This window comes from Crinia signifera, chromosome 12, assembly GCF_055691185.1.
Source record: "Crinia signifera chromosome 12, ASM5569118v1, whole genome shotgun sequence".
Lineage (NCBI taxonomy): Eukaryota > Metazoa > Chordata > Amphibia > Anura > Myobatrachidae > Crinia > Crinia signifera.
Genome location: NC_139228.1, coordinates 65,778,337 through 66,066,694, shown reverse-complemented (window position 1 = coordinate 66,066,694; position 288,358 = coordinate 65,778,337). Strand labels below are relative to the sequence as shown.

At 45.5% G+C, this 288,358-nt stretch overlaps 3 long non-coding RNA genes across 13 annotated transcripts; 1 reads left to right on the top strand and 2 right to left on the bottom strand.

Annotated features, from left to right (window-relative positions):
* Positions 1-35,059: 35,059 nt before the first annotated feature.
* Positions 35,060-50,024, bottom strand: LOC146049933 (uncharacterized). The gene is made up of 5 exons (XR_014466239.1): positions 49,949-50,024; positions 47,585-47,729; positions 44,704-44,747; positions 40,691-40,754; positions 35,060-35,649 (listed from the first exon to the last, which is right to left on the bottom strand). It is a non-coding gene; the product is annotated as an uncharacterized LOC146049933 (long non-coding RNA).
* A 36,199-nt stretch (positions 50,025-86,223) lies between these two features.
* Positions 86,224-233,017, top strand: LOC146049418 (uncharacterized). Of its 11 annotated transcripts, XR_014466124.1 has the most exons (7): positions 86,315-86,589; positions 90,278-90,455; positions 94,858-94,926; positions 103,390-103,491; positions 109,291-109,374; positions 112,189-112,274; positions 132,193-132,377. It is a non-coding gene; the product is annotated as an uncharacterized LOC146049418 (long non-coding RNA). The 11 variants fall into 11 exon arrangements; XR_014466119.1 differs by lacking the exons at positions 90,278-90,455; positions 94,858-94,926; positions 109,291-109,374; positions 112,189-112,274; positions 132,193-132,377 and adding exons at positions 156,711-156,755; positions 223,177-223,286; positions 227,728-227,839; positions 231,206-233,017; XR_014466118.1 differs by lacking the exon at positions 94,858-94,926.
* LOC146049420 (uncharacterized) lies at positions 227,264-253,821 on the bottom strand. Its single transcript, XR_014466128.1, has 4 exons — positions 253,702-253,821; positions 234,361-234,488; positions 229,358-229,418; positions 227,264-227,738 (listed from the first exon to the last, which is right to left on the bottom strand). It is a non-coding gene; the product is annotated as an uncharacterized LOC146049420 (long non-coding RNA).
* Between the last annotated feature and the right edge of the window lie 34,537 nt (positions 253,822-288,358).

The window sequence follows — 288,358 nt, the reverse complement described above, 5'->3', positions numbered from 1 at the left end:
TTCAACTGTCAGAAGACCTTCAATGGGCGATAAGTCCGCTGTGGGTGAGGTGTGCCGCACTAAAGTGCCAATACGTGCAAGGGGTATGTTGAATTTATACGGCTCACTAGGGGGTAAATTTCCGGTACTTGTTTCCTAGCACGGCCACAATCGCGGCCATCGGGGGTAATTTTTAGTGGCCTGCGACGCGACCGACGCGATGCCCCCGATTTTTCCATTAAAATGCATTGAAAACAGTGAAAATCGCGTCGGTCGGGTCGTATGCGGACAAAAATGCTTAAATGGTCCACCTGCGATGGCCGCGATTTCCCCATAGGGAACAATGTTAAATGCCTCAATTTACCCGCGATGACCGCGATTTCCCATAGGAAACAATGTTAAATGGGTCAATTTACCCAAATCATCATAGGGAAGAATGGTAAATGGGCCAGAAACCCCAAAAAACCCCCCTGAACATTGACATGTCCCCCCAAAAGTAGTTCACGCCACCCCGCGATCAACGTGAACCCGAAGTGTGGCGAGCGCAGCGAGCCCGCGAGGGGCGGCGGTACGCGTCCTCCGACCTTTTCATACCCCCACTATCCACGTCGGCGTGGAGTTGAGAATAGAATAGTGTGGCGAGCGCAGCGAGCCACCGAGCCCGAAGCGTGGCGAGCGCAGCGAGTCCCGCGAGGGGACGCGGATACCTTCACAGGTAAACCCGTCCCTTCGCGGGCTTCACAGGTGTCCGCGTCGCCATGGACACCTGGGAAGCCCGCGAGGGGACGCGTATAACTGTGAAGGTATCCGCGTCCGCTCGCCACGCATCGGGCTCGGTGGCTCGCTGCGCTCGCCACACTATTCTATTCTCAACTCCACGCCGACGTGGATAGTGGGGGTATGAAAAGGTCGGAGGACGCGTACCGCTGCGCTCGCCACGCTTCGGGTTCACGTTGATCGCGGGGTGGCGTATAGTACTTTTGGGGGGACATTTTAATGTTCAGGGGTGTTTTTGGGCCATTTACCATTGTTCCCTATGATAATTTGGGTAAATTGATCCATTTCACATTGTTTCCTATGGGAAATCGGGGTCATCGCGGGTAAATTGAGGCATTTAACATTGTTCTCTATGGGGAAATCGCGGGCATCGCGTCTGGCCCATCGCACCCGATTTTTTAGTGCATGCGATGCCCGCGATGGCCCCGATTTTACCCCCAATGACCGCGATCATGATCGTTGTGGCCGTGCTAGGAAACAAGTACCAAATCTCCTAATCTATTGACGATGGGATTTGGCTCATAGCAACCAATCAGATGACATTATCTTCTAGAAGGTTTTAAAAAAAGAAGTATTTATAAGTTATTTCTATAGCACACATATACCGCATAGCTTTACAGAGAATATTTGAACATTCTCATCAGTCCCTGCCCCAGTGGCGCTTACAATCTATATTCCCTACCACATGTACACGCACACACAGACATTTTAGGGTTAATTTTGTTGGGAGCCAATTAGCCTACCGGTATATTTTTGGATTGTGGGAGGAAACTGGAGTACCCGGAGGAAACCCACGCAAACACAAGGAGAACATACAAACTCTGCACAGTTAGGGCCATGGTGGGAATAGAACCCATGACCTCAGCGCTGTGATGGAGTAATGCTAACCATTACATCGTCCGCGCTGCCAATGTAGAATATGATTGGTTGCTAAAGGCGAAACCCCATCTCCATAGAACACCCATCTTTGTAAATTAAATGTGTGCCGAGCCCTGTGTTTTGGTTTTGTATCTGCTTTAGCTTTGTGTTTTGGTTTTGGATTTGGTTTCGCTAAATCCACCCTCACTTGTTTTTGTTTCAGGTCTGGAGTTTTTTTTTTAAGTGATAAAAACGGCTAAAATCAAATATTGTGGACTTTTTTTTTTTTGCACCTACAGCTTTATTAACTTCAGTAACAATTATTTCCAGTAATTTCCACACAATTTCCATCACCTCACAAGACCAGTTCAGGCCAAAAAGTTATTTAGAGCCTGCTGGCTGAGTAAGTGAAGTGAACATGGGGTGAGGCCTAGCGGCAAAATACAGCAACATTTTTTTCTATCATTGATTGATTAAACTTTATTAGAGGTGTTTTTTTGGTACTTGTGAGTTATCCGGGCGTCCGATTTTTTGATTGTATGCCTTAAGTTAAGGCATACAATCAGATGCGATGCGATGCGATATCGCATCGCATGCGACCATCGGATGCGATGACCCGATTTTTCCATAGGAATCAATGTTAAAATGATTCCTATGGAAAAAGGGGTCCTTTTCATACCCCTACTATCCAAGTGGGCATGGAGTTGGATATAAACCTGTGGCGAGCGTAGCGAGCCACCGAGCCCGAAGTGTGGCGAGCGTAGCGAGCCCCGCGAGGGGACGGTATTCTGTGTCCCCTCGCGGGGCTCGCTACGCTCGCCACGCTTCGGGCTCGGTGGCTCGCTACGCTCGCCACAGGTTTATATCCAACTCCATGCCCACTTGGATAGTAGGGGTATGAAAAGAACCCCTTTTTCCCATTGAATTCCATGTTAAAATAGACTCAGTCCATTTTAACATTGATTCCTATGGAAAAATCGGGTCATCGCATCGCATCGCATCGCATCCGATGGTCGCATGCGATGCGATGCGATGTGCCCGATCCGACCCGATTTACAAATCGGACGCCCGGATAACTCACAAGTACCGTTTTTTTTCTTTACCACTGTAAAATATATATATATATATTTTTTCAGATGTCCTGACTTAAACACTGTATGCCCTTGGGCATCGGCTTTAGTAGATGATGTGCAAGGACTAAGGGGGTCATTCATAACTGATCGCAAACCACATTATTTAGAAAATGGACAAAACCACGCTGCACTGCAGGTGGGGCAGATGTAACATGTGCATAGAGACTTGGATTTGGGTGAGTTATTTTGTTAAGGGTAAATACTGGGGATACGGTCACTGGGTTAAGCATTAGGTCTACAAGCATTAAGGTCGGCACCACTAGGTCGACATGCATTAAGGTCGACATGACTGAAGGTCAACATGCAGGAAGGTCAATGTGACTGAAGGTTGACAGGGTCATAAGGTCTACATGGAGTTTTTCACTGTTTTCTGAGCCAACATGTGCCGACAGGCAGTATTTCATGCCCTGCCATCCGGCAGGGCGTGGTGGGAGAATAAAACCATGCCCGAAGCCGTGAGTCATGCCAGGCGATGCGGTACTATGTTTCAGTGTCCATGATGACTGTGTTGACACTCGGGTCAAAAAAGAGTGAAAAATCCCATGTCGACCGTATGACCCTGTCGACCTAACCTATGCCGACCTTCATTCCTGTCAACATTCCAGCATGTCGACCTTCAGTATTGTCAACCTAGTGGTGTTGACCTAATGCTTGTAGACCTAACGCTGGTCTACCCAATGATCTCATTCCAAATGCTGGCTGTTTTAATCTTACAATGCAATTTAGATTTAATTTTGAACACACCCCACCCAAATCTAACTTGTGGTACACCTGCACCTATGGGAGCATTCCCCTTGTATAGAACACATGTAAAGGTGCCCACACACGCACCGATCCTGGCGGTGCGATGCTGTACGATGGGGTGCGCGCTCCCGCGGCACCTCATCGTACAGTACAAAAAGTATGTGCTGCACATACTTTTTGTACTAGCTTTTTCTAGCATCGCATCGCATGCACATCGTGGCACAAGGCATACGATGCGATGCTGTGTGTGCTAGTTAAGCCCACAACACACGCCGGGATCGGTGCGTGTGTGGGCACCTTAACTGTGATAGGGATATTACAGAGGGGCTGATTGTTTCTATGGCGCCTTGCGTTGCTGTTTAGCGCCTGAACTTTTTGATGGCTTTGGAGACCTTTGTTTTTATCGGCGTCTTGGTTGCTGCTTTTCTTACTTTTTGCTACTGGATGGGCTTCTTTGTCATCTGACGTATCACGGGACTTTTTGCTATTTTTCGAAGACTTTGCATCTTTCTTGCCCCGCATTCGCAGTCCTGCATTCAGGTCTGAATCGGACCAACTGTAAAGACACATATCTGAAATTTAAAACACCAAAATCTTATCTGTGAAAGCTGCTGCCCCCCCCCAATGACTCCTTGAGTGAATGGATTAGATCAGTTGGATTTATTTCTGTCCATAGTGGGCTGCAAAGAAGAGTTATAGTTCAAATAAAACAGTAAAATAAAGAGGGTACAGCGTGGTCTCGAGTAGAGTCTCTCGTCTTTGTGATGCCGTTTTGTTATGTGAATGCCGCACGAATTAAACTCTGATCTTTTTAAAATGCATGCAAATTCTTGCAGAATATATATGAAAAAGTCAGCGGCGTAGAAGGTGCTTTCAGTCTCTTGATAAATGGGACTCCAGCAGCACTTTATTGAGTCTCTGATTTTTAATAATCTGAATCCTGCAAGATTTAATTCTGCATAATTCTGGCTGAAATCAGTTTCTGATTGAGTTGTAATGGCGGCGTTATTGTAAATACCCCTGCATACTAATGTCGCGCTGGAACTCAATAATATTTAGATGAAATTCTTGGCCTCCAGCAAAATGAAACTTAGGTTTCCGAAAAGTCGGAAAGTTCCGTGGCAAAGATATATTAATTTTCTTTTTGTTCTTTTTAGCATAACAGATAATAAAACCCGTTTGGACGTATGGAGAAGAGAGGCTCGTATATATAGCAGGGCCTTCCCTTTTTACCATAATTGGATATTCATAGCTCTCCCGGTGAAATCATGTATAAACATATTGATAAACATATATGAAGTAGGCATACATCAAAAATTTGCAATATTCCGTTGAGTGAGGAATGGTTGCGGATGTGACAGCTGTGATGGCGTTTATTACGGATGTGTTCGGAGAAATTGCCGGCGTTATGCAAAATAATTGCTCGCTGCTTATTGCTCCTCTGTCACTGCAACAAGGAGAATCACTCACTAGGCAACCTGGATGAACTTTCTGAGAGAACCAGAGACAGGTTACAGGATTAATACTGACTGCGTGTGATGTGCCTGTACCCGCTGTTCCCATTACAGCACAATATTCTATGCTGGGACTTATCAACGTGCAATTTGACTGTAACCAGGTAAATAAATATGAGAACAGTACTAATAATCTACTCATTGGCGCAAGTTCCTCCTAGTTGCCCGGAGGCAAGATAAAAATTGATGCCGCCGCCCCATTCTATATAAAAATAAGGATGCATGTGAATGTATTTGTGTATGCATGTATATATAAGAACACATATATATTTCAGAACACAGACTATATATATATATATATATTCATTTAATTAACTACTTTAAACTCACAGGGTAGGAGAGGTGCCCCTTGGGAGCAGGAGCCCGGCGGCAGATAACTCCATTGGCTGTTAAATGAAGGGAGGGGCATGTGAACGTAGCCAACCGCCCTCTTTACTTCCGCTATGAAGCCGTATCTGTTGCTTAGTACCAACTGCTCCACAATGCCTGAAATGTATAAGAAACGAGGTGAGCCTCCCTTACTACTGTCGCTATGGGTGTAGCTTTGTGGCATGTATATGTATAACCTCATTGTGGTTACAGGTCTGTAAAGGATAAAAAAATTAACAGACACCATAGCCAATGCATTTCCTATAGCCTATACAGAGGAATAACGTAAATAATCATATTTATAGAGTAAGACAAGTGGTGGAACTTGTGGGTTGTGGGACCAGTGCAAAAATATAATTTGGACCACCCCCGCCTCCACCCCAAACCAAGTTTACAATATGCAACAAAGCAGTGAGTGACAGGGAGAGGCAGGGGGAGGCAGAGGGTGAGAGGGGGAGGCAGGGGGAGGCAGAGGTTGAGAGGGAGAGCCAGGGGGAGGCAGAAGGTGACAGAGATAAACATTGGGTGACAGGAAGAGGCTGACAGTGGCAGCAGTGGGCCTCTTAGTCCTCAGCGGTCCCAGTGCACTGCACCTGCTGCACCAATGGTATAGACTACAGTATATATTCACCTGTGTTGGTCACAGCAGAGCAATACTTGAGGTCCCAGAGCCTTATTAATTTTCTTGTAAGCTTAAAAATAGCAGCCTGACATGTGAAAGCTCCTTGCACCCTACAGTGATAGAGAAATTGTCTTTGCATTTTGGATTTATGCCACGGAAGTGTTAACTACGGGTTAACCCTTGTTGCACTGATGCGGTGCTAGCTGTGGAGCCAGATTGCCTCGCGTCGCCTTTTCCTACACACTGTGGATTTTGGCAGCCGGCAAGCTGATTACCTAAAAAAGAATGTCTACAAAAACACATCTACAGAGCTGACAAGTCTAAGTACATAAGACAAGCAATAAAGAATACCGGTGTAATCTTCAGCCAAAAAAACGCTGCTTCACAATAGGAACATTTCACTACGCATCTAAATGTAGGGATCGAAGTGTCTAAACCGCCATCTGCTGCTACATCAGATTTTAATGTCACAAGAAAGGCTGTCCTTGGATACATTATGCAACGTGCCCGGGAACATTCCACCCGAATGTCTGCAGAAGAAGCTGGTTTATTGATTGTTTCTTCCCTGGTGTAACGTTTTTACGGTATGTTCGGAATGTGGTTCTTCTGTCCTGCAGGAGCACCAAACAGGCCCCAAACACTGCATTGGTGTGCGATAAAATACCTACCGTATGGGAAAGACAGCCCTAATCTAGTCACCGACAATGCAAAATAATTGCTAAATCAAGACGCATAGCACTCATTTCAATTGTCAATTTATTTCCATTGGTCAATGAGCCAATGATCCTCAGTGTTGAAAACACATAGTAAGTAAATCTTAACTCAAGAACCCCAAAAAGGTTTACAGTATAGGAAATGCAAAGAGCAAAGACATAAATGCCCCCAAATAATCCATGTGCTCAATTATAGCCCATCAGATCTCTTAACATGCCATTAGACCTCTTAACATGCCATCAGACCTCTTAATATGCCATCAGACCTCTTTCATGTCACTCACATACCGATCACACATATCAGACCTCCCCTCATGCTATATATATATATATATATATATATATATATATATATATATATATATATATGTACTGTATAACCCCCTAGAATTCCAAACATTCTACTTGTATATGCATCAGAACTCCCAAAATTATACTAACAAGCCAATACTGTAAGTCTGTTTCACACAGGACTCATCCACAGCCAGGTCCATAAGCCCCTGAGGATGGGTGTCGCATCTACATGAGGCTTCGCAGCCACTGGTTAGCCAGCGCTGCACTAGACCGATAAGTAGATATACAGATGTAGCCCCTGCCATCCATGGCCGGGGCTTGCCAGAGCCTCCCCTCTGGTGAGCGCCGGCAGACAGGGGCTACACTGAACTGGGACGCGCATTGCTAAAAGCACTATTGGGGACATCTGTAACTGATACTACTGGGGACATGATATGTAACTGGCACTACTGGGGACATGATATGTAACTGGCACTCCCGGGGACATGATATGTAACTGGTACTACTGAGGACATGATATGTAACTGGCCACTACTGGGGACATAATATGTAACTGGCACTCCCGGGGACATGATATGTATCTGGCCACTACTGGGGACATGATATGTATCTGGCCACTACCGGGGACATGATATGTAACTGGCACTCCCGGGGACATGATATGTAACTGGTACTACTGAGGACATGATATGTAACTGGCCACTACTGGGGACATAATATGTAACTGGCACTACTGGGGACATAATATGTAACTGGCACTACTGGGGACATCTGTAACTGAAAGTACTGAGGACATGATATGTAACTGGCACTACTGGGGACATGATATGTAACTGACACTACTGGGGACATCTGTAACAGCCAGTACTGAGGACATGATATGTAACTGGCACGACTGGGTCATGATATGTAACTGACACTACTGGGGACATGATATGTAACTGGCACTATTGGGACATAATATATAACTGGCACCACTGGGAACATAAAATGTAACAGCACTACTGGGGACATGATATATAACTGGCACTACTGGGACATCTATAACTGGCAGTGCTGGGGACATGATATGTAACTGGCACTACTGGGGACATGATATGTAACTGGCAGTACTGGGGACATGATATGTATCTGGCCACTACTGGGGACATGATATGTAACTGGTACTACTGGGGACATGATATGTAACTAGCACTACCGGGGACATGATATGTAACTGGCACTCCCAGGGACATGATATGTAACTGGTACTACTGAGGACATGATATGTAACTGGCCACTACTGTGGACATGATATGTAACTGGCACTACTGGCGACATAATATGTAACTGGCACTACTGGGGACAGCTGTAACTGTCAGTACTGAGGACAAGATATGTTACTGGCACTACTGGGGACATGATATGTAACTGAGACTACTGGGGACATGATATGTAACTGGCACTACTGGGGAGATCTGTAACTGCCAGTACTGAGGACATAATATGTAACTGGCACTACTGGGGACATGATATGTAACAGAACTACTGGGGACATGATATGTAACTGACACTACTGGGGACATGATATGTAACTGGCACTACTGGGACATGATATGTAACTGGCACTACTGGGGACATGATATGTAACTGGCACTACTGGGGACATAATATGTAACTGGCACTGCTGGGGACATAATATGTAACTGGCACTACTGGGGACATGATATGTAACTGACACTACTGGGGACATGATATGTAACTGGCACTACTGGGGACATCTGTAACTGCCAGTACTGAGGACATGATATGTAACTGGCACTACTGGGGACATGATATGTAACTGACCCTACTGGGGACATGATATGTAACTGGCACTATTGGGACATGATATATAACTGTCACTACTGGGAACATAAAATGTAACAGCACTACTGGGGACATGATATATAACTGACACTACTGGGGACATGATATGTAACTGGCAGCACTGGGGACATAATATGTAACTGGCACTATTGGGGACATAATATGTAACTGGACACTACTGGGGACGTAATATGTAACTGGCACTACTGGGACATGATATGTAACTGGCACTACTGGGGACATAATATGTAACTGGCAATAATGGGGGCATGATATGTAACTTGCACTACTGAGGACATGATATGTAACTGGCACTACTGGGGACATGATATGTAACTTGCACTACTGGGGACATGATATGTAACTGCCACTACTGGGGACATGATATGTAACTGGCACTACTGGAGACATGATATGTAACTGGCACTACTGGGGACAGCTGTAACTGCCAGTACTGAGGACATGACATGTAACTGGCACTACTGGGGACATGATATGTAACTGGCACTACTGGGGACATGATATGTAACTGGCACTACTGGGAAAATAATATGTCACAGCACTACTGGGGACATGATATGTAACTGGCACTACTGGGGATATGATATGTAACTGCCACTATTGGGACATGATATATAACTGGCACTACTGGGGACATAAAATGTAACAGCACTACTGGGGACAAGATATATTACTGGCACTACTCGGGACATGATATGTAACTGGCAGCACTGGGGACATAATATGTAACTGGCACTATTGGGGACATAATATGTAACTGGCCACTACTGGGGACGTAATATGAAACAGCACTACTGGACACATGATATGTAACTGGCACTACTGGGGACATGATATGTAACTGGCACTGCTGGGAACATCTGTAACTGACACTACTGGGGACATGATATGTAACTGGCACTACTGGGACATGAAATGTAACTGGCACTACTGGGGATATAATATGTAACTGGCACTGCTGGGGACATCTCCTATATATTTGGCTACATCTGTCACTCAAAGTGGGTGTCTGTGTCTATAACGCTCTGTTCCTGGACTTTCCTCTTAATGTGTGATTGCCTTCATCTGTGCTGAACACCTTTCTGAGAAATTAACCTGTTTAAAACAGGTGATGGCAATCATACATTAAGGAAAAGTCTAGAAACAGAGCATTGTGTCCCTCCTGGAGAGGGTCATGTTGGGAGGTATGTGACAGAGAAACAGCCCAGTGAGCCCACAGACAGTGCCAGACACCCACTGCATTCCCATGTTGCCCAGCACTGCTACTCCACAGCCACCAGGTGAGCGCCCCCCTCCCGCGATTTGCGGCAAAACCTCCCCCCCCCCGCGCGCCCCCCTCCCGCGATTCGTGGCAAAAACACCCGCTCCCCCGCGACCCCCCCTACCGCGATTCGCAGCAAAAACACCCCCGCGACCCCCCCTCCCGCGATTCGCTGCAAAAAGAACCCCCCCACGACCCCTCCCGCAATTCGCGGCATAACCACCACCCGCGACCCCCCCCTCCCGCGAATCGCGGCAAACCCTCCCCCGTGACCCCCCCCCCCGATTCGCGGAAAAAACAACCCCCCTCGTGACCTCCCTCCCGCGATTTGCGGCAAAAAGAACCCCCCCGCGACCCCCCCTTGCACGATTGGCGGCACCCCCCCTGCGACCCCCCTCCCGCGATTCGCGGCCCCCCCCGCAATTCGCAGCAGCCCCAGGATTAAATGGCACATGCAAAACACTGACATGGCTATGGTCGACAATGAAAAAGGTTGACATGAGTTTTTGAAGATTTATTTTTAATTTTTTTAATTTTTTCATATTCATTGTCATGTGTCGACATGGACACCAATGAAGTGGCACACTTATGTCAACATATACATGTGTTGACCTTTCTGTGTTGATTTTTTTCTTGTGGCAATTCGCGTCACACCCCCCGCAACCCCCCCTCCGGCGATTCGCGGCACCCCGGCACCCCCCGCGACCCCCCCCTCCCGCAATTCGCGGCAACCCCCCACCGGAACCCCCATGAACCCCGCTCTCCCGCGATTCGCGGCACCCACCCCCCACAACCCCCCCTCCCGCAAATCGCGGCACCCCCCGCGATTTACGGCAGCCCCAGGATTAAATGGCACATGCAAAACACTGGCACGGCTATGGTCGACAATGAAAAAGGTTGACATGAGTTTTTGAAGATTTATTTCATTTTTTGAATGTTTTCATATTCATTGTCATTTGTCAACATGGACACCAATGAAGTGGCACACTTATGTCAACATTTACATGTGTTGACCTTTCTGTGTTGATTTTTTCTTGTGGCGATTCGCGTCACACCCCCCCGCAACCCCCCCTCCCGCGATTCGCGGCACCCCCCGTGACCCCCCACCTCCCGCAATTCGCGGCAACCCCCCACCGGAACCCCTGTGAACCCCGCCCTCCCGCGATTCGCGGCAGCCAACCCCGCGACCCCCCCCTTCCGCAATTCGCGGCACCCCCCGTGATTCGCGGCAGCTCCAGAATTAAATTGCACATGGAAAACACTGACATGGCTATGGTCGACAATGAAAAAGGTTGACATGAGTTTTTGAAGTTTTTTTTTTCATTTTTTGAATGTTTTCATATTCATTCTCATGTGTCGACATGGACACCAATGAAGTGCCACACTTATGTCAACATTTACATGTGTTGACCTTTCTGTGTTGATTTTTTCTTGTGGCGATTTGCGTCACACCCCCCCCACCCCCCCCCCACAACCCCCACTCCCGCGATTCACGGCACACACACACCTCCCCCGCGATTCTCGGCACCCCACCCCGTGACCCCCCCTCCCGTGATTCACGGCACACCCCCCGCGACCCCCCCTACCATGATTCGCCGCAACCCCCGCCCCCGTAACCCCCCTCCCGCGATTTGCGGCAACCCACCCCGCGACCCCCCTCCCGCGATTCTCTGCAATCCCTCCCCTCCCGCGATTCGCAGCATCCACCCCCCCACAACCCCCCCTCCTGCAATTCGCGGAACCCCCCGCGACCCCCCCTCCTGCAATTCGGGGCACCCTCCGCGTCCCCCCCTCCCGCGATTCGCGGACACCTAAGTTGCAATACAGGGCATCTTTCATACAATTCTAACCATATTTCTCATATACAAACGTTCACAAATTAAGGGGGCGCAGCCCCTTACGACGGTGTGAAGAGCGCCCGTAGGGCGCGATGAATCACCTAGTAATATGTAACTGGCACTCTTGGGGACATGATATGTAACTTGCACTACTGGGGACATGATATGTAACTGGCACTACTGGGGACATGATATGTAACTGGCACTACTGGAGACATGATATGTAACTGGCACTACTGGGGACATGATATGTAACTGGCACTACTGGGGACATGATATGTAACTGGCACTACTGGAGACATGATATGTAACTGGCACTACTGGGGACATGATATGTAACTGGTAGTGATGGGAACATGATATGTAACTGGCACTACTGGGGACATGATATGTAACTGGCAGCACTGGGGACATAATATGTAACTGGCACTACTGGGGACATGATATGTAACTGACACTACTGGGGACATGATATGTAACTGCCACTATTGGGACATGATATATAAATGGCATTACTGGGAACATAAAATGTAACAGCACTACTGGGGACATGATATATAACTGGCACTACTGGGGACATGATATGTAACTTGCAGCACTGGGGACATAATATGTAACTGGCACTATTGGGGACATAATATGTAACTGGCCACTACTGGGGACGTAATATGTAACAGCACTACTGGGGACATGATATGTAACTGACACTACTGGGGATATGATATGTAACTGGCATTACTGGGGACATGATATATAACTGACACTACTGGGGACATGATATGTAACTGGCAGCACTGGGGACATAATATGTAACTGGCACTATTGGGGACATAATATATAACTGGCACTACTGGGACATTATATGTAACTGGCACTACTGGGGACATAATATGTAACTGGCACTACTGGGGGCATGATATGTAACTTGCACTACTGAGGACATGATATGTAACTGGCACTACTGGGGACATGATATGTAACTTGCACTACTGGGGACATGATATGTAACTGCCACTACTGGGGACATGATATGTAACTGGCACTACTGGAGACATGATATGTAACTGGCACTACTGGGGACAGCTGTAACTGCCAGTACTGAGGACATGACATGTAACTGGCACTACTGGGGACATGATATGTAACTGGCACTACTGGGGACATGATATGTAACTGGCACTACTGGAAAAATAATATGTCACAGCACTACTGGGGACATGATATGTAACTGGCACTACTGGAGACATGATATGTAACGGGCACTACTGGGGACATGATATGTAACTGGCACTACTGGGGACATGATATGTAACTGGCACTACTGGAGACATGATATGTAACTGGCACTACTGGGGACATGATATGTAACTGGTAGTGATGGGAACATGATATGTAACTGGCACTACTGGGGACATGATATGTAACTGGCAGCACTGGGGACATAATATGTAACTGGCACTACTGGGGACATGATATGTAACTGACACTACTGGGGACATGATATGTAACTGCCACTATTGGGACATGATATATAAATGGCATTACTGGGAACATAAAATGTAACAGCACTACTGGGGACATGATATATAACTGGCACTACTGGGGACATGATATGTAACTTGCAGCACTGGGGACATAATATGTAATTGGCACTATTGGGGACATAATATGTAACTGGCCACTACTGGGGACGTAATATGTAACAGCACTACTGGGGACATGATATGTAACTGACACTACTGGGGATATGATATGTAACTGGCATTACTGGGGACATGATATATAACTGACACTACTGGGGACATGATATGTAACTGGCAGCACTGGGGACATAATATGTAACTGGCACTATTGGGGACATAATATGTAACTGGCACTACTGGGACATTATATGTAACTGGCACTACTGGGGACATAATATGTAACTGGCACTACTGGGGGCATGATATGTAACTTGCACTACTGAGGACATGATATGTAACTGGCACTACTGGGGACATGATATGTAACTTGCACTACTGGGGACATGATATGTAACTGCCACTACTGGGGACATGATATGTAACTGGCACTACTGGAGACATGATATGTAACTGGCACTACTGGGGACATGATATGTAACTGGCACTACTGGGGACATGATATGTAACTGGCACTACTGGAGACATGATATGTAACTGGCACTACTGGGGACATGATATGTAACTGGTAGTGATGGGAACATGATATGTAACTGGCACTACTGGGGACATGATATGTAACTGGCAGCACTGGGGACATAATATGTAACTGGCACTACTGGGGACATGATATGTAACTGACACTACTGGGGACATGATATGTAACTGCCACTATTGGGACATGATATATAAATGGCATTACTGGGAACATAAAATGTAACAGCACTACTGGGGACATGATATATAACTGGCACTACTGGGGACATGATATGTAACTTGCAGCACTGGGGACATAATATGTAACTGGCACTATTGGGGACATAATATGTAACTGGCCACTACTGGGGACGTAATATGTAACAGCACTACTGGGGACATGATATGTAACTGACACTACTGGGGATATGATATGTAACTGGCATTACTGGGGACATGATATATAACTGACACTACTGGGGACATGATATGTAACTGGCAGCACTGGGGACATAATATGTAACTGGCACTATTGGGGACATAATATATAACTGGCACTACTGGGACATTATATGTAACTGGCACTACTGGGGACATAATATGTAACTGGCACTACTGGGGGCATGATATGTAACTTGCACTACTGAGGACATGATATGTAACTGGCACTACTGGGGACATGATATGTAACTTGCACGACTGGGGACATGATATGTAACTGCCACTACTGGGGACATGATATGTAACTGGCACTACTGGAGACATGATATGTAACTGGCACTACTGGGGACAGCTGTAACTGCCAGTACTGAGGACATGACATGTAACTGGCACTACTGGGGACATGATATGTAACTGGCACTACTGGGGACATGATATGTAACTGGCACTACTGGAAAAATAATATGTCACAGCACTACTGGGGACATGATATGTAACTGGCACTACTGGAGACATGATATGTAACGGGCACTACTGGGGACATGATATGTAACTGGCACTACTGGGGACATGATATGTAACTGGCACTACTGGAGACATGATATGTAACTGGCACTACTGGGGACATGATATGTAACTGGTAGTGATGGGAACATGATATGTAACTGGCACTACTGGGGACATGATATGTAACTGGCAGCACTGGGGACATAATATGTAACTGGCACTACTGGGGACATGATATGTAACTGACACTACTGGGGACATGATATGTAACTGCCACTATTGGGACATGATATATAAATGGCATTACTGGGAACATAAAATGTAACAGCACTACTGGGGACATGATATATAACTGGCACTACTGGGGACATGATATGTAACTTGCAGCACTGGGGACATAATATGTAATTGGCACTATTGGGGACATAATATGTAACTGGCCACTACTGGGGACGTAATATGTAACAGCACTACTGGGGACATGATATGTAACTGACACTACTGGGGATATGATATGTAACTGGCATTACTGGGGACATGATATATAACTGACACTACTGGGGACATGATATGTAACTGGCAGCACTGGGGACATAATATGTAACTGGCACTATTGGGGACATAATATGTAACTGGCACTACTGGGACATTATATGTAACTGGCACTACTGGGGACATAATATGTAACTGGCACTACTGGGGGCATGATATGTAACTTGCACTACTGAGGACATGATATGTAACTGGCACTACTGGGGACATGATATGTAACTTGCACTACTGGGGACATGATATGTAACTGCCACTACTGGGGACATGATATGTAACTGGCACTACTGGAGACATGATATGTAACTGGCACTACTGGGGACAGCTGTAACTGCCAGTACTGAGGACATGACATGTAACTGGCACTACTGGGGACATGATATGTAACTGGCACTACTGGGGACATGATATGTAACTGGCACTACTGGAAAAATAATATGTCACAGCACTACTGGGGACATGATATGTAACTGGCACTACTGGGGATATGATATGTAACTGCCACTATTGGGACATGATATATAACTGGCACTACTGGGGACATAAAATGTAACAGCACAACTGGGGACAAGATATATTACTGGCACTACTCGGGACATGATATGTAACTGGCAGCACTGGGGACATAATATGTAACTGGCACTATTGGGGACATAATATGTAACTGGCCACTACTGGGGACGTAATATGAAACAGCACTACTGGGGACATGATATGTAACTGGCACTACTGGGGACATGATATGTAACTGGCACTGCTGGGAACATCTGTAACTGACACTACTGGGGACATTATATGTAACTGGCACTACTGGGACATGAAATGTAACTGGCAGCACTGGGGACATAATATGTAACTGGCACTATTGGGGACATAATATGTAACTGGCCACTACTGGGGACGTAATATGAAACAGCACTACTGGGGACATGATATGTAACTGGCACTACTGGGGACATGATATGTAACTGGCACTGCTGGGAACATCTGTAACTGACACTACTGGGGACATGATATGTAACTGGCACTACTGGGACATGAAATGTAACTGGCACTACTGGGGATATAATATGTAACTGGCACTGCTGGGGACATAATATGTAACTGGCACTCTTGGGGACATGATATGTAACTTGCACTACTGGGGACATGATATGTAACTGGCACTACTGGGGACATGATATGTAACTGGCACTACTGGAGACATGATATGTAACTGGCACTACTGGGGACATGATATGTAACTGGTAGTGATGGGAACATGATATGTAACTGGCACTACTGGGGACATGATATGTAACTGGCAGCACTGGGGATATGATATGCAACTGGCACTACTGGGAACATAATATGTAACAGCACTACTGGCGACATGATATGTAACTGCCACTACTGGGGACATGATATGTAACTGGCAGCACTGGGGACATAATATGAAACTGGCCACTACTGGGGACATGATGTGTAACTGGCACTACTGGGGACATGATATGTAACTGGCACTACTGGGAACATAATATATAACAGCACTACTGGGGACATGACATGTAACTGGCACTACTGGGAACATGATATGTAACTGGCACTACTGGGAACATAATATGTAACAGCACTACTGGGGACATGACATGTAACTGGCACTACTGGGGACATGATATGTAACTGGCAGCACTGGGGACATAATACATAACTGGCACTACTGGGAACAAAATATGTAACAGCACTACTGGGGACATGATATGTAACTGGCACTACTGGAGACATGATATGTAACTGGCACTACTGGTGACATCTGTAACTGGTAGTAATGGGAACATGATATGTAACTGGCACTTCTGTGGACATAATATGTAACAGCACTACTTGGGGCATGATATGTAACTGGCACTACTGGAGATATGATATGTAACTGGCACTATTGGGACATGATATATAACTGGCACTACTGGGGACATAAAATGTAACAGCACTACTGGGGACAAGATATATAACTGGCACTACTCGGGACATGATATGTAACTGGCAGCACTGGGGACATAATATGTAACTGGCACTATTGGGGACATACTATGTAACTGGCCACTACTGGGGACGTAATATGTAACAGCACTACTGGGGACATGATATGTAACTGGCACTACTGGGGACATGATATGTAATTGCCACTGCTGGGAACATCTGTAACTGACACTACTGGGGACATGACATGTAACTGACACTACTGGAGACATGATATGTAACTGCCACTACTGGGGACATAATATGTAACTGGCACTGCTGGGGACATAATATGTAACTGGCACTACTGGGGACATGATATGTAACTTGCACTACTGGGGACATGATATGTCACTGGCACTACTGGGGACATGATATGTAACGGGCACTACTGGAGACATGATATGTAACTGGCACTACTGGTGACATTTGTAACTGGTACTGATGGGAACATGATATGTAACTGGCAGTACTGGGGACATGATATGTAACTGGCAGCACTGGGGATATGATATGTAACTGGCACTACTGGGAACATAATATGTAACAGCACTACCTGGGACATGATATGTAACTGGCGCTACTGGGCACATGATATGTAACTGGCAGCACTGGGGACATAATATGTAACTGGCCACTACTGGGTACATGATATGTAACTGGCACTACTGGGGACATGATATGTAACTGGCACTACTGGGAACATAATATGTAACAGCACTACTGGGGACATGATATATAACTGGCACTACTGGGGACATGATATGTAACTGGCAGCACTGGGGACATAATACATAACTGGCACTACTGGGAACATAATATGTAACAGCACTACTGGGGACATGATATGTAACTGGCACTACTGGGGACATGATATGTAACTGGCACTACTGGGGACATGATATGTAACTGGCACTACTGAGGACATGATATGTAACTGGCCGCTACTGGGGACATGATATGTAACTGGCACTAAATATGTGCAAGAAAATTGTTGCTTGGCATTTAAATTCAGTATCTGAGATAGTACACAAACTTTGTTTCATGTTTAGAAACCTTGTTTTTCGCACAAATAAAATATAATTGTGTGTATTTTATATGTTTGTATTTGATATGTTTGTACAACATAAGTGCAAGATACCTCAAGAAACCACATTCAAATATAAAAATATTCTGAAATACAGAATAATCCATTATCCAAAATTGTTCTGGTCCCGAGCATTTTCGATAAGGTATACTCAACCTGTATAAATAGGTAAATAAATAGGTATGTGATAGAGATAGATATGAGGTAAAATATAGATATAATATGATGTATAGACAGAAAGAAAGGCAGACTGACATACCGATAGAAAGATAGCTAGATCCTACTCCACCCCAACTCTCCTCTGCCACCCACTTACAGAGCACAAATTGGCGGACCAAGGGCGATTGTCACCGAACTGCATCATCGTAACTGCGCCCCTGCGTCTGTTTTACACAAAAATGCACATTCCAAATGGCCACGCCCCCCTATACAGACCACGCCGCCCGCAGGGCAGTCGAGAGGGGGGGGGGGGGAGTGGGTACTAATTCCCTGGGCCCAGGCTTGCTGGAGGGGCCCCGAAGGGCCCCTCCAGTGGTCCGACCCCTCCCTTCCCCCTCCGTCACTTCCAGGTAACAACAGCAGCGCACACTTCTACAGCATGTGCTGTGCTGACAGCAGCCTCAGCAAGAGTGTCTCACTGACAGCGTGAGAGGTCATGCTGAGCCTGCTGTCAGCACAACACATGCTGTAGGTGTGTGCTGCTGCTGAGATTACAGTTTTCTTTCACCCTTCTCTAAACATTTTGAGGGCGTGGCCTACGTGTGGGAGGTGCCCACACACCCACACTTAGGCCACGCCCCCAGAATTTCACCGGGGCCCGGCATTCCTCTCGGCTGCCCTGACCGCCCCTCACCGGAGGAGAGAGTGTATAGGTGGGTAAGTTTGAAACATATAGATAGAATTGTACTTATAACAGCTGCTATGAAAAGATTGGAATCTCACATTAGACATGGGGACCGGACCCTCAGCAACCAACCTTTTATACCATAGCTCTGGAGGGTTTTTGCTGAGATGAGTTCTGCCAGGACACTGTGACTGCCAGCCTCAGGCAAGCCTTCCCGAGAGGTACAGTAACACTCATTGTGATATAAAAAACAACAATGATAATTTTTACATTCCCTCTTACAACACACAACCACCACTTTCTTATACCGTACATCTGATTTTACAACAGGGAAATGTTAACAACGTTCTAATCTTCAATGACCTATCTGTGATATTTTGGAGCTTATTCAGCTGTGCCTTGTGTAGGCTTCTCTAGGACAATAACTGCACATAGTGAACGTGATGCAGAACAGCTGTCAATATAGAAATTCAGATAACTTAACAATAGCGGAGATCTCAGCGTGCATAAAAACAAATGACCTATCTGGGGTTTAGGATACAAAATCTTGTTCAAATTCATTGATGGATGTTCATACAGGATTTCCCTGAGTAGGTGCAGCTAGAATGAGCTCCATAACAGGTGACATGAATGAGTTTGTTTTCTACCTGTTTTATGGACTCAGTCCTGACCTTGGTGGTCTGGTGGCTGGTGCAAACTGCCACAGCCAGCGATGTTTGAGGATCAGTCTCAGGGTGCAGTCTCGGTATGGATGCACTGAGGGTGCTTGAAGCTTGCCAGGTAGAATGTAGGACCTATGCATTTATCTCAGACTGTGAGTTTTGACGGAACTCCATGGTGAGGGCGTGGAGTCTAACTGCCCGGCTGTCTTCGCCAGGGACCCCCGCAATGGAGTTTGGACTTCGATGCGTCCGGACAGCAGGTCGTGGCCACTCATCAGAAGCACTCACTAATGGCCTGAGACTGACTGTGATTGGAGGTAGGTCGAGACACAGGAACTGGAGGTAGTGTAACGGAGAACTGAAATAGCTGACTTGGCGAATAACTTTGGAATTAGAAACAGGAACACAAAGGGCCGACTTGATGTAGACACAGGAACAGGTGACAGGGTAACAGAACTGAAATGGCCGACTTGGCGTTGACACAGGAATGGGTGACAGAGATAACAGAACTGAAGTGGCCAACTTGGCTTATAACAGATAACTGAAGAAAACAGCAACTCAGGATGGTCCACTTGGCATATAACGGACAACTGAAGAAAACTGAGGATAAACACAGGAACTAGAGGAACAGGAACCGGATCAGGAATAGGACTGTTTGTGGACCGGACCGGGAACGCTGGACCAGACAGACAAGCAGAGCCTCTGGGAGCTGAATTCTGAAGACGCACACGGGTACTCCAGGAAGCAAGCTTGAACAGTGAAGATCATCTGGAACATGCAGCAGGAATACAAGTTGCTGAAGGCAGCTTCTGGGTCTGTGAGCAGGATATTTAACTCCCCCCGCCTTGCATTGATTGGAGGAAAGGACAGAGGGCAATCTGCAAACTGAGGCATGAATCCAGGAAACTTCAGTCTTAATTTCACAGGTGAGCAACAGGGAACAGGACAGCAAAGGGTTACAGATGATTTCAGCTTCAGACTGGTTTCCACTCAGGTGCACAATCAAGGAGCCAGCAATGCATAGACTGACTGGCAGCATGAATGCAGACAGAACTGATTCAGACTGAGACTGAGAAACAGCAGAATCACAAGTCATGTAAGCTTGAATAAGCAGATCCGTGACAATACAGTATGTTGGCTTTTATGCTTTTGCATCCTTCTGATACTTTCGACCAAGCGTATAAAGGCAACTGAATAAAGTCAGGGTTATAAGTTGGTCATTTTTGTTTGGGTGTATGCAGGGGCGTAACTAGATATTCATAGGCTCCATAGCAAAAGTTTGTAAGGGCCCCCTATTTAGCGACTGATGGTGATAAAACCATGTAAAACATATTACTTAGACCGTAAAGATGCCCCCCTTCAGCTCTGGGACCCATAGCAGCTGCAACCATTGCACCTATGGTAGTTAGGGTGTATGTGGTTGTGGTGGCAGAAACGGTATCTGGATGATTGGTCAACAGTCATTAGTTCGACACTCAATAGACATACCCTCCAACTGTACCGATTTAGCTGGTACAGTACTGGTTTTAATGGTCTGTACTGGCTAAATACCCCAGTACCGGTTGTATCGGTTTTTAGCTGTGTTCCGGAAGTCATCACAGGTCAAAGGACAATTGCAGCCAATCACCAGTAAGATGTGTCCCAATGCAATGAGGAACCCATAGCGAGGCTTGGAACTCTTCAGCTGTGTTTCCGGTTAGGGATCTTGGTCTTGGGACTTACAATAGCCGCATCTGACTGCCGCTCCGCTGCCCCGCTGGTGTATTACACATGCACGGCCGTCCCCGGTACATCTAGATGTCTGGCACCCAGCGCCACATTACCTGCATGGAGAGGTAGGGAAAAAAATGCCCAGTACACATTCGGAAAGGGAACATGGTCACGCCCATTTACCTGTGGCCACACACCCTTTACCCATGGCTATGCCTACTTTCATTATGTGTACCGGTTTCTGCCCTTCAGATGTTGGAGGGTATGAATAGGTCGACCATTATTGGTCCACATGCAATATGTCAACACATGAAATAGGTCGACAGGCTTTAGATCGACATTAACAAAAGGTCAATACAAGCAAAATGTCGACATAAAAATGATCAACACAGGAAAAGGTCAACATGAGTTTTTCATGATTTCATTTAAATATTTTTTTACTTCACAATCAAAGTGGGCTTAGAGTTAGATTCGGTACTTGTGTATTTTGGCGGCGCCCATCGCATCGCATACCATAAGGCATACAATGGTATGCGATGCGACGCGATATCGCGCGATATTGTACAATGCCATACAATTTTTAAATTGTATGACATTGTGTATGGCATACAATGCCATACAATGCGATGCGATTAAACATTGTATAAGCACCCTAATGGGTGCTTACAATGTTAAATGCACCCCCCCGCCACCCCCCCACTATAAACGTGAACCCGAAGCGTGGCGAGCGCAGCGGTACGCGTCCTCCGACCTTTTCATACCCCCACTATCCACGTCGGCATGGAGTGAGAATAGAAAGTGTGGCGAGCGCAGCGAGTCACCGAGCCCGAAGAGCGCAGCCAGCCCCGCGAGGGGACGCGGATACCTGTAAAGGCCGTGAGGGGACTCCGATACCTGTGAAGGCTCGCTGCGCTCGCCACACTTTCTATTCTCAACTCCACACCGACGTGGATAGTGGGGGTATGAAATGGTCGGACTACGCGTACCGCCGCCCCTCGCGGGCTCGCTGCTCTCGCCACGCTTCGGGTTCACGTTTATAGTGGGGGGGTGGCGTGGGGGTGCATTTAACATTGTAAGCACCCATTACGGTGCTTAAAAGCACCCTTTAGGGTGCTTATACAATCTTTCATTGTATAGGGGGCAAAAATCGCGTCGCATGGCATGCGATGCGATACCATTAAATATTGCGCAATGGAAATCGGGGGCGCCGCTATAATACACAATTCGATTTTAATAGTGTCGGAGCTCAGCGAGTCATGTGAGGGGACGCGGTACACTTACACATAGTGGTGGAACATGTGACTGGTTGGCCCAGGTGCAAAAATATAATTTGGTTCCCTACTCTACTCCAACCCAAGAAGCCGTTGCTGGTCTAGAAAACGTGAACTGTGTGGGGTCCTGAGGACAGAGTTTGAGAACCCCTGCTATAAGGCACACAATCCCTCCAGGCATATGCCATAGCTGTCCAATTATAAGTCCTGGCCCACTTTTAACGCTCAAGGGACATTTAAAATAGGCAAGGCTGATGCGTAGTCATACGTGTACAAATGTAAACTGCATTGCTTGTCCCTATTTTTCTGGTTTTCCTGTATTTTTTCATCAGTCTCAGCATTAGGCTGACGCGTTTCGCTCTCCGTTGAGTAGATTAAGTCTCTGCCGCAATAACAGCTACAGACTACAGCTGGCATTGCACCGGATGATGCATCATCTTCTATGACGCGTACTTCACACTAAGGGGTACATTTACTGAGACGGGAGTTCTATTGAAGATGGGATGTTGCCCATAGCAACCAATCAGTTTCTACTTCTTAATTATTTAGCACCTTCTAGAAAATAATAGACGGAAGGGAGGTGACAGCAAGTGGCGGATAAAACGCCACTTGCCGTAACCCCATTTGCATCCATCTCTGAATCAGGCCTATTGTCTCATTGGGTTTGAGTCATTGGGTCGACCCCAACAAAAGCATTAGGTGGACAATGGGAAGGTTGACAGTCAAAAGGTCGACATGAGTTTTCACGTTTTTTGTCCCGAATGTTGACACAGATGATGTGGACACTGTCTAAGTTTACCTTATCCCCTCGCATGGCACTCGGGACACTATTTTATTCTCCCACCACACCGTAGTGTATGGTAGCCCATGATATACCGCCTGTCGGCACACGTCGGCTCAAAAACTCAAGTCGACTTTTTGACTGCCGACCTTCCCATTGCTGTCCTAATGCTTGTGTTGAACTTCCGACCCTGTCGACCTTACCCATGTCAACCTATTTCAGGTGTCGACCTAAGACCTGACCCAATGCATGACGAACTTAATAGGCTTGATCTAATGACCAGATCCTGTCTCATGCCAAGAAAGCAGAATGAATCTCTCTATATGTCCCATCATGCCTTGCGACAGTTTTGTTATTAGGGTATGCTAAAACTATGGCAAGGCATGCTGGGATGTGTAGTTTCACAACAGCTGGAGGGCCATATTTTGACGATTCACTATGGGGGAGATGTATCAAGCTTTGTATACAGTGGATACGTTTCCATTCAGCATTTGTCATTTATCTATTAGAATCTTGGAAATTAAGTTTCTGATTGGTGGCTTTGGGCCACTAGTCCACTTTATCTCTCTCCAAGACTTGATACATCTCCCCATATACACGTATCCTTCTTTTCTCTGTACACCTGCTCTAAAAAAGATCCTCTTTTCCGTTGCCTCCCCGAAGTAATGCCCCTATAAATAGCATTTTAATGATAGAGCACCCCCTCCCCAATCAGGAGGAAAATATAATTTTAGATTTTACCATCACATTTTGTCAGAAATTGCTGTAATGTTTGCAAATCATACTTCAGGAAACAATAGTCCACCTGTCTTACTTTGCAGAATGCCTACTGTTTTCTTATATGTCTCCTACCTGATAGCTAAACTAATAGGACTCCCTGTTGTGCTGGAAGCAGGTTATAATATAAATATAGATAAGCTGTTGTTTTTGCAAAGTCTTTCCATAAAAATAACAAGTAGAAACAGCTTTGCTTCTAGACTTCCTTAATAACTGCAAACCCATAGTGCAGATGCTGTTGATAACTTCTTAAGGAGTGTCTAACATGGTTTTTATTTGTCGGACATGCCAAAGCGGCTAGAGTGTATCCCAGTATGGGCCCCTGGATAAAGCCAGCGGGTTGCTTTCTATCCACCCATGATCCGGCCTGCTAAGGGGAACGTAGCCTTTGCCACTGATGCACCACAGGTCATGGCCCTCAAGCTAAAACTGAGCATGATCAGTGAGAACAGGGCAGATCACCAGGATAGAACAAGGCAACTCAAGTTCAGTCACTGAGGCAGAATCTAGAGACAGGCAGGTAGTCAGGTCACCGTCTTGAGTCAGTGCAGGTGACAATCAGAAATGCCAGATCAATGTCTGAGGTAAGGGCAGGTAGGAAGCAGAATTGTCAGGTCGCAATCTAAGGTTATGGCTGGCAACAGATAATATTGTCAATTCACAGTCTGGGATAAGGGTCGGAGGCAATCCCGATTGACAAGATACAGTTTGGAGTCAGGGCAGGCCGCAATCAGAATTGTCAGGTTACAGTCTGGGGTCAGGACAGGCCACAATCAGAATGATCAGGTCGCAGTCTGGGGTCAGGGCAGGCTGCAATCAGAATTCTCAGGTCACAGTGTGGGTTCAGGGCAGGTGGTAATCAGTATTTTCAGGACACAGTCTAGAGTCAGGGCAGACAGCAATCAGAATTCTCAGGTCACAGTCTGGAGTCAGGGCAGGTGGTAATCAATATTGTCAGTTCACAGTATGGGGTCAGGGTAGGGGACAATCAGAATTATAAGGACACAGTATAGGGTCAGGGCAGACGGCAATCATAATTATCAGGTCACAGTTTGGAGTCAGTGCAGGTGGCAATCAGAAATGCCAGATCAATGAGGTAAGGGCAGATAGGAAGCAGAACTGTCAGACACAGTCTAAGGTTAGGGCTGGCAACAATTAATATTGTCAGTTCACAGTCTGAGGTAAGGGCAATTGACAAGATGCAGTCTGGAATCAGGGCAGAATTGTGAGGTCACAGTCTGTTCTTGGGGCAGGCCGCAATCACAATTGTCAGGTCACAGTCTGGGGTCAGGACAGGCTGCAATCAGAATTATCAGGTCACAGTCTGGAGTCAGGACAGGTGGCAATCCCTATTGTCAGGTCACAGTGTGGGGTCAGGGCAGGTGGCATTCAAAATCATAAGGACACAATCTGGAGCCGAGGCAGACGGTTATCATAATTATTAGGTCACAGTCTGGGGTCAGGGCAGGCTGCAACCAGAATTGTTAGGTCACAGTATGAATTATTAGGTCACAATGGAATTATCAGGTCACTGTATGGGGTCAGGGCAGGGGGCAATCGGTATTGCCAGGACACAGTCTGGGATCAGGGCAGGCTGCAATCAGTATTCAGAAGTCATCTTACATTCTGGGTTATCAGGTCATAATTAGAATAAGGTCAGGCATCAGATCAACAGTGCATGGGCCAAGTTCAGGGTAGGCAACAGACAATAGAATATCTGGCAAACAAGCTGAGGTCAGGAATGCAAAAGGCAACACTACAGTATATAGGACAAAACCAGGTCCACAACAATAATTTGGACACAGCAGCAATAGGTTCAGCACCATGCAGACAGACAGGCAATATAACCAGCACTGAGCATAGTGGCTTCCTGCCTTAAATACCCCCAGACTGTAAGGGATTGACTGTAGCCAAGAAGTGGGCGGACAGCAGGCACATTTATGATGGTCAAGTAATAGCATACAGAGCAAGACTCAAATTAAGCAAGAACTATAGGAAATCAGTTATTTTGAAATGTTGATCCGGAGTCCTAGTAAAAGATCCACCCTCGTGCATCAACCAATCTCCAAGATGGTCAGGATGTACCTGCAAAAAGGCTCTCGCCAGTTCTACAGGGCATACCCCTTCCACCGAGCATGGGAGCAAAGACAGCCACCACCCTCTACCAGCCTGGTCCTTTTTGGATCGCTGCAGATCGTGGCTCGTGACACAATACTGAGTCAGATTGTATCACCACATTTTTCACAGTCAGAAGTGAAGGCAACTGCTTTGAATGGGACACCAGCACACTGATTCTGAAGGCCCCATGGAATGCCATGGCATATGCCAACCAGACCAACAGAACCTCGTGAGGGGAATGGCAGACATCCCTAAGTGATCCCAACAGTGGGGGCCATAATGGCATATCAATGGGGTGCCTGCAATTAGCAACCACAGGACAAGAATGGTGCCAACCCTGCAAGGCCCTTGACACTAGAAAGGACTGAGAGGGATCAGTCCATCCATATAGGGAGGAGAAAAACAATATGCCCTTTAGAATGTGCCATACAGCCACTGCAGAATGACCCTGGAAACATAAACTACACACAAAGGCCGATATGGCCCCACCAGGGCTCCTACCTGCTTGGGTTTGCGGACAAGTGAAACTGCTCCCACTCAGTCCATCCCACCTGATAACCAAATGATCGGGGCGGGTAATCCCTGACATGGAGCCCTCGAGTGACCTGCAGAAAACCCAAACCATGGGCACCACCCGGCAAGCAAATGCAAGAGCCCCAGAAGGGACTGCAACTGATGCCATATGAACCTACCAGCAGCCAACGCAAGCACGATAGCCACCCACAACCTGACCAGTATTTTGTGAGGCAAGTGACAGCAACCAGCTATGGTATCTATTTCAATGCCCAAGAAGGCCCATGATGGGGACCACAAAGAACATGAACAAAGCCTACATGGAAAACGTAGATGTCCACACAAAGGGGAGTCAGCTGGTTCAATACACAGGAAATCATCGAGGTAATGAGCCACTCCGCTCTCTCCTGTCCTGGCCACCGCACACCAGTATAAAAACTGCTGGGTGTCCACATAAAATAGATGGGTGTTCCCCTGTAGAAGCAGACTTGGTGATGCCTGCTTGGGGCGGGCAGCTGACGTCACATCTTCAGGTGATGGAAATCAAAGTCAGTATAGACTTTTTAACTGAACGGGAGAGAAGAGAAATAATTTGATGGTCAGTGACCATCAAATGATTTCTCTCATCTTTGGCCGCAACCCCTTGCATTGAACAGAGGGTATTCCACTTCCTTTTTGGGATCGTTGGTGAACCAACCTGAATCAGGCCCTAAGTGTCCACACCAAACCCAACGGCCTGTACAAACTTGCACAAAATCAATTGGGCACAGTATCTCGGGCGTTTAGTGCTTCGTAATAACTGTTTATGTGTCCTTCCTTAAGGTCAACCTAGAAGGAGCACCGACATAGATCCCAGCGGTATCAGACCGGTCTTATACGCTTATTTCACGTAGAAAATTAAATTGCACTTGATTTCATCCCTTTCTATGATATTTTACTTGTTTATTGAGTTATTTTATGATAGCAACAAAACTGGGTAAGTGGAAAGAGGAATGCATCTTCTACAGGCGGCACACACAATCATCTTTTGGCTTACATTAGTCTTCATTTGTGCCTGCTAAACATAAATCATTTTAATATTAAAAATGTGCGCAGTTCCCTCCGTTTCCACCACTGCAGGGATATTTTACTGAGATAAAAGTCATAAAATAATATTCGGTATTGTGACTGTGTTTAAAGAGTACAACTAAGATTGGATACACTGCCGCATGTTTAGGCAAGGCCGGTTTAAGGCCTTTCAGAACCCTAAGCAAAACTTCAGTCTACCATGGTGGCTCCTTACCTGGCTGGTTGAGGAGTATCTCTGCGGTGACTCTTTTCCCAGGCTCTCTGAGATTGATATATCAAAGAAGCTGGGCTTAAGTCCACCGAAAGCATAGGTGCCGATTCTGTGGGTGCTCAAGGGCTTGAGCACTCACGGAAATTCATGAGCACCCACTGGTGGCCGCCCCCCGAGTCCCGCTCACCGCTGCAGCACTGCTGAATCTTTAGTTGTTAAAAAAAAATCATACCTGCCCCGGCCGCCCTACTATAGGACACTTCCGCCCTGTGCAGTCCACGCCCCGCGCACTCTTACGCGTCCTACGTGATGCTGATGCTGGCCTGCCTGTCGCCTTTGCCGACACCAACCTCCTCCCCCTTCCTGCTCCCTCCCATCCGCATGCCTCAGTCACACAGCGTGTCTGGCCTGCCACCTGCTGCAGCCTGCGAGGAGGTCAGTCTGAAGGCGGCAGCTTACCCAGTCCGACTCCCGACCCCATCCTGGTCCCAGACCCAGTCCACAACACTGTGACACAGACAAGTAGCCTGGCAGCTGGCTGTCAGGAGCGGGACCGCCCAGGACCGGCAGCATCAGATCTAGTGAGTGACTGTCAGGCACTAAATATCTTTTCACTGTGCAGGCTCATACCTCATATTCATATCTTTATCAACAGTTATCACACGCCATGTGCCACATGCCACATATTTTATTACAAATATTACTGTTGATAAAGTCTTTATCCTTTGTAATAAAATATGTGGAATGTGGTGTGTGGTCCATTTACTCTTTACTAGCCTTTGATTTCACCATATGTTTGTCTATAGGCCCGATGTAGCATATACTGTTTATTTAAATATTGGAGACAACTGTGCTCTGTAATATAAATTGATATTATTTTGTGGCCATGCCCCTTCCCCATGAAGCCACTCCCCTATAGTTTTGGCTTGAGCACCCACTAGCAAAAACATAAATCAGCACCTATGACCGGCAGTGGGGCAGGGCTTTAATCTGGGGTTGTAGCTAATTCTGGCATGGGTAGGAAACAGCCTGGGTTCTAAGGACTGCAGCCGGTAGAAGCCAGAGAGGGCTGCAGTGTTAGCAGTGTAGGGTAGCAGGTAGACTGGATTCCCATGGGAAGTGCTCTTCTTTTGCAGTCTAGAATCCTGTTGGGAATGGTTGTGATTAGATCCAGCAGACATGGATATGCTTATTTCCAGATTTAGGTTTTGCAGCGGAATAGGGAGGAGTTTATGAAGGGGAGGAGCTTTTGATGATTATTCGTTATAGTGTATTCCCTGCTGTCAGGAAAAATCCCCCTAACCTTCTTTATAAGTCTTCTCTCCAGAAGCCCTGAGAGGAGACACTGCAGGGCACTTCAGGGGGTGGAGACACTGCGGGGCACTTCAAGGGCAAGGAGACCAGGCAGGGCTCTTCAGGGGTGGAGACACTCCATTGCTTTCCAGGGGTTCTGAGACCCTGCAGGGCTCTTCAGGGATGGAGACAGTGCATTGCACTTCAGGGAGTGGAGACTCTGCAGGGCACTTCAGTGGGTGGGCCAGAATGCTCTTGTCACTAGGTAAACATAGGGCAACACCTGCAATTCGCAGGTCCGCAGTTAGGGGGCAGAGCTACATTATGTTATTTGTTTATTTAGCCCTACCCCTTCCCATGGCTAAAGCGATTACCAGTTGTTAACATACAATCCTGTCCTGAGCCACCCACTCTTTTTGAGCTGTGAAGGACTACCCCAAAAATTGGTAGCGTCCCGCAGCTTCCTCCTGGAGGTTAGGCAAGTTTGTCTTAAAGTTAATACAAATTTAAAGGAAATAATATAAATATATAACATATATAACATGAGTTAATTATGGGTACTTGTTTCCTAGCACGGCGCCCCTTCGGGTCCCATCGCATACCATAACTTAAGGTATGCGATGGGACCCGACAGACCCGATTTTCGGGTTTTAAAGACCTTCCCATACAATTTAAAAATCGGTGGCATCGCATGCCATTACAATGGCATGCGATGCGACGAGACTGACCTGATTTTACTATGTACCCAATGTTAAATGCCCCCCCATACCCGATTTTTAATTGTATACCCACATGATGGTTAATTATTATGTGAAATGCCTCCCCTTTGTTAACGCAACGCCATGATAAACGTCAACCCGAAGCATGGCGAGCGCAGCGAGACCACGAGGGACGGCGGCATACCCCCACTATCCACGTCGGTGTGGAGTTGATATTATATAGTGTGGCGAGTACAGCGAGCCACCGAGCCCGAAGCGCGGCGAGCGCAGCAAACCCCGCGAGGGGACGCGGAATACTTTGCCACGCTTCGGGTTGGCGTTGATCGTGGCGTGGCTTAACAATGGGGAGGCATTTGACATAGTAATTACCCATCAGGGTGGGTGGGGGGGGGGCATTTAACATTGTAATCAGCCATCAGGGTGGCTGTACAATAAAAAATCGGGTCAATTTGGTCGCATTCAACCTGATTTTTCCGACCCGATTACATATAATAGAAATCGGTGGCGCCGTGCTAGGAAACAAGTACCCAATTATGTTAATTAGATAGATAGATACTGTAGATAGATAGACAGACAGAAAGATAGATAGATAGATAGATAGATAGATAGATAGATAGATAGATAGATAGATACTACAGACAGACAGACAGGCAGACAGGCAGGCGGACGGACGGACTGACAGAACCTCTACATTTTATGTTATATAGTTACCATATAGCGTTAACAATTACAGAGCTTTAAACGAAAATTGAGAATAAAATTACAAGGTATAGAGAATAGTAACAACCATTAATATTAAATCTAGAGAACCCTTCCATTTGGGTGATAATAGAAGTAACCCCCTAGAAAGGGTTTCCTGTAATGACAAATTGCCGTGAAATATGGAAAAGGAATAAAAAAAAAAAAAAGAAAACAAGATTTTAAAACTTGCAATCTAAATTTAATTTGTAGCGGTTTGTTAAAGAAATGTTGTACATTAACCCAGTAGTTTTATATCCATTAAATCAAATAGCTTTTAAAGTAGATTCCACCACATTTGGAGATCGAAATCTGTTCTAATAATAGGAATTATTTAAATGGAACGAATGCATTTGGACATTAGTAAAAAAAAAAAAAAAATGCTATTAGTAAAATAAGCTATTTAAAAGCGGATTCACAATGTGTCTCACACCGTGAAATCGCTCTAGACACCTACTGTCTTTTACTATACATTCAAGGAGTCAAAGTGTGAATTACGGTTCGGTACTTTCGTTTAAACAAAAAAAATTAAAATAAAATTTTAGGGTTTAAATTTTTTTTTTTTTTATAAAATTAACATTTGTTTTAGTTGAATGAAATCTTTCCCCCAGCTGCTTAGAATTCCAACATGAGTGACACATTCGTTCCAATTTGTGCGTGAGAGTGCGGCTAATCTACATTAACACAAGTGTTCCGGGAGCACTGCGCAGCGTATCTGGTGAAAGTAATAAGTTAATCGCCTGAAATATTTCAATTACAAGGTCAGATATCAGGTTACATAAAGGATAATATTTGGGTGACAACTTACAGAGAGGGATGGTTTAAGCCAGATGCATTCTCAAAAGAGATATTTGATAGAGTGGTAATAATTTTAAATGTCTGTTTTCAGTTGGATGTACACTTTAACATTATTCCGGGTTTAAAATAAATGACGGCTCCGCCTCAGTAACGGGAGTCGACTGCTGCAGTGTGACATCATGGGCCAGGAAGAAACCCACGCAGGCACAGGGAGACTTTACAAACTCCACACCGGGTCATTTTGGAAACCAAACCCATGATTTCAGTCCTGTGAGAAAGTTAAGGTAAAGGTGGCCATACATCAGAAAGACCGGTCTTACAATCAAGATTGTGGCAAATTTCCCTGCAAATCCCCGGCAGTCCTTGGTGGTTTTTGGACACACAATGTACTCACAATCTGTCATCAGGGGCGGATCCAGGATAAAATGACAGGGGGGGCACCATGATAAAAGAGGGTTTAGGTGGGAGAGGCAGAGCCGAATTTCCCATTAGGCATGTGCCTCGGGTGGCACATGTTTGGGAGCGGCACTCAAAAGCTTGTGATAGTACGGTCAGCCTGAAATTTAGCAGTAACTGCAGATTATCCACTGTACTGTACCATATTCCATCTTAAATAGAGTGTAAATACTGCAGATACTGTCCCTGTATTCTGTCCTACTTAGTAAATATGCATACAGAATAACAAATAAAAAATGTCCCAGTAATACAATTAGGCGGCTGTGGGGCGCATTATTGTTGTGCCCTGGGGGGAGGGGTGGTATTATTGGTGCCAGTGTACATGCTAAGAGAGTGGCAGAGAGAGGCTGGGAATGGGATTAAAAATAGGCCCTGGCATTTAAAGTACGCCGGCCCACCATGGCGACAAAAGTGAAGGATGTAGTTGTGCGCGCTCCGGAAAAGGGTGTGTGGCCACTCAACAGGGAGCATGTCCTTGAGTGTAGTGTACAACACCATATACAACTTCTACACATTATGCAACAAAATACTAGACCCCATTATACTTCCCTCTTACACATGATGCCAAATGGAATGAGCCAAAATTCACATAATGCCACATGGATTGAGCCAAAATTCACATAATGCCACATGGATTGAGCCAAAATTCACATAATGCCACATGGATTGAGCCAGAATTCACATAATGCCACACAGATTAAGCCAAAAATCACAATACGCTTCATAAGCAGGGACATTGTCCACCAAAGGCGTGCATTAAACATTTACACCATAATGTCCATTACACGTTAAGTTACACTATAATGCCTATTAAAAATTATGCTACATAAGTGCTGCTTATCTACATGCTCATTGCCAAGGGTTCCATGCTCATTGCCAGAGGTTCCATGCTCGTTGCCATGTGGGATTACATGCTCATTGCCAAGGGGGAATACATGCTCGCGGTAAATGGGGGACAGCCGCCGCCAGGCAGAAGTGATAGCCACTGACAGTGGCAGAGCCTGGCTGTATTCAGAGCACTGCAGGTCCCGGCTATTTGATATAATACCCCTTTCACACCAGAAAATGCATTACCAAGTTGGCCCCTTTTACACCAGCCTAGTCCCTGCATTTTCTGGTGTGAGGGGGAGAGAAAACCACCCCTCCCCCCCTTTAACCAGTTATCTTATTTAACCGGCTATATCTTCCGAACCAACCAACCCATTTACATGAGACAAGTATCATATTGAAGAACTTTTGAGTGGGCTTTGAATGATTTTGGTCCAGTGAAACTGGAACATTTGGTTCCAGAGTAATCTGCCCTCAAAGAACATGAACAGCCATTAAATTACATTTCAAAAATAAAAAAATCGGTTTACACACAATATCTCTGGAACCAATTGACCAATATGGAGCATCCTGGAATTGAATTTGGAATTGAATGAATCAACCACAAGCTTCTGTGATGCCAGGGGGGGAAACTGGTAGCCGTTGGAACCGGGTGGGGGTCGGAATTGACGGGTCCCATATTATCCTATGGGGAAAAAACGTTACAGCTTTGTCAGGCGATATCTCCAGTCTCCGGGGGGCTAGAGACACAGGGCTGGGCTCATTGGAAAGCCCTGTTCCTCAGCTACAATGACAGGGGAGGGCATGTGCCCCCCCCGAATCTGCCACTGTCTGTCATACAATCCATCATACATTCCATCTGCAGCATGACTGTACGATTGAAGCTTCATTTAAATAGGGGGCTGGCCCCAGTGTGATAGGTCATGGGTTCTAATCCTGGCTGTGACTGCTAAGAAATGTGCGTTCTAAAATATCTTGCCTCCATGCAACTAGGATAAACTTATGCCACTGCATTACACTGTCCATTCTGCCCTAGGTTAGGCACTAGGGCGAGGTTAGGAATAGCGTACATGTGAGTTAGGCACTGGAGGGAGAGTAAAGGTTAAGGGAACTGATTTGGGTTAGGTATAGGGTAACTGTATGTACAGTGGCGTAGCTAGACATTTTTCTCCCCCTTGCCAATAAAATATCAGGAAGGGGCGATGCTATGGACTACGGGCACCGCTGGCTGAGCTGACAGGCGACCCAGGCAGCAGTGAGTGGGTTCTGCTCATTAAATATGCACTGCGCTGGGTCCCTTCTCATTAGATATGTACTGGGCGGGACCAGCTCAGCGCTCACTGCTGCCTGGGTCGCCTGTCAGTTCAGCCAGCAGCACAGACCCCGCTGGCACAGCTCCCCCAAGCCGCCGCGGGGTCTGCCACATATGTAGCTATGCCACTGTGTATGTACTGTACCTGATCTGATGATCACATGATTGCTGTGACTTGGAGGAGGGACAATGATCAATTTTGTCATTATAGAAATGTCCACACTCTTATGTCGAAGTATCACACCTCATCCAAACAATAGACGTGAAAGATAGAATAGAGCTAATTATTAATGCTCCATCCAGATAACTGTGTTGATTTCTCCCTCTCTATTTGACCACATGGTTAGTCACGTGTCTTATCTGAGACTTTAGTTCAGTAATCCTAGAGATCCAAAGCATGTCAATTTTTAGCGCACACCTTCATTGTCCTGCTCGCAGCACATTTCCAGACCAGAAAGGGTGAAACTCTCAACATAATGAAAAATTTTGCAAGCAAAACTTGTAGTATTGTTTAATTAAACATTTGCGATATGTTTATACTATACTTAAGCTATTCTTATAAATTATCTCCTGCAGAGTCCTAGCACGGATAATATTTAGAAGAATTAACAGTTTACATCTGGGAGTTCCCATTCGTCTTAGCTTAAAATGTTTAATTAAGCAGGTTCAAATTTAAAGAGACTTGGGGCAGAACTCATCAGATTTCTTCCACAGTTTAACAGGCGGGATAATGAATTAGTACCGATCCAAAGTTGGGTAAGGTTTACAGCAGTGATGTACGTCTTTCCTATCATTAGATCTCCACACTAAAACAGCCGTTTGTGTTAACGCTGTACATGCGCTAGGGAGAAATAAAAATAAAGAATCGGTTAAATAGGTAAGGGCTATATTTACTAAGCGGCGGCTTTAAAAAGTTTCAAACGGTAATAATGCTCGCCTTAAATGAGGGCAGTGGGTTTGGGGAGGGGTGGGTCTCACCCATGGGAATGCCCAGCATTTCATGGGCATTCCCATGAAAACTCTGGGTGTTCCCATGGAAATCGCTTGGTGACTTGGACACCGGGGGTGGGTAGCTGACAGCACCGGGCGCCAGCTGCCCCGCCCATGTCCTCCCAAATTTGCACGCATATCTGAGTGACCTGCGAGTCGCATTTGATATGCGTGCATGCACCACATCTTTTGATGGTCGGCAACATTTCTGCGCATGTGCACACACCCAACATTGCAGGCGATAGGTGTGTGTGGGGGAGCGTGGGATGGTGGGCAGGGGGACTCGCTTATGGGAAATCGCCCAGTGATGTGGGTGCCAGTATGTCAGCTGCCTGCCCATTTTTTCCCGAATGGTTGGCGACCATCGAAAAATTTGAGAGTTTCCCCCTGGCCTGCAAATGGATGTTTATGTAAAAGATCCATTCGCATGCTGGGCGAACGAGTATGGCGTGCGAACAGGGGGACAGCCGCCCTGGCATTCGCAGGACGGCATCTGGTGGACGTGCAAGGCTGCGTATACGCATAATTGTGAGTCAACTAAATTAAGATCCTGGATCAGAAACACCAGAGAGCAGCTGGCAGCAGGAAGAGACAGGTATCTTACCATGAAGTGGGTTGAATGTGTGCTTAAAAAGTTATATACTATTTAAGCAGGGGCGTAACTAGGACTTGGTGGGCCCCATAGCAAAATTTTGAAGGGGCCCCCCTTCTACAGGGAGCGGAGGTACACAGGTATAGTGCGGGTATAGGGTGACACATGCACAGGTTGATTGGGGGTACAAGGCATCACAAAACATAGGGATAGGAGGGTACATGGTGTCACACACACACGGGTAGGGGGTGTACAGTGTCACATACAGTGAGGAGGGGGTTATAGGGTGTCACACACACGGGGAAGGGGGTGTACAGTGTCACATATAGTGAGGAGGAGGTTATAGGGTGTAACACACACATGGATAGGGGGTGTACAGTGTCACACAAGGAGGGGACAGCGGGGAAGCACAGGGTGTCACACAAAAGGGAAGGGGTTACACAGCTGGGAGGTGGTTTCTGGGTGTCTCTCACACACACAAATGAGGTCGCAGTTGTACACCTTTAGTCATTTGGCAGACCACCAGCACGCTTACAGTAGTAGGGGCAGTCAGCTATTACTTGTGGGGAAAGTACACACACAGGAAGCCCCTCTATCCTAACTCAGATAAAATCAAGGTGCTAAAGTATGTCCAGATTATAAACATTTAAAAATCCTATTAGTGTCAGTGACATGAACACACTGCTTGCTTCACTTGGATTGAGAGAGATTAATTGAGTGAACTTGAAGGTGTAGAGAGAAGGAAGAACTAAGAAGGGAGTTGAGAGAAAGTTACCTTATAACAGCAGCCCTGAGCAAGTCGGCCAGAGAGGTCTCTGATGGGGGCGGGGCCTTCCCGGCATTAAGCCCCGCCCCCTAAATGTCCGCGAATTGCGTCTCGGACAGAAGCCCGAAGCGAGGCCTGCCTGCTGCCACCTGACAGTGACAGGCTAGTGAAAATTTTGTGGGGGTCGGGGTAGGGCACCGCTGCTACATCCTCCGCGGCTGCTGCTGCTTACAGTAGCCGGGAGGTGGTGGCTCTGCTCCGGCAGGGAGGACCAAGTGTTAAGCTTTGAGGGCAGACTACAGTGTGTGCAGGGGGAGCTGCAGGCCCTGGAAACAGCTCGGGCCCCATAGCAGCTGCACCCCCTGCACCCACGGTAGTTACGCCACTGTATTTAAGCATGTTCTATGTGGAATACAGCATGTAACCTTTGCCACTCATGTTATATATATATGAGATAAATGTGTTTGATTCTGAAACGTAATTTCTTTATGCTCTTTCTCCTATAGTCTATACTATAGAATATTTTATAAGGCTACCATTAAATAGTACTAAGATCATGTATACATTGCTTTTTCTGCATGTATTACTTGATAAATGTGCCTCTCAGGGTGGCCTTTTTCCACTGTCGACTTTTGTTAATGTTGACCTATCGACTGCCGAACTTTGGTCAATGTCGATCTATTGGCCCTTAGTCAAATCTGATCGCAGTACAAATTTGTCAAAATAGGCAAAACCATGTGCACTGCAGGTGGGGCAGATGTAACATGTGCAGAGAGCGTTACATTTTGGTGGGGTGTGTTGAAACTGAAATCTAAATTGCAGTGTAAACATAATGCAGTCAGTATATACTCTGCACAGAAACAAAATAACTCACCCAAATCTAGCTCTCTCTACACATGTTACATCTGCCCCACCTGCAGTGCACATGGTTTTGCCCATTTTGAGAACAAATTGAATAAGGGCCATTATCTGTGAGCTATACCACCACACTCCAATGGATAAAGCTGGGAGGAGAGGAGGGCCAATGGATAATGCTGGGTAGAGAGGATGGCTGATGGATAAAGCGGAAAGAAGAGGAGGGCAAATGGATAAAGCTGGGAGGAGAGGAAATACATGGATAAAGCTGGTTGGAGTGGAAAGACAATGGATAAAGTTGGTTGGAGAGGGGGGGGGCAATGGATAAAGCTGGGAGGAGAGAGCGATCAATGGATAAAGCTGGGAGGAGAAGAGGGCCAATGGATATAGCTGTAAAGAGAGGGGGGGTCAATGAATAAAGCTGGGAGGAGAGAAGGGCCAGTGGATACAGCTGGGAGAAGAGAGGGGCCAATGGATACTGTTGGCACTAGAGGAGGGACAATGCATAAAGCTGGGAGGGGGCAATGGATAATGCTGGGAGGAGAAGAGAGCCAATGGATAAAGCTGGGATGAAAAAGGGGCCAATGGATAAAGCTGGGAGGAAGGGGGCAATGCATAATGAATGCTGGGAGGAGAGGGGGGCCTTTTATAAAGCTGGGATTAGAGAGGGCAATCGATAATGCTGGGAGGAGAGGGGGCAATGGATAAAGCTGTGAGGAGAGGGGAACCATTGATAAAGCTGGGAGGAGGGAGAGCCAATACATAAACCTGGAGGAGATGGGGGCCAATAAATAAAGCTGGGAGGAGAGGAGGGCCAATGGATAAAGCTGGGATGAGTGAGGGGTCAATGGATAAAGCTAGGAGGAGAAGGGGGCCAATGGATAAAGCTGGGAGGAGAGGGGGTAATGATTAAAGTGTGGAGATGTAGCAATGAATAAAGCTGGGAGGAGAGGGGGGCAATTGATAAAGCTGGGAGGAGAGGGGGCAATGATTAAAGTGTGGAGGAGATGTACCAATGAATAAAGCTGGGAGGAGAGGGGGCAATGGATAAAGCTGGGAGAAGAGTGGGCAATGTATAAAACTGGGAGGAGAGGGTGGTAATGGATAAAGCTAGGAGGTGAGTGGGGGCAATAGATTAAACTGGGAGGATGGGGGGGATTGATAAAGCTGGGAGGAGAGGAGGACCAATGGATAAAGCTGGGAGAAGAGTGGGCAATGTATAAAACTGGGAGGAGAGGGTGGTAATGGATAAAGCTAGGAGGTTAGTGGGGGCAATAGATTAAACTGGGAGGATGGGGGGGATTGATAAAGCTGGGAGGAGAGGAGGACCAATGGATAAAGCTGGGAGGAGAGGGGGCAATGGATAAAGCTGGGAGGAGAGGGGGACCATTGATAAAGCTGGGAGGAGAGGTGGGCAATCGATAAAGCTGGGAGGAGAGGGTGACAATGGATATAGTTGGGAGGAGAGGGGGCAATTGGATAAAGCTGGGAGGAGAGGGGGCAATGGATAAAGCTGGGAGTAGAGGGGCCAATGGATAAAGCTGAGAGGAGATTGGGTCCAATAGATAAATATGGGAGGAGGGAGAGACAACACATAAAGCTGAGAGGAGATGGGTGTCCAATAAATAAAGCTGGGAGGAGAGGAGTGCCAATGGATAAAGCTGGGAGGAGAGAGGGGGGGGGGTGAATAAATCTGCAAGGAGAGGAGGACAATGGATAAAGCTGGGAGGAAAGGAATGCCAATGGATAATGCTGGGAATATAGGGGGGGGGGGGGGGTGGCAATGGATAAAGCTGGGAGGAGAGGATAGCCAATTGATAAAGATGGGTGGAGAGGAGGGAAAATGGAGATATCTGGGATTAGAGGACGGTCAATAGATAAAGCTGGAAGGAAATTATGGAAGTGGTACGTTGAGAAGTGCAAATAAAGGAAGTCAGGATGAAAGTAAGGCCAAAGGAGGAACCCAGGAGGAGAGGAGGGCCAATGGAAAAAGCAGAAAGAGAGTGTGGCTAAAAGAGGAAACCGTGAAGAAAGGAAGGCCAAAGAAGCAAGTGTGTAGGCAAGTATATCCAATGGAGAAATGCAGGAGGAGAGGAGAGGCCAAAAGAGGAAGCTGGGAGGAGAGGAGGACATTATGGAGGAGTGACGATTGGCTATAATACCACAGCCATGCCCTTTTCTTAAAGAATAAGCCAAGAAGAAGTGCACTAGGCAAGAAGCGGGTAAGGGGAGGAAGGGGTTGTGGTTAGCTGGTGGCAGGGGTGGATTGGGACAGATAAACAGCCAGGGCAAATTTCTGAAAGCTGCCCATATAAAGACAAGGTCTGTTAAAGTGTCACGATTCCTCCTCATAGTGCAGATATTGTGTGTATTAGCTTACATTTAGGGATTTAACGGCCATGTGGGAGACCTCCATACCATGTTTCTGAGACCAAAAATACCTATTTTTTAATTTCTAGCAAGAAACCGGCTTTTGCAGCAGAAGAGTCTCTCTGCAAAGTTCTCCGACGGCTTTAAACACAAAGTTCATGCAGACTAAATATATCGGCTACCCAGCCACGTGACTGCGGTGTAAGGATCAATTAGGCTTTGAGATTTTAAAGTAGACAGGTAACAGGCAGGATGAGTGGACAGGAAATAACATGTTTCTGTGGTGACTGAATCCCAGTAATTTCTTACCATCTTGCTTGGCTCGTTATAGCGACTTCCATGCATTACCCTCTCATGCTGACTTGGAGCACCACTAGAAAAAAAATCGAAATTATCCACCTGAAAGCTTCAACCTTTAACAGACGCACGCAACGTTCTAGCTTCGATACTTTAATGTACAGAAATCTCATAATATTATAGACACTGAGCAGTCGCCCATGAAGTTGCTTACTATTAAAATGTAATATAATGTTCATCTAGTGCGATTATTTTAATTCAGAGCTTGTTTGACATATAACGCCGAACGCACTCCATCAATGCCCTCCTCTCGCGCACTCTCCTCTACAACACAATTATTTATATCGGGATGATAAAAATTTGATTTATTTTACAACAGATCAGTAATTGTGCTCTACAAATAAGTCCGTAATGATAATCAACAGCATTTTCAACATAATTTAATTTGTCTTTTCCCAGGAGGTAGCTAAATGCAGCCATGACAATACAACCGCTGTGGACTTAGCCGCAGTTAATCACGAGCTGCGTATGTAGACAGCCCCAATATTGTATTGACAGAAATTAAATTAACCATCAGCTCGGGCAATCAGTGGCTGTACAGCTATTAAAGCAATAAAAACAAGGATCTCAGACCGTAGCCAATTATATTTTGACATGCAAATGAAAATGGACAAATGCTTTATATTCAATTTTTTTTTTTTTATTCATCCAGTTACAACATGAAAGATACATTATTTAAGATGTTTTACTCCCCGGCCTTTAATTAACCAATAAGCATGTCAGTGTGTATTTAATGCAGCAATAAAATACGCCTTAGGTATTAGCTAACTGACCACGTGTGTGACAGATTCTCCCACAGATTAACTTACTGACACATTTTAAATAGCGCGTAGATGAATTCTATATGATTAAAGCAATTTGTTACTATGTTCTGTGATGCCGAACTGTGTTTTAACAATGGTAACGAGTGTAGATGCTAATTAAGTGTTTACTCTGCCTTCCTCTATTACTGCTGACATTTTGAACTTCTCCAGTTTTTGCTGTCTCTAGTTTCTTTCTTTCGGTTTTTTTTTAACGACTTAAAGGGCAATTAATATTTAGCAGTGCGGTTAAAAAAACAAATCATAATCCCAACAATAAGCTGCGAGTGGTCATTTTAACTAAAAAAATAATACTCCGCAATCTGAAATGTGGAAAAATGCTCTTCAATTCAAATTCATCATTGCGTTTTGGTTTTGGCAAAATCAACCTCAAGTGCTTCGGTTCGGATTTGGATTTCGGTTTGGTTTACAATCGTTTAATAAAATCAACGATCATTGATAAAGTTAGATAAAAACTGTTAAAATCATGTAGTTTTTGCCATTACCGGAATTCTGAAATTCATAACCATAGGAAGGTTTGGACGGGGTTTACCCAACATTCACCCAACACTGGTGTTAAGAAATGGTCTGCCCAACTCTTATGTGCACTTATTTATATATTTATTTACAGTTTCTTATATACAGTAGCGCAGCATATTCTGTTGCGCTTTACAAATGGAAACAACTGTGATTAAACAAACTGGGTAGATACAAACCAGCATGGAGGTAGGAGGGCCCTGCTCGCAAGCTTACAATCTATAGGAACTTAGCCAAGGGCATAACTACCATAGGTGCAGAGGGTGCAGCTGCTATGGGGCCAGAGCTGAGAGGGGCCACCTTCCCGGTTACACTTACATGTGTTATGTACAAGAATGTAGCTACCATAGGTGCAGGGAATGCAGCTGCTATGGGGCCCAGAGCTGAGAGGGGCCCCTTCCCTGTCACAGTTACATGTGTTATATACAGGAGTGTAGCTACCACAGCTACAGCTGCTATGGGGCCCAGAGCTGAGAGGGGATACCTTCCCTGTCATGGTTACATGTGTTATATACAGAGGTGTAGCTACCATAGGGGCAGGGAGTGCAGCTGCTATGGGGCCCAGAGCTGAGAGGGGCCACCTTCCCTGTCAAAGTACATGTGTTATATACAGGAGTGTAGCTACCACAGCTACAGCTGCTATGGGGCCCAGAGCTGAGAGGGGCCACCTTCCCTGTCACAGTTACAGTACATGTGTTATATGCAAGGGTGTACCTACCACAGATACAGCTGTTGTGGGGCCCAGAGCTGAGAGCGGCCACCTTCCCTGTTGCAGTAAAATGTGCTCAATACATTTTCCACCATGAAGTGGTAAATAGGGATTCTTACAATCTTTTGAAATGGGACTTACAAATATCTAGTTACACCACTGCTCTTAGCCATATATTACAATATCATCTATTTCATAGAATGTTTTTGGGTGTCCTATGTAAACAATGGTTTTAAAATTAAAATTAATTCTTAGGATCTTTTATGAAATAAGATCTTGTGTAAAATGTACGGTTTAGTTATCAGGAGATGAAATCAATTGAATTGATCAATTTCCTATTTTGTACAATTCCCCCATGTAAAGTATTGCATATGAAATGGAAAGATATTTGTTCCAATTTGCTACCAATTAAAACCCAAAGTTTAAAAGCCAGAGAGAAATGTGGAAATTCTTCTGTAATAGTGATAAGTGAAACTACTTCATGACAAATAATATATTAATTTACGAAATGCACCAGGGTATTAACTCCGAATTAAATTGAAGATGATTTTCAAATGAAAAGACCTGTATACGAACGGAACTGATATTTGATCCAATTTGCTGCCAAATGAATTTTTTGTTCTTGCCATTAAACATTGAAAACCCTTAGAGAAAAAAAAGTTGACAACAGTCTAAAAGTGTATTGGTTTTTTGATGCGTTTCGTGAATAGTTCCACTTCCTCAGGGAGTCATCATATAGAATAGCTAGCTACTGGTTGTTTTATGCATATGGGTAGCCCCTATCAGTTGTCTCTCTTTTTTAAAGGTACTTAATGGAGTTTTTACGTACAGCATCTATTAGTGCAGGGAGGGCGGGGCAGGGGCTGCCCAGCTGCTCAGGGAGTGCTGGAGAAGCCTTTAAAATGGCAAACATGGTTGCGTATGGCGTTAAGCGCTGCTCACACCTCCTAAATTCCCACCCCCTTTTCAAAATCGGCCATGCCTCTGCTGGAACAGCAAGTATGTATATAGATGGAGCGCCTCTCATTAGTGTGGGTCCTGGCGATTCTATCACCAATCGCCAGGACCCATCATCAGAGTGAAGTCCAACACCACCTCCTCTCACTTCACCGCGGCTCCCCCGTGCCTCCCCGCACCCCCCCTAACCCTGCCCGTCTCCCTGAAGTGGAGATGGTCAGGGATTCTACTCCCCCCTGCCGAGTGACAGGGACTCACGTGCGTGTGCGACACTCACGCGTCCCCGTCAAATGGAGCGCCTCTCTGCCAGCTCTTGCCAGTGGAGGGGATCTGGCGAGAACTAGCGCTAAACGAGATGTGCTCCATCTGTATATTCCAATCATGATGCATAAACAGGTGAAACTGCGGTAAAAACACAAGAAAAAATAAAAATATTATAAAGATAAATAATTAATTAAAAGTTTTACGATTCCAGAAAAAAATTCTGAAAATGGTTTTATTAAAAATTCATGCATAAAATTCAACAGCTTCAAATGTTGACCATTTAATCGTTTTTTGTTTTGTTTGATTCATTTAGATTCATTGGGTAGTTTGGTAATTCTTGACAAACTGCAGCACATCCCGGTAGATCAGAATTTGCGATACCAGGTGGGCTTCAGCCGGAATACCTCATCTGTGCTATAGGCAGTCAGCTTTAGCCACTGAAGAGCTTACGATTTTCCAATTTTCATCACTGAATACTCACTGTAGTTAACACAGGTAAACACATTGCACAACAAAATAACTTCCTTTGAAGCACAAATTATTTCCAGTCATTTCAATTACCATCATCCGTAGAATTGTATCTTTTTACGCAAGACAAATTTCTTATCGTTAAGCACAATACACCCTCTTTTAATCTATCCTTCCTAATCTGTCAAAAAATGTGCCTATACTTACTGGTTTTCACCAAATTTATTTACCTTTCTCTTTTCATTTTTTGCCAACTTACAAACTTTGTTCTTCACTGTAAAAAAAAAAAAAAAAGGAAAAGAAAAGAAAAAAAATTAAAATAATAATGATTGCATTTATTCTTAGCATGCATAAAATTCCCATGCGATGGTTTCACTTACATGGACATCCAGCACTGTCACACCGCATTAGCGGCTCTGAGCAAAGCTGTCAGTAAGATATAAAAATATACCATCTCCAACAATCCTGCAAATTCCTGCAAACATCCTGAAATCTATTCTAACATTTTGCCTTTTTTTTTTAAATAATTTCTCTTAAAAATGTCGACAATATGGTTGAGATTAAAAAAATCAAATAAAACCTGAAGTCATTAACTAATTTTTTGGCATTTTTGATTGAATTAAATATCCATTATTAGTAAGCCAAATGCTTCGAAAGCTAATAGCTGTAGGTTCACTTGCTGCCAACAGATGGCAGTGTAAGCCTGCTCGAAGCAAATTCTTCCAAAGATAGTAGATGTAGTTTCACTTGCTGCCAACAGATGCCAGTGTTTCTGAGCCACATGGGCACTAGACATATATATTTATATAACATATGCAAATTGATCTATTTAATATATTTTAGCATAGTGTTGCAACTTAGATAAATTCATATGAAATATATTTATCATTTATTGTCAGGACCTAAGTATTAGTATATCCGATCTGTTCTCATTAGGTCAAAACTTGGCCGGAATTGTCTTCCTGCGTCAATAAATCTGGCTTCTGCAAGTCATACTAGCCTACTGTCTCAGAATGGTCAGCCGCTACCCGCCACTTAACCCAGCAATGATGCATTTAATGTTGTATCGTTCATCGTATCAATGCCCCCCGCTGTACGGAGGGAGTGGTCATGATGATGTTGGAAACCGCGCTACCCCATATTCTTTGACCCACCTTCACTCTGCCCCTATGATGCATCACCACTGTTGTGCCAACTGGGCTGCCCATTACCTGCGATCAATATAACGAGCCAGGATTGTACTAAGGGCCTGATTCGGACTTGATTGCTGCTGTGAAAATTTGAAGAGGTCTGCGTTCAGATAGCCACCACCCAGAGAGAGTGAAATCCCGGGCCCCTGCAAGTCTGCAAATCACTTGTGAATAGTTTACTGTTCTGCAAATCAATCTGCAACTCACTCACCATTGAATGATTTGTCTGGTCTGTGCAAATGTACGTAACTCTGACTCTTCCACGTCTACGACAGAGACAGGCTGATCAAGGCGGCGTTGACAACACACAACATCCAAGAAACCGCCTGCTTTTTTCATGACACTCTCAGTAAAAGGCCAGTAGCCACCCACAATCGCCACAATCGCTGACCATCTAATGATGTGGAATGTGCATGCATATCTGAATGACTCTCAGGGCACTTAGATTTGCATACACCCTCGGGAGGAAGTGATTGGCAGCTGACATGAACCGACACCAACATCACGGCCCGATTACCATGGAAACGCCCAATGTTTACATGAGAACGCCCATGAAACGCTGGGCATGACTATCTGCCAGTGCCCCCCCCCCCCCCCCCCCCCAGCCGCAGCCTTGGGTGCATGCGCCCAGCGAACAATCTGTTCACCGTGGCCGCATGCACCCGGCGTATGCACATGCACAGAAATGCGACTGCACATGCGCATACGCCAAACATCTGTCCCTGTGCGAATGAACGCTGGCTGCAAACAGATCAGAATAAGGTCCACAGTATATGCCTGGCTTAAAGTAAGAAATGTCCAAAATCCCATAGTAAAATCTAATTTAACTATATAATAATTTGGTAACTGGTGTCAAGAGTATCCGTAGCAATAAATGTCTCACTTTATTGTGGCTGTCATAGTATAAATATATAAATATACTGTATACTGGTAGGCTAATTGGCACTCAACAAAATTAACCCTAGAATGTCTGTGTGTACGTGTACATGTGATAGGGAACAGATTGTAAACTCCAGGTTTGGATTTCACCCAGTGCACATCACGTTGCTAAGGATTAAGTCCGATTGCTGGCTAAGATTAACTCTTAGTACATTTGAACGTATCCAGCCCTTATAAAGTGGACCCTATATTAGTGATCCTTTTTTAGGTGTACAACAGTTCTTTCTCTGAAAATTCCCAGTTTAGGAATATCTGTGCCCTTATAAAGTGGACCCTATATTAGTGGTGTACAACAGTTGTTTCAATAAACCCCAGTTCGGGAACATTTGTGAATAAGCAGCATTTCCCACTAAGAAGGTGTTTATATTGCCCCTGATGAAGTCACGAATGTGATGAAACGCGTTGGGCTGCATGCATCATATGTTGATCTTGACATCCTATTCATGTGAACGATTGAATTGCATCGTACTATTGAACTTTTATCATTTGATCAATATTTTATTAAATTATATATTTTTAAGTAAACTGTTGATTTATTTAGAGCGCCCTCTGAACCTTTTTCTGCATTTCTAAACCATTGGTCCTATCTAACAGGGGACCCTACAGAGGTGCTGCTCTATTTCTAGTAGTGTGAGCAGATAGGGGTACCCTTTTCTATCTATCTATCTATCTATCTATCTATCTATCTATCTATCTATCTATCTATCTATCTATATCTCTCTCTCTCTATATATATAGAGAGAGATATATATAGATATATATAGCAAGGGGGAAAACTGGCACTCCTGGAAATAGACAGCTCTTGCAACTACCGGGGTGCTGTGCAGGAAACAATGTGTAGACTGGGGTGAAGCACTGCACTCACGCAGATTCACTCAAATAAAGACGCCACACAGAACGGCGTCAAGTCTTTTTTTGACGTTTCAGATGTAACTCCTTTATCTAGACTAATATCCAACAGTAAATGTAAAACAAAACATACCTTTATACCGGCAGTAGGCTCCCGCTGTGCCCCATGCAGCTTCCGGGTTTCACCTGACCTCTCACCCAACCAGTGTCAGTGTCTCCCCGGAGCTTGCCTGTGTTGCCTAGCAACCGAAGCGCTGAGTAGCCGATCAGTGGGAGATCTGCAGAAAAACAAAACAACAATAATAGATAAATAGACAAAACACAAGCATATGTAAAATGACCACTGTAGAACATATTTCGCTGTAGTAATTACAAAAAGATGTTAAAGGACAACTGTTGTTCATTTAGACCTTTCGATCACATAGTGTCCAGTTTGAAGATCCAGTATGTCTCCAATTGGAGGAGGTTTTTAGCCCTATCACCACCCCTGATGTCAAAGGGTACGTGGTTAATTATAGTATATTTCAGGCTAGCCAAGGAGTGTTTAGCACTGGCAAAATGCCTCGCTACCGGCTGATCATTTTCCTTATTATTAAAGCATCCTTAATTGCAGAGCGGTGAATGGCAATTCCCTCTCGAAACGTCCTAATGGTTTTACCCACGTAGTACATGCCACAGGGGCAGTTAATTAAATATACTATGTGGGTAGATGTGCAGGTGACAGGGTGCCTGATGGGTATCGTGTACCCTGATTGTGGGTGGCAAAAAACATTTGTGCTGGTCATACCACTACAGTCACGAGGTTTCAGCCACCAGGTTTCTTTTGTGTGTTGGAACTATGCCTCTTGGACACTTCCGTGTTGACCACCCAGTCACGGAGGTTGCGACCCCGTTTGTAACATGACATCAATGATGCATTCTTTAACTTTGTAAGATCTTTGTCATTCTGGATGACAGGCCATAGTTGTTTCGAGTACCTGGCAATGGTGGTGTCTGCATGATTAAAATCGCGCATCCAACCGATACGATCTGACAAATTATTGTGCTTAACAGATTTTTTAAGACGATCACCCCAGGGGATCGCATAAACCTTGGCCCTGGCTGCTGATAGGGCTGTAGTGGAATAACCTCTATCAACGAATTTCTTTGTCATGGCTTCCAAATCACAATCTAGTTGTCGCTGGTCATTAGTGATTCTTTTCACTCTCAAAAGTTGTGAAAAAGGCAATCCCCTCTTGAGTGCCACAGGATGATGACTTTGGGCACTCAAGAGGGTATTGCGATCGGTGAGTTTGGAATACACGGACGTTTGAGACAGCCATCAGATATGGCAATATTGACATCCAGGTACTGTACCATGGTTTGGCTGAGGTTAAATGGAAATTTAATGGGGCAGTCAGGGGAATTGATGTCCAACAGCATTTCTTCAAAGTAACTCTTGGACCCTGTCCAAAACAGGAGTACATCATCGATATATCGGACGTAGAATTTGATGAAGGTAGCATATGTAGATTTAAAGTAAAACTCCTCTTCAACAGCGTGCATAAATATATTTGCGAACGAGGGTACGACAGGCGACCCAATCGCACACCCCGTTCGCTGCTGGAAGAACTCCCCGTTGACCTGATGCCGTTCTGTGTGGCATCTTTATTTGAGTGAAAGAAATTATGGAAAATAAAAATTTGGTATTAAAGCAAGCGGATAAGGGGGGTGGTCTGGTTCTTATGAAGAGGGAAAATTATATAAAGGAAATGTTAAGATTACTAGAGGACCCGGTGTCTTATAAGATCTTGCCCAGTGATCTAAGCCGCAAGTCTTGGTAACGTCATTTTATTTCTTATGTTGGAGATCTTGTGAATAAATTAGATTTTTAAAGTTTAATCTGCACTATGACGGGCCCGTTCTCTTTGTTTGTTTTTATATATATATATATATATATATATATATATATATATATATATATATATGCAAACTCCGAATTCTGCGCAAAGTCACATGCAAATAAATAGCTGGACGTCCATGCATTCTAATATGGTGCAGCTCACTTCAAATGTCAAGCCTCAAATGGGTAGGATGTGGAAATAAATAGAGGAGCTTTTACCTATATGCTTTCAGTAAAATTTGATAATTTTGATCACTTTGTGCGCTCCTTCTTATCCTCATATATATATATATATATATATATATATATATATATATATATATATACAGGGGTATAGAACCGGCACTCTTCACTCCATATAATGTGCCCTGGGTGCCTTCAATAAAGATAAGGATAGATGGGTATAGAAACCGCGTCACTCCAAGGGGCTTTTCATGCAAACTTTAATGAGGAAGTTAAAACGGTACCATGTCGTCTAGGTCGACGTTTCAATACACAATGGTATTTTCCTCAAGACCAAACATGGCAAAGACAATGATGCTCGCACGGCGGCGAGACAACAGTAATATAAGTGCGCACGGCGGCGCCAACACACATATAAATATACAAACTTACCAGCTCCTAATCAGAGCCGACGGCCGGGTATGGCATGTGCGCTCTCCCAGCCGGGAGGCGCATACCACTGACGTGCATGCTGACTAAGTTGCTAGGCAACAGTACAGGACGCCGTCCCCGGCCGCCGCTCCAATAATGCGAGCCTGACAGCGGGGGCAGAAAAGAACAGATTATGCTAGCGGTGAATGTGACAATATACAGGTATAATGAGCCCCGAGCCGGGACACAGCAGCATTAAAGGAAAGTCTGCCAGCTGAATCTTTCATTAAGACCTCCGGGTCTCAGGGTTTGTAGCTTGAAGATCCATTTAGACTCATTGATCTGGACCAAGCATTATTCATAATATTACTCACACTCACCCTGGAGAGAAATGACTTCCTCCATGATGGCAAGTTCTTTCAACAACAGAGCGGGTGTGCCATGGGCAGCCCAGTAGCGCCCAGCTTTGCCAACGTTTTTATGTTCAAAGAAGAGGAAGACAAATTCCTCAAGGTCCAGGCCCTAAACCAACACATCCTACTGTATGCCCGCTTTATTAATGACTTGTTTCTTTTATGGACCGGACCCACTACCCAGCTGGAACAACAAGTAGCCATGATCAACGCCAGCGATTGTCCAATTAAATACACCATGAATATTCAGCAGCGGTGTATCAATTTTTTGGATGTATTGGTCAGTATAGATAACTGTAAGATTGCCACCAGTGTCTATGTGAAACCCACTGACCGTAACACCCTTTTATTGGCCTCTAGCCATCACCCTAAACCCCTCAAGAAGGGTCTCCCTAAGTCACAACTAATGAGGGTGGCTAGAATTTCCAGCACTAAAGAATCAGCTATTATCAGCACCAACAGTGTGGTAGAAAGGTTCCACCAGAGGGGATACAATCTTCAACATTCAAAACAAATCCAACAGGAAGTATTAAGCATGCCCAGAGAACAGCTCCTGACCAGCACCCCCAAAAAATGTGACAAAGTTATGCCCTGGATACAACAATTCAACACCTCCAGCCCGGTGGTCCAGAGAGCAACTAAGGCACTTTGGCCCATTGTACAAACGGATCCGGCGCTCCCTGGCCTTCAATCCATCCGTCCGTTGTCATGTTATTCCCGGGGACGTAACATCAAGGACCTGGTCATGCACACTGATATTACTGGCTTTGAGTCTACCAGCTCCACAGCCAATTTCCTACAGAGAAAACCGGGCTGTTATAAGTGCTTAAAATGCACCACATGTAAGAATCTAATAGTGTGTCAATCCTTCAAGCATCCACACTGCAACACTATGTTTCCAATTAAACATATACTCACATGCCTCACTACGCATGTAGTGTACTTGTTATTTTGTCCCTGCCACCTTTACTATGTGGGTAAAATGGTGCGCAATATCCGGGAACGCATGGCCATACATAGATCGGCCATCAATCTCGCAATTCAATCCGGGCGATCTGATCAACCTGTAGCCCGTCATTGGCTTGAAAAGAAACACATCATTACAGATCTCAGATTTATCATCATAGATCATGTCCCCAAGACTTTACGTGGAGGGGATAGGGATGGCCGTTTACTTAAAATTGAGTCTAAATGGATCTTCAAGCTACAAACCCTGAGACCCGGAGGTCTTAATGAAAGATTCAGCAGGCAGACTTTCCTTTAATGCTGCTGTGTCCCGGCTCGGGGCTCATTATACCTGTATATTGTCACATTCACCGCTAGCATAATCTGTTCTTTTCTGCCCCCGCTGTCAGGCTCGCATTATTGGAGCGGCGGCCGGGGACGGCGTCCTGTACTGTTGCCTAGCAACTTAGTCAGCACGCACGTCAGTGGTATGCGCCTCCCGGCTGGGAGAGCGCACATGCCACACCCGGCCGTCGGCTCTGATTAGGAGCTGGTAAGTTTGTATATTTATATGTGTGTTGGCGCCGCCGTGCGCACTTATATTACTGTTGTCTCGCCGCCGTGCGAGCATCATTGTCTTTGCCATGTTTGGTCTTGAGGAAAATACCATTGTGTGTTGAAACGTCGACCTAGACGACATGGTACCGTTTTAACTTCCTCATTAAAGTTTGCATGAAAAGCCCCTTGGAGTGACGCGGTTTCTAAACCCATCTATATATATATATAAACATTGATCAATTCATAAACTAAAACCCCATTATTTATTTAATTGATTATTTGAATGTTAAGGTGAGTAAGTTTGTTGTATTGAGTGCTGGGCCCCCTGTGTTTGTATATATATAAAAAAAATACCAGCACTGAAGACAAAAAGTTACCATGGGTGAATAAGTATTCTATGTCCAGTGACCAAATGACAAAACGTGTTAAGCATTTTTGGCCAGTGATCACTGTTGACAGGGATCTCAAAGCTCTACAGAATACTAGAATTATGCCGGCATATTCTCGAGATAAAAATCTGAGGGATATGCTGGTTAAATTAGACGTAACAGAGATGACTAAGCCACCTACCCCTGTGCATTTTTTGACACGCCCGAACGGCTGCTATAAATGCATAGGGTGTACTACCTGTAGTGCCATGTTAACTGGCAACCATATCTGTCACCCATATACAGGTAAAAAATTGGCCATTAAATTCCCCGTCACATGTACTTCCATGTTCGTTGTATATGTCCTGTCTTGTCCATGTGGATTAATCTACGTGGGCAAGACAGAGACCCAGTTCAAAGAGAGGATGGCAAACCATCGTACAGCCATCAGAGCCGCTATTCGACAAGGTACCAGTGACCAACCTGTGGCAAGGCACTGTGCCCAAATGGGACATAGTGTCGCAAGCATACGATCAAAAATTGTTGATCATATACCAGTGTCGATTAGAGGTGGTAATAGGGGGAAACGTCTGCTACAAGCAGAATGCAGATGGATCTATAAACTTGATGCACTTGCTCCCAAAGGGTTAAATGAGCATACAGGGTTGAGTTGTTTTTTATAAATATGAGATGAATTCATCATAATAAATAATAGAACGTGAACTTGCTATAGAATTATCCAATTATCGATAGCACTTTTTTGATATGTCTCAGTTGAAATTTTCAGTAAAGGGTATTAAGAGACGGCATACAATAGGGAAATAGGTATGCTGTTTATTATGAATGTTGATTAATTGTGTTTGATTAAATCTGTGTATGATATGTTCGTCAGTATGTCCTTTTTAATCATATTGTAGATGTGTTTCACAATGCACTTTATTATGCACTTGCACTTTATTTAGATTTTATGTACCAGTCTGTCCTCTCCATTAAGGTGACAGTGATGCGTGGCGGCGTCTTGTGAGTCGCCTAGCAACCCCTTTTTCACGAAGGTGGTGGGCGGGTGACGGCGTACGCTGTGACGCGCACTGAACCCTACGCTGGCATGATGTGTGGAGCCGCGGCGTGAGAGACGTTGCCTAGCAGCGCCCCTAACAAGGGCGGAGGCTGATGACGTCACACGCCGCGACATGCACGCGTTGCTGACGGAGAGAGCGGACGAACTGGCGCATCTTCATGCACAGGTGAGATTGTTTTAAATTTGTTTTGTATGATTAATGGTGGAGGAGGAGCCACTATAGGTATATATACCCTTCATTGTACACTTGTGTGCTATCCCTGAGGACGAGCTTGTAGGCTCGAAACAATTGTTGGATTCATGCTTTGCTGAATAAAGAAATCACTGTTTGAAGTCTCCGAGTGACGCCCCTGCTTGTTGGTGAGCTGCTGCATTGTGTATATATATAGATATATATATATCTATATATATAGATATACATATACAATAGTGAACTATTCGCGCATTGAGTCTTCATTTAACCCCTAGAGTGCCGCACCGCTGCTTTATATATATATATATATATATATATATATATATAGTACTTTTTTGTAAAGAGCACTCACCAGTCTTCAGAATTAAGCCAATCAGTGTAAATTTTTTAATAATACATCACCAAGTCAACTGTATCGCATGTCGACGTTTCGGGCTGATGTCAGCCCTTTGTCAAGACCACACACAGTGAAGGAAACACCACCGTAGCAGGCATATCTCAGTTCTAAGGAGGGGTAGTTTCCTTGAATATACACAATACAAGAAGCCTACAGATAGGAATACCCTCCTTTTGGCATCAAGTCATCATCCAGACTCTCTCAAGTCGAATCTCCCGATTTCCCAGTTTTTACGCGTGATGAGAAACAACTCCGACCTTGATACCATGGAGATACAAATCTCAGAGTGTTTCCAACGTTTCCAGGAAAGGGGGTATAGTCCAACAATCATACAGAGAAGCCTCACCAAGGCCAGAAAGAAATTCGCATGTCAAACCGCCAAACCAACTGACCCTGTGGAAATAAATCAGTTAATTGTAAACATTCACTGTGACACTAACGTGAAAAATACACAGAGAGTCATCAAAGAACATTGGCCGTTACTTACGACAGACCCTGCCTTTAAGAAAATTGGTGAAGCACCACCACTATTAAGTATTTCCAGGGTTCGGAATTTACAAGACTACTTACTGCGACCTAATATGAAGCCGAAGAAAGTAGATGGCGAAAGGTGGCTAGCAAAGAAAAACGGTTGCTACAAGTGCCTAGGGTGCGCAACCTGCCGCGCACTCATTACGGGACCCTATTTCTGCCACCCACATAGTGGTACGAAAATCTATCTAAAGCACCGTTTGTACTGCCAACTGGACCACGTAATATATTACTGCCCATGCGGGCTCATGTACGTGGGAAAAATGATAAGAACCCTAAGAGAGAGGATCAACCAGCACTGTTCATCAATTAGATTGGCGTACTCGACTGGTCTTACGGACAAACCAGTGGCAGCACACTTTTTAAAGGAAAAGCACCAGCTGGCCACATTGAGGTATATAGCAATTGATTGGGTACCTCCACCTCCTCGAGGAGGTGATCAGGGTTCAATGCTACTAAAAAAAGAAGCTAGGTGGATACACCCCCTGAATACCGTCTTTCCAAGGGGACTTAATGAAAAGACACATCTGAATATTTTTCTCTAGCTCCTTAAAATGCTCTGGAATTGTGTAGATTAGATGTATTAGGTGGGCGTAACCTTAGGCTCTAGACAACCCTCAACTTGCCGGGTGTCCTGCGGGTGGACTCTTACCAGCGGTCCCGCTGGGGAGTGCGCCCGCATAACTACTTGGCAGTTGTTTTAAATGTGTGATATTTGTTGTCTGTCTATTCTTCATATATAATGTTTTTGAGTGTGTTTTTTCTGACCCTTGGTGCCCTGGAGTCTCCCGAATCACCCATGCAGACTGAAGTTGATATCCCCATCAGCCATCATAGATTTTATAATATAGCCCTAATTGTGTAAGTTGTCGGCGTTTATAATATATGCATATTATTGCACTGTGGGATATAGATACGGGTGATAGCCCGTGCCCACAGCATCTTGAGTAATTTTTAACATTTTCCGACTACACAGCGGTGTACAGCTTATACCGCTGACAGCTGCTGCTCTGTGGAGCGCTGTGCGTTCCAGCAGAGGTCTGTGGAACGCATGACGCTGACTGGAAGGTCTGCTGACTTCCTGTTTCCGGCTGTGCGCTCCAGCACTGTGGAATGCACGCCGGACAATCTACTGTGTTTTACTGATGACGGGGCCACTAACTTACTTGTAAGGTAACTACTACAGTTGACATATGCGTTATATACACAGTTACTTTCTTTGTAGCTGTGATTAGACAGTTTAATAAGACTGTGCACAATTTATGTCTGCTTTGGGCTACTTCTGGTGTTCAGGTTACTTAAGGTGCTCAGTGTGTGAATGAGATATGCCTGCTACGGGGGTGTTTCCTTCACTGTGTGTGGTCTTGACAAAGGGCTGACATCAGCCCGAAATGTCGACATGCGATACAGTTGACTTGGTGATGTATTATTAAAAAATTTACACTGATTGGCTTAATTCTGAAGACTGGTGAGTGCTCTTTACAAAAAAGTACTGTATATTGGCTATACCCCTGGGACTCTTTAGCCTAAAGATCTGCACCCCCGCTGATGTAAATGGAGGATTGCGAGTGCTGGCATCCTAAACAACATTTATATATATATATATATATATATATATATATATATATATATATATATATATATATATATATATATATATATATATATATATATATATATATATATATATATAGGATAGTGAAGAAACAACAGCGGCACTCTGGGGATTTTTAGAAAAAATATATTTTCAGCAAAAAAAGCTTCCAACGTTTCGGGGTATGTGACACCCCTTTGTCAAGGTTATACGTGCAATATATATATACACGCACACACACACATTTATATATATTTTTCCCAGGTTTGCTTACATCAGCTTATTAATAATAAATCTAATTTGCAAAGCTTAATTAAATGAAATAACTCTTTTATATTGTCTCCGCGCTTCTCATTCTGTCAGAGAGATGAGAGGAAAAACATATATATTTAAAAAAGAAATGGAAGCGCAAGAACAATGAGTCCAGCTGGCTTCAAGTGCCACAAAAAAGTTTTTGCTGTTTGGTGTTTTTAGTGCCCTTATGGAAATCGCTGCTTCAATTCTCACTATTGTTTCTGATGCCTGAATCACAAAGACTAAACATTTACATGAGGGGTGAAAGCCATGAATAACCCATTTATTTCACAAACACAAACGTTTGCCTTGTCCTTGACTAAACATGAACCTTTTACCTATGTGCCTGCATTTAGGGAACTATAGAGTGTTTTGTGCATATTAATTCATATTGACTGAGACAGAATGGCAGAATTGTATAGCAGTGAAAGAAAGACTGGCACACACCATGTGCCCTTTAAACGCTTGTTTCAAGGTTAATTTAGATTCTTCGTTTGTTCCCAGCAAACACTTTTTGCCCTCTTCATTTTTAGCTTTATGCTTTGATCCAAACCCAACGGGAGTATATTGGAGGACCTAGGACCATTTTGGATCAGCGATGATTTCCAACATTATTTCAGCTTTTTTAATTGCAGATTTTTTTATTTTATTTTTTACATATTGATGTTACCTTGTTTATGCTTGTATTGGAACCCTTGTTTCTTTAAGTGGTTGGGGTCCCTGATTAAGTGGTTGGGGTCCCTGATAAAATGAGGTATCTGCAAAGGAAATCTAATCTCCAAGTCGGAGGCAGAGGAAATTCAGTGTAATCTGACCTTTGTGGTACCATGATCATACTAGAGTCCTGGTCAGTGGCGGATTTTCTACTAGGCAAATAAGACCCCAATGGGTCCATGGGGCCCACCCAGGCCCTTATTGTCTAGCAGTAAATCATACTTTCTAAATCTCCCAGAATCCCCCACTGCCACGTCTCACATCATGCTGCTGCCATCCCTTATGCACCACTGTCACAGAAATGAAAGGGGCCGGCCACCGAGGAGTTATGGGCAGCAATTGCCGTGCCTGGCAGCCACGAATCCTGGCTCCTGTCTGTGCTTGCAGCAGCTCCTCCTTGTCCTCCTACTCACACCTGTCACACAGCAACTGCAACACCAGGGCAGATCAGCAGCTGCTGGGGAACAGGAGACCAGTGTCGGGCAACTGGGTAGCAGTAAAAGCCGGGAGGCTGGTACCGGTAAACGGGAGACCTGCAGGTGATGGTGAGAATGAATGTCTCCTCTCCCCACCTTCTCCCCTTTCCCTGCTGTCGCCTCACCCCCTCTCACCCTGTCACCTCACCCCATTTTACCTCATCACCTGACCCCCTCTCATATCGTCACATCACCCTGTCTCACTCCTCGTCGCCTCATCCCGTCACCTTGTCATCTCACCCTATCAAGCTTCATCCAGTCATCTCACCCCCTCAAGCCTCACCCCCCTAAACCTCACCCTGTCTACTTACCCGATTCCGCCTCCTTTTACCTCATAGCTTCACACCTCGCCATGTCATCTCATCACCTATTACCTAACCCCCTGTTAGCTCACCCCTGGTCACCTCACCCCCTCTCACTCCCCATCTTCTCACCCCCTGTTGCCTCCCCCTCTCTCTCCTCTCCCCCTTTCAGCTAGGCCACCATCACCTAAACCCCGGTCACCATGCCGCTTCTTTCTACCCAGTCACCTGATACCGGTCACCACACCACAGCACATCACCTCCTCTCGCTGTCACCTCACCCCCACTTGCCTCATGTCATAACCTCACCCCCTCTCGCCTGCAAAAGATGTAGACTGAATTGCATGCAGGAGGGGGTTCCAAAACTGATATCTTTCCCGTTAAGGTCTAAATCCACCTCTGGTCCTGGTGCCATTGGTTCTTGTGCTGGTACTTGTTCTGGTTAGCTGGGTGACAAGTGTTAGTGTTCTAAACTGAGATTGGTTACACCTTATTTGGATCATGTGGGATCATGTGTTACCCACAGTAGGTAAATCTACTAAAGTGTGAGTTTTTAGAAGAGAGAGATGTTGCCCATAACAACCAATCAGATTGTAGCTATTAACCACTTGAATGTGCTAGAGAAATAAGTAGAATCTGATTGTTTACTAAAAACTCTCACTGTATGGCAGGTATCATTGTCTAGTACAGGCGTGTGGCCCTCCAGCTGTTATGAAACTACACATCCTAGCATGCCTTGCCATAATTTTAGCATTCTATAATAGCAAAACTAGGGCAAAGCATAATGGGATGTGTAGTTTCACAACAGCTGGATGGCCGCAGTTTGGACATGCCTGGTCTAGTACATTCTATTCTATAAAATGATAGAGACTCTGAACAACGCTTCCCCTCATTTCTGTATTATCACCATCCTCAAATCTGTTTTCTGTCTCTATGGTGTCCAGTTGAACAGTTGAATACCCCATAGAACATAGCAACTTAGAATATGTCAGCAGATAAGAACCACTTGGCCCATCTAGTCTGAACCTTTTTTAAACATGTTACCTCAAACCATATTTGATCCTTATTTCTTTGTAAAGATATCAATATGCCTATCCCAAGCATGTTTAAATTGCTCTACTGTATTTGCCTCTACCACCTCTGATGGGAGGCTATTCCACTTATCCACTACCCTTTCTGTGAAGTAATTTTTTTCTCAGATTTCCCCTGAATCTTCCTCCCTTTAGTTCAGTTCATATCCTCGTGTTCTATTGCTCCTCTTCCTGTGAAGATTGTCTCCCACCTGAACATTGTTATAACCCTTGATATATTTGAAAGTTTCTATCATGTCCCCCCTTTCCCTTCTCTGCTCGAAACTATACATATTAGGATCTTTTAGTCATTTTCTGGTAAGTTTTGTGATGTAGGCCATGCACCATTTAGTTGCCCTTCTTTGTACAGTCTCTAATGTATTTATAGCCTTCTGGCCTCCAGAACTGAACACAATACTCTAGATGAGGTCGTACCAATGACCTATACAGTGGCATGATTACTTCTTTCTTTCTACTGCTGCTTCCTCTCCCTATACAACCAAGCATCTGACTTGCCTTCATCATTGCTTTGTTACATTGCCTATCTGCCAAGTGCATTTTTTGGCATTAAACTGTAGTTGCCATGCTCTTGACTATTCCTCTAAGAAACCTAGATCATCAATCATTTGTTTTACCCCTCCTGTTGTGTCCACCCTGTTGCATACCTTTGTGTCATCTGCAAAAATGCATATTTTACCCTCAATTCCATTTGCCATGTCACCAATAGAGATATTAAAAAGCACTGGTACAAGTACAGATCCCTGGGGTACTCCACTGGTAACCTTTCCCTCCTGTGACTGTACTCCATTTACTACAACTCTCTGTTTTCTGTCCTGCGGCCAAGATCTTATCCATTCAACCATCTTAGAATCCGATCCCAAGTTTTCAATTTGATTTAACAGTCTGTGATGTGGGACAGTGTCAAAAGCCTTACTAAAGTCTTGATAATCTACATCTACAGCCCCCCTTGATCTATTACTTTAGTCACCCAGTCAAAAAAGTAAATAAGATTTGTTTGACATGATCTCCCCTCAGTAAATCCCTGCTGTTTATGATCCTGGAAGTTGCTTGTTTTGAGATATTCTACAACTATTTGTTTTAAAAGTGTTTCCATTCATTTCCATGCTACTGATGTAAGGCTCACTGGTCGGTAGTTGCTTTCCTCTTTCTTGCTTTCACTTTTGTGCAGTGGAACTACATCCTCTATTTTCCAATCCTCTGGGATTATTGCAGTAGCTAGTGACTGGTTGAATACTTCTGTTAATTGTTTTACCAGCTCTACTGTAAGCTCTTTTAGTATCCTTGGATGTATTCCATCTGGCCCCATTGATTTATCCACTTTCAGTTTTGAGAGTTCTGTGAGGACTTTCTCCTCTGTAAATGTTCTTGTTTCTCCCTCAGTTTTCTGAATATACTTGCTACCTAACTGTGACCCCTTCCCCTCTCTTTCAGCAGTGAATACAGAGCAGAAATAATTATTAATATGATCTGCTATTACATTGTCTCCCTCAAGAAGATTTCCACTCTCTGTCTTTAGTGTTATTACTCCACTTTTTATATACCTAAAAAAAAGTTTCCCCCCTTTACCCAATGACTGGGCCATTTTCTCCTCAGCCTGTGCTGTTGCATATCTGATTACCTTTTACACCTCTTTGTCCTCATTATTCTGCATCTGCTTACTTTTCCTAAAAGCCAACTTTTTTGCTTTCACAAAACTTACTACTTCTTTCGCAAACCACATTGACTGCCTTTTCCTTTTCCTTTCCTCTTGTGACACAAAGTTCTGCTGCTTTTAGTATTGCACTTTTTTATTTTTCCCACTTCTCCTGCACTCCTTCCAAGTTCCTCCAATCTGCCAAAGAATCGCTTACAGAGGTTCCCATCTTTACAAAATCAGCCTTACTAAAGTCTAACACCTTTGTTGTTTGTCCCCTTATATGTTTGCAGGTTGTTCTGTCAATTGTAAGAAGGCAATTCAATTGAGAGCAGGGATTTAAATATGGGGAATAGCTCTTTTCCCCACATGGTAAACCAGAGTTTAGTGCGTTCTAAGTTACCCACTGATCCCATAAATTTTTTTTTAAATTAATGGTTTCCCCATTCATTATAACCACATTAAGGTATCTTATTCGTGGACTCAAAGCATGGGTATTCCCCACTTATTGAATCATGGGTAATCATGGGTCTTAACCAATTTTATAAAATCAGCAAATTCCCCCAAATAAAAAAGAATACGAAAATGTATTCAATTGATCTGATGTTTTTGTCAGATTTTGACCTTTGTGGCAGTGGGACTGGTTTTGCAAACGTTGCTGTAAGTAATTTTTGAGGAATTGGATTCCAACTGAATTGTCAATTAGAAGATTATCTTACCTATAAAAACTTTCAATTTGCAAATTGTATAATGAATGTGAAAAACAACTGAATCAACTTTTTGTTTTTATTTAAATTTTTTATTTTTGGAACCAATAACCAAAGAATGACGAACCACATCGTCATCTGTCTTTAAAACATCTTTCCCTTGCTGCTTATTTACCCCCTCGCCCGATACGTCTAAAAAATTCCGCTTCTTGCAATAGTTAAGCGTCAAGAGAATTTAATTCATTTTTTTTCCAAAGGATCTTGCGTAAGAAACTTCATACTGTACAGAAGAATTCATGCTCCTTTTTTTTTTTTTTTTTAAATGTCCGTGACCTAATCTGCATTCTTTCTCAAAGAACTATGGGAAGGCGACCCGTAACGATAACACCTTTTAGTGCAACATAATTGCTATCTCTTTGCCACCTCTTTATCCTGCTGGGCCTATTCTCTAAGACCCACACATACGCTTACATCTTCCGCTGCTTCTTATATGCAGATGGGAGGCATTTGATTAAAATTACAGTGCTTTAGGTTCAACTTCACCTATTAAAGAAAAAAAAAAAGCTTTGGTGCCGGACTTTTTTTTATTCTTTAGAAATAACTAGGCCACGGTAATTACATACAAGGCCCGCTGTGCTTCGTGAATGGTTTCCCTGGGGTGGTATTTTCTTGTTACCTATCTCTGTTCGGCTGTTGACATCAACATGAATGATAACTATGCAGTTTTTATTTTTTTTTGTATATGTATCTGTTTGTTATTTTTTTTATCATTTTTTTTCAGTCTTTGGAAAGTAGGAGGAGAAAGAATGGAAAACACATTAGTTGTAAGTGTTGTCGTTTACATCTGATGTGTCAAGGATCCCTTTGTGTTACAGCAGTTAAGGTTTCCTGTATATCTTTGTGATTGCTCCGTTCTTTATGTTCAGCTAAAAAAGAACCGGCTATTGATAGATTTGGACGGAAAAGGAAAAATGCTTTTAACTGTAAATGAAACATGATTTTTTTCCATTTTTTTTGTAAGTTTCACTTCTTTTGTGTTTGCTGCAAAATATGCACTAATGTTATTGCAACATAGATATTGACATTGACCCCCTGCGCGGGGTTGGACATCATCCTATGGAAAAGAGCCACATTGTTTTATGTTGCCTTAATTGGGTGCATTGCAATGTTGATTGGAGACGTTGACTTTTTTTATTTATTTTTGTATTTAGAATGTTATGTGAATTGAAATCATCTTTTAGCATGGATGTGTTTTTGCAAAAGGCTATGTTAACAATTTCTGTTAGAATATGACAGGGGAAAAGGGATATCGGAAAGTACCTGAGCACAAATTTCACACTGTATCAGCAAGTTGTTTTGAAAATATCAACGAGATAATGGTGATCCACAATAATTACATACCGTGGTATTGATAATTCTAGTGGAGGTGCTCCCCTGATCTCCCAGATCTGTGGAAATGTATTCGAGCAGGCCCCACTGTCATATGTGCAAGCCACTCACTTCTAGATATAATATTGACTGTAAATAAATATATAGCCAAAAGACTAATTCACTACAGTATATAGAAGATTTTATTTTCAATGCACAGGTGGAGAAAACCCCTTCAGTAACCACACTACAGCACCATTCAAGGTCTACCCCACAGCACCTTTCCACCACTCAAGATCCACCTTGGAGCACCACTCCACCATTCACGGTCTACATTACAGCACCTCTCCACCATTCAATCTCGACCTCAAAGCACATCTCCTCCATTCAAGGTCCACCTCACAACACCTCTCCACCATTCAACATCTGCCTCACAGCACCTCTCCACCATACAATGTAAACCTTACAGCACATCTCTACCATTCAATGTCCACCTCACAGCACCTCTCTCCAATCCATCTCACAGTACCTCTCGCCCATTTGGTGTTCGCTTCACAGCACCTCTTCCCCATTCAAGGTCCACCTTGGAGCTCCACTTTACCTTGCAAAGTCTACCTTATAGCACCTCTCCACCATTCAATGTCCACCTCACAGCACATCTCCTCCATTCAAGGTTCACCTCACAGCACATCTCCCCATTCAGTGTCCATCTCACAGCAACTCTTCACCATTCAATATCTGCCTCACAGCACCTCTTCACCATACAAGGTACACCCCACAGCACGTCTTCATCATTCAATGTCCACATCACAGCATCTCTCTCTAATTCGGTGTTGTTCTCACAGTACCTCTCCCCCATTCAGTGTTCACTTCACAGCACCTCTTCCCCATTCAAGGTCCACCTCACATCACCTCTCCACTATTCAAGGTCCACCTCACAGCAACTGTCCACCATGCAATGTCCACCTCACAGCACCTCTCCCTCATTCCACACCTTTTTCCATTAAATGTCCATCTGATCACACCTCTCCTCCATTCAGTGCCCACCTCACAGCATATTTCCACAATTCAACGTCCACCTCATAGAACCTCTTCTGCATTCAGTATCCACATCACCATCCTTTTGGTCGACACCACAGCACCTCTCCCAAAGCCCCTTAAATAATTACCTGACAGCAGTATCCCCTCAGCAGCACAATTGCACTTACAAAATGTGATTTCATTCTGAAAGCTCCAACGACCCATGCATTGCTGCACATGCACGCTGAGTAACGCACATTGCAGGATTGTCCTGCTGTTAGTGCCACAGAGGGTTTAAGTGCCCACTGGCTCTATCAAATCTATCAGAGACAGTGCAGCTCTGCTCCTGTCTTCATTGAAAGAGAGCGGGTCATAGAAAGGCCATATCCACATATGCAGACTCACATCACAATAAATGGCACCAATGTTCCTTCTGATCCTGGCTTGCTGGCAGCAACAGCATTTGTGACTATGTCTCTTGTTGGTCACACATTTACGACATTATTCAAATGTCTCCACAATCCCTGTGATGTACAGCCATGTGCCTGCACGTGCACGGGCAGAGATGCTCACTGTCAGCATCTCCAGATGCTCAAATACCACTTGGTGCATCAGTGGTGGCTCTAGCGGTGGGGCTGAAGCACAGTCCAAGATTCAAATAGGGGAGATACACCCACTGTAGTTGCAAAAGTCAGCCCCCCACCCGCCAGAATCTCGCAACCGCCACCCATCCCCCGTAATAAATATCTCCGCCGCCTACCTGGAATTTAGGCCCCCCCCAGTCCTGCCTTACCCCTTCACTTGCTACCACCGGTTCTGCAGCCAAAACCCACAGATCTACTTGTCTGTGGTCCCGGCACTCCTCTGAACTGGCTCCTAATGAAAAATGACCTTCACAAAATGGCTGCCCCTAACAGACAAATATTAAGGAGTCTGTTGCAAGGGGGCAGACATTTTGTGGAGGTAATTTTTCATTAAGAGGCAGATCAGAAGCCACTAGGAGTGCCGGGGACCGGTGCAGACAAGTAGATCTGTGGGTCCTGGCAACGACGGCGGCAGGCGGGGGGGTAAGACAGGTCCCGGCCCCAGCACAGCGATAGCCCTACAAACCCCCGGCACCCTCACTTACTCAGCGCCTCCCCTCCACCGTGGGGTCTAAGGGGCTATTGTTATGCCACTGACCCACCTCCACCAACTGCCATTCCAAACTGACTCAATGGCAGTGGGTGTGGCTCTCCTATATGAATTATGGAGTGTGGTGTAGCCCCTCCTCTGGAGCCTCCCCTGGATGCATCGGTCATACCAAGTACATCAGCCCAATGCTGTTTCTCGGTCCATACTCTCCATGTGTCTGTTAGCCTAGTTCCAGTCACCACCCAGGAGACTGTTCATCTAAATCGCTTCTCCAACTCCGTACGCATGCGCAAAAAACTTAGAAGCATGCTCAGAAGAATATATTCACTTACCTGCAACACTGGCAGTGCGTCCAACTCACACTAACACACATACTCGCAAGTACTGTGACTGCAATACACACCATGACGCAACAGACTCACAATAATAGTGAGTGACACTGACTCATAGCAATCTACAGACTCACATGGACACATATACTCACAATGACTGTAGCACAGACTGTGTAACCCAGACTCATAACAACAATGACTAAAACACAAAGCGCGATACACACTAGACATTATCGTTTATGAATGATATCATCAACGATTTCCCTATGAACTCCCGGCATACACACTGAACGTCATCGGTCACCTAATGAACATGGATCTGCATGTATAGACGATGGGGAGGGGGAAGGGGGTTCATTAACGACCCATGGGAGCATGTACACACTAGACCATATGTTCTCAAATTCGGTCCTCCACCCAGTGCCTGTTTTGCAGGTTCAAAAGTGAAATAATTAGCTCCACCTGTGGATCTTTTCAAATATGTCAGTGAGTAACGAATGCACCAGTGCACCTGCCGGGTGAACTTGAAAACGTGAACTGTGTGGGGTCCTGAGGACCAAGTTTGGAAACCCCTGCACTAGACAATATAAAAGATATATTATTAAGGATAGCATTATCACTCATATCCAGGAGTTAAAGTGAGGGGGAACGGGGTAGAACTGAGTTCCACCACCTCTAATGGTGGAACATTTTAACCTCTACTTTGGCCCTGCACAGTAATTCTCACAGAAAAGCATTCTAGTTTGTAGGGGGTGCCAAAAACCCTATCATTTGCCCTTTCTCTGCCTAATGGGGGGAGGGAAGGGGTGTAGTTAGGTAGCATAGAGAAATGAGTTCCCCCACCTCTGCATGACCACGTTATGCCCTCCTCATATCATTACTGATGTATCGCCAAGTGTGTATGGGGCTTTTAGACTAAACCCCCAATTAAAAAAAAAACAGTATGCCGTCCCTCTACAAAATTCTTTGGTCAAGTTTTGAGTTTCACACTTCCTGCGAGAAATGTAAAAATACTCAAGTTTTCTTGCAGAACAAAACTTTGAGATCTCGCTAAAGTAATCAATGTGTCAGATAAACCAGACAGATTCATTAATTCTAACCCAGATTTCACAACTTCCAGAAAACATCAGTAGTCAATTAAAGGAGAGTTTTGACATATTTTACATTTAGGCATGGATAGTGTTTATGTACAGTAAGTGCTCAAAACAAACTGGATTTCTCTAGGGTTATTTGAGACATGGTGTGAAGTAGTCTCGAAATCTCCAGAAGGGGAACATTCACAGAACATCCTTAAGTGAATCTTTTCATTTTGATAATTTGGGAGGAATCTGCCTAGCTGTGAATGAGGGAATCTGCGTGGGCGCCAGTCGTTCAGACGCACAGTTGATGTTATTTTTTGCATGTATCCTGTTGATTGATTCGTACATGTAGACAATATATACTGTGTAAGAGAGGTTTCTAGGATGACAATGGAAAAGACAACACACACACACACACACCTACATGATCAATGCGTTTTATCATGCTCACAGCCAATTGGACAGGACCATTCTCGTTTTCTATTTGTCAGATTTTTAAATGACGTAGCAAATTCCTACTCAAAGTTCTGGAAATATTCTGAACAGACCACACCCCTGATGACATCATACCAGTCTGCAATGATGTCATATGGACCTCGTACACCTTAGGACAGGACCCCGATTCTTGTATTGTCAATGTTTATTTGTGCCTCATTTGATGACTTAGCAATGGGGGATTGGGGGGACGGGGGATTTAGCAAATTAATTAACCAATACCGTTTGTAGAAATCTCTTTGACTAAGTAGTCTATGGGACTAACTCAGACCTGATCGCTGCTAGCGAATCGCAAAGCAGCCGATTATCGATGACCTGCGCATGCGTACGGGTCGCAGTACACATGTGCGGAGCCTACTAGTGAAGGAATCCTGCCATTTTTTTCCTTTGCTAGCTGTTCGCCAGGTGATTGACAGGAAAAACGCATGGTGTGCCAGAAAAAAATAGTAGGTGTCGCTAGGAAACCGCAGGTGTGTGACATCAGCTCCATGCCTCAATACCCCTTTATTAATCACAGGCACTGAGTAAGTCTACAGCTACTCTGCGCTTACAAAGAGTGGTGACTGGTCAGCGGCGTAATAAGAATAGTGTTGGGCATTTTTACTTGTACACATCTTTTCACACAGCGTGCTTATGAATCTGCAAGGTGGGATTTCACTATAGCGGCGCACTGTCCGGATGGGCGGCGTTAAACCACTTGCAATGCAGCGAATGGCAATAAAACCACGGCTCCTAAAGCCACTTTTTTTTTTTGCAAAAAAAAAAAAAAAAGCCAATGCATTAACCCTTTCTGTTTCTTGCTACATTGTTTTTAAAATATAAAATTATTTTTGGAACTGAGCGAAACCCTGATCATTACTATTCTGCAGCTCCTCATTGGTCACAAGGGGAAAATGTTTGTGGTATTCTTGATACAAATCATAAAAAAAAATCTCTCCATACGCTGATCCGCCATCTGCGTCTCTGCACATTATACACCCAAGCTGTCAGTTTTTCCCACTTTCACTCTGAAATGCTACAGCAAAATACAGAGTGGTCTGCATTGTGGGGATGAGTACAGTGCATTGTGGGGATGGGTACAGTGCATTGTGGGGATGGGTACAGTGCATTGTGGGGATGGGTACAGTGCATTGTGGGGATGGGTACAGTGCATTGTGGGGATGAGTACAGTGCATTGTGGGGATGGGTACAGTGCATTGTGGGGATGGTACAGTGCATTGTGGGGATGGGTACAGTGCTTTGTTGGGATGGTACATTGCATTGTGGGGATGGGTACAGTGTATTGTGGGGATGGGTACAGTGCATTGTGGGTATGGTACATTGCATTGTGGGGATGGGTACAGTGCATTGTGGGGATGGGTACAGTGCATTGTGGGGATAGGTACAGTGCATTGTGGGGATGGGTACAGTGCATTGTGGGAGTGGCTACAGTGCATTGTGGGGATGGGTACAGTGCATTGTGGGAGTGGCTACAGTGCATTGTGGGGATGGGTACAGTGCATTGTGGGGATGGGTACAGTGCATTGTGGGGATGGGTGCAGTGCATTGTGGGGATGGGTACAGTGCATTGTGGGGATGAGTACAGTGCATTGTGAGGATGGGTACAGTGCATTGTGGGGATGTGTACAGTGCATTGTGGGGATGGGTACAGTGCATTGTGGGGATGGGTACAGTGCATTTTGGGGATGGTACAGTGCATTGTGGGGATGTGTACAGTGCATTGTGGGGATGGGTACAGTGCATTGTGGGGATGGGTACAGTGTATTGTGGGGATGGGTACAGTGCATTGTGGGGATGGTACAGTGCAGTGGCGTAACTAGCTTTTGGGTGCCCCCCCGCCGTTAAAGGGAGGGCGCCCACCCACGCACCCCACCGCACCACACACCCACGCACCCGGCCGCACCAACCCCCGCCCGCCCCGCCGCACCAACCCTCGCCCGCCCCGCCGCACCAAGCCTCGCCCACCCCGCCGCCCATGCAATCCCCCCCAGTCTTACCTGGCTATGCTCAGTACGCGCTGGTCCCGGCTCCCTTCTTCTGCTATGAGGACCACCACAAAATGTCTGCCCCCATGCAGCAGACAGTTTCAGAGAACTATCTGCTACAGTGGCTCTGCCACTGTCAGTGGCTATCACTTCTGCCTGGCAGCGGCTGTCCCCATTTACCGCGAGCATGTATTCCCCCTTGGCAATGAGCATGTAATCCCACATGGCAACGAGCATGGAGCCTCTGGCAATGAGCATGGAACCCTTAGCAATGAGCATGTATATAAGCAGCACTTATGTAGCATAATTTTTCAATAGGCATTATGGTGTTTGGCATAATACATAATGGACATAATGGCGTGTAACTTAATGTGTAATGGACATTATGGTGTAAATGTATAATGCGCACCTATGGTGGACAATATCCCTGTTTATGAAGCGTATTGTGAATTTTGGCTCAATCCATGTGGCATTATGTGAATTTTGGCTCAATCCGTGTGGCATTATGTGAATTTTGGCTCAATCCGTGTGCCATTATGTAAATTTTGGCTCAATCCATGCGGCATTATGTGAAATTTGGCTCAATCCATATGGCATTATGTGAATTTTGGCTCAATCCGTATGACATTTTATGAATTTGGCTCAATCCGTGTGGCATTATGTGAATTTTGACACAATCCATGTGGCATTATGTGAATTTTGGCTCAATCCATTTGGCATTATGTGAATTTTGGCTCAATCCATTTGGCATTATGTGAATTTTGGCTCAATCCGTGTGTTGTTATGTAAATTTTGGCTCAATCCATGTGGCATTATTTGAATTTTTGCTCAATCCATGTGGCCTTATGTGAATTTTGGCTCATTCCATTTGGCATCACGTGTAAGGGGCAAGTATAATGGGGTCTAGTATTTTGTTTCATAATGTGTAGAAGTAGTATATGGTGTTGTACACCCCTTTTGAGTGGCCACACCCCCTTTTCCGGAGCGTGCCTTCGGCGCGCACACAACTACATCCTTCACTTTTGTCGCCATGGTGGGCCTGCTTTCTTTAAATGCCAGGGCCTATTTTTAATCCCATTCCCACCCTCTCTCTTAGTATGTACACTGGCACCACTAACACCGCCCCTCCCCCCACCTAAACCATCTTTTATCATGGTGCCCCCCCTGTCATTTTATCCTGGATCCGCCCCTGCACTGTGGGGATGGTACAGTGCATTGTGGGGATGGGTACAGTGCATTGTGGGGATGGGTACAGTGCATTGTGGGGATGGTACAGTGCATTGTGGGGATGGGTACAGTGCATTGTGGGGATGGGTACAGTGCATTGTGGGGATGGGCACAGGGCATTGTGGGGGTGGCTACAGTGCATTGTGGGGATGGGTACAGTGCATTGTGGGGATGGGTACAGTGCAGTGTGGAGATGGGTACAGTGCATTGTGGGGAAGGGTACAGTGCATTGTGGGGATGGGTACAGTGCATTGTGGGGATGGGTACAGTGCATTGTGGGGATGGGTACAGTGCATTCTGGGGATGGGTACAGTGCATTGTGGAGATGGGTATAGTGCATTGTGTGGATGGGTACAGTGCATTGTGGGGATGGGTACAGTGCATTGTGGGGATAAGTACAGTGCATTGTGGGGATGGTACAGTGCATTGTGGGGATGGGTACAGTTCATTGTGGAGATGGGTACAGTGCATTGTGGGGATGGTACAGTGCATTGTGGAGATGGGTACAGTGCATTGTGGGGATGGGTATAGTGAATTGTGGGGATGGGTACAATACATTGTGGGGATGGGTACATTGCATTATGGGCAGTGCTGGATTAAGCCTTCGGGGGGCCCGTGGCACTTTAGACAGGGGGGCCCCCTCCCACTTGTCATTACTGGCCACAAACTGCACAGGAGAATATTACACTGTCAAAACACAGAGTAAAGGCAGTATAAACTTGGTCAATGGATAACTACAGAGAGGGGGGATATTTATATATTTATATATATATATATATATATATGGGGAACAGACTCTCGTTTCGCGCCACTAAATTGTGATAACTGTGTAGGGGCTGCCGAACTCACAGGAACCCCTGTTGGATGGGGACAAGAGGAATGTGGATAGCAGTTGTGGGTTGGCGCCCCTTAGTGAGACCTTCGTTAATTAGGTCTGTGTAGCCTTAAGTTGGAATTCCATACAAATGAAAGTAAAGTCCAAAATTCATATAAATTTATTAAAACGTCTCTGGTTCCACACTACAATGGTGGTTAGATCAGATCATAAAAAGTTCAGTGGTACAGTTCATAACAGCACTATAGACGATATCAACGCGTTTCGTCCCCACATGGGACTTCATCAGGGGTTCGCAAAAAGCATAGGGACAATTTCCACAGTTTTTCTTGGTACGGGTGTCTTCGACTGGGTGTTTGTACAATGGGACCTTAAGAATTCAAAGGTACGTGTTGTCAAATTCCTTGGGGGATTAATACCATAATTAATCGATCAATCCAAATGTGTACTCTCTTTCTTACTCATGGGCTTGATTTCCCGATATTAGACTCGGCACAATCAGATTAATCAGGTCATATATGTGCGAATGATTGTATAGCTTGGGGTTTCTGGGTACTAGGGTATTCACCCCGCTAATCCGTCTAAAACTCTGTTCACCTTTTTGGAGATGGTTAAGTATGGGATCCTTTTAGGTACCCACTCGATAGATGGATTAGAGCTGCGCCAATTAACCTTATTGGGTAGACACTCTTATTCGGGGACCGTCTTAGATCAAGATACACTTGAAAATAGGGTGCAGCCAGTACACAGTCATAAACTGATCGGAAAGAGTTATCACTGTCCTTTAGGAGATGTGTGTCAGTGTAAAGGTTCTCACTGAACCTTTACACTGACACACATCTCCTAAAGGACAGTGATAACTCTTTCCGATCAGTTTATGACTGTGTACTGGCTGCACCCTATTTTCAAGTGTATCTTGATCTAAGACGGTCCCCGAATAAGAGTGTCTACCCAATAAGGTTAATTGGCGCAGCTTTAATCCATCTATCGAGTGGGTACCTAAAAGGATCCCATACTTAACCATCTCCAAAAAGGTGAACAGAGTTTTAGACGGATTAGCGGGGTGAATACCCTAGTACCCAGAAACCCAAAGCTATACAATCATTCGCACATATATGACCTGATTAATCTGATTGTGCCGAGTCTAATATCGGGAAATCAAGCCCATGAGTAAGAAAGAGAGTACACATTTGGATTGATCGATTAATTATGGTATTAATCCCCCAAGGAATTTGACAACACGTACCTTTGAATTCTTAAGGTCCCATTGTACAAACACCCAGTCGAAGACACCCGTACCAAGAAAAACTGTGGAAATTGTCCCTATGCTTTTTGCGAACCCCTGATGAAGTCCCATGTGGGGACGAAATGCGTTGGGATCGTCTATAGTGCTGTTATGAACTGTACCACTGAACTTTTTATGATCTGATCTAACCACCATTGTAGTGTGGAACCAGAGACATTTTAATAAATTTATATGAATTTTGGACTTTACTTTCATTTGTATGGAATTCCAACTTAAGGCTACACAGACCTAATTAACGAAGGTCTCACTAAGGGGCGCCAACCCACAACTGCTATCCATATATATATACTGTATATACATACACACAGACATGTACACCACATGAAAAGCCTGATTGTACCTCTGTACCTTACTCAGTAGGAGACCTCACAGGCTCAGCGCTACCTCTGATTTAAAAACCCTCCCATGACGAGGCCACTGCTGCTGCTGTCCTCCATGGGCCTGAGAAGCATGTGATGAGCTCCACCAATCAGAGCTCAGCACAAGTCTCTCAGTCTCTGACCTCCTAGTCTCATGGGACTTAGTCAACTCCCAGTAATGCACTGCACACTTGTGCAGTCATTGGAAGAAAGGTGAAGCTGCAGCACTATCCCACTCTCATGCACAAAACTTTTAGGTAAAATAATAATAATAATATATATAGATTTTAAAAAATACATGCCGACCCCTAGATAGAGGGGTCCCAGGGGCACTGCCCCCCTGTGCCCCCCCTTAATCCAGCCCTGATTGTGTGGATGGGTACAGTGCATTGTGGGGATGGGTACAATGTATTGACAGTCATAATGCCAACATTCAACATGTAGATAAAAATTAAATTTGGAATGTCAGCCTATAGTCCTGAAATACCTTTCACACATAGCCTTTGAACCTGGGATTTGTCATTGAAGGTTACCATTGATAGCGATATGGTAAGTGACCATAGATGGTCCCGACTATGCAGTGGATAAGCATCGATAGTTTCACCATCCAATGCTCATCCCTGTTCTTTGACTGGCAGGCCTGTGGGCCACTGAGAACCTGGGGGTGGGGTATCATGGGTGTTGGGGTGGAGCTATGCTCTCACTGTGCTTGGCACTCTATTATAATCTAACTTTATGCCCACTTGGATCATGAAGTAAGAGCAAGTCGGTTTCAAAGAAAAAAATGATGAAGAACTCATGTAAACCTTTTGACATGTCGCATTTGGACCATGTGGGTATAATGCACGATTGTATGTCAGAATTTTGAACTTATCAGTATTTTGAATGTTGGCCAATGGTGGTCGGTATTTTGATTGTTACTTTTTGACTATTGGTAATATGACTGCATGGCCCCTCCCCCCTAATGACTAAGGGGTCTACTGCTGCTGAGTGTTCCCATGGCCTGCAGCCTGACCATGTTGTGCAAGAGCACAGCATTTATTCACTGCAGAGAAGATGAGTGACAGAGGGTCTCCCAACTGCCACCCCCATGGGGTATTGTTGCCCATGGGTGTTATAGGGTAACAGTCCCACAAAAACAGAACAGTTCGGAGGTAAGACTTTCCATTACACCCACTGCATCAGCGGTAGCATACCTCCCAACATTGTGGAGCATTAATCCGGGACTCCAGGGTGGCCCTGCCATGCTTGTTCCCAAAAGGGGGTGTGGCCTTTGAAAAGGGGGCGTGGAATGTCATCAATCACAAGGCCACGACCCCCTATTTGATGACGCTGTGGGGTTACGGCCAGCCCTCTGTCTGCTGAATAGCAGTGGTGCGCATGCGTGCATAGTTTACTCCCCACTGCTCCATTCACCAGAGCACCATGTCATAGAGGGGACTCCCAACTGCACCCCCATCGCATGACACTGCCGGCGGCAGGTGGGACACTGGACAGCCACAAGAAATCGTGACTGTCCCGTGAAATTTGGGACAGTTGTGAGCTACAGTATGTGCTTTACTTGTCTACTGCAGGGTTGCTGACCCTCCCGGAATTACCAGGAGTCTCCCGAAAATCGGGTTCCCCTCCCGGCCCCCCGGAAGGGTGGGCAACCCTCCTGGAATCAGGGGGACCCCCACTGAGCCCCCCGATCGCGGCATTTAAATGCCGCAATCCGTGGGTCTCAGAGGAGGTGGGCGGAGCTAAAACGACACACTCGTGTCATTTTAGCCCTGCCCCCTCCATGGAGATCAGTGAGTTCGGCTACTTCCGTAATGGGGCTTAATGACGTCACAGTCAAGCCCCGCCCCCGAACGGGTAATGAAAGTCTCCTCTTCTTCTTCTCCCGGAGAGGAGCATTTCAAAGTCGCCAACCCTGGTCTACTGTATTGTACTTGTAAACACCTGAAGAGGGGTTACCTTATGGATGCGGTGGGGGTCATGCTTCCCTCCGAGCTCACGGATCTCAGTCTGGAGTCTTCTCTTGATGCAGGAATGGACACAGAACACTTGGCAACAGGAATGGTTTGACCTTTTATTCTAAAACGGTCAGTTAAGCATCAACCTCTTTTACGGAATAAGATAACAGTAATTTCACGGTATAACATACAATAAATGCAATATAAATTATACAGGGCAGAAACAGCAGTATCGCATTGGATACCATACAAGGCCTATGGAGCTACCGGTAACTCTATGTCACTCCATACCCAGCCTGTCACTGCGATTTGAGGAACCAATACTAATCTCCACTGGACCGGCGTACGGGCCCACGGGTTACAGCAGCATACAGTGACAGGGCGAAAACGAGTGAATCTTACCACAAACTATTGTACCAATAAATCATATTAACAAATTACCATCGGATCAGTGCACTACCTGCTCTGGGTACCCGGGTACTCTTCCTATACTTAAGACCGGTCAGTCCCGAGGAATGGCCTATGCATAGGACTTCACGTAATTGGTTGCAGTTCCAGTGTATTCTATTGGAGGTTACAGTTTCCTTCTTGACCCACTGATAGGGAGGATTAGCAATATGGCAAGGAGGCCCAAAAGCCCTTATAGTAACTTATTTTTCCTTGCCCAGGCGAACGTAATAAGTGGTGCTGCAGTAATGTTACTCTCCTAACATTAGTGTGCAGGCTAGGCTCGTGGAGCTGCACTACAGCTTGCTGGCAAGTGAGATAAAATGGCTGAAAAGCCAAACAGGTTCCATAGTTAGTACTGCAGGGGGACAGGTCTCCCTGCATGTGTTCCTCTCCTCTATGTATGGGGATGGCAGTATGACTTGCCCCAGGGGCAGACTTACGTTTAGGCAGGCACTGTCTGCGGCTGGCTCAGTTGATTCAGGGCAGCTGGCCCTCTCTCTCTCTCTGTTGGTGGGTAGGGGACTCAATAGGGGTCACTCATCCTGTGACACCCTGGATGCGGCTGGTGGACCCTGCGGCAGTCGGGGCCACAACCCTCCAGACGGCCTCTCTGCTGCCCAGCTTGTCATTGGGGTCGGCGGGGGTCACGCGCTCCTGTGCGCCGTTTCTCTCTCCCCGCAGTTGGCTGGGGTCAGCGGGGGTCATGCGCTTCTCTGCGCCGCGTTCCAGCTGCTGCGGCTGTGAGCTGACGCGCTCCCTCTTCCCCTCGCTTGCACAGGTCGGCGGGGGTCATCTGCTGACGCCGCCCGCTTCACTCGTGCCACTCCGCCACACGCTGCTCCCCGCTCTCGCTGCTTCCTCCTGGGATCGCACCATGTGAGTCCTCTCCCCTTCCTGGTCCGCCGCTATTCACTCTCCCTCTCCAATCGGGACCCTTCTGGTCCTGTCAGTCAGGCTAACGTAACAGGGCAGGTTAACCCCCCTCGCCCTGGAGCGCGCCTGTTAGGGCTGCGATAACCCTTTCTCCGCTCTCGAAGACATAAGTCCGAACCGTTCAAAGTTCTGCATCAGTAAAGTCTCTTTCACAGTCCAAATACTTTCAGTAAGAAGAGCAACCTACCGACAGTTATAACAGTGTCATCGTAAATGAACAATCTACATATATACATAAATATATAACATCAGAACAGCATGAGATTATTACAGCTGGAGCTTATTCTCGGTACCGGGCTGGCAGCGTACCCTTAGTACTTCGGGAGGACCGGCTCACCGGTAACGCTGGCGCTTCTTCTTGCGCCGGGGTCACGTACTCCTCTACAGGTTCTGTGGTCAGTACAGCCGGGATGGACGGTATGCTCCACCCTACGTTCAACAACAGTTCCTGCGGGCCCCTGGGCATGCTCCCGGGGGCTTCGGTAGGGGCCTCCGTCTGTTGAAAGTATGACTTAGGCTGGTTGCGATGTACCCAGTGCAGTTGAGTCCCGTCCGGTTCTCCGCTTTGGTGGGCTTCGATTGCTGCCGTCGGGCTCTTGGTGACCATGTAGGGCTCGGCCTCCCATTTATGGTGAAATCTACGCCGTGGACGACTGTTAACGATCGGGGCGAGGTGATTCCACTCCTCTTCAGCGACCGGCTTCTCTCCTCTATTGGCGGGGACAAGGTTCACCCCTGTGAGTAGATGCCGTGAGACTGGGCTGAGGGAAATCGGTGCCCCCATCTGTCCACTTTGGCACCAATGGGCACGCCTGCGGAAAGGACGTCTGTCGGGGCCCGGACGGTTCCTTCTCGCTGGCACCCCACTTGGACCAGTCACGTTCACCGCTTTGGCACCCTTTTCCTCCTCCACCACCTCGAACTCCACCGTCTCGCCTTCTCTGAGACTGCACAGAAGTCTCCGCGAGTGGCTCTTCCTTAGGGCTGTCCGATGGACAAAAACGTTGTCCCTTGTGTCGTTTCGGTTGATGAAGCCATATCCCCTTCGGATGTTAAACCACTTGACCGTCCCTTGGGTACGCGGGGCCAGCACTCTCTTCTCCACTTGGCTCCCCTGGACGCAGATTATGTGCTGTTGGGTGATCTCCCCAGCCTGGTCTTGGTTAACTGGTTCCTGTTTTAACGCTGCAATCAGCTCTTCAGGGCAATTCCTTAGTATGTTCATGCCCAGGATGATGGGGGCAACTCTCCCTTCTCCACATGTGATCACTAAATACCCCTGCCTGGGTAAACATGTTCGTCCAATCTGCAAATCTGCTTCCCAGTACCCGTTGCAGACGACCTCTCGGCCATTGGCAGCGACCACCTTCACTTGCGTGGGGGGCTGTCTAAACGGTACGTTTCCCCAATACTTTTGGAGAGTGGGTAACTGTATCATGGATACCTGTGACCTGGTGTCGATCATGGCTACTGTATCTACCCCGCTGATCACTACTGGGATCCTCGGGCATTGTCCTACATATTGGGCCCACCATTCCTCTGGGTCTGAGTCTACATCCGGTGTTCTCCCCGAGGTTTGCCTCCCATATTCTCGAGGTGGGTCCCATCGATTCCGGTTCGACTGCTGTCCTTCCGTCTTCAATCTGGCCTCCCCGCGGTTTGACGTGGTTTGCTGTGTCAGCTGGCGCATTTCTCGCTGCATTGCAGCCATCCCGAGGGCCAGGTCTTCCACCTGGCGCTGGAGGGATTGGTCTGGATGTCCCGCTGGCTGTTGGCCACTCTGGATGGTCCGGTCTTTCAGCCGGCCGACTTGTTCAGAGCTCGTGGCCACGGGTCCTCGAGCCCCCGCCATCTCCGGATATTCTATCTCGGGGTCGGCGTGATTTCCGATGGTAAGGATGGCGGTGTGTTTAAAGTCATCAAAAGACTTCCCCAGCATCTGCATCTTCAGGATTCGCAACTGGGTCTTGATGGTGGGGTTTGACGCTCACTCCACGAACTGGAGGGTGAGCGCCTCGTTGCTGTTACGAACCTAATCTGGGTCAACCGCTTGGATGAGCTTCAGGGCCTTCTGTAAACTTAGGGCGAAGTCCCGGAGGGTTTCGCCCGGTCGTTGTTTTTGACCGTAGAGTTGCATCTTCAACTCCGGGAGGGTGGCGGTCTCGAAGATCGTGGCCAGCCGATTCAAGATCTGGTCGGTGCCCTTCTTTTGGTTGTCATCCCACGATTCGACCTCACTGAGGGCGGAGCCCGTGAGTTGGTCGATTAGGATCTGTACCCTCTGTTCTTCGCTCGGGGTGTATAGCTCGGCCATAGACTTCATCTGGTTTTTGAATGCCGTGAACGTGGCGCCCTTGTTGGGGTCCCCACTGTAGGTCAGCATCCATGGGGCCCCGAAGTAGTAGGGTAGTGTAATGGGAGCATGAGGCGTCGTTGCTGGTGCAGGTATGACCACTGGGGCGGCAACCTGCTGTTCGACGTTGGGGGGCACAACGGGCGCCTGCCCACCCCCGGCCTGTGGTGCGTCCATCCTGGGATCGGATTATACTCCGCGTCGACTATATCCTGTTCGTGACGTCAGAAAACTGTAAACACCCGAAGAGGGGTTACCTTATGGATGCGGTGGGGGTCATGCTTCTCCCCTGAGCTCACAGATCTCAGTCTGTAGTCTTCTCTTGATGCAGGAATGGACACAGAACACTTGGCAACAGGAATGGTTTGACCTTTTATTCTAAAATGGTCAGTTAAGCATCAACCTCTTTTACGGAATAAGATAACAGTATTTCACGGTATAACCATACAATAAATGCAATATAAATTATACAGGGCAGAAACAGCAGTATCACATTGGATACCATACAAGGCCTATGGAGCTACCGGTAACTCTAAGTCACTCCGTACCCAGCCTGTCACTGCGATTTGAGGAACCAATACTAATCTCCAATGGACCGTCCTACGGGCCCACGGGTTACAGCAGCATACAGTGACAGGGCGAAAACGAGTGAATCTTACCACAAACTATTGTACCAATAAATCATATTAACAAATTACCATTGGATCAGTGCACTACCTGCTCTGGGTACCCGGGTACTCTTCCTATACTTAAGACCGGTCAGTCCCGAGGAATGGCCTATGCATAGGACTTCACGTAATTGGTTGCAGTTCTAGTGTATTCTATTGGAGGTTACAGTTTCCTTCTTGACCCACTGATAGGGAGGATAAGCAATATGGCAAGGAGGCCCAAAAGCCCTTATAGTAACTTATGTTTCCTTGCCCAGGCGAACGTAATAAGTGGTGCTGCAGTAATGTTACTCTCCTAACATTAGTGTGCAGGCTAGGCTCGTGGAGCTGCACTACAGCTTGCTGGCAAGTGAGATGAAATGGCTGAAAAGCCTAACAGGTTCTATAGTTAGTACTGCAGGGGGACAGGTCTCCCTGCATGTGTACCTCTCCTCTATGTATGGGGATGGCAGTATGACTTGCCCCAGGGGCAGACTTACGTTTAGGCAGGCACTGTCTGCGGCTGGCTCAGTTGATTCAGGGCAGCTGGCCCTCTCTCTCTCCCTGTTGGTGGGTAGGGGACTCAATAGGGGTCACTCATCCTGTGACACCCTGGATGCGGCTGGTGGACCCTGCGGCAGTCGGGGCCACAACCCTCCAGGCGGCCTCTCTGCTGCCCAGCTTGTCATTGGGGTCGGCGGGGGTCACGCGCTCCTGTGCGCCGTTTCTCTCTCCCCGCAGTTGGCTGGGGTCAGCGGGGGTCATGCGCTTCTCTGCGCCGCGTCCCGGCTGCTGCGGCTGTGAGCTGACGCGCTCCCTCTTCCCCTCGCTTGCACAGGTCGGCGGGGGTCATCTGCTGACGCCGCCCACTTCACTCGGTGCCACTCCGCCACACGCTGCTCCCCGCTCTCGCTGCTTCCTCCTGGTATCACACCACGTGAGTCCTCTCCCCTTCCTGGTCCGCCGCTTTTCACTCTCCCCCTCCAATCGGGACCCTTCTGGTCCTGTCAGTCAGGCTAACGTAACAGGGCAGGTTAACCCCCCTCGCCCTGGAGCGCGCCTGTTAGGGCTGCGATAACCCCTTCTCTGCTGGGGTTTACATCCTGTTCTCTGTACTTACTGTTCTATCTTACTGTATGACCTCTTTACGGCGCTGCAGATCTTTTATGGTGGCCTGTAATTATTATTAATAATAATAATAATAATAATAAGCATGTGCTACATTATTTTCTACAATTAATTCTTTGGATCAAAAGTCTCCTATGAGAATAACTGTCTTCCAGCCAAGTCCTGCGCAGTGATCCCAGCAATGCATTATGGTCCGAATACCCTCTCCGCACCCATAATGGTTCTGTTTGTGAAATAATTGCTGTTCTACTCAATCTTACATTTAACCTCAGCTGTCTGCGGCACATTCCAGTGTTTCACTGATTATTATTTCCGCTCATGGGTGATGGAGAAAGCAAATAATACCTTTTTATAAGATGGCAATGGCTCATTTGATAATAGGTTTGTGTGTACTAGACACTCTGGCTGTACTGATCCAGAGCTCTTCACTTCATATTAATCACACCCGTTTACTCAAAACAGCACAAGTCTCATCTAATTCTAAACCAATTAAGCTTGCGCTATTTAGACAAAGAGATTAATACAGCTCAGACAGGTATGACCTTTGCCCGGCTACATGACTTCAGATAATGAGTTTGATTAAGTAGTTTGGCTTTTGTCTGAAGGTAGATATTCAAAATAGACGTCTATTTACCGATACTAAGTCAACCAGTAAGCGCAGTTCCGACCAGGACACAGTCGGCTATATCGTCCTGCCACACATACACTGAAACTCCAGCTCCCACCTAACATGTGTTTGAAAAATTACAGTTAGGAGATGATTTGCTGGAACAACATTTATTCTATGCAATGAGTTAACTCGCGGACGGACTCTGACACATGGACAGACTGACACACTGAGAGACAGACATGCGGACACATGAACAGACTCTGACCCACAGATACTGACGGGTGGATGTTGACAGACGCTGACACAGACACACAGACGCCCACAGACTCTGACCCACAGATGCTGACATACTGACAGATGGACACTGACACACGTGTGCACAGATGATGACACACGGACAGAATCTGACTCACGGATGCTGACACAATTACAGCCTGTCCCTGCCCCTGTGTACAGCTGAGAATGCATTTGCAGCCACAGGGAGAAATCCATTTGGAAATATTTGCCATCGAATGGTTCCCCCCTGCTTGCAGCCACTGAGTCAGTTTACACTAACCCAGTGGCTGCGAAGGCCATGGGGAAAAGGAGTCAGCTGCTGACATCAGCCCTCCCTCCCAATGACCGGGCAACCTAAGTTTTCCTGGGCTCCCCCCCCAAACGCCCCTTGCCTATCGGCCAACCTTGCGTATGGCCAACCAAAGCTAGCTTTCGCACAGTCTGTTCATAAAACGTACCGCGCGCATGACCAGTTGTCCGGTAATCGGAAGGGCTGCAAATTTGCACCCCTCCGAACGTGGCTGAATCAGACCCATTGCCCTTTAAAATATCAGGCATGAACACGGTCAGAAATACTGGCTTTTACAACCTGGCGCATCATAAATGAACCCCTTGGTTGTTTTACCTGTCACTAGAAAAGAAGAATAACTGACATCAGCACTTACTGAGTATAGAAATAAGTAAATTGGACTTGACACAACCGATTTCCCGTCTTAATTAGGAAGTAACACCTGTATGTATTGATTAAGATGTCTTGACCTGTGGTGATGCAATAGATAGTTGTCTTGATACCATTAAAAAAAAGTGTTAATTGGCAGGTCATCTGCCTACAGTATAAAGCCAGATATAATGAATGATCTATGATAAGTCATTAGCATGTTATTACCTGGAATCACCCACGGCAACAGAAACGCCTCCATGCTGAGCACTTATATTAAGTCCAAGAATAACAACCCACAAGTAAATTCCAACCATGTGCCCGTTTCAGACCTGTTCGTACAAGGCCGTATTTGGCTGGCGTGCTAACAGGTCTGTATCCGCACCCTGCCCTGGGAAAACCGGCATTGCGAATAGGTTTATAGGGGCTGCGAAGGACGTGTACGGCTACACATCCATTCGCATCCGGCCGCCTATTCGATTTTAACTCAGCATCGAATTACTTTTCTCTGGTCTTTGCTGTCCAAGCCCAGAACTTATTCCGCTTCTGTCTGACCGCTGGCATCATCCGCCCTCCCCCAGCAGGCTTAGAACACTTGCATTTTCACAGACACTCCCAGCTTTTCATTGGGCGTCCACCGTTTTTGCGGGCACGCCCATTAAACAGTTGCTATCCACACCCACACGCCTACCCCCTGTCACTCACCCTGTTATCGGCTTGCAAATAGAAATATTTGCCACAGCTTTGCACAGTAGCCCAAACATCAACAACTAAATCGGGCCCCATGTTGGTGAATGACACTGTATTGTCCTGCAGTGGTCACATCCATAGCCCTTATTGTTTAAAAAAAAAATATTGGCAAGGAATGCAAAGGCACAAAAATACGCCCCCCCCCCCCCCCCCTCATTTGATGATAGCCAATTTAATAGAATATAAAAATAACTACTATAATTGACCTTATTTTACATTTTTTTATTGTGTATACATTATTATATTATTATTATTATTATTATTATTATTATTATTATTAAAAGTAGGACAGCTACCAGGGGCAGTATGTGCATGTCCTACACCAGCGTTTTTCAGCCACGGTTCTCAAGTGTGCCGCCGGTGCCAGAGATGCATTTCTAACTCCCTGGGGCACTCTAAATAGAAAACAGTTGGCATTGGCATAAGGTCTCTCCTGTGTTCTAAAAGCAGATAAGCCTGACACACAGAGCCGGCCTTAGGCATAGGCAAACTAGGCAACTGCCTAGGGCATTTGGAATGCCTAGGGGCATCAGCATCTTCTGCTGATTAAAATGATATGCAGCATGCCTATATTCTGTGTGTGAGTGAGGCTGTATCTGCATATGAAATAGTGTATTCATGGAAATCAATGTAACATAGTATTCCGTATGCAGGTACAGCCACAGTTGCACACAGAATATAGGCATGCCACATATCATTTTAGTCATCGGAAGCTCCTTGTGTGTCCTGGTCATAACAATGCAAATAAGACAAATTTTCAGCAAAAAAGCCACCCGACGTTAGCCGAACTGGCCAGGAGCTGCATGGCCTATTGAGGCAAGATGTATGAGGAAACATCTGTATCCAAGCAGAGGCAGAGGTCACAGTGTTAGCGGCTGTGCGAGTGCTGTCTGCAGGTGGGTTGGTTGTGCAATAGTGTTCGGCATACTGTATGTGTAAGGGGCATTATGTGTGTCATGTGTATAAGGGCATTAATAATGTGCAACATATGTGTAACAGGCATTATGTGTGTCATCTGTATAAGGGCATTAATAATGTGCAACATATGTGTAATGGGCATTATAGGTGTCATGTGTATAAGGGCATTAATAATGTGCAACATATGTGTAAGGGGCATTATGTGTATGAAGGGCATTAATAAAGGTTGGCATAATGTGTAAGGGGCATTATGGTTATAAGTACATTAATAATGTGTGTTATGTGTAAGGGGTATTACTGTGTGGTATTATCAGGGGTGCCGAGAGAAAGGGGTAGGGGTACAAATTACCCAGGCCAAAGTCTGATGGAAGGGCCAAGTTGGGGCCCCGGGCCCCCTCCCCTTAAGTGACAGCAGCAGCTCTTCTCCTCTGCCCAGCACACACTGCTTTGTGCTGGGTTGCAGTGTGGCCATGGAGGTGCTTAAAATACAATATATTCTCAGGATTTTTTTCTAAGGATATAATGTGAATAATGTGAGGAGTAATGTATATAAGGTAAAGTGGTACTGTGTGATGTAACGTGAATAAGGGACACCATCACATGATATAATGTGAATAATGTGAGGAGTAATGTATATAAGGTAAAGTGGTACTGTGTGATGTAACGTGAATAAGGGACACCATCGCATGATATAATGTGGCACTACTGTGTGGCATAATTTGAATTGGGGGTACTATTGGTTGGCCATGCCCCTTCCCAGCAAGAACACACCCCTGTTTGGGCTGCGCACTGAATGTGTGCACTGTTTCTATTTAAAATATTGTGGGTAGGAGAACTAAAATGATGACTGCTATGATGAGGGTTGATGGGGCTGGGAAAGGGAAACTAGTGGCGGTGCTAGGGGGCACCAGCCAAAATCTTGCCTAGGGTGTCATTTAGGCTAGGGCCGGCTCTGCTGACACATACTCTGTACTGTACTTTATTGTGTTCATCGGATGAACAATGTGTTTATTTTGTATTCTATGGGGGACAGTGTGAATGATTTGTGTTTTAAGTAGAGGTTAATGTGATTTTTTTGTTCATGTGGGAGCCAATGCGTATGTTTTTTTTTTTCCTGTGGGGGCAACTGTGTGTGTTTTTACCATGGGGGAACTGATGGTGTGCCTTGGCAAATTTAAAATCTTGTTCACTGTGCCACGAGTTGAAAAAGGTTGAAAATCGCTGTCCTCAACATTTACTCCAATCAAGGTGGCATATGATGCAGTACAGCGGACATATATTGTAGTTACTGGGCCATTTGAATTGACAGTACTAACACAAGCATCCGAGTGCTGCCCTCAACAAGTACAACCCCCAGGCATGTGCCTGACATGCCTAAAGAGAACCTCACCATTGTCATCTACCATTTACAGTAGCATCTAAAGCCCATGTAGATCCCATACAACCTCTAGCTATATATGGGGAAAATAGAAATGCAGTTTAATACTTGTGATTTTGGGCCAACCGTGTGGCCAGGAGGTGGCTGGTCCTCATAATGCTGTCATGATGGTGGGCCTATTTCTATGTGGAGGCCTGCAGCTGGAGCTCCATCCAACATGCACAGGTTTACCAAATAACTTTCAGGTTGGCCTAAAAGGTCAACATGCACATGGTCAACAAAGGAAAAAGGAAAGGGTCGACACATTAAAAGGTTGACAGGTATTTCTCATTTTTTTATACGTCAAAGTAGACAACTGAGCACATGGATCCCAATTAGTGCACCATTTCTTCTACTTTGCACCAAGTTTTCCCAATCATAGCCCACATAGGTAGTAAAGTACAAAAAGAAATGAAGAAAGAGGTGAGAAATGAAATGTGTCAATCTTTAGACCAGTTCCACCATAAGTAGGTTGACCATATGTTGTCCTATTGACTGTTGACTTACCTGGGATAGCAAGTTGCCTCTTAAAACTGATACATGTTCCCGTTCCCAACAATGGAAAGCAAACAGTGCACACTCTATGGCTTTAGTCCAATGACATCCCAGGCTGATCTTTCGTGTAGGAGCTCCGCTTGGCTGACAAACACCTCTGGATCTCCGCCTAGTCAGTGGTTTTTCCACCATGGATAGCGCATTAGGCCAAGGATTAATCAGGGACCAGTAAGTGGCTCTCCTACCAGTAAGTTCCTCTCACTCAGGGGGTTATTGTAGTTCATTCTTTCTGACAAAATCCTTCTTACATGGACAAAACCATGTGCACTGCGGGTGGGGCAGATGTAACTTGTGCAGAGAGAATTAGATTTGGGTGGGGTTTTTCTTCAAACTGAGATCTATATTGCAGTGTAAAATAAAGCAGTCAGTATTTTCCCTGCACAGAAACAAAATAACTCACCCAAATCTAATTCTATCTGCACATGTTACATCTGCCCCCCTGCAGTGCACATGGTTTTGTCCATCTAAGAAAGATTTTGTCAGAAAGAATGAACTAGAATAAACCCCTCAAGGAGGAAGCAAGCTGTTTTGATTTACTAAATTTTTTGGTCACTTGATGCTGATTCAAATTGGATTTGGTAAATTTTTGAAAAACAGATGACGTTCCGAATTGGATAATGCATCCCCCCTATCCCTAATATATCTATCACAAAGTAGGAGAATTAAACATTTCTCTGTGCAGGATAAACACTGGCTGATTTTGCATGTAGCCCACAGATGTTAGACAGCTTTATTTTTACACTGCAATTTAGATTTCAGTTTGAACACCCCTCACCCAAATCTAGAGGCCCATATATCTACAGGCTGAAAACCCCCATCCCATGACCCACCAATACACCAATAGACCTGATCCCACAACCCTATCCCATGACCTGTCTGATGCGCCAATGATACGGGCAGCAATGATCGGTAATCTGTATGGGGATCGGGAGATATTTTGCATGTTAAAAAGTTCAGATTCCGGTATCCCCGCTGAGAACAGGTAATTGGGATTTTTATGCACATTTAATATCCCCAAACTCTCAACACAACGGTCAGGGGATTGACAAAATACATTGCAGGTGTATGGGCTCCTTTACAGTGGCGTAACTCCCGGAGGCAATGGAGACATTGGCCGCCGGGCGTTAGCCACTAGGGGGGGCACTGAGGACTCAGGAGCCGGCACCAGGAGCCTGTGACTTCTGCAGTAAGAGGTAACGCACCTGCTGCTGCAGTTGTCACAGGAAAGAAGGAGCCAGCACCACAGCTATGGGGGCATGATCCGACGCAGGAGTCAGATCAAAGTGAGTGCCGACATAACTGCTGCAGCAGCCGGGTCATGTGTGCAGGGTAGGGATGAAACTGAAAGTAACTACAGTTCCTAGCAGCCCTTGCTGCAGGAAGCTCAGGGCTGCTGGGAGCTTTAATTTACTTTAGTTTCACTTCAGTTCTCCAGCAGCCAGACGAATAGGGGGCTAATAATGTCAACTGCTCACCCTTCCCAGACTCCCAAAAGTTTTTATGAATCACCCTGCAGGCTTTGAGGAGCAGTCCGAAAAGGGGGCGGGGCTAAACGGCAGGCCCTCCAGCATCATGGTGAGTGTGAAAGGAATGTGCTCTGTATATATTTATCTTTGTACATTACTATTATACTGTATGTGTGCATGGGTGTGACTGTATATGTATGTATATAGGTGTTTGACTATGTATATTTGTGAGTGAACATGTGCATAGGTGTATGTGTGACTGTGTATGTATGTATGTATGTGTATATATATATATATATATATATATTATATATATGTGTGTGTGTTTGTGTGTGATGTTATGTGTGTATATTGTACACACAACGTTGCAGACAGGCTGACGTGGACTGGGCGACAGTAATTGGTGATGGGGGGGGGACAGAAATCGTAGTTTCAGCTACTACATTCTGGGTTGGAGGTGCTGTCTGTAGATTTGGGGGTCACTTATGCTATGTAAGTGTAGTTGGGGGGCACTACCATCTTTGCCGCCTCCGGGCACCTGATATGAACTTACGCCACTGCTCCTTTACGCTCGGCACGTTACATCTGCCCCACCTGCGGTGCAGCATTGTTCTACCAAGTTCCATAAGCACCAAGCCAGCACATGCAGAATGAAAAGTAATTTATTTAATCACGAAAATAAACAGTTTGGTCAGTTCCGAAAGAACTTAATAACAACAAAACCGTTCCCCAGTTGCGCTATGGCTTTCTAACACACGTTTCATAACATTTAATTCTGTAACCCTATAACTTTGCTAAATTGTTAAACTTGTTTCCCAACAATTTTTTTAACTTAAAGTGCCCTTGTTAAATTTGTACGTTGACACATTTGTATTATGTTTCTGTTCTTCTGAGTATTCCATTGTGTGTCTGATTGATTTTTACTACTGATATTTTAAGTGAATCACCCCAAAAAAAAAAAAAACACAACGACACACCAGAATATTATTTTCATGGCTGATTAATTTCCAAATGAATGTTTCTGTGTTTGTTGTTCACATTATGTAGAGATTTTAAAATGAGTATCATTTAACGAAAAGGGCAAAACTTTAGCGCCCTCGGATACAAAGGTAGATTAACAATGTAACTGTCAACAAAGTGGCAAGATCAGTCTTAAGGAAGACTTGAAACCGCTAAGTGGAATTTGCATAAAATACTGTAGTCGCTGTGTTATTATTCGCTATTCTTCCAGTGACAGACGTGTCAAGGTCTCAAAGCCGTACAGAACAATTATGCTATTGTATCCCTCCTTGCATTTAAGGGGTGTGTCTACGGTGAAAAAGTGCTATTAAAGCAATGAACACTCTTTACACGCAATGCAAGGGGGCTCTTTACCTCGTCATTTTACAAAGAATGCCTGGGCTTTGAGTGTCTTAAAGTACATTAATTCAGCTCTTAGTTTGCGCTTTAGGAAACAACTGCTAATAATTAATAGCTGTAACAATTTTTACATTTGCATCGCTTATAAATGTAATTTTTTGGGTAAATCTACTATAGTCCAATGCAGTTGGCCATATGCATATATATATATATATATATATATATATATATATATATATATATATATATATATATATGTGTGTGTGTGTGTGTGTGTGTGTGTGTGTGTGTGTGTGTGTGTGTGATGTGCTTGTGTTTTAAACCCATTAGAAACAGCTGGAACAAAAAATGTTGTTTTTGTTAAGCTGCAGAAATCATTGAACAATTATAGACCAAAACGGGAACTAATCAGTGAATCCATTACTTGAGCGACCCAGCTTAAGTTAACATGGCTGCACATTAAAACAATGAATTGATGGGTAATGTATCATTACAGCTGGATGTTCTCAGAAGCTGCTGATCCAGAGGTAATTTTTTATTACACCTGCTGGTTTTTCAAACGTTTGATTTGATGAGGCGTTAATGTTTTGACTTTTCATAGTAAAAAATCTAACTGGAAGACATGAAATGAAAGAAATGTGCATTGGATGAAGGGGAGAGAGACCAATAAAGGACACAAGGTGGTAGAAGAATTGGATAACGTGAGAGTGGGCGAAATTGTAGAGCATATGGGATGGGAAAGATAAAATGGGCAGATTTTTTTTTTTCTAAATACAAACTAAAAATTTGTATTTATTTTTTTTACTTTTAAAGGAGTAGAAAAAAATATACATTGAATGCCACTTATTATTATTAATATTTTTTATTAATATTATTATTATTAAATTGTATTTATTATTATTACTGTTATTATTAATAATAAGTGTTATTTCATTTTTATCATTATTATTATTCATATTAGTATTATTATTAATAATGAAAATATTCAGTTTTATCAATATCAAGTCCACATTATTTGGAATATAAAGTGTATTTTTAGTATTTTTTTACTTTTACATCTAGTTTTACATCAATTTTTTTTTAAATGAGCCATTCAGACCCATAAACAGCTACGAAGGGCAATCTTAAAAAAAAAAAAAATCAGTTGAAAACAATGAATTTAAACTGCAAAAGCTACATCAGACCAAACAAATAGCAACACATAAAAAAAACAGTATTATGAAAATTTTAAATAAACAATACTCAAGATACATTTAAATCCCCAATACCCACTAGGTGATATATTGGTTTCTGAGCGATATTGTTCACAATATCCTGTAGTGTGGACACTCAATATCATTAACAATGCGTGTCTCCAAGTGTCGCTATCAATGAGTTATATCTACTGAACATGCAGGTCAATTTTACACTATAGCCAAATGACTCACATGCTAAGCAGGTCCCGGTGACGTCACCGCACTATGGTTAACCGCATCGGCCACAGACGCATTGTGTATTGTGTTATGGGGCTTTATTGTTATAAAAATTACAGATAATATTTAGAATTACATAGAATATTTAAATTAAAAATTGGTCCCGCTCAGCTATATTGCTACATTTACTGGTGTAATGTGACATTTAAAAAAAAAAATTATAGTTGACAGTGAGGTCGTATGAATGCATCCTTTTGAGAATACATTAATCATACATCAATCTTTAGATTGTAAGCTCTCACGAGCAGGGCCCTCTCTCCTCGTGTGCTTTTCTAAGAATACGGTATATCTCTGCCACTGATAAAATAGCGTAAATGTCCACTACTGCAACTGTCTTTTATTTACCACTATTTTCTTGTTTTCTTTGCTCATCTATGTATTGTCAGGCGCTGCGGAACCCTTGTGGCGCCATATAAATAAATGATAATAATAATAATAATAATAATAATAATAATAATAATAATAAAAAAATGCGCCAGGAAACAATATGCAGGTTCCCTTCTTATGAACGGGTCCATTTGCAGTAATATACTCTAGCAAGTTGGAGTCTTCCATAAGTCTGTCTAATAAATTTCTTTACTACATTGTTTTTTTAAGACATTTTAGGTCATAAACATAACGAAGACAAACTCATGAGAACTAGTTTTACAATTTTCAATTTTGAAAATCACTTGGGTCAATGACATTAGATGCCCTGTGATCTTTGAAATCAAAGCTGTATTCACAGCAGTAAAGTGAATTTCAAAGACTCTGCGATGCATTATGCGTATATTATGTGTGAGATTGCATGCTATATTCTGCCTGTGAGCAGGCATCCCTGTACTTATACATATCTAGCGTACACTAATCTGATCTCACTGCTATCTCAGTGAATGCCTTTGTTGTACAGTTGCATGCTGGAGTGTTCAACTTCATTGTAGGCGGATATGAGAATTTATTTTTATATACTTTTTCTGTTTTATCTAGGTTTGAAGACCTGGTCCCCTGGCCTTCTTGGCCCCTAGCCATCATTGGTGTAATGTCCACTTGGCTGACTCTTTCATAGGACTTACTATCTTATTACATATAACAGCAATTTCATAAGACATCGTTTTACCAGAACAGTGAGCATTATTGCAATTATAAGAAACATTAAGGTTAAAAGGTAATTATGACATTAGATTTTAGGAAAGACATCAATGTTCTCCTGATATTTCTGATATTCACATCATGTCACTGCCCCTGTCACATGCAGCCCTGTACTCGCTGACACATCACTCATCTCCCGATATACTCTGTGCTGCGGAGGACCCTGCTCCTCCCACTATATAAATCTCAGTCTGTGGCTTCCTGCTACCTCCATTCCCCACCTCACATCATGTCACTGAACCCTGTCACATACAGGCCTGTCCTCACTGACACATTACTCATCTCCTGATATACTCTGTGATGTGGAGGACCCTGTTCCCCCCACTATATAACAAACAGTTTGTGGATTCCAATTGCCTCCATTCCCCACCTCACATTATGTCACTGCCCCTGTCACATGCAGTCCTGTCCTCACTGATACATCCCTCATCTCCTGATATACTCTGTGCTGCTGGGGATCCTGAACCTCCCACTATACCTCCCACTCATCACTCATCTGTGCTGCTGGGGGCACCTGCTCCTCCCACTATATAACTCTCAGTCTGTGGCTTCCTGCTGCCTCCATTCCCCAACTCACATCATGTCACTGCCCCTATCACATGCAGCCCTGTCCTCACTGACACATCATTCATCTCCTGATATACTCTGTGCTGCTGGAGACTCTGCTCCTATCACTATATAACTCTCAGCCTGTGGCTTCCGGCTGCCTCCATTCCCCTCCTCGCAGTATGGCCCTGCACCCTGTCACACGTAGTCCTGTACTCACTGAGTAGGTCACTCACTCATCATCACCTCATCAGCCTCGTCTAAAGTTAATAGAATCCGAAGATTGCTCTAAGAAATGGGATAGTTTAACTTTAAACCTTTTAGGATGGGGGACTGGTTTGATGTCTGATCACGTGACTCAGCCTGCCTATGGTGTAGCAGAGGGTGTGTCTGTGTTGGACTTTTTCTAAAGGGTTAAGCTGTGGGATAAGCCTCTTTGTTCCAGTCTTACCCACCTTCTGTCCCTTGTAGTTTTCCTGGTTTGGTGTTTGATCTTTGGCTGTACCACCCAAACGGACGGCAGCGACATCACCCAAACGGGTGTGTGTAGTAGTCAAGATGGATGGCGCGTGGATAACCTTTGCAGAGTTATAGTTGAGTTGTGCAGTTGTAAATATGTCTCTATTATAATTACTATTATTCTGTTGTTAAGTGATTTGCATACATGACACACCTAATATTATAGAAGATATATCTACTTACTTTACAACCTGGGGTATATGGGCCAGGTCAAAATGTCCAAGGCTCCAAGTTTGAGGGGGCACCAACCCGGTCCTCTGACGTTGAGTATGTGCATGTAAAACAAGTTGCTTAAACTGTAAAGGGGTATCGTATTAGCCCAGATCTTCCCCAAAAAACTTTCTGATGTTCATTACTTGGCCATCCAATTACTGACCCTTTCTTTCGGGCGAAAAGAGTCCCATTTTTGAGTGTAATTGCAGATCCTCAGGCTGCTTATTGCCCGAGGCACTCTAAGCATAATTTCCAATAAGTGCCGGCATCGGGGGTTCTGGAAGCCAACATTGGGGCTAATAGGATAGCCCTGACGAACCTATTAACTGCAGCAAATTACCGCTGCAAATATAAGAAAAATCTATATCCACAATGAGTGTAGAAGACATGATCCCTTCCTGCTTGACTAAAAATAGGCAAAAGGATCGAAAAAAATAGGGAATAAAAATAATAAGAAAATGATTTTCCTGCAATATTCTCTGATAATTGAAACCGAAAATCTCTCTATACCCAACACTCCTGCATTCAACTTTTTTCTATATAATCATTCTACAGTGTGAGACGCTTTAAAGGTATACCGCCGATGTAATTATACCAGCCTTCATACAGAAATTAATCAACCAAATAACTGGTTAATGTAATGTTTACTGACTTAATCAGAAAATGAGACTTAATTATACATGCATATATCTAATGTGGGCATTAATTATACATGTGCCCTGTATATATTTATGTAATTTAGAACACAGCTGTCTACAAACTTGATTTTAATCTAATACCTTATAGTTTGGTTGTTAACACATAATACATTTCACGGTGCCATGCTGCCTAGCGCAGTACAACCTGGGGTGTTTAAACTTTTAAGGCATCACCACAAGTTTTATATTTTAACAATCATAATTAATTTGCATGTTATTCGATTTGATATTTATATAATTAACTAGTTAAAAGACCATCAAAATTATGGCTTCTGCCATGTACTTCCACTTTTGAGCTGTGACAGTTTTACTTTCACTTTGAGCTGTGACAGTTTTTAGCCCACCAACGCTCCACCCCAGTCCCTATCTGTTCCTACCTCCAGTCTCTGTCTTCACAGCTCCCTTTCTCCAATAAATAGGTCCACAATCAATAGCTCAACCACTATTGGTTGACAGGCTTTTGCTCAACAAATGAAAAAGGTCAACATACCTAAGGTCAACAAGGTCACATACAATAGGTTGACATGGGAAAGTTGGACTAGAAAAGGTCGACATGAGGTTTATAAAATAAAATCCAAAACAGGTGTTTTTTCATTCTTTAAGATCCAAATGGGATAGCAAGAGAACAGACTAGAGGGAGAATATAATAGTGTGCCAAGGGTAACGAGGCTCTGTGCCCGAAAGCATGGCGGCAACTCGATGCATGTGAGGGGGCGCGGTACACATATATGTGTCCATGTCTAAGTATGTTGACATAGACACCAATAAAACCTTGGAAAAACTCTTGTCGACTTTTCCCATGCCAACCTTTTCAATTTGTTGACCTATGGCCTGTTGACCAATAATGGTTGACCTAACGACTGTCGAGCTACAGTATTTATAGTTGACTCTTTGACCCATACCAATCTCTCCATATCCAGCAAGCTTGAAACAGATCAGTGTCCCTGCTAAAATTTCAGTTATGACATCTTTTATCACACAAAGGAGTAATTTGGTCCATTGAGTGGCATCTAGTGGTCACTGGTGGTACTTCCCCCCATTGAGGTAAGGAGAAGTTAGCCTTTTATATATATATATATATATATATATATATATATATATATATATATATATATATATATATATATATATATATATATATAGATGTATGAGCAGGCTCTTACAGGGAATATAACAACATTGCACATAACAATACAGTATATTTCTCACCTATATTGTGGCTATGCTCTATGTTGGTGCACCTAACTAGAGTTGGACGTGGTGTCATGTCTGGGCATAACATTGGAGTGGTCTCAGTGTACACAAAGTAGTGGATATTTGATTCTAATTATTGGTCTTGGCACCTCATATACAGTAAATCTGCATTTGAGAAATGCAGATTACTCGAATTCTGCTGAATTTTAAGATTTTGCAAAGGAAAATGAGCATCAAGATTTTCCACCTGGAGATAAGCCTAATCTATCACAAGTAAAAATGGGCATAAAACGGACAAATGAGCTCAGATAATCTTACATTGCAGAGAAGCAATGCTAGTGCAAGTGTTACTAAAGTAAAGTAATAGGGATGGTATTGGTACAATAACCCTGCAGTCACCATCCCAACAGTATCAATTCCAATATCTGCATCACGACGTTCAAAATGATGAAAGATCCCGGTGAGTCTTTTATCCCCTACCATAATCCTATCCCACAACTCTAGTGGTCCAAATCTAACCCTCCCACCCTGCATTCTAAACCTAACCATCCCCTCCAGAAGCCTTAGCCTCAGGGCCAGAAACAGAAATCTTGGGGCCCTGTACACTGCGGTGTACCCGATGGTTACCCAGTGGTGGTTACATCCGTGCACCTGCACGCTTTACAGACTTTAAGCGCAGGGCGGCCGCAGGCGGCGTGGCACACACACAGTAGATGGCTGGGCTGTGGGGGTCACTGACAGGCAAGCTAGTACAGGTGGCGGCCGGGCTGGGCACAGAAGCTCTTGGGCCCTTTAGATTGCCGGAGCCCATCACACTTGTCCCCTTGACCCCCCCCCCCTGTTGCCTCCCCCTATCACTGCAGTCTAACCCTAACCTCCCCCACAACTTAACTATTCCCCTAGTGTCTATCACTAACCACCCTAACCACACAGCCTAACCTAAACCTCTCTCTGCAGACTATCCCTCCCCACAGCCTAACCCTAAACCTTCTCCACAGCCTAACCCTAACCTTCCGCCACATCCATACCCTAATCCTCCCCCTAGGGTCTTACCCTAAGTGCCCAATCTCACAGCCTTGCCCTAACAGTGTTTGTGTTTACATTATTTTCAGTGGTGTTGGTGGCTTTTCTGCACCATGCACTTTTTTAGTCATTGACCCCACTCTGTGACATTACGTGGTCTTCCGCTTCATGGCTGAGTTGCTGTTGTTTCTTAATGCTTCCACTTTCCAATAATATTTCTTACAGTTGACTGTGGAATAACCAGCAGGGATGAAATTCATCAAAGATGGCATTCTGTCACAGAACCACGCAAAGGTGACCTCCTATTATAGTACCATGCAAGGGTGGCATCATATCACAGTACCAAACTTGAAGTCACATGTTTCAAAATGGAGACAGCCTGGCTAGGTGCTTGTTTTTATACAACTATGGCAATGGGTCTGGTGGAAACACCTGAATTCAATAATTAACAGGTCGGGCCGAATACTTTTGTACATATAATTGTACATATACAGATGTGTCCACATACAAAAGGTCAACATGGGGTTTTTCACAATTTTTTTTGAGCCGACATGTGCCGACAGACGGTGTTTCATACCCTACCATCCACTAGGGCATGGTGGGAGAATAAAATATTATGCCGAGCTGTGCTCGCCATGTGCGGGGACGCAGTGACACGTTTGAGTGTCCATGTCGAATGTGTACCTTTTGACTTCCGACCTAACCCATGCAGACCTACAGTCATGTTGACCTTCCTGCATGTAGACCTTAATGCATGTCGACCTAAATGCATGTCGACCTAAATGCTGTCTACCCAGTGATACATACCCGTTGTAACAAATTGAGAAAAAAGCCAAGATGTATGTGGACCAGTGTTTATAGCGCACAATAAAAAGATATTATAACAAATAGGGCCCGCTAAGGTGTTTGCTTTCATCTTATACACTGTACTGTAGAATAATTATTAGTTGCTATGAATTACCATTTCATCTGCAGCGTTTCGTTCTCTCACCTCGATTTCATATTAAGTCATAGTACATAGCAACTGTGTATTATGCATGAGTTCTCAGGATCCAATGGAATTATAATAAAAACAACAATTTGTATTGTATTCATCGAACCTGCATTAATTATGGGCATGCTTGACAAACAGCACAATGCCGGGTTCAAAAGTAATGTATGACTAAAATATATTATAAAAAAACCAACTTGGTAATCCTTTAATAATAGACGTAATAGCAGACGCTTGTGTATAAAGTGATGTTGTCACTTTGTCCTTGGTTGTACACCACATTCGTCCTTAATTGTAACCTAAGAACCAACACGCCGGTTGCGCTCAAGGTCAGAAAAGTCGCCTGTACACGGAGCGTTCTATTCAGTTTACTGCTACTTAAACAAACTAACAAACAAGGCCAAAAGAAAGAGGCATTGACAGAAAGAATATGGGTTCTTGTCCGTGTCCTCTGATTAAAACGCTGCAAACCGACATTTGTCCTTGTCTGGGACTCCTATTGTTGAAAAGAAACATTTTTACCTATTTAAATATAATATTTTATTTTTTTTCTCTTATTGTTCTTTAAATGTTAAGCAAAATATAGGAGTTATTCAGCCAGAGGAAAAAATAAATCCTGAATATTTCCAATGGAAATTTTAGCTGTTGGAACTCATTTCTTTTGATTGCGCCTGGTGGTGGGAGAGGTAAAGTTTGGGGCATTTCTGGGGGGGGGGGGGGGGGGGGATGTAGGCTGTTGCAGAATTGATTCTCATAAAGTACATGTCTCGCTGATATATTATATGTATATTTTTTATGATAACATACTGTGTTTGATATTTTATATGTTTTGTTTAATGATTAAATACTATATATGAAAAATATATTCCCCCAAACTAATAGTAAGAGGTTATACTAACTATCGTTGTAAAAGGTCTGAGTTTATAATCTGACTTAAGAACGCTGCCAAGTTCCAACAATAACAAGCTAAATATATTGAACGCATAATGCGGATGTGAACTGCCGATATGGAACGCATTATGGTTACTGAAATGACCTACTATAAAGTCCATACATACGCTGCTAAGCTGCAGTAAATACCAAGCCAGCTATATGGAACGCAAAATGCGGATACGAATGACATGTGTGGAACGCATAGAGGGACAAGGTAACAACCCAGCGTGATGTCAGTTCCGGCCATATGAAAGCGCGGAAATGCGCAATGATAACGAGGCTTGGATACAATGACACGGCGCATGCGCAGCCGGAAGCGGGCGCTATAAAACTCAGCAAAGACACTGAGAATCTTACACACCTCCTGAGGAAGCCGCTGAGATTCGTTTAGGCGGAGAAACGCGTAGAGGAGAGCGGGGACTTTGTTTGGCAGCCAGTATACAGATCCGGTGGAAAAACCTTTGATATGACCAAATCATCTGGAAAAGTACCAATGGTCGGAGTGTGACACCGAGGTCTAGGAGCCACTTGCCCTATCCAACAGCTGCAAAACTATAAGTATGCTTACGAACCCCATAAAATACCTTGTGCACATAGGTAGGACTGGACTGAGCTATAATTAATATACTAACCTGCATACAGTGATCACAGAAGTAATTAACCTCTTACTCCAATCCGTGCATGCATGCAATTAACCATTTGCCTACTAAAATCATTAATATGGGGATGTTCTTGTATATTTTGCTGTAGGAATTATTTTGCTGCTAAAATTGTTTATATATGGTATTCAACCATTATAAAGTGTTAGTATTTATAAATTCTTTTAAATAAATAAGTGTATTTTGATTGTGCACAGCGCTGCCTCCATTGTTTCTTTTTTCTTGTCTGTCCATACGTAAGGGGTTTGGTATTCCCCTTAATTGAGACAGCTGCAGTGCATAATCTCACAATCTGCGCTCAGAAACCCTTCTGTTTTTTCTATTAAATCTCACCCCATATGTCTGACTAACCAGGCTTTAAGGTCAGGATGATTAATCTGCAGGTATATGTTTATTTTGCTCTATAGAAAAGGGTATGCTTATGACCAAGCCTGTCACTGTGTTATTGGAGTGTCACAGTGCTGCACAGTACTTAGCCCAAGAGAGATTGATACATTATCATAGTGATTGTTGTTTTTAGTATCTCACTTTCATTCTGTTATCTTTAATAAAACCTACACTGGTTTGGAATCAACATGTGGACTAACCTCCTTACTTACATCCGCTATGCAACTAACAACTTGAACACACCTATGGCAGTTGGTATGGCTCCCTTTTTTGAATAGGGGACTGTGATCCACCTCTTGAGCCACCACTGATCCCCTCTATGCAATTAAAAAATGTATGCCATTCTGCTAGTGTGACAGCACTTTATCTTACAAGGACCACACATCCCATCAGCTATTGTAAGGTAGTAGGTAATGCCATCTTAGTAATCATAGCCATAAAAGTAGGATTTAAAGGTCCTCCAAACCATTAACCTTCATCATCGAATTACATATGTTATACAGTATGTTTGACTGAATGTGAAAAGACACATTTTCACACTGGATCATCATGTGTATTAATTGTAGAGGATGTTTGAATTCTTTGAGTCATAATATAGTTTAGAAGCCGCAGTATGCTTAAGAAACAAAAATTAGACTTAAAGGATGACTAACGATTTCTCAGGAATAGAACAAATATAATTATTGTATTGTTATACTGAGCTGCTTTTCATGTACTGTAGGTAAATACAGTGTACAGTACAGACTTATAGTGTGTATAGGCAGTTAGATTTGGCTTCCGATGTTCCCGATATAGTGAACATCGGAAGCCATATCGCATGCAAGTCGCATGCTTTTTTTGGGCTTGCAAGCCCAATGCACTGCCGATGCACGCTCCCGTGTGAGCGCAAATCGGCAGCCAGATAGAGAGGGCAGGCAAGACAATATAGTGCAGATCTGCACTATATAGTGTAAATTGTGCCGATGCGATCTGTTCCCAACATTTAAAAAAAAAAAAAAAAAAAAGAACTCTACAGACTTTGTGGTCTATTCAATTAGAGTCGAGTCTATTCAATTAGACTCTGATCCATTCCGACATGCATTTGTCGGAATGAATCCGACAAGCCCTATTCAATCAGAGGCCAAATGACTGTCGAATTTGGTTGTTCCTGGTGTCCCGTCCTGCTGCTGCTGTCAGCAGCTTCCCGTGTTTGAAATCACAAGGAGCTGCTAGAGGGAGCTATCACCTGCCGGTCGGGGAGCGCTGCTGGAAGAGAGGAGCCTGGCTGTGAAGCCGCCCATCTGAGGGGAAAGTGCCAGGACCGGGTGAGCAGCAGCAGTGGGAGAATGGTGCCGAGTGAGCAGCAGCAGCAGCAGTAACATGGCCGCTGCTGCTGCTCACTCGGCCCTATTCTCCCCACCTCATCTCCGCAAAGTCGGAATCAGATTGTTGGAAACGGGCCAAAACCTGTCAAATTTATATATAGATCCATGACTCAACCGATTCACTTTTTAAAAGTGAATAGTACAGTAGCTTGAATCATGGATCCAACTATAAACTTTGTAAACTGCCGTTTTCCGACAAATGGCAGTTTCCGACTCTAATTGAATAGACCCCTTTGTTTGTACCCAAAATACTGTAAAGAACATTAATTTGCTGAGAACACTGTGAAAGTACAAAAAGTAACCATTTGAAACCTTTTATAAACCTTCAGTACATTCTTTATGGTCTTGATCTCCCTTTCCCCACTTTTTCATGCACAGGTTGTGGGTCCTTCAAATCGTTATTTCTATTGACATTTTTACATTTATTGGGCGTTCATGAAACCACAATGTACTGTATGCTATTTTGTGTTATGCAGGTTTACTTTTGCAAACTCACATCTAATTGAATTGACCACCTTATGTCTTGAACAGAAACAGGAGCAGGGTGCAATGGTTCTTTATACCGAGAAATTAGCTGCCAAAACCAACATTCATTAGATGAATAACCCTCAACTATGATTTTCTAATTACAGAAAAATATAACGATATGCATGAAAAAACATAAATCAACGCGCTTACCGAATATCATTGACATTCATTTAAAAATTGTATTATTGAAAACCACAGGGTGTCCACATAAACTATATTACTTCAAATTAATTGAAAGAGAGGCTACACTGCATTCAATTATATATATATATATATATATATATATATATATATATATATATATATATATATATATATAGTAGACCTTGAGGACAGCACTCCGTTAGGTGCAATAAGAGGGTGCCTTCCGACCTAGAGATCCCTTGAGGACATCCAGCATACAAATGTTCCACCGGCGGCACTCCCAAATAATGGACACACGATCAAAAAGCTTAGCTTTGCAACGTTTCGATGTCTCTTTATTCACATCGTCATCAGGCAGATACGTATCTGCCTGATGACGATGTGAATAAAGAGACATCGAAACGTTGCAAAGCTAAGCTTTTTGATCGTGTGTCCATTATTTGGGAGTGCCGCCGGTGGAACATTTATATATATATATATATATATATATCTGTTACAAAACCCCTATAATGGTTGTAAAGGATTTAATACATAGGGGACTCTTACTCCCCTTTAAGAATAAACATTTATATCTATATCTTCCCTCTTCCCCCTCAGTTTATACAGTATGGTCATTAGGGTAACAACAAATTGCATGGGGCGCTCAAATTTTACACTAGATCAAAAATGTATTAAGTACACAAATATTAAAGTGCGTGAGTACACAATAAAATACACAACATAAATATGAAAAAAAAAAAAAAATAATAAATAAAATAATAAAGAATTATTGGTCATATGGATGCCGGGCGGGGTCCCGACAGTCGGGATCCCAACAGACATTCACCCGACGTCGGGATCCCGAGTGTCAAAACACCGACAGCCGGGTTCCCGATGGCCGTTGACTATTTTCCCTCGTTGGGGTCCACGACCCCCATAGAGGGAAAATAGAATAGGTGGCTCACGTAGCGAGCCACCATTCCCACAGCGTGGCGAGCACAGTGAGCCTGCAAGGGGCTTAGTTGCGCTCACTTCGCTGTCTGGGTCCAGCCAGTCGGGATAATGACTGTCGGGATCCCGACTGTCGGACCCCTATACCACACCCGGTTATTAGGGGCCAGATGCACCAAGCTTCAAAAGTGATAAAATGGAGAGTGATAAACAGCCAGCCAATCAGTTCCTACCTGCCATATTACAGACTGTGTTTGAAAAATGTCAGGGAGGAAGGGGAACAACGTTCCCCTTCTTACTACCAGGAGAGCACAGGAACTCTGTACCTTCCAAATGATGGGAATTCTGTCCCTTTTATAGATTATGTTCCCATGCACCCTTTTTCCATTGATCAAGTCCCTTTTTTGGATCTCATAACTTGTCCAATCCTCTATTCCATGTACAACCCCACTGGTGTCTCTGACATGCCGCATCTGCAGTGTGCAGTAATATTTAACACACTGCACCCTACAGAAAGTACATTTTCTTTTGTCAGTAAGCATACCTCCCAACAAGACCCTCTCCAGGAGAGACACAATGCTCTGTTCCTGTGCTTCACTTTTAATTTAGGATTATCATCACCTGTGTGGGACCGGTTAATTGGAAAGAAAGATGTTTTACCACAGGTGATGGTAATCATACATTATGAGGGAAGTCCAGGAACAGAGCATTGTGTCCCTCCTGGAGAGGGTCCTGTTGGGAGGTATGAGTAAGGCATGACAAGAAGGCACTGGCCATTCACATTAGTTCTGACCTACAGTTGTTCGAAACAAAGCAATTTTTTTTAGCACTTCATTTTATTATATTTTATTATGACAATTATACTTAGCATTACCTTCTTTTCTCTTCAAATTTACTTCTTTGCTTTTTACTAATGTACTGTTCAAGAGGAGAAATACATAGGGTTAAATGCTAATGTTGGCCATGTTGGCCTTTTGGAAGCTTCACTGCTGGTGTTACTTCATTTATTTTTCCAAGCCCCACTGGCCGGTTGTTTTGTCTTTTGCCTCAGGTCAGTGTATGACACAACCCTTTCCCGTTCCCCCCACATGATTGGTCAGATTCTCTAGAAATGCAGTTTAATACCAGTAATTTTGGGCCAACCGTGTGGCCAGCGGTTGGTTGGTCGTCATTCTGTCATGATGATGAACCTATTTTTAGGTAGAGGCCTGGAGCTGGAGGTCCATCTGCCCCATTGTTAATCTGACCTCACATATGTACCAGTAGCACTGGACACACCGGGGTGAATTTATTAAGATGGGGGTAAATTTATTAAGATGGTGGGATGTTGCCCATAGCAACCAATTAGATTCTACTTATTTATTTAGCACCTTCTAGAAGATAATAGATGGAATCCAACTGGTTGCTATGGCAACATCCCATCTTCAATAAAACTCCCATCTTAGTAAACTTACCCTCTAGTGTGTCTTGAGGACCGAGGTTGGGAATGCCTGAAATAAAGCAATGTTTGAATGCAGCAGGAAATCCGAAGATTTCACATTCCTCTATTAACATGTTCCCTAAGTCTTTCATTTAATTTAGTTGTGGATATTGTCCCCTGTCTGATGAGTATGGGCTTACATCCGCCTCTATGGAGCTTAATGAGTTGGTTTTCATCTTGGGGTGGTTTGTAATATGTTTTGCATGTATGTGAGGTGAGTATGTTTTGGCTTTAGCTCAGAAGCATGGGTCTGGCAAAACCACACTCAAATGTTTTGATCTTGATTCTGTATTTCTTTAAAATTGATTTTTTTTTGTTTTAAATAGCCTAAATCATGTAATTTGGTTCAACTTAAAATCTCAAAGCTTATCTCTATATGTAAGTATGGGAAACAGAAGTGCATGGAGACTGTAAACGTATGTTATGCTGGTACTCTCTGGAAGTGACATCATTCACACAGGTGGGAGGGGTCAGATTTCAGTCCAACTTTCATTAAATCTCAACATATTGAAATCATTTTTTATCAGCAATTGATTTTATTATATACAGATGGAGCCGGCGTCAGCTTTGCAAGGGCTGGCAATAGAATTGGCAGCCCTCGCCAGCCGCCAGGCCCTGCCACCCGTTGGAAGGGAGCTCAAATGCCCCATTTCAATGGATCTCCCCGTTGCCATCTGCCGCCTCCCTGTCACCATTCGCCGGTCCCCACCACCTCCCCGCACCCCCCCTAACTCTGCCCATCTCCCTGAAGCAGAAATGGCCAGGGTTTCCACCGACCAGCCACCGAGTGACTGGGAGGTGCGTGATTATGAGACGCTCGTGCGCCCCAGTCTAATAGAGTCCCTCTCAGCCAGCACTCACCAGCGGGGACATTCCGGTGGGCGCTGGGAATGAATGAGAGGGGCTCCATCTGTAGTTATACAGATAAATACATTTATATATACACATAGTTCAGCAACACATTTCTTTCTGCGGAGTCTGGAGAGAAAAAAACCTGGAGAAATTAGCAGCCACATGGACGCAGGGGTGCGAAATACCAACACATCAAAAAAGAAAAGCTATTTAAAAAAAAAGTTTTTCTACTCCTGGGAATTTACTTTTGCATTTGTACCAGATAATTAGTAAACTAACTCTTAATACTGTTGTTATGAAGTAATTCTTTTCACACCTTCCCTGACTTTGACACTTCTGAATGTAAAACTTTAGTTTGCTCTTTGTTCCATTGTTCTTTAATCTTATGCACTTTGCATTTAGTATCACTGAAATTTCGCACTTACTATGTCAATAACATCTGGCAAAATTGCCACCTATTAAGAATAAGTGTTCTTTTTTCTTCTCCAGTAAGAAATGATGGCGTATTACATTGGTTTCCCTCGAGAGGCTAAAGAGACAATTTTACAGCTGATAAATGCATTGCAGAAACTACCAAAAGCACAGGAGAAGGTTAGCAGAATCGGGAAACTTTTCCACTCTGGTATTTTTTGCTTTTTTCGTGTTTTGATTTTTTAAATATTTTTTTTATATTCTTTAAGATAAGTTGACAGTTAAGAGCATGAACTGTAAGAGTGCCGTTTTCTCACCCGCCGCCTTCAAAACATTATGTTAGGAAGTAAAACATGCCAAATCATATTGCCGAACCTTTTTGTGAAACTTTTATTCTTCCAAATTCAAGTGGAAAGGGTTGAACATCTGACATTTAAGCAGCAGAGTTGTTTAACGCACGGAATATACATTAGCCGATGTCTGCTCATCACTGACGCTCCCATAGCCAGCTGGTATCGGGATGGCTGATAGACAATGGGGAGTATTGAATGTGTGGCAAAAATTTTGACAGGCAGAATTATATCGTCAAATACGCATGCAAATTTTACATTTTATGATCCGTTTTCACCAGTGCAGATTGGACTGTTTTTTAAACCGAATCTGCGTTGGTGAAAACAGCCACTAAATTGTTGAATGTGCGGCTGTTTTTGCAGATACGCCACCATTTTTGCCAACAGATTGAATAGGTTGAATGTAAATTCGACTTATAATCAGGAAAAATCATTGTCAGGGCACTGACTAAATACCCCCCAATGTCTAGGTCAACACCAATAGGTCAACATGCACAAAGTAAATATTGCCAAAACACTGATGCAAGCAATAGGTCAAGCAAGAACATGCAAAGGTAGAAGTGAGTTTTTCGGTATTTTTAATTTTTTTTAATACTTTTCCATACTTTACCATCCACGCGGATTATAGGAAACAATAGTGTTCCGAGCGGCAGCGGAGTAAGGCACCTGGCCTGAAACAGGGTGTGCGAAATGAGCCATCCAGGGGGGTACGGTACACTAACTGTGGGTCCACTTGCTCAGGTGTCGACATTGTCATAAAAAATTATGAAAAAATAATGTCGAAGTTTTCATGTGTTGAGCTTTTCTATGGCGACCTTTTGCTTGTGTTTGACCTTTGGTCAATATCGACCTTGAGTATGTCTACCATTGCTGTGTACCCCGATATTTTCTGTGAGCTACACCACAACCTAGTCAGCAATGGAATGGTCATCTTAAATTTAATGATCCCTACAGGTGGCTTTGGCCGTTCTCACCTATTAAGAGAGATATCAGTGCTCAAGAACAGATATCTTCGGTGCGCGATCTAAGGTTTTATATGAGCAGAATGAAGGCTGACACGCAGCAGTGCCATATTTGAACAGAATCTGGGTGAAGTACCCCAATTGATCACTAGAGGCCACTCAACGGACCAAATTAATCCTTGGTGTGCTAAAAAGATGGCATAACAGAAAGTGAAAGCAATTTTTGTAGGGACACCAATCTGTTTCAAACTTGCTGGATATGGAGAGATGGAGCTCTGAAGACAGAGATTAGAGATAGGAGCAGATAGGGACTGTGGGCTAAAACTGTCACAGCTCAAAGTGAAAGTAAAACAATTCACAGCTCAAAGTGAATGTACATTGCAGAAGCTGTTATTATGATGGGCTTTTAACTAGCATTTTAACCCTTTGAGTACAAAATATCTACAAAATTTGCCAGCATCGCTCACATTTGTTATATAAATTCAAATAAAATGTTGTGTAATAAAGGATTATATTTCCTTTAAACACTGTATCTACACAAGCAAATCAGATAGGAATATCGTAAAAGGTTGTGCATATTCCTGCATTATATCATACCGGAACACATCTGCACAGGTGTTCTCCACATCAACCACACCCACTGCACCTGGATGCGCCTAGTGATTTGACCAGGTGGAGCTACTGCAAAGCCACCCTGGATAGTAGACCCTAATTTATTGAGAATTAAAATCATGCAACATCCATCTTTTCAGATGAAAGCCTCCAGCAAGTTTGTCTCGTTCCCAGAATTGAGCAGATCTCTGATTCAGCAGCCAAATGTTATAAGTGCATACCAGCCAAACAAATCACCACCGTTTTGCATAGGTTGAATCTGAGGGTGAAATTGCGCTTGTTTAAATGACTGGTCTGTACAGCGAGCCACTAAAATAAATCACCTAATAAAATATTCTAAAAACAACATGACTCTGACATTAGTAAACCGCAAGGGAGAGAATAATAGATTAAAATTAATAATGCATTAAATGCAAGCAAGACTGGCAAGAGGAAAGGTAAATTTTAACATGGAAAAAAAAAATAGTCACTTAGGTGTGTTCTAGATTTTGATATAACGGGAAAGCGTCTAAATTTGTCCAGCATCTAAAAGCATTCTCACCTCCTGATTTGCATGCGGCAACACAAATGGCACTTTTCAATACTTCAAGATTATTTAGCTGTGCATTAAGTTTTGCAAAAAAAAAAAAAAAAGAGAGAGAAAGAAGACGTTTGATTTAAAGGTAAAAGAGGTTACTTGAAAGCTATCTGCAGTCATTTTGGATAATACCGGTGTTGTTTAAATATTTGGTGGAGGAATTCTTGTTAAGAAGGCGACAGAAGCGCTGTCTGTCCTTCCAGTGAGAAACTGCCCCCCCCCCCCCCAAAATTTGATGGATTTACGCCCATACATTAGACAACGCAACTAATGATGTGAGAGGCTAATTTACATAGGTTTTCAAATTGTAGATGACTTAAATGTATCCATATGGAAGCAATAAATCAGTCAACCTCGGAGCAGGAACATATGACGACTTCAATTCTGACAGTTTATTGACATTTACTTAATGGCCGTCTTCAACGTAGATGGAGTCAGGAGGTTAATGCTACGGAATTTATATTCAGAATTGTCAAAGTTTCAGATTTTTTTTTTTAACAATAAATAAATAATATATGTATAATAAATACTTTCCTTATTTATATTATTTATAATCAAGTATAAGAAAATGCTAATAAATAAAAATAATAACAATTTTATTTCTCCAATAGGACTCAAGGGGCTTAACAGATAGAATGAATGTAATACAGTACAGAAATAGAAAAGCTTTTCAGAAACAATACTTAAGGCAATGAAGGAAATGCTTGAGTAAACAGGAAAGTCTTGAGTCTGTTTTTGAAGGATTCTGGAGTGGGGGCCTCTGGAACTGTGCGGGGAAGTGAGTTCCATAGAGTCAGAGCCGCATGGCTAAAAACTCGACCCCCAGATGAATTACGGGAGATCCTAGGTACTGCTAAAAGTCCTTCATCTACAGACCGCAGTAATCGGGTGGGACAGTATGGAATCAGGTGCTGCTTCAGGTGCCTTGGGCCTTGGTCATGTAGGGCTTAAGTTCATCTTAAATGCTTAATAGTTTTGAAATAACATTATTTAGAAGAAATTTAAATTACTACTACTACTATTATTATTATTATTATTATTATTACTATTATTAGTAGTAGTATTAATATAATTATTATATTATTAATATCAAAATTATTATTATCATCATCATCATCATCATCAGGTGGCCAAATAGTGTAAATTAATATTTGATAGGTAGAATTCAATTGTAATTAACATACCTAGGACTAATAATAATAATATTGATGGTGATGATGATGATTATTATTGTTATTATTATTACTACTTGTAGGCATGTTATTGACAAGTGTATTCTACCTATTCAATAAAAAGTTACACTATTTTCACACCTGATAGATAATAATAATAATAGAAATGTATTATAATTGTAATGCATTTATTGGAGTTGGCGAAATAAATGATTTGCTATAGTATATACATCATATCAAATAAATTCATAAATCACAATAAAATCAATCTATAAATTGCAGGGTGAATCAGGGGGGTGTGGCCGTGGACATATTTGGTGTCATAAGGGTCTGTTGCAAAATGCTGCGAGTGGCTACATCATTCAGAATACGGTGGACGATGATGATGCAATCCAGCCCAAATCCTGTTATTAGTTTCTCATACAGTACATCTTCACTAAGGATATAGGGGAAATATAGGAGGGTGGTCAACTTGAACCTTGTTTCAGGGGAAGTTCAGGAAAATCCAGGAGGCTCCCAGATATTCCTGTATGTATGTGGGCATTAGAGTCCATAGCCGCATTGCCAGACCATTACCTACTATGGAGACGCAACAATCGGCAGCTTGGCAGGTAAAAATCCACCACCTGCTGCTGTTCTGTGACAGCAACCACCTAGAGTCTGATAAAGATCACATGGGTACTATGGCAAGATGCCGATTTGTCCCTTATACGCATATTTAGTTAAAGAAAGAAAAAAATCTTATACTATAAAGCGGTGGTGGGCAAACTAGGGCCCGCGACCCGATCGGTGCTGCTGCGGACATGTTTTGCACACCACATGGGGGCAGCCAGCCAGGATTTCCTCAGTGCCACCACATAACTCGTCTCCTCACTGCCCTGACTCAATGACAGCAGTGCCGTTGGTGCCACACAGCGAGCGAGGGCTCAGCTGTCTCGGAGCGTGCTATGTAGATGCCGGAGACTCAGTGATTGGATGAAATACAGGCTGTGCAGGACTGCAGGAGGCAGGATCCCGGGCAACGTGCAGGAGGCGGGATCCGGGGCAGAATGTACAGTGTGGATGGAGGCTGCTTAGAGGAGAGACAGAGAGAGTCTCTGCTCTCCTCTTGTCTCTGTGCTATGGGCTGGCTGCTCCCTACAAAACAAGTAAGACAGCCTGTTTTTCTATAAATAGAATTTAAGCTCATACAGTGTGGCGTAATATGAATTTTGTGTGTGGCCCGCGAATATTTACTGGAATTGTTAAGTGGCCCCCCGGGCCAAAATAATTGTCCACCCCTGATATAAAGACATTAATATCATGTCTATTGTTCATTGTATTAAATACTCCCTTAACTCTAGAACCCTTGGCTACCTTCTAGTGGTAGCGCTACACTGTCCAATGGGCTGGATGATATTAATTTGGCTATGTATCAAAATTCATCGGCTGAAAAATCAAAAGCTGAAGATGTCCAGTTAGGGTTTTGATTCATCGAGCAGTTCAAAAGTGAAGTAGACAAGTGCAGAAGCTGCACAACCAATCATTTTTGACATAGCATTTATGAAAATTAGCCTATGAAATGATAGACTATGATTGGTTTCTAAGGGAAAAATTGCCTCTTTTCATTTTCAGAAGCTTTAGTAAATTCACGCCTAAGTTCCTATGTTTCTGTAACCCATTGAAGTCAATCAGCAAAAAGCTCTGATTGGTCAAGTTGACTAATGAAAGGAGGCACCTCATTGGCTGCTACAGACCACATGACATATGAGACTTTTTGGGCTAAATAGCTAACATGTTTATTGTAAAACAAACTTTGCCTGACCTCTTTATACCATTGCACGTGATATCCGAATGTCAATGCTGATCTTTTAAATGCAACAATAGGAGGAGTGAAAAACCTGCACAGCACTTATTGAGCAAAGCGGAGTCCTAGTTCTTATAAACTCATCTGATCACAAGCAGAGGGAATAAACTGAATTTGGATTGGTCTAAAAATCCCAATCTCTTCCTATCCCTCTATTCACATCTGTACTGTATATAACAGCACGGAACAGTTAAATCTTTTTCCAATTTTTCATGCACCTCTGCGGCAATGTATCTGTGTGATCTGCAGTATCTGAAATTTAGAAATTGCATTTTAATGTTGCCAAAATGAATGTTGAGTCTAGTGTTTTGCAAACAACATAACATTATGCGCAGTATCTTTCTGACTCTTTTCCTGTGATTAAAATTCCTGCCAGTTTGTGATGAATATAGAGTAGGTAAACCTAGTTTGATATTGTCTTGTAGAAATGCATGGCTTATCAGATCTGTTTTGTCACCAGTCTTATGAGCACAGCCGAACAATATACAAGATACACTCTTTTTTCCAATGGAATTGCTGTTGTGTCACCATCTGTCTATTCAAGGTAACTTGATAGCCGCACATAGTGCAAGTGATCACTTTGTGGGCTCAGCCAATATTCCTGCAGCCTATCAATTATCTAGGACTAAGTGACATGAATGAATATCCAGCCTTTATATTAAGTGGGAACCGGTGACATCAATAAGACCACAGCCTATCCAATCACTAGCCTCAAGTTACATCACGGAGAATGCAGATTTTTAGGTACTAGTGACATATTTGAGAACACAGGCTATACAGTCACTAGGAACCAGTGACATCACTGAGAATACAGCCTATGCATTCACTAGGAACCAGTGATATCACTGAGAATGCAGCCAGCCAATCCATTCAGCATGAGCCAGTGACATCACTGAGAATGCAGCTTGTCCAATCACTAGGAACTTGTGACATCACTGAGAATACAGACTTTGCATTTACTAGGAACCAGTGACATAACTGAGAATACAGCCTATGCATTCACTAGGTACCAGTGATGTCACTGAGAATGCAGCCAGCCAATCAATTCAGCATGAGCCAGTGACATCACTGAGAATGCAAGTTATCCAATCACTAGGAACCCGTGACATCAATAAGAATGCGGTTTATCCAGTCACTAGGAAGCAGTGCTATTACAGAGAATACAGACTTTGCATTCACTAGGAACCAGTGACATCACTGAGAATACAGACTTTGCATTCACTAGGAACCAGTGACATCACTGAGAATACAGCATATGCATTCACTAGGAACCTGCATTCACTAGGAAACAGTGATATCACTGAGAATGCAGCCAGACAATCCATTCAGCATGAGCCAGTGACATCACTGAGAATGCAGCCTATCCAATCACTAGGAACCCGTGACATCACTCAGAATGCAGCTTATCTGGTCACTAGGAACCAGTGACATCACTGAGAATAAAATATACACATTCAATGAGAGCCAGTGACATCACCAAGGATGCACGTCTCTAGGATAACTGAGGCACACAATCATATCTTCAGCCAATATTTTATTCTGCCATACAAATGCAGCCATGCATTCTCATATTTTAAATGATTCTATTGCCAAAACATTGCTATTTTATTCATATTTAGTGCATCTTGAGATCCGCGTTTCAATTGGCATTTGTGATGTTCTGGTTACAATGTATCTACACTACTCTAGGGGACATAACACAAACAAATAATATACAGTGTATACTGTATAGTACTGCATAGTATATAGTATTTAGCCACAGGGAGATTGTCACAATGGACAAACAAAGCCAAGTCCTTATTCTTGAACACACCACATGATCTAATAACTTACCCGGGTCTATGCAGACCATATGGCCTCCTTCTGCATGGGAACCCTTGATGCTGGGATCGCTGGGGATTTCTTTTGAAGCAGACGTGTGTGCACTGCGTTGACCTGGCCAGGAGAGGTCTCCAGCTGGTTTGGAAGAACCAGCAGCTGTGTCCAGAATGGAATAGAAATGTAAAGCTATGTGACTCTATCGGTGCTGTCTGCGAGGACATGAACTGATATCCCTGGGGTGTGAGTGGGATAAGCGTGTGAAGTGGCCTCAGAGTTCGTTATGTTTGATTTAGTCATAGTCGATTAGCATCATCCAGATGGTGACAGTGTCCATATTTGTGGCACCTTCCAAGACACATCAAACATGGTCCGTTTTATCTTCCTCTCTCGCCGAGTCTCTGGGATATGTGGTTTTCATACATGGACATTTAAATGTTAAAGAATATAATAAATTAAACGGCTGCAAATGGCACAAGGACGCTGTAGCAGCCAATCTCCAAAACAACATGCTACTTTCAAACACAAAAGTAAGGGGCTCATTTATCAATGAATGATAGAACTGATAGCAGCTGATAAATCTCAATGCTAACTGCCGTGTATTCAGCTCCCAACTGTCCCATGTTCAGCTCCCAGCTATCATGTGTTCAGCTCCGAGCTATCATGTGTTCATCTTCAAAATGCCATGTGTTCATCTCTGAACTGTCACATGTTCAGCTCCCAACTGTCCCATGTTTATCATGTGTTCAGTCCAAAACTGCCATGGGTTCAGCTCCCAACTGTCATGCATTGAACTCCCAACTGACATGTGTTCAGCTCCCAACAGCCTTGCATTCAGCTCCCAACTGTCATGTGTTTATCTCCCAACTGTCATATGTTCAGCCCCAATTGCCATGTGTTCAGTTACCAATTGTCTTGTGCTCATCTCCCAACTGTTGTGTGTTCAGCTCCCAACTGTCTTTCATTCAGCTCCCATCTGTCTTGTGGTTAGCTCTTAGCTTCTGTGTAGCTCCCAACTGTCATGTGTCCAGCTCCCAAATGTCGTGTGTTCAGCTCCCAACTGCCAAGTGTTTGAAAAATGGCTGGCTATCACTTGTTGATAAACGTGCCTTAAGGGAGAGCATTGTTAAAGCGCGGAGTGAGATAAACTGGAGAGATATGAAGTACCAAATCAATCATCTCCTAACTGTAATTTTTCAAACACAGCCTATAGCATGGCCATTAGGAGCTGATTGGGTGGTACTTTATCTCTCTCCATGTTAACTATCTACAAGTTTTGACAAATCCGCTCCCCAAATGACTGTATATGAGACCCCTGCTAACAAACATCTTTGGCGGTGCTAAAAAAAAAAATGATTCTGGGAGAAATGTAGTGCGCTCCACCTGCAGAAGACGTGCAAGCCATTAGTGGACTTGAATTTTAATTCAGTAATGGCAAATGGGAAGAAAAATAGCTTTTGGATGTGACAGCCCGTAGATTCTGAAGGAGGGATAGAAAATAACACTCTCCTTTGTTTTTTTGATGATAACGTTTGATTAGAAATTGGTCAGAGAATCCCAGAGCAGCCGAGAGACCATGAAGGTCACAGTCAAGGACACGGCAGTCAATTAGTATGCAGATCAGAGGTATGGAGTTCAAAGGTATTGTTCCAATTCAATCACATTAGCCAGACCACTAATGAAGAAACAGGATGACCTTAATAAGGAAGACTGAACCACTAGCCTGGAATTAACCGCGCAATGGGAATATATGCCTTTATTTCATTTTATTAATTTTACAAACAAGTGGTCGCGTTGGCTTTTTGCCTTTAGCAGCAAAAATATCTTTGTTGACTTGTATTTCCCGCAATTCAACATGCATTTATAAAACACATTGGATTAAAATAAATGCATTAATTCAACAGTACAGCATTTATTGGATAGTGTTATCTGATTTACTGAAGGAGCATATCTCAGCATCCGTATCTGTAATCCAATGAGTGAAGACCAATCAGAGTACTGGTTTAAAAGAGCCAGTTAGCGAATTAACCAATAGTGTAACTGACTGACTGAGAACACAGCTGGGTCTGTCAAAATATTCCTATTACATGGTTCGTACCTTTACGTGTGTAACTTTATTATTTGCAAGCACAAATTCCTGTGATAAACGTTCACCCCAATTTACCTGAACATGAACAACCTGAATCTATTCCTATATTTTTTTTAAATATTGAGTAACCATATTTTATACAATGACAGCCCCTTCATACTATTGAAAATGTCCCTCCCAAAATGGCCACCACCTCCTTTTCACATTCTTAATAACGGTTTACCCTCAGGTAACGACCATTTTGGGAGGGACATCTCTCTCACAGTGCTCCTCTCTGCAGGGAATATTCATGATTTAAATTTAATAATTTTCTTCAAAGCTTTACGCCTTTCAGGACAATGACAGAACATGCTGTAGACTAGACACCAAGTGTACAATAGATTTTTGTACACAAAAACTTCAGGAGAGAATCTTTTCAGAACAAGGACATCATTGTGCCATACAAGAGTCCTGAGTCCCTGATATATTTTTAATCTCTTATTGAAGGCTTAACCTGGACCTTACTCGCTTGCTCAGAACAAATGTTACCAATTTTTTAAGTAGGATGTAATTCAACCAGCTCGTCGGCACTCCTGTCAAGCCGGAACTATATGCCGCAAAATGCTGACTTTCAGCAATTACAGTGCCAACCTACTTGTCGTCTCTACTACCTTCTGCCCTGTCCTGCAATATAGATACCCTGCTCTGGTCTGCAATATAGATATATACCCTACCCTGGTCTGCAATATAGATATATACCCAGCTGATTGGCTGGATGTTTAACACTCTATATCACCCTTGCCTCATCTCTTTTTTGGGGGGGCTTAATACATCTGCTCCAGAGTTACAATCAGGCGCGTAACTAGATGTTTGTAGGGATTCAGTATTGAATCCCGGCGGTCGGGATCCCGGCGTTCAGAATCCCGACGCCGGAATCCCGACAGCCGAAATGCCGACAAGGGGGGGGGGGCGTGGATCGCCCCCCCCTTGCGGGCTCGCTGCGCTCGCCACGCAGCGGGCCCGGTGCCTCGCTACGCTCGGCACGCTAATTTATTCTCCCTCCAGGGGTGTCGTGGACACCCCAGGAGGGAGAATGTGTCGGTATTTCGGCGGTCGGGATTCCGGCGTCGGGATTCTGAACGCCGGGATCCCGACCGCCGGGATTTTAACTGCATCCCGTTTGTAGGCCCAAAGCAAGTTTGTAAGTGCCCCCATGTACCTCCCAATGGTGAAAAAGTATAAAATACATGTAACTATGACAGGGCTGGTGGCCCCATCAGTTCTGGGCCCTATATATCAGCTGCTCCCCCTTCACCTTTGGAGTAACACCCTGTATATAACACATGTAACTGTGACAGGGAAGATGGCTCCTCTCTGCTCTGGGCCCCATAGCAGCTGCACTCCCCGTACCTATGGTAGCTACACCACTGTATATAACACATGTAACTGTGACAGGGAAGGTGGCCCCATCAGTTCTGGGCCCCATATCAGCTGCCCCCCCCCCTACACCTATGGTAATTACACCCCTGTATATAACACATGTAACTGTGACAGCGAAGGTGGTCCCTCTCAGCTCTGGGCCCCATAGCAGCTGCACCCCCTGCACCTATGGTAGCTACACCCCTGTATATAACCCCTGTAACTGTGACAGGGAAGGTGGCCCCTCTCAGCTCTGGGCCCCATAGCAGCTGCACCCCCTGCACCTATGGTAGCTATACCCTGTATATAACACATGCAACTGTGACAGGGAAGGTGGCCCCTCTCAGTTTTTGGCTCCATAGCAGCTGCACTCCCTGCACCTATGGTAACTACACCCCTGTATATAAAACATGTAACTGTGACAGGGAAGGTGGCCCCTCTCAGCTCTGGCCCCATATCAGCTGCACCCCCTGGACATATGGTAGTTACACCCCTGTATATAACACATGTAACTGACAGGGAAGGTGGCCCCTCTCAGCTCTGGGCCCCATAGCAGCTGCACTCCCTGCACCTATGGTAGCTACAACCTGTATATATAACACATGCAACTGTGACAGGTATAGTGGCCCCTCTAAGCTCTGGCCCCATAGCAGCTGCACCCCCTGCACATATGGTAGTTACACCCCTGCATATAACAAATGTAACTGTGACAGGGAAGGTGGCCCCTCTAAGCTCTGGTCCCATAGCAACTGTACTCCCTGCACCTAATGGTAGCTACACCTGTGTATATAACACATGTAGCTGTGACAGGGAAGGTGGCCCCTCTCAGCTCTGGCCCCATAACAGCTGCACCACCTGTACCTATGGTACCTACACCCTGTATATAACACATGTAGCTGTGACAGGGAAGGTGGCCCCTCTCAGCTCTGGCCCCATAACAGCTGCACCCCCTGCACCTATGGTAGCTACAACCTGTATATATAACACATGCAACTGTGACAGGTATAGTGGCCCCTCTAAGCTTGGGCCCCATAGCAGCTGCACCCCCTGCACATATGGTAGTTACACCCCTGCATATAACAAATGTAACTGTGACAGGGAAGGTGGCCCCTCTAAGCTCTGGTCCCATAGCAACTGTACTCCCTGCACCTAATGGTAGCTACACCTGTGTATATAACACATGTAGCTGTGACAGGGAAGGTAACCCCTCTCAGCTCTGGCCCCATAACAGCTGCACCACCTGTACCTATGGTACCTACACCCTGTATATAACACATGTAGCTGTGACAGGGAAGGTGGCCCCTCTCAGCTCTGGCCCCATAACAGCTGCACCCCCTGCACCTATGGTAGCTACACCCCTGCATATAACACATGTAACTGTGACAGGGAAGGTGGCCCCTCTCAGCTCTGGGCCCCATAGCAGCTGCACTCCCTACACCTATGGTAGCTACACCCTGTATATAACACATGTAACTGTGACAGGGAAGGTGGCCCCTCTAAGCTCTGGGCCCCATAGCAGCTGCACTCCCTGCACCTACTGGTAGTTACACCCCTGTATATAACACATGTAACTATGGCAGGGAAGGTGGCCCCTCTCAGCTTTGGGCCCCATAGCAGCTGCACTCCCTGCACCTATGGTAGTTACACCCCTGTATATAACACATGTAACTGTGACAGGGAAGGTGGCCCCTCTCAGCTCTGGGCCCCATAGCAGCTGCACCCCCTGCACCTATGGTAACTACACCCCTGTATATAACACATGTAACTGTGACAGGGAAGGTGGCCCCTCTCAGTTCTGGGCCCCATAGCAGATGCACCCCCTGCACCTATGGTAGTCAGGGCAGCCATTAGGGGGGGACTGCGGGATCTCACAGGCATTCCAGGTGTTCGAGAAAGGGAAAGGGGGGGTGAGAGCCTGTCTATTATGTTAGTCTTGGGACCCAAACTTCTGATGTTAGCTACACTCCTGTGTAAAACGCATGTATGTTACATGTGGAAGTTACGCCTTTGGTTACAATACTTACATATAAAATTGACAGTAGACGGCTTTCAGCTTGACCACAATTAGCTGTAAGTACTGTAGCTGCACTAATTCCAGGAGTTGGGAAGATCCTGCTATGGGGCTCAGATTTGTACCTAATAATAATAATAATAATAATAATAATAATTATTATTATTATTATCATTAATGTTGCATGCAGGGAACATAATGCTAAAATACTGAGCCACATTATTTTTACCCTGCGATCGCGCCCCCTTCCGAACTCAGTTGAACCCCACTGCAGGGCAACATGAGTTTCCTGAGGTGCAAAATTGCACCCCCTGTCTTAATTACTATTTAAATCCTGGGACTCAGGATAATGCAGTCTTCTCTCTGTGTGATATTGGAATGTTCCCATTAATGTTACATAACAAGTCACAGTGGACCGATGCAGTAACATTCTTATGACATTCATTTTTATGTTGCCAGTAGAGGATGCCCCACACTAAATGATGCCCACAAGTCCTAACTCCACGTCTGTATCCATAGTGCAGAGATCACATGAACAATTACCACAGCATTTATGAAATGAATACGCATTGCATAAAATGATTGATTCTATGATTGTATACCTTCTGGTCTGTGTTCCTAACTTTATATTTTTGGTTATTTATGATGTTCCTGGTAGAGTTATTATACAGGGGGAATTAATATTTGTTTTGCACTGTTACATCCTGTGTGTGTGTGTTTTAGATTATTTTGTTTTAATCTGCAGATACCCAAATCTTACCATTTCCGACAAGTGCACAATGAAACAGACAATGCTGTGGACTTCATTTTGCCTCTAGGGTTGCTGTGTTTTGGGACAGAGATCCTGGTTTTATGATGGAATAACATATAGAGACAATATTTGAGTTCAATTTTTGATATCATATAAATAGGAAAAGATTTGACCCATGAAGGGTGATTTTTTATTTTCATTTTCATTTTAGATATTTCTACGGAAAACTAAAGAAGAATTCTTTGGAGTCCTCGGTGAAAGGGATTATTATCTCTTTGAGTGGCAAGTGAATTTGTAAAAATAGGTGTAAATAATTGCCAAGCAATCATTTGTATTCATCACAATGACCTGTAATGTTTACCTTACATAGGAAATATAACCTTTTTCACAAAACATTTTTTATTTGAATTGATATAACAAATGTGAGCGGCGCTGGGTATTTTTAGAGGATATTTTGAACACCTCTCACAGAGATGTCGGCACTCAAAGAGTTAAGTGATTCATCGAGGCCGGATTTCATAGGTTATACATCGGTTATGGGCGTAACACAAAATGATTATTATTTTACTATTATAATTTTTAGGGGGGGGCGGGGTTTAAACGTTGCTGTTTTAATTTGCATCTTAATTATGAAGATTACTTTCACCGTTTCCAATTAAAAACAATTAGCGATCTGTTAAAATAAAAAATAAATAAAAAAAACTGCAAGAAGCTGAAACGTGCTATTTACAAATAATTTGTAGTTAATTATTTTGGTAGTACAGTCGCCGAGATCACACGTAACTATTTCACTGCAGGAATCCGGCGTTCCACTTTTTTTTTTTTTTTTTTTAACGTGCCGCTTCCCAAACAAAAAGTCATCGAATATTTAGTTTCAATAAATCTAGAAGTTCTAAAAGAGAAGGAGATGAAGTTCTTACTGTGTTATAAATGTAAGTGCTTTTTTTTCTATAATAAAAGGTGTTTAAAAGGTTCTCTACAGCTTTAAACAGAATTACAATTTACTTCTTTCAAGTGTCCAGGCCATAAATTCTTCTCAATTCCCTCTCTCTCTCTCCTTGTCGGAATTAATGAGATCAGATTTGATCAGGGCAGTGATGTGTTCAGTGCCAAATCACACAACAGCGCCCGTGCTGTAATGGAATTTGCATCTAATGCATACATAAATCAAACATCTTTCTGGACATTTTCATATGCATAATGTCATTTCATCCAGTTCCCTCTCTCGGCAGAGGGGGTGATTTTTTTTTCCTCGGCGAGAAAATGACTTTTTCAAATGCTTTCATTTTATTTTTTTCGCTGACTACAATCCTGGAGAATGCGCTCGGTCGGAGAGGCTTTTGGGGTGAGGTTGACAGCTCCTTCTCCAAGAAGGGGTCCTTCACATTTATCATGCGTCTTCCTCGGGGCTTTGTTATGCAAATGTGGCTGAAATTGACGATTCCAAAGTGCTTCATTTCGGTTACTTGGCGGTTGGAGATGGTAGATAAAAAGAAAGTGACAAGACGTACTGATTGCCCTCAATGCTTGTAACCCTCTTGCTAACAAGCCTCCATATTGTTAAAAAATTCCCATTGTTACCGGGATGCCAGCACCATTATGCGGGCCTTGCAAATCCCCGATTTAAATATTAACCCTTTCGCCGCTGCTAAATCAATTGCCAGTGTATATGCGCCCAGTGATTACATCGTTATTCCTACGAACAGCTGCAGCGCGTAAATTTTTTTTTTAACACACTCATCAATTATGTATAGCTCATTATTACAGGGCTTTCATCATTTGACATGGTGTCTGTGTGTGTGTGCGTGTATATATATATATATATATATATACACACACAGCTATATTATAAATATATAGATATATATATAGATAGATAGATAGATAGATAGATAGATACAGTAGCTAGTACTGAGAATGAGGAGTAATAGTTGACACTGACTGTTATTGTTGTTTAATGAACTCCTTCCTTCTCGTATTAATAGAGAATAATTTTCTATGTAAAACATTTTCATTTACTATGATTAGGTGAGGGGCGGGTCTGGGCTTCTAGTGCGTACAGTATGATTGGTAAGACATTAAGATAAGTTATTTCAAAATTCTATTAACCAATTAAACTCCCTCACTTGTTTCCAAGCGTAAAACAATGGAAACGTCCTTCTCATCTTACACGTTTTAAAATATATTTCAAATAAATATACATTTTTTTTGTTACAATTGTAATTAGAATACTGTATTTGGACTGAAATATATCTATAGTACTGTATAACTACTTATTACAGTATCTATCTATCTATCTATCTATCTATCTATCTATCTATCTATCTATCTAATATCTATCTAACGCATATGTATTGAAGTTATATTTACAGTATCTACAGTATCTGCTGTATACATATATCCCATATCTATCTAATAACTATATCTGTGTCATATCTTTCTATCTCATATCTATCTATCTAAATATTTATTTATCTATCTATCCCTATTGGCTATCTTTCTATCAATATTATATCTATCTATCTATCTATCTATCTATCTATCTATCTATCTATCTATCTATCTCATATCTAACTATCTTCTATCTTTCTATCTATCTATCTCATTCCAATCTGTCTGCCTATCTATCTAAATATTTATTTATCAGTCTTATTCCTATCTGTCTTTCTATCTATCTATCTATCTATCTATCTATCTATCTATCTATCTATCTATCTATCTCATTCCTATCTATCTATCTATCTATCTATCTATCTATCATCTATCTATCTATCTATCTATCTATCTATCTATCTATCTCATATCTAACTATCTTCTATCTTTCTATCTATCTATCTCATTCCAATCTGTCTGCCTATCTATCTAAATATTTATTTATCAGTCTTATTCCTATCTGTCTGTCTATCTATCTATCTATCTATCTATCTATCTATCTATCTATCTATCTATCTATCTATCTATCTCATTCCTATCTATCTATCTATCTATCTATCTATCTCATTCCTATCTATCTATCTATCTATCTATCTATCGATCTATCAATCTATCTATCTATCTATCTATCTATCTATCTCTTATCTAACTATCTATCTATCTATCTATCTCATCTCTATATATCTATCTCATCTCTATCTATCTACCAATTTACCTGTCTTATTTCTATCTATATAATTTCTTTCTATCTATATAATTTCTTTCTATCTATCTATCTATCTATCTATCTATCTATCTATCTATCTACCCATCCATCCATCTATAGACACTCACATACTGTACTCTAAGAAGAGGCCTACGTCTCCCAGAAGACAAAGAGGGAATGGTCAGGTCCCGCATTGAGCAGCCAGTTAAATGAATATTGCACATTCTCTCTGCATCATTGATAATGCAAACACGCTAATCTGGTTAAAAGGGGAAGCTCTTAATATGCTGAGAGATGAGGATAAATCTAACGGCTGCAGTTGAAGCCTTAGACCTCTCTAATGTGTATCCTACAGGGCAATTTTACTAATAGGCTCACACTGAAAGAACTCCCCTTAAAGGGGAACACAGGGGAAGGCAGCCTGGGGAGAACATTCCACATTTATTTGGTTCATTGCGTGGGAAGATTTGGGAGGGGGGGGGGGGGGGTGATTGCTTTAAATTAAGATGTAGAGTTAATTTTTGGAAGTCTTAATTGTAATAAAATACACATTTAGTCAACTTATGTTTACATAGTATAAGGCCCTCGAAAGCTAACATACTTGGTGATCATTCATATGTACAAAAAACAGGTGGCAGTTAACCCTAGATTTTACATGTAAATGTAGGGATAGCCAGGACTATGGGGAGGTCTACCAGCTGCCATTACTATAGTAGGGTTGGGACTCCATCCTGTTTGAAATACCAAAGTTCTCTCAATGCATACTGAGCTATGTTCTGGAGTTGGTGGCATCTGCTCAGTGGACCGGTTCTCATGCACTCCTTGGGAGGTGGTTGTATTAGTTGGCCTGGGGAGGTATTTGCATCAGTTGGTGGGTTCTATCTCCATACTGGGCAGGTGGTTACTTCAGTTGGCTGGTTTTCACACTATCCTCGGGAGGTGGTTGCATCAGTTGGCCGGTCCTTTCACCATAATGGGGAGGTGGTTGCATCAATTGTCCTGGGGAGGTGTTTGCATCAGTTGGCTGGTTCTCACACCATCCTGGGGAGGTGGTTGCATCAGTTGGACGGTCCTTGCACCATCATGGGGAGGTGGTTGCATCAATTGGCCTTGGGAGGTGTTTGCATTAGTTGACCTGAGGAGGTGTTTGCATCAGTTGGCTGGTTCACATGCAATTATGGGGAGGTGGTTGCATCAGTTGGACAGTCTTTACACATATCATTTGGGGGAGGGGGCATTGCATTAATTGACCTGAGGAGGTGTTTTCATCAGTTGGCTGGTTCTCATGCAATTATGGGGAGGTGGTTGCATCAGTTAACCAGTCTTTACACATATCATTTGGGGGAGGGGGCGTTGCATTAATTGACCTGAGGAGGTGTTTTCATCAGTTGGCTGGTTCTCATGCAATTATGGGGAGGTGTTTGCATCAGTTAGTCAGTTCTCATGCCATCATGGAAAGCTGGTTGCATCAGTTGGCCAGTCTTTACACATATCTTAGGGGGGGGGGGGGGGGTTGCATTAATTGGCCTGGGGATGTGGTTGCATAAGATAATGATTCTCTGGCAATTCAGTTGCAAGGTTCTCCCGCCATCCTGGGGAGGTGCTTGTCCAGTTGGCCGGTTCTCATACACTCTAGGGCTGGGTACCATGAACCCACTCTGCTATTATATTGACACCTCTGAGGATCTCATGTGTCCATGTATTGTATGTCCCCACGGACGTAATCAGAACTTTGTTGGCCCAATAGCAACATATTTAAAAGGCCTCTTTCCCAATACTTCTTGAGAGAGACTTCTTTGCAGCAGTTACTGTAGTCATTTTTTGCCCCCATAAAGTGCCATAGATCATTTTCAGAACCATAGCAGTAGCCTAGTTTATTTTATGACCCATCATAGTTCCCTAGTTAACATGATATCCCATTTTAGGACTGCCAGTTCACATTATGCCGCACAGTGGTCAATATCCACAACATGACAGTGTTCCCATCTCATATTATGTCTCATTCCAGTGACCCCTGACCAATTTGTGCTATATTAAAGTGTGCAGTTCATATTATGCCGCACACCAGTGCCTCCTTCTCATATTGCACCACATTAAAGGGCCCCAGATCTTGTTAAGTAGCATTATAGTGCTCTCCATGTTACAATGAGCAGATCAGATTATGACATACAGTATTACAGTGGATTCCAGTTCATATTGTGCTACATTACAGCACCCTCTTCACTTCATTAGAACAACTACACAACCCTCTCAATGACAATGTAATGTTAAATCTAAGAAATATAAATGCAACTTCATTACCGGGACCCAAGCCTCCTAATCCTATAGCCCCCATTGCACCCTCTATAGGTACATCCAGGGGTGTCCCATTGTTTGTTTCTGTAATTATGAAGGCAATTTGGAAGGAATGGTCTTAGATTTCATTTTCTATACCTTACAATCTTTGATAAAGCAACAGGACTGTCAGTCATCAGGGAATATACTTGATGCAATGATGAGACAACTATCTGATCAGTTCACACTGGAGCAAATGTTGGGGTTTACCACTGACCAGTGATGCAGTTCGAGAGCAGATTCATCACTGAGGTCTTTCAGTGTATAACATGTCCTGTGTTACATATTGCAGACTCACTACGTCACGTCTGATCACTCCAATGCCAGTATCACATGAGCTTAGGAGACAGGTGAGAACTCATTGGTCTCATCTTCTCCACTCTGATTGGCTGTGGCTCAGAACATTTCCAGTAACATCCCCATTCTCTCACTCAGACATTGTTTGAACATGTTGCATTCATTTTTTAAGATGAATATATATATATATATATATATATCCATCTCTCTCTCTCTCTCTCTCTCTCTCTCTCTCTCTCTCTCTCTCTCTCTCTCTCTCCCTCCCTCTCTCTCTCATATCTATCTCACATTCCTATCTATATGTCTCTCTAAATATTTATCTTTCTATCTATCTATCTATCTATCTATCTATCTATCTATCTATCTATCTATATCTATCTACCATATATACTCGACACGAATATAAGCCAAGGAACCTAATTTTACAACAAAAAACTGGGACCCTCACTCGAGTATAAGCTGAGGGGGGCTTTTTCAGCATAAAAAATGTTTTGAAAAAGTATGCTTATACTCGAGTATATATGGTATCTATCTATATATCTATCTATCTCACATTTCTATCTATCTATCTATCTATCTATCTATCTATCCTTGTGTACGCTGCAGAGAAGTTTTGCAGACACTGAGATGGGGCACTATCTATACATATGGTTCCTACTAATCCGGGGGATGTAAGAATGTAATAGAAGAAATGCTATTAACCCCTTCACTACAGCTTATTAGGGGAATGGAGAATTTAAGCTACGGGGAGAGATTAAGCAATTTGGGACTATTTACATTAGAAAAGAGACGTTTAAGAGGGGACATGCTCAACATGTACAAGTATATCAAGGGCCAATATAAGGAACTGTCACACACCCTCTTTTCTACTAGAAAGGAATCTAGGACGCGAGGGCATGAGTATAGATTAGAAGAAAAAAGATTTCATTCAGCTAGTAGAAAGAATTTCTTTACGGTCAGAACAGTCAAACTCTGGAACTCTCTTCCCAGAGAGGTGGTAACGGCTGGCTCATTAAATACGTTCAAGGCAAAGTTGGACAAACATTTACTGGAGAAAAACATCCATGGGTACAAATAAGAAATATAATTTGTCTGTAAAATACCAGAACCTACCAAATCAGCAATGGCTATCTATACCAGGTTGAACTAGATGGACGCAAGTCTTTTTTCAGCCTTACCTACTATGTAACTATGTAACTATGTAATACCTGGCGCGCCTGCGTTTTTACAAACACACCCAGAAAATGCTATGTTTCCTCCTCTAAACCGCTTCCTGTCAATCAAAATGCGGTTACTAAGCAACTTCTATGCCTAGGAATATTTTTTTACTAATTGACCCCGCTCATGCGCAATGCGATTGCTGCACATTAGCGGTCCATGCTGAATGAGGCCCAAAGTGCTGAAATAAATGCTTTGCCAAGAGGATTATATATAATTTATTATTATTTTTATCCTTTATCTATATAGCGCCATAGGGTATCCGCAGCGCCCAATCACAATGCTCTTAAACAAATAAGCTAAACAGTGACTTACAGTTGTAAACAATAGATGACGAGAACAGGGTTTATTTATTAATTAACTGTTTCTTCTATAGCACACACATATTCCGCAGCACTGTACAGAGAATATTTGAACACTTACATCAGTGGTGGGGAACCTCAGGCCCGGGGGCCGTATGCGGCCCCCGTAGCCGGTCTGAGTGGCCCTCCTACCCACCCGGCAGCTTTGCCGGGAGACAAGTACAGGGGACTTTTTGCGAGAGGTCGGTAGTTCTTGCGAGATTCCTCTTAATCAGGGCTGGGCAATTGTGGCCCTCCAGATGTTGATGAACTACACATCCCAGCATGCCTTGCATCAGTTTCAGCATGGCCACATGGCAAAACTAATGCAAAGCATCCTGGGATGTGTAGTTCATCAACATCTGGAGGGCCGCAATTGCCCAGCCCTGCTCTTAATTAACAGCAACCAGAGACTGTCAGTCCTATTCAGTAAGAGAAATTTTTACATATGGCCCCCGAAGGATTTTTCCACCATACAATTGGCCCTTGGCACAAAAAAGGTTCCCCATCCCTGACTTACATCAATCCCTGTCCCAGTGGAGCTTACACTCTATATTCCCTACCACATGTACATGCGCACACAGACATTTTAGGGTTACTTTTGTTGTAAGTCAATTGCCTACCAGTATACTTTTGGATTGTGGGAGGAAACCAGAGTACCCGGAGGAAACCCACACAAGCACGGGGAGAATATACAAACTCCACACAGTTAGGGCCATAGTGGGAATCAAACCCATGACCTCAGCATTGTGAGGCAGTAATGCTAATCACTACACCATCCATGATGCCCATAGTATATAACCATAGGTGTATCATTAGACGCCGCTGGAATAAGTATGAGGTTGGCAGAAAACCACAGGATTTGGTGCCACCAAAAGTGGATTTAGTAAGAGAAGTCAAAAGCGGATGGGAGAAGAGGGCCCTGTCCATCAGAACTTATTCTACATTCTAAAGGGAAGGCGCATTGTTACAGTGGAGAGAGAGAGAGATCCCATGTTGGGGTCGAGCATATTAGGCAACAATCTCAAGTAGCATTATTTTACTTTAAATCCTCCAATTCATTATACAGTCATTTATCATTTCCTTTCATTTTTTTGTTCACTTATATTTAAAAACAAGATAATAGCCGCCAGCATCTCCGGTATTGCAGAGACCCATGGCAGCAAAAACAGAAGACCTGGTTGCAATCCAAGGCCCATTGCACCAAGCTGGAATATCCAGCTCACAAGTAGGTTCTAAACAAGGTACAAAGGGACTCATTTAGCCCTGATCACTGGGCTGCGATTCTTTGGCCCAGCGGTCAGGTAAATGCCGTCCCACCACAGTCTCCCCCCTGCCCCTGTGTATGGCTGGGAATATGTTCTCCGCCGTACACATAGGGGGAAAACCATTCACAATCACTCACCATCTAATGGATTTCCCCCATGTTCGCAGCCGGTGAGTATGTGTAGCGTTATTCGGCCATGCAATGGCCGTGGGGAGAAGAAGGCCGCCGCTATCAGCAGCCCTCCCTGCCAACGGCCGGGCAACTCCTACATTTTCCCAGGCACCCCACAAAACGCCGGCTTGTCTCTCAACTTGCGAAGTCCAGCAACGGCTAACCATCTCTGGCTGTTATCGCATGGACGGCTCACGCATGCGCTCCGCGCACATGCGCACCGCGCACATGCGCGGTTGTTCCATAATCACTCATTCGTAACCGAGTTTGGAGCCACAGTTATTTGTAAATAGTCAGGAGTAGAGATGGGTCATTCGCGAAGGAAGCGGGTCTTTTGAACGGATCCCATAAAAGACAGGGAGCCGCCGATCCCAAAAAGGTGAACCGTCGTTCTTTTACTTTCAGTTTCGTTTTTCATTACAATGCATTTGCCTGAGCTCAGCACTGCCCCCTGTGGCAGCTGAGATGTACTGACTCCGGAGACCGAGTACAGTGCTGCGACTGCAAGTAAAATAAAGAATAACAAGGCTGCTGCTGCTAGGGATGGCCATCAGTGCAGACGTCATCGATGGTTGCCATCAATGGCGATTCTGCACCCAGCCATCGATCAGTGTTTTAGTCGGTTATGTATGTTCTTATTTGTTCAGCTCACTGTTTTAAAAAAAAAAAGAAAAAAAAATGGCAATAAATGATTGTAAAACAAATTATGCTTCTTTATAATCAAATTACCCCTTCTTTCAAAGCGAACCGATGATCCGCGTAAAAGATCCAGATCTTTCCACGGACTGATCTGCTGGATCCCAGCTCTCGTTAGTGACCCGTTTTGCCCATCTCTACTGAGATCTGCCTCCGCAGGCGCATTACCTGTGGTAAGCGGGTGCCCCTACCTGTTGCCATTTAAATTACCAGTTACCTTATAGCGAAGCCTTGGCAGATCCAGCATCATTGTGAGAGACAGGCTGTCATACCACAAGTGCACTGCCTACTGCTCAAACTGAGAGGCTTGGCAGCTCTGCAAACAGTAACTAGGTTTGAGTTGTTTTGATTACAAGTTAAACAGAAAATCCTCGGCGAGGGCCAGTCTAAATGTGCAGAGATTTTTTGGCTGACTACGCGCAGGTATTTCAGTCAATTTTCCTTGGCTCCGACAAAGCACAATTCCAAATCCTGCAGCAGCCGAACAATTATATCTAAATAACTCTCACGCCGTTCTGGTAATAAGATACATGGCACGACAGTGCGAGTGAAGTACTTACTGGATGGCGGAAGACGGAGGTTTTGTTTCATTGCCGTCTTGCACCCTTCGTTTTCCATTATCCTGCCTCCGCCAGTGATCGTATGGTACAAGAACCTGTTATAAGCACCTTCAGCGGGAGAGAGGGAATTGCCACTTTGGTATTTTATTCATTTTCTCCTGAAATATGAGCAATCTAATAAGGAGAAGAGTTTTATATCATACAGCAATGTTCTCCTGTAGCAATCAAATCTCTTCATGAGACCAATGTAGCTTACAGTAAATACGATTTTACAGACACAATATCTTATATGGAGACATAGAATTTGATGACGGATAAAAATCTATCCTCAGCTTGCGCTGAAGCTATCCCGCCTGCTCTTAGAACCTCGTTGGTCTTATTATTCTGTGCATACCCTAAGGAGGTAGTTTACCGAGCACCAGAGACGCTGCCTGCCGCCCGTCCGAATGTCCGCCACCGCCGCCGAATCCCTTGTTTACATGCGAGGGGATGTGTAATGAATACTCATCCCCTCGCATGTCTCAGCTGCAGAAGACATTCTTCGATGAGCGGGGACCATCAAGTGATTTCTCCTGGCTTTGCAGATTTTCACAAGCCCATAAGAACAAAAAGAGGGTTTAGAGCAACAGGTCCCCTTTTCTTGGTCAGGGACGGTCCCTTCTAGATGTACGGACTCAAACAGGGCCTTAGCTACAGCCGCATCTCCTGACCCCTCTGTATCCTTCCCCTACCCCTTCCATTACTAATACAACATTCAGCTTTGTTATTTAGTCAGACTGTATTTTATTATATTTCAAGATGCTGACATTTCAGGATTTAAACACATCACCTTTGGCAGTGCAGCCAGACACTCTATTCACTGAACTATCTGTCCTTGCATAGAAGGCTGTATTTGAAGCTCACATCGTACTTTGTAACAACAATGATCAGCATTGCAGCTGGGCAGATCTAAGTAGTGTGTGTCTGCATGGGACTGGAGCTGGGGCTGCATGGAACTGGAGGTGTGGCTGCATGCTACATAGATCTGCTCAATTCCACTCAATTGTTATTGGAAAAATGTTGTGTGGCAATTCGTTTTCTGGCACCAAAAAGTCTTCTTACGTCTCTGCCAATAAGGAAATGCGACTTTGCTGGAGCATTGGAGGGATCATGGCATCCCCCATATTGGGCAATAACACAACCCAATTGAGTAATAGATCTGCAGTTTAGCGTAAACATACACAAAGCTGCATTTTTTTAGGGTTTCTGTTTTTACTTTGTACAGTAACTTAGCATGCACATTTCTCTTCCGCAAACTTCCCCAGTTTCAAAGCCTACAAAAGTGGGGCGGTACGACCTCTTTCAGATAGGAATGGCTTGAGTTCAATTATTAGATGTGCTGTAACTTCAAAAGAGAGGAAGCTCAAGCTGCCAAAATAACCCGGCAATGAATGAATCCGAAGGGCATAAATAATTGCCCCTTTAAAAAATTGCCCGAGATTGTCCAGCATCTCATATACATCCAGAGATCTCAGACTCAATTATATCCTCTCAAAGAGGGCAATAACCTTCGCTAATAGCAAGGTTCCTCGCAGGTCACCCTTTACCAAAAGTCCTTAAAATCCCCTCTTTCTACCCCCCCTGCAGTGTAATCCAGCATCGACCAAGGAAACATTTAATTAGGACAACCATACTGTCCTTTTTAACTGAGGCACTCAGTTAAAAATATATATTTTCCAATATATATTTTTAATTTCAGGTTCCTTACTAAATGCCTTTGAATTTTACAGTAGAATCCTTAATATATGTCTTTTAAAGTCCTCAATATATGTATTCAATTACCTGGCAGTATCCTCAACATACCTCTTTAAAATATGTCTTCAAAGATATGATGGACTCATCAATATACCTTTTCATTGTCAGGGTGGTTCCTAAAGGACACAAACTCTGCCAATCACTGTCCGCATAAGACCATGATATATATAATATATATATGTCAGTGTCCGTGTGACTCCGAAACACTGCCATCTGATGGCAGCACGTGAAAATACATCTACTAGCTTTGGAAGCATTTGCTTTGAGCAGTCTTACACTGCCATCTGTTGAAAGCAAGTGAACCTACATCTACTAGCTATCGAAGCATCAGCTTCAGACGGGCTTACTAGTAACATTAAAACGAGGCAAGAAATAATTTGTATGTTTTATTATATATGTTTTATTATATATTACATTATCAGACAAGCCTGACAACGACAAAGAAGAAATGACGGCACAATCTGGAAATATTATTGCATGTTTCTATTAGTAACTGTAGAGGTCCAATCGGAAGTTCCATTATGTGTAATTGATTCTAAGTATGTCTATTGTTACAATAATGCATGAGGTGTGAAATACACTTGCAATAACGTACAATGTGTGGATCAATGCGGTGTATTACTATAAGACTAAGTACAAGGAATCAGCTATAAATACATGCGAAAGCCATTAGCTTCCACATAAATGTAAGAATCTCATAACAGAACATGTAAAGGGATAAAAAAAAAATCTGTAAGTGTGTTATATGCATTAGTTATTACGGCTTGTCTTGTAAAATTAAAGCTTTATGTTCAAAACGACATTATTCTTACATTTTTTTTCTTCAGTAATAGTTTTCAACATATCTGACTAGTTTTGTATTGTTACTATTACCGTTAGTAATAGTAATACAACATAATAATAATAATAATAATAATAATAATAATAATAATAATGTAATATTGATAATAATGTAATAATAAAAATAATTTTATTTATTTACAGTTTCTTATATAGCGCAGCAGAATTTGCTGCGCTTTACAATTGTAGACAGTGATAGACACACTGGGTAACAACAGACAGACTTGGAGGTTAGAGGGCCCTGCTGCAAGCTTGCAATCTATAAGGACATAGGAGGGAAATACCAGTAATTGCATCGCAGGCACCAGTAATAACATAGCAGTCCCATCAAGTTACAAGTCAAGAAGGGAAGCTATAGAGGGTTTTCCGTGTGGAACTTAAATATGATAGGCTTGCCTGAAGAGGTGAGTTTTCAGGGAACGCTTGAAAGTTTGGAGGCTATTGGAGAGTCTTGTTGTGCGTGGAAGAGGATTCCATGGGGTGGGAGCAGCCCGATGAAAGTCCTGTAATAGTGAATGGGATCTAGTGATCCGTGCAGAACAAAGACACAGATCTTGTGCCGAGCGGAGTGGTCGAGATGGGAGATATTTTGTGATAAGTAAAGAGATATATGCTGGTGCAGGACCACAAGCATTTTGTATAAGGGATTATTCCAGATTTTGGAATATTTTTTTTTTACATACTCATCTGGTCCTCTGGCGGTCCCCTGATGTCCATGTTGTTCCCTGGTGTCCATGGCAACCATCAGATTCGTCTTCAGTGGCATCCCCGGTCCAAAGGATGCATTGAACATGTGTGCGGGTGCGCCAGTGGTGTCACCATCACACCTGCGCAATGCATCCCGGGGATGCCACTGAAGACGAATCCGATGGTTGCCATAGACACCAGGGGACAGGGGGATGAGTATGTAAAAAAAATTATTCCAAAATCTGTCAATGAATCCAATGGCCGCCATGGACACCGGGGGACGAGGTGAGTATGATGAAAAAAGGTACGGTGGGGGGGGGGGACCAATAAAACCTCAACATATTCTGAAAACCAACAGTTTTCAGAATATTTTGGTTTTAGGACATCTGGATAAGGGGTACTGTATTAAGGTATATGGGGTATGTATCAAAGCATGAATGTAGAGATAAAGTGGAGAGAGATACACAACTAAACAGTCAGCTTCTAGCTCTCATGTTACAGATGGTGGGGTTGCTTTATCAAGCAGAGAATAGAGTGCAGAAGTGGACCAGTGGAGAAGTTGCCCATGGCAACCTACCAGCTTTGGCTTAGCACTTATCAAAAGCCTTTTCTAAAATAAAAGTTCTAAGCTGATTGGTCGCTATGGGCACTCTCTTCCCTTCTTGAATCATCGACCCCTGTGTTTGAATAATAACAGTTAGGAGCTGATTATATCTCTTGCCATGCTTAGATAAATACACCCTTATAATGCTTTTGGGAAGCACTATTGGAGTTTAAAGCCCTATTGGATCCTTTTTTTTTAAATATATATATATATATTTTTTCAAATCATGCAAATAACATTACAGGGTATAATGGAAATGATTATGTAGCATAACAGTGCAAACAGTAGTGCAAATAGCTCAATAAGCACATGACATGGGAGAGGAAAGAAACACATAATACAATAGACATGGCAATGAGTGTCTCTTTGCGTCCAGGTTTTGTTGTGTTGTACAGAAATATGTAAGGAACTTCATGGCGATTACGGTACAAGGCTCTGCTAATTTAGCTTCATATTATAACATCACTTGCAACATAAGTGTGATAAGGGGGAGGACCGGGGTGGGAAAGAGAAGGAAAGAAGAAACAGGGAGGGGATAGACAGGTGTATTTAGACAATTAATAAATTTTGTGTTGCCGCGGCAGGTTTGTATAGAATTGTTGTTGAGTTATGGTCGAGTTGTCAATATCGTGAGCGTCCGTGTAATCTAATGACATTCTGAGACTTAGAACATATTAATCATGAGGAGAATTACATGGAGCGGTTTTCCATCAGAGGTATCAGTGTTATGTGTATCAAAATTGGTTTTGAATTTATATTTGTCAAACCTATCAATAATAGAATATCATTTGTTCATTTGCCCATTATTAGGGGTTTGAGAAGGGAGGGATGCCGCATAGTGGAGAAGTTGCATCACAGGGAAAATACTAAAAGTAGTCAGATCGTATTGGTGCTTCAGTTGAACATAGTTTAGCAACCGGCCCCCTGGATCAAATACTTGTGATGCAATTCAAATTCCTTTGGTATAGAGTTGTACCCTGGGGTGAACATGGGGTTTCCCCAAATAGGCAACCAGGCAGAATGCCCTGTTGGATCCTCGTCCAGATGTCTTCATGGGACGTTTATGGTAATGGTCATGTAGAATAGTTCCCATATCTGTGGGCATAAACATCTCTCGAAAGCACAATGGGGCCTTGTACTTAACCACATCGCCACCCTTAGGTCATAATTTAAAGTAAAGGTGTTTGTTTTTAATGAAGAAAAATGAATTAAAGTTATTTTTAAAGGAGAATCAACATGAAAAAACATAAAAAAAAGTATCATATAACTATGAATTGTATTTAATTATAACAGTTTATATTTGTAATGATATACTGAATACATTCCTTTCATCTTCCCTCTTTTCAGCTTGGACAGAGCAAGCAACTATGATCGGCCAATCACAGACCTGCGCTAAAAGAGTACCCTGTATATTAAACACTTTAAAGACAAAATAGGATAGAACATTCTATGTGGTTTATCCTCTGGTTCCCTAATCATTGGCAATAATGAATTAAGGGACAATTAAATATCATATTCCTGTGCTAATTAAAGTTAAACGTTAGTCCAATGTGTTGCGAAGAAGGACCACATGCTGTTCATTAGACTTAATTGTCTTTGGCAAATGATATATTTATTGCTTTGATAATAAATGTACTCCAGGTCACATGGAACAGACAGCTCCTATGGGCGGAAGAATAAAACACGCTCAACTGAAAATACAGGAGCAAATGAAGATAAAATGAAGATGATAAAAAGCCCCGTTTCGACGGAGCTCTCCCCGGTTCCCCACCGCCTCGCCACCGGTCGTCGATGCCTGCTGCCACCTCCCTGCACCCCCCGCTAACCCTGCCCATCTCCATGAAGTGGAGACCGGCAGGGTCCCGCCACCCAGCTGCTGAGATACTGAGATGCACGCGCGTCCCAGTCTGATGGAGTCCCTCTCCGCCAGCGGGGACGTTCTGGCAAGCACCGACCAAGGAAGAGAGGGGTTCCATCTGTACAATAAATTTAACTCAACATTTTTACATAATGGGCATACAGATGGGAATACAGTAGGTTCAACTGTAAATCAAGTGCTGGTTGGGTGCAAAGTTAACTGTAATCTTTGCAGCCTAGGTTGACGAAAAACCTTGCACCAGGCCTGCCAAAAACTGTGGCGTAAATAGATGTCTAGTAGAACACTGACGCAATGGGGCAGATGTATTAAGCCTGGCAAAGAGATAAACTGGAGATAACGTGGAAGGAGATAACGAACCAGCCAATCAGCTCACAACAGTCATATTTCAAACACAGCTGATGCGTTATCTCCTTCCACTTTATCTCCAGTTAATCTCTTCGTCAGGCTTAATACATCTGCCCCTATGTGACCTAAATTGTAGGTCCCAGAGCTTAGCACCAGTCAAATTATTTATATACGGGGAAAGAAAGTCAGGGCGCGGACCCTTTAAATTACAAGAATTTTAAGAATTCTAATAGAGTTTTTTTTTTTTTAATTTAAATGAGTAACAATTTCTAAGTAAAAACATATTTAAAATAGTCATTAAAAAAAAAAGACGTAAATCTTAGTACACATTAAAAATATTTGAGGTAGAACATCTTGATTATTCAGACACCCTGATGAAGCCTGATTGCAGATGAAACGCGTTGAACGTAAGAAAAGGGGGGGCGATGACATATCTTTAGCACTAACACCTCTTTTGTTTACTGCTACTCCTGATGGATTACACTTCGGAGGACTATGCACTAACCAACACCTTTATGATGTGGTGAGTAACAAACACCACAAAAAGTTACTCTAAAGCCAAGATATGGACTATTAGACAATAATACTGAGTTTGAACTTTAACGATATGGAAATTTGGATCCAGCGCCGATGTCCATTTATGTATGTATACCAGTATTAGTATTTTTTTTATCAATATTTTTATTTTATGTATTTGTATAAAAAAATTACATTTGAATTATATTAAACAATTGTTCAGTATTATCTAATTAGGTTTTAGAGTGAGAGGGCTAGAGGCACCACCGTCCCCACAGAACGCGTCAGCCACTGTCAGTAAATAAACAAGTATGTCGAAAAAAATCTGAATCAGAGAAGAAAAAAAAACCTCTATAAAAAAATTGTATTAAATGTCTTGATGTTACTATACTTCAAAGGACATTAGCCTGAAAGACAGAGAAGAGAGTTCAGACCGACGCGCTTGCTAATGCGTTTGTTTTTTCCTTGCTGTGATAACTATTTGATATGCCTTGACTTAGTATTAGCGTTTAATGTGCTGTGTGCTTATTTTTGACTGTATTCTGAATCAGTTTCTCTAAATGTAATGTAATTATTATTACAGTAAGGCAATTCAAGACCTACACACTCATCCGTAGGTTCAAGAAGTTGTGCGCACTTGAAAGATAATGCTATCTGTCCAATAGATCTATCCGTCACTGCAGTCAATGCATTGTACACAAATGTCACAGCCCCGTCACACATGTGTTCACATGTTTGGCTGTTTACGATGACAGAATGTGGCAGAGATATGAATATGTTTCACAAGTATTATATACTGTGATTACACAATATGCGCCGTTTCCATGCTTATAAATGAAAACAGACCTGACGCAATGATATAGATCCGATTCTAGCGAAAGCCGGCAAATATTATGCTGATCTGCAGGGTCAAAAGGTCGACACAAGCAATATGTCGACATGTAAAAGGTCGACATGGCGTTTTTCATGTTTTTGGGGTGTCTAGGTCAACATACGTTGACATGGGCACCGTAACCTTATGCCAATGTCAACCTATGGTATGTCAACTTTTTTCAAGTGTTGACCTATGGCCTGTCAAACAACAGTGGTCGACCTCTATTGAGTATCGACCTTTTAATTGTCGACTGCATCCCTTGTTAAATCATATGGACACTTTGTGCTGGGTTCTTTGCTTGGACTTTACCTGGAGATAACTCTTGCTTAATAAATATAGAGCTTTCGTACCCTATCCATCACCATAGTTCCCTCATCTAGGCCTCATTCTATACATTAACCCTAGAACCCTATCATTGGCCCTAGTATCCCAACAATCCTAATCCCAAACTGCCCCCTAAAATTACCCCTTGAAATGCTTTATAACCCTTTGGGGGCTACTTGGTCAGTTGAAAATGGTGGGGCAGTGGCAGATAATGGGGTTTACATTCTGGTTCCTCTGTGTTAAATCCATGAGATACAGGAAGTGGCACCTTTAGAGGGGGTGGGGGGGCTGCAGCACAGCCCAGAATTCAAATAGGGGAACCGCCCCAACTGTCACCCCAACATCACCGACTGGGGCTCACTGTCAGTGGGTGTGGCTCCTTTACTTGAGGTTTGGACTTTGCTGCAGCCCCAACTTTGGTGCCGTCCCTGCTTAATACTGTCAATCTTGCCAGTGGTGGCACCATAAATCTACTAGTGATGGCACCATAAATCTAGCCAGTGGTTCTTAGCTCTTTTGCGAGGATCCCATGAAAATAGTTGGATTTCCTGTGAAATGACTTTGGTAAATATGCTTGTTAATCTTTGGCAGGATGGGGGAATTCAGTGCACCCTATGGGGAAAATTAATTTAGCTTCAGTCATTTATCGCAGGCAAACTGAACGGTTCATGCTATGGGGCTAGCCAATTAGCCACGAAGTTAGCCCGTACCAAAATTATATACTCAATATTTAGCCTGTGATCGGGTATAAACAGTGGGAGAACACATTGGTCCAGGAACAATATCTGGATTCTATGTATTAGCACCCAATAACAGATAAAGGGCTTTATTTTAGTTCACTCTTAGAGGCAAATTCCTTTTGCAGCGGGGCAGATGTAACAGGTGCAGATAGAATTAGATTTGGGTGAGTTATTTTGTTTCGGTGCAGGTGTACTAACTGACTGCTTTATTTCTACACTGCAATATAGATCTCACTTTGAAGAAAAACCCCACCCAAATCTAACTCTCTCTGCACGTTATATCTGCCCCACCTGCAGTGCACATGGTTTTGTCCATTTGAGAAGGAATTTGCCTCTAAGAGTGAACTAGAATAAGGCCCAATAGATCAGGTGAGATAAAAGAGCTTTAATTGAATTGCACCAGTCATGGCTACCACTTTTTTTTTACCCTCAATAAATTATCAGGGCTATTTGAATTCCCTCCTATACTAGACAATACTGAATATGCCCCCTGAGTCTGTTTACATGATTAACCCCTAAAGTGAAAATCCAATAGCAGGAATTACATTTTAAGAATATATGACTGAATTACCTTTTAGGTATATGACGGCCCAATTATTGCTACAACCATTACACTTATAAGAACAATACAACTGACATTACATTTCATTGCAATGGTCGCGTTTTTTACACAATGACACAATGAGGTTCGCTACATATTTAGGGAAGTAGAAGAGACTCAGACTTCAAATGTTTCCGCCTCCCTTTACGGTGTTCTTGTGACACCGACTGAAATAAAATAGCGTGCGGTGACAGAACTAATACCGAAATTACAATAAAAACCTTTGATAAGAAATTAGAGGCTGGATTCAGGCAGCTATAGTTCCCGTTTCCTGATAGATCTGACTATTTTCAACACTACCACAAAATGACAAGTTGCCAGAAAAAAAGGGGGTTGCTTACTAGCAGCAGCATAAATTAGCCTGATGCAAGTTTCCTGGAGATTTACAATGCTGCAAACTTCTAATAATGAATATAAAATGACGTCTCGCCGATAGAAGACACTTGAAAGTACTATTGAATTTAAAATTCTGTCTTTTAAAGATGTTACAATTTATCTAATCATCCTTCTTTTAAAATTTGGGTTCAATAATAGAAAGAAAAAAAAAAGCTGGCTGTATAAAAACTAGTAAGCTGATATTACCTGTTCATAAATATTTTAATTGCATTGCGGATCTTCACCACGGGCTGTCCTTTTTAGTCTATTGTTTTATAACAGATGTATTCCCAAACTCCGGCAATCCAACACGTATTAGGCGCCTTAGACCTAACCCAGATAATTTATGATTTTTATTTTATTGCAAGAGATTTAAATCTAAGACCGATTTTGACTATTCCAATTCTTATTCCCAACATTTCATAAAAAAAGAAATGTTTTCCTCAATCCCTTGAAAAAAATGAAAAAAAATGAATATCCCCTATTAAAGTGCGAGATGCGGACTTCTTACAATGGAATTGTTAAAAAAAATAATACATGATACTCAGCTTTGGTGGAGAAGGCAGAAAAAAAATACATGCCGCCTTGATACTTCATGTTAAGTTGTAGTGAAATAATGTGATTTTTATGCCACGTTAATCACAAATCAAATAGAGCAGTTTTTATTTCTGTGTCGCGGACATAATGGGCTCGGTGTGCCAAACATCGAGGAGTTTAAGCCTCAGCTGGAAACGGCGGCACAAGTTGCACAAATGCTTGCTGAAACATAGGCAGTGTTCTATTATGCAGATTTCAGTCATTTTCTCCAATATCCCACATATCAGGTTAATAGAGAGGAGGAAACATGGGGTGTATTGTCTTGAAAACAGATATTTGTGATTCCCTGCAGGGTCGAGCATTCAATTACAATCAATATACAGTATATGCAAGTGATTTGTGTACAGTAAATTGTCCTCACATAATAAGAAAAGCATTTTATTTGATAGCTGCTGCAGTTTTTTTTTCCCAATTTCACGCTGCAGACATATTTTTTAACACTTTGTTGCCTGGCTTGTCTTGTTATACGTTTTAGTGGACTGTAATACCCTTATGATATGACTTGATATGACTTTCTAGACAAAACGAAGAATGATACGGAACGCTCATTTTTATTTTCATTAACCCTTTAAGTGCCAACGTTGCTGGTGCGAGATCCTAAAAATATCTATGTTCTGTTTTTGGGGCGCAACATTTAATGAAACTTCAATGAAATGACCAGGCTGTATTTGTATTTATTTATCCTAAAGCTGTGAGCGGCGCTGGCATTTTGAGCGGATATTTTGAGGATCGCGCACAGCAACGCCGGCACTCAAAGGGTTAAATGTCTCCATGGTAATAATAAGAATAGGATTATTGGTGTATTGTTTTAATTGTGTTGTATTACCAAAGGTTATGGGAATTGAATGGCATCTCTGCAGCACTACAGCTGGGTACACACTAGAAGATGCCGCTGATATTGATAACGATATCTGCTGTGATCCCGGACGAACGCTTGGGGTTCACTATAGGCACCAAAAAAACTTCATACATGTTGGTTAAAATCTCCAGCTCACAAGTAGGTAGTATCTAATATAAGTATCAGCCTTGCGCGTCAACCAGAATAAGGGCCTATATTCCCTAAAACATGTACACACACACAGACATTCTAGGGTTATATTTGTTGGGAGCCAATTAGCCTACCAGTATGTTTTTGGATTGTGGGAGGAAACGGGAGTACCCAGAGGAAACCCACGCAAGCACCGGGAGAATATCCAAACTCCTCAGTTAGAGCCATGGTGGGAATGGAACCCAGGACCTCAGTGCTGTGCGGCAGTATTGCTAACCATTACACCATCCGTGCTGTCCCGTATATATAACACATGGTGGGGATAGAACCCAGGACCTCAGCGCTGTGAGGCAGTAATATAACCATTACACCATCCGTGCTGCCCCGTATATATAACACAGGACCTCAGTGCTGTGCGGCAGTATTGCTAACCATTACACCATCCGTGCTGCCCCGTATATATAACACATGGTGGGAATGGAACCCAGGACCTCAGTGCTGTGCGGCAGTATTGCTAACCATTACACCATCCGTGCTGCCATATATGTAGATGTCACATTGTATATTTTGGAGACAGGGTTTTTGGGTAAATAAATATTTCTTAAAGTACAATAACAATGATGAGCTAGGTTAATAAAGCAAATATAATGTATTTGACACAATTGTTTCCATTACTATAATTATTGGTGTTCTGTTTAAGTGAATTAGAGGGAAGTGTACTAAATACCTGTACACACTATGATACGCAGCACCGCAGATATTGTTAACAAAATCGGCAGTGCCACAAACAAACGATCTGATGGTTAAACATTGAACGATATAGTTAATGATATTATTCAGTGATGTCACCCTGAAGCTCACCAAACATGCAGCCACTGGTGATATCATCAGATTGGTCTGCATGTTCAGACGATCGGGGTGATCAATAACCATCCGTGGGAGCGTGCATCTCTAATGATATAGTGAGTACACACTTATAGATAAGGATGATGATATCTTACCGATCGTTCAGGCATATCGTTCATGTAAATCGTATAGTGTGCACCCAGCATCAGCCTTTGACAGTGGTAAAGTGGAGAGAGATAAAGTACCAGCCAGTCATCTCCTAACTGTCATTTTACAGGCTGTGTTTGAAAAATGACAGTGCACATTGAGGGACAATAAGCAGGTCCCCCTATTGTGCAGACGCATTGCCCATCTTTGATCTAATTGTACCGACAGTTAATGGGACAGACTGATAAACCATAGTATTTATTCTATTGTTATTCTATCAATAGGGAAAATAAGAAACCACACAGAGAAAAAATGTCAACAACAAGTTCTATTGGAACTGTCAAATTCCCTGATTGATATAATTCTGCAGGCATTGGACATCAGTAACAAAATAGCTTAATATCCAAGTAATGAAGGTAAAATATGGGGGTGTGGCATTGTGAGTAATGGCCGAATCCTCGTTTTGCTACTCCAGGGGTCCTGGGAATGCAAGCTGCCCCCTGGTCTGTGGTGCCGGCTCGTAGACAGTGACATGTAATGTTACACTGCAGCGCGCTGCTCCTGTCACTGGAGAGTATTCGCCACATTGGTGTCACCCAATCAGCAGGTTAGACCCCGGTGGCCCTGCACCCCCCCTTTCCCCTGTTGTTATGTCACTACCTATGAACGTGTCCTCCAGAAGACCAACTCATTTACATCTTGGGGTGTGTACATACTACTTTACCCTCCCGTGGGTCGCATGGGCCAAACAGAAGATACAGCAGTGACCCGATGTGTTATATAAATTTCTTTCTGTCATTGATTACATCGGGCTAGTGTGTACCGGCAATCTGGTATAGTGCGGGGCGAAGGGAAATGGACACTCAAAAAGACATTGCTCATTATCATGACAATCTTTTGAGCCTGTCAACATCAACTTTTATCCACAATTTGTATGTTGACCTTTTTGTACCTGTCAACCAAATGCATTGTGTTGACTATTCACTATCAAACTAGACACTCTAGATATTCTATTCCATACATGGGGGTAGACTGGACTCAGTGGCGGAGCTTATGGTTTGTGGGCAAAAAATATAACTTGGGCACCCCTTCTCCACTCCAACCCAAACTCACAATATGCAGGCAAAGGGTAGCAGGGGGAGGCATAGGGTGACAGGGAGAGGCAGGGGAGGCAGAGGAGGACATTGAGCGGTAGGAGGAGGCAGAGGGTGACAGAGAGAGGCAGGGGAGGCAAAGTGTGACAGGGAGAGGCAGAGGGTGTCAGGGAGAGGCAGTGGTTGACTGGGAGAGGCAGTGGGTTACTGGGAGAGGCAGGGGAGGCAGAGTTTGACAGGGAATGGCAGTGGGTTGAAGGGAGAGGCAGAGGGTGGCAGGAGGAGGCAAAGTGTGACAGAGAGAGGCAGAGCATGACAGGGAGAGGCAGTGGGTGACTGGGAGAGGCAGAGTGTGACAGGTAGAGGCAATGGGTGACAGGGAGAGGCAGTGGGTGACAGGGAGAGGCATTGGGTGACAGGAAGAGGCAGTAGGTGACAGGGAGAGGCAGAGGGTGACAGGGAGAGACAGAGGGTGACAGTGAGAGACAAAGTGTGACAGTGAGAGGCATAAAGTGACAGGGAAAACAATGGGTGTCAGGAATAGGGTGACAGGGGCAGCAGTGTGTCTCTTACAGAAGTCCTCTGTCTGACTGGACTCCTTGCTGCATGAATTTGTGGCTTATTAAGAAAGCTTCACCATTGTGGGACATTTATCAGACACCCAAAATGGGTAATGAAAGTGGAGAACTTTTGCAACACACAAACAAGCAGATTAAAAGGGAAAAGTAACATAATTTCTGATAGTCCTTCTACCCTATCTCCCTTAGTGCAATGACAACACCTACATGTTTAATGCTACTTCTCCTGCAATATTGCTGTGAAGTCCCAAGTAACAATAGAATGCTGATAATGAAATATACATGACAAGCAGATAATTCAGTTTTTTTATTGGTACCTGGGCCAGTGGAAAAAAGTTCCAGCCTCTCCATACTTATAAACTCTATCCCTGCTCGATGCGACGACTCACAAATAAACAAGACAAAGGGACAGACACATTTCTCTTCCTTCAAACAACTCATCTTTAATTCTTCTGCAACTGATTTGAATCTCTGTGCAGTGCTCGCACCCTCGGAATAACTGTGTATAAATTATAAATCAAGTTGAACTACACACGCTATTGCCTCATGGGGTATTTTTGGAGGAGGGGGGGCAGACTGGGAAGTGCGGGCCAACCTAGATGAATTAAGCGAAGCCTGACTTTCTATGACCAGCAGTGACCTGGGACTATTCAATCCAAAATGTTTTATATGCATGAATCTGAAGCATCTCAAAGCATTGGAAACTTTGAAGAGATGCGTATTCCAAAGTCTGACTTCCTGTGTTATCTGTTCTGCGTCTCATTCTGCCGGCGCCTCCGACTGCTTCTTATTGCTGTCTGTTATTTGGGAAATCATTTCGCCGCTCCTGTTTTATTTATAAACAATGGGTTCTTCAAAGCGAGTGCCGCTTCCCCCATTAAATAGAGACTGACTTGCGCAGCTCCCCTAAGTTTTTGTGCTGTGGGGACCAGCGGAGACTGAGATGTCATTTTTAGGCAAATGGTGATCTCATTTATGTCTATTTAAATATATTATAATATATTCTCGCTTTTCTTCATTAAAAGCCTAATTTATGAGCACTATTCTCCTTCTATGCCGACATGGGTATATTGTCATTAGGTCGACACATATTATGTTGACTTGCATTGTTTCGACTAATAAAGGTCAACATTACTTGGGTCGACTGCTGAAATATGTCAACATGGCTAAGGTCGACAGGGTTGGAAGGTCAACACAAGCATTAGGTTGACAATGGCAGGGTCAAAAAAAGGTCGACATGCGTTTTTCATGTTATTTTTAGCTGACATGTGCCGACAGGCGGTATTTCACACCCTACTATCCACTAGGGCGCCGAGCGTACCAAGGCACTGTGCCCAAAGCATGGCGAACGCAGCGGTATACTTTGCCGGTGTCCATGTCGACATTCGGGACAAATACATGACCTATTTCATGTGCTGACCTAAGACATGTCAACCTTTAGTGGCCGACCAATTGACCCATACCCATGGCATGGATGGTGAGGTATGAACAAGCCGGTTTACAAACAAGCAAAAATTTCATGAAAAACTCATGTGTCTACTTTTTTCGACACTTTGACCCTGTCGACCTATTATGGGTAGGTCGACTATTGACTGTCTATCTAGACACGGTAGATTGATCAACCGGAACCATTTACCGAGGATCCCCGATAGGCATATACAGTGCTAACATCTAATAGCTCTTGAGATGAGATAACGCCTGAAGGAAATTACCAAGGGGCACATTTGTCAAATCTTGGCGAGAGATAAAGCTGGGAGAGATTAGGGTCCAACCAATTAGCTTAATTCTATCATGTTACAGGCTGTTTTTGAAATATGTCAGGAGCTGATTGGCTGGTACTTTAGCTCTTTTCAAACATTGATAAATCTCCCCGTGATTGAAGAGTCACAGTTGCTGAAGCAAGGCATGATGGGATAGACAGTTCTCTGAGCGAGAGCAAATTGCATAGCCTGGCCTCCAATCTTATAATCTAGCACATACAGAAAATATGTCAATGGGAAATGCTGAAGGCATGATGAGAACATGGTTGCGATGTTCGTTAAAGTTTTTCTCCGCATTTTAAGTTTTAACATGATGGCACAGCACCGTATTTAAAGTTATATATATAAAAAGGGGCAGACTAGATGGGCCAAGTGGTTCTTATCTGCCGTCAAATTCTATGTTTCTATGTTTCTATGTTATATTGCATCTACAATGCAGAGATTGGGGTTGGCCAGCTGCTCAGGGAGTGCTAGGCACGCCTCCAAACTAACGATGCAGGGGCTGTGACATAGTAGGACTCAATCTGAGTCCCTGCCCACTCTGCCTCACACCGTTTTTCCCGCTTCTCCACATCTTAAAGTGGACCACTCCCGTGCGTAGGGTGAAGTTGGCAAAATGGCCGTTAAGACAAAATAAGAAAGCTCTTACCTCTGGTCTGTTGGTTAATCCCTAGAGGTATATTCACCATAATAAAGTGCGAGTTTACGGAACTGGAGCTGTTGTCCACACCAAAGGTGCCATATCATCGGTGGTGTACCTGAATTAGCATTCAAAGCAAATCCACACACTAGATTGCGACGGCATTTGTACGCTAACACATTCACTCGCCTGCGGCCGCAAGACAATTGATGGTCGCTCAACATCTAATAATTTCTCCTGCCTTTTGCTCCGAAAAGTAAGTCTGTACTTACTTTTCAGCGTCCCACGATTCGCCGAATTGGGGGTGGGCAATGACATAATGTGATGTCAGTTGCCCCCATGGGGATGCATGGGCACCATTATTGTAGGCACACCCATTAAACACTAGCTGGTCTGTGCGTCCACCTCATACCCACCCCCTTTCTGCCCATCCTGTTGCAAGCTTTTGGTCCTGGGGTCCTTTTGGTTATGCGCATATTTGGGCTTGCGCAAACCCACCTCATCGGCCGGGGAAGCGAATTTGGACCGGCATCGCATTTAACCCCACACAATGGGAAACAATGATATACAGTAAGATACATTAGGCAAATGTCAGGTTGCGGAGGGTAAGTAATAATCTGATATGGATCCCCTCTCTTTCATTGCTGGCGCTCGTCATAACGTCCCCGCTGGCGAGCAGGGTTCAGGGAGGTAGTGGGGACCGGCGATGGCGACCAGGGTGGTGGCGGATGGCGACATGGAGCTCCATCGGAACGGAGCACGCGAGCCCCCTTCCGACGGCTGGCATGGCGGCTGGTGGGGGCTGGCAATAGAATAACCAGCCTCTGCAAGCATGCGAGGGGGGCTACATCTGTACATTAGGCAAATGCCAGGTTGCAGAACGTACGGTATAATCTGTTTCCTGCAGTAGGTAGAAACTGCTTCATCGGAGACACATAGTAACACATAATACCTGTTGTTGGTTGACCAGTCATTCCTTCTCATATGGAGATTTATGAAGCTGAAAAAAAATGATTTGCCTAAAAAATTAATAATGTTCATTCTCCCTGCAAAAAGCTCTTAATTCTCGTCACACGTGTCAGAGTAATATGACTGTGTGCTGTCAAATTCTAATGACGAAAATTTCATTTTTCTGCCTTTCCATGCTGAGTTTGAGAACTTATAGGTTGGAAATAATCCCATCTCGGGCTTTTACCTGACAGTATTAAACTGTGTCATTACATCCCGCCTATTCCTGCCTTTTTTTTATTGCTTTATATTAAGACCATTTCTCTTCGACAAAACAAAACCTTTAATGAGATCTGGCATAATCCGCACATGCATTGGCACTGCGTATCGTGATTGTATCACACACTGAGTGGGAATGGAGAGTTTGAGTTCAGCACATAGTTGCTACAATGTCTTTGTTAACATTTAAATTTGTTGCATAAAATAATTGTTCAGTATGTTTATTTACGAACGTAGGATATATTGCATTGATGTGTATTAGTATTTATATTATTTACAGTCTTTTTGGATTGTGGCTCCTGATACTGAGCTGCGGGCAACTCAAATGTTCCTGTAGTTGTTCTGCCTCTGGGCAAAAACATCCCTAAAACATACCTCCCAACTGTCCCTATTACGGCGGGACAGTCCCGCTATTTGTAGACTGTTCTACTTTCCCTCCTGGCAATGTCCTGCGGGCGGGGGCAGTTGGGAAGGGAAGCAGAGATAACTCCTGCTCTGCTGTGAAAGGGCACGGCACCTGTTCATTGCAGCGAGGGAGAGCAGGGAGGGGGACGGGGGCTGGCCAGTTGCTAGTGGAGCGCTGGGCGCGCCCCCAAAAATGATGAAACTGGGAGTCGATGCACTAGGCCACGCCACCTCTACGCCACCCACCCGGTAGCTCACCCACCCGCCTTTGGGTCCCGCTTTAGGTAATAGGAAAGTTGATGATGCCCATTGAAACCATTCAGATTCTGTCTGTCTATGTCTATCCTAGAAAATTATATACAGGGTTTATTTACTAAGCTAGTAAAGATGAAAAGCGGTGATGTTGCCCATAGCAACCAATCATATTCTGTGGGGTTTATTTAATAAAATTGGAGTTCTACTGATGATGGAATGTTGCTATAGGCAACCAATCAGAATCTACTTATTTATTTAGCACCTATTAGAAGATAATAGATAGAGGGCCTTATTCTGATTGACTCGCAAGGCTGCGAAATTCACAGCCTTGCAAGTCCATCAGACGCCGCCCTCCGCCCTCAGTGCTGGACGCCCCCTCACTCTCGGACGCCGTGCCCCCATGCACGGCTGTAAATGGATGATTTACATAATCATCCATTCGCAGTCAGGGAGAAATCATTCGATGGTCGCTGACCATCGAATGATTTCTCCCGTGCACGCAGTTCAGAGTGACCTATATAGACACTCTAAACTGCGGGCGCCCTGTGCAAGGACTGGGCGGGCAGCTGACATCCGGTGATGTCAGCTGCCCGCCCCTTGCATGTCCGTCACGGCCTCATTAACATGAGAACGCCCAGCGTTCTCATGGGAACGCCCATGCCCTTCCCCCCCCCCCCGCACCCGGCGAACCAAAAGTTTGCCGTGGGTGCATGCACCCTACGTCTGCACATGCACATAAATGTGCAACATCGGTCCTCCGTGCGAATGTAATTAGAAAAACCCGGAGAGTCTGATTGGTTGCCCATAGCAACATCCCATCTTCAATAGAATTTTAGTAAATAAACCCCACAGGATATATTGGTTGCTCTCGGCAACATCACCGCTTTTCATCTTTACTAGCTTTAGTAAATTTACCCCAGATGGTACACACAAAAGTGCAGCTGTGATTGGGACACTGGAAAGGTGCTGGCTCAAATGATCCCTTTAAACCGGGACATGCAGGTTTGAAGTCAGCCAATCACAGCACTTGTGTACTTCATGAGTGTCCTGATTTAAAGAGACACTATGGTAACCCCTACGCTTTATTGTCTATGCTGGTCTAACATTCTTTTTGAGAATCTGATCAAACCTAGACACCTCTACCTCAATCTACTGATCCAGGAACCTGTAACACAGTGCAAAATCTATTACGTAGAGGTGAAGGAGCTCATAGGGCTAGTGGCTAGAACAGGAAAGCAATGTTTCCCTGGATGGAGAATGATTTACTTTAAGTCATTTTGGTAATAAGTATTGTAGTAATGGGAACAATTCATCTAGTTACACTGCTCATTGGGGGTAATTCAGATCTGATCGCACGGCAGCCAATTATCAATACATCACTCTTGCATATGGATCGTAGTATGCATGCATGAGGCCATCCTGCAATGAAAGCCTACTTTCTTTTTTTTTTGATCACTGGGCGCACGCAAGGTGATTGAAGTAGGAGTCTGTGGGTGGTAACTGGCCGATTCATTACTGAGACTGAGTGCCAACAAAACGCTGGGAGTATCTGGGATAACGCAGGTGTGCCCAACTGTTTTAGGGGAGGGTGTGCAATGTCAGCTTTGGGTTGGATATTGTACTGAGGATAGAAATGCGCACTCTGTGGCTTCTGATGTGTGTGGTGATCTTTTGTACCAGGGTATAAATGTACTGTGAGACTGATGGTGGTGAAACAAGTTCTCTTTATTGTAGCTGGTACAAGTAAGATAAAATGTCTATCAACAAATGGTTGGGGTAAGGTGGGGGTGGTGACCCTGGGGGTGGGCGTCACTAGACCAGGGCTGGATATGCCTGTTTTCATCACAGCCGCTGAGTAGGTCTCCTTCGGTGACTGTCACCCAGTGTGAAAATCCTGATCCCAATCCTGCTATTCTGATTGCTACTTCCTTATTCTGTTCCTGCTATTCTGCCTGTTGCTCTGATCCTGTTCCTGCTATTCATCTTGTTACACTGAACCTGTTCCTGTTACTTCCTGATCCTGTTCCTGCTATTCTGTCTAGTACCCTAATCCTGTTCCTGCTATTCTGCCTTTTATGTTGATCCCGTTCCTGTTACTTCCTGATCCTGTTCCTGCTATTCTGCCTGTTACGGTGATCCTGTTCCTGTTATTTCCTGATGCTGTTCCTGCTATTCTGCCTGTTACGTTGATCATGTTCCTGTTACTTCCTGATCCTGTTCCTGTTACTGGCTGATCCTGTTCCTGCTATTCTGCCTGTTACGTTGATCCTGTTCCTGTTACTTCCTGATCCTGTTCCTGTTACTGGCTGATCATGTTCCTGCTATTCTGCCTGTTACGTTGATCCTGTTCCTGTTACTTCCTGATCCTGTTCCTGTTATTCTGCCTGTTACATTGAGCCTGCTCCTGTTACTTCCTGATCCTGTTCCTTGCTGATCCTGCTCCTGTTATTCTGCTGTTCTGCTATTCTCTTATTATTCGTGTTATGCTGTTCTTGTACCTCTTTCTTCCTGCTATCAGCATGCTACTTTTTAAATATGTTCCTCCTTATTTTCCATGTTTCTTCCTGATCTATCCCAATATTCTTTTTATTATTTTCTAGATCTTTTTCTTCAAAATCAGGTAACTCTTACTATTCACAAGCATTATAGTCAGCAATAGCAGTATTATCTCTGGTGCAACATTTTTTAATTAAAGGGACAGATACTGTATTCTTGGTACCACGAATGATAAATGGTTCTCCAGCCAATCAGTTCCTAACTGACATTGATTTAAAAAAGGGCAGTTAGGATCTGATTTGGCTGGAGTACAAGGCCATCTTACAAGCTCGGAGTGGCGCTGAAAAACGGTCCTAGTAACGATGTTTGTAAAAAAAGATCATGTAAATATATTATTATTTAAGTTGGAACTGCTTCCTGTTCACCGCCCCTTACATATTTCATTGCATATAACTTTTTTGGCACTAGAACTCTCCCTAGAATTTAAGAATAAATATGCACTGATCCAGACAAACTAAACATAAGAGATATAGGACAAATTTGGAGTCCAGAATTTAGTGATTCTTTCATATTATTGCAAAATATAACGTTAGTAAGATTATCTCCGTAAACTCACTGTACGTTGAACTCAAATTTTGTGCGACAAAGGGGAAAAAAAATCTGATTTCCTTTCAAGTCATTAACAGATTGCTTTGAAAATGTACGTTACTTATGCCTAACAAATCAAGAATAAAAAGCTTATAAAACGTCCCTGCCTGAACCAAATTACTCATTCTCTCCCGCAGTAAAAGCCGTCAGCTAGAAACTGACCAAAGAATTTTAAATATCTCATTACATGATTGTGTCATTGTTCAAAGTGTCCCTAAATGAGATTAAACAATATTCACACAGGGGTTGGTGTGTGTTCACCTTCATTTAAATTAGCCGTAATGATTGATTTTAAAGGGGAGGAAAATTTTCCTTGAACGACTTTCTTACAATATCAAATACAGTTTTTGGTGGAGATACCTTCAGAATGTAATTACTTCATTACTTTTTTCAATTCACCTACTTGATAGTAATGTTATATTTGTGCATCGACTTAATAGCTGAGATACTGTAAGAAGAATCCGCATTTCCCTGAAATCCCGAAATTCGCTTCATTTTTTTTTTTTTTGTTAACACACGACTGCTAATATCCGTCATGGAAATCTATGACGCATGCGATAACAGTCATTCATTTCGATATTATCAGCTGGACATAACTTGTGCCAAATAGTGCCATTTGGGGGCTATTGGCTCTGCAAATTAGTTGTCTCAAGTGTCCCGCCAGATACTTTTCTTTTTTTTTTTACAAAATACAGTATGTAACTTATTTTCATCACAGAAGCTGGAATTTCATGGAGCTTCACATTTGTTATATAAATTCAAACAAAAAAAGTTGTATATAAAACAGATTATATTTCCAACACAAGGTAACATTACAGGTCATTATGATGAATAAAAAAGTTTGCTTGTGCAATCTTTACACCTATTCTGACAAATTCACTTGGCACTCAAGGGGTTAACATGGTGTTTATGCTCCTCTCAAGGGCCCTTGTGCTTCCCCCCTTGGATCTGCCAATGGCTTGACAGGTGCAGTAGGGAGGAGCAAAGAGTAGGACTGGAGAGTACTGGTCATGCTGCCGGCACCGCAGGAACCACATGTCACTGCAGACAGCAGCACGGTAGCAGAGCTAGTGTGAAGAGTCATTTACTGAGCCGGATCTGTAGCAAAGAGTAATAGGCTGCAATTGGTATATTAATAATACGTTTCGGGGATAGTCACTAAGATGGGAGTTCTATCGCTATCTTTGATTCTGTGACTTAATAATAATAATAATAATAATAATAATAATAATAATAAAATTCCGCTTTTGAATGTATATGTCTACGTTATGTGATCTTTTTAATGAGAATCTGCGCTATTTCCATCTGTAAGCACAATTCTGTCACGCGCATTATAGAAGTGAGGAAGACTTAGCCGAAGTTGTCATCAAAGTAACCAGATTTCCATTAAAAACTTCTACTTAATGATGGAATTAACATCAATGTAGATTTCAGATTAAATAGTTTTTGAAAGGTGATGTAATTTGAATTCAATTAGTTACTTCCAAGCTTGGTGAATCAGAAATTAATCACTCATGTATTTTGCAGACTATTATTTAAAAAAAAAAAAAAATGATCGCCATAGCGATAGGAAAAAAAACAGTATTGAGTGTATGCGGCAGTGCGTTTGGTGTCAATCCGTACATCAAACATTTAAGGCTAGATGTATCAAACTTTCAAAAAGTGATGAAGTTGAGACTGATAAACAGCCAGCCAATCAGCTCCTAACTGTCATTTTGCAAACCCAGCCTGAAGTGTTTTATGGGCACCCCCATAATCACACTGGACGTTCCCCAGCTAATGTAGGCGTGGAGATGCCTGCTTGTGGTGGGCAACTGACACCTGAATCGGGCCCTAAGGTGCAAAAATATAGTCCCCCCCCCCAAACACACATGGGAAAAAAATAGCGTTGTTTTGTATAGTTTACTTCATATTGAAAGACCATTACACATGATGCCACACACTGTAGTGACTAGTATACATTATGCCACACGCCGTAATTCCCATTACACATTGACATCAACGTAAAGGGGCAGTGGCGTTTTTTACCTATGGACTGCACTCAGGGCCGACGCCACCACTAGGCAGGACTAGGCATTTGCCTAGGGCGCCGGCCACTGGAGGGCAGTACCAAGCCGCCGAGGTACCAGAAAGCATCCCTTCCTGCCCAGCGTCAATCAACGCTGCCCCCCGCGCGCCGCCTGCTCCCTGCTGCAGGGATTTCAGCGAGGACGGAGAGGACTCGCAGCACCCGGAAGCTGTACATCGCAGCAGGTACAGCGTAGCATCGTAACAGCAGGTACAGCGCTCCGGGCGGGCGGCGCGGGGGGGGTTTGCCTGGGGCGGGCGGGGGGCTTGCACCGGCCCTGACTGCACTGGCTTCACTGTGACGGGCAGTGACTTCCAATTGGAAGTCTGACCTGCCAGTCACAAAGGCAGTCCCATTGGGAGGTGTTCCCTCCCTCCGGGGCGCCTTTGTGTGGGCTGCCGTGCAAAATGGCGATTGCGCATGCGCAGTACCTATATCGATACTGCACACGCGCTGGTCCCGGTGCCCTTAACTTATATTGTACAGGTGCCGGGACCAAGATTGCTTCTATAAGCTGTTGCCCAAGCAACTCATAGAAGCTGGGGGCATGCGCAGTACAGCTGTTTGTACTGCGCATGCGCCAGTCCTGGCGCCTGTCATCAAAGCACAGGCGCTGGGTATGGGGGGAGATGAGGCACTGGCGGCAGTGACAGGGGGGTGCCTGACTAGCGGCACCCTTGCTGCGGCCAGAGGCACCCCCCCTCCCCAATAAAGTACAAGCCACCACTGTAAAGGGGCATTGCAAATTATGGCATACACATAATGCCCCTTCACCTAATTATCAGCTACTGCACAGAAGGGCAACAAAGTAATAACTCTCCAAAAACAATAACTTCTGTTGCTGAACTTTAATCATTATATTTGCAGAAACTTACTGCTCTGCAAAATGAAGGGTATTGACTCCCTTTTGGCAGTCAGCAGCAGCGGGTAAGGTGCGGGGTGTGCTGTGTCCTGAAGCAGCAGCAGCAGCGTGTGTGGCTGCAGCACCGGCATACAGATAGGTGTCAGCCAGCACTGGGTGCCCAGATGTGTGATACAGATCCCCCCAGTGTCCTCAGGGAGAGCAGAGACTGGTAAGACGGTAGTTTGCAGTTTTAATGGATGGCAGGGGGGGCCTTTGAGCTGGTTATTAGAGGGTAGTTATTTGGAGAGGTGGTTTGCCCCTCCCCTTTAGCATGGACCTATGCCGCTACATTCCCCTTCATGCCCCAGCGGAACATTGAGCGGAACATTGATCAGTGATATGCGTGAAGCCATTTACTGATAAAGTTCAGAAGGGATGATGATTTGGGTGTAACTAGCTATGAGGGTTGTTGTGCAAATGTTGCTTATGCCAGAGTCTTCTGGGTAAGGGCAGGCGGGTGTGGCTAAAGGCTGTGCATATATGTTTCTGAGCAATGTGACCTCTAACATCACGCGCCTAGCCGCACCACCTGGTTGCCAGGCAGCGCATTTGCCAAGCGCTGCTGGTGCTCAGCACTGCCTGGAAGAAATTAAAGTCAACTGTCCATGCGCATTTTGATTCCGAAATCCCGGCATTGGAAGCTCCAATCCCGGAATTGAAATCACGGCAATTTTTGCTGCAAGTCTCAGGATCCCTCCGATCCTGATCCCTAGTTGCGAGAAGGTATCTTATTTACGTGCTGTGGTGTTGGAGTGTAGGCAAGCACAGCTGACGCGGAACCGCACGAGGCCCAGCCGCCTCCTCACCCGCAGCTGGCGGCGAATAACTTGCGTCAGCCCCTTAACAAAAAAAACAAACCATTTTTTTTAGGTTTTCAAAGTATCTTTCCCCTTAAATTCTTGGCCCGAAAAAAAAAGAGCTTTCAAAGAACAACCGTTACACTTTAGCAGAGTGATCACCGCTGTTATTGTGAGGTTTCCTAAAAGGGATTTTTACCACCAAAGGCTCTAACGAATGTATCAACTACGTCGTTTCAACAATTCTTCGAAGGTATCATTTTTGATTTTGCAATATATTAATTTTTTTTTTCTTACTTCTATAGTCTGACAGACCCGAGGAAGGAATCAGATGTGGGTATAACGGTGCTCGCAAATTTAACTTAAATCTGTAATTTTTTTTTTCCCAGCATTTCCTCAGAGAAATTAGATATTCTATTCACTGCATAAATTTTCAGGTTTTGCTAGCACGACACTCAGAGTGTTGAATTTTTTATGACAAAAATGCTGTAATAATTGTTGAACAGATGTAAGTGTTGGAGAGTGGGCTCTGGCAGACCTCATGAAACCTCTATTAGCAATTTAACCCCGTCGTTGCCACAGCCGTCCTCAGCGTTCGCTCTAATCAGTCGGCATCACCTTCCTGTATGTTTATATTAACCTAAAAAAAAAAACACGGCCTCCTCAGAGAATCGCAGGTCGCATTGATTTCAGGAGTGCAAAAGTTAAATGCAAATGTGCCGGGAAGGAAATCGCCTCGTTGCTATTTAACCTATTCATTGCTGGAGGGGATTCTGCACAAAAAGCATTTTTTTTTTCTGCAATAACTAATGCAAATTCAAGCGTGAATGTTTCGGCTTATGCAAACGAGGGTCGAAAAGCGACAAGGACATTTTATATGAAAAATCTCTAATATTTAAGGGTTAATTGGTGCAAAGTAGAACATTTGCACATAAGAGGGCCCTGTGCGACCCCCCGACGGGGAAGGTTCTCATTAGGGATTTTGACCAATAATTCTCCTACATGCAAATTCCTGTGAATCGGAGGTAAATCAGTGGGAGATGACAAACAACACGAGAGAAGGCAGCGGTGGGAGCCCGTCAGGAGTGTAACCACACAACAGACCAAGTGGCAACTTCAACGCTGCCAGCAGACCCGCCGGAGGAGAGAGCCATGGAGACAGCTGTCTGATAGAGAGATGTAAGCCGGCTTTCTTCTCTGCATGGGTCCTGCGGTGCCATCCGTAGACTAAAATGTGGTGTCACTGAATGGATTTGGGAGGAAGGGGCCATATTTCCATGAGGCCGTAAGAACAATTAAAACTGATAAAATCGCTGCGGACAGGACCCTATATGCACAGTAAGTCTGATGTGAGTAATGAGGGATACATAGGATAACTTGTCAAAAACTAACCCCAGCATTCCAATATGGGTTATCCCGACATGGGGCTCTTAATCCTCTCCCTTGCACCCTAACCCTCCCTTACAGCAGCCTTACGCTATTCCTTCCCCCATGCTGCCTGACCCTATCCCACCCCACTAGTCTCTAAACCTAACACCCCATACCCCGCAGCCTAACCCACCACAGCCTAACCCTAAATCACTCCAGTAGGGCCTAAGTCTAACCCCCCCTTCCCCAGCTGCACACTAGCACGACCCACATATGGGGTAGATTGGTGTCCTTTTGTAAATGTGCACTGTAAACAGGGCCTGATAAACCAATAGGCCAGGCATGCCCAAACTATGGCCCTCCAGCTGTTGTGAAACTACAAGTCCCATAATGTCTTGCCACAGTTTAGCTATTAGGGGATGCTAAAACTATGGCAAGGCATGCTGGGATGTGCAGTTTCACAACAGCTGGAGGGCCATAGTTTGGACATGCCTGCATAGGCTGATTAGGCTACATCCTGGGGTGCTGGGTCCTCTGCACTGGGATGAGAGCACTTCCTGGTGCCGCTGGAGTTAGGGCCAAACAAAGTCTCATGAGAGGCATGGGCCTCAGGGCGGCACCAATCAAGGCCGGCAAGGCAGGGTCACATTCTTTAAATAGCAGCATGGCAGAGCAGGTGGGCAGTGGCAAGTGACAAGCGCCGCCACCGACATGATTCATCATATGTCGGCGGCAGCGCCGCTCGTCACCCGCCGCTGCCCACCCGCTCTGCCATATACAGTACATCACCGGCTATCTCCTTGGTCCGACGGTCCCCCTACACATCCGGCTCTGCCACTGGGTGATCTGAATTGCTCTGGCTCACTGCCACCGGCGCCCATTGGCTGCTGTATACACATAGCCTATTGGCTGCTGTGTATCCAATGGGACCAAATAAGGGACATGATCACCTGTTACCCTTTCTGCTATTGATGAACATATGGGGGTCAGTAGAGGTTACTTGGTTGGCAGAGCCCGATTGGGGTCACCTAGGCAACATAAGTTTATGGCCCCCCTTCCCATCACTGTTGCTGACCCGAAACAGAACAGAAAAGAGGTTAGGGTACTGTAGATACTAGAGGAGCCAAGCTTGAATAATAGGTGGCCCATTTATGGATAGAGCTCAATGGCTTACTGAGAGCTGGAGGTGAAGTCGCTCTGACAACACCAGATATAACCCAACTCTTGCTATAGATCTCTGTCACCCAGCAGTAGGAGGAGCCTATTGATGGTATTACTGGCTCACCTGTGACCACACCCCCGTCCTGCTGCACATGTGCTGTGGTGAACCCCAGTCACTTCGGACCAACGTACGGTGGGTGAGGTGAGGATCAAGAAACGGTTGATTAATGAAGAACATTTATTTCATTAATACAAATTAGGGATGCCACGGGAATCGGGATTGAAAAATGCTCAATCCCGGGATTGACATCTCTAAGCGGTATGCACGGGTAGAATAGGCAAAAAAGGAGCCCTGCCCCCCCCACTCCGGCTGCTCCGCACATATTTACTTACATGAGAGCATAGGAGGGCAGGTGGCCAGAAGCAGGGCAGACATCAGCGGGTGCAGGCAGCGGGAACGAGAGGAGCAGGCGGGTGATGGCGTCAGTGGCAGCCGAAGCTGCAACTTGAGGACTATGGTGAGGACTGAGAGGTCACTCTGGAGCAGATATGGGCGGTGCGGCCTGCGCAGCGTGACCCTCAGAGGTCACGCTGCGCAGGTTGGACTGCCCATACCCGCTCCAGACTGCAGGCCGGGGATCGGGAACTCCTGGGCAGCGTCTGAGCGTACGCTCAGACGCTGCCCGGCTTTGATATGCACATACACAGCCAATCCCGGAATCCCGGGATTGGAAGGTCCAATCCCGGGATTCAAATCCCGGCGTTTTTTAGGCCAAATCCCGGGATCCCGCCGATCCCGATCCCGGGATTGGCCACCCTAATACAAATAATGTCTGTGGTAAGGGGACCAGACTGGCTCAGGCAGCACGAACCCTACAAACGGGCAGGAGTACAAAGCATATTGACATTTCCTTTTGCACAGTTCGGTTCTGCCATTATATACTTAATTTCATGGTCCAAAGAACCTGGAACCAATTTGATATGATTGAATTATGCATGCTGAGCACGGTTTGGCGTAGCTGCACCTCGTTGTGGCCTTAGTGCAAGATTTGTAATTGTCTTCATTCATCTATGAACCTACTATATATTAAATTACAGTATATAGTGGCCCAGTGTATGGTATCACAGCACAGTATAAGGCATGTGATGAATCAGGGTGTAATAGGGTGGCGGCGGCCCAAGCACAAAGATCCATTTACTGGACGACTGTGGACATTTACCTCTATGTGGGCCAGATTCTCTAAGCTTCAAAAGTGATAAAATCCAGAGTGATAAACAGCCAGCCAATCAGCTCCTACCTGCCATGTCACAGGCTGTGTTTGAAAAATGTCAGGCAGGAGCTGATTGGCTGGCTGTTTATCACGCTCTATTTTATCACTTTTGAAGCTCAGAGAATCTGGCCCTCTGCATTATGGACCAGATTCAGCCTACTATCCCCTTGATAGATGTGTAATGTCTAGGTCGACACCAAAAGGTCGAGGTGCACTAGGTCAACACGAGTTTTTCACAAATATTTTCATTTTATGGGCAGTTTCATAGTTTTACGATCGATATGGACTACGATAGGAAACGGTAAAGTGCGCCGAGTGTGCCTGTTGTACAAAACATGCCGAGGGTACAGGCTACACTAACTGGGATCCATGTCGGCAGATTTTGACACTGACACAAAAACTCATGCTGACATTTTCATGTGTCGACCTTTTGCTTGTGTCAGAGTTTTGTAAATATCAACCTAGTGATTGTCGACCTGCGGCACAGCCGGTGGCCGATATATAGGTATTGCTGATGAGACAGCCCTATGTATCACAGCGTTAAGTCGCCCATGTTACATGGCGTTAGCTGTTCTGGTAGCACCATATTATAACGCCATTGCCAGAGCAAGAGCACTAACACTGCTTTATTCTGGGCATAGGATTGTTTGGGCCAGATGCACTAACCTTCAAAAGTGATAAATTGGAGAGTGATAAACAGCCAGCCAATCAGCTCCTACCTGCCATGTCACAGACTGTGTTTGAAAAATGTCAGGCAGGAGCTGATTGATTGGTTGTTTATCACTCTCCATGTTGTCACTTTTGAAGCTTAGTGCATCTGGCCTGTAATGTGGTAATATTGCAATTATGTTTAATTATTAATGAAATACTATAAATACAATGTACTGTATATACTGTAGTAACATTTATGTGTATCGTTATTATGAAAGTCACATTTGTATGTATTTGTTTATTTATAAAGGTGCGACAGAGAGGAGATCCATAGAACACAGGAGCTGGAGATCAGGTACAGGACTTGCTGGGTTTTTGCCCTGTACCAACTGTTTTGATGCAAAAGTTTAAATTAGGATAGTTACATTGCTGGCTGGAGATGACATTATTATCCCCCTATAGTGCACATAATCCCCGTATAGATGTTTATGGCAGTGCGTGTAAAAGACGCCCCCCTCAGGCAGCAGAGCAGCACTACAGGCGGCACGTATAGGCCTGTACATGTCACTGTCTCTGACATGGGCCTGTGACAGGATTATTGCCCAGTTTGTGCATTACACAAGTGGCAGCCATTCGTAAGGGGTGTACACACGAAGAAAATTTGTGCTATTTTCTAAGCAATCTGACTAGATTGCTTAGAAAGTAAGCACAGATCTCTCCGTGTGTATGCTCCGAGAGATTAAATATCTCTTGCTAACTAAGTCAGTGCATGCAGTCAAAATCTAGTCAGATTGCTTAGCAAATGACTGCAAATCTCTCTGTGTGTACAGAATGAGAGATACTGATCGCAATCTCTCATTCTGAACAACTACTCAGCCTTTTTTTGCTTAAGTAAAATTGCTTAGCGAAATTGCTTAGCAAAATTGCTTAGCACAAATCTCTGCGTGTGTATGTGCTCTCCATGGGAGATCTTGACATCAGCAAAATTGCTTAGCACAGATCTCTACGTGTGCATGCCCCTTTATCCTGGCCGTAGAAAACCTCACGTGATAGGCTGACAGCAGTCATGTGCTCATTGTCCCCTTCCCCTCAGCTGTGCTCATGCTACATGTGCTGTAATACCCAGCCAATGGCTGGATGGCGGCTGCAGTATCACAGCACAGTACACACATCCCAGCCTTACCCATATGCATTGTGTGTGTGAGTGTAATAATGTCCCATAGTCCCTGTCTCTGTACACATGTAACGTGTATCATGTGCTTATCTTATCGATCTCTCTTTCCTGAACAGCATTACCAACGCTGGGAATGGAGATAACGTTTGGGTCCATCACATTATGGGGGAAATTTACTAAGACGATATTTTGTATTCATATTCTGGTACTTCTGTAGTTTCACAGCGCCAGCATGGCGCCGTGCTACTTCCGGGTTCTATGCTCGCCACGAAATATGTAAAAAAAAGTAACTTAACTCCATGCCAACATGGATAGTTCATACCCCCACTATCCATGTTGGCATGGAGTTGATTTTAAATAGCGTGGCGAGCGTAGCGAGCCACCGAGCCCACAGCGTGGGCGAGCGAAGCGAGCCCCGCAAGGGGACTCAGACGCACGGCGCCATACTGGCGCCGTGAAACTACAGAAGTACCCATATTCTTAATACGAATGAATATGAATGCATACGGCTGAAACAGCCGTATGCAAATTTGTGTTCCGGAGGGGAATTTACAAAGCAGTCAAATAGGACTGCTTTGTCATCCCCGACGTCGTATTGATTTGTATTAGTGGCCGTATATACGGCCGCTAATACGAATTCATATAGCCAGTCTGCACGGATCAGTCAGATCCATGCAGGCTGCAGTGTGTAAAAAAATATAAAAATAAATAAATAAAAAACGGTGTGGGGTCCCCCCCACGGCCGTAACCAGCACCGTGGCTGGTTCCCAAAATACGGGGGACAAAATGACTAGGGGTCCCCCGTATTTTAAGAACCAACCCAAGGCCCAACCAGCCAGCAGGGTAATGCCACAGCCGGGGGGAGTCTTTTTATACAAGTCCCCCCGTCAAAGCATTAACCTACCGACCAGTCAGCCTGGCCAGGGGTTCTGGGGAAGTGGGGACCCCCCCAATAAAGGGGTCCCCCCGTCATACAAAGCCCATACATACTGATACTTACCTATCTTGATCCAGTAGGTAGGTCCAGGGGTGCCGAGAGAGGGGGGGAGCAGGTACAATTTACCCAGGCTCGGGCCTGTCAGGGGGGCCCTGGTCTGGACACACAGGTTTTTTTTTTATTTGGTGGCAAGTACCCCTAACATGACCCATTCCATTAGGTACAAAATGCTCTGTTCCTGGACTTCCCTGCCAGTGGTAATTACAGAGGTTGGACTCCAGCACAGTCCAAAATTCAAAGAGGAGCAGTCACATCAACTGCCAGTGAGTCGACAGTAATGCTTGGGGTGGCAGTATATGTGACCCCCCCCCCCTTTTGAATATTGGACTGTGCTGCAGGCTCACATCTGTAATTGCCACTGGCAGGGAAGTCCAGGAACAGAGCATTTTGTACCTAATGAAATGGGCCATGTTGGAGGGTATGTGTAAATCCTTTGCAAAGAGCATGTAACCCCTGGCAGAGCATGTTGACCCCTGGCAGAGCATGTAAATCAGGGCAGACAGGTTAATCCCTGGCACAGAATGTTAACCCCTGGCAGAGCATGTTAACCCCTGGTAGAGCATGTTAACTTCTTAATATGCAATGAGCATTATGGTGTGTGGCATAACGTGTAATGAGCATTATGGCATGTGGTATAATATGTAATGGATGTGTGACATGTGTAATAGACATTACAGTGTAAATTTTTGTACGTGTATCCACCTTGGAAACAGTGGCGTAACACAAGGTCCGCAGAGTGTGCGGGGATCTCCACCCGTGGGGGCCCCAGGAAGTTGTTGTACCGGGGCCCAGAATTTCTCTTGGCGGCCCTGGGTAGGTCCCTGGGTCCAGTGAACCTGGAGAACCTACATCGAAAGAAGAGGACGTGATCTTCGCTGGAGGACACTGGTAAGTATAATTTCCTTCCACAGGTACCCCTATGGATTTCGTTGGACCCCTGGACCAGGACACCGGACCCCCGGACCAGGACCCCTGCTGTGTCTGTGTGATGCCTCCACTAGGCGTTTCAGGACTGTTGTGTGGGTTACACACCAGGACAATTTGGCCCAAAATGAGCCAATTTAGATACAATCTCGACCGATTGTACAGTATGTAAATTGGTCATGTTTTGGGCCATTTCGCTGCCGTTTTGATGCGATCTCGATCCGATGCGCGGCCCCGCGGGTCTTTAGGTCTTTTCTGAGATCCTACCTGCTGCAGGTAGGATCTGAGAAACGACCATTGTAGTGTGTGCGGGTCGCGATAGGATCGCGATCACATCAGGTGACTTTTCTGTGCGGGTTGTCGGCAGGTCGGCGGCTCCATCAGCTCGTGAGCGGGTTGTACGTTCCTGATACTGATAATAAAGCTCTAATTGGGCCTGATTCAGCCTGTTAGCAATGCTGCAATTTTTGCAGATGGAAAAAGCCATGCTGCGCTGCAGGTGGGGCAGAAGTAACATGTGCGCAAGAATAAAGCAGCCAGTATTTACCCTGCACAGAAACAAAATGTCAGCCACCCACCCTTTTCTCGGACCCGGACACTGCAAGTTTAGGTCAGTCCAGACTTGCGAGCAGGTGAAAAATCATTTGATGGTCGGCGTCCATCAAAATGATTTTACCTCCGAGCGCTGCCATGCGAAAAGATTTTTTTTATGCAAAACATCCATTTGCGAAGCGGCGGGGATGTGCGGACCTTGGTGGAGGGCATACATTCCTGCGGGCGGCGCTTGGCGTTCTATCTTATTTCACACATGTTGGCTGATCCATCCATCCTTCTCACAAGTTGATATCTGCTATACCGATATTGTTCCCTGATAAGTCAGCGGAATACATGATGACAATCACATTAAAATTATAATATCATCATTTGTGACTTTTTACAATTTATTTCAGATTTCCCTTTAAAAAAAAAAAAAGCCCTTTTCAAATCACGCATCGGAATCATCTCATTATTGTGGGAACGATTCGTACATCTTTAACTTTGTCTCATTCGCCGCTTAGGTGCCAGATACAATCCTTTACAAATGAATCAAATACGTTTTTTTTTTTTTTAATACATTTTTTTTTATTTTTTTTTTATTAAATTAGATATGCAAAACAGAAATTAGTTCACTGATATAAAATTTATAATTACCAAATGCAAACTGTCCTTTGTCGCAAACATGAGAAATATAATATTATCTAGAAAACAATCGTTTTCCTCCTCCATTGTTGCAGCAGAGGGGACGGAACGGCACAATGGAGGCTTTTTTATACGCCGTTTACAATGGTTTAGAAGAAATAAAAGATATTTGTTTTTAAATATGAATACTCGTAGCATCAATTATGAGCGGAAAAAAAAAGTGAAGATTAGCATGTAATAGTCAGGAGGCTCATCTGCACATTTCCAAGCCCGCATCAGCCTCTCTACAGCCAATAATTATTTTATTACTCACTTCTAGGCCTATTCTGGTGTATTCGGAAATAGTAATAATCAGTTTCCATTTCATAAATTAGACACAACATGCCCTGCTTCGGAAATGAACATTTCAAAAAATTTCAGACACGCCGTGACATCATATCAATATTTAAAAGCATTTTATGAATATTTTCCAGCCTGTCCAAGTTCATTAGAGGAGTTCATCAAGCCTGACTTTGTGCAAAATTCCCAGCAGAATTTCCGGTCTTGGACCAGTCTGGAAGAAAACGCTGAACCCTGCGGTTGTATATCGGCTGCGGAGATGAGCTGTACCTTGGAAATTTAAATCCAGTGGGGCTTATTTACCAAGCGGTAAATTTAGTAAACCCTCCAAAAGTGAAAAGTGGGGAAGTTTCCAATAGCGATAAAATACGATTCTAGCTATCATTTCTCTATCGCTACTAATAATACACAGAATCTGACTGATATGGGAAATGTTCCCCCTTTTTTGATTTTTAGTAAATGTACCCCATAGGGTTAAATTTACTAATGCTGCTTTCACATCGCAAATGCCGGGTCGCCCCCAGGATTTAGACACGGATCTGTTCAGGGAGCGCCCTGGCATTTGTGCTAAATGGGACTTACAGCGACCCAGCTTATTGCCGGGTCACTGACATCACCCAGGGGGTGGTGCAGAGCAGCGGCGCATAAGGCGAGGGCAGGGGGAGGAGCCCTAAGGTGACGCTGCTGCCTCCTCCATAGAAGTGAACTCGACCCGGGTCTCTCGACCCTGTTTACCCGCTCACACTGTCCAGCAACTCGGCTTCGACCTGGGTAAAACCCTTCTTTTAACTCGTGTTGGATGGCCAAGTTGATTTCAAAAAGCAACAGGAGATATTGCTATGGGCAACCAAACAGATGCTATCTATTATCTTATAAAAGGTGCTAAATAATTAGACAGTATATTCTGATTGGTTGCCCATAGCAACATCCCATATGAAACTCCCATCTTAGTAAATTTCACCCTAAGTCTAGGGTTCTAAAAGTCAGCGTTTACAATGGTGTTTGTGGCGAAAAATATAAAATGCCAATTTTACAAGCAGAACATGACTTGGAAATGCATTGCTCTTTCATATTGTACCCATAAACACACATCCGTAGCGCCGGGTTTTAGAACCCGAGTCTTAGTAAATAAGTTCCAAGTCTCAGTAAAATCTATAGTGTCTACAGCATAAAGAACATGAAAATGTATAGCATCTGTAGCATGTAATCTATAGTGTAAATGATTCCAGTCGTATTTTAAAGGAACAATGATTTAATTCGGAAGATCCATTAGGAAGATAGAGATACGATTTTTTGGTACTTATGTATTATCTGGGCTCCCATGTTAAATGCACCCCATTTTTTCATACCCCTACTATCCAAATACGCATGGAGTTGATTTTATACAGTGTGGCGAGCGCAGCGAGCCACCTTGCCGGAAGCGTGGCGAGCGCAGCAAGCCCCGCGAGGGGACGCGGTCTCATAAGAAAAACGGGAGCCCAGATATTACATAAGTACCGATTTTTATTTATTTAAAGAAAAACATCTTTATTTATTGATCACAGGATTTTTATTGACAAGTGATTTGTCCCTGATCTACTTTTCCACCACCATGGTGGTCTTTGGGACCATGGGTCAGATTCAGTAAAGCAAAAAAGCATTTTCTGTCTGGAACAAACCATGTGGCCATGCCAAGGGTGCAAAATACATTTCTATTATTTCTGTGCAGGGTGCGGTATGCGGTCGACAGTTCAACAGCGATTTGGTTGACAGGCAATATGTTGACACATGAAAAAGGTTGACATGCATTGGTCTACATCAGGGCTGGGCAACACCGGCCCTCCAGATGTTAATGAACTACACATCCCAGGATGCTTTGCATCAGTTTCAGCATGGCCACATAGCAAAACTAATGCAAAGCATCCTGGGATGTGTAGTTCATTAACATCTGGAGGGCCGGTGTTGCCCAGCCCTGGTCTACATGGTCAAAAGGTGGACACAAGCAACATTTGTTGATTTCTCAGAATGCCAACATTATGGTTAGACAGTTGGAGTTGATGGTTAGTTGTAGACTCTGGGGGCAAAATGTCCGGGTTTGGCTGCCATGTGGATGCCGGCTGAACTCGGATGTTTTTTTTTACATGATTGCCCCTTTAAAAAGGTGCACGTTTGGCTGACATCGCGTACGGCCGCCAATCTTGTACTTGTATTCTTGTATTATATTTAACCAAAATTGGGTAGGGTTAGGGGTGGGGCAGACTGAGGAAGGGGAATTATAGGGATAGGCTTTGGCAGTTGAAGGCTAGGGTTGGGCTATGAGAGCGGGTGCATGCAGCGTGGCACCATGACGTCATTCCACACCTACGTCATCGCGGCCGTGTGGCCACCTCTCTCCGCCGGGCTTCCCGTCCATGTACTGTGCTGAGGTGGAGGGCTGGATGAGGAGGACCATGGGAGAGACCAGCCACAGTTTTGAGTCCACAGCCCCCACACACACACAGACAGACTTCTTCAACAAGAAGGTACACACTGGATCAGATTTTGGCAGTGTGTATTTTTTAAACCTAGACTCACTTCTGTCTCCTTTTCTCTCCCTCCCCCTCTTTTTTAGCCTTCTTTATCCCCTTCTCTCCTCTCTTTCCACTCTTTTTTTGGGGGGAACTAAAGACCCATACACACTTGGCGACTTTGTGCTGAAAGCCAGCCAGTGTGTACAGGGCAGCGATGAGCAGTGAGCGATGATGCCGGGAAAATCGTATGCATTGAGCGTTTTCAGCCCATCGATTTTTCCCATCATCGGTCAGCACACACGCTGGGCAAAATCACCCAGTGTGTATGGACCTTAAACTCCCCCCCAACAGATCCACTAGCAGGTGAGTTTGAGACTTACGGGGGTATTCAATGTCGGGCTGGCCCGACAGCCGTGACTCTGTCCCGTTCTTGGTCTGCTCGACAGAGAAATTGCAGGCAGGATTCAATGTCCCACCTGCAGCGGGACGAGAAGGGGGCGTGGCCACGAGCTGCGGCCGTGAATCGGCGAGCTGCAGCCGAGAGCTTGTCAATTCCCGGCTGCTTGTGAAGTCGGGCTCGTTCTCCCGAGATCCCCGTTCAATGCTGTCGGGGAAGACAGCATTGAATAGGGCCCCGCAGCTCTCCCCCCATCAAGAGATCGTTGCGGGCGTTTGAATATCCCCCTTAATGTTTTCTCAAAATCTTATACACCGTCAACATTATGAATTTTGACACAATAAACATCGACTACATATACTACATTGACTAAACCCCTAATGAACAAAGCTTTTCAATTACAAAGAATATGCTTCACAAAGAAATAAACACGTTTAGGTCACAAGATCTTGGAAATCTATGTTTAGAATCCACTATCAGCTTTGCAGAGGTGCAGTATGGATCATGATGACATCACACATTCTGATTCCCACAAGTATTCCCATGCTCATCCGAGGGGAATTATGATTAAATGATACTTGTGCAAAAGGTTGAACTTTACAGGAGACTAATTTGCAGCTTTGTATTAGTGCTACACCGTCAGGTTAATATGGAATGTGTCATACATTGTGTGGCAAATTTTCTGGAGCTAATTAAATAATAACAATGCAACCTCAACAATGCAAAAAAATGAGTAGAAGGTTACCGAACGGTACAATTAAAATGTAAAGCAACACAAGTGGTGATATTTTATGTTTATTTTACACACAAACGGCGACGGAGAAGTCGCATCGTAGTCTTTCGAAGGCAGGACACCTCCTCCGCACATTTGCAGCATAAGTATATACTGTACTATATCCAATTGTAAAGCGCAACGGAATATGCTGCGCTATATTAGCAACCGTAAATAAATAAATATAGTTATTCCACTTTGCTAGTATCTATCAAGCAGCATTTTCCCAAAGAACTGCAGGCAAATGTCCAAGGAGGTGTTACTGACAGATTAAAATGTAATTACTGCAATAGAAGTCCGGGAGCCTGGGAGCCAGTGGATAATGAATTATATGCCAACAATTTCAAAAGCCGTGCATTATTAACCAATTGGTTGATCAGGCTGCAGCCTAGGGCGCCAGGACTTGGGGTTTGGGGGGGGGGGGGCGCCTTGCAGGTGACAGCCGAGTAATAAAATGAAGGCCTAATTTATTCCATGCTTGTCACCTATAACCCGTCCAAATGTACTGTGGAGGGTAAAGTTCTTAAAGTGACTGCCAGAGTTGGCTGTGGCTGTGTCAATGTAATACCCCTTTCACACCAGCCACCCGACATTTTTGAGTGCTGGGCCATTTTGCCGGCTGCAACCTGACCCCAATTCTCACAACCCGCAAGGTTGAAGGTTAAAGTTTTTCAACCTGGGAATTTGCTGAAAAACCCGGGTTTTTCTGTGGTGTGAAAGGGTCAACACGGGTCTTAAATCCTGGCTCTCCAACCCTGGTCAAGAGCATTATACAATGCACCCCTGGGACCGGAGATGCCGCTGAAGAGGATACCGCTGAAGAGGATACCGAAGGCCGCAGTGGACACCGGGGGATGAGGTAAGTATGAAAAAAGAGGCTGTGGGGAAACCCCCCCCCCCCCCCAAAAAAAAACTAAATATTCTGAAAACCACGGTTTCGGAATATTTTGTTTTTTTGGAATATACAGGGAGACTCGACCATAGATATAAATCTCTGTCCCTGTAGAGGGTTTTGCGTCTGTCTGCTGGTAGCCCAGCTATGGGGATCCGGTAGACAGGCAAGCATTGTTGAGCAAGAACATATAACTTCAGCGGAATTAGAGCGCACGACTCCTAAAGATTTGTGAAAATAACAATTTGCAGAGGAGATTTTTGTGAAACGCCGATGTGCAAATCTCATCTCATTACCTGTGTGTGTAATGTAAATGTTTATTTCCGTGTCAGTAACCCGGGGTCTGCATTTTATTCTATTGTGTGTTTTTTTAACAAAAAAAATGATTGTCAGTGTTGTCGCACAATTCCATTCTGAGTGACTCGCTGAATAAAACCACTTGACTAATTTGAGATTGTTTAGGAAAGTATACGTCCCTCCAGAGCCTCGAGAGCACTTATCGTAACAATAATACGCGGCGGACGCATGCGGGGTGCATGCATTTACATTTCCATAGTTGAGCCAATGATTTGAAAAATGTTTCAGTAATTTGCAAGCCGTATGGCAACCCGCCTCGCCCTTTGATTTATTAACTTCTTCAAAGAGGCAAATTATTTTACAATCATAACATCAAGTTTGCTAATCTAAGTTTGCCTCAAAGTGTAATGTCACTGCGAGATTGTTTGATGTCTGAAACCTTTATTATTTTCCCTTAAATGCAATCAATGGCAGAGAACAGTTCTCATGTATACTTTGAGATGTGCCACTTAGACTTTTATTGCTTTAACTGTTTCACCGTATAGTTTGTGCACAGGAAATGCTGGCTCAGGAAAAGGCAAGAGTTTTATTCGGCCAGATCTGCCTATCTGGGCATGGCCAGTGGCATAACAATGGTACTGCAGGTCAAGCGGTGGCATAGGGGGCACCTGGTCTCTGCAGATTCTAATGGGTTTGACCGTCCGTATGAAATCTGTCCCTCCAAAAATGGCCGCCACCTTAGAGGAGACAGATGCTAGAGGTCCTAATGGACGGATGGATAGATGCTTGAGGTTCAGCTTGGTAGCATATATCGCTATTCGCTACCTAGATTTTACAGTTATTTATATACGATGGGTGCCGCCATTCGCTAGGCAAGTGTAAACCGTGCCATTACTGTGTCCCTGGTTGCCTAGCAAGCCTGGAATTTGCTGCAGATGTAGCGCACTGCAGTTAAATTCTCTTTATGCATTATTGTCCTCCTCCTCATTCTGGCTCCTGATTGGTGGATGATTCTGATATATTGCTGTCCGGCCAAACCCTTCTTGCTGGCTATGGTTTATGTTTACTCATACCTTGCTGCTCCCTATTCAGGAATCTGTACCCAATGCTGATCCTGTGGTTTTCTGCCAGTCAACTACCCTTGTCTTATGCGGCCTGTGTCTTGTAAAGTTTCTGTAGGGAATCTTCCACCTACTTGCTTCAGTTATCTTGTGTTCCCACCTTTACAGCGCCATCACCATGCCACTGCTGCTCTCCTACCATTTGTAGCTCCTGATCTTTGTGTACTGTGATATCCTGTTGTTTGTTTAAGCTGCTACTGCTCAGAGTGTAAGACCTGGTGGCATCTTAAGTACCGGTGAACTGTTAAAGTTCATGGTAAAAATAGCAGCTGTTATAGGCTACAAGGCCTCTCTTGTGTTGCTCTTGCAGTTTTATTTAAACATAAATGAGTTTTTTTTAAAGAATATATACAGTATATATATATATATATATATATATATATCACAATCACACATGCATAGTTTAAAAAATGACTGCTATAGTGAGATGGATTATTATAGTACATTTGAGAACACTGCATAAAATAAACCCTAATATTGTAAATATACGTTCCACATCTAGTAAATATCTACTAGAACCCTTTTGGGGGTTGCACTATTTTTCTCTATTAACGTTCAGATTTTTCTCTCACTTAAATCTTCCATTAAGATGTCTCAGTGTCATTTGGGGTGTTAATTGAGAGGAGTTTTCAGCTCATCAAGATGATTAGAAGTGATAGATAAAAATCTCTATATGGCCATTGCTGGAATTGGCACCACGTGCGGCCGTTTTTCTTTGATCTCGTTGACAATGAAAATAATAGAAATATATTACTAAATCTCTGCCACAGAAAAGATATCATTATTTTTTTTTTCTGATGGAAAATTAATTTTTGAAAGAGACAATTTAAAATACCTTAAACACTGCAAAATCCAAAGTCATTCAAGGCAATTAAAAATACCATTGTATCAGAATTAGATTCACTTTTACAATTGTTCCACATACTATGCCACGGTATTGATGACATATTATTAACTCCCCATGTAATATAATAAAATGAACAGTCGTACATACAGTACATGAGGTTTGAAATGAGAAAATGTCATATCGTTCAACTGCAAAGGAATTTTTGAAGGCTTTAATAGTATTTTAAAAGGGGAAAAAATTATCATAATACAAAAAGATATTTTAAGGCTTTTCAAGTCATGATCGTGTTATTTTTGCTGTCATTTGTCACGTTTTATTATAGCATTTATTTGTACAAAATGTAATTTTAGATCGTATTGTTTTTCATACATTTCAAGAAACATTTCATTTTCAGGTTACAAAATTCAATTTGCATGGAAACGTTTAGGGTGAGTGAGTTTGGGGGTGTTATAATTTGCATACCTTAGATTAGTGCTACATGGGTGCATTGATATTTCTGAACCCAGGAACACTGGGCATAGATCAGACCCGATCGCTGTGCTGTGAATGTGCAGCCTGAGTCATTGTCAAACTACTGCGCATGCACACATATCGTAGCGCGCATGCGCAAGGACGCCCTGCAAAGAAAGCCAGCATCAGCTTTTTCACGCTGGCTGTACACAGGTTGATTGACAGGCAGACGGCGTTTGGGGGTGGCACCCAGACATTTTCAAGTAGTGTCCGGGAAGTAATTTGAAGGTAGGACTTCGAACGGGTGATGGGGCCGTGGCAGCCGAATCGGCCCTGGCATTTGTGCACGCGCGAACGCACACATGCACCAAGCATTGCGCACGCTGCTTCTCCTGGCTTGCAGGAGAGATGGGAATAGCGGCGTGTGATGCCCCCCTCTCCTGGACCTCTGTGGTGCACAGAGAGAGCTGCCAGACTCACCGTGAGTCTGGCAGCTCTCTCTGTGCGCTGATCGGTAGGCGAAGCCTCTACCTTAGAAGAAGAAATCAGCCCACCTGGCCATTGGCTCCTCTGGCATTTGGCAGTAGTGCCAGATGGCCATTCCGGGGTCATGTTGTTGTTGTTATCCTTGAAAAAGCATCCCAGTGACATGAAACGCGTTGGACCAATCATTGAAGAGACCCCAGAAGAGAGACCTGACAGACCCCTGTCCGGCATCGCTCTGTACCGCCGAATAGACGGTGACGTCACCCGCCGAACTTCCGGACACGCTGAAGCCAGTAACCTGCGCATTGCCGCCTCACCACTCAGCTTCACACGGGAGCTCCGACACGGACTCCAGGTACTAATAGATAGGGCTAGCAAGTGTTAGGCTACTCTCTCTGGGACAATTCATCTCAAAACCACCCTCAAGGGGCTGTAAAAATTATCGCCAGTGTTTGTTTATTTTTATTTTATTTTTTAATTCAATTTTTTATTTACCTTTTTCTTCATTTTCGTTATTTTCTTCACTGTACCGTGACTCTCTTTCTTTCTTTTAACCCTCCCATCCAAGCGCCGGTCTACTTTTTGCTCCTCTTTAGCCTATCTATATCACTATCCTGAATTTCCACTGGAGCTCTATTAAAAAGTTAAGTATTGCTATTCACATACAGATGGCGCGCCCCTCTTCCTTGCAGGGGCTGGCAATTCCATCACCAGCCATCGCCAGCCGTCAGAAGGGGGTGCGCGCTCAAGATGCTTGCGTGCCCCATTCCGACGGAGCTCCCCACCGCCATCCGCCATCTCCCCCGCCACCATCGCCGGTCCCCACTGCCATCCCGAAACCCCCCCAACCATGCCCATTCCCTGAAGTGGAGATGGGCAGGGTCACGCAGCCCAGCCACTGAGTGACTGGGACGCATGCGCGTTCCAGTCTGATGGAGCCCCTCTCCGCCAGCGCTTGCCAGTGGAGAGGTGCTGTCAAGGGCGCTGAGATTGAAAGCGAGAGGCTCCATCTGTATAAACAGAAACAGGTTTTTAGGACAGTGTCCAAAGGCAATCTGTGACAGGTAAAAAGCTGAGACTGCAGTAATTTAAGCTGCTGTGACATGTTCTTGGCCATGCTCTGTTCGAAAATTATTTACATTCCAGCAGACAACTTCGATACTCAGGATTTCTTTAATTGGACTCCAGTTTTCAGAGGTATATAACATCAATATGAGGCATTACTTATCTCTGTGCAGTTCAGCTCCTTTGGACCTATTGTTGGATCAGGATCTCATGCAGACTCAGGAATGACAGCACTAGTAAAACAGAGACAAATCCATTAAGCGTTCATGGGGTCAATACATGATTAACCTACCGTATTAAGCTTAAGGAAGTGACAGAGGGGACGTTCAATCGAAAATCCAAAAGTCAAATTCTGGATAAACAGGTAGATATTGGATTAAGAATTAGACAAGTCCAGAAACTGATAGCAGGGTCAATACAACGTAAGATATCAAATGTATTAAAGCAGAAGAGTATTCTGAAGTACAAGCTTAAAATGAAAACCAGTAAAAACTTTAGAGGAGGGAGGTGTGCACTTTGTTTGAATGAAGAGGCTACATCACCTAGCAAAGAGAACAAGGAATACATTCGTTGGTTGGTGCTGAAAATTGGTCTGGGAAATTGACCCCAGTGCTCTCCTAGCACCTATCACTCTTCGCAGGTCTCCAGCAAGATGACCGCCTGCAACATTTTCCCAGTACTTTTCCTAGTGCATGTCCGCCGAGATCATGGCTTCTGTGCCAATCTTCTAGCATTCTCTGCTGTTGCCAACGCAGGACTTCGAAGGGTAATTACTCAAAAAAATGGGTACAGGGTGTACGACGTGCACCCCGCCTGGACCCTGGAGGCTCGTGCACTGCACTTATTATAGGTAATCCAGTGATTACTGCAGCACGAACATGCTTTGGTGGAAATATACACAATGGGCCTTACTCTCCCTTTCACTCGCTCATTGTTTTGCTAATGTACATGTGCATTTCTGTGCAGGTGCATACGCTGGGTGCGAGTGTGCATGGCAAAATGCTAGTTCGCTGTCCCGTTCACACCCACCAGTGCGGACAAGGGGCGTGGGGTGGTGGCAAGGGGACGCGCCCATGGGAATGCTGGGCATTCCAATGTAAATTAGGCAGTGATGCGGCTGCCAGGGGCGGGCAGTTGCATACCTCCCAACTGTCACGCTTACCGCGGGAACGTCCCGATATTCGGGGACGTTCCCGCGTCCCGCCTGGGGCCGCCATTGTCCCGCGGTGGGGGGGACAGTTGGGAGCCCCCCCAGCTTGCCAAGAATAGACGCTGTGCGCATGCGCACAGCGTCTATTCAGCGCCGATGATCAGCGAAAACGGGGGCGTGCCCCCTTTTCGGGAGCGCGCGCGGCGAAGCCGCGCGAACGTCCCGACCTCCCAACTTCAAAAGTTGGGAGGTATGCAGTTGACATTGCCGGGTGCCATCTACCCGCGCTGTTCCCATACAGGGAACACGCAATGCTAAGGCAACAGAGCGTGTCTTAGTTTTGCATGTATGTTCCAAATCATTTGATGGTCAGCACCCGCACCCAAGGCTGCGAATGGATGTTTATGTAAATCATCCATTCACAGTCATGTGGGGAACTCAGAGAGCGAGGGGGAGGGGGGGCGGGCGACTGTGCAAGTGGCTGGCGGCGTTAAATCCACACCCAGCACTGAGAAATTCACAGCGCTGCATGGAGACTAGAATAAGGTCCAATATTCAATGTAAAGTTATGTGAACTCACAGCAGGAATACAGAGAATAAAGAAAGAAAAAAAAAAAAAACATAAGAGGAGACTATAAACCAACATGCAAATGATCTGTCATCTTTCACAGCTCCCGTGAATAAACAAGGTGGCGCGTTCTCAAGGTTGCACCTTTCATTTCTCAGGCCGGGCTCAATCCCCTTTACGCTCAGTCCCTTGCCTTAAGTGTCAGCGTTCACTCCATCCTATTACTTATCTGCAGATTTTCTAAAATTATGAAATTTACATATACGAGGTGTTTAATTGGATGAACAGATGGCGTTTCATAAAACGATTCTTCATTTTCATCAGTGACTCTTCTGTTGTATTTACAAAGAGCGGAGGTTTTTCTTTTTTTTTTTTTGCGACAGAAAAAAAAAAATCTTTTAACAAGAAACCATCTATAATCGGGGGGAAAAAAATCCCCTCTGTGCTTTGATCAGGCGATGAACGGCAGGAATACAGGGACGGTGTATGATATACATACATAGGGAGAACTGAGGTGAGGAGGAAAAATGAAGAGACATTTAAATGGCAAAAAAATGAAATGAATGAGAATAGGAATCAGTTGTATTATAAGCCCATCTCTATGCTTTGCGGATTCCTCCTTTCAAAGAAGACGTTGATTGTGACAAGATATATAGAGGCGCTCATGCACTGCATCTATGCACATATGCTCCGGCATGCGTGGGGTAGGAGACGTTTCAAATCGGGTGCATTATTGGAGGGGTATGCTCGCCATTATACTGCTCCAATTAGGAGCCTGGCTCCGTGGAGTACAGATGTTATACAAATCACACACAAACATGGCCATACATTTTATAAGGGGAATTTACATATCGGGAGGTCTGCAGATCTGAAGATGACAATCTTCTGCGTACCTAATCTCTCCTACCACAGGCATTGCAATGCTAAACAATTTAAAACTTCTGAATAAAGTTAATGTAGTCAGTCAGCGGTATGATGGGAATTTTCTGAGCTACGGTGGCTACTTGTAAATGCTGCCCCCCCCCCTTCTCACCCCCCCCCCCCCCCCACCACCACCACCACCATGCGTCCTCGGAGAAAAAAACTAAAATTTGTCATTTTTGGAGGATTGTTATTGTAGACCAGAAATAAATTTAAATATATATATATATATATATATATATATATATATATATTTATATATATATGTGTGTGTGTGTGTGTGTATTTTCCTCAAACGTGCCAACAGATGTTTATATACTGTATATTGAATTGAAAAGGGTTGCCTACAGATGTAGCGCTGCTCATCCAGTGCTGGGGCTCACCAGACCACCCCCACTGGCAAGCGGACGCTACATCTGACTGGGACACGCGTTCCAGTTTCCCGTCGACGGGTGATGGGAACCCTGCCGGTCTCCGCTTCAGGGAGACGGGCAGGGTTGGGGCGGTGGAGCGGGGAAGTGCGGGATGGCGACGAGGCGGCGGGGACACTGGGGGAGCTCTGGTTGAAGGGGATGCGCGTGCCTCTCGTGCTCACGCATCCCCTTCTGGCGGCTGGCAGCTGGCAAATCCACCGCCAGCCCCTGCCTGAATGAGAGGGGCTCCATCTGTATCTCACATAGTTTCCTGTTGGATTGGAAACAACAAAGACTACAACAACAGTGGTTAGATGGCGCCCTGCGGGCAGGTCTTATTAATATATAGCCTTGATTGGTACTCAACAATAACAATAGAAAGTCCCAAGGATTCTATGTCTACTGTGAAAATATTCCATCTACGCTCAAAAAGTGGCGAAAATACTGTAACAAAACATCTGCCATTAAGTGAAATTTTATGAACTTTTATGAAAATAAATACACTCAAGGACTTTGGGACTTTTTATTATTATTATTATTATTATTAATATTATTATTACTATTATTATTGTTGAGTGCCAATCAAGGCTATTTATTAATAAGACCTGCCCTCAGTGTGCCTATTTATTTTGAAATAGAAGACATACCATCTGGATCAGCTGTTGCTATTAATGTAATATATGTATATATAGATATATCTATATATAGATATATATATATATATATAGATAGATATATAGATATATCTATCTATATATATATAGATATATCTATATATATATATCTATAGATATAGATTCCAATTTCCCAAGGGAAAGAATGACGGCACTCAGGAGACTTGTGAGTATAAGCAAAAGTTGTATTCCAGGTATATACCTGGAATACAACTTTTGGAATACAACTTTTGTTTATACTCACAAGTCTCCTGAGTGCCGTCATTCTTTCCCTTGGGAAATTGGAATCTATTTATTATTTCGCTCTGGCACCGAGAGCAAGTTGTCCATATTAACCATTGAGTGCCGGCAGTTATTGGATCTGTATCTATAGATATATAGATATATCTATATCTATATCTATATATATATATATATATATATATATATATATATATAAATAAATATCTATCTATCTATCTATCTATATATCTCTTATATATTTGGCTACATCTGTCATTTAAAGTGTGTCTGGAGCTATAACGCTGGGTGGAGCCTCTGACTCACATGACTGACTCACATGACAGAGAACCAGCCCAGTGAGCCCACAGACACAAGGCACCTTGCACCAGCTACCCACCTACCTGCCACTCATCTACCACCCCAGGATCCAGACCAGCCGCCATCGGAACATTACAACACCTCCTAAGGAAACCGCGTATATGGAACTTTGCAGGTTAATTCTCCCTACTACCAATTGATGGACACTGCAGATATGCAATCCTAAAAGGAGCAATCCACTTTTGGACTACTTTGCGGTAAATAAACCTTCCACTTCCTTATTAAAGGAGACTTTACTTTCCGGATAATAGGCGGCATACTAGGAATGGACCCTGCTGTAGATAGCCATCTATGAGGTGCTGGTGCAATTATTTTATTCTTCAATTATATGTGCACTTTAAATATTAAATTTGTTATATTTTATTATTGTCTAGCGCTACCTTTTTTGTATATTTTTGTTCTTTTCTTAAAGGGACCCTCAATCCCTTGGTTGGTAGCAGCTTCACTTCACAACCCATCACAGCACCCATTTGGGTTGTTTTTACAACCACCCCTGTAGCCCACAGACAGTGCCAGACACCCTCTGCCTCTCCATGTTACACAGCAAAGACACAGCTACTCACCAGACACACCAGGTGAGCGCCCCACACCTCCATACCTCCCAACATGACCCTCTCCAGGAGGGACAGAATGATCTGTTTGTGGACTTCCATCTTAATTTATGATTGTCATCACCTGTCATTTTAAACAGGGTAATTGATAAGAAAGGTGTTTAAGCACAGGTGATGGTAATCCATAAATTAAGAAGAAAGTCCAGAAACAGAGCAATGTGTCCCTCCTGGAGAGGGTCATGTTGGGTATGCACCTCCCCCCCCCCCATTCACGGCATCCCCACGATTAAATGGCACAGGCAAAACACTGACATGGCTATGGTCAACAATGAAAAAGGTTGACAAGATTTATTTTTCACTTTTTCAATGTTTTCATATTCATTCTCATGTGTCGACATGGACACCAATGAAGTGCCACACTTACAGTATGTCAACATTTACATGTGTTGACCTTTCTGTGTTGATTTTTTCTTGTGGCGATTCGCGGCACCCCCGGTGACTCCCGCGATTCGCGGCCCCACCCCGTGACACCCCCCTCCTGCAATTTGCGGCACCCCACGACCCCCCCTCCCACGATTCGCGCCAGCCCCCCGGGCCCCCCCTCCCGCGGTTCACGGTGCCCCCCACGACCCCCCCTACGGCGATTCCCCACCCCTGACCCCCCCTCCTGTCATTGCGGCAACCCCCCGCCCCCACGACCCACCCTCCCGCGATTCACTGCAACCCCCCCGCACCCCCCCATCCCACGATTCGCGGCACCCACCCCCCAGCGACCCCCCCCTCCCGCAATTCACGGCATCCACCCACGACCCCTCACCTCCTCCCTCCCCCCCCCCACCCCCGCGCGTGATTCACGGCAACCCCAGGATTAAATGGCACATGCAAAACACTGGCACGGCTATGGTCGACAATGAAAAAGGTTGACATGAGTTTTTGAAGATTTATTTTTCTTTTTTTTAATGTTTTCATATTCATTCTCATGTGTCGACATGGACACCGATGAAGTGCCACATATGTCAACATTTACATGTGTTGAACTTTCTGTGTTGATTTTTTCTTGTAGCAATTTTTTTCCAGTGACAACTATGAACTATGTGCACGTCAACCTACACATCATCAACCAATTCTTTGTATAATGTATAACACCTGTTCTGTTTTACTGTAGGTGTTTTAAGTCAGACCTTTTACTGCTACTATTACTGTTTATGTAAATGCATTCTGAATGACAGCAACATCCTACCATCCTTCTACAAGAATATATAACCAACTAGGTGATTCATCGCGCCCCGTGCCCCCCCCTCCCGCAATTCACGGACCCCCCGCGCACCCCCCCTCCTGCGATTCGCAACCCCCCCTCGCGCAATTCACGCCCCCTCCCACGCTTTGCGGACCCCCGCCCTCTCCCGCGATTCGCCGACACCTGCGCCCCTCCCTCCCTTGATTCACGGCACCCCCCGCGCCCCTCCCGCAATTCACGGCACCCCTAAGCCCCTCTTTAGTCCCCCGTATACTCACACACCCCTATCACTACCCAGCTTCCTGCTCTCCTGAACCGTAACTTCCACCACTGGGGAGTCGCTGATGCTGTTTTGCCCACATGCCCCTATCATGCCTCATAGCCCAGCCTCCTGCTCTCATGCACCCGAACTCCCACCCAGTAGGAGGAGACACTGACTAAGGGCTACCATCCTGTACTGCCACGCTGGACCCTCACCCACTGGCAGAAGCTGCACAGTATCTCCCACCCTCCTCTTTAGTCCCCCTTATGCCCACACACCCCTATCACTACCCAGCCTCCTGTTTTCCTGTGTCGTGACCTCCGCCAGTGGGGAGCCGCTGACTCAGAAACACCCTACTATACTATTGCACACACACACACACGCACACACAGCCCCCCCACACACACCCACAAATGTCACTGTACCATCCACACTATCAATGTACATCTTACTCTGTAACCGCTTTTTAATTAAACAAAACAATACACACCCCCTTCCACATCATATGCTCTCTATTTAACACATTTCACCTATAACTCAAGCTGCAATACAGGCATCTTACATACAATTCTAACCATATTTCTCATATACAAATGTTCACAAATTAAGGGGGCGCAGCCCCTTACGACGGTGTGAAGAGTGCCCGCAGGGCGCGATGAATCACCTAGTATATATATATAAATAAAAAATATAATGGAGTCACAACCATTCACTCCGTAAGGGTTAGACAAGCCTCTTTGGCAGCTAGCCACACCCCCTCTAGAGACTGTCCACACCCCTACAGACTACTGTAACATCACAGGACCGTATGCAATCATTATGGTAAGATACTGTACTACAACTTCCATCATCCATATTAGAGAATCCATCTAATAGCAACGCTGCACGCTACCCGTGTTACGTTGCCCTGGCCTGGGTACCAGGGACAATACAGGTTCCAGACGGTGAGATGATAAGGCGTGAGCCCACAGCCGGGACCGCCGGTTAGGACGGCCACAGCGGGTCCTACACTCTCTCTGTTGAGTCCCCGAGGCAGATGGCAAACCCCTGCGGAGCTAGGCTTCACCTGTGGCCGCCGCGTTCGAAGGAGCGAGTTAAGCCCGCTCCGACCCCGATGCAGCCAGGTCTTATGTGATGACAAGGGGTAAGCGATCGCCACGGGGAACACTCAAGAGGACAAGCTGACTACTGGACCTAACTGGAAACTGGCCCCTAACTGCCGGCACCAGGCCAAGACGGGGAGAGCGACCTAGTCGCAGGCACCAGCGGATGGAAGGGAGTCCCCAAGAATAATCAAAAGGGGCCGTGACTCCCAAAGCAGGGACCAGGAACAACGGTGACACTCCTGCCTATACAGAACACTAATGACAGACGGGGGCCAGGGAACATACACAAGAAGACGGGGACAAGAATATAAATGAGAATAACCAAGGACAGGCCCGCGGAGGGGCTTAGCCACGGAGGGCCAGAGAACCGAAGGAGATAAAGACCAGAGCTCCACTGGAGCACTTACATGACCCACGAAAGATGGAGATAGTGGGTCCACTGCAGGCTCACGGGCTGACGATGAAATACAGCAGAGGAGTCCGGTGAAGAACTGGAAGCAAGGGATCCACAGGCAAACGCAGCTGACAGGCTGGGAGACCAGGCAGGCTGCAATGGCGATCTGCAGCCAGGAGAACTGGGACCAAAGACCCAGGGGACCGGAGGGTGAAAGCAGGTAGCACAGGGTGCATACAGCTATAACCGGCGTCTGTGCCCAGCAGACGCCGGCTATTTATTCAAATCTCGCGCCGCCTGACTGACGTCAGGCGCGCGCGTTGCCGGCTGCCGGGCGGAAGCTCGGGGACGTTGCCTAGCAACGCCCCGACGCTTAGCCTCCGAGCGAGGCTTGGGACGCTGCTCGGCAGCGTCCCCCGCCGTGTCAAATGACGCTGCGTCTGCAGCGTCAGATGACGCTGTGCTCGCCGTCCGTCCGGGTGCAGGGACACCCGGACGGCGTGCAACAGTACCCCCCCCTTGAGGAAGGGTTAACAACCCTTTCCCACCAGGTTTATCGGGGAATTGCCGAAAAAAGGCCCTCCTAAGATTGGGTGAATGCAAATCTACATCGGAAACCCAGGACCTCTCTTCGGGACCAAATCCCCTCCAGTGTACCAGAAACTGCAAGGAACCTCTCACAAGTCTAGAATCGAGGATCTTTTCCACGCGGAACTCCTGTTGCCCCTGCACCATCACTGGGGCGGAGCCCTTCCTCAGTCTGCGAGGAAATCTCTGTGAAAACACCACCGGCTTAAGAAGCGAAGCATGAAAGGTACTTGAAATCCTGAGGGACTTAGGTAAAGCAAGACGGAATGCTACCGGATTAACCCTCCTGACAATCCGAAAAGGCCCAATGAACCGAGGCCCTAACCTTGCTGATGGTTGATGAAGCTTTATATTACGGGTGGATAGCCACACCCAGTCACCAACTTTGAAAGAGCAAGGCCGTCTGGATTTGTCAGAGAATACCTTCTCTCTGAAAGCAGCTTCTTTAAGGGCCAAGTGGACTTTCCTCCATACGACTTTGAGGCGAGAGGCAGCTGACGAAGAAGAGCCAGAGGCATTCGGTCCCAGAGAATTAGCCCGTGGATGGAATCCGTAGACTGCAAAAAAGGGCGACGTCTTAGAGGCCGAATGCTGTGCGTTATTATACGCAAATTCGGCCAACGGCAAGAAACTAACCCAGTCATTTTGAAGTTTGGAAGCAAAAATCCTCAGATATTGTTTAAGAGACTGATTAAGGCGTTCAGTTTGTCCATTGGCCTGTGGATGGAATGCGGAAGTTAGGCTGATCTTCACCTTTAAGGCAGCACAGAACATTCTCCAAAACTGAGCCACAAACTGTGGACCCCGGTCGGACACAATATCACTGGGAAATCCGTGCAGGTGAAAAATGTGTTGAAGGAATAGCGTGGCCAACTCTTTAGCCGAGGGCAACTGCCTTAAAGCCACGAAGTGCGCCATCTTTGAAAATCTATCGATGACGACCCAAATGACTTGACAGTGTGATGAGACTGGAAGACCCACAATAAAATCCATGGCCAGATGGGACCAAGGCCTGCCTGGGACGGACAAAGGCAACAACTCTCCCAATGGTCGAGAACGTGGAACTTTATGTCGGGCACACTCAGGACAAGACAAGACAAAGTCCTTGCTGTCCCTGGCCATCCCTGGCCACCAGACCACTCGGGATAATAAAGCAAGGGTTTTATACACTCCTGGGTGACCCGAAATCTTAGTATCATGGCATTCTGCCAACACTCTGCGTCTCAATGAAGGAGGAACAAACAGTTTATTCTCCGGAGTTTGGGCTGGAGCTTGCCCTTGAGCTTGCCGGAGAAGACCCTCCAAGGTCTGGCTAACTCCGGCATGGATACAGGATGAAGGAATGATGGACCCAGACTTGATCCCACCTTCTTGTTGAGGAACAAAACATCTGGAAAGGGCATCTGCCTTAATGTTTTTTGATCCAGGGACATAAGAAATAATGAAATTAAATCTCATAAAGAAGAGTGCCCACCGGGCTTGGCGAGCGTTCAGTCTTTTGGCTGATTCAATGTATTGTAGATTCTTATGATCGGTTAAGACCAGAATCTGATGAACAGCTCCTTCCAGCCACTGACGCCATTCATCAAAGGCCCACTTGATGGCAAGTAACTCCCTGTTGCCCACATCATAATTGGACTCAGCTCGAGAGAATTTTCTGGACATATATGCACAAGGGTGGAACTGTAGTGTTTCTGGATCTCTCTGCGAGAGGACCGCCCCGGCCCCTACTTCAGAGGCGTCAACTTCTACCACAAATGGTAGATCGGGGTTGGGGTGTTTAAGAACTGGAGCAGAAACGAAGGCCTGCTTCAACGTCTCAAAGGCCTGTTCTACTCGAGGACTCCATAATGATGGATCCGCCCCTTTTTTGGTCAAAGCCACCAAGGGTGCCACAATGGACGAAAAGGCGTGAATGAAACGCCTATAATAATTTGCGAACCCAAGGAACCGCTGGATAGCTTTTAAATTAGTGGGCCGAACCCAATCCACAATGGCTTGTAATTTCTTGGGGTCCATTTGGAACCCACGAGAAGAAATTATATACCCCAAAAAAGAAACCTGGGTCACCTCAAATTCGCATTTTTCCAGCTTAGCGAATAGCTGATTTTCCCGCAACTTCTGCAAAACCTGGCGTACCTGTGTCCTATGCGAGTCCAAGTCTCGGGAAAAAATTAAAATATCGTCCAAATAGACCACTACAAATTTCCCCAAGAATTCCCGAAGGACGTCGTTGATAAAATCCTGAAAAACGGCTGGGGCATTGGAGAGGCCGAACGGCATTACCAGGTACTCATAGTGCCCCGTCTGAGTACTGAACGCCGTTTTCCACTCGTCCCCTTCCTTGATTCTAATGAGGTTATAAGCCCCCCTAAGATCGATCTTGGAAAAGATGGTGGCAGATCGAAGTTGGTCAAAAAGGACTGTAATCAAAGGAAGGGGATAGGTGTTTTTCACCGTAATCTTATTGAGAGCACGGAAATCTATGCATGGCCGCAGGGAACCGTCTTTTTTTTCTACAAAAAAGAAACCGGCACTGAGAGGTGATTTAGAGGGCCGAATAAAACCCTTTGAAAGACTCTCTTTGATGTACTCATCCATAGCCTTAGTCTCCGGGACTGATAAGGCATAAAGCCTGCACTTGGGTAATGAAGCGTTGGGAACCAACTGGATGGCACAGTCGTATGGACGGTGTGGCGGCAAACTGTCGGCCTTGCCCTTAGAAAAAACGTCTAAAAAATCTTGGTAAGGGACAGGGACCCCTGCTAAAGAGGTGGACCTTGCAGGGAGTGCAATCTGAAGGCACTGCTGCTGGCAAGCGGGACTCCAATGGGTAATTTCCCCCAGATGCCAATCAATGGAGGGATTGTGTTTTCTCAACCATGGAAAGCCCAACACGATGGGCACAGAAGGACAAGAAGTTATCAGGAAAGTAATCTCCTCCTGGTGAAAGATACCAATGGTCAACTGCAGAGGAGGAGTCTGGAATAAAATCGCCCCATTGGAGAGCACCCCCCCATCTAAACCCCGTAGGGTAATGGGCACAGGAAGCCGAAGTTGGGGAATCCCCAAACTCTGGGCGGTGGCAGCATCGAGAAAATTACCAGCCGCACCACTATCAATGAAAACTGACCCAGCCCAATTGCATCCCTGAAAGGATATGTAGCCAGGAACTAGTAACGAATCTAGAGAGGAAAATAGCTGAAGGCCGAAGTGAACCCTCTCTTCGTTCACTTGGCCCGGCCTTTTACTGGCCTATTGGGACAATTTTTTAGAATATGACCCTTGCACCCACAGTATAGGCAAAGTCCTGAACTCAGTCGGCGAGCTCTTTCCTCCGGGGAAATGCGAGCTGCCCCAAGTTGCATTGGCTCCTCACTTTCCTCAGGGGTTACCGATACAAAAGGAACCACCCGGGTGAGAGAGCCCCGTTCAGACCTCCGCTCACGGAGGCGACGATCAATTTTAATGGCTAATTCCATTAATTTGTCCAGAGTTTTAGGAGCGGGGTATTGAATGAGACAATCCTTTATTTCGTCAGCCAGACCACAACGAAATTGGCTGCGTAACGCGGGATCATTCCATCCGCAGTCATTTGCCCATCGGCGGAACTCAGTACAGTAAGCCTCCGCTGGGTCTTTCCCTTGTTTAAGGGCCCTGAGATGAGTCTCTGCTGAGGCTTCCCGGTCGGGGTCATCATATAACAACCCAAGGGAACTGAAAAAATTGTCAAGCGAAGACAAAGCTGGGCTGTCAGAAGGCAGTCCAAAGGCCCAGGTCTGAGGGTCACCCTGCAGTAATGATATTACTAAACCGATACGCTGGGCCTCGGACGAGAAAGAGCGCGGTTTGAGCTTAAAATACAATTTACAGCTCTCCCTAAAGTTAAAGAAAGTTTTGCGATCCCCAGAGAACCGATCAGGAAGGTTCATTTTGGGGTCTGAACCTCCTGTTTCTTGGGGCCTCATCCTTTGCTCTTGTGAAGCCACTTTTAACGACAATTCCCGCACCATCTGGGTAAGCCCCTGGAGCTGATCCGAGAAAGTCTGGGGAGTGGTACTCATAATACGAAATCACCCAAGCAAAAAACAACAGGAGGACTTATAAGACCAAATATAGTCTGTCTTTTAATTTTTTGGCCGGTTATAATGTTACGTTGCCCTGGCCTGGGTACCAGGGACAATACAGGTTCCAGACGGTGAGATGATAAGGCGTGAGCCCACAGCCGGGACCGCCGGTTAGGACGGCCACAGCGGGTCCTACACTCTCTCTGTTGAGTCCCCGAGGCAGATGGCAAACCCCTGCGGAGCTAGGCTTCACCTGTGGCCGCCGCGTTCGAAGGAGCGAGTTAAGCCCGCTCCGACCCCGATGCAGCCAGGTCTTATGTGATGACAAGGGGTAAGCGATCGCCACGGGGAACACTCAAGAGGACAAGCTGACTACTGGACCTAACTGGAAACTGGCCCCTAACTGCCGGCACCAGGCCAAGACGGGGAGAGCGACCTAGTCGCAGGCACCAGCGGATGGAAGGGAGTCCCCAAGAATAATCAAAAGGGACCGTGACTCCCAAAGCAGGGACCAGGAACAACGGTGACACTCCTGCCTATACAGAACACTAATGACAGACGGGGGCCAGGGAACATACACAAGAAGACGGGGACAAGAATATAAATGAGAATAACCAAGGACAGGCCCGCGGAGGGGCTTAGCCACGGAGGGCCAGAGAACCGAAGGAGATAAAGACCAGAGCTCCACTGGAGCACTTACGTGACCCACGAAAGATGGAGATAGTGGGTCCACTGCAGGCTCACGGGCTGACGATGAAATACAGCAGAGGAGTCCGGTGAAGAACTGGAAGCAAGGGATCCACAGGCAAACGCAGCTGACAGGCTGGGAGACCAGGCAGGCTGCAATGGCGATCTGCAGCCAGGAGAACTGGGACCAAAGACCCAGGGGACCGGAGGGTGAAAGCAGGTAGCACAGGGTGCATACAGCTATAACCGGCGTCTGTGCCCAGCAGACGCCGGCTATTTATTCAAATCTCGCGCCGCCTGACTGACGTCAGGCGCGCGCGTTGCCGGCTGCCGGGCGGAAGCTCGGGGACGTTGCCTAGCAACGCCCCGACGCTTAGCCTCCGAGCGAGGCTTGGGACGCTGCTCGGCAGCGTCCCCCGCCGTGTCAAATGACGCTGCGTCTGCAGCGTCAGATGACGCTGTGCTCGCCGTCCGTCCGGGTGCAGGGACACCCGGACGGCGTGCAACAACCCGCTACACAGAGCTTCCGTGGTATAGCAGGTGGATCCCCCTGCAACATTGTGCACTATGTAACCTCTAAGGCGCCTATTGAATTATGTTGTTGTCTCATACCATTACTTAACTCTTATGCCTAGAAATAAATGACACAAACACCTTATCTAAAAATAACGACACGGACACCAACTGCGTAAGGTTAAAAAGGTCATAGTAGTTTATTTAAATGGTATGACCCCTATTTGTATAAGGGATGGCAAAGAAAGCGCTTGAGACCAGCACCATGAACGCGGGTGTTGCCATGGTAGCGACCTCAGCGCCCGCCAATGGCCACACCCCTTCTTGTGGGTACAGCCTGCGCTGTGACGGACATACCGCCCCCTTCTATTGCATGACGTGGACCTTCCATGAAGGCCAACGCCCCCAGCTGGAACTGGGGACTCGCCCGCCTTCTTGGCAAAGGGGGGGCAATACCGCACAGAGACCACCTGACACCCCACCTGCTTGCTGGTCGAGAGCGCCTTCTCGCCGATTGTTAACTAAAGCTATGGAAATAAAGAACCAAATTTGGTGGAAATGGCTTGATGCCAGGTAGCACAGAGAGAAGGGTAGGGAGGGTGGGGATCAAGACTCAAAGAGGCTCACTTCCTGTCTCTGATCACTGATATAACCCTCTCTGGCTGCTGCCCCCCTGCTACCTGATTGGCAGAACTAACTGCCACTCCACTACTGTTTCCATAGGGCTTTACACAGATGCTTCTGCTGTACATTGCTTGTGGACAACAAATTCACAGGCTCTTAATCTCCCTCCAGCCTATGCGGCCCTCGCTCTGTCTAAGGCGCCTATTGAATTATGTTGTTGTTAACTCATACCATTACTTAACACTTATGCCTAGAAATAAATGACACAAACACCTTATCTAAAAATAACGACACGGACACCAACTGCGTAAGGTTAAAAAGGTCATAGTAGTTTATTTAAATGGTATGACCCCTATTTGTATAAGGGATGGCAAAGAAAGCGCTTGAGACCAGCACCATGAACGTGGGTGTTGCCATGGTAGCGACCTCAGCGCCCGCCAATGGCCACACCCCTTCTTGTGGGTAAAGCCTGCGCTGTGACGGACATACCGCCCCCTTCTATTGCATGACGTGGACCTTCCATGAAGGCCAACGCCCCCAGCCGGAACTGGGGACTCGCCCGCCTTCTTGGCAAAGGGGGGGGCAATACCGCACAGAGACCACCTGATACCCCACCTGCTTGCTGGTCGAGAGCGCCTTCTCGCCACAGCCTGTGTTACAAAGACCCCGCAGGGTCACCACGCGTAACCAGGCCCCGCCATCCTAAACAAATAACAACCTACGCTGAACTAACCTGAACTAGGGAAAATGTCATCCAAAAACACTGCCATGCCTGCATCAGGAAGATGTACGCCATCTGGCCTGTACAAACCCACGGAGTACTTAACAATGGTAGGATGTCTAACCGCCCTGCCACCCCGAGCCACAACATGCCTAGACACCGCATGGTTCAACTTCCTCATGGCCCTCTCGATTGCTGACACCTTCCGGCAACCCCGCCAGTTAATGCAGGGAATTATGCCGGACCACACAATCCTCACACCGGGCCAGAGGTCCACCAGACGCACAAAGTCTGTCTTAATCTTGATGGTGAGCTCAATGCCCGTCCTCTTGACCAGGTCATTGCCACCTAAATGAATCACCAGAACATCGGGGCGGCCCCACTTACGGGCTTTGGTGGATAACAGCTCCCATAGACTATCCCAAAGGAGACCCATGACTCCAACCAGCTAACAGCGAGTGCCTTCTCCAGAACAGGAGCACTGGAGGCTAGTGGGTGCCTAGCAGCCCAAAAAATAAAAGAGTGCCCTACGAACCAAACCCTACCCAGAGCCATATCGGAAGGGGGAGGGGCTGCAAAAAGAGAAAACCTAGTGGTTAACATCATGATATACTTTAACACAACCAAATGCATACTACGGCCCAAGTGAAGGTGAAAAACTTAAAAAACCTTCTGTGAACTTTAGGGGACAGCCAATTGAATTAGTCCACAATGGAGGAAAAAGTAAAAAATTCCCTTCACACCGTCGATTCCGGAACGCTAGTCATTCCAGAACCGATTGTAAACAATCGTTTTTGAGCCGGCGCAACAGGCGCTTGAACTACAACTTATCTAACTTATCTATTCTAACATAACTCTTATAAGCGGAGGATTTCCACCTGCCAACTGCCGAAATGGCAGAAGGTGATACTCCTGCCGCTGCTGCGCAAGTAGCAGCCCCAATTCGAAACAAATGCGTTCCGAAATCCTGCTCCCGCAGACCCAATTCTACCAAACCTTGCCGAAACACAGCCGCAAACTGGAATCGGGTCAGCGGTAGCCCATCAATGTGCGCCAAAAACTGCAAGGCGGCCTCTGGTCTGCGGGAGCTATATTCCTTAGCTAAGTAAACCGGACACACGGCCGCTTCAGCCTGTGCATTAAGGGTAACTCAGTGGCCCCTGCCCATCTGATCCGTTTTGTACCGCTTAATCTCGCATAGCACTTGTCCTTCACGGAATACTACCTCCTCCCCTAGGATGTCAGTGCGGGAGAGTTTGCTGGCTGCCACCAGCTCGCTGATGCGAAAAGCGCCATGAAACGCAGATGTAAATGCAACCTTAAACAGTGCAACTCCGTATTCGCTCTCAGCAACCTTAGCCAAACAACCCCCCAGGTCCCCCAGCATACTCATGTCTATGGGTTTGCGAGAATCCGGGGGAACTGGACGCACCCGTGTCCAACCCTTCATGGCTTTGGACAATACAAAATAACTCGTGGGGTCGGGATCGCCGCGTAAGCGCGAATAGAAAGCGATGCCTGCCAACGCCGCCGCCATAGCCGACTTTGACCTGCCCCGCCTATGGTGACCCCCAAACAAAAGCGAGTACCCGGTCCTCGACCGACTTACCGCTAGCCTCGGCGGAGCCCTGAAACTCCACCCAGTCCTGCCATGGGCCCCATAAGTTCTACGAGTGTAAGGGGCCAAGGACAGAAGAGCCAGGTCTGCCATGCCGGCTCTATGACCTGCCACACAAAAGGGGGGCAATTAAGCCCAAGTTGCTAAGCCTCGGGGGCCAACTCGCGAAACCTTGCAAACTTAAACCTCGAAAGGGCATCCGCTATGTTGTTATCCACCCCCGGGACCTGCCTGGCCCTGAACTGTATGTTATGCCGTAAGCAGAGCAGAACTAAGTGCCGTAGCAGACGCAAAAAATTCGGGGGGGCGCCCTCTGATTATTAATGGCCTGCGCCACCCCAATGTTATCACACCAGAACACTGTGTTCTGGTTAGCTAGCTGGGAGCACCTTTTTCAGCTCTGCAGAAACTATAATCGGGAAAAGCTCAAGAAGCAGCAGGTTGACCGTGAAAACACGATCAACCCACGACTGAGGCCACTTCGAGGCGCACCACTCCCCATGGAAGTACGCCCCGAAACCCGTGGATCCTGCCGCGTCCGTGAACAGCTGCAGTTCAACGTTGGAGGAGGGGTCAGAAAGCCAGATGCCCTCCCTATTGAAGTGCTCGAGAAAAAACTGACCAAACTAAAAGGTTGACCCGCATCTCCCGACAAAGTCTGACTGTGATGAGGGTGCCTAACACCCGCCGCGGACCTTTCTAGCTTACGGCAAAACACCCTACCCATCTGGAGAATGCGACATGCAAAATTGAAAGAGCACAGTAAAGATGCCTGAGCTGCAACCTGACTCTCTTCTTTTCCCTGCATTCAGTATTGAGAGCCTGCAGCTTGCAAACCTTGTCCTCAGGGAGCCGGCAGCAACCTGCTGTAGTGTCTATCTCACTGCCCAGATAAGACAGAACCGTGGCAGGGCACTCCGTCTTATCTGCGGCAATGGGGACCCCTAAAGACGCCGGGACATTGATGGCGGATGCCATGATGTTTGCACACGTGCCCTGCCTGCCTGGCCCCACAAGGGGAAAAAATCATCCAAATAATGCGCCATGCCACTACAGCCTGTGGCGTCTTGAATGCCCAGTGCAGAAAGGAACTGCATTTCTCAAAGTAGGAGCAGGATACCGAGCACCCCATGGGCAAACCCTTGTCAATAAATATACCCCCGTCTCAATGGAGACCCATGAACCTGAAGGACTCTGGGTGTAGGGGGAGGAGCCTGAAAGCCGACTCCATGTCCGATTTAGTAACTAGGGCCCCACTGCCCCAGCGTCAGACTGGGAAAGGCCCTGCCATCCTGCCCCATTAGATTCCCGCCAGCACCTTTTGTCTCGCCACCTCGGGCTGCCAGTGCCGAGCCCGCCCCGATCCGCATTGCCTGCGGCAGGTCTATAAGATTTTTTGTGGTGACCTGCCCCACATAAACTACATTTTGCCCCTTGGTCACACTTGCCGTCATGAAATGCAAAACGCTTCTCTTTGTTGCCGGGTCACACCCCGGGTCTCCCCCCTTGTAAAGGGCTTCTTGCCTGGAGGCTACACCGAAGGCAGGCCCCCCCACCTATTATCTCAGCTGAACGTCAACGTGTTTGCACCCTTTAAGATGAGTTTGGACCCCTCGCGAGTATGACAACACTTTACATTGTCATCACGCCATGCGCTGACCTTGTCCTTATGAACGTGACTTTAACTGGGAACAAGTAACGTAGTATGTTCACGAGTTCATCGGGCCTGGTGCTGAGTTAACACAAGGCTAGTAACAGGCAACCCCCTTTCAGCTAATTGCTAAAACCCTGGCAAGCGAACTCACCCTTGGGTGAGGACCGTCTGGCCTTGCAAAGTCCTTACCCGTATATGTGGTTAGCGTGAAAAGGTATACCGAAACTGGCCCCTTCTAATAATGTATTTTGACCCCCCCAACCTGATGGGGCCTTACCACTCTGGGTGCACTTGGACCTCCAACCTGCTTAGCTACAGCGTGCGCCGCCAACCTCCCAAATTCGTGCGGGCGCTAAGGGAACCTAAATTCCCCGTTGCTGGCGTAAGAGAGTAAAGGGGATGCTGCACACACAGAAAATTCAATGTTCTCACCAACATGGAGGAGCCTCCGTGCTCGTCAGCAGACGTAGCCGGGTTTTCTGATTCGGCTGAAGGTAAAGGAGCCGGCATGCTGGATCCACGCCTCTGCTGCTGCTGCATGCAAGGTGTCAAGCACACTTCTCGGTGATGATCTTCTGAATCTCCCCTCTTACCCCGGTCCTGCCACCGGCTCTTATTCATATGGTGCAGGATCCGAGGCCACTGTGTCTGCGACGCGGATGGCAAAACCACTTCAGAATTCCCAGAGCTATGGCTGGTAACTTCTTCGACCGCCAAGACCGGCGCAGGTCTGATGCCGGCCGCGCTTGCTGCAGGAGGCGTCCAATGCCTAATCGACTCAGACTTGTCACGAGAGGCCCCTTGTCCGGTAACCCTGGAGGATCCACTGGCCACTGCTTCCAGTACCGCACCTGAAGAGAGCTCGGGAGACAGATGCAATGTATTAATTTCCATGCCTGATCGAGAGATCACTTAACGATCGCCCCCATGAAAACCGCCCTCCCGACACTCCCCGCCTGAGGCACCGAGGACCGTGGGGTGGGAGAACTGGTTTGAGAACCCTTAACCTCAATGCAGTGGGGCAGTAACGCTAACCATTACACCATCCGTGCTGCCCGGATGTGAAAAGAGGGGTGTGTGTACCCTCCCCCCTGGGTGAAACTGAGGATAACCAGAGTGCCTCTGGGTGGCGGGCTGCGGCGAAAAGGCCAGCATGTACCGCACAGGGCCCCACGGGAGCTGGAGTCCGACATGTGTTGTGAGGGGCGGATCCCTGCTGGTCATAAGGGTACGGGGTGTTAAAAGACCACCACCACTTTCCTTACTGACCAGGAGTAGGCTGCACAAAGGCCGGCAATCCGGGTCCCCACAAGGGGAAACCAACCATGGAGTCCCCCGCCGCTAGTGATCCTGACCCAGGAAAACTGCTTGGGGAGCTGGGAACTTGCCGCGGCCGGGAGGCCATGCATGCAGCTTGGTGTTAAACGTGGGTGGGAACACCGCCAGTGCCGCGGTCCTGCCCTGGGGTGAAGATCGCCAGTTGGGGGAGGCAGGGAGGCCCCCACGCTGCCGTGTATGGCCAGCACATGGCCTGCTAGTAATGGTATAGCCCCCCCTGGACGCCTCCTTGTGATGTGCAGCAACAGGCTGCCCACCGGCGTACACCCCTAGGGGAACCTAAGCCCCTTGTACGCCTGCAATGCCTCATTTGTGCTTGACTGTGCGGGCGCAATGTATCCTGGCGAGCCATGACCTCTCCCCACAGCCTAAGGACTAGCAGGGGTTCCACAGGAGTGCTTGGCGTCCCCCCTGCAGCAGGTGCGCCATCCCTGTCCCCGGACACGCTACTCGCGTCCTGAGACTAAAAGCGCCGCTCACCGCCGCCATGAGGGGACTCACAGCGGCAGCCACAGCGGCAGCTGCAGGGGTGGCGCCACCCGCCCACGGGAGCCTGGACTGGGGACCTGGTAAATGCTGGCGGACTCCTGGAGGTAGGGAGGTGGGGGAGGCAGAATACCTAGCCCCCGTCGACTCCCGCCCCCCGCAGCTACAGTAGCCAGCGGGCTGTAGGCATCAGCGCCAGCAGAGCCGTGCGCTCAGGACGCCCGGACCCACTGTAGCAGCAGAGGAAAGTGCTTAATGAGGAACACAATGAAATGGGGGATTCAGAAAGGTAGATGCAAAAAACCCAAGAACTTGCACTTATCTGCTGCCTGTGACCAGATCAAGGGGGTTATTCTAGTCCATTCTTTCTGACAAAATCCTTCTTAGATGGACAAAACCATGTGCACTGCAGGGGGGCAGATGTAACATGTGCAGAGAGAATTAGATTTGGGAGGGGTTTTTCTTCAAAGTGAGATCTATATTGCAGTGTAATATCATGCAGTCAGTATTTTCCCTGCACAGAAACAAAATAACTCACCCAAATCTAATTCTCTCTGCACATGTTACATCTGCCCCACCTGCAGTGCACATGGTTTTGTCCATCTAAGAAGGATTTTGTCAGAAAGAATGAACTAGAATAAACCCCCAAGACTCAAAGAGGCTCACTTCCTGTCTCTGATCACTGATATAACCCTCTCTGGCTGCCGCCCCCCTGCTACCTGATTGGCAGAACTAACTGCCACTCCACTACTATTTCCATAGGGCTTTACACAGATGCTTCTGCTGTACAGGGCCGGTGCAAGGCACCGGAGCGCCCCAGGCGAGTCGGGCTGGGGGCGCCCCGGTGCCGGGGGTGGGGGTGTGTGGTGTGTGTGAGGTGGTACCTGTCACCTGTCCTACCGGCGCTGTCTATTTCAATCTGGCGGCGGAGGCAGCGGGGGTCCCTGCAGTCTATTAAAAATCACGAGCGCTATCCGCCGGGCTATGCGGAAGCGCTTCTAGTGTGAAAACTCTGGCAGCACGCTGATTGGCTGAGATCAGCGTGCACCGTGCTGCCAGAGTTTTCACACTAGAAGCGCTTCCGCATAGCCCGGCGGATAGCGCTCGTGATTTTTAATAGACTGCAGGGACCCCCGCTGCCTCCGCCGCCAGATTGAAATAGACAGCGCCGGTAGGACAGGTACCCGGGCGGCATTTTCCGCCCTCCAGTGGCCGGCGCCCTAGGCAAATGCCTAGGTTTGCCTAGTGGTGGCGCCGGCCCTGCTGCTGTACATTGCTTGTGGACAACAAATTCACAGGCTCTTAATCTCCCTCCAGCCTATGCGGCCCTCGCTCTGTCTTGTCATCTGACAAGAAGCACATTTATTTATATATTAACAGTTTCTTATATAGCGCAGCAGATTCCGTTACAGTGTCTTATATAGCGCAGCAGATTCCGTTACAGCATCTTATATAGCGCAGCAGATTCCGTTACAGTGTCTTATATAGCGCAGCAGATTCCGTTACAGTGTCTTATATAGCGCAGCAGAGTCCGTTAGTGTCTTATAAAGCGCAGCAGATTCCGTTACAGTTTCTGATATAGCGCAGCAGATTCCGTTACAGTGTCTTATATAGCGCAGCAGATTCCTTTACAGTTTCTTATATAGCGCAGCAGATTCCGTTACAGTTTCTTATATAGCACAGCAGATTCCGTTACAGTTTCTTATATAGCACAGCAGATTCCGTTACAGTTTCTTATATAGCACAGCAGATTCCGTTGCGCTTTACAATTGTAGACAGTGATAGAACAAACTGGGTAACAACAGACAGACTTGGAGGTAGGAGGGCCCTGCTGCAAGCTTACATTCTATAGGAATATACAGTAGGAGCACATAACAGATTGTGGTTGGGAAGATCAGGGTATATTTCTTTTTAAAAGTATTTAGTCAAATTGTGACTATGTCAACAGTCATATTCTTGACATCACAGTATCGCCAGTTCTGAGTTCCGTTGTTAAAATGTCGAGTTGACATTGAACATATTGGCGTGTGCAGAATATTGACATGTTCACAATACCGACATGTTAAATACTATATTGATATGTGACACGTTGACATTCTGCATGGGCAAGCAGTGGAGGGTCAAGGTAAGTTTGCAAAAGGGGAGGCTAGCGTTAGGCTGCGGGAGGGGGAGTTTAGGGTTAGGCTGTGAGAGGGGAGGTTACGGTTAGACTGTGGGAGGAAAGGTTAGTGTTAAGCTGCTGGAGGGAAGGTTAAGGTTTGGTTGTGGGAAAGGAAGTTAGGTTTAGGCTGCGGTAGGGGAGGGTTAGGCTGCTGGAGGAAGTTAGGTTTAGGCTGCGGTAGGGGAGGGTTAGGCTGCAGGAGGAGGAGGTTGGGTCTAGGCTGCGGGATGGGAGGTTAGGGTTAGGCTGCGGGAGGGGAGGTTAGAGTTAAGCTGTTGGAAGGGAGGTTAAGGTTAGGTTGTGGGAGGGGAGGTTAGAGTAAGGCTTGCCAGATGGGAGGTTAGGGTAAGGCTGTGGGAGGGGAGGTTAGGGTTAGGTTTGCGGGATGGGAGGTTAGGGTTAGGCTGTGGGAGGGGAGGTTAGGGTTAGGCTGTGGGAGGGGAGGTTAGGGTTAGGCTGCTGGATGCAGGGACGTGCAGTCAGGGGAGGCAGAGCCTCACCTGTCATAAATCATAAAAAATACAAAGATGATATTTATAACACATATACTGTGGGTACTTATGTAGTATCTGGGCTGCCGATTTTTTGATTGTATGCCTTAAGTTAAGGCATACAATCAGATGCGATGCGATGCGATATCGCATCGCATCGCATCGCATCGCATGCGACCATCGGATGCGATGACCCGATTTTTCCATAGGAATCAATGTTAAAATGGACTGAGTCCATTTTAACATGGAATTCAATGGGAAAAAGGGGTCCTTTTCATACCCCTACTATCCAAGTGGGCATGGAGTTGGATATAAACCTGTGGCGAGCGCAGCGAGCCACCGAGCCCGAAGCGTGGCGAGCGAAGCGAGCCCCGCGAGGGGACGGTATTCTGTGTCCCCTCGCGGGGCTCGCTACGCTCGCCACGCTTCGGGCTCGGTGGCTCGCTACGCTCGCCACAGGTTTATATCCAACTCCATGCCCACTTGGATAGTAGGGGTATGAAAAGGACCCCTTTTTCCCATTGAATTCCATGTTAAAATGGACTCAGTCCATTTTAACATTGATTCCTATGGAAAAATCGGGTCATCGCATCGCATCGCATCGCATCGCATCCGATGGTCGCATGCGATGCGATGCGATGTACCCGATTTAGAAATCGGCAGCCCAGATACTACATAAGTACCATACTGTGTTATAAATATCTTATTTGTATTTTTTTTATAATTTATGGTGTGAGAGGCTGTGTGAGCTTTATGAGGCAGCGAGAGCTGTGCCTCCAGCTGACAGTTTAAAACTGTCAGCAGCAGGGGGCAGGGCTAAGTTGGGGGCACAAAATGAGGCTGAAAGCCCATTGAAAAATAACGAGGAAACGGCACCTACTCCTCTGCCTCAGTGACAGGGACGTGCCTTCAGCTCACATCAAAGCACACCCCTGTCACTGAGACAGATGTGATTGGGCAGCGCATCAGTCTGTCACACACTGACAGACTGATACGCTATCACATGCAGCTGGGTCACAGGCTGGAGATCGGGGACCTTGCTGCCTGTTACTGGGGCAGAAGTGTGGCCTGGACCAGAGCCTACCCCAGACGCTCAGCATCGCCAGCAATAACCTGCAGTGCTGGGAGCGGAGGGCGACGTGGATCTGGTGCGGGACAGGCTCTGTATTGCCTTCAGTAGCGCAGAGAGGGGGAGGAGCGGGTACAGTTCACCCGACACGTCAGTGTGGTCCGGCTAACCTCCCTCCTCCACCTGTGGCCTTGACCCCGCTGGATGAGCCTGTTCTCTTGTTATGCTGCGGCCTGATCCACGTACCCCGCCGGGAGGCCTGGCTTCCCTCCTCCAGTCGCAGCGGCCAGCTCTATTCATGATTGGCGTCTGTACTTCTGGACCACGCCGGGAGGCCTGGCTCCCCTCGTTCCTCCTGCCACTGCAGCCTGGGCCAGCTGTCTTCATGATCAGATCTGCGGCTGTATCCCCTCCTCTCGCTGCCAGTGCTGCTGGAGCCTGGGTAGGCTTCAAAAGTAAGTAATGGTTCAGCCCTATGTCCCCACTGTCACTCTCCCCACAGTCACACCCCCATCCCCCACTGTCACTTTCCTGCTATCATACGCCCCACTGTCACACCCCCATCCCTCGCTGTCACTCTCCCCACTGTCACTCCCCAATCCCCACTGTCACTCTCCCCATCCCCTGCTGTCACTCTCCCCACTGTTACTCTCCCCCATCCCTGCTGTCACTCAACCCACTGTCACTCTCCCCCATCGTCTGCTGTCACTCTCCCCGCATCCCCCACTTTCACCCTCCCCACATCCCCTGCTGTCACTCTCCCCGCATCCCCCACTTTCACCCTCCCCACATCCCCTGCTGTCACTCTCCCCGCATCCCCCACTTTCACCCTCCCCACATGCCCTGCTGTCACTCTCCCCGCATACCCCTCTGTCACTGTCCCTAAAAGCTCCTGCCTCACCTGACACTAACCTCACCGCACCTCACTGGCGGTATGGGAGGTTAGGGTTAGGCTGCAGGAGGGAAGGTTAGATTTAAGATGCTGGAGGGGAGGTTAGATTTAAGATGCTGGAGGGGAGGTTAGGGTTAGGCTGTGGGAGGGGAGGTTAGGGTTAGGTTTGCGGTATGGGAGGTTAGGGTTAGGCTGCGGGAGGGGAGGTTAGGGTTAGGCTGCAGGAGGGGAGGTTAGATTTAAGATGCTGGAGGGGAGGTTAAGGTTAGGCTGTGGGAGGGGAGGTTAAGGTTTAGCTACTGGTTAGTAAATTTACCCCAGTGATTCTGGTATTTTAGGTCTTCGGAGCTGCAGATTCGTAGAGGACGGAGTGAAGTATCTTATACAGACTTAGTTTTTCTCTATAATTTGCCTGTGAATGAGTTTATCTGACAGTACGGTAGTGCACTCGCTAATGAGGAACACAGAAACTGACAATCTACAAATCACTGGATCCTCATTTCACTTATGTCCTCTAAGCAGGCACGCTCCTATTAATAAGTACTGGGAGCGGCAATTCTAATAACAGAGCACTTAAAGAAGATTTTTATTTTTAATACTTAAACATTTTTTCAGTTTGTGCGATGCTGCTGAATGTCTGCGGGGACAATCACAGTGTTGTGTACATTCCCTTTTAGCGATTGGGTGCTTATAGAGAGGCGTTAGAAGATACTTAAGGTTAAAAGGCAATGGTGGCAAAAATGCAGACATATTTCAACCGGTTTTAGGGGTGGTCATTGCCTGCGTCTGTGATCCGGTATGTAGAGGACAGAAGGGGTCATTCAGACCTGATTGCTGGGCTGCAAGATTTTGGTTAGGTAAATGCCGACCCGCCACCACTGTGTCTGCAAGCCCATGTGGGCTGCAAATGCAATTGCAGCTGTATACATGAGGAAAAAAAGACATTCAAATCCATTCCCCCCTACCGTCGCAGCTCGTTATCTGTGGGGAGAAGGAGGCTGCCAGTGACGTCAGGGGCCTCCTTCTTCCCACAGTCGGGTAATGCCTGCGTTTTCCAAGACGCTTCCGGAAAATGCTGCATTCCCTCCCCAAATGGTGCAGCCGGTTCCACGCCTACTGAGGCACATGGGTGGTCAATGGCTGCTGGTTGTCAATACTGTCAATCACGGGCCTCAAAATTCCTGATGGCAACCCCGGTGCATTAGTTTTGTCATTTCCAACTGTTTTATTTGTGCAAATCGTCTGGGACATGTCCCACCAAGATGGTCTCCTTTCCACGACTTTAGCAACAGTCTATGATGGCACATTAATACATCGCGAGGCTTCACTTCCAAACTTTGCCATGAGGCCCGAAGATGTTTTGTCCAACAGAATAAAAGTATAATTGGTGTCAACAATCTACGCTATCTACCAACTATGCATCCCCCTTAGTGTCAGGACCACTTACATTATTTGCTCATAATAACTGTCAATCCTGTTTGGCTGGCGCGTCCTACCCTCTCAGTCTCCTGTCTTACCTTCTGAGCTTTCCGCAGCTGCTGTAACACCTACACACGGTGAGAACAGGGAGATTGACGTAACAGACGTTGTTGATCGTTGAACTGTAAAGTCTTCATTATCTTTGTCTTGTCCCTCATACAAAATCACCTGACATTCACGTCGAGGTGGAAATCTCAGAGTTGTCATTGAAGGTGACTGCTCCCTGTCATCGTGTATGTTACCACACATTTGCCGGCGTGGGGGCCAGGATCTAGCACGGCCGTGGTAAACTTTAAAATTTGTGCTAAGACGATGAACTCTGCCTTACCCTAGTATGTGTCTCTATATACATTATTATCTATAGGGCTTGGAGCTGGATAGTTTAGATAGATGATATGTAACAAATTCACTTTAGTCTATTTACAAGTACTTTTTCATGGTGACATTGGCCCTTATTCTGATTGAGTCGGATGGCTCCGCATGCGGTCGGACGGCCGATGGTTGGTGTTTGCGCATGTGCAGAGACGTATCTGCGCATGTGCGAACGCCGCGCACGTCCAAATACGGCGTGAATTCTGTACAGAAAACGATCGGTTGGAAAAATCCGAACAGGGGGTGGAGAGGGGCGTGAAGGGCTGTTTGGCCTCATTACCATATGCGTACAGCCTGCGTTTCATGGGCGTTCCCATGAAAAAGCTGGGCATACGTATGGTAATCCGGCCGTGACGCACCTGTGGGGGGTGGACACATGACATTGCCGGATGCCAGCTGCCCGCCCATATCCCTGCGTTTGCACGGAGAAATGTCCGAGTGGTCTGGAGCACTCGTGCTGCGTCTTTCCGCATTCGGACGGTGTGAGCGATCCGTACGTTAGGCGGGGATAATAACACTCGGTTCCGGTCCGAAAATACGCATCCGACCGATTCAACTAGAATAAGGGCCATTGTGACACTGAAATGTGTCTGGGATTTAGGTTTGCCTGAGGACTACTAGTTTCACATTAGTCTGGGGAGCTGGACTTTGGAGCATCTGAGGACTGGCAAGTCGATTAGGTTTTACTCAAGACTTTCCTGTTTACTCAAGCATTTCCATAATTCTTGTAAGTATAGTTTATAAAAAGCTTATCTGTACTTCATTGTTCCTGTACTGTATTACATTTATTCTATCTGATAAGCGCCTTGAGTCCTATTGGATAATAATACTTAGGAATAGTTATTATTACATTAAATAATTTATATTTTTATAGAACTCCTATTATAGTGAACAATTTCATACTGACAGTAAATATATATTTGCAGCATCCACAAGTAGAAGTAAAGCAGCAGCTGGAATATTATTTGCAAGTAGAGACAAAGTTGATTTCATTGTATGCGCGCTGGTACATATATACCGATACAGTCACTACAGTATAGAATCTCTTCTCGCCCTCTGAGAACAACAGTCAAGGTCACTTTTTATAAGCAACCAGCCGACCACGTTTCCAAGGTGTTTCTAATTAACACTTAATGAGTCAATTAACCAAGTTTTGAATATCACTACGGCAACTATATCACCTGCCTGTTACCCCAAGACTTGACCTATATTTTTCATTTCGATTCTCTCTTAATTAGCCAAGGTGAACGGGTCAAGGTTATGCATGTACGTATTGCGCACTTCCAGGTACAGCTGCAAAACATGTACGGGGGCTTATAAATGACAGAGGTGGCAAGCGAACTATAAAATGCAGCAATCAATAATCTAGATATAGAGGCGGACGCCATGCAAAAGTAAGGCACAACATATTTATCGTCATTTTGCTCTCTGAATGGCACTGCAGCCCAGGCGGTGGCTTCAGGGATCCGGCGCGATTGAGGCGCATGGTCTCTGCGGAATTTAATCGGTCTGGACGTCTGTATGGATTCTGCTGAAAATGTGCCTCTAAAAATGGCCACCGCCCTGGAGAAGACAGATGCTAGAGTAGAGATCCTACTGGTTAGTGTATACAGATTACATGTAGCTATATATACAGTATATAAATATATAGCCCCTGGAATATATATATTGCCCCTGGCAGGAGGCATGTATCCCACAGGTAACAAGCAAAAAAAAAACAATGGCAATGAATACGAAACCCTTGGAAACTAGCATGAAACTCCTAGCAATGAGCATGTAACCACTGGCAATAAGCATGAAACCCATGGCAACGTGCATTAAGGTAAAATAATTATAATAAATGTATGGAGGTAACAGATTTTTTTTGGGTGGGGGAGTGCAAAATTTCTAGTTACGCCCCTGGACATCACGTAACATCGCATATAGGGGGCATGGACCCCGGCACTCATAAACTTCAGCGGTCCCCGGGGTCCAGGCTGCTGTAGGGGCACTACTGGCAGCAGGGTGCCGTTCCATGCATTTTTTTACTGGCGGGAGTTCTAGTGAAGTTGGGATGTTGCTATGGGCAGCCAATCAGATTCTGGGCGGGATGTACTACGCAGCAGCGGTACATCCTGCTGCCCATTGGCCGAAGCTCACAGCATATGTACTAACATTTGCGTTGAGCAAAGCAAAGGGCAGCTCTCCCGTTAAGAGCTGCCCTTTGCAGGGCCGCCACTAGAAATGTTGGGGCCCGGGACTCACCTACAGTACGGGCCCCCAGCGGCACAGCGCCACCTCCAGTTGCCCCCCCCGCGCACGCACGCCCGCCCCCGCATGACAGCACCCGCCTGCAAAGAGAAACCTTTAGTAAAACCTTTATTCGGTACTTGTTTCCTAGCACGGCCACAATCGCGGGCATCGGGTGTCATTTTTAGTGGTCTGCAACGCGACCGACGCGATGCCCCCGATTTTCCCATTGAAATGCATTGAAAAAAGTCAAAATCGCGTCGGTCGCGTCGTATGCGGCTAAAAAAAGCTTAAATGGTCCAGACGCGATGGCCCCGATTTCCCATAGGAAACAATGTTAAATGCCTCAATTTACTCGCGATGCCCCCGATTTCCCATAGGAAACAATGTTAAATGCCTCAATTTCACCAAATCCTCATAGGGAACAATGGTAAATGGGCCAGAAACCCCCCAAAACACCCCTGAACAGTGAAATGTCCCCCCAAAAGTAGTTTACGCCACCCCACAATGAACGCAAACCCGAAGCGTGGCGAGCGCAGCGAGCCCGCGAGGGGCGGCGGTACGCGTCCTCCGACCTTTTCATACCCCCACTATCCACATTGGCGTGGAGTTGAGAATAGAATAGTGTGGCGAGCGCAGCGAGCCACCGAGCCCGAAGCGTGGCGAGCGCAGCGTGCCCCGCGAGGGGACGCGGATACCTTCACAGGTAAACGCGTCCCTTCGCGGGCTTCACAGGTATCCGCGTCCCCTCGACGTGGATAGTGGGGGTATGAAAAGGTCGGAGGACGCGTACCGCCGCCCCACGCGGGCTCGCTGCGCTCGCCACGCTTCGGGTTCGCGTTGATCGTGGGGTGGCGTAAACTACTTTTGGGGGGACATTTCAGGGTGTTTTGGGGGGTTTCTGGCCCATTTACCATTGTTCCCTATGATGATTTGGGTAAATTGAGCCATTTAACATTGTTTCCTATGGGAAATCGGGGGCATCGCGGGTAAATTGAGCCATTTAACATTGTTCCCTATGGGGAAATCGCGGGCATCGCGATGCCCCTGATTTTTCCTCACGATGCTCACAATCATGATCGTTGTGGCCGTGCTAGGAAACAAGTACCCTTTATTCATTATCTTCTAGAGCAGTGGTTCTCAACCTCGGTCCTCAGTGACCCCCAGGTCACCTCACAGATACACAGGTGCACTAATTACTCACTGGCACATTTTAAATGATCACAAGTGGAGCTAATTATATCACCTGTGATTCTGTGATGCGACCTGGAAAACGTGCACTGTTGGGGGTCCCTGAGGGCCAAAGTTGAGAACCACTGGTCTAGAAGGTAGAAATAAATAAGAAGTAGATTCTGTTTGGTTGCTATGGGCAACCTCCCATCTTCAATATAGCTCCCATCTTCCTTAATAAACCCCTATTACAGTAGAAGGCTAGCAAAAGTAACAGGCTGGCGATATGAATGGTCACGCCTGATGCGGATTCCCCCATTTAATTCACGAAGGAACAATTTAAAAAAAACAAAATGAGTCGGTGATGACGTCTGTCAGCCCTGTCTTGTTAATAGCGACATTAAACGCCGGGTAAAGCAGAACGACTCTGCTGCAGATGGTATAGACGTGGAAAAGACAAAATACAATTTCTAGGTCGTATTATGGAAAAACGCTCACGTCCGTACAAATAGGTGCGAAATCTTTCACTGGATTATTTACCTGAAAATGGATCTCACTTTGAAGAGGCCTTTATGTTGTTTCAGTGAAAGCACCTCAGATATAACCAATTTCCTTTAAGAGTGCTTCCACACATTTGTCTTTATAACAATTTGAATGTAAGAGCTTTTATGCAAATGACACTAAAGTAGCGTCTCCCCTGCCCCCACCCTTCTAAATTGGACATTTTTATGGTTCTAATTTTCTCCTGTAATAACAGGAAAAAAAATGGCTGTCCCAGTGGAGTTGTGCATTTCATCTTCCGCTGTTTTTGTGAAGTTGAAATGACAAGTTTCTCTCATTTGTGCAACGGAAGACACACGCGCGCACAAAAAAAGTATTTTTTTCTCTTTTTTGTATGTGTGTGTGTGACTTAGTCGAAGCAGTTACTCTTTCAACTAGCGCGGTCCCCTGACACTAACCTTTTCTTGCGCAATAAGAATTGTCTCATAAAATAATAATGGAACTTAAGGAGGCTAAAAATATTGTAGTCTCTCCGTTCCTTTTTCCTGAATGAAGGACATAAATTACTTGTTAGTTTTTAACCGGTGTATCCTTTCCGTTAGGTCTTTGGCATTGAAGCCGCTATACCAGAGATGTCAAACGGGCGACTTTTATAGAGATTTGCTTCTTAATTTAATTGAAAAATAGCATCACACAATTTATATCGGCCATTTTCACAGGAGTCTCGCAAGGCAGCCCGACACAAGAAAGACAATGTAATAGGCAAGGTATTGCTGCTTAATCAAGCTGGTAAAATACAAGGGGGAAGGAATGGAAACAATGGAGATGGGATTTGGCCGATCAGACTTTTTTTGCTAATGTATCTCAAATATACACGTTGGAGGTTGTCAAGTAGTTTGATCCGAGCAGAGGTTTTGATGAGAATCCGTAGATAGCGAGGAGAAATGTCATTCAGCATTACGGATATCGTTCATTTAGGGTCAACGGGGGCTCTTGGTTTTATCAGACTTTAAGGTAAAAAATATGTTATTTATTTTTGCAATGATAATTTTCAGCTTCATCTGTCTGAAAAAGAACATCTTGTTTGTTTCTACATCACATATTAACTCCTACGCCTGATTTGCTAAGCATACTGTTTAGCAGTCATTGGCGGGAAGCACTAAAGAGGAAATTCCGTAAAAAAACAGTTTTCAGTGGTTTTACCACATCTCCCGATGCAATAAGCCCGGCATGTCGGTATTTTCGCTGTGGAGGGTGACTGCCTGGCAGCGGCTGCAGGCAGGGAGGGAGAAGAGGAGCCGGGGATGGGCGCGCAGGTAGGCCGCTGCACTCATCAGAATCGAAATGCACCGGCAGAATTTAATGCATCCCACCCATTTGGTATATTTGCTAAGATGGTAGATCTTTTAAAGATGGGATTAGAACTAAATTCCTGCCAATGGTCATGAAACCTCAGCCAACATGCAAGAAGCCCCTGGCAATGAGCAGGAAACCCCTGGCAATGAACATAAAGCACCAGGCAACAAGCATGCAACCCATGACAACAAGCATCAAACCAATGGCAATGAGCAAGAAGCCCCTAGAAACGAGCATGAAATCACTGGCATTAAGCATGTAACCCCTGGTAATGAGCAAGAAAACACCTGGCATTGAGCATGTATCCCCTGGCAACAAGCATGAAACCTTTGGCAATGAGCATATAACTCCCGGCAACGAGCATGTAGGTAAAAAATATAAATAGTGTATGGGGACGGGATGGAGGTTGGGGGCCAGAAACGTTTTGGCCAAGGGGGCGCAAATTTAGTAGTTACGCTACTGCAATGTAAATAATATACATAAATTATATACATAAACCACTCAATTAATATTATTATTAAACTATGATATAATATGGTATTAAATAACAAAGCTGTTATTGAATGTGTGGGGGATCTGCTTTGCTGACAAATTTGTCAAATTAAAATGGAATGTTCCTGTTTTGGTGACATGTTACCAGTAATCTCTTGGGATAAGCCCTCCGTATTCCTGATTCACCCTTTTATATAAACCGTACCATTTTAAAACATGCAGTATCTTCATTTGAATCATCTTTAAAGAGTGCTGTGAAAATATTAAATCACTACATAAATACCTTGAAGAACGAAAAAAAAAAACAGATGTATCAAAATCCCAACACATCGCTACAGCAGGGAAGACTATGTAAATGTGGCTGCATTATTTCTGATTATTATCCTAGCTTCCCTTTCAGCTCGGAACATTTCCTATAATGCTTTCTAAGTGCATGAGATATTTTTGAAGTTCATGAAAGCAGGATTCATATGCATTTAATATAACCAATTTTTAAAGAGGTAACTTTTAGAGGGGATTACAAGACAAGATCAGAGACACTGCGCGTAGCCACCTTTTCCAGCCTCATAAGAATATTTTGTGTAGACTTGTTAAAAGGTGTAGCTTGTAAAACAGTACATTAGATATTAATATTCTTGCAATAGAGCACTGGTGAAGTACAAAACTGTGGGTCTGATTTGTAGATGTGCAGGGGCGTAGAGCAGTGGTTCTGAACCTCGTTCCTCAAGTACCCCCAACAGTTCACGTTTTCCAGGTCTCCTGGCAGAATCGCAAGTGAAATAATTAGCTCCACATGTGGATCTTTAAAAATGTGTCAGTGATTAATGAGTGCACCTAGGGTGGCCAATCCCGGGATCGGGATTGGCGGGATCCCGGGATTTGGCCCCCAAAACGCCGGGATTTCAATCCCGGGATTGGAATTTCCAATCCCGGGATTTCGGGATTAAACTGCGCATGCGCAGTTTAATGCCGGGCAGCGTCTGAGCACTCAGACGCTGCCCGGCTTCTCCCATACCCCGCAGTGCGCAGCGTGACGAGGTCACGCTGCGAGGTCACGCTGCGCAGGGCACAGCCGCACATCCACCGAATCGGCCGCCCGCCCAGCGCTCCCGGCCACCCGCCCGCCCACCCAGCGCTCACGGCCACCCGCCCGCCCACCCAGCGCTCACGGCCACCCGCTCGCCCACCCAGCGCTCACGGCCACCCAGCGCTCACGGCCACCGCGCTCCCTGCCACCCGCCCACCCACCCAGCGCTCCCTGCCAAAAACCAACACCCAGCGCTCCGTGCCAACCACCCACCCAGCGCTCCCTGCCACCCGCCCACCCACCCAGCGCTCGGGCGGCCAGGGTGTTTTTTATTATTAGGGAAGCCAATCCCGGGATCCCGGGAATCCCGGGATTGAGCATTTTTCAATCCCGAATCCCGGGATTGAAAAAATGCCCCGGGATTGGCATCCCTAAGTGCACCTGCCGAGTGACCTAGAAAACATGAACTGTTGGGGGTTCTTGAGGACCACTGGTGTAAAGAGCCAACATAGGCCCCGTTGGGGGGGGGGGGGGGGGGTGGCTGGGAATCTGGGTGCCTAATCCTACCCCCCATCCAGTAGCCTAACCTGGTCTTCTCCCTCCCCAACCAAATCCCACAGCCAAACCCTCAATTCCCACAGCTGATTCCAACACCGGTCTCCTGGTAGGATGCTGATGGCCAGAATTGGAAACACTGGCTAGTGTTACCAGGGCTGCCATCAGAAATTGTGGGGCCTGGGACTGATAAAATAGGCAGGGCCCCCTTTCCCCTTCGTGAACCCCTGGCACACCCGGTAAGACTGCCGGTGAGGGCAGCACTGGCCACACTACCCAATCTCTACATTGCTTCAAGGGAACTGTGAACTTTGTTTACAACAAATTATACTTAATAGACTCCAGTTCTGGAACCCCTTTCTGTCTGGGCTCGGAACTGGAGTCCCCGCCGACCCCGCCCATGGCTGCCCGGAGTGTCACTAGCGTTGTCTATCGGATCCTAGCACTGTAGTGGCTTTACAAGGAGCCCCACGCTGTCTGTCATTGTTAGTTTCCCCTTACCAGCCTAATCTATGGCAGAAAGGCTATGGTCGACAATGGCTAGGTCAACATTCAAAAGGTCGAAATGTTATTTTTTTTTTTGAGCTGACATGTGCCGACAGGCGGTATTTCATGCCCTACTATCCACTAGGGCAGGCATGTCCAAACTATGGCCCTCCAGCTGTTGTGAAACTACACATCCCAGCATGCCTTGCATTCGTTTTAGCATTCCCTAATGGCAAAACTGTGGCAAGGCATGACGGGACTCGTAGTTTTACAACATCTGGAGGGCCACAGGAGGCGGCCATAGGAGACGGGCAGGGTTCCCATCCCCCCGCCGCCAGGAAACTGGGACGCGCGTCCCAGTCAGATGTAGCGCGGCTCACCAGTGGGGGTGGTCTGGGGAGCCCCGGCGCTGGATGAGCAGCGCTACATCCGTAATTCTTGTGTTGACCTTCTACCTATGTTGACCTTAGCCATGTCAAACTATTTCATGTGTCGATCGAAGCCAGGTCAACCTTCAGCGGTCAACCTAATATTGGTCAACCCCATGACCCATACCCCAAAAAATATATGAATCGCATTGAAGGGTAAAAATAATATTAATATTTTGGGATGCAGTTACCCGGTGCCAGATTCTTGACCGCCGGCTACAATCCCGACGTCAGTGGAATACCGACAGCCAGCATGCTAGGGTGTCTTAGCGTTAGGCTGGGGGGGGGGGTTGAAAAATCCTGTATTTTCATTGTTTGCACGGCTAATTGGAATCCTCACTAATTGCAAATTAGTGACATCTGTAAGAAGTCACTGTCATCACTGTAAATGATGCATCAGATTTTTCTTTTCGAGCCGCGAACATTAATGTAACTTATTTTTTACTTGTAGTAAATCTATTGATGGTTTTCAGGCATGAACAAGACCAGTTTATTTAATGCAAATATAGTAGGTAGTGAACTAGATGCCTTTGTTTTACAGAGCACTGATACAGTAGCGGGGTAAGGTGATAAACTCTGCATATAAATAGGAGATCTTTTGATTAACATTCCGCGGTGATAGCAGATGGCGATAGGGGCTTAAAGAGCACAGAAATCTTCCAGCGTGTTTACAGGATTGTAATTTATGCTTCTGCCAGATAACACCTTCATTCCATTCCTGGAAAACGTGTATTACAGATTACAGCATATTTACTAAATAGCTAAGTAGCTGCAGTATAGAGCATCGGCCCCCATTGTGTGACAGAAATAAGGGACAAGCTCCAATTTAACAACCACTCAAAAACTGGGGCGATCACGGGCGTCCCTAATTGATGTTTTAAAGGGAGACGCTCCTGGGAACAAAAAGACACAGTTTAAATACGAACGTTTTAGTCTGCTTGAGTGTGTGATACCTAGTGCCTCAGACTGCTCACACTATACAGCGGAATTCATATATACTGTATACAGATAGCGCCATCCTCATCTATCCCTTTAATAGGATTAAGTGCTGTCGGACTAAATCCTATGCTAATCCCCTACTGTATTGTTCTATGTATTGTATTGCAGCTGAGAACAATAGGCCTTGGTGAGCCATGGCTCACCATGGCTATCCAGAGATGGCTAGTTGAAGAAGGCTCCATCTGTATATAACCGTATCAGTCACACAGGCAGGAACACCTCTATGCATGTACAGTTTCCGATCAGTGACTTGTACTATTCATTTGACCTTTATCGTGTAGTACTCCTCGAGTTGGGCGTTTCTCGTGGCATGCCCAATAATGGCATAAGGCAATGTCAGCATTTATAGTCTTGACATACAGGGCTAAAATGTTGGCGCCTACATTGTACTGAATCGCACTTTATTGATACCATAATTGACATGTCAACAAACTGTACACTGGAGTTTCAATGTATGTTACTTTCTGGAAAACTGTAACTTTTAGAAAAATTTTATATATAAAGAATAAAAAAAAATGTTGGCGCCTAGAAATTTTCGACATTGAAATATCAACATTATAAAAATGTTACCGCACTGTTTGGGTTAGTGTTAGCAATGGGAATAGAGAGACAGTTATTAGAAAGACAGTGTCAATATTCCAATTATGTCAACATTCATTGGCCAATTTTACCTATGGGCTGTATGATTGAAGCCCCCCCGCCCCCAAAAAGGCTCAATTTGCATGACCAGGGAAGCCGACAGGTCGACCGGATCCCGGTAAAATGGAGGGGGCGTGGCCACTGGACATCTATTTAATATCTGCCAGTCATCCACGTGACAGGCAATCCCATTGGTAGGTGTTCACTCCCTCCTGGACTGCCATCCCAGGCTGCAATAAGCAAAGAGCTGGCTTCACTTGGGAAGCCACTCCCTGCCTGGTCGTCAGCCCTTCTGACTTCTATGGACTGCAGACAACACAGTCCATAGTAGCTGGGAGTTTATGCTTGCCAGCTCAATTGTGCAGGGACCTGGGACACAGGGCTCTCCTCTACCTCCCTGATAGCGGCAGCCCCCCCTAGCTACAAAAGATAGTAGTTGCCACTCTACTGTCAACGTTACATCAATGTCGATGTGCTGAATTTCGACATGTTCAGTGTTAACATGATTGCCATGTCCTCACTCCAATTTCGACATTATGGATGCCAACACAATAAATAGTGACATAATATAGTGAAGCCCACCAAAGTTGCGGTGACAGCTGTGGAGGAGTTAGTAGAATAATTGTGATACTTCGTATGCGGCCATTTTGCATATGATCTATTGCATGTGACCCCATTCACCACCCTAAGGATAGGATGTATCCTTGGTGCAGAGGTGATAATCTCCGGATCTGGTGGGGGGGGGGGGGGTTGTTTCAACACAACAGCAGCGCAATTGTGTTGAAACCCCCCCCCCCCCTCACCTGTTGTCCACCCTTTATGAGCTGGGCTAGCTCATCCAACACGTGCAGCAGCTGGTTAGATATTCAATTGGTGTAGATCACAGAACACCTTAACCCTATATATATTTTTTTCTCATTATTGGAGCGCCAGGAATGTGAATTGGTCGATGCCATTTTGGTATCAATTCCAATTTACAACCTCTGTTTTTTGCATAATCTCCGGATCTGATCCGATACTCCTGGGACCACACATCGGAGTGGCAGAGAGAGGACAGGCTGCTGCCACGGCACAGCGTCTCTCCCCAGCTCAGCAAACGCTGCTCAGTGCCCTGTGCTGAGCTGGTGAGCGAGACAGAGGCAGCCTATCCTCTCCCTCCCTCTTGTTTATTTTTTTCCTATGGGGGCCCCTTCCATTTTACCGGTACCCGTGCGACCTGTCGGCACCCCTCAGTGTATGGTCCTTTACTGTACCAACGTTCCAGATCAGCAAATTGTATTGGCCAGTTGTTAAAATTCAAGTGCAGTAACATTCACTCAGTCTTATCATACGGGTACTGCTAAAATAAAAAAAACGTAATTCTCTGCTTGTTGCAGAACGTATTTTTTTTTTTAATATGAACAAATGATACATAGGCTCTAGTTCCTGTTTTCTACACAATTGCAATTTTCTACTTAACAAAACTGCGAATGTCAGCGGGTGAAGCTGCAGCCAAGGAATGATGAACGAACGTCCACTAGAAGGAACACATCAGTGATTTACATGCAAAAACAAGGAACATTGAAGCTGAGGGTTGACCTACAGTATGGCTACACAGGTTCAACACAGCAGTAGCTGCAAAGACGCCATGTTCTTTGCACGCACAGGCACGATCAGTGCCTGATTAAGCCTTCGGGGGGCCCAGGGCACTGTAGACAGGGGGGTCCCCTTGCACTTGTTTTCTTGTTTGATTAAGGTTAAACGTCGACCTGACAATTTGAAGTATGTATGATTATGAAGCCCTGGTGAGTGCCTATGTTTATTTGGACTTTTATTTATATATATATATATATATATATATATATATATATATATATATATATATATATATATATATATATATATATATATATATACCACATGAAAAGCCTGTGTTTGTCCCTCTGCACCTTACTTACTCTGTAGGAGACCTCACAGGCTCAGTACTGCCTCTGATTAAAAACCCTCCCATGATGAGGCAGCTGCTGCTGCTTTCCTCCATGGGCCTGAGAAGCATATGATGAGCTCCACCAAGCAGAGCTCAGCATGGGACTTAGTCAACTCCCAGTAATGCACTGCACACTTCTTGCTGGGGACAAAATATGTAACTGGCCACTAATGGAGACTTGATATGTAACTAGCACTACCGGGGACATCTGTAACTGGCATTACTGGGGACATGATATGTAACTGGTACTACAGGGGATGTGATATGTAACTGGCACTACTGGGGACATGATATGTAACTGGCACTATTGGGGACATGATATGTACTGTATCTGGCACTACTTGGGACATGGTATGTACTGTATCTGGCACTACTAGGGGCATGATCTGTAACTGGCCACTACTGGGGACATGATATGTAACTGGCACTACTGGGGACATGATATGTAACTGACCACTACTGGGGTCATTATATGTAACTGGCCACTACTGGGGACATGATCTGTAACTGGCATTACTGGGGACATGATCTGTAACTGGCGAATACTGGGGACATGATATATAACTGGCACTTTTGGGGACATGATATATAACTGGCACTACTGGGGACATGATAAGTAACTGGCACTACTGGGGACATGATATGTAACTGGCACTACTGGGGACATGAGATGTAACTGGCACTACTGGGGACATGAGATGTAACTGGCACTACTGGGGATATGGTATGTAACTGGCACTACTAGGGACATGGTATGTAACTGGCACTGCTAGGGACATTGTATGTAACTGGCACTGCTAGGGACATGGTATGTAACTGGCACTACTGGGGACACGATATGTAACTGGAACTAAATATGTGCAAGAAAATGATTGCTTAGCATTTAATTTTAGTGCCTGGCATAGTACACAAACTTTGTTTCATGTTTTTACCTTGTTTCATGCACAAATAGAATATATTTGTATGTATTCCATGTGGTTATACAGCATAAATGCAAGATACTGCACTGAAAGATAAAAATATTCCGAAATACGTATAACCCGTTATCCAAAATGCTTCTGGTCCCGAACATTTTGGATAAGGATTACTCAACCTGCTGTATGCACATTTTTGGGGGGATAACTGACATTTCGTTCTGCGCTTCCCATAGACCTGTAAGAAAGTAAGAACAGAAACAGCTGAAAAAAAAAAGAAAGTCACTTTCTGGGGGTGATTTGGTGACAGTCGCTGAGTGTCATTATTATGCTCATTGCCTCTGACAGGAGCTTGTTGTGAACACGCATTCTTTTTTCTTCCCTGACATATTTTATTTTCTCACTGCACAAATGTGTCCGTGTTTTTATTGCGGTGTTTACCGAATACACTGGTTAAAATCACAATGAGTTTTCGGTGTATTTCCTCACCTGGAAAATTAATGAATCTAATGACAACTGCAAAAACAAAATAAGGATAGCAGAGGTCAGCATTTTGTGTCAGAGTATGGCAATGCTGTGTAGCAAACGCTAAGCACACACAAGTGTGTACAGTGTGCCTGATTCATGCAACCAACTGTGCAAAACCATGCTGCACTGCAGGGAGCAGATGTAACATGAGCGGAGAGTTGGGTGGGGTGCGTTCAAACTGAAATCTAAATTGCACTGCAAAACTAAAGCTGTGTGCTGAACACAAAAGCAGTCGGTATTTACCCTGCACAGAAATAATATATAATCCACCCATAATGTAACTCTCTCTGCACATTTTACATCTGCCCCATCTGCAGTGCAGCATGGTTTTGCAGTTTTGCTTGTCTTTTGACTTTGCGTACAAAAGGAATCAAGCCATGTGTTCTGAGCTGATGAATGGAGTGGTGTAAGGAATGAGATATACCGATTGCTTGCAAATACAATCTGAATGCTTTGAATGATTGGAATTTAACATTAATTGGAGGACTAGGCATTGGAATAGTCATGTAAAGAGGGAAAGGGTCAAGTGTAGGGAAAATAGAGTAACATAAGAACTATGGGGCAGTCCTGTATACAGAGGCATCGCTAACCTCTGTGACTGCCGCTAAAAAGGAAGGGTGGCTTCAATGAGAATGATGTGGCCTCACTTGGAGGGGGCATGGCTTTCTGACCTGACCTCCATTTTTGTCACAACGGGGGTCACGGGGATGCGGGCAGTCCCCAATGATTGTGTAGGCTTCAGTCCTGGCTCCTACACTGTGACAGGAGCCTGATGCTGCATGAAATATCATAGCTCCTGTCACTGTGGAGGAGCCATCATTTTGATGTCATCTCGTGGCGGGTGACACCCGGGTGTGGCCTGCACCTTCTATCGATCTATTGGTTGTGGATTTGCAAAAGAACTATGATTAACAATGCAGTTAACTGAATGAAAGAATAACTAAATGAATAAATGAATGAATGCATGAATTAATAACTGAGTGCTCAAATGAATGAATGAAAGATGAATACCTAAATGAATGAATAACTGAATCAAATAATAACCGAATGAAAGAATAACTGAATGCTTAAATGAATGAAAGAAAAAAGAAAAACTGAATGAAAGAATATCTAAATGAATGAACGAGTGAATAAACGAAAGAATAACTGAATTAAATAATATATGAATGAAAGAAAGAAGAATAACTTAATGAAATAACATCTAAATCAGTGGTTCCCAAACTTTTTTGAATCACAGCACCCTAGAGCATCAAAATATTTTCAGGGCACCCCTAGGCCAAATGCTTCTTATCGAGAAAAAGGTGCCTAGGCACACAGGGCCTTATTTTGGTTCATTCTTTCTGACACAATCCTTCTTAGATGGACAAAACCATATGCACTGCAGGGGGGGCAGATGTAACATGTGCAGAGAGAATTAGATTTGGGTGAGTAATTTTGTTTCTGTGCAGGGAAAATACTGACTGCTTTATTTTTACACTGCAATATAGATCTCACTTTGAAGTAAAACCCCACCCAAATCTAATTCTCTCTGCACAAGTAACACCTGCCCCACCTGCAGTGCACATGGTTTTGCCCATCTAAGAAGGATTTTGTCAGAAAGAATGAACCAAAATAAGGCCCACAGTTTGGGAACCACTGATCTAAATGAATAAATGTAAGAATAACTGAATAAATGAAAGTAAGAAGACCTAATAGCAAGAATATCTACATGAATGAATGAAAGTAAGAATAACTGAATGACAGAATAACTGAAAGAAAGAATAACTAAAGGAAAGAATAACTGAATGTGTAACTTATTGCACGCTGAGGAGAGAGTCCTAGTCTTCTGAGCAATACACATGGGGGTTATTCTGGTTCAATCTCAAAGGCACATTCACTCTCTGATGGACAAAACCATATGCACTGCAGGTGGGGCAGATGTAACATGTGCAGAGAGAGTTAGATTTGGGTGGGGTTTGTACTTTAAACTGATATCTATATTGCAGTGTAAAAATAAAGCAGCCAGTATTTACGCACAGACACAAAATAACTCACCCAAATCTGACTCTCTCTGCACATGTTACATCTGCCCCACCTGCAGTGCACACGGTTTTGTCCATTAGAGAGTGAATGTGCCTTTGCGAGTGAACCAGAATAACCTTCATGGGCACACACACACACACATATACTCAGCCTACAAAACCCTTATACAATCCCTACTCCCGCCCGCTGTCTTGACTTGCACACTCTCCCTTTCCTAGGCACGGGTGCAGCCTATCCACCGGACCAGACACATAAGCACTCTTTGAAGTTGAAGTTCAATACCGGCAGTGAGAAATTATTTTTTCTGCCTTCTGTCACTTGCTAACCTGGCCATGAAGGTAGCGGCATGAAACAGTTACCATTAAAGTCAGCACGAATTGGAGAAAATGGCCCTACGCTACATGAAAGGGAATTTTACATCAGCAAAAAAATGTGAGAAAACCCTAAAGTGTGTAATAAAAATAGTCGTGGAAAAAAAAAATCTACCATTGCGAGCAAGAAACCACCAATCCCTGATTTCTAATAACTACTGCATTATTTCATGATTACGTCCGCTGACGCCTTCACTGCAGTGTCTTTTATTTAAGCATAAAAAACGCCATCAAAAACCCACACGCACGTCGCCCCGGAAGTGTGTTGAAAGCAGCTTTCCATCGCCGCCTAATGAGTGTGTTCGCCTGGTGTCTCTCTGCCAGTGCTTACAGCGTAGCGCCGTGTACTTCTCATTTGTAGGAACAGATTTTTTCATGGTAGGCAGTTCAGCAAAATAACAGACGGCCTCGGAACACGCAGGTATATAGGTGCGCCGTGTTTTCATCCTTATTTTAATTCCGTTTGGATGGAAGGAGGAAAAGGCAGTGCGACCTTTTGCCATTCACACAGTGTTAAGAGTCAGATGGGGTCCTGCGAGTGACAGATTTGCATGTCTTTGAATATGACGCTTGAAAAGCCAAGCCGCTAGATTAAATTTTGCCATGGAGAAAATGAGAAAGAATTCCATCTCTGGGGTCTGCTGGGAGGATCTCTCCGCTCCGTTGTTGTTTTTTTTTTCAAAAAGAAAAAAAAAATGTTTCTTTATCCAGTACCCGAAGCCGTTGTACAGCTTTCCTCTGTCAGGCAAGATGTACCCTTGCCGACGCTTATATCACAATACACTAAGTCAACCTGGACTCGGTACAAGGTGAAAGAATATATTTTAATCTCGCCTGCATATCTCTTCCGCGTTACCCTGATTAAAATTTGCAAGTGAGCCTTGGAATGCACCGCGCCTGACAAGATTCCTAAAATAATTTACACTCGACATAAACCTGGGGTACGCGGTGCTGGAATATTAGAAATCGGATACAGATTTACAGCGGATTTCATTATTGCTTTTCTCCGCAAAGTGGAAATGAGCTTAAAATACAATTTCTTATTCCGCTGTTAATAAAACTATGATTTTATTTTTTATTCTTGACATAAAAGGAATCCCGGGGTGTCTGAACTTCCCCTATGTTCTCGTAGATATGTAAACCGGTCGGGTTTTTACTGTCTGGGGTGAATTTAACGGTGGAAGGGGATAATCCACACTTTGCACTGAAGAAAACAGTCCTGATTTGATTTCAGTGTTCTAAAGGGGTTAATTTTTTTGAAACGATTGCAAATGGACGTTAGGAGGAGAGGTTTCTTCCGCGATTGGAAGAGTTCAATTTTTTTTTGTTTACTTTTTTAAAGTAATTAATTATCATGGTGTTAAAGTAAAGGCCCATACACGCTAGGGAATGATCTTTCCAATCTGGCTGGTTGGAATGAGAATCTGGAAATTTTTGGGAGCAAATGACAATTGACCATTTGCTCCTAAACATGGAAAACAAACACAAATTGGTCCTACAGACGAATTGGCCATACACACTATAAGATATGAAAGACAAAAGATATTGGTGAACAATTTCCCTTGAGCTGATCATGAAAGATATTGTGCATCCACACTGAACGATGGGTGCATGAGCAATATTGGCAGATTGACCCGAATTTCCGGAATATCTTTAACAATGAGCGCGGGGGGGGGGGGGGGGCACATTGTTAAAGATATTAGGCATACTTGGAAGAAGATATTGCCATCAATATCTTTCAGAGGCCCCTTTCTGAATGGGAATGATGCCAATATCTTCTAGTGTGTATGGACTGCATTTGTTCCAAGTTTCATTCCAACCAGCCAGATTGGAAAGATAATCTTCTAGTGTGTATGGGCCTTTAACCCCTTCAGTGGCAATCCCGAGAATTTTCCGGGCTGTGCCTCAGTGTCCAGTCTGGCAAGCCCGGAAATTTTTTGGGATTGACACGGTTTAGAGCCGGGCAGAGCTGCTGAGTTCAATCACTGAACTCAGGCAGCTTCGGCGCTGCCCGGCTCCCTCCCCTCTGCCGCACCTTCTCCTCCCCCCTCCCCTCCGAGTTTTCTATTGAAGTCCCCGGCGTCGGTTTATGACAAGCCGGCTGCCAGGGACAGAGACGGGGTGCGGGTGCGCAGGTCCGGGCAGCCGCTGATTGACAGTTCAGAGGCGCTGCCCGGACCCAGGGAGGAAGTGGTGCTTTTTTTTTTTTTGAGGGAGCGCTCCCCATAAAAAAACTTTCCCAGTGGGGAGCGCTCTCCCCCCCCCCCCCCCCCCCCACAAAAAAAAAAACACCACTGAAGGGGTTAATACTTGTCATAGTCTCCAGGCTTTGAAGGGGTTAATCTTTTTTTTTTTTTTGCAAGAAGTATTTATTAAAGTTTTTGTATATAAACAAAGTATCTGCATAACGAAGGAAATTGTGAAATAAAAAAAATGCATATTAATACATGTGCAGGAAGGGGTTAATCTTAGTTCACCTTCTGAATAGGTTCATCTCTTTGGTGCTTTTAAGACATGGAAGTGGTTAATCTTGACATATTGTAGCACCTGATTCTGATTTAGATGTAAAGCAAACAAAAAAAATAACTTTGTATATGGAACAAACCAAAGTAAAGGGAACAAATACTTTTATTATTTTTCTGTGCAGAGTAAATAGTGGCTGCTTTTGCGTGTACCCCACAGTTTTCTTTTTATGCAGCAGGTTAGATTTCATTTTGGACATACCCTAATCAAATCTAAATCTCTCTGCCTATGTTACATCAACCCCCAACCCTACAGTTGTAACATGGTTTTGCACAGGTGCACAGTAATCAGAATACGGCCTATTGTGTTTAACTACCGCACAGCCAAACAAAAGGGTGCAATAGAGGTTATTACCGGATGCTACACAGACACATTATTCTACTCCATAAATGTGGGAGCTGTTTCTATGGTGCAATAATGCTCATGTGACACCAGCTCACAAAGTTGTTGTTTTTTGAAGGGGGCGGTGGGGAACTGGTGTCCTAGGCCCAGGTAACAAGCACAATGGGGGCGGGGGGGGGGGGGGTGCATACTTTGAGAACTGGGTACATTTGTTTGAGTATGTGCTACCATCTGTACAAAAGCTGGTACTTGTGTACTAGCACGGCGCCCACGATATTTGGTCGCACAACTTTTAATCGCATCGCATCGCATGGCATACACCCGATGCACTGCGATGCGATTTAAAATTGTATAAGCACCCTAATGGGGGCTTACAATGTTAAATGCACCCCCACGCCACCCCCACTATGAACGTGAACCCGAAGCGTGGCGAGCGCAGCGAGCCCGCGTCCTCTGACCTTTTCATACCCCCACTATCCACGTCGGCGTGGAGATGATGTTATATAGTGTGGCGAGCGCAGCGAGCCACCGAGCCTGAAGCGTGGCGAGCGGACGTGTAATACCTGTGAAGTAATGCGGGAAGTAACGCTTCGGGCTCGGTGGTTTGCTGCACTCGTCACACTATTTAAAATCAAATCCACGCCGACGTGGATAGTGGGGGTATAAAAAGGTCAGAGGACGCGTACCTCCGCCCCACGCGGGCTCGCTGCGCTCGCCACGCTTCGGGTTCACGTTCATAGTGGGGGTGGCGTAGGGGTGCATTTAACTTTGTAAGCCCCCATTAGGGTGCTTATACAATTTAACATCGCATCGCATTGTATGGCATTGTATGCCATATACCACTGTATACAATTTTAAATTGTATACCATAGGGTGCCAATTGCGTAACATCGCATAGCATCGCATACCATCGCATGCCTTATGATCTGCACTGTGATGGGCGCCTTGATAGTACACAAGTACCCAAAAGCTTGTGTGACACCAACCCAAACTTGTGAAGGGATTAAAGCTAGTGTTGTCTTTACATGCCAAACCTTAAAGTTCTCCTCAATGAGAGAAGCCCAGAGAGGAGACTTTGTGCAGCTTTTCTGGGAAGTGGGGGCGGGGCTTGTCTATTCGGGGAAGCGGTGGTACTAAATAATGTGATTTGCATCATATTGGCCTTCCCCTCTCCCCAACGAGGCACGAATGCCGGTATTCGACCGGAAGAGGGAGGAGGTACTGGGGCTGATGCGGGACCCCCGCTAAATGCGTGAGGCTTGCCCACCCTTTCGGGGCCCTCGCGGCCATTCTGGGAGGGTAGGTAAGTATGATTTACAGCCCCAGAGGGCTAAACTCAATCATGTTGATTCCACAGCTTGCGAAGGGTTAATCCCGGTTTGTGAAAGTACAGTATAATGTTAATCTTGATAGTGTCTCAAGTGTTCTATGGACGACATAATTCTATTTTCCCAATCAGTAATATGTTGTTTTTACTGGTGACCCCATACATGGTGCCAGTGGGTTATATTATCTCCCTGCCAGTTACATTCTGCTCCTGGAGATGTGAGCGCGGCGGATGACACCAGAGTCCCACCTTGCATTATCCTCTCCATCTGTTAGTATTTATAGTGTACCTGTGTTATACACCTCTTACACGGAGAACAGCTTGCCCTCCGCGGAGTCTCAGCCTGCCATTAGTTATTGCACAATGCCGGCTAAGATGCGCATTTCATGCTGACCCCGTCACCGCCTGTATCACATCCCCATGCGCGACAGCATTGGTGGGCAAAGGCCTTCCATCTGGGAATGCGCTGCAGTTGTGTAATAGGACACAATATACAGATTTATATTATTATTATTATACATTTAGTAGGAAAGAAAGTACTGGTATTCAGTCGATTGGTCGAAAGTAATTAAGGCGCCAGTCAAAAGGTCGACCACTATTGGTCGACAGGCAATAAATCAACACATGTAAAAGGGTCAACATGGTTTGGGTCAAAACTGACAAAAGGCAGACATAAGCAAAAGGTTGACATGAAAATGAGGATTTGGGTGGGGTTTTACTTCAAAGAGAGATCTATATTGCAGTGTAAAAATAAAGCAGCCAGTATTTTGCCTGCACAGAAACAAAATAACTCACCCAAATCTAATTCTCTCTGCACATGTTACATTTGCCCCCTCCTGCAGTGCACATGGTTTTATCCATTAAGAAGGAATTTGCCTCTAAGAGTGAACCAGAATAACCCCCTTGGTAAGAAATCTCCAGTTTATTTAAAGCGGCAATCATTTACGCTGCAAAGCCAGTTTGATTGAAAATGATTGCCGCTTTAAAAAACTGGAGATTTCTTACCAAATCTCTCATTTACTGAATCTCTCATCCTATTACATTTAAAAGTGAATTAAAGGGTTTGGAGCAGTTTTTCATGAAAACTGCTCCCTGTGTGAATAAGATGAAGAACATTGATTTAAACATATCCAAAACCATTTTATTAAAAAAAATAAAAACAGTAATAAAAACAAATTTCTGTTCTGTGCCTGTCCTTTGTGCTGGCCCCAGTGTGCTCTCTCTCCACTGCTGCACCTCCCACATAGATGTGGTGAGTGGGCAGCGCTAATCAGTGTGCACTTTCCAGCTACCATAGCTTCCGCTCCCCCAGTACCCCTCTGGGCATTGATAGCACACCGGCGTCATGTCCGTATGTCGGTCTTTGCTGCTACCGGTCAAGAGGAGCCACCCAGCGCCCAGAGAGGGTCTGCCCCGGGAGAGAAATCAGGACAGTCTGAGGGACCCCAGCATCAGCTCAATAGAATAGAATCAACTTTATTGGCCATGTGTGCTTGCGCACACTAGGAATTTTTCGTGGATATACAGTGCAGGAGAGAAAGAGGCACTGAGGCCTGGGGAGAGTCAGTGAGGCCTAGGGCTGGAGTTGGGCCCTCCCTTGGCTGAGTTCCAATAGTCTGGTCATATCTCCTCCCTGGAGGGGTGGGGGAGCGTCGCCACAGACATAGAAAGCTCCTGCAACTGCTGGTGCTGAGGCCTGGTTTCTTCTCTCTGTCACGGCCGGGTGCCGATGGGGGGTCGCCGCCGCCTCAGAGGTCATGCTGTGGACCGAGCCAATGGCTGGGTCCTGAGCCTCTGGTGTCGTCCCGGGGCCGAGCTGTGCGCCACTGGTTTCTCACCGGCGGCCGGGTCCAGTGCCGCATCCTCTTCTGGCTCCTCCAGACACCCCCTGCACGGAGGTGGTCCTCATGCCGGGCCATGACGGTGCGCTCGTCCCGGCCGGGTGGGTGGTCACCCTGCCGCCAGTAGCTGTGCGAGCCGCCAGGTCCTCCCTTCCTTCTCCCCCTCCGTCGTCCTCCGTCTGCCACTCCACAGGGCGCCCTTTCTCCAGGGGCTGGGGATGTAAGCTCTGGTGGATGCCAGCTCACGTGTGTGCGACCATCCCCAGGCCCCGATCGGAAGTTATTACCAATGATGGTAAGAGACCCCAAACATATGTCATCTACATGTTTGGTAAGGTGATAAATGTATCCACCCCAAAGACACAGACTGTGACAGCACATTGGAATTTCATACATGGAGATGCTGACTGAGTAAAGGATGGCCTCATGTTTGCAGAATGTAATATCCACACTCTGCTCCCTGTCCCCCCCGCTCTGCTCCCTGTGTCCCCCACTCTCCCCCCTGTGGCCCTACTGCATCCCCTATTCTCTCCTCTGTGGTCTCACTGTCCTCCTTGTGTCCCCACTCCCCCCACTGTGGTCTCACTCACATCCCTGTGCACTCACTCTCAACACTGTATACTGTACTCTCCCCTCTGTGGCTGATACGCCCCAATGTCCCATGAACCACGCCCCTTGTTCAATGTGGTCACACCCACTTTTTTACGGGGTGCGTGCCTTTGGCACGTGCACACAATACCACTAAGAATTTTTTTCCAGATGGCTGGAGCTATACTCCAATCAGAGTGCAGCATCCTCTACCTACCTCCAGCCGGCAGCAAGGCAGAAAATGTCTCTCAGCTTGCTGATTGGTGGATGGCTGAAAATATCCACCAGTCAGATTGCAGCATTCTCGAGTCTACATGCCTCCATCCAGACAGTGAATGGTCAACAGCTTGCTGATTGGTGGATGTCTGGTGCTACCTACCAATCAGAGTGCAGCATCCTCTACCTGCCTCCACCTTGCAATGACTGGCAGTCAGCTTGCTGATTGGTTAATGACTGGAGCTTTTCAGCAATCAGAGTGCTGACAGCCTTTCACTGTATGAAAGCATGCAGAGATACAATCGGAACTGCAGCATGGGAAAGTAATGATTATTATAATTTTTTTTATTATTCATTGCCGTGACCGTATGTGTAGGGGCCGCAGTGCATAGATTTGCCCATGTCCTTCAATGCTGTTAAGACGGCCCTGCTTAGGATTCCCCAAATACTGTATCCCGAAATAGGCTAATATACGCATTGCTGACAATACAACCCACCAGCAGAGCAACATTCCTACTATAGAACTCATAGTAGAGGAGGAGAAGATAAACTACAGATAGCCTAGAGGTCCATTCTAAATGAAAGCGCAAACTGCAGCCATCTTTCACATCCCAACTTATCAGTTTTTGGCAGCCAAAAATTATTGTCACTGATGGACAAGAAACGTGAGGGTCACTAAAACGGGGCACAGCGGCAATAACTTAGGGCGCTGTTGCATAATGTAAATATTACTCTGTATCACACAATTATGGGCTAATTTACCTCTATCCTGCTGCCAGTAAAGCCCAATCTAACTAATGACATTTTGACATAGTTCCAGAGCATTTTAGAAAGTCCGTAAAGCAAACAAGGAGTGTGGGTTCCCCTATCCTAATGCAACCAAGCCAACAACAACAACAACTGGAGATTAGCATGAAAACACTCAACCGACGGCGTTTCCCATTGTTATCGACACAATCAGACGGAGTCCTTTACATAGATATCACTGCTGACAGGCAGGAAGGAAGTCATAGAACCTCGCTCCTTCTCACCGCCGTGCAGATCCCAGACCCAGCAGCCGGGCCAGGAATCACGATGGCGGCGGCGGCGGCAGTGGCAGGGACAAGGTTAATTGCAAACGATCTTACTTATGCGTGTTTACCTGAGTTTTTTTTTTTTATCCCACCGGCACTATTACTGTATATTTCTTAAGAAAACTTATGAAAATTGTTGAAAAGCAGAGTACAAAGCGTTTTATATCTAAATTTCTTTTTTTTTTTTTTTAACAGATAGCCCCACCAAAAAAAAAAAAAACCCTAGATGTCAAAGGCGTAGAGTCCCCCCTTTGACATTCACGCGGCGCCGAGAGTCAGACGGGGTCTCAGCACTGACGAATTTGCATCTCTTTGAATGTGACGCTTGAAAAGCACAGCCGCTAGATTAAATTTTTTTCTCCGTCGAGAAAATGAGAAAGGCCTCTATCTATTTGAGTCTACTGGGAAGATCTTTATTCTGATTCTTGTTAGAATTGTTTATCACTCTGACAGAGCAGACTCGGACGAGATAAAGGCTTGGTTCCATCACGAGGCCTGACAGTGGTAGGACATGTAGAGAAATGAAAGGGCTAGGGAAAATATTATTAATAGATGCTGACTTGATTTGACTCTACTGCACGTCAAGAAGGGGGTTGCCGCTGCTTGATTGTAGCCTATGATGTTCTGTCCAAAAAAGAAGCTATTTTTCATTAAGTGATAGAAGGTCTTTTTCATGTTCCTTCCTGAGGAGCTGATATCTTATGCAGTTTATTCTAACCCTGCTGATTTCTGTCAGGGGAAAGGAAACTCATGAAAGATGGGCCCGGCAACACCAGTCCTTTGCAGGAAAGCAGGTTGGCGCACGTCTGAGCCTTGAAGCCGCCGATCCCAGCCCAGCACAACTGCTTAGTGGTTTTAGTATAACTCAACATGTAAAATGTTCAGTAAATGGGGAGGTGGGAAGAGGCGGCAGGAGTCGTGCAAGGAAAGTATAGAAGTCTATAGAAGGGTGGAGAATTGTACCACCAGGTTAACGGCAAATATCAAGCCTCCGTTGCCCTTTCTTCACTCACCTGGAAATTAATACAATGTTTGCATGTATCATTGCTGTAAAAGGGATTGGCATTTAAAATACATCAATCGCAAAACCTTTAGGGTCAGATGCATCAAGTGATAAAATGGAGATTGATAAAAAAAAACGGCCAATCAGCCCCTAATTTCCATGTTGCGTGATGGGTTCAGTAAAAATTGACAGCTAGGAGTCGATTCGCTGGGGGTTTATCACTCTTCATTTTATAACTTTTTGAAGTTTAGTACATCTGGCACGTGGAAGGTAAACCATATACTGTCCAGCTATCTCCGCCATGAGCCGCAGTGTCCTGCGGGTTGGCTGGGGGTGACAGTTGGGGGAACCTTTGATCGCAGCCGCTCTGTAAAGTAGCAGGTGATCACTGTGCACATTGCGGGGAGGGGAGCGGGGGGATGGGGCTTCCCAGAATCTCTGGAAGTGTACAAACGCCACTTCAGGTCAAGCCGGGAAGGGGGGTTCTCTACAGTTTCCATGCAGATTGCATGGAATCTGCAAAAATGGCCTTCCAAAAATGGCTGCCACCTTCTAAGAGACAGAAGCTAAAGGTCCAATTTTTACAATTTATCATTTATATACAACTGTCTTTTACTACTGGTTGATGGTACGTGTGGTTTTGCATATTCGCTAAATTTTCATATGCCCATGGTAGTTCCATCTCTTGTACCAAGGCCCTTCTTGTCCTTCTTGGTGCTGATATTTCTGCTGCTGTCACTTCTTCAGTTAACACTTCAGTCTTTGATACTTATTTTGGCTCAGGGGCAGAACTGTGCTAGGTCCTGTCCAATATTTGGAGGAGTAACCTCCAATGAGCATATGCCTCCCAGGCCCGCTGGGTCTCCTCTAATAAGACCCTAGCAATGTCCTGTTCTAAGAAAACTTGCCTAAAGCCTGCGCCTACTACTAATGTTGCCAAACTCTTTAAAAAATTTCTGATACCATCGGCCGCTCCTCCTGCCATATACTGTTTTGGTTAATAAGCGACTTTAAACACATTTAACCAATTCCTGTGCCCAGGGTGCTTCCTACATTACTATGACAGGGCCGTAACTAGGGGGGGGGCTGGGGGGTCACGCGCACCGGACGCTGGAGGTGAGGGGCGCTGTGAGGTCCGGTGACAGGTGTGTGGACGCTGTAGCGGCATGTTACTTTGACTCCGTCCATCTCCTACTAGCGCGGCTGCAGGAAGCGCTGATGACTTCGAAAAGACTTGCCGGACGCTGATTGGCTGAATTCAGCCAATCAGCGTCCGGCAAGTCTTTTTGAAGTCATCAGCGCTTCCCGCCGCAGCGCTAGTAGGAGACGGACGAAGTCAAAGTAAGATGCGGCTACACCATCAGCAGCATGGGATGAGGAGGAGAAGGGCAGCAGCCGTGGCGGTGAGAGGACTGTGTGGGGAGGGGGGGGGTCTCCGGCGCCAGGGACAAGGCGTCATTTGGTCCGGTCCCCCCTGTCAGCTGCTAACTAAGCAGCAGGGAATAAACGCTGTGCGCATGCGCACAGCGTCTATTCCCGCAGCCAGGGGGCTGGGGGCATGGCTAGAGGCTCACAGAGCCTCTGGGTCATGCCCCCATAGCGGCAAAATGGGGGCGTGGCCTCGCGGGAGAGCAGCGATTATAGGCCACACCCCCCAAATTAGGCCACGCCCCCCGAAAATTTCGACAGCAGCATCACTAGGGGGGGGGGGGGGGGGGGCACCAAATGACTGCCTTGCCCCGGGCGCCGGAAACCCTAGTTTCGGCCCTGACTATGATGTTACTAACAAGCAGTTTTTTGGGAAAAGAACACTGCGTTACCTGTGGTAGAACATCCAAGCTGCACCAAGGGGGTATTTAACTGTACTAATTTACAGGGGTAATTAACCAAAAGCCCCGAAAGCCAGCAGTCATCAAGAATATTTTGACTCCTGCCTGAGGCAGTACAATAAAATCTATGCTAAATGACTCAATGACACCTTGATTTGGGAACTTATCGACCATAAAACAGGCTACAATTGAATTGCCCAATAATGATCATTGTGGGGAAAAAAAAAAAATTTCACCAGAAAAAGGAGGTAACTAAATATAACACCAAGTTTCTTATATATTACAGTGTCTTATAGGGATGTGTTCAGCATCCGGGTCGTCAGGATACAGGCATTCACTATACCTTATTGATGTCGGGAGTCCAGTGCCGGAATCCAAATTGCTGGGATGGTGAACGTAAGTACGTTGGGGCAGGTTAGGGTCAGGCCAGGGAAGGGGTTGGGGGTAAAGTTTAGGCACTAATGGCTGACTCAAGGATATAGGGTTAGGCTATAGGGTGGGGGGGGTGGTGGTTAGGATTAGCTGTCAGGGTATGGGGGCTAAGGCTAGGCACTAGCAGGAAGGGCTACAGTACATCATGACGGGCGATAGATAACAGGCATGGGGAAAAAAAGTGGTGATATTGCCCATAGCAACCAATGTGGGGGGGTTTATTTACTAGGATGGGAGTTTTATTGAACATGGTGCTATGGGCAACCAATTCAATTCTAGTAAATCGGGACAGGTGAGACTTAACAAGCATGGAATAAATAAGGCCTTCAATTTATTCCTCAGCTGTCACCTGCAAAACGCAGCCCCCCTCCCCCCCAGTCCTGGAGCCATACTGGTTAATCAGGCGCTGAGGAAAGGTTAGGGTCAGGCTGGTGATGGGTACGGAAGGAAAGGAAAGGGTTAGAGGGGAATGGGAGGTCATCCCTATGTATTCCGACTCAGGGCTGCCAATACGGGGGTGCTGTGGGTACAGCTGTCCCGGGCCCCAGCCTCTGGAAGGCCACGGACAACTCATTTTGCCCACCACAATCCCCAGGACTGCCTTCCCTGCGCTCAGTGTGCTGAACAAAGCAGGTTCCAGAGCGGAGACTTATTCAACCCACTACGCCGTGGCCAATTAAAATGCTGCACCAGCTTTTGAGCCAATTAGAGCTCACGAACCGGCAGCCAATCAGAGCGACTACCAGAACGCACCTCTGATTGGCTCATTAATCTGTGCTGCATTTTAATTGGCCGTCGGCATCCTGAGTTGAAGAAACCTGTGCTGCAGGCTGCAGCTCAGTGGAAGAGGAGATGGAGGAGCAGGACCAGGTTACGGTAAGTCAAGTGAGGAGGGAGGGGAGGCGGAGGGAGGGGAAGGGAGGGGGAGGCGAGGCCCTGAATGGAAATGAGTCCCGGACCCAGGGCCGGCGCTACCCGCTCAGCAAAGGATGCAAAGCAGGTAGGCGCCGGGCAGGAGAGGCGCCACTGTCCCTGCTCTGCATCCCCTGCTGTCTGTCTGTGTCTGCCGGCTGCTGCGCCTGGCTGTCACACTTGATGACAGGAAGCAGCGCCGAGGCACAGAGCTCCCTCCAGGCTCCTACCTGTCCTAAACATCAGATGAGAGGCCAGGTCAGCAGCACGCAGCAGCAGTAGTAGTACTGTACGTGCGAAAAGGGGCGGAGCTTCACGGACGGAGGGGGCGGGGCTACACGGAACAGAAGGGGCGGAGCTATGAGGGTGCAAGACTGAAGACACAGGATGAGGATGAGCAGCTGCCAGGAGAGTGTGAGTGTAATGCTACTAATGTCAGCAACTGGTGTCGGCACGTTCAATAGGCAGCACTACTAATGTCGGCAAATATTGTGGGCACTTGTATAGTCAGCGCTACTAATGTCGGCAACTATTGTGGGCACGTGTATAGTCAGCGATACTAATGTCGGCAACTATTGTGGGCACGTGTATAGTCAGCGATACTAATGTCGGCAACTGGTGTGGGCACGTCTATAGGCAGCACTACTAATGTCGGCAACTATTGTGGGCACGTGTATAGTCAGCACTACTGATGTCGGTAACTGGTGTGGGCACGTCTATAGGCAGCACTACTAATGTTGGCAACTATTGTGGGCACGTGTATAGTCAGCGCTACTAATGTCGGCAACTATTGTGGGTACGTGTATAGTCAGCGCTACTAATGTGGGCAACTATTGTGAGTACGTGTATTGTCAGCGCTACTAATGTCGGCAACTGGTGTGGGCACGTCTATAGGCAGCACTACTAATGTCGGCAACTATTGTGGGCACGTGTATAGTCAGCACTACTGATGTCGGTAACTGGTGTGGGCACGTCTATAGGCAGCACTGCTAATGTTGGCAACTATTGTGGGCACGTGTATAGTCAGCGCTACTAATGTGGGCAACTATTGTGGGTACGTGTATAGTCAGCGCTACTAATGTGGGCAACTATTGTGGGTACGTGTATAGTCAGCGCTACTAATGTGGGCAACTATTGTGGGTACGTGTATAGTCAACGCTACTAATGTCGGCAACTATTGTGGGTACGTGTATAGTCAGCGCTACTAATGTGGGCAACTATTGTGGGTACGTGTATAGTCAGCGCTACTAATGTGGGCAACTATTGTGGGTACGTGTATAGTCAGCGCTACTAATGTGGGCAACTATTGTGGGTACGTGTATAGTCAACGCTACTAATGTCAGCAACTATTGTGGGTACGTGTATAGTCAGCGCTTCTAATGTGGGCAACTATTGTGGGTATGTGTATAGTCAGCGCTACTAATGTGGGCAACTATTGTGGGTACGTGTATAGTCAGCGCTACTAATGTGGGCAACTATTGTGGGTACGTGTATAGTCAACGCTACTAATGTCGGCAACTATTGTGGGTACGTGTATAGTCATCGCTACTAATGTTGGCAACTATTGTGGGCACGTTTATAGTCAGCGTTACTAATATCGGCAACTATTGTGGGTACGTGTATAGTCAGCGCTACTAATGTGGGCAACTATTGTGGGTACGCGTATAGTCAGCGCTACTAATGTGGGCAACTATTGTGGGTACGTGTATAGTCAACGCTACTAATGTCGGCAACTATTGTGGGTACGTGTATAGTCAGCGCTTCTAATGTGGGCAACTATTGTGGGTATGTGTATAGTCAGCGCTACTAATGTGGGCAACTATTGTGGGTACGTGTATAGTCAGCGCTACTAATGTGGGCAACTATTGTGGGTACGTGTATAGTCAACGCTACTAATGTCGGCAACTATTGTGGGTACGTGTATAGTCATCGCTACTAATGTTGGCAACTATTGTGGGCACGTTTGTAGTCAGCGCTACTAATGTCGGCAACTGGTGTGGGCACGTGTATAAGCAGCACGGTGTGTGGCATAATGTGTAGTGGGCATTATGGTGTGCTGCATATTATGTAAGGGGCATCATGATGTGTGGCACAATGTATAATTTGCATTACTGTGTGTGGTATAATGTGTAATTGGCATTGAGGTGTGAAGCATAATGTGTTATGGGGATTACGGTGTAATTGGTACTTTTATGTGACCACGCCGCTTCCTCATGAAGCCATGCTCCTAAATTTTTTAGCGCGCCTACGGCGCGAACTCTACCTCTTTTTTAACTCATGGCACCAAAATTGTGCTACTATGTGGTGTAATTTGGAGTGAGAGTACTATTGTGTGCCCATTCCCCTTCCTTGTGAGATCACACGTTTTTCTTTCGTTGTGCGCTGTCCCTTTGTAAAGCTTGGGTGGGCGCAAATTCATAGTTTGCAGGAGGGCGCCAAACCCCCTAGCACCGGCCCTGCCCGGACCCCAAAATTCCTTATGGCAGCCCTGTTCTGACTTATATCCATATATCAGTATATTCTGTCTGTAGCAGGTGGACAGAACAACAACAAAAAAAACACAACAAACGGTCTTTATCAAGACATACATATATGTATTCCTATATGTTTTTAATAAAGCCCGGTCTTCCCCATGGATGTTTCAGATTTGCTACCGATGGATCTGGCTCATGATGGGTTAAGAACATATAAGTCAGTTTTGTACCCTCGGTAATGTTTGTATAACATCACGTCTGCTTGGGAAAACCAGAGGCCTTCCTGGAATGTAATCTATTCTGCATGCGGAGATTATCTTTAGACACCTATTTGCTTATATAAATTGGATTTTTTCTCTCGTGCCTTTAAAAAAAATTGACCAAGCGTATTGTCCACTAACCCAGCCCTACAGAGCACAGAAAGAGAGAAGGCAGCGTCCTGTCCACTCACCCACCGCCCCTGCCAGCCGTCGCCTGGTTAATCTTTGCAAAATAATGCACGCACAAAATTGAAATGGAGTTCTATTTAACCCCTTCCAGCCTGCACGCTCAGGCTGTAGGAAGCCGTGTAGAAGTCCTGTACACCCCCACCCTCTTACGAGCTTCAGGAGTGGACGATAGTTTTTCTACGCTCAGCCCGAGGGTTCTGGTAGCGAACAAAGTAAAATCAACAGAATCAATGGAAGGAATCTGATAATGTTCACATATTGTCGTCTCCCTTTCCCGGACAATGCATCTGGTGCCCAGCTGGATGCTAAAGCAATCGCCGTATGCCTACGCCCACACAAAGCAGCCACGGAGTATCGGAAACTTCAAGCTGATAAAATATACATACATAATTATCCCTGTATGGGGCTGGAGAGAGCCGATCATCATAGATGAATTGTCCGTTTTGTGTAGCGCAGAAATCGTTTTATTCCAGAACACGATGTGGGGAAAGGGGGGAAATCTTTTGTCATGTTTGAGAATCTCTAACTCTTCTCTGCCATGTACTAAGCTGTTGTTTTTCCTTTCCCCAGGTAAACACGTTCTGCCAACAGACAAAGAGAAGAACAACACATTTGAAAAGTCAATGCTTATTACTCCTACCTTATGCAGCCCTTATCTGACAAACATAATACACACTTTTCCGTATGTGTTTATATTACTATTATTGTGTATTTATATTGTGGCTGCAATTTTACACAGCGCTGCATAGAGAATATTTGTCACGCATATCAGTCGCTGCACCACCGACTAAGAGGGGGATTTATCAAGTCTTGGAGAGAGATAAATAGGAAAGAAATAAAGTACTAACCAATTAGAAATGAGCTGACATTTTTAAGGATTATACCTCAGCACCTAAAACATACAGTATGAGCGAAACCAGCAAGCAGGGCCAGATACATACCTCCCAACTTTCTTCTTGCTGGAGTCGGGACGCTGGTGATGCGCGCCGAAGGCGTGTCGGAAATTTCGGGGGCGTGGCCTAATTTCGGGGGGGGTGGGTGGCCTATACTCGCGGCTCCCCGCGAGGCCACGCCCCCATTTTGCCGCTATGGGGGCATGACCCAGAGGCTCTGTGAGCCTCTAGCCATGCCCCCAGCCCCCTGGCTGCGGGAATAGACGCTGTGCGCACAGCATTTATTCCCCGCTGCTTAGCAGCCGACAGGGGGGACTCCCAACATCCCCCCCTCACCGCGGGACACTGCCGACCGCGGGAGGGACAACGGGACAGGCATTGATAATCGGGACTGTCCCGCTGAAATCGGGACTGTTGGGAGGTATGCAGATGTACAGCTTGAAAAGTGATAAAATGGAGAGTGATCAACTAACTCCTAGCTCTTGACTTACATGTGGTAGATGATAATGTAAGTAAGAGAGGGAAAGCAAAATAGGGCAGAGGGCCCTGCTCGTGAGAGCTTCCATCCTCAAGGAGATGGGAACTCAGACAGGAGTGTCATGCATAGCTGCCGATTTATGTTTTTTGCTGGTGGGTGCTCAAGCCAAATATATAGAGGAGTGGCTTCATGGTAAAGGGGCGCACTGTGATTACAATATAATACCAATTTATATTATGGAGCACAGTTGTCTCCAATATTCAAATTACGGCAACAGAGTTTCAAATACATAAATGCCCCCATAGTGCAGGTACATAAATGCCCCCATAGTGCAGGTACATAAATGCCCCCATAGTGTAGGTACATAAATGCCCCCATAGTGCAGGTACATAAATGCCCCCATAGTGTAGGTACATTAATGCTCCCATAGTGTAGGTACATAAATGCCCCCACAGTGTAGGTACAGAAATGCCCCCACAATGCAGGTGCATAAATGCCCCCAGAACACACGGACAGAATACACTCTTCCCGGCATACTGTTTCCCAGGTGGCCGCAAACTAGCAAGTTATTATGGCGGCCCAGCAGTGGGACTCGGGCCCGTGGGTGCTCATCAATTTCTGTGGGTGCTCGGGCCCTTGAGCACCCACATAATCGGCACCTATGGTGACATGGATAGACAGTGAGGAGTAAAATGTCATATTTCCTGCGGCATTCAAACATTGCTCTATTTTAAGCATTCCCTACCTTGGTCCTCATGGCACACTAAGGGGTAAATTTACTAAGACGGGAGTTCTATTGAAGATGGGATGTAGCTCATCTTAATCTTACCAGTGAGTTTGGAAAAGAGGGTTACGATGAGAGATGCCTGGGTTTGGTCAAGAAGTGGGTTCTGAAAGATGTAAACAGTTGGGCGGTATAACACTAAACTAAATATACTAAGGACTGAATGAAGTATAGTTGTCATACAATACAGAGAGCATCCATGCAGTAAAGACAGTATCCCCATTTGGGATCTGGATGATAAGTCAGCAGTGTATTTTTGAAAGTAAATAGGTCAGCACCACATGGTAGACGTGGTCAAAGGGTCTAAAATGCCACAATGTATTAACGTGCTTCTGAATGTATCTTTATTTGCTGTTCATAGCTCACTCTGATCCGGTGCTGCTCCCACTCTTGCTCAGAGGTCGATATTCCACAACGCAACCAAGGAGCCCACCTAGGGCCCAGCATGTGCCAAGGGGCCCCATAAAGCTTTCCCGGTCATCCAAGATGAGCATTGCACAGCTATCAGATGTTATGACATCACATAGACCCGCCCACACTACAAAAGTCCCTTTGATGTTCTTTGATAGGATAAAAAAAATGCTTGGACACACAAAATGGCTCATCCTCTCTGTATGTGTCAGATTACTGTAAATGTGACACAGGTATTAATCCTACTCCCAACAGACCTAGGGCCTTATTCACATTTGTACGCAATGATGATTCTCATGCAGCTGGTATCTTGCCTAGGGCCGCATGAGGTCTAAATCCTCCTCTGCTCTTGCTCCTCTACCTCCGTTACATTTCTAATGTAATGCCCCCTCCCAACCGAGAGGCTTCTAACACTTTTATTCATGCCCTTGTTTTATATCTCCTGAATTATCATATTGTACTCCTTTCCAGCCTCACACCTTCTACTCTCTTCTGTCCATCTTCAACATTGCTGCCTTATTTTCCTGTCTGCCTGTGCTGCCTACCTCTGACAGTAACCCCAATGGCTCTGTGTCCTATTCAGAATAAGGATTGAACTCACCTTTAGTGCACCTCCATACCTGTATAGTCTCACTTCCATACACAGTCCTAGTCATAGGTGTGGTTATTAGGGGGTGCACCACCTATTGTGGATATCTAACAACACCCATTGGGTGCGTCTAACACCATGTCTACCATCATCTATTGCCACTCACTACAATATAAAAGTCTCTCAGCCACAACATAATCTCCGGCCTATTTCAGTCCGTTTTTAATCTTCTTATTATTCTCTGTAATAGTTCATGCAAATAAAGTCAAAAACATATATGGATGACACGTAGTGATATGACAATGGTCTAGTACAATTAACAATGCAAAACACACATCATTGAATGATGGGCTCTTCTTTTAATAGAATACAGTTCTAAAAAACAAAAGTCTTTGGTAAACGGTATTGGTGGTTGATGGCGGCAGGGAGGTGTTTATAAGGGCGGGCACAGCATTAGGGGGTGCCTGTGCACCCCTAACACTCTTTGTGCGCACACCTATGGTCCCAGTGGCTTCGCTAAACTCTACTCCGATCACCTCTTCCGTCTCCTGTGCCGCACCCAACGTTTGGAACACCCTCTTATATGTACCTGTATCTAATATCATAACCCTTAAACATGCCCTTAAGACCTCTCTTCTTCCAAGCCTACCACTAATACATCTAATTCTGCAACCCAATGATCTTCTTGCCTCTCCCTTCTTGAGTGCACCCACCTCCCCTCTAAATCATAGGCTCTTGTGAGGAGGAACTCGCCGGGTGAAATTAAATGCATATACTTAAAAATGTATCTGCAAATCCAATGCACCTCTATGTAATTTAGGTGTATGTTCTGTCTTTTCTTTGGAAACATTCTACCTATAAATTGAATTTGATGAGCACTGTCTCTATTTCAGATTTCACCCTCCTTGTTTCCGATGATCAGCGGAGCGAGATTCACGGTCTTCGCCCTGTGATAAGATTTGCTTCATAGATGTCCAATCGGCAGGTTTACTTGGCAGAAGTTTTGAGTTGCTCAAGTCCTCTGCTGCTTTTGCACATCCTAATTTTAGCGCGGTTATGGATTGCACCCTGGGAGTCGTGCCCCCCCAACACTACCCCTGCAAGCAGCCTCTCTTGTTCAGACCCTTCATCTGTAACCTTTATGCAAGTAAATGCTAATTGAAAAAGAAAGAACAATCACTAATCTTCGAATTTAAATGCATTTAACAAAACCAATCTCATTCTAAATTGTTCTTTGGTCGTTCCCTTTTTCCCCAACAGATGTTGAGAAACTGCAATTCTTATTAAGAACACTTGACTGTTTGCTCAGCAAGAGAACTAAGGCAGCTTCTGTATTAATGGCAAATGTGCTTCAAGATGCCAGCCCAGTAAAAGTGCAGGGTGTTATTTGGAAATCTTTGAATATAATCTGCACTTCAATGAATTACTGCCCATTTCGTATACTCCGTTCCCCCCCTCCCCTTGAGTAATGACTTACGTACTCCTTTTTTTAATTTCCAATTCTTTTTTATTTTATTTTGTGTCTGAATCGACAATAATGAACTTAAGGCCCCCATACACTACAGCGATATATCTGACGCTGAAATTGGAACCAATTTGGTACATTGGTGTCATTTTTTGCATAAGATCTATCTCATGTGATTGATCAAGACAAGATAAATGGGATGGGATATATCTTATGGTATGCAAATGTACCATAAGATATATTTGATGGGGGTACTGGAGGGACTGGAAAACTTCCTGTGATATATCGTATACGATATATATATATATATCGCATGCACAAAACTCACTCCTTTGTCCATCCGATTCCACTGGTGCAGTGCGACGGACCTAGGGGCTCCTAGCCGACACTCACGGATATAAAACTTAAACGATGTGGCACTTTGCAAAAGATATCTGAATGTTCTTAAATGGCTGACATCGTGTAAAATCGTTCTAGTGTATGGGGGCCTTTAGATTGGACACACTCTACTTTGCATAGGTAAATGCAAGGTGAGGTGGGCCTTCAGAAAACTCCCTCCTCTTGGCTAGTCGCTCAAATTATGATGACAAGAGCAATGGTATATAATATGATAACTAAAGCTATCGCCACATCATGCAGTTTAAGGTAAGTTTAAGAGTTGCTGCGCAATTACTCTACTGGACCAGAGAGCAGCTACCAGGAAGAAGAGACAGGAGCCTTACCATGAGGTGGGAGAACGTGAGCTTAGAAAGTGCAGTACTGGTTCTTTTATGTTTGCGTATTTATTTGTTATGGTATGTTTAACCTTTACCTGACCACTTATTTATATTATTTAATTGTATGATACAGCCTATACTATAGACCTGGGGTAGCCAACCCTAGTCCTCGAGAGCTACCAACAGTGCATGTTTTCCAGGTCTCCTCACAGAATCACAAGTGAGCTAATTAGCTCCATCTGTGTATCTTTTAAAATGTGTCAGTGATTAATGAGTGCAGCTGTGCAGCAGCTAGGTTGTCTGGAAAATGTGCACTGTTGGTAGCTCTCGAGGGCTAGGGTTGGCTACCACTGCTATAGATCATCTATAGTGTTAGATATTAATACTGAATTCTATAAGTATCCAGTGTATAAAATGACTAATGTGTACATTAATGTCCAGGGTCGTTACCAGGTTCTTCTACCACTCCTCCCAGACTCCCGCACCTGCTCTAATGTTCGAGTGGGAGATTGTGGATTTGGAAACCCCCCTTTCATGGTTTAGCTTATTTTTTTTTTTATGTTTTTGATTTTAGGTAGGTTTTCTATTTCCTTTTGCTAATTTTTTTTTTTGGGGGGGGGGGGGGGAGTCGTCATATTGTTACAGATTCTGAAACTGAAAAGAAGTATTCTTGTGCGTTTACTTTTGAGATGAAGTTGCAGCTTCCCAGGAAATGGTCTGTAAACATCGGACATGAAAAGGCAAATTGTGATTTATACACAGTTGGTATTTCTGGTCTGGGTTTAAGGGATAGTTTATTTATTGTTGAGTAAGGCTATTTGGTTGGGTAAATGTTAATTTGGGGCCCGATTCAGCCCTTGAGTTTGCAACCAGCTTAGCGACATGCCCGTGATTCTCCCATAGCATGTCTATAAGACCATTGTTCTATGAGCCCATGGTTGAAGAATCATGGCGGGCTCAGTTCATTGGGTGCTGAGGAATGGCTAAGTGCCTCCTCTTGTGCTCTTCACAAATGTTGGCTCTGATGTTGTCATGAGGCCTTGCATCACCATTTTAGGAGGAGAGAGGAGGAGTCCTTAGAATTAATGACAGGTAGAGGTGGTCGAGAAGTATGGGCATTTGTGGTGCACCAGGTATGTCACTGTATGGACTTTATGAACCATTATACCAGACACTTGGGGGCACAATGCGAATGAGTAAAGACGTGGTCTGAGATTGAACCTCCTTGGAGAGCCACTGAGACCTAGTGCTCGACAGCTGTTGGCCAGCCTTAAATAGAGGTGCATCAAAGAGACAGCGCTGGTCGGATGACTGTGACTGGTTTTGATGAGGAGATAATATTTCTTTTGTGCTGATCAAATGGACTCTTGTGTCATCTTCACCGGTGGTGTCACCATGAAATATGCTCTGTGGTGCCTACCTAAAATATCAGGAAATCCAGTTGATACTTATACTCCAGTATACTTGGAGCGGGGAGGATGGGGGCTTGTCTTGGTCGTAGTAAATATCAACCGCCTAATAGAGACACTGCTTCGGTCTTTAGAAGTCTTCCAAAAATGTACACATTTAATAATTCATAGTCTTTACTTTGTTAAACAATCAATGAAATAAGTATCACACATAATATACACCAAAGCACCAAACCAGACAATATGGCATAAACATCATTCAAAAGAGAAGAAAAAAAAAAAAAACAATACATCCAAAAAGACAAAAAAAAATCACAAAGATTTTGACATTTTCTGCAAAACTTTTTAACAACAAAGCTCTGTGTAATCACAATAAGACACTCCGGGTGATCATTGCTGTGTTATAATCACTCTGTAGAGGTTACTGTAGTGAAAACGAATGCTCTCCCACAACATACCTAAGGCATGCGATTAGCGGTGGAACAATGCGCACCCTGCCGAGACACATTCTCCCAGCCTTGCCGATGAAGAGCTACTTTCGGGATAACTTGGGCGAGATGAGTTTTGCTTGTTTCTGTAGGTTTTCCTGCAGTCATGGAAGAAAATAAAAAAATAAAACATTTTTGTAAGCCAGCGTAGGGACAAATTCGGGAATGTCCTACAGCATTGATATTCTATATTATAGAACAAAAACCCGTTGAACGCTGATTTTGCTGCAGGCCGCACAGGCGCTACATAGGGAGAGCTTCTTATATCCTACTGAGACATGATCCTAGCAAAAGTCATTTAGGGGGTGATTCAACATCGCTCGGTGAGCAGCGGTCGTTCAATGCTTACCGATCGGCTTAACGCCACCCCACCAAATGCCCCTTCCCCCTGCCGCCAAATCCCATCGGTGCCATGCGAGGGGATGTGTTTGCTAAATCATCCCTCCCGCATACTTCCGCTAGCAGGAGAAATCATTTGATGGTCCCCAACCAACAAATGATTTCCCCTGACTTTTATTTCCTCTGCAAAGCACCGAAGATGGGTCGGGCTCTGACATTCTGTGACATCAGCCCCCCGCAGGTATCGGCCCATCTGCGTTCCCATGGGAACGCTGGGGTTCTCATGGGCAAGTCTCGTTCTTGATGCCATCTGCCCCTGGCCCTCCCTCCCCGCAAGGAATGGCCCAAGAGTGTGTGACTCGCATGCGGTGTCGGGGTCTGCCCATGCGCAAATATGCGCTTGCACATGCGCAGACAACCACCATCGGAACAGGGACCAACTCGCCCCATTCTGAATGGTGTTGAATTAGGCCCTTAGTTTGGTTTGGCCTAAGTTGTGTGAGAAGAGGATGACCAATAATGTCAATGCTATTATTTTATCGTTATAACATATACTATTTTGATCACAATTCGACAGTATCTAGGTCGACTGTTAATCGGTCGACACCAAAACGTTGTCATTGACAAAATATTGACACACGCAAAAGGTCAAAGTGGAAACGTCCAACACACGAAAAGCTCACCATGAGTTTTTTATGAGTTTTTATTTTAGGGGGGACTTTTGTTATTCTTTACCATCCACGTCAACTCCGAGTGGTTGATATACATATAGTCAACGCAAGCAATAGGTGGACAGGGCAATGGCTGACATAACATTTTTAAGTTACTTTTTTTTCCATTTTATGTTCAGTCACGTAAATATAAAACAAAAAGAACTACATGTAACAACTTAATGTGTCTTGATCCTAAAGCCTCATACAAAATAATAAAAATACGACTATGTCTCAGTCGTGTGTGTTCAATAAATGAAGATGCGGCGACTGATTGCTCTAAAATAGTAAATACTGAGTGTGCTGGTCAGCACTTGTTAAAAACCATTTAAAAAGTAGTCTAATAGCAGTGGACCTAAAAACACGGTATATAGTTCACTATGGATAAAAAATGTCAAAAAATACGTATAAAAAATATAAACATTTATTTAAACAAGGTAGAAGAAATTTCCTTTTAAAAAACAGACAATTAGTAATTTTTAAAAAAATATGTTCTAACCTAAAATACTCCTAAAATCAATTATAAGGTGCAAAAAGAGAGAAAATGGTAGCTTAACTTATAAAGATGAGACAGGAGGGCTATAGAGGCCCAACGCGTTTAGTCCTTCTGACTTTATCAATATGTCTCAGTCGTATTCGTATTTTGTATACGAATAAATACGACTGTTATTAGTGGAGTATTTCATTTACACATTCGTATTCCGGAGCATAATTTACAAAGTTGTCGTATTTTTGAGATTTGTATTTTTCGATGTCGTATGGCGTTGTATTTTTTTGGAGTATTTTTTTACAACTTGTAGTAGAATGCGCCTAGTATACGTTCGTATTTTGAAATACGACTTGATTCAAAATGACATTGGAGTAATGTAAAATCCAAGGTGTATTCTTTCGATGGCGTATTAACAGGTATTTTTGAGAAAAAAAAATACGAATATAACAGGTTATTACAAACACGAAATACTACCGTATATACTCGAGTATAAGCCGACCCGAATATAAGCCGAGGCCCCTAATTTTGCCCCAAAAATCTGGGAAAACTTATTGACTCGAGTATAAGCCGGGGGTGGGAAACACAGCGGTTACTGGTAGTATACATACAAACAGCGAAGAACTCACAACGTATACAAACAATGCTGACAAAAACACACAAATGGTATACACACAGTTGACACAGTCTGTGTCAACTGTGTGTATACCATTTGTGTGTTTTTGTCAGCATTATTTGTATACGTTGTGAGTTCTTCGCTGACAGGCATACACACACTTGCACAGTATACATACACACACAAACATGCTGTACTACACATACACACACACAGACATGCATAGTACACGTGTGTAAAAAAAACAACATAAAGGTACAGTAATTTATTACAGCACATACTGTACCCAGAGCCCCCTCAGTGTTCCCCCCCCCCCCCCCCCCCACACCAGAATTTATTTTACTTTATTTAATACCTTTATTCAGGGTACCAGTTAATACTGGTACTTAATATGCAGGACGGAGCAGAGCAGAGGGAGCGGAGCACCAGGCAGGAAGTGTCAACCTCTGACACTCCTGCGTGTGTCCGGCCCCTGCTCTGTCCTGCTGCAGCACAGCGCCGACGGGAGAATGGCAAGGTAGGGAAGCCGGGGGAACGGGCGGCAGAGCGGGCGGGGGAGCCAGCGGGGGAGCCGGCAGCAGCAGTGCACAGCTCCGGCGCTTTGTGGTATGTCTGCGCCGGAGCTAGTGTTCCGCCGGCTCAGCGGAATGGGGCTAAATGCTATGGGCAGGCACTTGACTCGAGTATAAGCCGAGTAGGGTGTTTTCTGCCCATTAAATTGGGCAGAAAAACTCGGCTTATACTCGAGTATATACGGTAATTTAATTTCACATTAGTAAATTACAAAAATACGAATACGTGCCACAAACACGACTGAATACAAATATGCCAATACCTACCATATTTTGCTTAGTAAATTTCCCCCCTAAGCATATTATAAACGGATTTGTAAATTTTGACCCCTCTGAGCGATATCATTTATAATAGAGAGCGTGCCAATTTTTTTTGTATTATTTATTTATTAACAGTTTCTTATATTGCACACATAGGCCCTTATTCAGATCCGATTGCAGTACAAATTTGTTCTCAAAAAGGGAAAAACCATGCGCACTGCAGGTGGGGCAGATGTAACATGTATACAGAGAGTTAGATTTGGGTGAGTTATATTGTTTCTGTGCAGGGTAAATACTGGCTGCATTATTTTTACACTGCAATTTAGATTTCAGTTTCAACACACCCCACCCAAATTTAACTCTCTCTGTACATTTTACATCTGCCCCACCTGCAGTGCACATGGCTTTGCCCATTTTGAGAACAAATTTGCACTGCGATCAGATCTGAATAAGGGCCATATTCTGCAGCACTTTACAGAGAATATGTAAACATTCACATCAGTCCCTGCCCCAGTGGAGCTTACAATCTATATTCCCTACCACATGTACACACACACACAGACATTCTAGGGTAAATTTGTTGGAAGCCATTTAACCTACCAGTATATTTTTGGATTGTGGGAGGAAACCAGAGTACCCGGAGGAAACCCACACAAGTACAGGGAGAATATACAAACTCCACACAATTAGGGCCATGGTGGGATTTGAACTAGCCCCTAGTAGCACACATCCTCTTTATTTTTCTCTTCAGTGTCTCCATAATGGTAGGTAGAGAGTAATGATGTCATCACTGCATTATGTCCGCCCTCAGGAAGAATGCTGGATGCTTCGGGAGGTGAGGGAGATGCAGCAAGTACTGTATGTTGTACCAATCGGATATGTACAGTACTAACATATGCAATTAGTAGTGCAAAGGGCAGCTCTTCTAACAATTGCTGCCTTTTGCAATGCAGTCTCCGGCCTGGACTTGTGGTTCTGTGGCCAATGAGTCCTTCTGGGCATGGTGGCGCAGGCGGCCATGGGGCATGCTGGGAGGGATCTGTGTTGGAGGAATCTTATGCAGAAAGAAGCTACTTGAGAGACTTGCCTACACTCGTCTCACACACGTTCTTAACTACTACAACTTATTGGACCCACTTCAGTCAGGCTTTCGCTCTCAACACTCCACAGAGACAGCACTGACTAAAGTAGTCAATGAACTGGCCACTGCTAAATCTAAAGGCCATTTCTTACTTCTTATTTTTCTAGATCTCTCAGCTGCCTTTGACACTGTCGACCATTCTCTTCTCATACAAACACTACACTCCCTAGGTCTTCAGAACACAGCACTTTCTTGGTTCTGTTCCTACCTACTGTATCTAATCGCTCTTTCAGTGTTCGCTTCTCTGATTCTACCTTCTCCTCACTACCTCTGTCCGTTGGAGTACCACGATGCTCAGTCTTAGGTCCTCTGCTTTTCTCAATTTATACCTCCTCACTTGGTAAACTAATCAGCTTTTTTGGATTTCATCTGTACGCTGATGATACTCAAATCTATCTATCCTCCCCGGTATTGTCACCATCAGTATTGCTCCGTGTCTCTGAATGTCTTTCTGCCATTTCATCTTGGATGTCATCTCGACACCTCAAACTCAACATTTCCAAAACAGAATTAATTATATTTCCACCAGCCAAGAGTAGTTACCAACCTGATATCTCTATCACTGCGGAGAACACAACAATTAATCCTACTCCACAAGCTCGCTGCCTAGGGGTCATCCTCAACTCTGAACTGTCCTTCATTCCTCACATTCAATCTGTCTCTAAATAATGCTACATGCATCTAAAAAACATATCTAAAATGAGTCCATATCTTACACAAAACACTGCAAAAACTCTAATCCATGCACTCATTATATCACGCATTGACTATTGCAATAGCCTCCTTACCGGTCTTCCTAAGAAAAGACTATCACCACTACAATCCATTTTGAATGCCGCTGCGAGGCTGATCTTCTTGGCTAGACGTTCCTCGTCTGCTGATCCGGCTTTGCCAGTCCCTCCATTGGTTGCCTGTATATTACCGCATTCAATATAAAACACTTCTACTTACATACAAAGCCATTACTCTGACTACACCGACTTATATCTCTTTGCTTATCTCAAAATATATCCCCACCGACCTCTCCGCTCTGCACAGGATCTGCAGGATTTTTGTCGGGCAGCATCCACCCTATAGAATTCCCTTCCAGGCACATTAAGTCTCTCCTCCAGCCTCCAAACTTTCAAGCGTTCCCTGAAAACTCACCTCTGCAGGCAGCTTATCATACTCATAACCTCCAGTAGCATTCATATCTAATTGCATCCCATCAGGACTGTATTGTTATCTGGTGGGACTGCCATGCTATGGAATTCTATCCTCATGTATCCCTCCTATTATCCCTATAGACTGTAAGCTTGCGAGCAGGGCCCTCCTACCTCCATGTCGGTTTGTATCTACCCAGTTTGTTTAATCACTGTTGTTTCACATTGTAAAGTGCAACGGAATATGCTGCGCTATATAAGAAACTGTAAATAAATAAATGTTAATAAATATAAGTGGCTCTTTAAAGCAATCCTGAGACGTTACATGATAGTGGCGTTGTTTGTGTACTGTGCATTTGTCATCGCTTAATCAGGTTCTCCGGGACCTTGGAAAAATGCAAAATGCAGCCAAATGGAATTCTTCCCGCCGCCATCATTTAACTTGTAAATTGTATTTACATGAATTGTACTCGTCATGAAGACAATTTTCCAGCTTCTATTAAACAAAAACGCCCAGCTCCAGTGTATAATAACGCCATTGTTTCTATGTGAAAAGCAAGAATATGTTTGTGCGCGTTTGTTTCATGTTCATATTGAGTTATATAAAACAGCAAATTTGTTATAATATGTCATAGATACTGATATACACAGTATTAGCTGGGTTCTAGATTCCTGTATACAGTTGATCCACTACAGGAGATGGTGTCCAGATAATGGAGTGATTATTGGAGGGCGCGCATGAGCACGGCCTACAGTGCACATGTGCGAGCTCTCTGTGCAATCACAGCCACCAATGGCATGTGATTGCAGGCCGTACTCTGGCTGATTGACAACCGGCGTCCGTTTGTGGGCGGCACCGGCAGTTTCTCGTAGAGCCCCATAAACCGCAGATGGCTCCCGTGACCAGCAGTCCCAATGCCCACAGCCATCCCAGCACTGAGTAAGCCAAGTAAGTCTCCTGTTGACCTTTTTTCAACATCCACCTTTTCAATGTCAACCTTTTGTCCAGGTCCATCTTGTGCCTGTCAACATTTTGGGGACAAGCTATTGACTGTCGACCTAATTCCTGGTACTCAATTTAATTGTTCTGTCTCTAAAGAATTAAGCACTTTCAAGTTATCACCCGTACCTATTTATTAAAGAACCCAGTGCACCTCTTTAAATTGCAGTTCCTTATCGACACATATTGCAACAATCTACATACCTCCCAAATTTGAGGAGGGACTCTTGCGTGCGCCGTAGATGCACCCAAAATATTTAGGGGCATGGCCTAGCATAAAGGGGGTGCGGCCTATACTTGCACTGCTCCAGCGATGCCACACCCCCATTTTTGCTGCTGTGGGGGCATGAGCACAGCATCTATTCACAGGTCCACTGTTTGAGGTATATCAGTGATAGGCGCTGAATAAATATAATTCCTTTATTTAAATTTTTATTTGATAGATTTAAAAAATGAAGTCAGATCAATATAGCAGCAGGCAAATGGTGTGACTGTGTACTCACACCTAATTAGGTTTTGGATCCACTAAAAAGTGTATCCCCACCTAGACTTACAAAAACTTTTTCAAAGAAAGACTGCGCTTATATAATAAAGGTGCATGTAGGTCTGAATTAATACTGAACACTTTTATATAGGAAAAAAATTTTTAAATTAAAAATGATATATACACATTCAATAATCGGTGGGCACCTATAATGTGCAAAAAACAATAAAATAAACACACTTATTACTTTAAATGAATTATAAAATAATCAGCAAAATATTAGACCTGTTTAGCCCAAGGTAAAGAGTGTACTTCTCTCCACTGGATGACCAAGCAGAACAAAAGAATATGCCAGCCTAGGGTGCCGTCCACTGGAGGGCAGCAGTTTGCAGCAGGTCCCTCCCCATGGATGGAGGTGAGTGGCATCGGCGGCGCCCGCAACTCCCCCCCCCCTCCGGAGCGACTAGGCGGCCGCCACATCACCCGATCCCCCTCCCCACCCCTGGATCTACCTAGCGGCTCATCATCCAACCCCCACCCCCCCACCAGGCACACTTAGCAGCACCGGCGGCCGCATGAACCCCGACCCTGCCAAACCCGCAATTACCGGCACCCCCCCCCGCCGGGTCGGAATCCTCCCCCCTCCCCCCGCCTGGGGTTCTCCGGGGCCGGGGGGTGTTCCGATCCGGCGGGGGGTGGTGGTGCCGGTAATTGCAGGTTTGGCAGGGGGTATCGGGGTTGATACGGCTGCCGGTGCTGCTAAGTGGGCCTTATCCATGAAGGTGATGATTTTTGCAAGTCAATAGCCCTCCATTCTACAACCCACAGCGCACAGATGCTGAGGCGCTGACCTGGTTTCTGTTAGGTTAACCCTTGGTGCTCCAGGAAAAACAAAACCAACGAACAAACTGATGCAGGGGAATGCGGGGTGTTTTATTAAAAAACCGAAGAACACAGGAACTGATGCAGAAAACAAGAACAAACTTTATGAAACAAAATACGAAGTGGCTGGATAGCAGAATAAATACAGAGGTACCGGGTACAGATGCAGGCGGTCCAGTAGTTGGCTGAGGCTTAGGCACGAGGCACAAGACATGAGACACAGGACACGAGGCACAGGCTGTAGGAAGCTGAGGCACAATACACGAGGCACAGGACACAAGGCAACGGCTGTAGGAGGCTGAGGCACAAGACACGAGGCACGGGACACGAGGCAACGGCTGTAGAAGGCTGAGGCACAAGACACGAGGCACGGGACACGAAGCAACGGCTGTAGAAGGCTGAGGCACAATACACGAGGCACAGGATACGAGGCAACGGCTGTAGAAGGCTGAGGCTGAGGCACAATACACAAGGCACAGGATACAAGGCACAGGACACAAGGTAATGGCTGTAAAAGGCTGAGGCTGAGGCACAATACACGAGGCACAGGATACAAGGCAGATAGGGAAACACTCCTTTCCACAACAGGAACATAGAACAATGACCAGCCCTGAGTGCTGGTCTGGGGAGGACTAAATAGACCGCTCACAGGTGTCCAATTGAGCAGATTGCCTCCAATCATCAGGCACCTGATACCTCAGAGTCTGGAGAAAGATAGAGATAAGTCCACAGGTGCCTGATGCCCCTAGTGGTGATATACATGGAAAGAGAAACAGACATAACATAATGCCCCCCAGAAGAAGGCGGATTCCAGACGCCTTAAGAGTCATCTTTTCCTCCTGTTCTTCTTGTTTCTCTTAGTACCCGACGGGGCAGCCTTACAGAGCCCAGCGGCCTGGAGGGAGTCTTTTAGAATGTCCCAAACCTCCGGTGGACCGAACCTTTTGGTAATTGCTTCAGTGAAGGCAGTCAAATCGTGCAATGCTGGATCTTTAGACTCCACCAAAAAATTCGCCGATGCCAGTGCCTCCCCTCTAAACCTCATCAGCATATGGCCAATCAATTCCTCCATATTTGTACCTTCCCAAGGCTGGCAGAAAAAGGCACTAAGCGTGGAAATATTCCCATCAAAAAAGATAGTTCCGGGAATATACCCCGTGTCATCGAAGACTATGCCTGGGGTTGTGGTACTGGTGTCCCCTTCTCGAACCCCTGGCACATCAGGCGGAACCCCTCGGATCTCTGGCACGTCAGGCGGAACCCCTCGGATCTCTGGCACGTCAGGCGGAACCCCTCGGACCTCTGGCGCGTCAGGCGGAACCCCTCGGACCTCTGGCGCGTCAGGCGGAACCTCTCGGACCTCTGGCACGTCAGGCGGAACCTCTCGGACCTCTGGCACGTCAGGCGGAACCTCTCGGACCTCTGGCACGTCAGGCGGAACCTCTCGGACCTCTGGCACGTCAGGCGGACCCTCACGGACCTCTGGCACGTCAGGCGGACCCTCACGGACCTCTGGCACGTCAGGCGGACCCTCACAGACCTCTGGCACGTCGGGTGGACCCTCACGGACCTCTGGCACGTCGGGTGGACCCTCACGGACCTCTGGCACATCGGGTGGACCCTCACGGACCTCTGGCACATCGGGTGGACCCTCACGTACCTCTGGCACATCGGGTGGACCCTCACGGACCTCTGGCACATCGGGTGGACCCTCACGGACCTCTGGCACATCGGGTGGACCCTCACGGACCTCTGGCACATCGGGTGGACCCTCACGGACCTCTGGCACATCGGGTGGACCCTCACGGACCTCTGGCACATCGGGTGGAAATGCTCTAAAAGAAAAAACATTGCAACTGACGGCCGACACGGCGGCCCTCAATTTATGCCCAACGGAATCAGCAGGAGCGGACTCAAGACCGGGGGGCGCAGGAGTCACAGAGGCAACAGGCCCGGAGGCCAGGGCAGTAGCGTCCTCAGGCCCGGAGGCCAGGGCAGTAGCGTCCTCAGGCCCGGAGGCCAGGGCAGTAGCGTCCTCAGGCCCGGAGGCCAGGGCAGTAGCGTCCTCAGGCCCGGAGGCCAGGGCAGTAGCGTCCTCAGGCCCGGAGGCCTGGGCAGTAGCGTCCTCAGGCCCGGAGGCCTGGGCAGTAGCGTCCTCAGGCCCGGAGGCCAGGGCAATAGCGTCCTCTGACCCGGAGGCCAGGGCAATAGCGTCCTCTGACCCGGAGGCCAGGGCAATAGCGTCCTCTGACCCGGAGGCCAGGGCAATAGCGTCCTCTGACCCGGAGGCCAGGGCAATAGCGTCCTCTGACCCGGAGGCCAGGGCAATAGCGTCCTCTGACCCGGAGGCCAGGGCAATAGCGTCCTCTGACCCGGAGGCCAGGGCAATAGCGACCCCCTCCTGGGGCTGGATAGGACCCCCTCCTGGGACTAGACAGACGGAACCCCCTCCTGGGGCTAGACAGACGGAACCCCCTCCTGGGGCTAGACAGACGGAACCCCCTCCTGGGGCTAGACAGACGGAACCCCCTCCTGGGGCTAGACAGACGGAACCCCCTCCTGGGGCTAGACAGACGGGCTCCTTGGCGGGGACCGGATCATCGGGCTCCTTGGCGGGGACCGGATCATCGGGCTCCTTGGCGGGGACCGGATCATCGGGCTCCTTGGCGGGGACATCGGATCCTCTGGCGGAGACCGGGACATCGGACCCTCTGGCGGAGACCGGGACATCGGACCCTCTGGCGGAGACCGGGACATCGGACCCTCTGGCGGAGACCGGGACATCGGACCCTCTGGCGGAGACCGGGACATCGGACCCTCTGGCGGAGACCGGGACATCGGACCCTCTGGCGGAGACCGGGACATCGGACCCTCTGGCGGAGACCGGGACATCGGACCCTCTGGCGGAGACCGGGACATCGGACTTTGGCCTCCCCCCAAGAAATTCCTCAGACTGTAAAGACTCTGGCTGGGCAGCTCTGGGTAGAGACTCTGGCTGGGCAGCTCTGGGTAGAGACTCTGGCTGGGCAGCTCTGGGTAGAGACTCTGGCTGGGCAGCTCTGGGTAGAGACTCTGGCTGGGCAGCTCTGGGTAGAGACTCTGGCTGGGCAGCTCTGGGTAGAGACTCTGGCTGGGCAGCTCTGGGTAGAGACTCTGGCTGGGCAGCTCTGGGTAGAGACTCTGGCTGGGACTTGGCCAGAAGTTCCCCAATTTTAGGCCTGCGATTGGGACAGGAGTTCAAGAAGTGTTCAGGGCTGGCACAATATAAACACAAAAAGTTATTCCTGCGAAAGGCACGTTCTGTAACCGATAGCGGAGCACGAGGACCACCAGTTAGTGTATGGACTATATTAGTAGCCACATCGACAGATGGTAAATGAGGACAGGAATAAATGGTAGGCCCCTCTTGCGGTATGGAGGATTGTTTTGCTGTCACATGTCCAGGAATACCAGAAGCAGAATAAACTTGTAGCAATGCAGACATTTTCTTCAGAAAGTCAGGAAAAAAGACACAGACTTGAGCCAATTGAATACGCAATAAAATGATGTCTGCATGCAAAGGGTTAATTGCAGTTTTTTCACAGGAGTCATCAGCAACCCTGCAAACACCTGGGAGCTCTGCACACAAGGTTTTAATTAGAGAATCCAGACTGACATGATCCTTAGTATTCTCTTGTCTGTTTTGGCTGGTCATTATGTTAGGTTAACCCTTGGTGCTCCAGGAAAAACAAAACCAACGAACAAACTGATGCAGGGGAATGCGGGGTGTTTTATTAAAAAACCGAAGAACACAGGAACTGATGCAGAAAACAAGAACAAACTTTATGAAACAAAATACGAAGTGGCTGGATAGCAGAATAAATACAGAGGTACCGGGTACAGATGCAGGCGGTCCAGTAGTTGGCTGAGGCTTAGGCATGAGGCACAAGACATGAGACACAGGACACGAGGCACAGGCTGTAGGAAGCTGAGGCACAATACACGAGGCACAGGACACAAGGCAACGGCTGTAGGAGGCTGAGGCACAAGACACGAGGCACGGGACACGAGGCACAGGACACGAGGCAACGGCTGTAGAAGGCTGAGGCACAAGACACGAGGCACGGGACACGAGGCAACGGCTGTAGAAGGCTGAGGCACAATACACGAGGCACAGGATACGAGGCAACGGCTGTAGAAGGCTGAGGCTGAGGCACAATACACAAGGCACAGGATACAAGGCACAGGACACAAGGTAATGGCTGTAAAAGGCTGAGGCTGAGGCACAATACACGAGGCACAGGATACAAGGCAGATAGGGAAACACTCCTTTCCACAACAGGAACATAGAACAATGACCAGCCCTGAGTGCTGGTCTGGGGAGGACTAAATAGACCGCTCACAGGTGTCCAATTGAGCAGATTGCCTCCAATCATCAGGCACCTGATACCTCAGAGTCTGGAGAAAGATAGAGATAAGTCCACAGGTGCCTGATGCTTCTAGTGGTGATATACATGGAAAGAGAAACAGACATAACAGTTTCAGCAGTTGGTGTCAGTCCGAAAATCGGCGTCCTGGTGGGGAGTATATGGGGAAAGAAGAGACTTGCACTCCGTGGTCTTTGCAAAGAATATATTCAAAACATGAGAGATCACCAAAGTTTCGGGGCAGCGCCCCTTTGTCAAGGTGCAGGGTGAGAATATATATATATATATATATATATATATATATATATATATATATATATATATATATATAGTGGTAGAGATGTAACCCACTCGGGGTGAAGCATCACACGGCACTCCTAGGATTTTCAGGTGAATTCAAAGCAAGTTTTAATGCAACAGTTTCGAGGCTACTTGGCCCCTTCGTCAGGCTTACAGCAAGAATGTATATATATAGTATATTTTTGGGACCGGCACTCCAAAATACAATATGCAGTGGCCCTTGGTGTCAGAAGCGCTGCTGCGGTGCCACCGCAGCAGCGTCCCGGCGCCCTTAGAAGGGCGGTCCTGGCACTTCCGCCCGGCGAGCGCCGGACAGCAGGGGTGACGTCCGCCCGGCCGCGGCGCGTCACTTCCGCCAGGCCGGGGGACGCTGGATGTAGTCTGGCTGCGTCGCCCGGCGGTTGCCAGGCAACCAGGAGACGCCGGGCGGCGCGCGCCCGGACAACGGCGGCAGTTAATTAAGCTATCATGAGGGCTGGTGTCACGGCGGGGGCAGATTGGTCAGCACATCCCTTTTAAGGGAGCTGGCCCAGCACAGCCCCGCCGGTGATATTGTTTCCTCACAGAGGGCCTGCTGCTCTCTGTTGTCCCGGTCCCTGCAGTTCCTCTGCCGTGCACCGTGCCTGTGCCGTTACTATTCTCCAGCTGTCGGTCCAGCCACGCTCCGTCTCTGAGCCGACACCTTTCAGCGAGGGTCAGCTGTGTGTCAGCTGCCATATTGCTGCGGTCAGCCTTTATCCGGATTTCCCCTGGTCAGCGATCCTTCCATCTGGTCCTGCCAAGACACTCCAGACGTACTCTGCACCATCTTCTGCCGCTGGAGGTTCTGTCCCGGTTACGTAAGTGCTCCAGTGGAGCCCGGTCCTTATTCGTTATTTTCTGGACAAGCTGTCCTGTATCTTTAGTTGTTCTGTTCTCGTGTTTCCTGGCTCTCCGGGATCCGGAGAGGCTCTCGCTAGGGGATTTACGCTCGTTTTGGGGTACCGTATTGTACCATTTTTGTGTTGGCGTATTTTGCGTTTGGTGGCACCCCGTTACTATTGTACAAGGTGCTTGTGGCTTGGCCACATTCCCCGTCCTTGGCCTGGTGCCGTTAGACAGGGTGTTATATTCAGTAAGGCCCTAGTAGTCAGATCCTCCTTTTGGTCCGGTCCCTGACAGTCGCCGTGGGCTTGTCCCAACATAAAACCTGGTTGCATCGGGGTTGGAGCGGGCTTAACCTGCTCCCTCGAACGCGGCGACTAAAGGAGAAGCCTAGCACCTTGCAGCCTGCGGTGACTTGCCAGAGACGGCCAACAGAGTTAGTGTAGGGCTTTGCCGTGACCGTTCTAAACAGCGGTCCCGGCTGAGGGCTCAGCCCACCACCAGTCGCTGCATACACCCACGCACGTTACATTATCACCGGCCAAACAGATTATATAAATCTCATTTATATAATATACCTGTTTTGTCCGTGGGTGTTAGTGGTTGTGCCGAGTCCTCATTATGAATCCTACCTCCCCTTCGTTAGACGCCCAGGTTGCGGGTCTAACGCAAATGGTACAGGAATTGTCGCTCCGGGTAACTAATCAGGAGAGAGGGTCTCGTTCTCCCCGGTAGTAACACCTGAACCAAAGATGAATATGCCTGACCGGTTCTCTGGTAATAGAAAGGAGTTTTTTAACTTCAGAGAGAATTGTAGGTTATACTTTCGACTCCGACCTAAATCTTCTGGGTCGGAGGCTCAAAGGGTGAGCTTGGTTATCTCCTGGTTGCAGGGTGACCCGCAGACGTGGGCTTTTGGTTTGCCCTCGGATAGTCCTGTGTTGGCCTCAGTGGATAATTTCTTTAAATCCCTGGGTTTGCTTTATGATGACCCTGATAGAGAGGCATCTGCAGAATCTCACTTACGGGCATTAAAGCAGGGAAAAGATCCTGTGGAAGTGTATTGCACCGAGTTCCGCCGCTGGGCGAATGACTGTGGGTGGAACAATCCAGCTCTGCGTAGCCAGTTCCGGTGTGGATTGTCGGATACCATTAAAGATAATGTGATCCAATATCCGGTGCCTGGCTCGCTAGATAAACTCATGGAGTTGTCTATCAAAATAGACCGCCGACTCCGCGAACGTAGAGCCGAGAGAGCTTCACTCTCTCATCCCATCCCATACGTTGTGGATTCCTCGGAGGATGCAGAAGAACCCATGCAGTTGGGGTCCATGCGGATAACCCCCGAGGAGCGAGCTCGCAAGATCAGTGCTGGTCTATGCCTCTACTGTGGGCGTAGAGGTCATCAGTATCGCTCCTGTCCGAACAGAGCGGTAAAAGGTCAGGCCAAGTGAGTAAGGAGGGGATTCACTTGGGCCTGAAGCTGTTCTCCTCCTGTAACTCCCTATTGATTCCTGACACTCTAACCTATGGAGAGATTTGTTTTGATTGTTCAGCTTTTGTTGATAGTGGTGCAGCCGGTAACTTTTTGGATGCTGCTTTAGCCGAGAGACTTGGTATCCCCGCTATTTGGTTAGGTCAACGGATTACCATGAGAGGATTAGATGGTAGTCGTTTAACCAATGGGGAGATTTCTTTTCGTACCCCTAAAATACAGCTCATTATTGGTTCTCTGCATAAAGTGGAAATCTCTTTTTTTTGGTTACTTGTCCAGCAGTCCCGCTGGTCTTGGGCCACCCTTGGTTGGTCCTCCATAGCCCGCACATTGATTGGATGATGGGGGACGTTGTTCAGTGGAATTCTACTTGTTTTGGGTCTTGCATTAACACCTCTTTTCTTCAAGCCTCGGTGTCACTGTCAGCTGTCCCGACGGCATACTCTGATTTCTCGGATGTATTCTCCAAGGGTAAAGCGGATAAGCTTCCGCCGCATCGTCCATATGACTGTGCCATTCAGCTTGTATCCGACGCCCCTTTGCCCAAAGGAAGGCTTTACTCTCTGTCCATTCCGGAAACCAAGGCCATGAATGAGTACATTCAAGAGAGTTTAGAGAACGGATTCATCCGCTCATCTAAGTCGCCACTAAGTGCAGGATTCTTTTTTGTGGCCAAGAAAGATGGGTCTTTACGATCTTGTATTGATTTCCGGGCTTTAAACAAGATCACGGTGAAAAATGCGTACCCGCTCCCTCTTATTTCGGTTCTCTTTGACCAATTAAGGTCCGCCACTGTGTTTTCTAAGATTGACCTGAGAGGGGCGTATAACCTCATCCGTATAAAAGCAGGGGATGAGTGGAAGACGGCATTTAGTACGCACTCCGGGCAATATGAGTATCTAGTTATGCCCTTCGGGCTGTCCAATGCCCCTGCCGTGTTTCAAGATTTTATCAACGATGTCTTACGAGACTTTATTGGGAGTTTCGTGGTCGTTTACTTGGATGATATCCTGATGTATTCCAAGGATCTTGATTCGCATAGAGCTCAGGTGAGGCAGGTACTGCAAAGGTTGCGGGAAAATAGTTTGTTTGCCAAACTCGAAAAATGTGAGTTTGAGGTACCCGAAATCTCATTTTTGGGGTATATTATTTCGGCTGAAGGCTTTAGCATGGATCCTAAGAAGCTTCAGGCGATAGTTGATTGGGTACAGCCGACCAACCTGAAGGCAATCCAAAGGTTCCTTGGATTTGCCAACTACTATTGACGCTTCATCCATTCATTTTCCTCGATCGTTGCTCCCTTGGTGGCTCTTACCAAGAAGGGGGCAGATCCTGGAAATTGGTCTGTACAAGCCAAACAGGCTTTTCAGGCCCTAAAACAGGCCTTTATTTCTGCTCCTATCCTCAGGCACCCTGACCCAGAGCGTCCCTTTGTGGTGGAAGTGGACGCCTCCGAGGTAGGTGCAGGAGCAGTACTCTCACAGACCAACGCTAAGAGTCCGATTCTTTTCCCTTGCGCTTATATGTCAAGGAAATTCTCTGTGGCTGAAACCAACTATGATGTTGGTGACAGAGAATTATTAGCCATCAAGTGGGCTTTCGAGGAATGGAGGCATTGGCTAGAAGGTGCGAATCATCAAGTAACAGTTTTAACGGACCATAAGAATCTGCAGTACATTGAAGCGGCCAAGAGACTTAATGCCCGGCATGCCCGCTGGGCTTTGTTCTTTACTCGCTTCAATTTTGTTATTTCTTATAGACCCGGTCCTAAGAATGTTCGAGCGGATGCTCTGTCACGGTGCTTTGTTCCGGAACATTCCCCTCAGGAGCAGACTACCTCCATACTTCCTGCCTCTTGTATTCAGGCCGGTCTTAGTTTGACCCTAGAAGGGCTCATTCATCAGGCTCAGGGTCAGGCCCCAGCCCAGACTCCTAGGGGTCGGTTATTCGTCCCTGAGACTCTTAGGCGAAGAGTGCTTATGGACTTTCACGATAGCAAGACTGCCGGGCATCCCGGGATTCATAAGACCACAGACCTATTGGCCCGAGTGGTCTGGTGGCCAGGAATGTCCAGGGATGTCAAGGAATTTGTACGGTCATGTCTTATTTGTGCCAGACATAAGGTGCCTCGGTCTAGGCCCTTTGGTGAGCTTATGCCGTTATCCATCCCGTCAAGGCCATGGTCGCATATTGCCATGGACTTCGTGGTAGGCCTGCCGTTGTCAGCCAACTGTCAAACCATTTGGGTTATCATTGACAGGTTTTCCAAGATGGCACATTTTGTAGCCTTGAAGCAGTTGCCTTCGGCCAGAGAGTTGGCCTCGTTATTTTTGAGGCATGTCTTCAGACTGCATGGATTGCCTACTGACATTGTGTCCGACAGGGGTCCGCAGTTTGTGGCACAGTTCTGGAGGTCGTTCTGTGCTTCTCTTAAGATCAAACTAAGCCTGACTTCAGCTTTCCACCCTCAGTCCAACGGACAGACGGAACGGCTAAATCAGTCTTTGAAGCAGTATCTGCGTTGCTTCATCTCAAAGTTGCAGAACGATTGGGTAGAGCATCTCCCCATAGCAGAATTTGCATATAATAATGCGGTACATTCTGCCTCTAAAGTTTCGCCTTTTTTCGCAGTCTATGGTTTCCATCCCTAGGCCAATTCGTTCTCTCAGTCTCCACCCTCGGTTCCATCTAGGGTCTTTCGTTTTAAGGCCACATGGAGAAAGATTCATGATGCCCTTAAGGAAACAGCCTTCAAAGAGAAGGTGTTCGCAGATAGGTTTAGACGTCCTTGCCCGTTTAAAGTTGGTGATTGGGTCTGGGTGTCAACCCGGAATATCAAATTGCACCAACCTTCGGCAAGATTTGGGCCAAAGTTCATAGGTCCGTATAAGATTATCAAGAGGGTCAATCCAGTTGCTTTCCGCTTACTGCTTCCTAAATCCCTCAGGATTGCTAACACCTTTCATGCGTCACTGTTAAAGCCTGTCTTATTTTCTCATAAGTTTCCTCGTAAGGTCGTCAGAGGAGCTCCTTCGGTGGATGTTCAGGGGCAGCAGGAGTTCTTGATTGAAAGAATCCTGGACTCCAAATTTGCCCGTGGTGCCCTTCATTTTTTGGTCCATTGGAAGGGGATTGGGCCAGAAGAAAGGTCGTGGGTCCCCGATAGGGATGTCCATGCTCAAAGCCTGAAGAAAAGGTTCTTTCTGGAATTTCCCCATAAGCCTGGGGGTAGAGGTTTCAAAACCTCTCCTCAAGGGGGGGGGGGTACAGTCAGAAGTGCTGCTGCGGTGCCACCGCAGCAGCGTCCCGGCGCCCTTAGAAGGGTGGTCCGGGCACTTCCGCCCGGCGAGCGCCGGACAGCAGGGGTGACGTCCGCCCGGCCGCGGCGCGTCACTTCCGCCAGGCCGGGGGACGCTGGATGTAGTCTGGCTGCGTCGCCCGGCGGTTGCCAGGCAACCAGGAGACGCAGGGCGGCGCGCGCCCGGACAATGGCGGCAGTTAATTAAGCTATCATGGGGGCTGGTGTCACGGCGGGGGCTGATTGGTCAGCACATCCCTTTTAAGGGAGCTGGACCAGCACAGCCCCGCCGGTGATATTGTTTCCTCACATAGGGCCTGCTGCTCTCTGTTGTCCCGGTCCCTGCAGTTCCTCTGCCGTGCACCGTGCCTGTGCCGTTACTATTCTCCAGCTGTCGGTCCAGCCACGCTCCGTCTCTGAGCCGACACCTTTCAGCGAGGGTCAGCTGTGTGTCAGCTGCCATATTGCTGCGGTCAGCCTTTATCCGGATTTCCCTTGGTCAGCGATCCTTCCATCTGGTCCTGCCAAGACACTCCAGACGTACTCTGCACCATCTTCTGCCGCTGGAGGTTCTGTCCCGGTCACGTAAGTGCTCCAGTGGAGCCCAGTCCTTATTCGTTATTTTCTGGACAAGCTGTCCTGTATCTTTAGTTGTTCTGTTCTCGTGTTTCCTGGCTCTCCGGGATCCGGAGAGGCTCTCGCTAGGGGATTTACGCTCGTTTTGGGGTACCGTATTGTACCATTTTTGTGTTGGCGTATTTTGCGTTTGGTGGCACCCCGTTACTATTGTACAAGGTGCTTGTGGCTTGGCCACATTCCCCGTCCTTGGCCTGGTGCCGTTAGACAGGGTGTTATATTCAGTAAGGCCCTAGTAGTCAGATCCTCCTTTTGGTCCGGTCCCTGACAGTCGCCGTGGGCTTGTCCCAACATAAAACCTGGTTGCATCGGGGTTGGAGCGGGCTTAACCTGCTCCCTCGAACGCGGCGACTAAAGGAGAAGCCTAGCACCTTGCAGCCTGCGGTCACTTGCCCGGGACGGCCAACAGAGTTAGTGTAGGCCTTTGCCGTAACCATTCTAAACAGCGGTCCCGGCTGAGGGCTCAGCCCACCACCAGTCGCTGCATACACCCACGCACGTTACACTTGGTGCCTTCCAAAGTAGAAGTATGCAGGAAATTCTACAGTGCTGGCGGCACTCAAACAGGGAATACTTTTCAAAAGAAATGAGAAGCTGACACCGTGCAACTTCAGTGCTAACAGTTTCGGAGTTTAATATCCTTCATCAGAGTACATAGAGCAAACACAATACACTTACCTAAATAAGCTCCCACACCAAACACCCTCACCGTGATCCCCGGCGTCCCAGTCCCGGTGACCAGGGGTGACGTCATCGGTGCCGCGCCCCGCATCAGCCGGAGCGGGTTGCCATGGGCATCTGAAACAACAAAAATGAGTGAAGAGGAGGAACCACATTAGGGAATGAATATATTCAATAGACATATACATACAATGAGGCAATGATGTAAGAACAATGAACAGAATGCATAACATAGACTGTATAGAAACAATATGCATCAACTGAAATAACGGCATAATGATAGCAAGGCAAAAATGGCAGAGTAAATGCATCATAATAACTAGTAATCAGGGATAAAGAGAGCAGGGTAAATGCACCACCGCAGATGCAAAATCAATAATCAGACAATGGGTGTGCTGTGCAAGAGGGCAACAGCAGATACTTAGATGGGGGGTGCTGGGTGGATGCTTATAGAAAGCAACTCAGCGAGAGATATTCGTTAAGTCCAGCGGGAGCGATGGTGTTAAGTCTGTATATCCAAGATGCTTCCCGCTGCAGCAGCAGCTTGTGTCGGTCACCTCCTCTCTTCGGGGGGGATACCTGCTCCAACATCCAATATCTGAGTGACGGGAGGGTATGTTCATGTTCTTTAAAGTGGCGGGGCACAGGTTGGTCGCATACAGCACCTTCAAGTGCCAATTTGATCGATGATCGGAGGGCGGCCATACGCTCTTTAAATGTTCTTGAGGTTTTACCCACATATATATATATATATATATATATATATATATATATGCAGGGAAAAAAGCCAGCACTCCCTTTGCTTGAAATTGCTGTATGCTGCACCAGGTGCCTTCCTCAGCCGTACCCCAAACGAGGGGTGGCACATATAGGGTTGTTTTAGGCGGCACTCGGACGTCTTTCACAAGAATTATGACCACGCAATTTTCATCAAGATCTTTCGAGTTTAATGACGAGCTGATGACGAGCATTAAACTCGAAAGATCTTGATGAAAATTGCGTGGTCATAATTCTTGTGAATATATATATAAAGATATTGGTACCTGCACTCGCACACACCTGGAGACAAATTGTATGGGGTGCCCCATTTGGCACACCGAAGTGTGCCAAATGTACACAAACCAAATTCCCTGAGTAGGGAATCAAGGAGCACTCTCCAATCTGTAAAAAAAAAATTGTATTAATTCAAAAAGAAGACAAGAGAAAAACATACCAAGTGATGCTTTAAAAAAAAGGCCAAAAGAATACCTCCTCCGACATTTCGATCCCGCTCGGTGGATCTTTATCAAGGAGAATCTCAGCAAAGTCACGGTCAAAAACAAGTCAAATAGGGGCCACCAGTTTTGAGGTTTATCTGCTACTGCTGTCAGATACCCACTGGTAAGCCGCCCTGTCCTGGGTTTATATACCCATATATTGAGCCAGTATTCAAAGAGCCTACCCGTGTGCGCAACGGTATCCAATGCGCATGGCGCATGCGGCAGACACACACCGGAAATCCATGTCTGATACATGCGCCATGCGCATTGGATACCGTTGCGTACCCGCCGCCCGTGTGGATCCCTGGCCTGCACGGAGGACCAGCAACCGGGATGAGTATTCTACACACCTCCTGCGCGCCTCCACCGCCATCCCGTCGACTGCCCGCCTCCTCCCCACCTCCTGCCGGCCTCCTTTACACACCAGAAAATGCAGGGACTTTTCTGGTGTGAAAGGGGCCAACCCGGGAATGGCCCGGCATGAATCCTGCGCTATATTCCCGGGTGGGTCCCTGCATTTTCTGGTGTGAAAGGGGTATTAGTAATAATGCTTGATGGTGATCGTTGGGTTTTTTTTTTTTTTTTTTTTAATTGCCAATGCTGATCAATTTAAAATCGATGGTTGATGTTGTACTTCCAGGGATAGAGCACACATATACTAACATTTAAAAATCAATATATAACACTAGTAATATTATATATATTAATATAATACATATATATTTATAAATATACATATATACATATAGATACACAGTGTTTTAATCTGTGAAGATAATGCAGTTCAGCAGTCCCTGCGTCTCCGTTGACCTAGACTCGTCACTGTTCCCCTAATGCGTTGCACTGTCCTGCTACGGCGGGAGGCTGAGATATGTAAGGGAAATTATACTGACTATCTTTCTGCCTAGAGAGAGTCCAACTGTCATTAAGTGTTATTTTTCCATCCTGTTTGTTTAAATGTGAATTGGATTTACATCCAGCTCTAAATTAATGTTCTGCTCAGGGCTGTGAAAACTCAACTCTTATTAAACATAGTTCTTTGAAATGACTTAAGACAGTGAGTGGCGGTGGACCTACATTTTCCTTAATGAGAATACAGGATAATGAAGGCTGTTTATCTCATCAGCAGTGTTCTGTACCTGGCACGGATGAGATATGTTCCCCCCCGCTGGAGAATCGTGCTGATTTAGATATTATTATAAAGGGATAGTATGTTTTTTTTTATTATTCCCCCCCCCCCCTCCCCACTATCGAGGACAGGTGTCATCGCAGGTGAATTTTATGTTGCCACGCGGGAGCAACTGTCCTGTTGAATGAAGCATTTTATAGTATGGTACAGGGATTCTCGAACTCGGTCTTCAGGACCCCACAAATTTTACATTTTCCAGGTGCACAGGTGCATTCATTACTCATTGACCCATTTTTAAAGATGCACAGGTGGAGATAATTATTTCACTTGTGATTCTGTGAGGAGACCTGCAAAACCATGCACTGCGTGGGGTCCTGAGGACCGAGTTTGAGCTGTGGTATGGTAGATTCAGTGCTGAAAGAAAAGATAAACGACTTTCTTTTGGCACGTACGTCCAGTTCATCTTCATGATGATGACGGACATTGAGTACCTGTGACGGGTGATTCCCGTGACCAAAATGTACCTATACTTGAATGCAGCAAGCAGGGGTCATTATGGGGACTGCAAAATGTATACTTCCAAAGACTGTGAAGTTGGTCACTAAGGTTGGCCATTGGCCACCGATGGTCCATGGTTTTGTCAACCCTGGAATTGATCTGATGGATCTCCATCATGGATGGCTGTGAGACAGCAATGGGTATTTTTCCGCTCAGCATGGGGAACGGAGCTTAGCTCTGCCTCCATTACTAAGTCCGCCCTCTTCCCTGATTGGCCAGATGTTCACCACTGCAAGGATGTTTGCACCAGAGTCCCAACTGCCTTCAGCTGGCGCTGGAACTTCAGAATGCTAATGCCGAAATGCCAACAGATTGAATCCTGGTTGGGTCAGGCCAGGGAAGGGGGGTCGGTTTAGGCACTATTGGGGAGTCAGGATGAGGGGGTGGATGGGTTAGGTTAAGACAACAAGGTGCGGAAGTTAGGGTTAGGCACTAGTGGGGAGGGTTAGGGGGTGAGAGGGGAGGATTAGGGTAATGCTGCTAGAAGGTAGGGTAAGGTTTATGGGGTTAGGGGGTGACTAAGTATACGTACATGACCCCTGTTAGGATTTCCTATATTGTAATACTGACCGCCAACATACAGGCCGCCGGTCCTCGTATTTATCCCTATTATAAATATATTTATATATAATATGTACAGCCGTGGGACCGATAAATACTGCCTATTGAAATAAATGATCCTACTGTACAGAGGCAAATTACTACTTTAATAATTCAAATGACTTCACTAAGTACAGTGAGGATTTAAATAATAACATAATATTATACAAATTAGTGCATTTTCCAGGTGCCTGCTAACTTATCTAAATATAACTCCAATAAATCAGGTATAAGCATATTATTTTTTTTTTATTTAAGACGAAAGTATTATCCCGTTCCACTAAACCAGACTTAGCATCGGAGACAATAACCCAACACACGCATACGCATTGTGCCTATTAATTTGTACAGTAGTTAAGAGGATTGATTGTTTTATTTCATACAAATGCCGCAATGATAACGCAGAAGGTGTCGTACTTAATAACACGAGAACAGTATGTGACCTAGAATTTCCCTTCACAATGTTTCGCAAGATCTAATTTTTTTTCCCTTTAACCCTGAAATTCAATTATTCTTTCATAAACAGAATAATAATTATCTGATTACTCCATGCCATGAAATCACTTAATTTGTCAGCGTCTCCGGAGTAAGAGTATCGACTGTTTCGCGTTGCACATTAGAAAGTGCGCGGCTGCATAATTTGGCAACTTGAAAATAATGGGAACGACTTACAGGACAACACAAGTAGACCTAACGTGCAATTTTAATGCCTATGGTTATATTTTTAAGATTAAAATACACAAACGACTCAAAGCTTCTTGAACAGCAAATATTGTTGTGGGTAAACTGTATTTATAGAAAGTTGAGATTAGCATCAAAACAAGTTTGTGGAATTGTCTAACAATAGCTTTGTGTACTGTGGCAAGTTCTGGGAAGTGATAATGACGTGTTGTGGTAGTGACACTTTATAAAGTACAAACAACGCAATTATAGCAAAATTTTTGTTAGAATGAAAGGACTTTTGCACACATTTTAAGTATCTTCTTCGCCGTCTTTGTGGTGGCATCTTATAGCTCATGAAGAAAACACAAAGAGCGTAAACTGTGGTCAGACGCAGTGAAAGCTCATTCCAGCACAGAGTGTTTCAGGAGATAAATGTGTAGACAGGATGGTAGGCAGGATATGAATGATTTGACACTAAGGACAGGGCTGCATGTGACAGGGGCAGTGACATGATGTGAGGAGGGGAATGGAGGCAGCAGGAGGCCACACACTGAGAGATATAGTGGGAGGAGCAGGGTCCCCAGCAGCACAGAGTGTAACAGGAGATGAGTGATGTGTTAGTAAGGATAGGGCTGCAAGTGACAGTGGAAGTGACAGGATGTGAGGAGGAGAATGGAGGCAGCAGGAAGCCACAAACTGAGAGATATATAGTGGAAGGAGCATGGTCCCCAGCAGCACAGAGTGTAACATGAGATGAGGGATGTATCAGTGAGGACAGGGCTGCATGTGACAGAGGTAGTGACATGATGTGAGAAGTGTAATGGAGACAGCAGGAAGCCACAGACTGAGCGTTATATAGTGGGAGGAGCAGGGTCCCCAGCAGCACAGAGTGTATCAGGAGATGAGAGATAAATTAGTGAGGACAGGGCTGCATGTGACAGAGGCAGACCTGCCAATAGACATTGTGGGGCCCGGGACTGACAATATAGACGCCCCCCCCCCCCCCCCCCCCAAAAAAAAAAAAAAACAAGCCAGCCACAGTACCGTTGAGCTGCAGAGCCTATACACATAATGCCCCTTTGGAGCTCACTCACCGCCTGGCTCTGCTACTGTGCTGGTCAGTGTTAGGGAACACAGCAAATCGCAGGCTCCCCCACTTCCGCTGTGCTGCTCCCAGAGTGCTTGTAGAGTAGCACAGCTAATGCTCCACCTCATCTCTGTCCATTTAAAATATGGTGAGCCAATCGGAGCTCCTGGACCGGGAGCCAATCAAAGCGGCTGCTGGTACACAAGCTCTGACCATTCTTAGGTGTCAACCTAGTGACTGTCCAAATAAACATTATCGACCCCAGGGACCGGATACCAAGTTAGCTGCATCCACAATACTGTTTGGTTCCTGTATGTTTACAACTACAGTCAGTACGCAACAGGCTGCATTGAACACAGGCCGCTTTCTGTGTCCACCCTTTGGTCTATGCTGCTAACTGGATTGCAGCTTTAAGCTCTTGATTTATTTCACCTAGTAGTTTATGCACCAACTCGCAAACGACACACAAAAGGGGTGGAAGGGTGGTAAAGCTGGAACAAAGACGCTGTTGTTCTGCCTTGTCTTAACTCTAAATGCTCTTCCCCATTCAGCAACTACTCTTTGATGTCCACGCTGACTGCTTAAAAGAGGAATACCATCACATTACCGTTTGTGGTTTGATATCAGTCAGTACTTTTGGTCAACTGGACTGAGGGATAGACTCAAATGACAGAGGTCTATCGGTCAGAAAGACTCAGTGACTGGACAGACAGGCACACTGACAGTGCTCAACCTGTTCACCTTGTAAATCAGGGAGTCACAGATTCTCCTCCTCCCGAGCTGGGTGCCTACTGGTGACATGGAGGAGGCAATTAGCCAGGATGTGATCTCTTCTGCTGCTACCTAAAATACAGTAGCAAATGGTTCTTGTGTATAGAGGGTGACATTTTGAAATGACAGATACATTTTGATTCCGTTGATTCAGTGACATGTCAATAATATAATATTTCTCTTTGGATATTATATGTTCTTCAGTAATAGAACAAGGCATCCAACTGCAACTCATCGTAATTTTAGAGAGAAACAGGAGGGAGTACTTCACTGGGTAAACAACAATATTGGACACCACCGCTTATTGTAACTGATATTTCAGGTTCAGTTGTACTTTCCAGGTTAACTTGACCGTTGTCTTACTTAGACATCTATGAAATGGGTAACGGCTAGCCCAGAATATGTTTGATTACAATCAGAAAGTTCTTTACTATGACGGTTACCTACATTGTGCAATTAAGAAGGCCATGTTTTTCTGCTTTCCTCCTCTCTGTTGGCTACCCAGAACATAAACCGTCTGAACCACAAGAGTTGAGAACAAGAATATAAAATAAGTAGGGCAATGGAAGGCCCTTAAAAAAATAGTTGTGGTCAGTGGCTTGTGGGAAGGAGGTAGGATAGAGGGATGAATCTTGCTTTTAATCAATGTGATAATCAATGCCACATGCAACCTCTCTTCTTGTATTCCTTTAGTAGAGCCCTTTTTTTTTTTTGTACTTTTTTTTTTGCCATTTCTGTCTGTCCATTTTTTCTGTCTGTATAGAAAAAAATTGGACTGCAATTTAATCGAGACAGAATGTTTACCGATGACTGCGTTGATGAAATACAAGCCTCTTATGTTTCTCTCCAAGGTCCTTTAATATGCTGGGAACGAATGTATCTCCCGCTACAAAAGGAAGATATTCAAACCTTAATATGGACAGTTGATGGCTTCCTAGAGCTTCAGATGAGAGAACGTCTCATGTTCCGCAAATTAATTGAAGTGCGGTAGTTCTGTTTTTGCAGAGTCATTTGTTTCAAACTTATATTTTCCTTTCAACAATGAGTATAATGAGGTTCTAGGTGGGAGCATTTTTTTTTTTTTTTACTTTTGCGTTTTTAACGCTTTGTATAGGTATCCAGGGAGCTTTAAATAAAAGTTGCACAGATCTTCTCCTGAGCACAGAGGTGAGCCTGGAGCAGAATTTAGAACAGAACCCTTCCAATATCTTAGTAAAACCTTCATAACTGATTGCGTACAAGTAGTTTATTGAATACCCCCAAAAGTATTGTCACTTTAACTCATTTCAGCTCTCCCCCAAATCTACAGTGATACAACATTTCAATAATAGAGTACATCAAGATTCTGCCTTATTTCTGCTACTGCCCCCCACCCCAAGAGGTGCTTAAGTCAGTTCAATGATTTGCGTAATTGTAGACAAAACTGCCCATGCCTCAAGGCAGAGAAGCATTAACAATAACTAGAAATCCTCTTTCATGATTAAAATCAGTAATATTACATAGTTATTTTTACTAAATTTGATGTGAGGGAAAACTATCACAAAAAATAATGCTGATAATAATAATAATAATAATAATAATAATAATAAAATTGATAATAGCAACAAAAAAACAATGATAATACTACTACTACTACTACTACTAATATTGATAATTATTATTATTATTATTATTAGCAGTTTCTTATATAGCGCACACAGATTCCGCATAATAGTAACAACCATAATACTACTACTACTACTACTACTAATAATAAAGTTGATAATAAAAAGAACAACAAAGGGGATATTATTATATCCTTTTTTATATGGCGCCATAAGGGTTCTGCAGCACCTAACAATATATAAATGAGCAAAAACAAAAAATATCGAATTACAATACAATTGAATTTAACCCTTTCTGTGGCAAGTGAATTTTTTTTTTATTCATCATAATGACCTGTAATGTTTACCTAATGTAGGAGATACAATCTTTTTTACAAAACATTTTATGTTTATATAACAAATGTGAGCGACGCCGGCATTTTTGACTTCCTAACAATCCATAGCACTACATTTTTGTTGCTGATTGTAGGCGGCAGCTATATATTACCTTGGCGCGTGCACAGTCTACTGATAAATGCCCAGCAGCATGCACATCTGCATTGCGTAAAAAAACTGAATCAGGCTCTAGGTCTTTTGGAAGAAGACTTAATATTGGTGTCACATTTAAACGAAACTTCCCACATTCAGTGGAAGAAACCATTTTGTTTGTCAAACATTTGTTATCCTGTCAAAGAACATCAAAGAGACTTTGGGAGTGTGGGCAGGGCCATGTGATGTCATAAGGTCAAGGGGTAGTCATGCATTACACCTCTGGGAATGTTTTGGACAGCCAGGATATCTTTATAGGGCCCTTAAGGACCTGCTTGGCCCTATTCAGGCACCTCGGAAAATCCGCCTCTGTAGAAACCTGCAACTAATTGTATCCACCCCTAAATGTTCTCTGTCTACCGCATTTTAACTCCGATATTGTTAAATTTATATTTTTAGGTGATAATTGAATCTCTGGGAGTCTTATTAGCTTCAACTCATCAAAACCACAATAAAGCATATTACAGTACATTCAAACTATTACTGAAACTTTTGTAATGCACATACTGTACATTAAAATATGTCATGGAGCTTATGTGTACATTTTGGTCAGAGAAATGGATGATTCAGTTGAGCGCAGGGTTCCCTAGAAGCTTTGCATGTTGTGTTTCTTAACCGTAATTGGCAATTGTTGAGGAGATCAGAGTATATACAATAATTAGTGCTTTATGTTCTTCCTACCAGGAGTTTCCTAGTATCGGTGCCCTCATATAATGATACCAGCAGTGCCTCTTCTAACATCTTAAATAACTGTCTGCTGTGAGGGGGTGGCCATTTTGCAAGGGACATTTTTTCATGGTAGCAGGAAGAGCATCAGGACAGAAGCCAGGGCAATCCTGGCTACAGACATGGTGGATGCAGATGGAGGGGGGGGGGGGGGGGGGTGTCACGGGGTTGGGGCGGCTTAAGTTTTCCATCAAGGAGGGGTGCATTTTTCTGGCACTACCTTACACCTTGCCCTCCCTCCCATATTTGTTACTAGCACATCCATGTTTTACACATCATGCGTGCTCATACCATGACAGCTCTTCCACATATTACACAGGATATTCTTATTTCTGTATATTTATTCCCCGTGTCACTAGAGATGTCACATTCTTATAAGCATAACAATGGAGAGCATCTAGAGGGGATTAGTTGAACAACTAGACAGATATGAATATATGATATTATATTACATTACACGTAGAAACATGAATATGCTAAATAATATAGATACACCAACAATAGTGTCTTCAGCGCCCCAACTTTGTAATGTCCAACATATATTTGCTAAATAATATGCAGGATCCTTCACAATCAGTGTGAGAACCCCTTTATGTAGCTGCTCAATGCAGTACCATAGAAATGTAGACTTCTAGTCCGCCCTTCCAGGGAGTCCCCATGTTCTACAGTGCCCTTTATTCCTTTTTAGAATATGGTCTTTCTGAACTCTATGGTTCTATGGTGCTTCCACTTTCTCTTTTAAGGCCTACACCTTCAGCTCTTGACATTTTTTTTCATATGGGCCAGTGCGACTGTGCGCAGGCTCCACCTCCTAGTGCTCTGCCCATCTGGCATGCTGGGCCACCATACACTAAGCCTCGCATGCGATATATCGGCATCAGCCTGCTGGCGAGCCCAGTATTTCGTATGTGGTCCTTTTGCATATGATATATCATATGCGATGCCAGTCATGGCTGCTGAATACCACAAATCTTTATGGCAGCCAATGACGACCTCTGGATACGATCTTAAGTGCATGGGACCGCAAATCCGATCATAGTCGGATGTAAGTCACATACAATATGGCATTTTTACACAATATATTGGCCCGATGGTTCAAAATTGTGTGAATAGTGCTATATCTTCATAGTGTATGGGGGCTTTTAGAAGAGGCTGTGTGAGGCCATTTCAATGTGACTCCCTGTGAAGTATGGCCATTCTTCCATGAGGTGTGGCCAAACCCCATTTTCCTCACAAGAGGGCCTGATTACAGCCCCAGTGCATCCCTGCCTGCCCCCTATACCACCAAGTTTATATGGAATCTGTAGAGACGCTTTAAGAGGAGGTGTGTCGAATACAGCACTCGATTGGACCCCCCTCCTCACCGTTATTGTGCTAGAGTCTACTGCGCAGGTCTCTGGGAACATGGCGTCAGTGCTGCGTTCCCAGGGACATCTATATTGTGCCTGTGTGAGTCACTGGAGAATTGACAAAGAGGCCATTTTCCTAGTGATATTTACAGCAAAACAATACTATTTACCGCTTTCCGCCAGTTGCTATGCACAGAAAAAAAGGACATATTTAAGGAAAATGTTTTCTGACAGACAATTAAATGTGGGATTAGAAGAATAGAAAATCTTTAAATCGCATCTTTTACATAAATTACAAAAAAAAAAGTCAATAAATGATTTAGTGGTTACAGTCCATTAGCAGTGTATGAGGCGGGGTGCCCTCTGTTTGTTGGTAGGATTCGGCCCTATATTTATATTGCCCACAGCAAATTACAGTTCCAGTGCCTCAGGAGACCCAGAAAATTATTAATTGATGTTTTCCCCTGCTGGATATCATTACTCCTGACTTAAACTTAGAAAAGTGAAGGAACGAGTTAAGTCACCAACTGAGAAATGAGGCTCTGGCGCTGAGGAGAATGTCTCAGCTCGTACAGAAACAATTGAACAAGGTCCTTAATATTTAACAGTATTAATTTTAAATAAGAAGTATTTTACAACGTGGGGTTTTTTTTCTCTCCCAAATCTCCAGAGTTTTATATCTTCTTGTCAAAATGTATAAATGCACAACAGACATGGAGACCCTTCTGTGTTAATTATTAGCATTTTGACATTGCAGAGGGAAATAATTATCGTGTCTCCAGTCAAATGCACAATCTGTGAGGTAAATGAAGCTATTTATAAAGCCTTTTATCTTGTCTCGGTGTATTGGTGGCAAGAGGCAGGTTTGACCTTGGGAGTGATAACCTTCCTTGTCCTTCGGAAGGGTGACCTTGCCAGCTCTACAAGTGACATTGACGTGCTGGTGTAGGGGACTATATGGGTTTATTTACTGAGATGGGATTTATATTTCACATGGGGTGTTGCTATGGGCAACCAATCAGAAGCTACTATTATTTGAAGATAATAGATATTATCTGATTGGTTGCCCATAGCAACATCCTATCTGAAATAGAACTCCCATCTTGGTAAATAAAACCCTACGTCTGGTCATATTCTCGATTAGCTAATGCCCTTAAGAATAAGCCCAATATATTTGCACACACACACACACACACACACACACACACACACACACACACACACACACACACACATATATATATGACCATAGACCTAGACACTGTCTATCCTACGATGGGGTTACTTGCTTGTTGCCAGTGGTTACATGATCATTGCCAGTGGTTATATGCTAATTGCAAGGGGTTTACTTGCTCATTGTCACAGGTAACATGCTCATTTCCAGGGGGTTACTTGCTTGTTGACAGGGGTTACATGCTCATTGCCAGGTGTTTCATGCTCGTTGCCAGAGGTTTCCATGCTTGGTGCCAGGGGTTTCCATGCTTGTTACCAGGGGCCTACATTCTCATTGCCAGGAAGTTGCAGGCTCACAGCATGCCAGCGTTCCCGGGATCCAGCAGTTCCGTATAGTGATGTACGTGCTGCGTTCCCCAGATGCTAGAGGTCCAGTGGTGGTGGCGATTTTTGGTGTCCTGTTTCTGTGCAAATTCAATGTGGTCTGCATGGAATCTGCCGATAACGCCCGCTCAAGCCCAAACCCCCCCCCCACCCCACCCCACCCCTGCCAGGGCTGCTTTGGCATACTGTAGTTACGCCACCACTTAACGGTCTTTTTCTTCAAAACACAACAGGAATATTATTTCAAACCTCATTTTGGCATTTGAACATTGAACTCAAAATATTGACTGTGGCCCCTATAAGTCTTACGTCTGCCTATGTCTTTTATTACGTCACAGTTTAGTCAGCATCGGCAGTTGCGTGTCCTTTGTAGGTTAAGTTGAACGTGAAACCCAGCGCCCATGTGACGGCTCGCAGACCGCTGTTTGTAGAATTTGCTGAGCTAAGGTTTTCAGCGGAGAGCTGATAAGACGCAATTGTTTCTTAGTAGTGGTCGCTGCAGGTTATACATAGGCCACTTCTAGGCACTGGGAACGGAGCGATTTCCTGTTTCACCAGGTTGTGCAACAGCACAGACGGCTCGTCCTACTTCTGAGGTTAACGGCCAGCCAGATAAACGCGACCGATAAGACGTTTCTTACTTACAAGTTAGAAAAGAGGAATATCCTGTTGTTTTTTTTATTTTATTTTAACCACGCTCAGCAGATAGTTAATCTCTTCAAAGGATAGTTTACCCTCTTCACTCCTGCCCTGTGTGGTCTCTGTGGTTCTAAAGAGACACAGTGAGACCTTAATTTACTTCCTCCAGTAACAGTTACAGGCTGAGTGCACACGCCGCAGATAGCAGCGCTAGATTATATAACACGTCTGCTTATGTCAGCCGAGCTATTAAAATTATATCTAAGAAAAACCTCCCAAGATATCGCAGTATAATCAGAACAATTTTTGTCAGGAAAGTAGAACTAAGACCCCCCCTTTCTTTCAACATTTAATGTTTTGATTTTGTGCACCTGCATACAGGTATAAGGGCGGGATGTATTAAAATACATCGCCGCCCACCCGCCGCGATGCCAGCGCATATGTACTAACATATGCGGCTGACATCGTGGTGCGGTGACGGAAGCCCCCCTCGATACCTGTACTGTGGTGTGCGGGGGGTCTGCGTCATCTCCCTGCATTGCGGAGTCTGGATGGTGCAGCAGGTAAGGCTTAGTTGCCTACCCTCCTTCATTCTGCAGGAGTCTCCCTGAAATAACAGCAATCTCCGTCTCTCCCTTATTAGTCTAGTAATCTCCCTCATGTCACCTAGCACACATTACACTGTTACACCATAGTTACCTCCCCTGCTGCATTCTGCAGGAGTCTCCCTGAAATAACAGCAATCTCCGTCTCTCCCTTATTAGTCTAGTAATCTCCCTCATGTCACCTAGCCCACATTACACTGTTACATCATAGTTACCTACCCTCCTGCATTCTGCAGGAGTCTGCCTGACATAACAGCAATCTCCGTCTCTCCCTTATTAGTCTAGTAATCTCCCTCATGTCACCTAGCACACATTACACTGTTACACCATAGTTACCTCCCCTCCTGCATTCTGCAGGAGACTCCCTGACATAGCAGCAATCTCCGTCTCTCCCTTATTAGTCTAGTAATCTCCCTCATGTCACCTAGCCCACATTACACTGTTACACCATAGTTACCACCCCTCCTGCATTCTGCAGGAGACTCCCTGACATAGCAGCAATCTTCCTCTCTCCCTCATTAGTCTAGCAATCTCCCTCATTTCACCTAGTCCACATTACACTGTTACAGCATAGTTACCTCCCCTTCTGCATTCTGCAGGAGTCTCCCTGAAATAGCAGCAATCTCCCTCTCTCCCTCATTAGTCTAGCAATCTCCCTCATTTCACCTAGCCCACATTACACTGTTACATTTTTTGGGAAAAAAGTAATGAGAGATAGATACATTTACATTTAATCATCAGCGCCATTTCCCAGCACTTTACCAAGTATAGTAGCTCTTACTAACTGCTCTGTGCTCATCTACATTTGGATATAAGTAATTTCACAAGGTTCCTCTCAGATGTAGCAGTACACACCCACGCTTCTAGGTGCCACAATCTCTTTTCACAATCTCTCCATATATTGAACTAGACACGCCCTCTGGGTGGAGCATGACACGCCCCTCAAAGTGGTGCTTTGCAAAGTTCTATTACCAACTGTAATCTCCCTGAAACTAGTTTTCAAAAGTAGGCAAGTATGAGGTAAGGGGGGCTGTAACATCTCCCTGCTCAATTTCCCGTGTGTTGTACAAGGGATCACGCACAGAGACAGCTAAAAACAAAATGATATTTCATATTCCCCAGCAGAATGCATCTTGCATATAAATAAAAAAACAAGATCACCGGTACGTCCAGCGGAACCAAATGTTTTGTGAGAAACGGGCGCACGTGTGACCAGAACTGCGTTATAAACCAGATCGGCTCGGCGACGTTGTATCTTTTAGACAAAGAACAAAAAAGTAAGAAGCATAGCAAAATGTGACTTTCCAGAGGAGAAAAATATACCTCTCACCAGGGAGCCATTTGACAATTAAGAGTGTCATCAAATTAACAGGCGTGAGATCTCAAAGTCTAACTGTAAATAAAGATACATGTGATTGAACAGGCAGCGCCAAACTTATCCCGCCAGATGCTGATCGGATAGCCTTGGGTTATGAATCTCTTCCGTGTGTCACAGTTTGACAAATTTCTCCTGCTATTACTATTTGTAGGTAGGAATCGCAGTTACATTTGTAGGTGGAACAAAGAGGAGGCAGAGAAAAATACTTTTCCCAAATCCTGGAGTGACAGCTCTCTTTCTACGCTTCTTCCCCCATCCGATCAGATCACTCCTAGCACCCCCTGTGGCCACCACATCCATCTGCACATAAACTTGGATGTCCATGGTCCGGCGCTTATCGCAAAGGGAACCTCTTATTGGGAGATCTGCCCTTTGTGTTACCGTTTTAGTATTGGCAGGATGTTTGGCAGGGTGTATGGCAAGAGGTTGGAAAATCCCGCCCAGAGAGGCTACTTACAGAAACATATACTGTACCTTCCTGGTGACAGCAGCACATCCCACCTCCCTGACAGCAGCACTCTCCGCCTCACTGACAGCAACATATCCCCACCTCCCTGACAGCAGCACTTCTCTGCCTCACTGACAGCAGCACATTCCTGCCTCACTGACAGTAGCACATTCCTGTCTCACTGGCTGCAACACAACCCTGCCTCACTGACAGCAACACTTCCCGCCTCACTGACAGCAGCACATACAGTACCTGCCTCATTGACAGCAGCACATCCTTGCCTCACTGACAGCAACACATCCCTGCCTCACTGACAGCAGCACATACCAGCCTTGTGGACAGCAGCACATTCCTGCCTCACTGGTAGCAGCACATCCCCACCTCATTGACAGCAGCACATCCCCGCCTCACTGACAGCAGCACTTCCCCGCCTCACTGACAGTAGCACATCCCCGCCTCACTGAAAGCAGCGCATACCTGCCTAACTGACAGCAGCACATACAGTACCTGCCTCGTTGACAGCAGCACATCCTTGCCTCACTGACAGCAGCACATTCCTGCCTCACTGACAGCAGCGCATTCCTGCCACACTGACAGTAGCACATTCCTGCTACACTGACAGCAGCACATCCCCACCTCATTGACAGAAGCGCATCCCTATAGCTGGAAGGGGATGGTCCGGCACTCCGCTCAATAGAACAGCTGCTCCGGTGCCTGCAGCTAGGATAAGGTAGTAGCTGTCTGTGGGGTGCTGCGGCACTCAACGGAGACTGACACACGGGACCCCGAAACGTTGGACATAGAGATGTTCCACATTAAATTGACTTAAACACGCCATGTGTCAGTCTCCGTTGTGTGCCGCAGCACCCCACAGACAGCTACTATATATATATATATATATATATATATATATATATATATATAGAGAGAGAGAAAGCAGGGATTAGAGAGCGCTTTGAGCCACCAGCTCAGACTTCCACCAATAGTAGTTAAATATAATACAATACAATTAGTAATCGTAAAACCAGAGTGTATTTTTATTAAAAAAATTTTTTTCAAATGTCACATCTGGAGATGGTATTTCTTTTGGAAACGTATAGTCAACAACCCAACGCGTTTCGTCTTTACAAAGACTTCATCAGGGGTTTAACAATAATCACAAATATAACGCTTGTACCGGCGTGTAATTTCTTCAGTACTCCATAAGTCCTAATGTTCCCCTCAAAGGGGTATCGAAGGAAACGCAAGCAAAAGAGCGTAATATCTTCCAAAAGAGGGAGGGCTGGAATGACTTTCCCCTCACGAGTGGGATACTTTTTGTATCCGAATGTACCTATGTAGGGCTTAAGATTGCAAAGTATCGATCACTTTCCTCAACCAATCAGCCCGGGCCCGGGCAAATATTTTACTGATACCTTGGTCCAATTTAAAACGACTGTCCAATACAGTGTATCCAGTCCAACCAAGCGATTTTACATGTCTACTGTCCGCTGGTTTAAATGAATATGAGACAGTGTGGAGTGGAGAATCAATCACAGTTCAAATTCTGATCCGTGTGGAGCAAATAGGAACAGAACTGTCTGCAGACAGTGACATTTGAAAAATTTTTTTTTAATAAAAATACACTCTGGTTTTACGATTACTAATTGTATTGTATTATATTTAACTACTATTGGTGGAAGTCTGAGCTGGTGGCTCAAAGCGCTCTCTAATCCCTGCTTTCTCTATTTCTATTACTGCCTCCCACTAACAGGGGGGGTTTTAGAGTAGCTGCTTACACCACTAGGGCGCACTTGGGGTCACTCTTTTGATATATATATATATATATATATACTAGGTGATTCATCGCGCCCTAAGGGCGCTCTTCACACCGTCGTAAGGGGCTGCGCCCCCTTAATTTGTGAACGTTTGTATATGAGAAATATGGTTAGAATTGTATGAAAGATGCCCTGTATTGCAACTTAGGTGTCCGCGAATCGCGGGAGGGGGGGTCGCGGAGGGTGCCGCGAATTGCAGGAGGGGGGTCGCGGGGGGTGCCGCGAATTGCAGGAGGGGGGGTTGTGGGGGGGTGGATGCTGCGAGGGGGGGTCGCGGGGGTGTGCCATGAATCACGGGAGGGGGGATCACGGGGTGGGGTGCCGAGAATCGCGGGGGAGGTGTGTGTGTGTGCCGTGAATCGCGGGAGTGGGGGTTGTGGGGGGGGGGGGTGTGACGCAAATCGCCACAAGAAAAAATCAACACAGAAAGGTCAACACATGTAAATGTTGACATAAGTGTGGCACTTCATTGGTGTCCATGTCGACACATGAGAATGAATATGAAAACATTCAAAAAATGAAAAAAAAAACTTCAAAAACTCATGTCAACCTTTTTCATTGTCGACCATAGCCATGTCAGTGTTTTCCATGTGCAATTTAATTCTGGAGCTGCCGCGAATCACGGGGGGTGCCACGAATTGCGGGAGGGGGGGTCACGGGGGGTGCCGTGAATCGCGGGCGGGGGGGTTGCGGGGGGGTGTGACGCGAATCGCCACAAGAAAAAATCAACACAGAAAGGTCAACACATGTAAATGTTGACATACAGTAAGTGTGCCACTTCATTGGTGTCCATGTCGACACATGACAATGAATATGAAAAAATTAAAAAAATTAAAAATAAATCTTCAAAAACTCATGTCAACCTTTTTCATTGTCGACCATAGCCGTGCCAGTGTTTTGCATGTGCCATTTAATCCTGGGGCTGCCGCGAATAGCGGGGGGTGCCGCGATTTGCGGGAGGGGGGGGGTTGCGGGGGGTGGGTGCCGCGAATCGCGGGAGAGCGGGGTTCATGGGGGTTCCGGTGGGGGGTTGCCGCGAATTGCGGGAGGGGGGGGGGGGGGGTCGCGGGGGGGTGCCGCAAATCGCCGGAGGGGGGGTTGCGGGGGGTGTGACGCGAATCTCCACAAGAAAAAATCAACACAGAAAGGTCAACACATGTAAATCTTCAAAAACTCATGTCAACCTTTTTCATTGTCGACCATAGCCATGTCAGTGTTTTGCATGTGCCATTTAATCCTGGGGCTGCTGCGAATTGCGGGGGGGGGTGCCGCGAATCACGGAAGGGGGGTCGCCGGGGGGGTGCCGCCAATCGTGCAAGGGGGGGTCGCGGGGGGGTTCTTTTTGCTGCGAATCGAATTGCGGGAGGGGTCGTGGGGGGGTTCTTTTTGCAGCGAATCGCGGGAGGGGGGGTCGCGGGGGTGTTTTTGCTGCGAATCGCGGTAGGGGGGGTCGCGGGGGAGCGGGTGTTTTTGCCGCGAAGCGCGGGAGGGGGGGGGCGCGCGGGGGGGGGGGAGGTTTTGCCGCAAATCGCGGGAGGGGGGCGCTCACCTGGTGGCTGTGGAGTAGCAGTGCTGGGCAACATGGGAAGGCAGTAGGTGTCTGGCACTGTCTGTGGGCTCACTGGGCTGGTTCTCTGTCACATACCTCCCAACATGACCCTCTCCAGGAGGGACACAATGCTCTGTTTCTAGACTTCCCCTTAATGTATGATTGCCATCACCTGTTTTAAACAGGTTAATTTCTCAGAAAGGTGTTCAGCACAGATGAAGGCAATCACACATTAAGAGGAAAGTCCAGGAACAGAGCGTTATAGACACAGACACCCACTTTGAGTGACAGATGTAGCCAAATATATAGGAGATATATATATATAGATATATATAAAACTTTAAAGATAAAATAAGTCCAAAGACTCATAGGGCCTTATTCTGGTTCACTCTCAGAGGCAAATTCCTTCTCAAATGGATAAAACCATGTGCACTGCAGGGGGGCAGATGTAACATGTGCATAGAGAATTAGATTTGGGTAAGTTACTGTATTTTATTTCTGTGCAGGGAAAATACTGACTGCTTTATTTTTACACTGCAATATAGATCTCACTTTGAAGTAAAACCCCACCCAAATCTTATTCTCTCTGCACATGTTATATCTGCCCCACCTGCAGCGGTGTAGCTTTGTTTGGGGCGCCCCCCGCTGTTAATGGGGGGGGGGCGCCCCCCCTCCCCGCCCGTCCGACCGCCCGTGCCCCCTCCCCCCATTGCCGCATGCTTACCTGTCTGAGCTTACCGGCTCCCCTCCTGGCTTCAATTAATTCTATGCAGACAGACCACGATAAAATAGCCGCCCCCATACCGCAGACAGTTTCAGAGAACAGTCTGCTTTATGGGGCGGCCATTTTATCGTGGCCCGTCTCCATAGCATTGATTGAAGCCAGGAGGGGAGCCGGGACGTGCTTACAGGTAAGCCTGCGGGGGATGGGGGGCGGGGGGATTACTATAGCACCGCAGCCCCCCCGGCGCCCTAATATGCACAGCGCCCCCCGCGACCGCGGGGGCTGCGGTGCTATAGTTACGCCACCTCCCACCTGTAGTGCACATGGTTTTGTCCATTTGAGAAGCAATTTTCCTCTGAGAGTGAACCAGAATAAGGCACATTATAAAACAATACAACTATGGGGGTACACTTATCATGCTTGCACCATACTAATTACAATGATTTATTCTGTAAACTAATCCCCTGACCCTCTTATGCGGCAGACCTACTGTACACCCTTATCCCCTTTCCTCTCCGCCAGTGACTTCACTCCAATCCGGGAAGAAAGCAGCAGAGTGTGTCCGCCATAAAGCTTGATTCCGAAATGGGTCGAAAAGAGATTTTGCTGTACCCTACATTCTACACCGAAACTGGGCCTTTGTCAGATGGTAGCATGGTCCCCATTTGTGCAGAGCAATGCCATCCCCTGGGTGGAGTGTATACTGATGGGCAGAGATTTATAGCCACCATACATACCTATGCAATCTTGTAGCTACTCATTGGACCAGCAGGAAAGATGTTGGGCAGCGCCAGGACATAAAGTGGTCATGCAGAGGTCGGGGAACTTATTTCTGTATGCCACCTAATTACCCCCCTCCCCTACACCCATTAGGCAGAGACAGGGCCAGTGGTAGAGTTTTTATCACCCCCCTGCAAACTAGAATGCTTTTCTGTCAGAATTACTGTGCAGGGCCAATGTGGAGGTTAAAATGTTCCTCCTCACCATTAAATGTTCCCCCTCACTTTAACCCCTGGGCAGCGCTAATGCAGTACTGCACAGTATGGAATTCTGGTTGCATTTATCCAATACGATTTACAGCTGCTGATACAGTATAAGGCAACAAACTGAAGCAGTGCCATCGGTAGCACTGAAGGGCAGGGACTGGATTGGTATGCAAAGCATGCTGGGACTTGTAGTTCTCACCGACAGGAGAAGCCGCAGGTAGCAGAATCCTGAGTTAGTACGTGCAGGTTACATGTACAGATTGGGGAATAATACAGCTGTCAGGCAATAAAATACTTTTAAATCAATTGCTTGACTTTTTTTTTTTCCCTGTGTGCTCTAAGTGGCCAGACTCCAGTGCGGATCCCCGCTGAGTTCCATTACACCTACAGAAGCTGTAAGTGAGCTTATTTTGTAAAGGAAGAATTCTTTATCATCTCAGAGCAGGGAACTGCACTCACAGGCTGATTACTGGAAGCTCACCGCACCGCTTGGTGTGCTAAATCACTATTTACTGCCTTCTGACTGTATTTTCGCTGCCTGTACGCCAAGTCCCATTATATCTTTTCAGATAGAGTCTATGGATTTATTCCAAAATCTGAAAATGCCCTTTTCTGTGTGTCTGCCGCGGCCAATGCTGCCATGTAATTTGGTGTTTGGTGGCAGCGACCGAAATGTATCCATGTACAAAGCCATTCAACACGTTTAACACAGCTAAATAATGACATATATTCAATACAGGGAATATTTAGAGCTATTTAACACTTATTTGCTGGGAATGGAATTATTAACGTCTGAAGAGTTTGACGGAATTTTAAGCTGATAAAAAAAAAAAAAGTTTTGATGATCTCAAGATTTGGGGGGTGATTCAGGCCGAATTCGGTCCGCCAGCCAATGGGGTGGGCATATGCGCATGTGCAAATGCCTGCAGGGATTTCACACTCGCCACGGCATTCATTCCATGAGGGGAGGGGGCAGGCAGGTAGAGGGAAGGGGAGAAAGCAGGGGAAGGCCCAGCGTTTTATGAGCTTGAAGTAGGGGCGGATTGGTAAATAAATCCAGCCCGGGACAAGTCTTGAGGCGTGCTGTCAGGTGATTCCAGTCGCGGGTGACGTCACCAAGAGCGACCACTGGATGGCCGCGGCCATCTTCAGACTGGTCAAAGATGCGCCCGTGGCCATATTTACTGTTGGCAGCATAGCCAACAGCCCGGCCAGGGGGAGAACCGGCCAAGTCTGGACCGGCCCACTGGGAAATGGCCCGGTTTCCCAGCGGGCCAATCCGCCTCTGGCTTGAAGTGAAAAATGTGTGGGTTATTGTATATTAGATCTACAATATCTAGGTCTGCAGTCATATGGTTGACCGCTAATGGTAGACAGTCATATGGTCGACAGGGTCAAAAGGTTGACAGTCAACAGGGTCCAAAGGTCGACAGGATGAAAAGGTTGCATAATGTTGACATGGACACCGAATTAGTGTACAGTATCCCTTCGGGCTTTGGGCACTATTGTATGGCTACTGGGGGGGCCACTGGGGGGGCCACTCTATGGCCACTGGGGTGGTAAAGTAGGAACAAGTCAGTTTTAAAAAAAATCCTGAAAAACTTTATTTGGTATTATTTCTACCATTATTCTGGCTGTCGGCTTTGTGGTTGCATCTGCGTTTTCTTCCTGTTGTACTTGTCGGTATTTTGATGTTGTCAGTATTTCGGTTGTCTGTGTTGTGTATATGTTGGTATATTGTCCATCAACATTTTGTTGTGGGGATTATGTCCATCGGTATTCTGTCTGTCGGCAACTTAACTACATGTACATCTAATACCCTTTTCCCACCGTGCCTCGGACCCAGGTAATTGCCAGATGGGTGAGGTGTCGACCCGAGTCGAGGTGCGGTGTCATATCTCCCAACTCTCACGATTTTCGCTGCGCCGTCCTGTTTTTTTTTTTGGACAGTCCCGCATCCCGCCTGGGGACGACAGTGTTGCAGTGGGGGGAGGGTGGCAGTTGGGAGTCCCTCCTGCCCGGTGCTGCAGAGAGACAGAGGGGCTGGTGGCATGACCAACACTGTGTAACAAATGGGGGCGTGGCCAGTGGTCGAGGCATCCTCGAGAGGCCATGCCCCTAGGACATAGACCACACAACTTTTCGGGCCCTGCGCGAGTTTCCTGATTTCTGCGGTGAAATCGTTGGGTGGTATGCAGTATGAAAGCACCAAAGCTTATTACCTGGGTCGCAGAAATGGTGTGTGCGCCTATAGAAACGCTGTGCGTACCCACACAAGCAGGCGTGTCGATGCCTGTTTGTGGTGGCTGATGTCACATGACTGTCCTGAATTCGGCCATCTACGGGCAGAATAAAAGTCAGTCTGGACTGACTTATTTGCGAATGGGAAAAAGCGAACATCTAATGGTTTTTCCCCCGTTCAGCCGCGTGCAAGTGAGCGGAATCAGGCGGCGGCCATTCGGCGGGGTGGCACTTAACTGCTCACGGGGCTGCGAATATACACAATCTAGCGAACCAGGCCCTCTACAAGCAAATACAACATATAGAATTTGTGCAGTCATCGCGTCCCTTTAATTCCCATCAAGACAGATTTTTGAAAACACAGACTCCGCCCATATCCTTATGGAAGCCACTTGAACATTATGAATAAATGAAGTACTATGAAATGAAGGGGAACGGATTCTGCTCTGCCAAGAGAGACATCAGCAGCTGTCAGTGGATTCATATCATTTGGCTGTTAGACCTTTGCTTGTTCCAGCAGAATTGGTTGATAATTCTCACCTCTGCCATCTGTAAGCTCAGAAGCTTCATCCAGATCCTGGGTTCGGGACAGAGCCAGGATAACGATGAGCCAGCTCCCTCGCTATTTGCGGCACCCAGATTTTATCTCCTTTACGCTGGAAGAAATACTTAGAAATTCTTGCAATTTATCTTGGAGAATGTACATTGTACACGGCGGATATTCACTTCTGTTTTATCATCTTAGGTATTTTTAAGCGGGCGGCTTATCTACGCCCATGACCTGCACTTCCTCTCAGCTCCTAGATCTCAGGGGCATTCATTCATCTCAAGGCTTTCATTTTTGCAGATGGACAAAACCATGCTGCACTGCAGGTGGGGTAGATGTAACATTTGCAGAGAGTTAGATTTGGATGGGGTGTGTTCGGACTGAAATCTACCGCTCGGTATTGGCCGCTTTCGGTCTGGGGGCCGATGTTGCAGGTATACATATGGGCAAAAATAAAAAAAGGTGCAGACCCGCTGTGAGTAGCCTTCGGCAAGTATCACACTAGCTGTGATTCACAGAGAGGGGTGGGTAGGGGGCGGGAAGGGGCTGTCGCATGGGAATGCCCAGCATTTCCTGGGTGTGCCCACAAAAAACGGTGGTTGGGCCCTCGTATCGAAGCCTACTCGGGCAGGCAGCTGACGTCACGTGACATCAGCGCCCGCCCTGGATTTGGCCAGTTCCTTTGTAAATTAAAGTCAGCCTAGATTGCGTAAAAAATCATTCGGTGGTCGGCGACCATTGAATTATTTTTCTTCCGTACACCCGCTAGCGGATGGAGGTGTAAGTGTACACATCCATTCGCATGCTGGAGCATACATTCGCAAGGCGGCGGGCATTTGCTCGCCTGGCATGCGGCGATTACCCACTCAGCAAGCGGTGAATATATACGCTGTCTAGCGAGAGGGTCTGAATCAGGCCATTAATGCTTATGATCACCCAGCCTCACTACTACGTACATGTTTACAGTATGTACAGGGCAGCCATCAGGGGGGGACTGTGGGGACTCCAGTCCCGGATCCAGACAGAAAGGGGGCCCAGGGCTGGAGTTTATAAGGTATAATTTGTCATAAACAAAGATCACATTTCCCTTGAAGCAATGTAGAGGATGAGTGGTGCGGCCAGTGCTGTAGATACAGGTCTCACCAGGCACACCGGGTGTACAAGAAAGGGAAGGGGTTTTGTCAGTCCCGGGACCCACAATTTCTGATGGCAGCCCTGAGTATGTATACTGTACTATATATGTACTCCCAGCCATCATATGTGCCCTTTAAATGCTATCTTTCCCTTCTAGCCTGCCAACCTAACTGTAAAGGTGCCCATACACTAGTAAGATTTATCTTCAGATCTGGCTGGTTGGAACATACTGTAAACATGGTTATGGATGAGTGACACAGTGGCGTAACTAATTTTTGGGCGCCCCCCCGCCGTTAGGGGGGAGGCGCCCCCCCCGCCGCCACCGCCCCGCCAAGCACCCCCAATCCCCCGCCAGCCCATGCAAACCCCCCCCCCCAATCCCCTGCAGCCTTACCTATCGCGCTGGTCCCGGCGGCTCCGTTCTTCTTCTGCTGAGGACCACCACAAAATGGCCGCCCCCATACAGCAGACAGTTTCAGAGAACTGTGTGCTATATGGGGGCGGCCATTTTGTGGTGGTCCGCAGCAGAAGAACGGAGCCGCCGGGACCAGCGAGATAGGTAAGTCTGCGGGGGATTGGGGGGGGGGGTGTAACTATAGCACCGCAGCCCCCGGCGCCCCCACATGCACAGCGCCCCCCCGCGGTGGCGGGGCTGCGGTGCTATAGTGACACCGCTCGAGTGACAGTTTGTCAGTTTTCCAGCATTTCCAAGCAAATGGTCAACTGTCATTTGCTCTCATCCATAACCATGTTTTTGTTCCAACCAGACAGATCTGCAGATAAATCTGCGTGTGTATGGCCACCTTAACCCTCCAACCTATCCTTTAGATTGCAAGCTCCTGTAAGCAGGGCCCTCGATCTTTTACTTTCTCTGCATAACTGCATTAACGGCAAACTGTTATTATATAATTATGTATTTATGTGAAGTTGTCTGTATCTGTTAGTAGTATTATACAGCGCATGCAACTTGGGCAAAACAAATATCGCGGCAACGCTTCCAAGGAACTGTAAACAGAGAAAGCTTCCCCTGTACTAACTGCTCATTTTATTTGCTAAAAAGGGAGAAAAAAACCCACGAAACAATAAAAGTAACATTTTGAAGCGATCCTCTGGTACATTATCGCCGGCGCTCCCAACTCTGATCATTTATCTGGATAATTAGGCTGTATCAGCGAGGAACCAGATAGGAGGAATCTGATACTAATCTCTGCCCCTCTCGTTACAGTTCTGCCGGAGCACTGATGTGGAGAAACGCAGCTATTCCAATCCTCCAGCAACCCCTCTGAGTGCTCGGAGACATACTGTACTCTCCGTGTCTACAGCTAAATTAGAATTTAAATCAAAGTATCTTAAAATGTCTAATGAAGAAAATTGATTAGAAACTTCCGGGGGATAATTTCTAAACAAAATTCTTCTCAGAGGGAGCTGTTTTCTTTTCCAGCAATTAAACTTGTTATGAAATACAAAGTGAACATGGAAATATGGCAAGACGGATACACCAGCTTTTACTATACATGTGACGTTATTATTAAGTAGTTTCTGGTCAGCCCTGTCCCATCCTATTCTCCCCATTCCTGATCTGCTCCGCTCGAAACTGCTCAGTCCTACCCAACCGCCTCACCAGTGGCAGATTCAGGGGGGAGGTAATTAGGGCACTTCTCACTGACAGATTAATGCCTTTTCCATCCAGGGGGGTGGCAGGTTGCAATCATGCTTAGTATCCCTACAGGATATTTCCCTTTTCTTGGCGATGGTATTATAAATGATAAATCAGTCCACCCCCTGCCCCACACTGTCCCATCCTACGCTCTGTCCTTCCCCATTTCCCACTCTGCCTGCTGTTCTGCTCTACTTCTGAGCAGTAGTTCACAACCTGGGGTATGCGTACCCTGGAGGTACACTGTAGACTAGTGAGGGAAACTTTAAACAATATTGGTAATGGCAGGAGGAAGAAGTCCCCCAATGGCAGAAAAAGTTTCCAGTTGCCGTGGAGATGATCCATGTCACTCACATCACTTCCGGTTCTGTCTGCAGCATCATCAGTGTCTCTGCGTGCTTTTGTCCAAAAAGCCATCCACAGGGAATTACCCGCGCTGCCCTCACACATCAGCCTTCATTTGGAGGAAGCAGCGGCATTAATCCTACAGGCATTATTGGGAACTCTGGAGACAGTACACAGCCAGTGGCCAGACACAAAGGGACCTACTCCTTAATATAAGGACACACATACTATGGATGGCCATTGACCATCGATGTTTACAAAACATTGATGGTTTATGGCCGATGTTGAATAGTTTTGACATCGATGGGGGAGAACCAGATGGTTTCTCACCATCGTTGTCAGGCTTAATTGAATAGTTTCATTTTTATTTTTTCATCAAGGAGCCGGGACATGGAGCGTAGCTCTGCCCCCAATACCCGTGAAGCCCCGCCCCCACATTTTGATTGGCCCATAGGCCAATCTTTCAAAGCAAATGGATGACCATCGATATGTAAAAACATCAATGGTCACCAATTGCATACTTATACACCATTGATGGCCAGTTGCACTTTTGCCATCGATGGCAACCATCGATGGCAAAAGCAACGATGGCCATCCCTAAAGCATACCGCTCACTTCCACTCCACTCGTAAGGGGATTTCAACTTGTGAGGAGGGGGTACTCATAAATGAAATGTTTAATTAAGGGGTACAAGAGAGACAGTTGATGAGTTGTATGTTGCTGCAGCATGAGTGATATGATATGTGTTCTGTAATGAACACTGCTTATTTAGCTAAAACATATTTGGACCTGAATAATCTGCCGGCAACTGGACAGCAGTGAAATGAGCTTTAGAAAAACTGTATAAAGCAACTCAATGAAGTTCTCAGAGACCTATATGACAATCCCAATGAACCAGCCATAAGTGAAGGTGCTGCTAATTAGGAGAGGCATGCGGAAATTATATATACGATAGAGACAATGCTCCTAATGATTGTATTAAAAAAGATGGGTTTTTACGGCATTATCAAATGCACTAAAGCCACTTTCAGCTGGGATTCGCTGCAGAGGGTTACGCCAGCTCTAGGTGGTTTAACCCCATAGAAGCGTTTGGGCTCCTCTCCTCAGCGCTGCAATCTCACTCCACTCTATCCGACGTTCACGTTGTGCCCAACTCAATGTACCTCAATGTACCTTTTTCTGTGGTCTCCTCTCCAGGAGAAGCCCAGAGAGAAGATACCGGAGGACACTTTAGGGACCGAGGCCAGGCTGCCTTGTCAATAAGCCCCTGCCCATGATACTTAGGTTTTTAAGGAAGAGGGAAGGCTAAATTACATAAACTTGCATAATTTAGCCACGCCCAAACTATATGGACCCGTGAATCCTGCATGTAATCTCATCCTGCCCACTTTAGGAAGTGGACAGTATGCAGGAAATTTGGGCACACTTCCATGGGTGCAGGGGTTTGCCCGAACAATCTGAAGTCTCCCATAACTTACAGGAGAGTAGACAAGTATGGTCCACATCTGAATAAGGTCCTTAGAAAGAATTCAGATGTCACTTCAGAAACTGATAGTGCATGACACTGATGTGACATTCAAGGGTAACTTCTGTGTCATCATCACAAATGGAAATTACTGTCTTACAGAAGGAGAGCTCATTGGTGAAATATACCAGCTGAAGAAGTTGGCAACGCTGCCAAGCAGGACCCACGTGTGGCACTGACGTCTAGGACGTAGGAACCCTGAAGCTATCTAGAGTCTAGATAAAGAGCAGCTTGATGAAGTATCAGGATCAGCACAGCCAGATGATGTTCTGCACTGGATGCTTGCAAGGGAAAGTGACTTGGAAATCTTTAGCAAAAATAAAACAGCCATGAAAAAGCTAAATTGCCTCTGGACTTGATACGCGCAGACCTGGATGGATCAATGAGCACTGGGACCCCAGGAAGGATGAAGTATTTTCTTACATTCATCTATGATCAGTCGAGATACATAACAGTCTGTTGGCTTCACAGCAAGCATGAAGTGCCGGAGAAACTCAAAGAACGTCTTGCTCAGGTAAGCTTCATTTCTGGCCGGTTGCCCGCCGCACAACTTGCAGAAAACGGGACTGCGTAGATGACACAAGATCCAAATTATCGTACAAAATAATAAATTGTGCTTTCTACCACACTACCATACAAGCGCAAAGTTATACAAGATATTGACGGTACTGTACTCGTTATGAAAGTGGGTGATGTACGTTCTCTGATACAATTATGCCAGCAACATGTTAAGGAGAAGCAATAATAATGACAGAATGTTTTCTCCATACTCATTTACCCTGGAGTGCGCAGAGAACACTCCATATTGAAAGTGAAAGAGAGCAGCCGGAGCGGCAACATAGTAGAAAGTTTGGAAGCAAGGGCCGTGCACATGTTCCCAAAGAAAAATGTTCCAATCGGGAATCTCATTCAAATCAATTTAGTCCAAAAGCCTTAAGAGAGCAAAAGGCATACAGAATTCTTTCTAGTACACCAACAAGGAAAGCAAATAGCAGAGTTGCCCTAGGAACACCTTATCTACAGAGTGTAAAGTTTTCCAGAACATAAAACATCTTTTATGTAAACCTACTAAGAACCATAGAGACAGTAACTGTACCAATTGGTACCGTTATATGTTTACTTCATAGGTCACAATGTAAAAACAGATTCAAGAGCAACAGAAACCCAAGCTTCTAAAAATGAAGCCTATAGCAACCAGACTCTCAAGTGCAACCTAGAAAATGATAGACAGAATATGATTGGTTTTTATGGGCAACTTCACATCTTTTTCATTTTTAGTAGCTATAGTAATCGTACCCCTTTGTGCTTCCATTGATGGTCCTTTGAGTTGCACCAGGTTGACCAAACCTTCTAGAAGATTGGCCGATATAGTTGTTACTATTGTGATGTCAGAGATAGCAATTACAGTGCGCCTATCCGGTGATGGGGCCTATTATTACCGCTAAGCTGCAGGCCCAGTTTAGCAACCACTCATATTTCTCCAGTACCTATCCTTTCTACTATGATCCAGGGAGCCACATCAGTTGCAACTCAATCCCGGCCAGCAATGTTTGGGGTGGCAGTGGGTGTGGCTTCCCTATCTGATTTGTGGACTGTGCTGCAGCTCCACTTCTGGAGCCGCCACTGGTTATTTAGAATGCTAGAGGATATGGTGGCCATTTTGGGAGGGACATTTGGAAGCGACAGACCTGGAGGTGATGGCCGAATGAAGGAGGGTAATTCCCTGACAAAGAGCAGGTACCATGAGAGGGCATCTGAAACGTGTTGGGTGAAGGTGCCCTGGATTTATAGTTTTGTCGCTGTTGCTATGGGAAACCTCTCCACGTGCCCTCTTCAGAAGGTTTGATACACCTCCCAGTCAAAGAGCTCTTTATTTAAGACAAGTGTAGGATGCCGCAAGCTGCCAGAAAGTGCCTTGTGCGTTGTGGGTGTCTCATATTGTGGAATGCAAATTCTAAGCCATTCAGTTACAGGACAGTGAATCCAGAAAGAAGCTCAGTGCCGTGTTTCTATGAACAGTGAAGGATTATGGAAATTTCCAGAGTTCTCATATTCACAAGAAAATTGATATTCATACAGAGAAGGTTTCAACCCTTCCCTTACTCTGTGTTTTAATTTCGTTATTTAATTTCATGTTCGACTTCATTGCCCAGTTTAACTAAAATGTGAGACCTTCCTCTTTAGAGCGGCGCGGATTTCAGAATGACTCCAGAAGCTTCCCTTGGTGAGCCTACATGTTATATTATAAAGGAATCTGCTGCAAGAAAACTCCCTTTTTTTCTTTTATCGTAGGTTTTTATTGTGTATAAAGAAAAAAATGTAGGTGTTTTTTTTTTTTTTAATAAAGAAAACATACAAAAGTCGGGTAAGGAATCTAAAGACGCAAGGCTGTTGGGTATTGACTAAGAAAAGAATACACATGTAGAGGCTCATTCACACCTGGACGTAGGCATAAAATGCATGTTATAACAAAGGATGCTTGTTTTTCAATAGGGGCGATTCAAGGCAAACGTGTAAAAGCTTCCGTAAGGAGAAACATTAAATGTCTCAGGAAAGAAGGCAGGCGTGCCACTGTATATGTTTCTAAGCATGCTTACCGACTTTTGAAGTTGCCTCTCTGGGAGAAGCCTGGAGAGGCGACCCAAATCTGCACGGCGTGGGGTGGTGACAAGGCTGACGTCACAAAGCCCCTCCATGCAGGCCCACGAATCGCAGAGTTTGTGTGGATTGAGGGCTAAAATGACGTCAAATGATGCAATTTTGGCATTTTAGTCCCTCCCGCGGAGCCACAAATTCCGGAATTTGTTTCAGCAGCTCTGGGTGGTGCGGGGGCTTTAGGGAGCCGCACGTCCATTCCTGGAGGGTAGGCAAGTATGGTTTAAGGTGTATCATGCACTATATGGACAAATGAATTTGGCCACACTTGTTAAATAATGAATTCAAATGTTTCCATCAGACCCGTTGCCACAGGTAAAATCAAGCACCTAGCCAGGCAGTCAGCATGTGCAAACATTTGTGATGCAAAAATGGGTCGTTACGAAGATCTCAGTGACTTCAAGCATGGTACTGTGATAGGATGCCACCTTTGTGTGGTACTGTGATAGGATGCCACCTTTGTGTGGTACTGTGATAGGATACCACCTTTGTGTGGTACTGTGATAGGATGCCACCTTTGTGTGGTACTGTGATAGGATGCCACTTTGTGTGGTACTGTGATAGGATGCCACCTTTGCGTTGTACTGTGATAGGATGCCACCTTTATGTGGTACTGAGATAGGATGCCACCTTTACGTGGTACTGTGATAGGATGCCACCTTTGCATGGTACTGTGATAGGATGCCACCTTTGTGTGGTACTGTGATAGGATGCCATCTTTGCGTAGTACTGTGATAGGATGCCACATTTGCGTGGTACTGTGATAAGATGCCACCTTATGTGGTACTGTGATAGAATACCACCTTTACATGGTACTGTGATAGGATGCCACCTTTGTGTGATACTGTGATAGGATGCCACTTTTGTGTGGTACTGTGATAGGATGCCACCTTTGTGTGGTACTGTAATAGGATGCCATCTTTGTGTAGTACTGTGATAGGATGCCACCTCTGCCTGATACTGTGATAGGATGCCACCTATGTGTAGTACTGTAATAGGATGCCACCTCTGCCTGGTACTGTGATAGGATGCCATCTTTGTGTAGTACTGTAATAGGAGGCCACCTCTGCCTGATACTGTGATAGGATGCCATCTTTGTGTAGTACTGTGATAGGATGCCACCTCTGCCTGGTACTGTGATAGGATGCCATCTTTGTGTAGTACTGTAATAGGAGGCCACCTCTGCCTGATACTGTGATAGGATGCCATCTTTGTGTAGTACTGTGATAGGATGACACCTCTGCCTGGTACTGTGATAGGATGCCATCTTTGTGTAGTACTGTAATAGGAGGCCACCTCTGCCTGATACTGTGATAGGATGCCATCTTTGTGTAGTACTGTGATAGGATGCCACCTCTGCCTGGTACTGTGATAGGATGCCATCTTTGTGTAGTACTGTGATAGGATGCCACCTCTGCCTGATACTGTGATAGGATGCCATCTTTGTGTAGTACTGTAATAGGAGGCCACCTCTGCCTGGTACTATGATAGGATGCCACCAATATATTTTTGTTTAAAAAAAAAAATCAGTCATGTGCTATCACGTTGTCATAACGTAACCCAGCCCCGCATGTTCATTGGGGGCCTGACTTCCTTATGGAAATGAACCTACAAAAAATTGCTACTAACCTGGGCAAAATATTTAAATGAGCTGGGTGCTCTTCTCATTTAACCCCACCCCTTTCATACAGCAAAACGATTATCACCCAATACTGCATGCTTCACTAGGATGCAGGAGATCTGCCTTCTAAGGTGGGATTGCGGGGGAATAAATTATAAATCTTGAGTCTTCCACAACTTCCACGATTATACACTACACTCATTTAGGTCACCAGCAATACTGTTTTTGGCCCATGGCACCAAAATGTCTAGTTTTGACTCAGTTATTTGTAGGCCCCATAGCAAAAGTTTGTATGGCTCCTATGTACAGTACTACCCAGTGGTGAAAAATGTATATAGCACATGTTACTTTGATAGGGAAGGTGGCCCCTCTCAGCTCTGGGCCCCATAGCAGCTGCACCCCCTGTATCTATGATAGCTACAGCCTTGTATATAACACATGTAACAGTGACAGGGAAGGTGGCCGCTCTCAGCTCTGGGCCCCCTAGCAGCTGTACCCCCTGCACATATGGTAGCTACACCCCTGTATATAACACATGTAACAGTGACAGGGAAGGTGGCCCCTCTCAGATCTGGGCCCCATAGCAGCTGTACTGCCTGCACCTATGGTAGCTACACCCCTGTATATCACACATGTAACAGTGACAGGGAAGGTGGCCCCTCTCAGCTCTGGGCCCCATAGCAGCTGCACCCCCTGCACCTATGGTAGCTACAACCTGTATATATAACACATGTAACTGTGACAGGGAAGGTGGCCCCTCTCAGCTATGGCCCCATAGCAGCTGCACTCCCTGCACCTATGGTAGCCACACCCCTGTATATAACACATGTAACTGTGACAGGGAAGGTGGCCCCTCTCAGCTCTGGGCTCTGCACACCTGTAATCCAGACAGGCTTGTGGGTGGAGTCTCAGCAGTCTGTGCTGAGTCAGCTGTGAGTAAGGTGTTTGGTGAGCTCCAGCAGCTGCATCCAGTGTTTGCAGGGGGATTCCCTGCGATTTTCCCCCAGGGGGATGGATCCTCCTGGGGGACATGTCTCCCGGAAGTCCTCACGTGGTTGTGGTACTACAGAATCCAAAGTGAAAATTCCTGGTGCCCAGACAACTAGTGCGGTTGGTCAGTCGGGTGCATCAGGTAGCAACATGAGCAGCTCGAGAGGCAATGACGGCAGTTCCCTCAGCATGGCTTCGGTACAGGTAGAGCCGCAGCAAGCCCTCCCTATGCCACAGGGTGCTCTCCTGTGTGATGGAACACAGGATGGAGCAGAAATGGAAGTGACCTGCTCTGTTGGCAAGGCTCCAGTGGGTCAACTGGAGCCTCAGTCGGATAACCCCAAACTCTCCCTGGATGCTCCCCTGCATGAAGTAATGCAGGGTCGAGTAGCAGCAGCCATTGCTTGTCCAGGGGGGAGTGAAGCGGGGGGGGAGGTGAAGCCTCTAGATGCATTGGAAAATGTACCTACATCCCCAGGTAATACAGAGGATGAAGAAGAGTGTGGTGAGGAGGAGGAGGAGGAAGAGTCCTTTAACAATTTCTCTATAGAGGACCTGCAAAAAGAAGCCAAGCGCATACAGTCCAGAATTGCAGATAAAAAGAAAAAAAGAAGTACCTGCCGCAAGTGGGAAAGGTCTGTACTGAAAGAGTCAATTGAATCCCTTTCTACCACCCTGGAAAGGGTTAAAGCCAAATTAAAGGAGAAGCGACTGGAGAAGCAGGCAGCAGTGAAGGGGTTACCTGATTGTGATGGAGCTCAGCTGTTAACGAGGCCTGTGGAAATGGCAGAAGCTGCAGGTAGCACACCTGTGTCCCTTTCTGCTGAACTCGAAAGTAAAGCATCAACTGAGAGTGTGTCAGTCCTGGCAGCAGCAGAGGATGCCAGAAAGGTAACATTGTGTAGTATGGATCAGGGTGTCTCTGCTAATAATGATATTCCTACAGCAGCTGGTAATGTGGGCTCTGCAGTAGCTCAGCATGGTAGTGACTTTTGTACATTATCTGTATGGGATGGGTTAACAGACAAGGCTGTGAAGAATGTTTCTAACATTGTACAGACTTCTGCTTCTCACAGTGACTTAGTGCAGCCTTGTAACACTGCACAAGGGATGCCTATCTTGGACAGAAACATTTTATCTGAGGGGGGTAGGGAAGTGATTCAGGCTGTGTATGGCCAGTTGGATGCTCCAGCCAGGTTAAAAGCTGCAGCTGAATTAATCAGCAGTGAGAAAAAGAGACTTGAAGCCAGAAATGTAGTAAATGTGTCTAATGCTGCAAATAATAAGACTGATGAAGTAAATAAGAAAATTGTCCCAGGCACAAGGTCTTATGCTAGTTTGGTAAATATGAATGTACCCCCAACAGCAGTTACTTCTGGCCAAATGACTAAGAGGAGAAATCTTTTGCAATTTAAATGGGCAGGGACAGGTGAAGTCCCAACTAAAGAAGTGTTTTTAGAGATGATTTTCAGCCTGGGCTTCCATGCTTCAGATCTGTATGCCTGTATCCATCCAGTCAAAACACCTGACTTTGATGTAAGTTTCCTTTCCTATCAGGGCTTACAGGCTTTTTGGACAAAGTGGCAGGCATGCAGATCCCAGGCACCATATAGTAACTATAGAACTAATTTGGTTACAAAGCAGGATAAGGTTAAAATAACAATATTAGTCAGAAATGAGTCCATTCCTGCCCAGGATATTTTGTTTTGGTTGTCCAGATTCTGCACAGTGCAATCTAATTTAATAAAGGTTGGTTTCACAATGGGAGTCTGGGGAGGTGCGTGGTCGGCTATGGTTCAGTTAAAAAGTACGGATAAAGGTTTCTTGCATATACCATCTGCGGCCTATATTGGCAGAGACCGCGTCCAGTGCTTTTATGCTGGGCAGCCACGCACCTGCTTTAGATGTGGAGACTTCCGCCACTTGAGTAGTGATTGTAATGTCACCAAATGCACACTCTGT